Source organism: Anticarsia gemmatalis, chromosome 1 (assembly GCF_050436995.1).
Source record: "Anticarsia gemmatalis isolate Benzon Research Colony breed Stoneville strain chromosome 1, ilAntGemm2 primary, whole genome shotgun sequence".
In the NCBI taxonomy this organism is placed as follows: Eukaryota; Metazoa; Arthropoda; class Insecta; order Lepidoptera; family Erebidae; genus Anticarsia; species Anticarsia gemmatalis.
In genome coordinates, this window is record NC_134745.1 from 7,094,353 (window position 1) to 7,382,710 (window position 288,358).

The 288,358-nt window shown below is 35.8% G+C and overlaps 13 protein-coding genes across 29 annotated transcripts; 8 read left to right on the plus strand and 5 right to left on the minus strand.

Annotated features, from left to right (window-relative positions):
* Positions 1-18,525: 18,525 nt before the first annotated feature.
* On the plus strand, positions 18,526-21,250 carry LOC142973611 (uncharacterized). Its single transcript, XM_076115484.1, has 4 exons — positions 18,526-19,364; positions 19,702-19,756; positions 20,148-20,565; positions 21,103-21,250. Coding segments are annotated over exons 1-4 (558 nt in total). The 5' UTR covers positions 18,526-19,362; the 3' UTR covers positions 21,186-21,250.
* A 3,031-nt stretch (positions 21,251-24,281) lies between these two features.
* On the plus strand, positions 24,282-25,923 carry LOC142973615 (uncharacterized). The gene is made up of 3 exons (XM_076115498.1): positions 24,282-24,635; positions 24,918-25,019; positions 25,711-25,923. The coding sequence occupies exons 1-3, from the start codon at positions 24,456-24,458 to the stop codon at positions 25,852-25,854; spliced, it is 426 nt and encodes a 141-aa protein (XP_075971613.1). The 5' UTR covers positions 24,282-24,455; the 3' UTR covers positions 25,855-25,923.
* Positions 25,924-26,351: 428 nt separating this feature from the next.
* LOC142973509 (uncharacterized) lies at positions 26,352-27,697 on the plus strand. Its single transcript, XM_076115333.1, has 3 exons — positions 26,352-26,848; positions 27,049-27,150; positions 27,544-27,697. Exons 1-3 carry the CDS (start codon positions 26,663-26,665, stop codon positions 27,688-27,690), a joined length of 435 nt encoding a protein of 144 aa, XP_075971448.1. The 5' UTR covers positions 26,352-26,662; the 3' UTR covers positions 27,691-27,697.
* A 5,006-nt stretch (positions 27,698-32,703) lies between these two features.
* Positions 32,704-38,700, minus strand: LOC142973575 (uncharacterized). Its single transcript, XM_076115462.1, has 8 exons — positions 38,449-38,700; positions 37,085-37,304; positions 36,813-36,974; positions 36,648-36,720; positions 36,018-36,179; positions 35,834-35,925; positions 35,592-35,752; positions 32,704-33,621 (listed from the first exon to the last, which is right to left on the minus strand). The coding sequence occupies exons 1-7, from the start codon at positions 38,475-38,477 to the stop codon at positions 35,609-35,611; spliced, it is 882 nt and encodes a 293-aa protein (XP_075971577.1). The 5' UTR covers positions 38,478-38,700; the 3' UTR covers positions 32,704-33,621; positions 35,592-35,608.
* A 7,091-nt stretch (positions 38,701-45,791) lies between these two features.
* Positions 45,792-86,416, plus strand: LOC142973622 (myosin-IIIb-like). Of its 4 annotated transcripts, none has more exons than XR_012959518.1 (22): positions 45,792-46,004; positions 66,616-66,803; positions 67,662-67,817; positions 67,898-68,179; positions 68,298-68,600; positions 68,949-69,230; positions 69,623-69,811; positions 70,598-70,800; positions 71,484-71,664; positions 72,482-72,632; positions 75,453-75,660; positions 76,206-76,501; positions 76,822-77,111; positions 77,455-77,729; positions 78,002-78,167; positions 79,044-79,257; positions 80,143-80,280; positions 80,711-80,862; positions 82,116-82,291; positions 82,773-82,859; positions 83,155-83,495; positions 84,478-84,618. XR_012959518.1 is itself a non-coding variant. In XM_076115511.1 (22 exons), exons 2-22 carry the CDS (start codon positions 66,639-66,641, stop codon positions 84,830-84,832), a joined length of 4,446 nt encoding a protein of 1,481 aa, XP_075971626.1. In that variant the 5' UTR covers positions 45,792-46,004; positions 66,616-66,638; the 3' UTR covers positions 84,833-86,416. The 4 variants fall into 4 exon arrangements, 3 of the variants coding, with proteins under 3 accessions (XP_075971626.1, XP_075971637.1, XP_075971646.1); XM_076115511.1 differs by having other exon boundaries at positions 83,155-83,331; positions 84,478-86,416; XM_076115522.1 differs by having other exon boundaries at positions 69,632-69,811; positions 83,155-83,331; positions 84,478-86,416.
* A 1,551-nt stretch (positions 86,417-87,967) lies between these two features.
* alpha-Catr (alpha-catenin related) lies at positions 87,968-160,451 on the plus strand. 7 transcript variants are annotated; one of them, XM_076115604.1, is made up of 15 exons: positions 87,968-88,207; positions 92,593-92,773; positions 142,782-142,924; positions 143,499-143,708; positions 146,964-147,101; positions 151,236-151,265; positions 152,122-152,379; positions 152,449-152,632; positions 152,765-152,847; positions 152,921-153,199; positions 153,272-153,441; positions 153,540-153,693; positions 153,774-153,980; positions 154,507-154,566; positions 155,695-160,451. In XM_076115604.1, the coding sequence occupies exons 1-15, from the start codon at positions 88,121-88,123 to the stop codon at positions 155,833-155,835; spliced, it is 2,325 nt and encodes a 774-aa protein (XP_075971719.1). In that variant the 5' UTR covers positions 87,968-88,120; the 3' UTR covers positions 155,836-160,451. The 7 variants fall into 7 exon arrangements, with proteins under 7 accessions (XP_075971719.1, XP_075971709.1, XP_075971691.1 ...); XM_076115594.1 differs by lacking the exons at positions 87,968-88,207; positions 154,507-154,566 and adding exons at positions 88,261-88,944; positions 154,947-155,046 and having other exon boundaries at positions 155,695-155,830; XM_076115551.1 differs by lacking the exon at positions 87,968-88,207 and adding an exon at positions 88,263-88,944.
* A 350-nt stretch (positions 160,452-160,801) lies between these two features.
* pnut (septin 7-like protein pnut) lies at positions 160,802-189,636 on the minus strand. 5 transcript variants are annotated; one of them, XM_076115648.1, is made up of 12 exons: positions 189,470-189,636; positions 169,585-169,908; positions 168,811-168,970; positions 168,421-168,631; positions 167,605-167,860; positions 167,243-167,438; positions 166,723-166,891; positions 165,608-165,649; positions 164,680-164,758; positions 163,945-164,165; positions 163,565-163,605; positions 160,802-162,375 (listed from the first exon to the last, which is right to left on the minus strand). In XM_076115648.1, the coding sequence occupies exons 1-12, from the start codon at positions 189,557-189,559 to the stop codon at positions 162,335-162,337; spliced, it is 1,830 nt and encodes a 609-aa protein (XP_075971763.1). In that variant the 5' UTR covers positions 189,560-189,636; the 3' UTR covers positions 160,802-162,334. The 5 variants fall into 5 exon arrangements, with proteins under 5 accessions (XP_075971763.1, XP_075971730.1, XP_075971756.1 ...); XM_076115615.1 differs by lacking the exon at positions 189,470-189,636 and adding an exon at positions 183,830-184,446; XM_076115641.1 differs by lacking the exon at positions 189,470-189,636 and adding an exon at positions 180,857-181,409.
* Positions 189,637-196,044: 6,408 nt separating this feature from the next.
* Positions 196,045-198,082, plus strand: LOC142973632 (regulator of microtubule dynamics protein 1-like). The gene is made up of 4 exons (XM_076115599.1): positions 196,045-196,303; positions 196,395-196,583; positions 196,723-196,977; positions 197,145-198,082. The coding sequence occupies exons 1-4, from the start codon at positions 196,094-196,096 to the stop codon at positions 197,499-197,501; spliced, it is 1,011 nt and encodes a 336-aa protein (XP_075971714.1). The 5' UTR covers positions 196,045-196,093; the 3' UTR covers positions 197,502-198,082.
* A 2,171-nt stretch (positions 198,083-200,253) lies between these two features.
* Positions 200,254-204,624, plus strand: LOC142973696 (uncharacterized). Its single transcript, XM_076115658.1, has 4 exons — positions 200,254-200,550; positions 200,824-201,220; positions 203,748-204,224; positions 204,331-204,624. Exons 1-4 carry the CDS (start codon positions 200,441-200,443, stop codon positions 204,553-204,555), a joined length of 1,209 nt encoding a protein of 402 aa, XP_075971773.1. The 5' UTR covers positions 200,254-200,440; the 3' UTR covers positions 204,556-204,624.
* Positions 204,625-205,275: 651 nt separating this feature from the next.
* scramb1 (phospholipid scramblase 1) lies at positions 205,276-213,718 on the minus strand. Of its 4 annotated transcripts, XM_076115695.1 has the most exons (7): positions 213,560-213,718; positions 212,906-213,275; positions 210,793-211,058; positions 210,311-210,535; positions 209,588-209,749; positions 208,711-208,795; positions 205,276-207,677 (listed from the first exon to the last, which is right to left on the minus strand). In XM_076115695.1, exons 2-6 carry the CDS (start codon positions 213,267-213,269, stop codon positions 208,736-208,738), a joined length of 1,077 nt encoding a protein of 358 aa, XP_075971810.1. In that variant the 5' UTR covers positions 213,270-213,275; positions 213,560-213,718; the 3' UTR covers positions 205,276-207,677; positions 208,711-208,735. The 4 variants fall into 4 exon arrangements, with proteins under 4 accessions (XP_075971810.1, XP_075971783.1, XP_075971793.1 ...); XM_076115668.1 differs by lacking the exon at positions 208,711-208,795; XM_076115678.1 differs by lacking the exons at positions 208,711-208,795; positions 213,560-213,718 and adding an exon at positions 213,390-213,526.
* Positions 213,719-214,571: 853 nt separating this feature from the next.
* Rap2l (Ras-associated protein 2-like) lies at positions 214,572-216,166 on the plus strand. The gene has a single exon (XM_076115708.1). It carries the CDS (start codon positions 214,900-214,902, stop codon positions 215,443-215,445), a length of 546 nt encoding a protein of 181 aa, XP_075971823.1. The 5' UTR covers positions 214,572-214,899; the 3' UTR covers positions 215,446-216,166.
* Positions 216,167-268,625: 52,459 nt separating this feature from the next.
* LOC142979636 (uncharacterized) lies at positions 268,626-275,488 on the minus strand. The gene is made up of 10 exons (XM_076124729.1): positions 275,262-275,488; positions 275,099-275,181; positions 274,870-275,025; positions 273,662-273,850; positions 273,132-273,353; positions 271,755-271,893; positions 271,634-271,683; positions 271,078-271,242; positions 270,449-270,640; positions 268,626-269,480 (listed from the first exon to the last, which is right to left on the minus strand). The coding sequence occupies exons 1-10, from the start codon at positions 275,332-275,334 to the stop codon at positions 269,244-269,246; spliced, it is 1,506 nt and encodes a 501-aa protein (XP_075980844.1). The 5' UTR covers positions 275,335-275,488; the 3' UTR covers positions 268,626-269,243.
* A 995-nt stretch (positions 275,489-276,483) lies between these two features.
* On the minus strand, positions 276,484-279,847 carry LOC142973733 (GILT-like protein 2). Its single transcript, XM_076115721.1, has 5 exons — positions 279,705-279,847; positions 279,330-279,409; positions 278,412-278,579; positions 277,179-277,367; positions 276,484-276,729 (listed from the first exon to the last, which is right to left on the minus strand). The coding sequence occupies exons 1-5, from the start codon at positions 279,775-279,777 to the stop codon at positions 276,511-276,513; spliced, it is 729 nt and encodes a 242-aa protein (XP_075971836.1). The 5' UTR covers positions 279,778-279,847; the 3' UTR covers positions 276,484-276,510.
* Between the last annotated feature and the right edge of the window lie 8,511 nt (positions 279,848-288,358).

Sequence of the window (288,358 nt, forward strand, 5' to 3'; positions counted from 1 at the left end):
TGATATATTTCAATTACAATCAACATAATTATAACTAAGCAATACCATTATAAACTAAGAATACGCCTAATTAAATTTTAATAGCAATAGTATAGAATGTCTTTTGCAATGTACCTCGGACCATAATTATTATAGAATATAAATTTAATATTTATTGTATTTCAACTAGTATCAGTACAACCTATACTCTCTGTAATACTAATATCCTCATGATAATAGTAACGCATCTTAATTATATGTATATTGCCTGTTTTTGAATAACTTAGTGCGGTTATTATTTGTTAAAATTTTGTGGGTAGTTATATAAAAATATGAAATCAGTTTGTGAAAGACCACAATTAAGAGTTGCAAAAAAATATTTCCGTTATTGGCAGTGTTTCGGTTATGGCTCAAGTTATTTTTGATTTTACGATCACTCAAAAAGGAAAAGAGACTTTGATTTATGCAAATTATCGGTATAATAAACACCAAAGTAATAAAAATGGAAGTACAAAGTGGCGGTGTATCAACAGAAAGGAATGTAGTGCTTCAGTGACGATTGATAAAACGAGGAAATATGTTCTTAGAGAATCACAACATACGTGTCATCATGGTAACACATATTATGAATATAAACATAAATTTATTACAAGATTAAAGACAGCGGTTTGTGAAAACTTTGGGCCAATCCAGCAAATATATGAAAACGAAATGAAAAAACTGTATGACAGTAATTGTCATGGCATACCTTCATTCAGATCGTTAAAAGATACATTGTATAGGACTCGGAAAGATTTTCTAAAGACGAATACTTTAATGACTAATCATCTACGTACCGTGAAGATACCAGAAGGCTTGGGCAAAAATTTTCTTCTTTGTGAAGACGGAGATGACGAAAAAATTATTGTGTTTGCGACTAAATTGTGTAAAAAATTAGTAAAAACAGCAGGTTCTTACTATGCAGATGGTACTTTTAAAATTACCCCACGCCCATTCTATCAAGTATATGTATTACACTATGATATGGATTCCACAAAAAAGACGACGAACATGATTCCCGTTATTTACGCCTTATTACCAAACAAAACTCAGGCTACGTATGAACGTCTATTTCATATAATTAAAGAAAAATTAAACGTACAAATTAGTTTTTTTTAAATGTGACTATGAAATAGCAGTAATGAATGCCGTACTAAAAGTATATCCAAATGTAACAGTTAGTGGTTGTTATCGGCACTATAATGCCGCCATATGCCGCCATTTGGAAACAATCGAAAAAAAATAATTTGACCATATCACCACAAGGTAGGACGATGACAAGAATGTGCGCTATTATACCTTTGGTGCCAGCTAATCAGATACCAGATGCTTGGCGTCTTATACTCGATAAAGCACCAAATACACTGGAATCTCAACGATTCCTCGAATATTATCAAAGGCAATGGTACCCAAAAATATCACCAAGTATTTTAAGCTGTACTGGTCAAAGGCACCGAACCACTAATGCCGTCGAAGGCTGGCATCATCGGATGAATGTTCGAATACCAAAAAAACCGAACCTTTATTTGTTTGTGCACAAATTAAAAAAAGAAGCTATACATGTGGACAGAAAAATTAAAAATATATTATTTGTACATGAAAAAAAAGACGGCAAAAAGATATACTGTTTGATAAACAATATAATAAGTATCTAAAGAAATTGCAGCGAAATTCTATTACTTTGCATAACTTTATGAAAAAAATTATATTCTTACAATTGCAAAAGTAATTATATATATATATGACAAAAATTATTACTTACCTACCTTATTACACTTAAATCTTATTCATATCGCTTAGTTATAATTATGTTGATTGTAATTGAAATATATCATAAATGTTGATTAGTATGATTTATACGTGTTGATTATTTACACTATTATTATAGGCATATATCAAAATAATTGTTTTTTAATTGTTTTCCACCAGCCACCATACATGGGACAATTTGCGAATGGGACATTTTGAGAATGGGACATTATGCGAATGGGACGTTTTGCGAATAGGACGTTATGCAAATGGGACGTTCTGCGAATGGGACATTCTGCGAATGGGACGTTTTTTTATGTCCGTAAGGATTGAGGAGCCACATCAGATTTTTAAAATCTGATTTTACCATTATTTAGCAGCAAGGAAGCTGATTTTGCAGCACGAATTCTAGATTTAGCAGCAAGATATATAACTAGATATATTAATGCAAAAGTGGCTCCTCAATCTAAACGTTTAAATTGAGGAGCCACCTATAACTCGGTAAATAATAGATGAATATTTTTGAAAATTTTGTATCATTTAGCAGCAATTTTGCATATTACCGTCTACAAATTTCGCTTCTGTGGCGCTAAAATGTAAGAAAATACAATACTTTTAGTATGGCTCCTCTATCTAAATTTAACAGGTGAATTTCTACTGGATATGAGCGATCAATTATTATATTCGACATAATGATCATTTAGTAGGTGTTGTGTTTGTTTTTGCAGTATAGCAATAAAATAGTAAAACAGAGTAAATTTTGTAGATGAACGCATTTCCTTTGGCTCCTCAATCCTGACGTTCTAATTATATATGTTTGACTGTACCCACCTGAGATGACAACGGAATCTAAAGCCAGAGATACTAGCATTTAGCAGAAATGTCTGCTAATTATATCTGCACAGTTCAGCAATGTATTTAATTTAGATTCTGAAAAAACAATACTTAACTATTTTCTTGTAAATTCAGCGTGTAGGGTGACCACAGTTTGAGGGTATCTACAAATTATTATTTCTCTTACCAACCGACAATAATATTTATTTAACAAAGTGTTCATTAGCAGTGAAGTATTCTCGTTTGTATATTCACGTAGAAAATAAATACTTAACTTGGATTTCCTATAAATATAAAGTTAATCATCACGTTTGTGTCATCATAGTTGTATTGTGGGGATATTAATATATTATGTGCAATATTGTGCAGTGATTGATAATTTAAGTGCAGTACGATATCCTGTTTTCATATGAACTGAATGGTTGTGAAAAGTTCCGAGTAAGAGAAATACCAGAATTTATAATGTTTTCGCAAAAATCATATAAATTAATAGGTGCTGTAGAATTTATTCCACCAATTATCGAAACTGGCACAGGCCACTATAAATGTCACTATCTTACACCGAAAGATGAGATATTCTGTTACGATGATTACGATTCTAAAATTCGTATAAGCACTGATCAACCAATATTCATTCATTCTATAACTTATAGCCACATTGATTGCTAAATAATTAAATCGTAGGTACAATAGATATAACCAGTTATGAAAATATAAATTTAACAAATTACTTATCTTGGTTTCATTTACGAGTATATGGTCACCCTACACGCTGAATTTACAAGAAAATAGTTAAGTATTGTTTTTTCAGAATCTAAATTAAATACATTGCTGAACTGTGCAGATATAATTAGCAGACATTTCTGCTAAATGCTAGTATCTCTGGCTTTAGATTCCGTTGTCATCTCAGGTGGGTACAGTCAAACATATATAATTAGAACGTCAGGATTGAGGAGCCAAAGAAAATGCGTTCATCTACAAAATTTACTCTGTTTTACTATTTTATTGCTATACTGCAAAAACAAACACAACACCTACTAAATGATCATTATGTCGAATATAATAATTGATCGCTCATTTCCAGTAGAAATTCACCTGTTAAATTTAGATAGAGGAGCCATACTAAAAGTATTGTATTTTCTTACATTTTAGCGCCACAGAAGCGAAATTTGTAGACGGTAATATGCAAAATTGCTGCTAAATGATACAAAATTTTCAAAAATATTCATCTATTACTTACCGAGTCATAGGTGGCTCCTCAATTTAAACGTTTAGATTGAGGAGCCACTTTTGCATTAATATATCTAGTTATATATCTTGCTGCTAAATCTAGAATTCGTGCTGCAAAATCAGCTTCCTTGCTGCTAAATAATGGTAAAATCAGATTTTACAAATCTGATGTGGCTCCTCAATCCTTACGGACATGTTTTTTTTCCGTGGGACATTTTGCGAATGGGACGTTATGCGACTAAACCTATCTCACGAATAGGCCCAAAAACGACTGCAAGTCATTTTGCGAATAAGTCCTTTATCTACTAAACCGTGTGCAGTGTCGCCTCCAGCACTGCTGCATGAGGTGGGAGGAGGGTGGGCATGTGTGCAGTGTCGCGCCTCCAGCACTGCTGCATGAGGAGGGAGGAGGGTGGGCATGTGTGCAGTGTCGCGCCTCCAGCACTGCTGCATGAGGAGGGAGGAGGGTGGGCATGTGTGACGTGTCGCGCCTCCAGCACTGCTGCATGAGGAGGGAGGAGGGTGGGCATGTGTGCAGTGTCGCGCCTCCAGCACTGCTGCATGAGGTGGGAGGAGGGTGGGCATGTGTGCAGTGTCGCGCCTCCAGCACTGCTGCATGAGGTGGGAGGAGGGTGGGCATGTGTGCAGTGTCGCGCCTCCAGCACTGCTGCATGAGGAGGGAGGAGGGTGGGCATGTGTGCAGTGTCGCCTCCAGCACTGCTGCATGAGGAGGGAGGAGGGTGGGCATGTGTGCAGTGTCGCCTCCAGCACTGCTGCATGAGGAGGGAGGAGGGTGGGCATGTGTGCAGTGTCGCGCCTCCAGCACTGCTGCATGAGGAGGGAGGAGGGTGGGCATGTGTGACGTGTCGCCTCCAGCACTGCTGCATGAGGAGGGAGGAGGGTGGGCCGTTGAGGCTCAGAATGTCAACTTCCTAAAATGTCCCCTGGTACCAAAATGTCAACTTCCCATAATGTCCCTTTCCCAAAATGTCCATTTCCCAAAATGTCCCTTTCCCAAAATGTCCATTTCCCAAAATGTCCCTTTCCCAAAATGTCCATTTCCCAAAATGTCCCTTTCCCAAAATGCCGCTTTCCCAAAATGTCCCCCATTCTTAGAATTAAGCGTTACAACCCAACTAAAAAATAAAATACAAATAATCGTCCTCACGTGAAGATGGCAGTACGGAAAAAATTATAATTTTTGCCAGCAATATCGCTAAAAAAGTAATGAGAACGCCAGGTTCATACTATGCCGATGGGACGTTTAAATCAGCTCCAAAACCTTTTTATCAAATGTTTGTGTTGCACATGGATTTAGCATCGGATGAAAATACTACAAAGTACCGGTTATATACGCCCTCTTACCAAACAAATCGGAACAAACATATATGCGCTTATTTAGTCTCATAAAAGAGAATTTAAAGATCCAAATTAAAACTTTTAAATCGGATTATGAAATTGCCATCATGAACGCAGATTCGGCGGTTTTTCCGCAGGCTAGAGTGACTGGTTGTTACCATCACTTCAATGCAGCGATTTGGAAATATTCAAAAAAAACAAAATTGAATAAATCAAGAGCTGGTCGTAACGTGACTAGAATGAGTGCCATTCTTCCTTTGGTGCCGGCAAATCATATACCAGGCGCATGGAATTATATTTTGGAAACAGCGCCAAATACATCAGAGATGAGGCTTTTTCGCAGTTATTTCGAGTCTACCTGGTATCCCAAAAAATCACCGTTAATATTAAGCTGCGCTGGCCAACGCCATAGAACCACCAATGCTCTAGAAGGATGGCACCGACGTGTAAATAGCCTTATACCAAAGAATCCAAATTTGTATTATTTTTTAAATAAGATAAAAAAAGAAAGCAAATACTGGGATGGCCGTATACAGGATTCACTATTTAAGCAGACCAACCGCAGAAGAAGGCTCAGAGATATTGAGTTCGATAGAAAATATGCAAGATATTTAAAACAATTACAAGGAAATCATCTCACAATTGAACAATTTTTAAAGAAATTGATATTTTTGAGACTTACTTTATTTAATTGAATTTATTTCTAAATTTGATAATAATTTAGTGTGCGTTCGCGCAGCGGAATGTTGTTGAATTTAAAGATATTAATTATGCAGATATTTAGTGTATGACGTCGTATAATTGTGTATGGTAAAAAAAAAATTGTGTACGCAGCCATTGTGGAGAAATTCACCAAAAACTGATTCCGCTGGGCGAACGTTGTCCTGGCGGAACTTATTTTAATCCATAGACTTTAGAAGAAAAGAGGTGTGTCCAAAAATTAGTGTGTATTTGTGTGTAATTGTGTATGTATGAATAAAATGAGTGCATGCATAAACTTCGGAGAAATTCAAGTTTCCGCTACGCGAACGTTTGGCCATTAGCTAGTTTTCATATAAAGCGCTTACATAGAGAGCTGTAGATTTTTACATACGTTGTTTTGAATTTGTTTATATTTGTTTAAAAAACAGATTTAGAAAAAATCGTAGGGCTTAAAAGATAAAAATATAAACGTAAAATACACTTAATAGGTCTTAGTTCTTAAAGTATGCACTTTGGGGTCTAGATTTTCACGTTTATACAAACCTTGTAAGTATCTGAAACATGTTGCCAAGTATCAATGATGTTCCGTTAGTAATTAAAGAGTTAAAGGACAATTTTACCATGAATAGATCACTGTTTACAAAACAGTCAAATATCACGACGTTCTAAAGGAATTGCATGGTAAAATGTATGCCAAAAATTAGTTTATTCATTCAACTATTCACATGCAAAATTTCATGTCATTAAATTTAGTAATTAAAGAAATCAATTAAAATACTGACGAAGCATCGAAAACCTACATAACCCGACCAAGTTCGGATAGCTACAAAAAAGCGGCCCAGCCATATATCTAAGAGACGTTCTTAACCTTCCAATATAGTATTTACTAATATGGTACAGTTCCGTACACAAGCGTTAGGAAAAAATAAAACAATTGCATTTCTTGAATTAAAAATATTTTTTTAATAATAACCCAACTATCTACGATAAAAACAAATCTTCAATTAACAAGTACTTTTCTATTTAAATATCCGTGTACAAAATTTTTTTTTATTAAGTATATTACATATTTTTGCCCTCTCTTTTCTTCAAGGATGGAAGTACCGTTTCAAGCGGGAAGCCGCGCGCGTCCTGTTCGACTAGCAGTTTGTGGAATATTCCACAGACGTTAAATTACGTGCGTTCACAAGAATATAATTAAATCAAAATATTAACTTTTAAAAAATGTGAATACCTATCGGAACTCCGGAATTATTACGGAGCTGAAAAATCAGAACAATTGAACAACAATTTGGTGTACAAAAATAAATGACCTTTAAATTATATCGAAACAACAATTGTGTTATCACCTATACCAATTCAATACCGGTATTATACGGTAAATTTTGGGATGTTACCTAAATATATTGCATGGACGCTTTTTTGTAGCTATCCGAACTTGGTCGGGTTATGTAGGTTTTCGATGCTTCGTCAGTATTTTAATTGATTTCTTTAATTACTAAATTTAATGACATGAAATTTTGCATGTGAATAGTTGAATGAATAAACTAATTTTTGGCATACATTTTACCATGCAATTCCTTTAGAACGTCGTGATATTTGACTGTTTTGTAAACAGTGATCTATTCATGGTAAAATTGTCCTTTAACTCTTTAATTACTAACGGAACATCATTGATACTTGGCAACATGTTTCAGATACTTACAAGGTTTGTATAAACGTGAAAATCTAGACCCCAAAGTGCATACTTTAAGAACTAAGACCTATTAAGTGTATTTTACGTTTATATTTTTATCTTTTAAGCCCTACGATTTTTTCTAAATCTGTTTTTTAAACAAATATAAACAAATTCAAAACAACGTATGTAAAAATCTACAGCTCTCTATGTAAGCGCTTTATATGAAAACTAGCTAATGGCCAAACGTTCGCGTAGCGGAAACTTGAATTTCTCCGAAGTTTATGCATGCACTCATTTTATTCATACATACACAATTACACACAAATACACACTAATTTTTGGACACACCTCTTTTCTTCTAAAGTCTATGGATTAAAATAAGTTCCGCCAGGACCCTCCGGTTCATAAGAACGTAATCTCAAAATAACCTGTTGCCATTAAGTACAATTTTCAAAATCACCTTTTCCCATAATACCTGAAATTCGGAATGCCTTATTCATCACAATGACTGATTTGCAAAATGTATTATAAATTAGTACTGTTGTGTTCAAAGTACTTATACCTCTCTATAACTCATTTAGTAGGAAAACCACGGAATAAAGTGCCTCGGATTAGAACCTCTTGTATTAATACTTGTACATACCGGCCACTTGATGTGTTTAATAAAAAGATAAAATTATATATAGAAGATAAAGATTGTGATTGACACTGTCATACTGATTTTCAACCTTCCTAATTATTGTATTTTGCTGATCTATTTTGTTCGTTTTGAGTGCTATCTCATGTTGAAATGGATAGGGAGACAAAAAGCGACTTGGTATTTATTACTAACCAAAAAGGACATCCTGCCCTATTGTATAATGGGCACAAATATAATTTCGGGAATAAGAACAAGAAAGGTAGTTCTATGTGGCGGTGCGCGAATCGCCCTAGTTGCAATGCGTCCCTTACATTAAATAAAGAAAAGGACACAGTTTTAAGGAATCCCACAAACCATGTCTGCAGATCGCACCAAGACCAAAATTTGCGCGATTTATTTTTAGATAAATGTAAAACAGACGTATGCAAAACTATGTCACCAGTAAAAAAGATTTTCGAGAAAAATTTGCTTAACTTTACAACTGCGAATGATGAAGATTTCGTTTTGTTTTCTTTTGAAGAAAAAAAGAATAGTTTATACAGAACCCGACAAAAATATCTGCAACAAACTAAGACAGAGTTTTCCTATTTGAAAGATGTCAAGATTCCTAAATTACTCACCGAAAATTTCCTATGTGTGGAAGATGGTGAAGGAGATAAAATATTAATATTTTCAAGTCGGTGTTTACAGAAACATAAAAACATTTTCGTAGGGAAACAGGTTTTTGGAGATGGAACGTTCAAAAAAACGCCTAAGCCCTTTTACCAAATTTTTACCCTGCATATTGATATTGGTTCTGGTAACAAAAGTAACAATATCGTCCCAGTAATTTTTGCTTTATTACCTAATAAAAGAGAAAATACGTATATAAGACTATTTACCCTCTTACGTGACAAAATGGATATTACAATAGAAAAATACAAATGCGACTACGAGCTCGCCCAAATAAACGCGTTAAAAGAGGTTTTTCCAAATTGTAATAGATCCGGCTGTTACTACCACTACAACCGTGCAGTATGGAGAAAAGCTAACAGCTTACGAGCTTGTGTGACTAGAGATGGCTGTGATATTGTAAAATTATGTGCTACTCTTCCTCTATTACCACAGGACAAAATTGAACCTTGTTTTGAGTCCATAGTAAGTATAGCTCCAGAATCAGAAGAAATGAAAAAGTTTATAAGTTACATGAGAAAACAATGGTTGGTATTGAACGGTGCAAAGTTAAGTTGTGCAAACGATAGACATCGTAGTAACAATGGAATAGAAGGTTGGCACAGGCGATTAAATATACGGATGCCACACAAACCAACATTAATAAGATTTGTGTACAAATTAAAAAAAGAATTAGCCTATCAAGACACGCGCATATACAATTCATTATTCAGTGCAGCAGGAAGGAGAAGATGCGAAATATTGTTTGATACTCAGTAGATACTCTAAGCAAATGAACCTACTCAATGAGGGTACGATTACACCCATGGAGTTTTTAAAAAGTCTTATTATTATTAGAAAACGATTGCGTTAGTTGGAATTTTTTGAAGTAAGAAGTATATTAATTTCCGTTTATTGTGATAATTTTTTAGTTGGTTCCAAGTTATGTTGTTTTATCGTCATTCATTTGTTTTGCCAACGTCTATTGTCATAAACCATATTTAAAAATAAATATGTACCTATTCATGATAAGATTCTTTTTTTGCATGACCCTTGTGTACGTAATTGTACTCTAGCCGCCATTTTTACTTTCAGTCATTGTGATGAATAAGGCATTCCGAATTTCAGGTATTATGGGAAAAGGTGATTTTGAAAATAGTACTTAATGGCAACAGGTTATTTTGAGATTACGTTCTTATGAACCGGACCGCGCCAGGACAACGTTCGCCCAGCGGAATCAGTTTTTGGTGAATTTCTCCACAATGGCTGCGTACACAATTTTTTTTTTACCATACACAATTATACGGTTTAGTCGCATAACGTCCCATTCGCAAAATGTCCCACGGAAAAAAAACGTCCCATTCGCAGAATGTCCCATTCGCAGAACGTCCCATTTGCATAACGTCCTATTCGCAAAACGTCCCATTCGCATAATGTCCCATTCTCAAAATGTCCTATTCGCAAATTGTCCCATGTATGGTGGCTGGTGGAAAACAATTAAAAAACAATTATTTTGATATATACCTTTATTAATATTTTATTATTCTCAACGATTCCTCGAATATTATCAAAGGCAATGGTACCCAAAAATATCACCAAGTATTTTAAGCTGTACTGGTCAAAGGCACCGAACCACTAATGCCGTCGAAGGCTGGCATCATCGGATGAATGTTCGAATACCAAAAAAACCGAACCTTTATTTGTTTGTGCACAAATTAAAAAAAGAAGCTATACATGTGGACAGAAAAATTAAAAATATATTATTTGTACATGAAAAAAAAAGACGGCAAAAAGATATACTGTTTGATAAACAATATAATAAGTATCTAAAGAAATTGCAGCGAAATTCTATTACTTTGCATAACTTTATGAAAAAAAATATATTCTTACAATTGCAAAAGTAATTATATATATATGACAAAAATTATTACTTACCTACCTTATTACACTTAAATCTTATTCATATCGCTTAGTTATAATTATGTTGATTGTAATTGAAATATATCATAAATGTTGATTAGTATGATTTATACGTGTTGATTATTTACACTATTATTATAGGCATATATCAAAATAATTGTTTTTTAATTGTTTTCCACCAGCCACCATACATGGGACAATTTGCGAATGGGACATTTTGAGAATGGGACATTATGCGAATGGGACGTTTTGCGAATAGGACGTTATGCAAATGGGACGTTCTGCGAATGGGACATTCTGCGAATGGGACGTTTTTTTCCCTTCATAGCAAAATGTACAACAAGCAAAATGAGCACGGCACTTAAAATGTACAAATCGCATAATGTGCAAATAGCAAAAAGAGCAAATCGCATAATGTACAATACGCATAATGTGCAATACTTAAAATGAACACTATACGCAAAACGAGCAAAAAGCAAAATGTACATAGTCGCCTTCGTTCACACTAACCACTTACTGCCGTTTCTTAGTTTGGGGTTTTTTGGATTCATATAGCATTGTAATAAAACAACTTCACATTCAATATAAGTTTATTTATATATTAATAAAGGGAACTTAATGAGGCGTGGTATGTAATCCTTGAATCATCACCAAATAACAAAGCAATGAGGACTTGCGCAACAACAAATTCTGTTGAAATTATATTTAAACTTAAAAGAAAACAAACTAAAATGCAAGTCTTGTATATATCATCTGTAGAAGAAATTGTTTAACGGAAATACTTTTAATATGCAAACTGTTTAGTATTTTATTATACTTTTTATCAAAGACGATGTCTGCTTTTCTCCTATTTTTCATTGCCGGCTCAAATATGCTTTTTTTAATTTTATTATCACTGAACATAGCTTCTTTTTTAATTTATAAATGAAAAACATAAAACTTATCCTTTTCGGAATTTTGGCATTTAAAACGCCTGTGCCAACCTTCAACAGGATTAGTTGTTGGTTGGCACAGCTTAGAATCTTTGGGTTAAACTTGGGATACCACGTCCGTTCGAAGTAGAGTCTAAAGGCTCTCATTGTGTTGGTATTTGGCGATGATTCAAGGATTTCATACCACGCCTCAGGATCGCAATCATATTTGCCGGCATTAATGGTAAAATTGAGGACTTGCGCACCACCATCCTTTCCTCTTTGGTCAAATTCGCCTTTAGCTTTTTTGCTTTCTTGTGTATAGCATTATAATGATGGTAACAACCAGAAAGATTACTGTCCGGAAATACTGTTTGGAAGGCATTGATTTGATATGTATATATATAGAACAAACCCCGCTGATTTTAGGATACTAACGATCAAAGAAAAAAAACTCCACGAGTCGGTCTTGTAAACACGCCCTAACAGTATTATGTACATTTTGCTTTTTGCTCGTTTTTCGTATAGTGTTCATTTTAAGTATTGCTCATTATGCGTATTGTACATTATGCGATTTGCTCTTTTTGCTATTTGCACATTATGCGATTTGTACATTTTAAGTGCCGTGCTCATTTTGCTTGTTGTACATTTTGCTATGAAGGGGTTTTTTTTCCGTGGGACATTTTGCGAATGGGACGTTATGCGACTAAACCAATTATACGACGTCATACACTAAATATCTGCATAATTAATATCTTTAAATTCAACAACATTCCGCTGCGCGAACGCACACAATAATTTAACGCTTAATTGTGTCAGTCTGTATCTGACTATTGAAATCCTATTGAATTACTGTGTACTTGAACGTTTTAGTTCTAATTAAAGTTATGTTTTAGTTATTTTTTTATAATTATGTTGATAATATATAACTATATTTCATTTTGAATTCCTTTTCTAATAAATAATTGACGAAAGAGTTGATACCACAAATATTTAAAATTAAAAATTTGATTATTATATTGTTTTTTATTTTTTAGTTGGGTTGTAACGCTTAAGGCTGCGTTTCCACCAGAGATGTGCGATGGAAATGTGTCGTGCGAGGATGTCTAGCTGTGCTGTGAAAATGTGTGGGTGTTTCCACCAAAGCTGTGCGATGAAAATGTGTCTACGAGGATGTGTAGCGGAGCTGTGAAAATGCGCATTATGTGTGGTGCGAGGATGCGTTGCGATTGTTAAATATAAAAGTATCTTCTTTTTCCAATTATCCATATCTATTTTACGCACTTCTACTTCCAACAAACTCCGTCTGTGGACTGGCTGGTACAGTATGCGCAAACCTCGCAACACATCCTTCTCAACACATCCCTCGCACACATCCCTCGTACACATCCCTCGCACACATTCCTCGCTTGTTTTGTATGCGCAAAAATCTAGCTCCGCTGAGCCGTTTCCACCAGAGCTGTGCTGACCGAGGCGAGGTAAATGAAGCGATTCTATTGGTTCTTTACAAACACATCCCTCGCTACGCATCCTCGCACATCTCTGGTGGAAACGCAGCCTAATTCTAAGAATGGGGGACATTTTGGGAAAGCGGCATTTTGGGAAAGGGACATTTTGGGAAATGGACATTTTGGGGGTTTAGTAGATAAAGGACTTATTCGCAAAACGCCTTACCCCTAAAAAGAGGACCTAATCGTCCAATGGCTTATTCTTATAAAGGCTAATTCGCAAAATGACCTATTCTTAAAAAGACCTATTCGCAAAATGGCTTATTCTTATAAAGACTAATTCGCAAAATGACCTATTCTTAAAAAGACCTATTCGCGAAATGACCTCTTTTTACCAGTTGCCTATTTTTATTTTTTTTTAATTATGTTATTCTTAAAATAACTTCTTCTTTCTTGTTATTATTGTGATTTTATTTAATTATTGTTAAAATAGAGGAAAAGCAGTAGGTTTTTGATTATCATTCATATTTTGATATTTTTGACCTTTTTAATAAATAATAAATATGATTATGTATTCCATTTCTTTAAATATTTACTCTTTATACATACTTAGACTATGGATTATGCCTACATCCTGAAATTATGTTTAATGTTCGGGAATAGGGAATTTTACGAATAGGGTATTTCACGAATAGGGTATTTCACGAATAGGATATTTCACGAATAGGGTATTTTACGAATAGAGTATTTTACGAACATGGTATTTCACGAAAAGGGTGTTTTACGAATAGGGTATCTCACGAATAGGCACAAAAACGACTGCAAGTCATTTTGCGAACGTTGAGGCTCAGAATGTCAACTTCCTAAAATGTCCCCTGGTACCAAAATGTCAACTTCCCATAATGTCCCTTTCCCAAAATGTCCATTTCCCAAAATGTCCCTTTCCCAAAATGTCCATTTCCCAAAATGTCCCTTTCCCAAAATGCCGCTTTCCCAAAATGTCCCCCATTCTTAGAGTTAAGCGTTACAACCCAACTAAAAAATAAAAAGCAATATAATAATCAAATTTTTAATTTTAAATATTTGTGGTATCAACTCTTTCGTCAATTATTTATTAGAAAAGGAATTCGAAATGAAATATAGTTATATATTATCAACATAATTATAAAAAAATAACTAAAACATAACTTTAATTAGAACTAAAACGTTCAAGTACACAGTAATTCAATAGGATTTCAATAGTCAGATACAGACTGACACAATTAAGCGTTAAATTATTATCAAATTTAGAAATAAATTCAATTAAATAAAGTAAGTCTCAAAAATATCAATTTCTTTAAAAATTGTTCAATTGTGAGATGATTTCCTTGTAATTGTTTTAAATATCTTGCATATTTTCTATCGAACTCAATATCTCTGAGCCTTCTTCTGCGGTTGGTCTGCTTAAATAGTGAATCCTGTATACGGCCATCCCAGTATTTGCTTTCTTTTTTTATCTTATTTAAAAAATAATACAATTTGGATTCTTTGGTATAAGGCTATTTACACGTCGGTGCCATCCTTCTAGAGCATTGGTGGTTCTATGGCGTTGGCCAGCGCAGCTTAATATTAACGGTGATTTTTTGGGATACCAGGTAGACTCGAAATAACTGCGAAAAAGCCTCATCTCTGATGTATTTGGCGCTGTTTCCAAAATATAATTCCATGCGCCTGGTATATGATTTGCCGGCACCAAAGGAAGAATGGCACTCATTCTAGTCACGTTACGACCAGCTCTTGATTTATTCAATTTTGTTTTTTTTGAATATTTCCAAATCGCTGCATTGAAGTGATGGTAACAACCAGTCACTCTAGCCTGCGGAAAAACCGCCGAAACTGCGTTCATGATGGCAATTTCATAATCCGATTTAAAAGTTTTAATTTGGATCTGTAAATTCTCTTTTATGAGACTAAATAAGCGCATATATGTTTGTTCCGATTTGTTTGGTAAGAGGGCGTATATAACCGGTACTATGTTTGTAGTATTTTCATCCGATGCTAAATCCATGTGCAACACAAACATTTGATAAAAAGGTTTTGGAGCTGATTTAAACGTCCCATCGGCATAGTGTGAACCTGGCGTTCTCATTATTTTTTTAGCGATATTGCTGGCAAAAATTATAATTTTTTCCGTACTGCCATCTTCACATACTAAAAACTTTTTTGCTAAACTTTGTGGTATTTGAACTGTTTCAGTATTATTATGTACTAGCAAGTCTGTATTCAAATATTTTTTTCGCGCTCGGTAAAGAGAGCTTTTTAAGGAACGAAATGTTGGTATCAAGTCTCGATCATCACGATTTTCATTGCGTAGGTCTGCCAAAGTAGATTCGCAAATTTTTTGAATCGGCCCTAAATTATCACACACTTCCTTCTTCAACCTGATTTTTTCTTTTTTAATATTGATGGCAACAATATTATGTTCACAAGTATGCGTTGATTCTCTTAAAACAATTTTCCTGCTCTTATCCAATGTCAATGATGCATTACATGCGGTTCTATTAATACATCGCCATAACGTACTGTCTTTGTTAGTTTTGTTTTTGTTATACTGAAATCCCTTCCATATTAGTGTTTGATTTCCTTTTTGGTTACATATAAAGTCTAATTCCTCACTCATTTTCAAGTTATTAATAAAAACACGTCACAAACAACAAAATTAAACGTAAGTATACACAATACCAGTGAATAGAATAAAATGTCAATGAATAACATATTTTTTCAAAAGTACCCACTTTTGTGAGATAAATATTTTTCTTGATAGTTTCGTTTAGTTTATGCAACATGTTTCAAAGAAAATTATTTTTAGAGGCTTTATTTATTTAAATTTCTTTTAAACTTGATAATATAAAATTTAATTACATAATATGTCGGAGGAAATGGTCAAGAACGAATAGGTAATTATCTAGTTCAATCAATTTAGTTAAGTTAATGTCAATTAGTTCAATTAATTTCTGGACGAACAAGATCGTCTAAATATGACCAACATAATTCATTCTAATAGTTATGATGTTGGTAGTTACATTTCTTTACTTCCAATCACAAGTGAGGACGATTATTTGTATTTTATTTTTTAGTTGGGTTGTAACGCTTAATTCTAAGAATGGGGGACATTTTGGGAAAGCGGCATTTTGGGAAAGGGACATTTTGGGAAATGGACATTTTGGGAAAGGGACATTTTGGGAAATTGACATTTTGGGAAAGGGACATTATGGGAAGTTGACATTTTGGTACCAGGGGACATTTTAGGAAGTTGACATTCTGAGCCTCAACGTTTGCGAATAAGTCCTTTATCTACTAAACCATTTTGGGAAATGGACATTTTGGGAAAGGGACATTATGGGAAAGGGACATTATGGGAAGTTGACATTTTGGTACCAGGGGACATTTTAGGAAGTTGACATTCTGAGCCTCAACGGGGTGGGCATGTGTGCAGTGTCGCCTCCAGCACTGCTGCATGAGGTGGGAGGAGGGTGGGCATGTGTGACGTGTCGCCTCCAGCACTGCTGCATGAGGAGGGAGGAGGGTGAGCATGTGTGTATTGGCACTTAATCGTGTGGTGTAAAGACTCATGTTGGGTTTAATCAAACAACTTAGTACGCTTATTTCATAGAAGTATATTTCCACAAAACGGCACGGTATAGAAGACTACATCGTAAGCCAGGAGCGGTGCACACTTCGGCCGCGACGGCCACGGCGTCGTTGCCGAGGTGTACGCCCATCTGTTACACTAGCAAATCTTTGTGCAACATGTGTAGATAGTGATGCAGGGGCAGCAGGGTCCGCCGCAGCAGGGTCCGCAGCAAGGTCCGCAAGGTCCGCAACACCTGGAAAATCAATTCGTCATTAGATCGTTACGTAAATTTAAGTCTGCTGAAACGAAGGAAGTCCCAAAGTTGTCAACTTACATTTTGCTATAGTAGAGTACTAAGTAAAATCTAAAACGAGAAAATGGAATAAGCTATTTATAGTTTTTAAGTTTTGGAAGATATTTAGGTTTTTTTGTCTTTTTGAAGTTATGTATCTCACACAAGCGATTTGTATGTACTGACCTTCTGTTCTCACTTACTTCTACAGAACACCTCGTACAGCGTTTAAATGAAGAACATTTGAGAGCTTATTTTTTTATTTCACAGATTGTAATTGGCCAGCATTTTTCTTCTGCACGTGAGTGTGTTATGAAAAAAGTTTATAATAAAACGAGTATGTATGGTTGGTCATGGTAATTAATGTAGATTCTGTGAAATCTAGATAGTTGTTGGACAATGGACATATTTTACAATACAATTTAATATTTTGATAAATAGTATAGTTTGGTTACCCAATGAAATAGCAATAATTAAATACCATGAACTAAGCTAGATAAAGACTACTCAAGAAATCTAATAATATAGCAAAGAAGAAAAGCACATAAAAATGGAGCAAAATTGTCGTGATAACAGAAAAAGACCTTATAATGTAAGTGGACAACATGAAGATAACACAACTTGTTTCAACATCGACAAATTGCCTCCACCCACAGAAGATCTTAAACAATTGGATGCATTATTTCCATGCTGTAAAAGAAGACAAAAATTTACTCAAAATGTGGTGGAAGAAAATATTGAGAATCAGGAGAAAGTACCACCAAGGATTGTAATCGGTAGTAATTCTCTCACAACGCCTGATGTGAATATGAAAATATTATCTCAGTACCATGAAAAAAAGTGTTTGATGCATTTAACTGACCCGGGTGGTTTTAGAGATCCAACCACTAAAGCAAATATTGATAGTAACAATGTAAAACAGCCGGAAGAAATTACAGGAGGAAACTTAAAGACAGATTTTGGTACTCCATGTGATGAATAGAAAAAATATCTGGTATAGTAAACTAGACAACAGAATCGGAAGTTAAGATAAACCCAATACAGAAATGAAATAGAGCAAATTTTATTATAAAACCAATATTTTTTTACAAAATTAAATATTAATTCCTACATTCATCTCTTTTGATCTTGTCCTTATGAAAATAATGAGATTAATAAAAAAATACATACAAAATAATTAAGAAAGAGCGACTTTTTATTATACTCTACAATTAAAAGGCACTAGGCAGTTACTACACTCTAGGATTTGTTTGTAAACAAAATAAGTGATAAAATTCACCACTTCATCGGTAAGTAAGTACCTATTACTACCTATATCTGTTAGTTCCTACAGATTCAGTTTTAAAGACTATGGGGCTTAGCAGCAAGCATATCATAGCGGTTGCCCAGTTTCGAACTTTTACGCCGATTTGAGTGAACCCAGCTGTAATTCAAACTTAACATTAGACTAAATCCATTAGGCAACGACTCGATACCAACTAGAAATTCATTTAACATAAGCCATTTATTCAACATGTTGTGGACCAACTAGTACAAAATTATCAGTAATTTATTTTAGAAATTAAAAGTGATGAAAAACAGATAAAATTATTGTTGAAATTCTAAATTTTTGGTGGAGACTGGTAGATGGTAGATTTTCTACGAGTAAAATATATCTCATTGGTCCTAATAATCATGGGCAAGTGCAATAAAACCGGACGTGCATTGTGTGCCTCTAAAAGTCGCGAGTTGAGAGGTGGAGTCCTTTACACAGACTGCTTTTGCTTACGCCGGAATGGATTGCAGTACGACTGTCGCAGGACTGGTTGCCAGAATGATCCGAAATGCTCTATCTTGCCTGCACCTGTTTGTGAACCATCTAAAATAGCTGGCACCATGCATTGTGCTAATCCACATGCTGAGGCTTTATGCTCCATATACAAAATGCGACCCTGGTAGATAATTATGCACAATACCTATCGATTCTCTTGAACTGGATTATTAAAAAAGTTATAATGCTCACGAACTACCTGGCTGTTAACGATCCAAACGAAAATACTGGCAGAAGAAAATGGTTCGAAATCAGAATAAAAAAAATTGGAAACATGACAAAAGAAAACTTATTGACAGATTGGTCCTTTACACCGTCTAGTACAGATGTAATGTAATTTTTTGTAATAAAATTTTTGTAACTTTATAAAATTATTTCGGGTGTCTAAATTCTTAGTAAAATTTTCTATGTAAAAATAATAACAAAATAAATAAATACTGTAAAATATCAAAATCGCCCCTTCTCCATAACTTTAAGTACTACGAGGATCGTCTGTAATCTTTCAAAATGTAAGTACTGTTGTTAAGGAATGTAAGTATTAATAAGTAGGTAAATCGAGAGCAAAAGAAATGTTCCGCTACCGACAGCGGTAGCAGAACTTTTGAAAGTTCTATGACTAGAGCAAAACAGTTGGTACTGCGACACTGTTTTGCGGAATCAGTTTTGGTGTGAACAGAACCGCAAGCACCGCGGTTTTCTCTGCCGCAGACGCTAGGAAATTTATTTTTCACCATTATATCGTGTTCTCAACACAACAGGTCTATAAGCTTGGTATACAGTTATACACACCTTATCACGCAGAGTCCGCGTGATATAACTCAAAGTTTAACAAGATTTCTTGTTTAGGTGTTCGCCATGTGGACCTATGGTATGCTACAAATATGAAGACTGCGGTCCTCCGGTAAGTATTTCTTCAGGAGTAGAGTTATATTTAATATAGGATGAAGTCTAATCTAGCTGTCAATATTTAGCTGCAGTGCCTACCACGATCTGCGTTCAAGCGTAATGGACTGCAAGATTGCCAGTTCTTCCAGCAGGGCTCGATACGGTACCTGTGTCGAGCAGACGTTTGCTGTCCGAAGCCGTGCCCGCCGATCTGTCCGCCGTGCGTGCGACGACCGCCGCCTGGCAAGACCTACGTTACGCGCTTCAGCGACTTCGACCTAATTTCGCAGTGGTAGACCGCGTTGTCCTCTTCCATCTAGAATTTCGGGTAAATTAACATTCTATCACTCACGGCGGACAGAACAAGCTTGTAAGGACCAACATTCATTATAGCAATTGTTTCGCAGGCAGGGTCTAAGAAACCCGCGGAAGGAGCTAGAGCGGAAGAGGGTGGCGCAGAAAAAAAGAGCGAAAATGAAAATCAGTTAAAGCGTACCAAAAGTCGTGAGTTACGTGGTGGAATCATGTACTACAGTTGTCATTGTATCAAACGAAACGGGCTCCAACACGACTGTCGCCGCACTGGTTGCGGTGGTGAGCCTGCGTGTCTCGTCTTACCAGACCCGGTGTGTGCACCGAGTCAGCTGGCACGCGCTCGGGGCCTCGCCGACCCAGCCCCGTTCGCAGCGCACATGCGCGCTCAAGGAGGCGGCGGCTCAAGTGGAAATGCTGACTCAGGTTCCGGAGGTGGAAAGAGGTTCATTGTCTGTGAACTCAAGGGAATCGTTCCCGACTCATCTTCGAGTACTGGCGGTACTAAATGCTGTAAGTGTCCAGCTAAATCCGTAAATTCTAATTCAGCCTCCAATAGCGGTGGTGCCGGTCTTCAAGCTTGTATTTTCACTAGCAATGTGACAGCTCCTAAAAATAATACTACGGAGTCGTCTAAATGTCCGTGTACATGCGCGTCTAGTTTAGACAAAATGCAGGGATCAGTTTTCGCATTCGACGAGAAAATGTTGCAAGAAATAATGGAAAGGTTTGATAGTAAAGAGTTGGCTCCCAAGGTTGCTAGATCTGGACCCGGTGGTCGCGGAGGACAGAAACCTGTCACTAAGGAAGAGCCATGTACTAGACCAGGTTGCGTACATTGGCAGCCGCCACCGCCCTGCGTGTGGGATGCTCCTTGTAAAGCGGACTGTTTCGAAACACCGGCAGGTATTAAGCCGGGCCGCAACCCACTAACAGGCGGCGGCGGCGCTTTCATAAATTCGGGAGGAAACTCCGGTCGTAGCGGCCCAGCGCAAGGTCTGCAACAACCTCGCGAGAGAATGAAACTGTTGACACCTGACTGTTGTACAGGTTGTTCTGGTGGCGGTCAAGGAGCTGCAGCGAGCGGTGGCCCCGCAGCTGGCCTTCCCATGTTGGTGATGAAGCTTTGTTGAAGGCGTTTTGAACAATAGCGGTACTGATTTTCAGAAAGCTTAAGAAAAAGTGCAAATTAATAAAGGTTTATATTTAATTCATTGTTTAATTTAAGGTCAATTTGGGTAACTTTTAATCATTTGGGTAACATTGAACGTGGGAATTTGAACTAGTTTCGATTATTTTTTCATATGAAACCAACACAATTGATAAAGGTTTATTTTAGTTTTGCAAACTTTTATCAATTGTAATGTTACCCAAATGATTCAAAGTTACCCAGGTTGACTATATCACAAATGACATAACCGCCAACAATTTTGTCAGGCAACTGTAACCGCGCGGCTAGCCGCTCCCGCGGTTAACTGCTAGTGCCGTTTAGGAGCATAAAGTCAAAAGCGCGAAATGACAAATGATCGCAAATGGTCAAAAGCGCAGAATGTCAAAGGCGCAGAATGTCAAAGGCGCAGAATGTCAAAAGCGCAGAATGTCAAAAGCGCAGAATGTCAAAGGCGCAGAATGTCAAAAGCGTACATAGTCAAAAGCGCGTAATGTCAAAGGCGCACAATGTCAAAAATCATGGGGAGTCAGACTCGCGTTACTATGGGCCATGAAATAAAAACATATATTCAAATCAACAAAAAAATATTTATTTTTAATCTAAACGAAATATACACAAATTTTTATTATGCATTAGTGAGACAAACGAGATTAATATGTTATATATGAAAATAGTGGTTAATATAGGTAATTAACTACTTTCCCTTATTCAAAGATACCAAACTATAGGTATGTTTAAATAAATTATGTTAATTGTACTCGTAATTAATAATTGCTGACTTTTCCTCATTACTATCTCATCTTCAATATTTTCCTGGTATTTCATAATATTAGCATAATAAAATACATCGTTTTGATAGAATGGAACGTAATCTGTTATTTCATTATAAATTATACTATTAGAGGGTAGTTTCAAAAAAGTTTGTGACTTGTCAAATGAGACAAGTTTTTTGTTTAGGAGGTGTGTTGTATTACGTGAGAAAGTATAAAGATTACAGTTATATATTACAAATAATATATAGTGAATCGTTATTGTAAACTAGTATAAAACATTACTGCTACACATATATTCGCAGTTTGTGATGGATGATCAAGAATTTGAGATAGTTACAAATCAGAAGGGTAACTTGGCACTACTACGTGGTGGTTATAGGTATACGAAAAATGTAACGAACAAGAGTGGAACCATTTTATGGAGATGTGTGCGACGAAATGTATGTAATGCTTCAGTTACTACGGAAAATAACAGTAAAAAACTATTGAGAGAATCTATTCTTCATACATGTCAACCGGACCAATTAGATAATGAAGTGCTGAAACAGAAACAGATTTTAAAAAAAGCTGTATGTACAAATCTTGGACCTATTCAAAAAATTGTTGAAAATACAAATCATGATATAATGGAAAAGAGCGGTCAAGACCTTGGTATTACTTACAAATCTTTTAAAGATTCTTTGCGTCGTGCTCGCAAAAAGTATTTATGTACAGATACATTAAGTCACAAAAATCCAGAATCCATTACTATACCTGAAGCTTTAAGAAGTGAATTCTTGATACATCAGGACCACGAAATATTACTGTTTGCTACAGCTATATCAAAGAAAATTATGAAGAAACCTGGAAAATATTATGCAGATGGTACCTTCAAATGTACTCCGAAACCTTACTATCAACTGTTTACAATCCACTATGATATATATATGTTTTTATTTCATGGCCCATAAAGTAACGCGAGTCTGACTCCCCATGATTTTTGACATTGTGCGCCTTTGACATTACGCGCTTTTGACTATGTACGCTTTTGACATTCTGCGCCTTTGACATTCTGCGCTTTTGACATTCTGCGCTTTTGACATTCTGCGCCTTTGACATTCTGCGCCTTTGACATTCTGCGCTTTTGACCATTTGCGATCATTTGTCATTTCGCGCTTTTGACTTTATGCTCCTAAACGTGCTAGTGCGTAAGGGGGCTAAGGCCTATTAAACCTGAGTGATATTCGCTGTCGCTGTGGGTTGTACTTACCGCGCGGGCTTCGCTCAGGTATTTAAGGCTAAGTTCATACGATCGCGCGGAGCCGCGCGGAACTTTCGACCGAGCGGTACAAGATCGAAGTAAACAGCTACTAGTATCGTCTTACCGCGCGACACCGCGCGTAGCGCTTCGACCCGCGCGCTAGTTCTTGTACCGTGAGAAACGCACGGTTTCTCGGTTCTGTAACCGCGCGGTGATGACAATACAGCTGTTTACTCCGATCTTGTACCGCGCGGTCGAAAATTTCGAGCGGCTCCACGCGATCATTTGAACTTAGCCTGCTGTATTACATTTTGATTAGTGACAAGTGTGAGTGACTAAAGGCCGGTTTTATAATCTACTAGCTGACCCGCGCAACTTCGCTTGCGTCACATTAGAGAAAATGAATCAAAATTTTCCCCTTTTATAACATTTTTCATTGCTACTCTGCTCCTAATGGTCGTAGCGTGATGATATATAGCCTATTATAGCCTTCCTCGATAAATGGACTAAACTCACTACCGACCTCCTACAGAAAATAATGATAGCGAGATCAATACGATTTCAACAGATGTCATAAAAAGTAGATACTTTCCTAACGGCTCAAACAATTGTAATAATAATAAAATTCATGTATGTAATGCAGAAACAAGTAAATTTTCACTAATATTTAATTACTGCCAAATACATGAAAGAATACTATTAAACTCGTATAAAGATTAAAGGTACATAGTGTACATACGTGCTTATGGAGACTTTGTTTATGAAGATGTATCTGCTTTGCTAGATAACTAGACTAGAGAATTCTAACTTGATAACTCGCTGAAAACGTTTAGCAGTTACCATTGAAATTATATACCTACCTGGAAATGAGTCACAAATTCTTCATTTTTCTTCCACTACATGATTTAACTGAAATCAAGACAATCAACATAAGATAACATGCCTGTTTGGTGCTTGACATAGACAGAGAGAATTTGATATTGACACTGCTCATTCCTCTGCATTTTTCTATACTGTCGAACTGTCACTAACATTGTGTTAATTCTGCACTCTGCAGCATATGTCAAAACTTCCGTTCCATCCCAAACCACAAGCCAATAACAGCAAAATGTACAATAACAAATAAATTACCACAAAACCAATAATGGTCGTCAATAGAGAAGATTTTTAACCCAAACCAGATAAATCAGTACAAGCACCTACACAAAATCTTATAGCAATGGCGGAGATCGCAAAATTGATCCGTTTAGCAAAGATTCACAGTTCACCGGTAAACTATAAAAGTATACAGAATTGTAACCCGTTTCGTTATTATTCAGAATGTGGAGACGGGGGTGACGACACTGGCCACTTTTTACCGACAAAAGATGATAACCCAAATGCTCCAACTATGTACGACGTAAGTATTGACCACCACCAAAACACCACAGATCTTATTAAGAAGAGCACTTAATCTTCATACATATATCCATCAGACTGGTTTGAACTGAAGGTGTACGCAGAGTGTGTAAAACGCACCCACTTTTCACTATTAAAAATGTTAGACTCATGTGATAGAAGACGAGCCTATCGTTTTACACCGGGCACGCCACTGTACTCCGGGATGCTATTGAGAATATTCAAAGGTACTTAATATGTTGTTGTAAAGTTACTTAATCTGAAGTGTTTGTATTGTTTTCAGGTAAGAAAGTTTGGCCATCAATTACCGTCTGATAGTATAACTCCATATTTTGAAGCATTGCCCGAGATCCCTACCGGTGTGTTCAGATGTACGGAGGGTGAGGTAAAGATCATCATTGTCAATTATTTTTCTACAAGACACTGGACGAAGGAAGATTCTGTCTGAACAAAGGCATCTTTGGCCTTCGTTCGTCTGAACGAGGGCCGAGTGGCAAGGCTTCCTGTATATGGTGTTATCCCTACTTATTGTATTTTTCTAAAGAACTGTAGTAAGAATGTATATTTATCAAGTGTAGTAGAAAATTACATGGTGCCGTAGATTGTTTCAGAAAAAAAATTGCCGCGTTTCTAAAAGAAAATTATAATATATTTTGTTGTTCATAATGGCAACTATAGTTAAATAATTGTTAATTAAAGTCACACATCAATTCACGCATAGCATATTATTACCGGGCTATAAAGTGCCACGCAGTAAATAACTCTTTCCTACACAAGTAATTATTTAAGATTTATTTTAAACTAGCTCGTCCCCGAGATTTCCTTTTTTTGCATGGCTCATGTTATGTTATTGACAAAACTAAGGGATAAAGTTATTATTTCCATATGTTATTTTGAAAAAGGCGTGTTTTTAATGCATGGGTATGTATGTAGATATGTGTTATTCTGGTACAAGCTACAACATTACGAAGGTTCATCAAAATCCTTTTAGTATTTTTGGCGTGATTGAATTACAACATTCGTACAAAATGTCGCATTTATTATATTTTGTAGATTTGTGTACTTTTTGCTTTCAGATGCTTGGTTGTGGTGCTGGAAAATGTGCTTACTACCAGAATCCGGAGTATTTCTCTTACCATCACATGAGCTTCTTCGACTTTCACCTACACTTAAGAAAACACCGGCTACCCTGCGCCAAGACAGGTCGAAAACCACCTTAAATAACAATAACTTCTGAAGCGCCTGCACACATTGCCACATTATTTTTACCAATGTTGTAAAACTGATAAACAAAGCAAAATGTGAATAAAGCAACTTTTGAAACTATTGAGTTTTCACTTCGTTACATGTATTACATATTCTATTAAGGCAACTATCGGCACATTTTAATAAAATAAAATCATTATTATAGAAATTACATACACAGAAGGTTGGTAGTAGGTAATACCTCATAGTTTACATATATTTTGCATTAAAATATTTACACAATCTATCATTCTTAGGAATGTGTTGTACACTGTGTACCTTATTTATAAATTTCAACCAACACACGAATTATGTTAGCGTATCTTATCTTTTAGTCGGAGTATCAATTAATTAAAATATTATATTAAATTCTATATAACATACTTCTAATAGAGAATAATGATATTGGCACTGCACAGTTTATGAGATTGTTTTTGTATGAATAATAAGACTGTCACTAATAATGTCAGCTTCTGACAGCGTTATGTTTGCTAAATAACTTCCGACTCTTCCAAAATAACGTTGTGTCGTGCGGAGATCTTTTTTAAGATGGTTGCTTAGCAGTCGAAGATTCCATGTATTTTATAGTTTAATACATATTAATGTGTTATTGGTAGACTAGGTGTCATGTCAGGATCTACAAAAAGTAATAACCACCAATAACACAATGTACAAGGACAAACAAAAAGCAAAAATGATAATCAATAGAAAAGATTTTTAACAAAAATCAAGCTAAATCAGCAGGTGTTTGTATAAATACTTGCAAATATGATTTAGAATAAAATGGCTGCGACGGCAAAATTGATGCGCTTAGCAAAGGTTTTGAACGGTTCATGGACATATTTTAAAAGTATGCAGAGTTGGAACCCATTACGTTCTTATTCGGAGTCAAAAGGTGGTAAGGAGGGCGACAAACCGCCTGCTTTACCGCCGAAGGATGAGAACCCAAATGCTCCAACTATGTATGACGTAAGTAAGAATATTTTTCTAATGAAAGTCTTATTAAATACAGGACCATAATTATGTTCCTTAAGAAACTATTTTGTGTACAATAAAGTAATTAAAGTCTTTCGTTGATATTATTCAGTACAATTCCATAATTATGTTTCTTAAAAAAGTATTTTGTATATAATAAAGTTATTTACAAGACACTTTTTTTTCGTTTTCAGGTGAGGAAGTATAGCCATCAATTGCCGTCTAACTGTGTTTGTCCGTTTTTTGAAGTCTTATATCACATTCCTACCGGTATATTCAGATGTACGGTGGGCGAGGTAAGATATGCTATTGTTAAGTTCTATATTTCTAAGATACAGTAATACCATACTTCAGTATTATATGCGATTAACCCCCGATTTCTGAGGTACATTTACCGGTAGTTTATCCATTCAATTTATGTTTAAATTCATACAAAAAAACGCTATTCAATAGATAAACTACCACTAAATGTACCTAAGAAACCGGAGGTAGGTGGTGTAAATTTGAAGTAAACGAGCTCTACACCCGTACAGTCAGTTTCTTTAAGTTCGATTTGCAAGCATTTAAGTACATTTACATGCTCCTTCATAAACGTGCTTAAAAGGTTCTAGTATTTTGGTAATTGAGACATCGTGGCTATGTAGATATATGAAAAGTGGTCAAAATGTAATTATTTTTCTATTTTCAAGATGCTTGGTTCTTGTTGTGCCGCAAAATGTGGTTACTACCAAAATCCCGAGTATTTCTCCTACCATCATATGAGCTTCTTCGACCTCCACCTATACTTGAGGCCATACAGGCAACCATCCGCTAAGTCAGGACGGAAACCACCTTAATGAAGATCTCCATATTTTTGTTGTAAAAGTGAAAAACATAGTAAAATGTGAATAAAATAATTTGCTATTGTCTTACCTGATTGTTTGTTATTTCGTCCATGAAGCGTTTTCTCTAAGACTTCACAAGCTCGGAATCAAAGTCTACATACATAGATACAAACATAATATCGCCTCTTTTAGGGTTAGGGTTTAGGGGTAGGCAGAGACCATGGGACGCCACTTGGTACGACCCTTACAAACTTCCCTTGCCTCATTCACGTCCATACATCTTATCATACAACACCACCGGTTACGAGTACTACGCACCTAACCTATTTTCAAGATATCGTCGATGTGATCTAATAAAAAGAGCAAAAAAAAAGTTGTCATCATCACCATCACTATCATTACTAGTAAATAAGACTACATTAGTACATTCTTAAACTTAACGAATAAATAAAATTGTAAAAGTTAACCCGGTAAAAGTAAGCCGGGGCGGACCGCTAGTGTTTTTGTAATCAATAATTAACAAGCAATAGGAACCTTGCTACAGTTGCTACAAATTACATGGATCGTTTTCTTTGACAAGTAGGCAACTGTAAACTAATGATTTCGAAGAATTAGTTTGAGCACGAAATCAATTAATTTACCAAGTGATTTATTGGCTCAACTCACGGTAGAGGTTGACAAACTGGGCAATTGGATATAAAAACTAAGGAACTGGGTGCAGTATAAGAAGCCGTGAGTGACGCGGTGGTCGATACATGCCATATTGTATTAGCTCCCGAGTTGGTAGGAAGTTTTCCAACGCATTTCCACGAAGATCACGTCTTATCCCTAGAGGCCTATTGATACTATATTATGATGATGGTGTCTATTTTTTGGCGTTTGCCAGTTTCAGCAGAATAAGTGCAGTTTTAGCAGTTTGTTATGAGTAAGTCAGCTATCCTATATTCTAGATGAAGTGACAGCAAAAGTTAAAATTCCATCTGATAAATTAACAGCTTTCAATAGCCCGATTCTTTAGTACTATCGAGTATAGACAACCGGCTAGCTATCGAGAAATTTTGTATGAAAATCTGTAGCTCGATTCTCTACTACTATCGACTACCGACAATCGAACTGTCATCGGGAAATTTTGTATGGAAACCTGATCAGCGTCGATGCGTTGCTGATTCAGCGTTGATGGTTCCAATTGTAGTGAATCGCGATACAAGTAAGTGATTTTACATAAATAAAAGTGGTAAAGTCGGGTTTTTTTTACAAGGAAACGTGGTAGATACTGCCTATTTAATTTAAATTAGTATCACAAGTTACGTAGTCGGTTCCATATAACTACGTTCAAGATAATGTTCATATCTGAGTGCAGTAAATTGACTTTTAATTTGGACCGTTATCATGAACACATCAATCAAAAACTGATCGTTTAATATTCCCGTATATTACCTATATTGTAATAGAATCAGGCTTTCTGAGTGTACAGTTCTTCAAGACCCTTGCATAAAGATTATTTTAAGTAAAGTTTGTACGTAACAGAGAGGGAGTAAACAAGACACAAAAATGACTTAAATAAATTCGAGTCGGTAGTATTTGGTCTTAATAAAATGCAGACGTGATTTCGGAATTTATTTATTAAACATTTTAACCTAAGAGTTTACATTATATCGCTTACATGCTAAGCAACTGATACTAGGTATAAATATATGTAAAACAAAGCTTTAAGCGAATGATAAACATAATTTAATAGCCTACAGGATAACCGTAAACATAATAAAACAACTAATGGAAAACAATACTAGTCATAAATATAAAGAATTAAAAGCACAGTTTTTAACTAATGTTATACAAAAATTTAATGATCTTGTCATGTTTACTATAAACATATTAGAACATCCAATGAAAAACACCAAATAATAAATTTATATGCTATCATTACTACGAGATACAAATATTTGAGATCCTTATATTACTACCTATCTATCAAAAAACAGTCCGCATTATTTATTAATTTGACGGAAAATTTTGTCTACAACTCACGTATATTCAAGTAAATTCGAAAGACTTTACTAGTATGCTAACTGTAAAACTAGCAATGACACTTTAAAATTATAGGACAAAAAGTGTCTTTGCAAATGAGACATCAAGATACACAACATCAATCTTATTTTCCATATTATTATCTAAATTAGATTTAATTTTATCATTATTGGGCGGTAATTTGTCGACTAATATACTTCACGAGTAATGTTAGGGATGATTTATGCGTTGTTTAATAACCATATACTAGTGCAAATTGGTCCGCGTTCCGGCCCGGTACTTATGCAGTCGTCCAGTTCACGGGCCGAGGTTGATCAATGAAATTATAACGAAATACGTCTCATGCGTCATTGACCTTAGTGACTAGATTTTAAAAGCTATGTTTCAGTAAAATTTCTCAAATCTATTTTGTACGTAAATTGACATTCTTAAATAGAACATTACTAAAGGAACATAGATTTGTAGATTAAAATAAAGACATATTTATATTTATTTCATTCTAAAAACTGTGATATGGTTTAATTTGTTTGTGGATGTTGAAATTTTGGAGGGATACTTTCTTACATCTAATTCGTAATAATATGATTATTTTACTTATGTGACCTAAAACTACTTGTTATTATAATTATATTATGTATTAAGATTTAATTTTGTAGAAGAATCATTCATATGTAAATGAATTTTGAGAACACGTTATTTTGTCCAATCACATGTTACAAACAATTATGTTTCTATGACAAAAAATTCACACTACCCTGAACTGAAAGTGATTGCTGCATATTCTATGTGTATAGTGTGTTTAGAACACAACAATGCGTATTTGCATAGAAGTTGCACTTATTGTTCCATACTGACAGCGAAACCTGTAATGTATGAGTGTTTTGTACGTTACTTAATCATTTCACTAAAACATCGTATTAAATTTTGTTCTTGTAGCCGTAAGGAAACATAAGCCAACTCTATGTAATTTAAAGCAAAATATATTCTAAACGGTTTATTCCTAGTGGAAACCGCTTAGTTATCCCATTTAATAAAACGTTCTTAGAAAGCAATCGTTTATTTAACTACATGTCATTGCTTTGTTATAAGAAAATGTATTGAACTCTGTGAATACGGTCCAAGTGTACCTAGTATATTTTAATACCTATAAATTATACTTAAACTAACAGTTTGTGTGAAAAGGAAACTGTATAGAGAAATTGGAAGTGCGTTAGCGAAATGGGTAACATAATTCAATATTGAATTGCTTTAAACACATGTAAATTACGTACAATATGCGCAAACATATCTTACTGTATAATCGCGTCTTCTCGACATGAATATGGAAAAATTTTGCACTCGGTCGCTAATTATATGGGAAATAATACAGGGAAAGTTACACATTGCGTCTCTGGCAATGAAAATTAGTTATTGTCATGTAGTATCAGACAAATCAAAATGCAAAGGAAATTACGAGATAAAAATGTAATTGCCGCCAACAATAGTCAGTTGTCAGACAAGAACATGTTCACAGTCGGCGAGTAAAAACATTAAATCATCGTTTACACCAGTTTTTGAGTCACTCTCATTACTTGTCAGGTCGAATCTGTCACTTTGTAATTAAACCAGTACACACTTTACACCTCATAAGGCACTCAAAGTTTGTAACATGCCCATAATTTATAGTCATAGCTTCCCGGATTTCAAGTATTGCGAGATTGCTAACTAGGCATTCTGATTACCATCACCGCTGTTCTAATTTGCAAAGGTATTTGGATGTGACGCAAGATATTAAATTACTAGATGATTACGGAAAAATTGGTAGTTTGAATAATTACGATTACTTATTAAGTACTTTAAAACAGTTTTTTTACTTAAGTATAACAAATTGCTGTTACAACATCCTTATAAGTTCGAGATCTATAGATAGACGTAAGTGCATTTATCTTTCGATGTCCAAATAAAATATGACGTCATAAATACAAAGATTGGAGCGTTGTTATCATGTGCACGTACATAGGTAAATTATGTAAAGTAAATTTGGCTGCTTGTTTGATATGATGATAAACATTTTGAGTATTTATCAATTATATCTTTGTATTAAAACTGTTAACGACATAATAATGCCATCAAAAACATTCTGTAAAAACCTCAAGTCTCGCCGTAAAAAGTTGTGAGATCTATATAATACCAAGTCGATTAATCTATTTATTAGTCTCTACTTAAAGGACCTTTTGTCTTAAGTTATTACGTATGTTATTATCATGCCAATTTAAAAAAAATACCTCTAAAACAAATAGACCGACCTGGCCATCGCATGATTTGATTGTTAGTATGTATCACACTACACAGCACGACGAGAAGTTAATGCTCCTGAAATGTTAATGGCGAATTTGTGTTTTCTTGCGATGACCAAGTCGATCTATTTGTTTTAAAGGTATTTTTTTTTAAATTGGCATGATAATAACATACGTAATAACTTAAGACAGAAGGTCCTTTAAGTAGAGACTAATAAATAGATTAATCGACTTGGTATTATATAGATCTCACAACTTTTTACGGCGAGACTTGAGGTTTTTACAGAATGTTTTTGATGGCATCTCACTTCTTTTTGTAGAGCGAACATAAGTCCAATTTGTATGGAAAGACGTTTTTTTTTTCATAATTCAACATATTTTCCTATGGGAATGTTATTCAGTTTCATGGGCTAAACACCCTTACCCACCCTATACCCCCTCCTGTTATGCCTCATGTAGTAGGTACCTATTTACACCTATTTATTTTATTTTCTACAGTAATAATAATTCATTAACTGCAAATATAACCTTGTAATCTTATACATTTGTATAGGATTACAAAGTTATTGTTGCAGTTGGTGTATTTAGAAAACTGGACCGAAATTAGAAAATATTAAATTTTTCCCATGATTAAGACACTAAACCCTATTTGTATTCTAAATTTTAAGCTTCTAAGTCTGCTAGAAGTACCTTAGACTTTTGATGATCGGTGAGTCAGTGAGTCAGTGAGTCAGTGAATCAGTGAATCAGTGAGTGACAAAATTCAAAATTTTAACAAGTTGTCATTCTTAAACTACTGGTTCAAATTGACTGAAATTTTAAATATACCGTGTTTATACAATGACTGATTAGTTGCTGAAAATCCAGGCTTCTTGTTTTATCCACAACGAGATTATAGGGGTGTCAAAAATAGCCCGAATTGCTTCGAGAAAAGGATGTTACGGCCGTGCCGCTTTTTTTTTGCTCGACTTGCGGGGGCACTTCCGTGCCCCCAGATGTACGTAACATAATCTACATAATCAGTGATTTCCCGATTACTTTGATAAGTGGACTTAATTGGTATGAAGCGCCATGCAAATAAGATAATTTCAACACTTTCTGGAATAATACTGCGGCGGATTTCGAACCTTTTGTGGTTTTATATTATTACTTAGATCCCGGGATGAATAAATGCTAATACCGAAAAAACTTTTCTACCAATGATCTGACGGATGACTGCAAAACCTTTGTCAACAATTGCACCAAATATTCATAAGTATATACAAATAAGTACACCAAAAGGTCACCTGTCTAACCTGTTTAAAGTAACTAGGACCACATACTTTGTATATAGACTTCCGCAAGTAATTAATATCATTATTGCTATCCGATTCGTTTACAAAGTATATTTTCCTTTGGGTTAAAGAACAAGCGGTGTAACAAATCAATTTGTACGTACTTATTGAAAGATGAAGAACCTCTGTCGGGTCGAGGTGCTGAGTTAAAACAATAGTTGACTGAGTCACGCATCTCACTGACGTTTCCAATTTCCCACAGCCTCGATACACCGGTACGTAGAGAGCTTATCTTGTAATAATATTGAATATCCAGTTTTTCTAGTATAGCACTTCATCGCGTTTGTTCGTTAGGCATTGGTGACCTGAAGATAATTGCAGTACATACATCAAACACGCTAGCATCTAATCGCAAGCTCTTATATTATTATATTTACCAAGATGGAGTCACACGGATATTTATGTATTTAAATATGTGTAGCACTGTGCAGACTGTAGTCTCTAATTTATCGCTGTGCAGTGTGTTTTGTCAGGTCTTTAAACTGTATTACATACAACGTGTCCCAAAACTCAACGTCAAAACGAAAACCTGAGCAAGGCCGAGTTGTGTTGGCTCTCAAAAAGTAAATAAAAAAAATCTATCTCGTGTAGTTTAAAAATGACAACCATTTTTGTAAAATTGCCACCCTCTGATGAGTTTAGTCTACTGTGGCAACAAATGACCTCTTTTCTAGTTCTTTTTTTATGTGGAGTATTCTTAAGTAACGCTCCTACAAAATTCAATTCATTATTTGCACACAACTTCATTGGAATATCAGAAAATATCCCTTTTATGGCGAATTATGCCGTGAAAATAATTTCATCACTCAACTTTGACAGTCTGTCCTGAAAAATAATTGTACTACGCTTTTTCGGCATGTACCTTCAAAAGTTGGCGCATTTAATGAGCTTTCGAAAATGGTATAACACTTACTAAATTATTTCATAGACAATGAGAAAATAAAAAAAATCTTAAGATAGTCGATATTTAACGTATTATTAGTTCGTCATAAAACTTTCTCAAAATTATTCTAATGTCATCTAGGCGTTCTGTGAGGTGTAATTAGAGAGAAGTAATGTTTAATTATTGACGATTAAGAAAAGGTTCATTTAAATAATCATTAGATTTTTAATCATTGATCTTTATTTAAACAATCCCAAAAACAATAAATGTCACTAACACCATGGATGTAGCGTCACTATCCGTCCCACTCTTAAATATCTTCGTCGCTTTATGCGACTGCCGCCCAAAAGGTCTCGGGTTCGAATCCTGGGTCGAGCCAAAAAGTAATTTTAGAGATTTTCTGTTAAAAAAATTCTCAGAGATTGCCCGCAGGTAAGAAGTTGAGGTAATGGACCTCCGTGCCTCGGAGAGCACGTAAAGCCGTCGGTCCAGCGCCTGACCTCTCTCTGGTCGTGACGGTTTAGCCGTCCCACCAGACTATGAGAGTGTACCTATGTATTGTGCACACACTTGGTCACTATAAACAAAAACCTGCACTGTTGGCTGGTTTCAATTAAACTGGCCGCCGTATCCGAAATCTACCAGGACAACATCATCACAGAACGTTTAGATGACATTAGAATAATTTTGAGAAAGTTTTATGACGAACTAATAATTCGTTAAATATCGACTATCTTAAGATTTTTTTTAATTTTCTCATCGCCTATGAAATAATTTAGTAAGTGTTATACCATTTTCGAAAGCTCATTAAATGCGCCAACTTTTGAAGGTACATGCCGAAAAAGCGTAGTACAATTATTTTTCAGGACAGACTGTCAAAGTTGAGTGATGAAATTATTTTCACGGCATAATTCGCCATAAAAGGGATATTTTCTGATATTCCAATGAAGTTGTGTGCAAATAATGAATTGAATTTTGTAGGAGCGTTACTTAAGAATACTCCACATAAAAAAAGAACTAGAAAAGAAGTCATTTGTTGCCACAGTAGACTAAACTCATCAGAGGGTGGCAATTTTACAAAAATGGTTGTCATTTTTAAACTACACGAGATAGATTTTTTTTAATTACTTTTTGAGAGCCAACACAACTCGGCCTAGCTCAGGTTTTCGTTTTGACGTTGAGTTTTGGGACACGTTGTATATTATAATTAGCGACATATTGGTAATTTTTGGTTACAAATGACAACCTTACCTTTTCAATTCACACAAATAGTTTTATAACTTCATTACTTATGTCGTTAAGTATCCGTAGTTATTAAGTATTTGGTTAACTTATTCAAGAAAAATAATATTTTATTTAAATAAGACTTATATAGTAATATAAAATACTAACCAGTACATCAAATATAATTATTTAGCACTGATTGATACATTTTTATCCGCAAATAAAAGTAGCGCATCTCCGAGTTTATTAGCAGCTTGAGCAAATAGAAAGGAAGCTTCAGCTTGCATTTTAGCTGCTTCTGATTGCTGTCGAGCTGCGGTAGCCAGCATCTGTTTTAACAAATTAATTATAAATATTTTTATTTTGTTACAATATTTGCGTTATCCATAAAATAATCTAAAAAAACATACCTTCATGGATTCAGTTCTGGACTTAGTTATTTTCAAATATATATTCTGCGCCAAAAGAGATTTCAAAGCAACCTTTCGGCGAGGATTATTATCTGCGTACAAATACATAGGTAAGTATATTAACCAAATTAAGTTTTATTCTGGAGCTTATATGGGTTTTTTATTGGTAATTAAGGTTACATACTTTTAGTTTTTCTCCTCTCTGGCTGTGGTGGTCTGGTTTCGCTGGAAGAACCCAGGCTCTCATTAATTTGTGGTTCTGGACACAACATTTCTTGGTCTTCCGCCTGTTCTTCGTACGTGTCGTAACACGAAGCAACCACGCTTGTTGTGGGGCTAACTGCAACTAAAACAATGATAGCCATGATGTGTAAATAGTAAAATAAAAACACAGGAAATATGTGAACATTAATATTACTAATATAACAAAGTACCCTTGCCGTCTATGTCTGTCTGTTCGCGAAATGTTCGCAACTGATTTTCTTGGGGTTTTTGTACAGTTGGTTAAGATTTGTGTATATTATTTATAGATTCTGGAAAATATTGTCAAACGGCCAGGCTTCGGAAGCAGAACAATGACTGCTGAAACAACTGCTGGAACAATGAAGCTGGGCTTGCTAGTAACGTGGTAAATGTAGTTAAGTTGGTGATCATTTTTCTTATTGAATCATGTCAAAGGTACTGAACAGATATTGATCAACTTTATAACACAGCTAATTATATGACCTGAATGAACACAAGACTTTTTACCCTTTTTACCTTGGTTTTTCACGCGTAAGGTTAGCGGGCAGAAGCTAGTAAGATATAAACTTACTTGAGTTCTGAGGTTCAGCTTCGCTCATGACTTCTTCGATATTTTGTGCATTTCTTGCCTCCTTCGATTTGGCCTGTAAATAATAGTTATTAGTTCTGGTTTTGTCAACCAGACCGACAGAAAGAAATATATCAGACTATTGCTAACATTATAATCATAAATAACCTTTTTTGCTGGCTGGTTCATAGTAGATTTTAAGCCAACAAGAGCTTCAATTCGTTTATCTAGTTTTGTTAAAGGAGCAGCGGAGCTATTGCCGTTTCGAAGCCCGGATTTTCTATAATTTGCTGCTTTAATGCAGGCTTGGCTTTTGTAACCTCTCCACATCTGGAAGTAGAATATTTATTTCAAATAATTGATTGTTATACCTACATAGCCTATTGAATTTATAAATGAATCAACAATTTTTAGATAATGAATGAGACGTATAAAATCACCGTGATCCATTGTTCCGGGGTTTTAACAGCCCCTCGTGGCATCTGGTTGAGCTCCTCGGTGATCTCCTTCCAGCCTTGCTGATAATTGTCCCGGCCCCGGATCTCAACATAATTCCTTGTTACAAGGTGTGGGCGCTTCTCTAATATCGATAGTAATGTTTCCAACTGGGCCCTTGTTACGCCTATTGATCGAGTACGTGTGAAGAGATTATTTCGATGTCTGTGAAAAGAAAAATCGATTGTTTGGAATTTCCTTCATGTATTGATGTGAATAAGGAAAAGAAGTTTGGAAGGATCGAACTAAGGAGCGTTCTTTGTCCTCTTATCACTTCTATAGGAAAAAGGCGTGATTTTATGTATGTATCACTTTTATTTATCTTTGTTGTAGGTGAATCTTTGCCTGTTCAAAGATTCACCTACAACAAAGATGTTGTTTTGATGGGTTTAGTTGAGTCCTCTGGCAGTTTTAAAATCAGTTTTGAAATTATTATAAAATCGCTTTAGCCAGTGTCCTTCCGGAGATGTATCCGGATATGTATGTAACAGACATTTTTAGTGCCAGTGGTTGATAAAGGTCAGGTAAGAAATAAGGCTATTTTCCCATGAATTCTATGCTCTATTTACTTATAGAAAAACTAATCAAATATCATGTGAGTTGCTATTTCTAAAGTCTCTCGTCGTTCATGCTTGTAAACATTTTTAATCTGTCACAATTCACACTACAACTCACTGCCTCTGTGGCGCAGTGGTAAGTCGCCACGCTGCGCCGCTACCATTACGTCGGGAGGTCGTGGGTTCGATCCCCACACGAAACAATTATTTTTGCGATCTAAGTCCTCGCGACACAAGAGCAATTCTTAGTGCGGCAGTTGTCTTAAAAAAATACTGAGCATTACCCGCAAAGAATAAATTTAGCCTTAGCAAGTATTTCGCATTGCAGGAAAATGTCGGTGGAACTATAATACAAGAGTATACCTACTTATCCGATACTGCCTACTCTGAGTCAAAATAGAATAGGAAAATGTCATAAACGAAGCAATATTTGACGAAATTTCATTTTCACGAACGAACGAGAATTGGGAAGAATTTAATTCACTCTATCAAAATACCGAGAAACAAAGACCGCCACGCCCTCTTGTATCAGTGTCTATTTTTAATTATTTTTTTATGTTACGTTTTTATAAGTAATTGTCTATATAACATATAATTAATAAAATTCCGGCCGCATTAAAAAGACAGAAAAGAAATTGAGATAGTAAAGTTGATCGGATTATACCTAAGACACAAAAATATGATATAGAAGGGATGTTTATCTACAGTGAATTGAATAAAAGGATGTTCTATATGTTATAAAATGGACTTACGTGCCGTTGTCCGATGACGTAGTAGCCATGGTCAATTAGATGTAAATTTCAGGCCTATAAATCCCTTTTACGAGACCGCGTGACCGCGTAACACTCGAATATTACACAGTGTCCAGCGAGTCCAAAACTTCTTTGTTTAACACTTAAATAAAATCTGAAAACTTAAATTAAAAAACGTCACTTTTCCAACTACTTCTAAAAGTCCTTGAAGACTTTCTCACTTTTCCTCGCGTTTGAGGTCGCTACGTGAACCAATTCATTAATATATTCGATCATTAAAATGCAATGGCGTCATAGGGATGCAACTGCTCGATAATGCATATGTGTAAGTTAGGTAGACCCCTGCCGGAAGTAGGATGTACTTTAAGCAAAGGGCGTGTTTGAAATAGGGCGTGGTTGGGAAGAATGTTTCAAGCGCTACCAACTGCGGGTGACTTTCCAGAGATGTCACTAAACACATTTTATTTGGCAACGTACAAAAATAAAGTAATATTAACCTATTAAAATTGCTGGTTATTGCTTTAATATCATAACTACATAGAATTACTGAAGATGGGTCTTTGTTAGTGCCAAGAAGTCACCATGTCATAAATTTCCCCTCCACTCTCTCAATATGAGGCTGCCTTTCACAATGAGATTCCTATGGAGGTTGGCAGAGACCTAAGAACCCCTTTAAAATGCTACGTTTTAAAGAATAGTGTCCAGAGTAAAATACAATGTCTTTATAACTTAAAATCTTGGTGACAACAGATGATAATCATAACAGCATAATATCACTTATTAAACGTCTCTATTCACAAATAGAGATCACTGTTCATGGCCACTTGAACAATGATATAATCGTAGAGAAATTCGTTCATCGCCGTGTATGACAAATGAGGGTGATTTGTTGTGTGGTCGCAAATAGCTGTTTATATGACACGTGAGGTTTACGGGCCGTAATAGCATAGCATATTACGAGGTAATAGTTTTCAGAAAGTTCGTAGGATGTTTCCTTTTAACGTTGAAAGTTAACGATATTGTTCTATTTAACACGACAGTTACGGATAATATAATGATTTACTTAATAATGGTATTTCTGCGTTGTTATTTCTAGGTGTAATAGTAAAATGAGCTCAAAATTACTATAAATTATACGTGCTTGTATTTTCTGCTTGTAGAGTTAATAGGCTAGTTTACCTTTCATATGATTTCTAATGCAATTGTCTGGTTTCTGTTTTGATCGTAGGGGTCAATTTTCTTATCGAAGATTGACTCCATTTCAACTTCAGTTAAACCTGGGCTTGATTAATAAATAGTCCAACTTAAGTCTTCTAAATCAGTTTTAAAATATCTTTAAAAAAACACATACTATATATCTTTGTTATCTATACTAATATAATAAAGCTGAAGAGATTGTTTGTTTGTTTGTTTGTTTGAACGCGCTAATCTCAGGAACTACTGGTCCGATTTGAAAAATTCTTTCGGTGTTAGATAGTCCGTTTATCGAGGAAGGCTATAGGCTATATATCATCACGCTATGTCCAAAAGGAGCATAGTAGCAATAAAAAATGTTACAAAAACGGGGAAAATTTTGACCCATTCTCTCTTATGTGACGCAAGCGAAGTTGCGCGGGTCAGCTAGTCTACTATAAGTGCAATGCACATTCTTCATATTCAAATAAGCTAAGTACATAAGTTTATAAACTTAGTAACTTTAAGTTGATTTAACGTTCACTTGCATGTATAAACTCATAGCGAAAATATTTGGCCTTTACTAGTGAACGTCTCAGGCACTTCAAGTGGCTTGCTTCATTGATTTCGACAGCAAATATTTCTATCAGCCGATATTGTTCAACTTATTAAAAGTGCAATTGATATATTCAATGCTGTTTCGTAGATATAATATAACTCAATCTCAAACTTAATCGTTAATAGAACATAATATAATACATACATAATATCACGCTCGTCACAGCCGAAGTTGTAGGCAGAGGTGTATGAAATACATCCGGGTTACGCCATTAACTATGTTAGTCTTATGTAGTACAGGGCTCATCGCCAGGGCACGTTACAAAGTCCGACCTACTATTGAGAATAATCTAAAATAAATTACAGATAGACCAATAGCACTTTGTCTGACCTGGGAGTCGAATCTGGGATCTAGCAGTCGGGTACACAACCGACCGCGCCGTAAAGATCAATAAAGTCAATAATATAATATTTACAGAATAATACCTAAAATACAATAAATCTCGAAACTGTGTAAATCTACGTGCGTCCTAATTTGGGGTAATGACGTCAATACACGATTAGAAGTACAATTCTATTGGATTATTTTAATATTATTATTGCCTTAAGATTAAGTCACGCCATTAGTTTTAGTGTAGCAACTTAAACAATATTATTATAATATACGAAATCCAATAATATAAATCGGACAAATAATACAATAGTGTTGTAACTCAAAATACATCAAACTTGATTGGCACTATTTATTAGTAACAAGATAATTTGTTGACATTAATTTTTAAAACACATAGAGCATTTTTTTTATCACTACATAGTATAAAGCAATGTCGCTTCCCGCGTCTGTTCCTATGTCCGTATGTATGAATACTTAGATCTTTAAAAGGAGGCAACGGATATCGATGCAGTTATTTTTTAATAGAAAGGGTGATTCAAGAGGAAGGAAATAAGAGGAAGTGATAAACAATTATTTAGACCATTCTGAAAAAAAATAATAATTTGTGGTACATCACTATTGTATTAGTACGATTCGAAATCCAATAATATAAATATTTTCTTCATATTACTTGCGAAGCCAGAGATAACATATAAATGCGGTTTTAATTCTACTTTTGTAACCTTGGCTAGTGTCAAACCAATAATGAATGTTTACTCGTATTAGCAAGGGTGACGTATTAATTAGGACCTGTTATTTTTATTATCAATGGAAGGTTAAAAATAATTTAAAGGACACTACAGGTTTTATTTGCATGATTCATAATAATCCAAACCTTTTAAAGAATAATATTTTTGTAAATCAGTTCTACTGCTTGAGATATAAATGTAATTAATGACTCATTTACCAATTAGGTAAAGTCACCTAAAACATTAAGTGAGTCATGTAGAGTCACTTGATATTTTGTTTTACTCTCGAGGAAATCGTTATATTTAAGAAAAAGTTGTAACTACTCAATCTAATAGTATTTGAAGTTCAATGTTAGCTAATTAGTAACTGATAACTAAGTAACAAAAACTACTGTTACATATCTACACCTTCACAAATTGCATACACATACTCCTAAGATTTTCTAGTATCAATCTGCGAAAGAAAGTCTTTGTTAATAATAGAATTCAAGAAAGGCTCTCAAAATTTAAATTCGCGACATAAAATGCTTATGAGAGATGCATATCAATGCGAACATATGTCTTTACTGGATGCACCGAGTTGACATTTGTCTCTACCATATTGTTTTCTCCAACAGACTAAAAGACGTGGTCAAAATTATATGCCACTAACAAATATCCTTTTACTTTTCGATTATATAGTATTTTATTATAAATTTCGCTAGCGTTTATTTTTTCTATTTGAGCATTATGCTAGTATACTTCAATATCCTGCATTCTTTATACGATGACTAGATTAAACTTTGGTTTTTCCAGTAGACAAAACCAGTTTTAGAACGATTGAAGAAGTTATTTTCTAATTCGATCAGGAACTGTATCAGGTTGTTTATGGAACTATTATCTTGAGACAAAGTAAAGCAGATCAATAGTCCCTAACAGCCTATAGGGTATCTTTAACCTATCGTGCTGTTAAAATAAGTTGTTTACGGTGAAAATTGAACACTGCTTTTATCGTCCCGTCAAGTTTCTAGTCTAGAACAATTTCTATAAAATTGTTACCTACGGCTCCATTTTCTTACGGATAGAGCTATATTCTGCCCTAGAAATGTCATTGCAAAATGTATACTACGAGATTGATATTTCGATTCGATTTCTAATTGTTCAAATCGTATCTAACGCATTCATTGTACGTGCATGTGCATGTTGGTTTTCACAATAATTGTAGTTCTAGCTTTGTGTTGACTATTGTGTTATAATGCAGCATAAAGGAATTACGATAAGTAGAGAGATTTTTCGAGTTTCAGTCGGATTTCTTTTAATAGATCGTTCCGTAAGGTCTCTTTAAGAGACCCAAGATCAACAGTGCAGTTGATTCATTATTAAAAAATGTATTGCCCTCGTAATATTTGTTCGGGACCGTGACTCTGTTCATACAATTCAAGGTGGTGTCAAAAATAATCAATAGTAGTTTGTATCTACGAGAACTATTGTACGCATATGAAAGGGGACGGCGGCGCGGCGGAGGTCAAGCGGTGACTCTGTGCAGTTTCGTGTAAAGATCAAGGTGAGCGCTCTGATAACATCTCAGCCGCGGGCGACGCAACAAAACCTTTGTACGACTCTTTGTGCCGCGGTTACTTACATTTAACTACAGTTTACTAAAAAACTTGATAGTTTTGGTTAAACTTCAGCAGACCATATTTATGAATTATGAGTAATACTCTACATATTTGATTATAGCTTGATTTTACGGTTTACTGATGTGTTGTAAAGCAATCATTGATCATCCGAGAGATAAAAAGTAAAATACATAGTAATGAAAACTATCGCTTTAATATTTTCTTATCTTATCAATAGGTTGTGAACTCGTCTGCCAATTATTGTTTCATTCTGCTGCCTTGTACGTATATTCTTTTAATGAGAAATCGAGAATTATTAAGTCCTAAGCTTGTGATTCACACATCGCTCAAAATACCTAAATGATGACACCATCAATGATGTCAATTCCTTGTTTTGCAACATTATGTAGGTTTATAACTATAAGTGAATAGAAATAATATCAGGTTCATTCATTGCGAATATAAAACAGTATACTATAAGTTGTAGAACAATACGAATTATTGTTGTTTTAGTTTGCTTACGGAAATTTTAAGAGGAAATTGTGTTACTATTGATAACAGAGTCAGGGTTCAGCATTTTTTCGAAATTGTGTGTAGAATCTAGAATGTCTTATAAATATTTACTGTATTTCTATTAAAATTAACTATTTAGACTTTTAGATAGACTAGACAGAGATCTTCACATAAACTAGTTATGTCTTTATTGTTGCTTAATGCTGAATTGCCGATTGATCGTGCCTTTGCTTAGTTTAAGCCATTCTACCATTATACCATGATACCGTTCTGGTATAAGAATAATAATATACCCATTTGAAATTTTATTTGTGGCGTATTCAAGCAATTTTTATGTGATAAATTACGTATCTTAGTTCTAATAAATGTTATATGTAAGCTTTATATACAAAGTAAAGCTAAACTATTATCCGCAGTTGATATAACACAAGTTATTCATAATAGTTAAATGTTATGGCTAGAGCTTCAACTGTCCAAACATATTGTACAGTCCTCTGCATTTCATCACGCATCATGTTTACATCAACTATGCCGTCTACCGTACTTACAGCAGCAATCAACAACGTTGCGCAACTTACCTATGTAAATAACCAATATCTCGGAAAAGTAAATTGCATTTTAAAAGGTGTTGAGTTCTCTGCGTGAGCAATATCTCACAAAATGATATATTCACGAAGCATACAAGGCATTCAAAGTGCCGTAACAAAACAATAGCAAATGCAGTTTCGTAACAAAACATTTCAACATTAATTTGATCGTAAACCTGAATCGCATAGTATTCAGACAATTCGTCTAACCCTGACGTTAACAATTGAGGATTATTTAATCAAACGTTGAATCGATTTGTAACAACTAATTGGAAACGAAGACTAGTTATTCTTGACAATAGGTCGGGGAGCGGCTCTCCAACACCTTTATTTAGAAATGTTCGGAATTAGTTTCACGTAGACCTAGTTTCTAAACAATGTCTGCTTCGTATATCTTCACACGTTCCCATATCTGTATTTAATATTTAAACTGTACTTATAATTAGCATACGCGTGCTTTATGCAGATTGCTTTCATGCTTTCGTTACTTAAGCGAGACTCGCATCTCTTTCCCCAAAACATACAATATTTAAATAATTACCCAGTATGCATCGAGAAGTCAAAAAGATTTTTCGGTCATTTAAATAAGTTATGTGTCAATATACGATACATAAATTTAAACAAATAAAGACTGCATTTATTTGAATATTTTAATAAGTTTTCTCAAAAGTCTGTAGATAGCGGATTTGTTTCCGTTTGTGCATGCATTTTAATCCTTATAGCCTTTCTAGTGAAAGTAAGACATGAAGTGAATAATATAGTTTTATTTCTGACTATTCAAATAAACTCGAGAACTTATCACGCGTTTCTTTCAATAGTTTTCAATTGTTTCCACAAAATAGTCGAATCGAATTGTATGAAAATTTAATTTGCAAAACTCGTATAAAAAGATCCGAGTGGTATTTCAACTTATATAAGTATTATATTATTTTATCTGTGTCTTAACGACATTAATTAAACAGTTTGATGTGATACAACTCTCAAATCTAGGTCCCAGACGAGCTTGTAATGTTTGGTTATGGAAAACGAGTCTGTAGACATAATGACTGTTACGTTATACAACTTCACTGTGTAATTTTATTCATAAAATTGCTTTGATTGTATTAAAGTCGATTGTAAGATGAACTAATATAATTATAATGAGCAACGTTGAAACATTGTAACAAATTGAAGGCAGTAGGAACAATAAATCAAATATTAATTATACTTGAAACAATAACCTTCTCCTATACTTAATGCAGGGAAAGTCCGTGACAATAAGAATTAAGACAGACTATAATTTTCTTTATGATGATATAGGTAGATACTCGTACTACCAATACAGTTATTAATTTCCATCCATAATTGTTACGGAAATCTCTAACTGGCGCATTAACGTACAACTATACAAAGTAATAACATTTGAAAGGCAGTTTATAATTAATAGTTAACAACAGAAAGAAGTCATAAATTACATATACATTCGTATGACGTGCGTGTTGTTGCGTGGTTTCTATAAAATGACACTCCTATCTTTTTGTATGAATCTTAACTAAAATCTAAGCAAAAGTTTTTTTATCAAGCACTTGACACGTTTTGTATCTTGTTGTGTTGTTTTCTATCAATTAAGTACGATAAAGTATTTATTGATGTCCGAAATCCGTGACGCGTCACCATTTCCCACGCGTGCAATTTGGTACAGTACAGTAAGTTAATCCGTAAATAAACACAATTATCTTATCTGAGGCTTATCTGGCGAAGGAGGCGGGCGTGGTGAGGAGGGGGAACGTTCCGTTACCCGCGAGACCCGCGACACAGCCACAGCTGATTTCACATGTGTCTAACCGCGGTGCTGCGCGCTCGCTGTGCGTTCCATTCGCGCCTTCGCGTGAAAATGCCGGCAACTTAACCCGACAATAAAGTTATAAATAATTTTGAAAGTGCATGTGTTATTGAAATCTTGTATGGACCAATATTAACATAAAGGATATAAACAACGCTTGGCTTGCGGTTTTGTTTTAAGCGGGTAAGTTTAGATTATTGTTGGGATATCGGATGCCAATATCATTTGTTTGCAGTGAATAACTTTATTCATGAAGTGTTTAGAAAGAATACTATGTCTGCCTTAGAGTTACTGCTTTATTTTTGTTACTGTTTCTTTTTATAGAAAACATTTCTTTATCTAAAAACCAATTAATAAAAGTATGTACGATAACATAAAAAATGGCTAGCTGCATTATCACGCCATAATATTTTTATAACACACGTCAATGCAATTGATTTTCACTTTTGTGAAACTGTGCTAAATATAAGTCATTAATAAATATATTATTGAATTACCTTTCACTACAATTGTAAGATATTTTTAATTCGTAAACTGGCGAATTTTGTTATTATTGGACACTGTAATAAATATAATTACCAAAAAAAATCTTGCAAAAGTCGTTGTTTTCGACATTATTATAAAAATATTACACTAATGAACATTTTAAGATAATATTTTTTGGAATGCATTTTTGCTGTTATAGTTTTATCACACCTTTACTTGTCATGTAAACGACAGTAAACATTTTGGTAAACTGATGCAGACCTTAATTGTCTTGCGTGGGTTTATGACCTAACCCTAACGTAGAGAAAAACCTACGCTTGGTAGAAGGATAACTGAGTTTCCTTAGCTGTTACAAACAGTATTCCTATAAGGGATAATCGGCATAATTTGCAGTATACTAATAATTTGTGTTGAAAGTGGGTTCGTTAGTGCAATGAATAGACTTAGACACAGACAACCTTTAACCTGCAAGTTTCCTTACATTTAAACACGTGACCTTTCAGTCTCTTAACCATTGTATTATTAGATATCAGCGTAGTTTTATTTCAAGTTCGTTTCTTAATCTAGTCCAGCTGCGCGCTGCCGTCGGGTTAGATAGAATTAAGTAAATTCTATGCTCCAATACATTTTTCTGCTTGCAATCTTCATTCAAGGACTGATGACCACAGTAGTTTTTATAGGTATAATTGAAATTACTTTTTGCAGTAATGCAATTAAGATAGAAATGATTTACTTGCTATTTGAAAGATAAGAATTGGTTTTCTTGTAAAGTTAATCTTAATTGTAGGAAAATAGAATATTGTGCTAGCAGTTTTTCTCAATTTTATTATGTTAGTTTCTGGGGCGAACTCGTCGTGGTCTTGAGTCCATCACTTTGCATTCCTTTTAGAACTGCTTAAAGAATTATCAAGTATGCAATATGTCCTCACGATGTTTTCTAATTAGCACAATGAAAGTTTGACAGCCAAAGCTGCATTGCCTTAGATTTTACTCCACAATCACTTGACATAACTTATAGAATGTCTCAAGTTGTTGTATAAACAATATTTGTGTTTATAATTACGACATTTGCAAATGTAGAACATTATTTCCTATAGGTATATTTGCAAGTCACGATTTTGAGAGCAAACTGTTAATATTTCCTCATACTTATGTTTGTGTCAACTGTGTTTTCTTAAAAAATAATATAATAATATTCAAGGAAAAATAGCGATAATGCTTCTCCTTAAATTAACATATATTTTGCTTGGTTTTCCATTGAGGCGTAGATTATTATCAATTAATATGAATTTTAATTATGTTGTTTGGTCTGACTTAAATGTTACGCCTACCTCAATTAGAATATGTTATGAGATCCTTGAAGCGTGTTTTTGACAAGAAAAAAATGTTCTGTTAATGTACTGTAATGTTCTGGTAATGCTAACGAATCAAGATAGCTTGTAAGGCTCGTACCAAGTTGCGTTGTTGGTCTCTGCCAACCCATATAAAAGGAGAAAAGCGTGATTTTATGTATGTATGTTATGTTGCGATCGAAAATGTCTGCTCTTGGACAATCAATGCGGATATATTAATGATAAAATCGAATTAACTGACAAAAGTAATAGGTACTTACTTCTCTAATTGCAATTATCATTAGAATTCACTGTTGTTAAGAGTTAATTTAAAATTCCAAAGTAATGTTTATGTTTTGATGACACAAACATAAAATAAATTGAAGTTCTTTCAAAACAGAGTGCTGACAATAAAGCAGGTAATAAAATGGTACGTACAAAACTGTTACGTACAGTTACATTTATTGTCAATAAGAAGAAAATAGACATTCATTAGCGGTCGTAAAACGTTAATCAAGAATTGTTTCTATCAATCGTTATTGCAGGAAGTCGAGACGTGGGTATAGTTGGCAAGAACATTTGCTGAAAAAGAATTGACGCTGTTCAAAACAGTTTTGTATTATAGTGTAGAGAGTATTTTTCTGACTGTACTTTGTTAAGAATAAGTATCGGAAAAAAAGAAAAAAATCAAAATTAGTATTGAAGTATTTAACTTCTTTCAGCTTATTTTTATCGAACCTATCTTCATGTATACAGATAAAACGTGTTGCATTTTCAAGAAAAGTTGCTCAAATTAATGCCAGTATTTCGGCAAGCGTTGAGAACAATGATATTATTCAACACTGATGACCTTGACTGAGGTAATAATTGAGAGATAAGTATAATTCACGAGCTGTTGGTCTAACATGGCACGTACGTGTTGCGTAAACAAATAATTGCCGTTATAAGAACCGCATCCAAGTGTATCAACGCTCAGGGGTGCTGATCGACACATATTTAACTATTTACTTTATATTTAGTTTATTTTAATACAATTTTGCTTTAATATACTATGTTAAGTAAATGGCCTAATTCATGCAAACGCTTAAGATAATATTATTATATACTACGAATATTGGGCGCAGTTAACTTTTCAGTCATAATATTTTCTTTATTATGTATGCAAGAGTATAAGTCAATACGAGCAATACAAACTTATGTTAAATTAATAAAATAAGTTCGAAATTTTGGCCTCCGAAAGCCTACATTACGTCACATTATTAAGTTTTAAAATATACAATTGCATAAATCTGCGTTTCTGTGTTGCAATTCTTTATTACGCTCTATCTGGTCCAACGAATTCGCAAAACAGAAGTTGTCGGTTCAAATCCCATAAATTAACCATAACGTACGGCAAGAATTGTTAGTTAATCTTTACAAAAACTTGCATTTTATGTACTTTTGGTATTACTTACGCGGCAAGCAAAGTTTTTATTGCAAAAAATGTAGCAAACAATATCACAATGCAACCCTGACGTCCACTAGATGTTTCTCGTACATTGCGTTCAGATCACTAAACTCGAACAGGCCGATACAATTGAATGCTCATCCCACTTTTTACCATTATAGTGTGTGCGTTACCATACGTGGGAGTGTTTTGTATAATAAATCATTGTGCCGTTTTCGCATGATTTCATATAAAACAACCGACGCATTGTTCGATCAAGTGGTGCATTTGTGCCGGAAACGCAACGAGAGCATTTCATTTGTACAACTTTATTAAAGAATTGTTCCCAGCTTGAGCTAGTTAGTACACCGCTCACCTACTCCTATGCACTTACACTGATCACAAAAATAGAAATTCAACCGTGCAGTTGTTAAAAGAATGCGACATTTCTTTGATTGCACTTGAACACAAAGTAAAATGAAATAAACTTTCAAAGCAATTATTCTACAGTTATTTGCTGGAGAAAAGGCTTTTATTTAAACAAATTTTTTGTCAATTTGTTGAACAATCGCGACGGTGAGCATTAGTGCCGGCTCGTGGTTAAAACGCAGGTGAGATTCTTCCGGATCTAATTGTGAAATGGCGACATCGCTCGGCGGCCGGCGACTACGTGTTCGCACTCAATGGGGAATGTTTCAATTTGTTTCATATTTCACTCGGTATAAGCGAGTTATTAATTCGACTATTGGTCGCGGTCGGAAAGTGTGACGCCGTCGATACGTCACGGCGGTTGTCAATCAGATCGAACGCCAGGCGGAGTGATGCGCTTACAATTGCATGATATCGACCCGGTTCTCGACAGATTTCACTACGGCCCCAACAGATTAAAGCAACAGTTCAATTCGTTCAATGGCGAAACCCGTATTGCACGCGGCTCACTTTAGGCCTTTAGGTTACAATGTTTCCGTGACAGTAACGGATAAATTCTTACAATACTCACTACGACGTATTTTTCACGTCGTACATGAATACGCTTTTAAAGTTGTACTTTCACTTTGGTAGCGGAATGTTAACTAGTGTGGCTAATCAGTTTATACCCTGAACCCTTTACGCTTAAGAAGAAAAGTAACACGGCAGTAATAACAAAGAGCATACTTTAAAAACGTTAGTCTTTACTGTTATTGACAAACAATAGGCGTTGAGCTATTTTTCAACTTTATGGAATTATGCACGAAGACTTGATAACGGGGAAAATGTCCCGTAAAACTCTTCATATAAAATCAATGTTCACAAGAAACCGTTGAGCCAGCTGCTGCTCCAGTCACAAATTATAGTCACTAGCGTCATTGTCATCGAGACCACCTTGAATAGTATTCAAGCGAAACATTAGTTCCTAATCGACGTGGAATCACTACGCAGCAACTGAGACTTATAGTTTTACAAGAATGCAGGCCGCAGTAATGCTGTTTCATGAAACTAAATTATTAAAATTATACTTACGAATACTACTGCATTATCTCCATTTTATATAGTTTTTGATACTGCTCATAAACCATTGCCTATAATGAGCAATGGAGTAATGAGCTTATTTGTCGTATCAAAGAGCTGCACTAATAGATATTTCTTGATGGTGGTTTTTTATTTAGACTTTCCAACAGTAAAATTTGTGATTACTTCTCAGTAAAAGTACAGTAATAAGAAGCAAAACACCAATCTGTTACAGTCATAATGTACAGTGTGTAATGTGAACCAATTTTACACTTTACTGCTATTGTCATATCGTTGTACTCGGCGTTCAACAATGACTACTCTTTGGGGACTCGGCTCGTGTTTATGGCCTCATATTTCGACTGTTTCGCCATAAACAACATACGGGTACAAAATGGCAGAAAAATGCTTCGAACTGGACAATTATGTCTTAACAATTACAATGGGAATTAACAGCAATTTAAGGCCCATTGTCGGACAATTGAAATTGATTGTTGATGATTTACAAATGGCCTTAAATGGTTGTATATTGACCGCAGCATCACATTCGTCATGGTTTCTAATTTATGGAAATGACATATGCAGGGCTATTGTTAGCAGGTGTTTAGTGCGAATACTGGCTCGATATCATCTGTTGTTACACAACACGCTAATACAAGTTAAAATGGTTGTTAATTTTCGCGGAGGTAGGTGACATCAGCCTCCTATTTTGTTTGGAAACCTGTATTGACCTAGACCGCTATCAAAGTGAGTCACTTTTGGTGTTTTCGTTTTCGTCGACAACATGTTTACTTAAAAACACGTTCGCATACGTCATTGGCAATGATCTGTCTCACGTTGTAAACTGATTGATGGGTATCAGTTCTACATGCACTGCCTTCATTCCGAGTGCTCGGAGCGCGTGAAGCCGTACAGTATCTGTCGTAACAGGTTTACACAAAGAACATATTGCACAGATAGATTTAGCGCCATGTCTGTACATCTCTGTCGCCTATCCTATACGATATTCATCGACATTTCCCAGTTATGTAACTGTATATTGATATAAAAACTCTGACCGCGCAATTGAAATATCATTTTGATTACCTTTATGCCATTTCCATGTATGAGGTTTCCAGAGGTATTAAGTTCTAAATAACACATCTGCATATAATCACAACCGCACTATTAGCAACCAGAAGCAATCAAACAGCGGTTGCGTTATTAGTTAGATATTTATAAGGAAACGATTTACAATTTTCAAACATTTTCTATCGTAAATAATTTACTGTTAACAAGTTTTTTTTTAATTTCAGCCATCAATTCAAATACACCAACAATTTGTCTAAACAAATTTACATGATTTGCCAGTGATGTAACGAACTGCATTCTTACTGGTTATCTTCTACTCATCGTTATTTATTCATTTAAAAAATATACGCTTATTTCCTGGGTAAATAAATATAGGTATACAATTTGTCTCTCTGCTGTTATATACAGTCATAGATCTAATTTGTGGTGTATCTAAGGGTGTTAGTGGTTTAAGACCTTAAGTTTTACCTTAAGTTAAGTAGGTGAGAGTATGGCAAGCAGCGGCATCTCTTATTACCACTTTTCTGAGCGATAGACAAAGAGTCTGTAACAGTATCGAATTATTTTGATATTTTTTAATTCTTGCATACAATCTAAATATAACAGAACGCAAACTGAACAACTCCAATGGTTAACAATTATTTTTGCGTAGTGTCTAATCGACTGCTAATTGGTACAAACTCGTTAAATTCTCACTTATCTAGATTCGTAGCATATACGTTTACAAGTGTACGGTTGAGTGGTATACATGCACTGAATACTTTGGACACAGAACAATAACGAGACAACAATCGAGCGTTGGGAATTGTCATTGAGGCAAAGCGTGCGAGTACGAATCCGGCTAGCGGCCGGGGAGCGTTCATCATTGTCTAGCTTCAACTTAGAGTGAAGTAACGAATTGTTTGCCATCAACTATGCGCATACATTTACCACAAAATATATTTTACCCAAACTGTTCTCCCGTTTAACAAATTTTAATAACAGCGGGAATGTGACAGTGTCTCCGTTACTGCGTCATTTAGGTTGAATTTGTGAAATGGATTTCTGTGTTGTGGCCAATTTGACGTCGTGATTCAGCTGCCTGAAGCGAATTAATTGATGTGCGAATAAAAAGTGTTTTAGGTTATCTATAAACTAACTCTAAACATTTAAACAACCTTCCACTACTCTACGCTTGTCTGTTCTGAGGACCGTAATGTCCTTAAATTACGATTGTGCACATAAGTAGTGTTGCTTTCTTGGAAACAGATTTTAATTTGACTCTTTCTTTTTGATAGAAACGAGTGTTGAAACGTGTCAATCTTGTCTAATTGGTTACATAATTAAGTGATATTTTATTAATATGTTAATTAATCAACCAGCTATTAAGCGGTGCCAGTGATAGTGGTGAGAGCTCTAGATGGTTTGAGACAAATTATGAAAGAGAGATAAGACCCAACAACTACTCTTTATATTTGACTAACTGATATTAAAATTATCCTACACCTTCGTAAGATGTATCCGAGCCACTACATATCAAAATTACTTATAATATTACGTTGATGGTCTTGAATAATAACCTAAAGAAACAACAACAGGCGAGTCAATTAATTGTAAAAGAGTTATCGGTAAACTTAGTACCAGCATCATTTAAAATATTCTATGCACTTTTGAACTTTCCTTAAGAGTACTTATCAACTGCAGTTGGAGTTATCGGAAGGCTTCAATTAGCATCAATGCTCACCTTTGCTTCAACTTTGAAAATGTTTCTGAATACAAATGAGCCGTTACGAAATACGCATTAATTTGTTTACAAAAATATATTTACACAATTTAATTAGTTACGCAATATACGTTAAAACTGTAACATTTTGCAGACTATTTTATGTTTTAGAAAGTCTTGAGACAGACAGGTGCAGCTTTTTGAAAACGTCGCCAGCATTCAAATTTTTTATACTCAACCAAAACTTTATCTTATAATTACTGTCAACTTTTATGGAGGTTTATTGTTAGTAATAATAACAAAGCTGAGGTTAAAGTGCTGCGTTTAATCTTATCAAAACGGGTTGAAAAACTTTACATTTGAAAGCTTGTATTTTCATTAGTAGATCCAATTACATAAGACAATGTAGAAGACCGCTGTCGTTTTAAAAACACTGCTCTTGCAACTCTTTTTACAGACCGTCGAGATAGTTAATTACTTGTCTAGAGAATAGTTTTTTTAATTTTTTCTACCCAACGAACTGTGCCTCGATTCTCTACTACTATCGACTACCGACAACCGAACTGTCATCGAGAAATTTTGTATGAAAATCTGATCAGCGCCTCTGACGGGTGTCGTAGGAAACATTTTGGCAATACATTCTAAATGTCAAAATTCGATAGCTAGCCGGTTGTCGGTAGTCGATAGTGGTAGAGAATCGCGGCACTGCTCTAGAATCCTAAACTAGATTTACATACGTAGTTGGATAATACGAGATCGTCACGTTTCAGCACGATGAGTGTCAAGGACTGCTATAAAATTATTTTAAACACCATCAATGGTGTCACCCCCAATCTTTGTTTTTTTAATTCTTATATTGCTTTACGTCTTGAGTAGATTGCATACTATTTAATTACTCGTTTATGTCCAAAATGATTGCTAAATATATTAGAATTAGCGTCCGGTTGACATGAATCGCCATATTTGGAAATTATATTATAAGATAGATTGTATTTTAGATTGATTTCTGCACTTAAAGGTGGGATGTATTGATTGCATATGCTTCAGTGTTAAAATTATCAAACAATATTTGGTCTCTTATTCATGTAATTGACGCTAAGAGCTGTCTGTAGTGAGAACTGTTTTGTACCTTGTTATATGATTGGAGTCTTATTGTTATGTTTTTTTTATTTAATGATTAATGAGGCAGACCCGGATACCTGTTAGTAATCTTTACAGCGCATCCGTTCATTATAGTGCAATAGATCCAATCATTAAATATTTGCGAGCGCGCTGGGAAATGGCGTAACTCTCATAACAGGTTGCAAATGGATCTTAATGAGTTGAATTTTAGACGACCTATAGATACGTAATAAATGAGACTATTCAGACTTTAGACAGACTCATATCTAACTGATTAAGAACCATGATATGTACTTACGTAGGCGACGAATGAAAAGTTGATTGACGCCATCCAAACATTTTTTATTTAAATATTTAAACAAACCAGTTGAAATGCACATCCTAAAGAGAAAGACGCTCAACAACTCGTTTTTAATTTTCAAACCAGTCGGCGCGCTTGAGATTCTAATTAGCTACTTTAGTTTTGTATTATGCACAATATTGATATATAATTCGATTGCATGACTGAATTTCATTCGAACATTCTGGTTTCTATCTACTTAGAATATTAATACAAAACATTTTTTATTCATAATATACTAGCAATAAAGTTCGTGTCTGATTTAAGAAAGTAATCCATAAATAAAATTGCGGCATAGCTAATTTTCTACAAGGAAAAAAGTATTTACGAGCGTTTTAATTGTAGAAAAGTGCTGTCGCGATTACGCGACTATCGAATCGACAACCGGTACGCCATCGATAAATTTTGTATAAAAAAACTTCGCAGCCCCTCTAGCATATTCCGCAATAACTGTTACTAACGTAATTTGAAATAAATAATGCTTATTGATAGTTCAAAGATACTTGTACTAAAGGAAATTGTACTATATCTTTAGGCTATAAACACACTTGAATGAGTTAGCGTGACCTGAAGAATGTTGAAGGACAAGGCCGTGTCTATATCCAGCAGCTTATCCTTACTTCCGTGGATTATTGCCCACGCAGCACTCACGTGAATACAAGTCGGTGGAATTCACCCCTTAAGTGATAAGCTCCATGATACACGCATATATTGTTATGGTTTCCACGTGCTTCTCAAGGTAACCGTGAGGGATTAGCCTTGCTCCTGACATTGCGCATCGAGGTCGACACGTGAACTTCAGTACACTACCAACCGCCTAATTAGGAAACCTGTTCAATGCCGCCAAAAGAAATTTACGAATATTTCCAAACGAATGTGCGTCTGCCATCTTGTCTATTTTTACTCACTCATAAAATTGATAATTTTTTATTGTTGTCTGCTATAAGCACCAAGATATTTAAATGTTATAAAGTATCCAAGCTCTGAGCATTTCTATGAGGTACAAAAGCATTACGGTAAATACTTTACAGATTAAGAAGTGCTTAAAGAAATTACTATAATTTAAAGCCTAACTGTTAAGCGTTTAATGTTTGAGGTTGTCGACCAAAAGATTGCGAGATTTAGTCGCATCCTTTCATACCTAATTTCAAGCATATTTAACCCTGTACGAAATTCACATTTCTCTTCAAGCGGCAATATTTTACAGTCGTAGTCGTGAGTGCTCGTGACAGATGGTTACCGTTCGCTTGCACATTCTACCCAAAACCCTGCGATTAAAATGACATTAGGGTCAATAGCTATTTATTTCGAAAGCTTGTAACTTAGAAATCTATGACATTTGATCCCATCTTGAGTTATTGCTCAAAAAGAAATCATGTCAAATTAGATATGGTGCAAAGACACGAAGGGATTTGTCATTGAACTTTTAGCCATTGATATGTGATTGTGTAGCTTGTTGAAATAGTTGAATTCTTACAAATAGTTTCGGTTTACGTTTGGCAGTTGGCAAGATTTAGGTAATAACGAATTGAATGATTAGTTACACTAAACTATTCGTAATTACAGTTCAATTTTTAGGCTACGCTCCATTTGAGAGGCCTCTACCGATACTGTATAATTAAAGCGTAGAGGGCAAACGGAAGTGTGGCTCAGTGGCCCAGTATTGTCCTCGTAATGCTCTGTAAATGGTCAATCACACGCTTCACGTATTGAATGAATACGACATAGATAAGCGATTCAATACCTGCAACGATTAGCATGATCACTCTGCATGAGAATTTGTGCGCTGTGATTGTGATTTTCGTGTATTTAAACCACGTGATTTGTTTTATTGTGATTTAGCCACTAGCCAGTTTGTACGGTGTTGGCAAAAACAGGTTCGAACGAAAGCAAGGGTCCGTGTAAGATATCGTGATGACCTTGTCTCTGTTCAGGTAGCGTGCTGATAAACAACTGCAATGGATAATGGTCCATGTAACTCATAAATATGCGTAACGTTTCCTCATTTTTTCGGTACAAGATTGTGATTTAAATAGTCAACGAGTGCGTTGTAGTGATCTTTTGCAACTAAGAATAACACTAACAGAGCAGTCGTAAATATAACATAAACAAGTGTATTTCATACTATTTAATCGAACATTTCATTAAATGTGTTTAAATTCCGTGTCTTTATAGTATTACCAATCATCGTTATAGTCTAAAAAAGAGGAAGGAAGTAATTTTGAGTTAAAAGCGCTCGTATAATAAATTATATGGCTGTTAATAAAACATCGAATTCTATACACATAAGACTGTGTTTTATTACTTAAATAATTGTATTTACGATCGGATTTTACGAAATCTTATATGTTTAGCTTCGTGCATATTTAAAAGTTTATACAACTTGCACGTTTCACTAGTTTGAAGCAGTTCGGAGGTTAAGCTGTTACGTCGCTATGCTAAAATATTTTAAACATGTTTACTTTTACACATACAAATAATTGCAAAGTACATGTAAATTGAAGTAACGACTCTAATCTCTGATTTGATAGCTCATCAAGTAAGTATAAATAATTAAATCGTGACTTATGAATGATGATTCCCAATTTAAATTATAAAGAAAATATAACGCATAATGTTTGGTTGATTGATTATATTTTTGATTTGTAAAGCCCCTTTTGAAAAATAATAGGTGCTTTATATGTGCATAATTAGAAGTCATTACTTTTATTACACGCAGCTAAGATTTATGTTTTTATTATGTTTTTATTCGAAGGCAATATCTCACGTGAGGATTATGTAAATGCAAATAATATTCAAGATCATAGGATTCGTTATGTATAGGACTATAGAAAGTGGAGAGAATATAAGAGTTGAGTTATTTTAATATCTTTCTTTAGGTTGGGAACGGAAATAATATTATGACCAAAAGGTATTCGACTTTCGTAAAAATAAGTATATATGAGATCTGCAGTTAAATTTCTCTTGACACCGTTATTGGAATAAATGGACCTTATTTGTGAAGTCAATTGAAATGAGGTGATGTAGAAGTGTTTATAAAAAGTGCACTTTTGAATGTGAGTCGTACACTTTCTAATACTTGTAGGCAATGATGTCATAAAACCTTTTGTTGGTTTGTCCGAGGTGAATTGGAATCAAATTGAATTTACATGATTGTACCCACTTGCTTCTGTATCTCGATTTATCAATTACGGTTTTTTTGGTTCAGTTTCTGTTATTGGTCTCACTGTAGGGCATCGGTTAATGACACAATCAAGATATTGAGTGTAGGTGTTTACAAACACTCGATGTCGCCTACTTAATGCTTTTAAGTTTGAATAACAAAATTAAATTTATGTTTCTTGTGTAGTTGGCTAAACGTTTTACTAAACGCTTTTCAACAAAAATTATGTATAACAGAGTATTTTAAAAGTTCTGTAAAGTAATGTTGCTGGTCGCATAGTCAATAGTCTATTTTGACACTTAAAACTACCAAAAAATTTCTCAACAGAAAATTCATTCCAAAAAGTTAACATTTTGACAAGTTTTACGGAACCTGTAACTTATGGGTCAGCCGTCGGATTCTGGTTATCGACGCTTATATAACCAGAGAAAACCAAGCCCTCGGAGTGAGTGAACTTTGAGAATAAATTAAAACAAGTAGTTACATCGCATGTTAGAGGCAGAGTATCGGCCGGTCCGTGACACCTACCACCGTTACTGATGACTGATGATCGATGCACAACGCTACGGTTTAATATTAATAAAGCGTTACTACTCCATTCTATCCACGCGATAAGATAACATTAAATGAAAATATCATAGTCACTAAACCTAATGAAAAAGCACACGGTTGATTTAATCTTGAAGTCAATCAACAGATTCGTTAAGTTTCATCCCAAATTTCTAATATATTAGGCGGTTTCCAAAAATGTGTGTTAAAATTTGAAATGGTTAATAAACTATTTACCCAGGTAATATAGAATCGGGAACCTCACGATGAGCAATTAGCTACTAATGGATCAACGAGGCACTTAAAAGGAAATTAATATGTACTTATGGTATTTTTTGGTCTTAACAGAAACGCACCATTATCCACGCTTTTGCCTTTATTGCTCATCAAAAGCTAGTGAAGGGTCCATTTTAAACGGACTATTAGTTTCGGAGATAATCGTCGACATAAAAATGCTATTACGTCTTTATTCTTTTATTTGAGTGCACAGCAATTCATGAAACAACCTCATAATTTATGTTAACAACAAGTACTTAAAACCTCTTTTCATTCTGGCCTTAATTAAAAGAAAAAAATCGAATTGATTCTGCTTACAGTTTTTTCTTCTTTTAGGATTCTCATTTCAAAATTACAAAATATTTTAATGCGTTCGTTCTTCGCTTGTTTTCTATTGAAATTTTAATAAAAAATAATCAAATTAGCGGGAAATAGAATTCATCTTTACTTTAAATATAAATTATTACAAGAATAAGTTTATAATAATATGGTGACCGGATTTCTTGGTTATTTCATAAAAATAATGAAGATAAGATTTACGATTTACGAGATATACATGAAGGTAATTTATCCCAAATTTATTTTTCATAATGTACAATAACAAACAGAAAATTAATTAATTAAAGTATTCATAGTATTCCATAGTTATATTTCCCATAATAGCGAATAGCTCACAATTGTTATTAATCAGTCAAAAGCCATTATTTACTCTTTAGTACAACTAGAAAGCGTTGCTTTCTCGTCATGACAACAATAATTTACAATTTTAACTTCACGTTCGTATCGAAGTTTCGCTTTGTATTGATAGTCACGCCCTGAAAATGGGTTTTGCTATGAATTCCTACAAAATATAATGCTGCAGCAAAACTAGAATTTATTAACATTTTAACCTTTTTGTTTTATTCGCATACAACATTACAATACTTTATCTATTTCTGAGTATGGAAGTAAGCTTGTTCTTTTTTAAACCTTTTCCGTCCATTTGTATTATTATTCTGTCTCTATTTTTCTCGAACTAGTGACTACTGACTATGGATTAAACTTTGACCATGATATAATAATTAATTAATTTTATTATAATGATTATAATGGCGCTAATTTTATTTGTTGACCGTCAAGTTAAAACCACTGTTAACCCTAGTTAGTATGTTATGTCACGTTTCGGGAATGCAACGGATGAGTCAGCGTTGCAATAATGCCAGCTTATCTCAATAGCTTTTCCATGAATCTTTAGAGTATAAAATATTGTACATGTTAACCGATTGTTTGTCCGTTAAAGCGGTAATTACAGTTATTACAGTAATTATTATAACAGTTGCTGTGAATTGACATGACTAGGTATTTAACTAACGTTTCTCACTTGTAGTAATCGATGACAATTGAATGTTTCCCAATAACATTCACACGGACTTATTTCACATTTATAAATGTACAAGACAATTTTGACATCAATACATACCACGCATATTTTAAAGTACAAGTTCATATCTAGCGATCTTTCTAGTACCGTGACTATCATTAATGGCGTTAACATAATCTACAAACAATACTAAATCACCACCTTAAATGCTTCTGATAAGAAATATTTTTCACTTTTATTGTTTTCAATTCCATTAACAGTATTTGCGATCTACTTCAGTACTTATTGTTCAATGTATTGACTGCTTATTTATTGTTGTACATGTTGAGAGATCGGGTTACTTTTTGTGATCTATTGTAGTTAATCTTTCACGCGCAGCTAACTAGACAATGGACTGTTTAATTGTCAGTTTACTTCACCTCTGAGCGTGTTAAGTAGTGATCTAGATCTGAGTGCACAGACGCCTACATCTTGATCAATCTGTTCTCCTCTAGAAAATATACGTATAAAAATATAGTAGCTAGGTGACAAACGTTCATAATAACCTGCGTTAAAATAATTCGTTCTTGTCTTTAGCATTCTAGTTTTATTTCGTTATATTTGTAAAGTTATGTTTAAGGCTTGATTTCTATCGGTTTTTTTCTTTAAAAATGTTTTTGTACTTATTTTCGGCCGCCTTTTAATAAATTTGACTATTTGAATCCTCCTGTCGTACTAAGAAACAGATTGTTGGAATTATTTTATAGAGCACGTCGTTTGCCGTTGTAACTTTTTCTAAGCTACAATAAACTTCTAGATTAAATCTCTAAGGTTGTGGATTTCCTACTTGTGTAGTAACCGATATATTGCAGTGAATTGTAGGTTTTCTGATATATGATCTCCATGCATAGTATTACCGACACGATTGTCAAACAAGGAAGTTTGGTAACTCACTGTGTCTATATGCGAGTTACACAAGTATCAATGATCTCAATTTTGTAATTTTCACGTGTGAATTCTCGTTAACTTGTTATTTTGTACTTTGCAAAACTAGTAAACTTAACAATGTCATGTGTTACAGAATAAAGTTAATTGTTCATTTTAAAGTGTGTCGCTTAATATGTAAAGTTATGTATATGTTCGCAAGCTGTTTTAATAATTAACAGCAATTGCATTAAACTTTAGTGTTTACATAACTTGTAGAACTTATCGGATACAAAATTAACATGTTGGTGCTGTTCTATATGTTTTTAAATTATATCTGTTACGTAGTGTTGATTTTTGATTCTCATTTTACCCTAGACTCATCGTGTCACCTTATATTTTGCACGTGTCAGCACTTTGCAGGCTTGAATTGGTACGTGTGTGCGTAATATCATCCCTCAGACAGTCTGTCCCGTGGCCGTGGTCGGGTATTATGAGAGACGCTATAATGCCATGAAAGGATTGCATTATGCAGAGCTAAGGCTTCGTTGTACTACAATATTGAATCAACAAAGCTAAATCCATTGTCTTACATTTTGTAAGCATGTTCTAAAGGTCAGGGCACATAATAACGTTGTTAGATATAATAATACACTCTTTATTATTCTGAAAATTACTCCCAAAACTAGCAGAGCATCATTACGTAGTCGAGTTAAACTTTAGTTAGTAAACGTCGAATTTTCATCAAAAAGTATACGGTTGAGGCTAATTGTCCAATCAATATCTCCGGCACTCTTTACGTAAGAATCGTAGAAACTGTTTCTTTATATTCGCGATGCCACGAATCCACCATTAGACACAACACTACCTCTAACAAAATATTAACAAATTTTCTTTAACGCTTTCGCTACAATTACGAGTATAAAATTGATTACCCTACACTATAAAAGAAATGCCGGTTCACGGCAATGGACTTCACTATCTCGCTTATTGGAGGTAATATTTCAAATCGCCTATCGACTAACATCGGTCGTCGGATCAAACTTAATGCTCTTATTCCCCGCAATGGAATAGCGATCATTATTGGCTTGGCACGTCATTATTTTTAACATCTCTTTTTCGTGCTCGACCATGCTGAAATTATTTGCTTAATACCAAGCTTAGTTAATGATTTCAATACGTTTCTATTAAACCAAAACTTAACTGATTTGAGCTGGTCCTGCTACCTACTGATTTTATTGCCTAGTTTTGAAATAAAAACTGAATAAAATAAGAACACTGTAAAACTATACACCAGCATATGAGTGTGATTTAATTAAAAGCATTTGCTCAACTCAACAAATAGGCACAACAAAAGGATTGATATGCACTTCGTGCGTTTCCTGTTCAATAAAACTAACAATCGAACTATAAAATATCATCAATATTTACTGGTTTCCGTGTATGATTTCAGCTCGTTTTCCTGATTCTTGGACAGGTCAATAGAATTTATAATGAACTTTACAATTTTCTCACAGACGTAAAATAGCGATTTTACGATTGAGAAACTGAGTTATTAAAATAGAAAGTACTAAACCAGCAACAGGAAATTACAAATGCTATTATTAAAATACAATACCCGCTATTGAACCTGAGAACGGTGAGTCTAAAATAATCATGTGAAACACATTGCCCTCTCATGACTTGCATCGTTCGGCACACACTGGAATTCCTTCTTACTAATTAATGCTTGTATATAGTTGCAATTAAAAACGGACTAGATTTAGAAGAGATCTGTATTATAATGTTATTGTTCACATGCAGGAACGAAACCAAACAATGAGTTCAGGCACGCGGTCGCCCCTCCAATACACGTAATAAGAAACTCGGAAAGCACTGTCATGCAACTAATTTCCCATTTATTGAATCACATTACACATATGTAACTACTTGAATGTTACTTCGAATTGTGTGTACACGGAAATGTATGTCACAGAAGAAATAGCGACAAATGTTTTGTTTGATCGTGTCAACTTCGTTTGCAGATATCATTATTATTTTTACAACAGTTTGACAGTTCCTATTGCGTAATTCGTGAACTAATATTTCCTTATCTACGAATTAAAATCAATCAAAAGTCACATCAGTAAATAAGTACTCAACCTTAAGGTATTTTCCCAATTAATGATGAAGTTTAATACTAGAAAAACTCAACTATGTAATAACAATTAACAAAATGAGTTCGTCGGTTTAGCGTCGCAACACTGTCTTCGTGACAAAAACAATCAGTGAAAGTGTCTTCGGTCCCGCTTGTCAGTCGCACTGAATGAGACCTCTTTTTACATGAAAACATTGCAATGTCCATAATTATGATGAATTGACTAATTGCAGAGTTTATGACAAACGCAGTATGATAAAATCGAAGATCGTGCATCATTTCATTTTATTTCTATCATTTATCATTTTCTTATGCACCTATAATTGCCTCAAATATAAACGTTAATACTGTTTTAAAACATTTTTGGTGTTTAATCAACATTTTGCTTCTGATGTAAGATTTCAGGTACATCATTATAAGTCTAGCAATTTTATATCTAATTTGTAATCCAGGCATTACTCGTAGAATTACGCAATAATTTTGAATGTAGTACTCACTTGATTATAATCTCAATAGCATCCTAATGAACATCTTCAAATGATTTATATGACGTGATTACAATAATTTTGTGCAACAAATTATAAATAACCTTTTCATTTGACATGATGCTAGGTCAAAACTGTCTAAATTTAAATAGTCTTAAATTTTCTAAGGATATTTTGAGTCAGCCACATTTATTACACTAGGCAGTAATATTAAACAATGTAGTTTTATGAAATAACATGTATGTGATATCAATATACTCTTATATTCGGCTCTAGAATTGGGTTTAGTTTTTTATGTAATGAAAACAATCCTTTTTAATCATGCATGCAGGGGGAAAATATATTTGGCGAGTGTCCGTGATTCACCAGAAAAGTAGAGTCCCAATATCATTACTCAATGTAGACTTAGTAGGTAGGTAAAGATCTCGGGAATAACATGGCATAATAAGGTATTGGTATCATCTGTGTATACCAAACTTAGTATCGTAAAAAAAACTGTGATGTCGATCAACATCCGCTCCCCATAATAAAAAAAAATTGTGACTAATTTACTAGTTTCTACAAGGCATTGACAACATTGATATAACAAATCATTGCCGTAGAAGGACAACTCTACTATTTCGGAAATAATAATGATATCCGGTATACACAATACATATTTAGAGAACATTTTTATATATTTCCGCAAATCACCGACTATATTTGGTTAGGACCCTTCATCAAATATACATATGATATTTAACCACACCGGTATTACATATGCCTACAATAATAATAACATGCTCCGAGACCCGTTACGTCTGTTCGTTTGCTAACACAATGTTGAGAGATATTACGTATGATGTCACTCGTCTTACGAGGGCCTGCGAAGACAACTGATCATTAAGCTGATAGGTATGCTAACTACACTGCAACAGCCTGAAGCAATGTATTCAACAAATCAACAGTGTCTCGATTGTGTACGAACATTAAATTAAGTTTGTTGAACATACCGCTAAGTCAAGTCAGTACAAATTAGCTCTATAGTAAACATTAGTGTGGGCTTTGTACAAATATTGCCGAGTCATATCGCGTAATTGCGACACCCGCAATCCCACAAGGTTGACACCGATTCTACACCACACTTGTGTTAAAGAAGTCACTATAAGTAGGTACATCTTAGTTACACCATCGCGCTGTAACCAACGTTATGTGACAGTGTCTAATGATTACATTTAGTGCGCGTAATTATGGACGTATGTAGAGTTGAAAGTTTAAGATATAACGGCAATAAATCAGAATCACGAAATACGCATATTTCATCAGAATGTTACACTTTCTCAGCCTGTAATTTGATGAGCTAAAAATTTACGTAATAATTAATTGGATATGAATGTCGGAGTAGATTTCCTTTGTAATCATGTATCAACACTTGTTAATGCCGTGTTTTTGGGGACTCAATATTAATTTAATGTTCAATAAGTTTTACCAAGTATCATGATTATGAATTCAAACTCCAATACAACGTTATCGCCGTTATACTGCATAGAAATGTCATTACTGTGACCACATCGTTGGTGTCAGTTTATCGATAACTATACAGAGTGTACTCTATCCTCATTCAATCGATAAACACGCGATGGCACATGCAACGGCATATTAAATTCATTCCATTCTTTTCTCGGACACTCCATATTTAGATAGTGCACAGGTGGTATGACCTACGCCAGTGACAATATCTATTTCATGCTTTAAAGCGAACGGATTCAACATAGAGATAACACTATTCTTATAACCTGTTCATTGGTAACATCGTACGAATTACCATCAATTTGAATATATTATAATATTATATTACCTCAGTCTGCATCATCGCTATGGTAAATTGAGTGAATAATACACATTCCACTTTCTACACTTGTCTCGTTTTTGATTCAATCTAAAAATAAAAAGTATATAGAAAGTGGCTATATATAATTTACATATATTAAACAATTAAAAGAATCACGATGAAATTAGTTTTTATTAGAAATCAATAAACTTCCGCCGATATGTTCGCTTTAGCCGCGGTACAGTTATTTCTTGGCGGATGTTTCAAGTGTTTCACGTGCTAATTGCCGTACATTTTTTTATCACAATACGATGCATTTTGTGCTAACTATTATAACGACATTCAATGAATAAAGTGTCTGCTTTACAAATGACCACGAATATCTGAGCTACAAATAGGTCGCCCATAAAAACTTATTTTCAAGTGGCTCTTCATAATGAATCTCGTTTGTGCCACGATTAACAACACATCATACTTTTACGATTTATACTCAGTTCGCACGCTATGTGCCGACTGTCGGCTTGTAGGTATCTTAGGAATCTAACCTGGAGAATTGATAAGTGCTCTAGATGGTTGGATGGTGTGTTTGTGATTGTTCTTGCATTACTGCACCTCATATATCCACGCACTGTTCATGCATAACGCTAGCAGAATTACAATAACGTCGCTTTCAACACAAGGTATTGTTATCCATTAGATCTCTCACCTCGGGTGAAGAAACAGCGATATAGCGTGTAAATATGCAGTTAGATTTTCTCTAGCACAGGATATCGATAATTTCCCTTCTGTATTATCTATGATAAGAAATTACACATCTTTTTGGCATTTAAACTGCCGGTTTCATACTCTACAAAAAGATATAATTATTATACTTATTGTGCAAAATTTAGATTCGCCAAATTATACTAGGTACTGTGGTGAATTTGGTATCACTAGGTAGCAAAATCTTAACAAATGATTATAAAGTAAACCACTAGGATCAAACAGAAACACACAACCTGTTAATACGGTTTATTGGGACGGATGTCATTACTAGCTCTGACTTGCTACTACCTTGAAAGGCAAATCAAACATCCATATTTGCAGCGTTCGGTTATTCGTTACTTACATGGCATATCTTACAAGTGTTACGTGTTTGATTACAGACGCTGTTTCAATGAGTTGAGCCATGCGCAGTGACGTGGCATACCGCGGGCTGTCCCAGCACGTGGAGCTGGACCGCGCTGCCGACCCTCGGGATAGGTTCACTCTGCAGGAACTCATCGGCGAAGGCACCTATGGAGAGGTTTACTGTGCCAGAGATAAGAAGAGTGGCAGACGGGTTGCGGTCAAGGTAACTAACACAAAGTACAATACTCAACATTATCTAAACAAACATTAACGGACGATAATTATGTTGCTGTTTATTTTGCTTATTATTTGTGCACTTGAGTTCCAACAAAAAGGTTTTTGTTCTCCAAACTAAGAAGCTCGCATTACTCATAATAAAAGTTGTTTACCTTATCTTAGACCTTTACATGAGGCGACGTCATACAAAAGCTATCGTTTGCTCAAGAATATCGCGGTACTCGTAACTATTATTTCCACATGTTATTTTAGTACGAGCACGGCTAAGGTCAACAACATTAATAGGGCATGCACTCGTAAACTGCGGGTGAAATCCGAGAGAAACTCCGCGTCGCACTCGCACTAGCCCTACAAGTTTAGTTTATTAAGAATTCACCATAAATTTTAATGGCTTCTGTTAAGGCGTAGTTGTTAAACTTGAAAAGTTTTTGATTAACAATCTGTGAACAGTTTAACTTCTTTCATTGAGCAGACAATGGTTAGGTTAATTAAAAGTGTGAAGAACAAAAAACTTGCATAATTTAATAGGCATATTGTACTTATGTATGTAGGTATCTATTAACTACGTAATATATGACAATGTTGCGTAGTTAAAAATAAACCGATGAATTTTTATAGAGGTATTGTTAGCATACCGCATGCAATTGATTGTATAGATGTTATCTCAAATGTAGTGTATTCGTGTCAAGGTCGTCAAACAATACATGGTTGGGCCGCCTCTCGTTTTGTACAGCCTACTGTTGCTCGTACTAACTTAACCGAATTATTCAATTGACGTACTCATCAACGCCATGAATATTTATGAAATTCATACATAATAGTTGTATACTTCAATTTATTTCAGATCCTCGAAAATATCACAGAAAATATAGAAGAAATAGAAGAAGAATTCCTTGTATTTCGCGACTTATCTAGCCATCCAAACATTCCAGAATTTTTCGGTCTGTTCTTAAAACGAGGAGTTTGTCCAGACGACGACCAAATATGGTTCGTCATGGAGGTCGGTATTATTCACGTTATTTTTAGCGCACTGCGTTTAATGCGAAGAACATAAATCTAGCCGACCTTTAAATTTTGCAGCTCTGTACAGGCGGGTCGGTGACAGATTTATGCGCGGGAATGCGGGCTCGCGGTAGCAATCTCACCGAACCACAACTGGCTTATGTGTTGCGAGGAACTGTGCGGGCCTTGACACATCTACACGCGCACCGGTGCATGCATCGCGACGTTAAGGGACATAACATACTTCTTACCGAAGATGCCGAAGTTAAACTGGTCGATTTTGGAGTGTCCTCACACTTGGCCGCCACCGCAGCGAGGAGAAACACATCGGTCGGTACACCCTATTGGATGGCGCCTGAGGTAAGACCGTAAGACAATACTCGTGACCCCGAACATAATACGAGTGACGGTTTGAAAGTAGCTTAATGTTCTCGTTATCATTACGGTTTAAGGTCGGATTTGAATTGTTTTTTTGCAGGTCATAGCGTGTGAACAGCAACTCGACGAATCTTACGATTGTCGCTGTGATGTATGGTCTGTTGGCATAACAGCTATTGAATTAGCTGAAGGCGAGCCTCCTTTATCCGGATTACATCCGATGAGGGCACTTTTCCAAATTCCTCGCAACCCACCGCCATCTCTATCTCATCCGGAAGTGTTTTCGCCGCAACTTGTTGACTTTATCGCCGATTGTTTAGTGAAAGACATGAATCAGAGGCCATTTGCAAGGGAGTTACTGGAACATCCTCTACTACTCGCAGTCAGTAGCTTTGAGGACAAGGTACTTGTATAACAAAATAAATATTAACATGTAGTTAGATAAGTGTTTAACTCTTCCAAATCATGAAGTTTAAGAAGTATTATCTAATCTGCGCGTTCATAGTTTTATGATACTCAGAGAAAAGGTATTTATGATACTTAACGATTTACTGAGAGGCTATCATATAAGCAGCTTTAAGTGGTGAAACGCAAATTAAACAAAACTCTGAAGTTGTTTTCTTCAACGCCACAACCATCCGCAATTGAACCGAATTGTATAGCACTCTTTGTTTTGGGAACATTCATTATACCGCTAACAACGAAGCCTGTGCAAAAAACGTCACTAGAACCTTTTCAAATTAATTTGCAGATCCGTAAAGAGCTTCAAGCTGAAATAAAACGACAGAGAGCGGAAGGGCGAGGTTCGCGCGCGCCTGAAGCTACGACGAAGAGAGGAAAACTCAAATCGCATCGAAAAGCGCGACCAGAGAAAATGTACACCGATGACTTAGCGACACTAGAAGTACTAACAGAAGATGCCATCGTAGACCAACTACAGAAAAGATACACTCAAAATCAAATATACACCTACATTGGGGACATATTGGTCGCTGTCAATCCTTTTACGGATGTAGGAATCTATACCACCAAGGTAGTTATGAAAGCAAAAAAATTCAATGCATCGCACCGCATGCTTCCTTTTTGGTCGGCGATAATTTTAATTAATTTACATTCACACTTATGGAGTTGAATAATAAAGTTGTGTTGGGGTTTCTCCGGGATTTTTTCCGCATAGAATGCTTTAACTTAGCTAATGTTACAAAAGCATAATGTTGCTCATTTCACTTCTTGTCACTCAATTACCACGACAGAAGTGAATCCTTATATCAAATCGAATGATACATTTTATGAATAAAAGCGCTTTATCAAACTTCGTAGAAGCTTTCTGTAGAATGCAATTCGATACAGTATATTCTTTAGTTTATTATTCTGCTTAATTTGCTTATTCAGAGTAGCCTTCAAAGAATTAATCTTCACTTCTAGACTCAACAGATATACCAGGGTCGGTGTCGTTCGGACAACCCGCCTCATATCTACGCGGTGGCGGACGCGGCGCATCAAGCACTCATGCATCAGAAACAACATCAAGCTATCGTCATCTCTGGAGAGAGCGGCGCGGGGAAAACTGAATCCGCGAATTTGTTGTTGAAACAACTCGTTTTCCTTTCAAAGGTATAAACTTTATATATTTTTACTTTAGTCTTTCGCTTTGCATATTTATTGTAATAGAATACGTGATTAACGCCAACACTTGCCTTGGAATGCTTGACGTTTCGGCGCCGCCGCGCCGGTTACACTGACTGTAATCGCAGGTTGACTGTTAATAAATTCTTTACATATTATCTTTCGTTTTAAACTAACTTTGGTTCGTATTAATTAACTGGTATCAATTTAGAAACATGGCTTTAAGAACATATTTTTGAATTTTGGGTAAACAAGTTCTTTCAACGATACGTCCTGGCCTTAGAATCTTACTGTCAGGGCCAATAACACGTCTTCAGATGCGGAACGCCTCATCTATCTACAAATAACAGTTGATGTTGCCTAGTCACAAACAATCGTAGACCTATATCTATCTGCACCTACACATACCTTTATATTCGTATGTTATTGAAACCGGCTGTTAGAGTTCAGTCCCATACTTTTGCATGCTTTTGTTTTATAGTTATGTTCAGTTACTAGTTCAACGAACTGCAATTTGAATTCATATTATTATGTTGATAACCGACGCTCTTGGTGCTTATTGTCAATTTACCAGCGTGAATAATGTTTAGTTGACTTTTGAAAGAGGTTTACAATTTACATTTTGAACAATGTATGGACTTTATACACTTCACTTCTGAAAGAATTTCTGTATGACTAAACAATTAAGTTAACAATCGAAGCACATAAGAGTGTGTATGGGACCGTTCGAGAAGGAAGTGTATTAGTTTTAAGTGTTTATTTTTGTTATTCCAGACTCAAAATCGTAATTTAGAGGAGAAGATTCTTCAAGTGAATCCGATTATGGAAGCGTTCGGTAACGCCCGCACCGGGATCAACGCGAACAGTTCTCGTTTCGGCAAATATTTAGATTTGTCTATGATGAGAGTTGGAAGAATCTCAGGCGCTCGAATATCTGTGTATCTTCTTGAGCAGTCAAGAGTTGTTCATCAAGCTTTGTAAGTACCACTTTGTACACTATTTTTAATTCACAATGACTGGCACAAAACATTGACATAAGTATAACACTTTGTGATTCTTCTGCAATATTTTACTGAAGGAAATGAAAGGCAATGAGAGTGCTTATTGATGGTGAGTCGGCAACCCACTTTCTTGTTGCGATTTTTGAGTTCGCTGTGTCATACTTGACCGGTCATATATCGGCAGACGTTATTTGTGCATTATATGGATGATTGATTGAATGTGTGAAGTAAATAGAAAAAAATGTAGGTGAGTAGCTACTACTTACACGATCTTTAGTGTTAAGTTTTGATATTAGCACTAAATTGAATAACGAAGCTTTACACTGGAGCGGTAAAGTACAATTAAGTATGTTTTTCGATAATGTGATTTGAAAAGCACCTAAATTGGAAGTATTTATTAATATGTATAGCTCTGGTAAATATATGTTCGTTTGTGTCAAATGTTCTAGATGGGAATAAGGTCACTTTGTACCTTTGCACCTTTTAACATAAATCATAGTTTAAAACTGATCACAGTTTATCCTTTTCTTCATTCCGAGAGGACACCTTTACGTAGCATGGTTTTTAAGATGTCCCGTAGTTAAAAATGTTTCTCCAGCTAATCGAGGTTAAGCCGATGTAATATTTTAACAGTTGTTTAATCAGTTGTTTGTATACAGGGGTGAGAGTAATTTCCACGTATTCTACTACCTATACGACGGGCTGGAGAGCGAGGGTCGCTGGCGCAAGTTCTACCTGGACGAGCAGCTCAAGTCGCGCCACCGCTACTTGCAGCCGCTCTCCGTCGCGCACCGCGAACACAACGTGCATCGATGGAGACAACTCAATCAGGCCTTCAAGGTACTGTACACTAAATACCGTTTTCTGTCGACATTTTAGTACAGTCTTTAAAAGTTTTTGTTTCACTCGGTTTTTACTGAAGTTTATAGTCGCCGTGTGGTAAACCTAATGTTTAAGTTGAACGTACAACACGAATGCATTTAACGTCGCTTAACAATCTAAAACAGCTGACTTAAGCTTGAAGAGCTCATAAACTTAATGCGTCTATGTGGTCATCCATCGCTATAATGTCCTTACCAATCGTTGCTCGCGTCACTGACTGCTTCCATGAGCAAAAATACTGAGCATTTGTTATTGTGAAAATGTTATTAACTTTAGCTATCGATAATATTCAATGTCTTTGACCGACATTTACAAAACTAAAATGTTCTAAACGTTTTTGATGATGTCATTTGCATTTACTTTTAGTCAGCTTTTCTTATACGGGGTAACTAATTTGTTATCCTTAAAAAGTGTTCTGAAATGATGAATAACTTTTTAGAGACGTAACTATTGAACGAACTTGTCTTTATAAAGAAAACGTTTAAGTATTTGATGTTTTTTACAAACCTGACGGTAACATAACTGTAACTAAATACATTCAGTCTTTAAAAATATGGATTGTTCTTGATAAGTGATAGATAGACTCTATATTTCATTTAATAACCAAGTATTCCTAATGTAGCGAACGTAGCCTTTAAAGTAGTATTTAGCTTTTCAAGCGACTTAATAACTCCTTTATGCTCTGAATTTGTCACAAATGTAATAAATACACCCTCAATGAGTAATTTTTTTTTATTGCTTTGTTTATAACTGTACCGTGACGTCACATTTCCAGGTGGTCGGCTTCCAAGACGAAGAAGTTCTAATAATCTACAAGATGTTGGCCGCGATTCTTCACCTCGGTGACATCGAATTCGGCGAGACGGCTGGCGAAGATAACGCTGATAATAAAGCCACCATAATCGACACCGCGCCGCTGCACAGAGGTACACATACATACATACATACGTACCGTTAACATATAAACCTTTACTACTGTTAGCTTAAAACGAATATTAATCACATCATGACTTTTTTTACTTTTGATTTGTATTTTAATACCACGGCTGATTTAAACAAAGGTATAGTCAGAGAAGAATGAAAAAGTTACCTACTTTAATTTTACAACGTTTCAGTAAAATTAGGTCTGCTATAGGCAGTTGAAAATCGAAAAAGTAATTCATGATTTTATTACATATCATCATTATTTTTATATTATTAGAATTCCACGTAGAGTTATTGCTGTCAAAACATCAAAGCCATTGGAAGGCCTTACCTTGTAATTAATTTTTAATTCCTATTATAGCATTACGACAAATCAAAGAACGTACTTTGTACCTTACATCACGATAAAATTGCATTATAATCCTTTAGATATGGTACGTAACATACAACCTATCATCGTTTTGTTAGTTGATGTTCGTCTTTTACTGTTAACTGTACTGCCTAATGTTAAGTTAAATATAATGACTGGAATTACGAGAGACCACGTTAGAAGCAGTCATCGTTTAACTGATGGCCACGTTAAGATAGTGTGGGAGAATTTGTGCTATTCAATTCTTTGTTTTTACATTGTTGTCGGGACTATTAAAATTTAAATATTCAAATCAAAGACTTATTTTTACACACACGGATACATAGTTATTTTTAAGTGAGTTTTCACACATAATAACTATGCTTAAGATTCAGGTACACGAGAGTCTTTTTTAATATTTATTTATCTTCTATATTGTTTAAAGGCGTAATGTTAAACATATTTATACGGAATGTGGCATACACTATACATATAATGTAGATTATGATCTAAATTTAAACATCTATTTGGCCCAATTCTACGCACTGTTGAGAAAAGACCTCCCCCTCAGTACTTAAACATAGGATAGTTTTTAACCAGGGAAATACTTTTGACGCGGACGAAGTTGGGCAAAAGATTATATGTCTAGAGAATTTAGTAGTCCACCTATAGCTGTGATAAAACAATAACAACAAAAATCAGTAAGACAAGTTTAATTGTTATTAATAATCATGATCAAAATTATATTTCAATAAAGATGTTATCAAGTGTTAAGAAATTCACGCATTAGCGAATGAATCGATTACACACGGTAACGTTAATATGATTACAGTACCGTACGTGCTGATTTACACTCAAATGCACATGTTCCACTCACAGAGCACTCACAGTCCAAAATCAATGAAGTTGAAAGTCCACTCATTTGCCTATAGAACTTTATGAAATATAGCTGACCCGCGCAACTTCGCTTGCGTCACATAAGAGAGAATGGGTCAAAATTTTCCCCGTTTTTGTAACATTTTTCGTTACTACTCCGCTCCTAATGGTCGTAGCGTGATGATATATAGCCTATAGCCTTCCTCGATAAATGGACTATCTAACACTGAAAGAATTTTTCAAATCGGACCAGTAGTTCCTGAGATTAGCGCGTTCAAACAAACAAACAAACAAACAAACTCTTCAGCTATGTAATATTAAATAATAATATAGTATTAGTATTAGTATAGATATATTGTGGGCAACGTTACCAAACTTTACTTATCTTTGAATCATTAGTAGGTACAAAATACAATCATTCTTATTAGAGACTAGCTGACCCGTGCAACTTCGCTTGCGTCACGTAAGAGAGAATGGGAATTTTCCCCGTTTTTGTAACATTTTTCGTTACTACTCCGCTCCTAATGGTCGTAGCGTGATGATATATAGCCTATAGCCTTCCTCAATAAATGGGCTATCTAACAGTGAAAGAATTTTTCAAATCGGACCAGCAGTTCCTGAGATTAGCGCGTTCAAACAAACAAACTCTTCAGCTTTATAATATTAGTATAGATCTACAGATGTACATCTCAAAGTAATATTTTCTGCGTGTGGAAATCAAACTCACGCTACCTTATTGAATAGGAGTTGTGTTTTTCACATTAAGTTCAAGTTAATATAAACTGTTAATTGTAAAACAATAAAAAAAGTATTGAGGAGTATTACAGCGATCTCCAAATAATTAAGTTGTTATCATTTTCATCATAAGTTACTTCACATTTTCATATAATCCAGCTTTATACACAGTAAATGCGAGTTTCCTAAAACTGTGTATAAATATTGAATTTCATAAATATCAGTTGAGCACGAAACTGCAGGTTCGGCATAAAGTTGGGAATGTTGCCAATATACTAGAACAGATTGTAATAAAAAGGATTGTTAGTACAGTGGCACAGATGGCAGTTTTGGCGTGCGCACGAAACCTGTAGCGAAAGGTCATGGAAAGTAAGAGTTACTAACTTTATAGGAGAAACTGTATTTATAGTTTTGGGTGAATAAACGTGCGGTGTTTTGAATTGTAAAACTGGTTTGTTCGTCGCAATAAATTTAATTCGTTTGTGGCTCCGAGTTTGAACTGGTTTTGTGATCATATTAATACGTAATGTTATGCGTTTTATTACTTAAGTAGAGATAGCTCGTCATTAAGTTGATTTCGTAAAGATTATTAGATTACTTTTGTAATACATACAGATTAATAGCAATTTAGTCAAAGTTTATTTAAATATTAAGAGTCCTTTCACTTGGAACCAGAAACATTACAACCAAAAGAATTGTTACCTTAAAGGAAATAAATGAAATATTTCAGCATGCATAGCTGTTAGAGGAAAACAGTCGTGATGTTAAAAATTGCATTCACTAAACTAATGAGCGTCCTCAGAATTTATCAAACCTACTACAGTCTTATCATCATTATTAATTGTATTTTTCTCATTCCTAGCTTCATGCCTCCTCGGCGTAGAGACGGTAGACCTGCGGGAATGTCTTCTAAGCAGCAGTGTAGTTGCGCGCGGGGAGACTATCGCACGACACAGCTCTCCGACTGAAGCCGCTGTCGCGAGAGACGCTACAGCCAGAGGCTTGTACGCGAGAGCCTTCGACAGAATAGTGGAGAGGATCAATGCACTGCTGTGTCAGAATAGACCAGCGTAAGTATTACCTTTTAGATATGTTACTAACTACCAGTTTACCATTGTTATTACAAGATACCTACGAATGAAGCTAAATAATGTTTAAGTACAAGTAGCGATCTTAGAAAATGGCGTTCTTTAGACTCTGCCTACCCTCATAGGAATAAAAGTGTGAATGTATCGTAAGCAAGAATTATTAATTGGAAACTAAGAATGTCTTTAATTAAGCACTATAAATCGTGTTGTTCTTTATAATAATCTATCAAGGAAAATGTATTATCACGTCATCTTTAGTATCCCGGGACAGGATTGGGGTTAGGACCTGTTGCACAATAATTATGTGCTATGATCCGATCAGGTACGATACGACGCGACGTACAATTCATCCGATCAATGTAGGAAGAAGTTATATGTTGATATTTCTGAGTCTTTGACCGAATGTAGTCTCCAAACTGCACTTGGCCCGAATGTGATGAACTCGAGGCTTTGACCTCTCTCTAACTCCAAAAGATCCTTGGCAAGCAGAACGACAACAAACAATTTATTTTTCATTTCTCTTTCAGAAACGAGCAGCTGTCCATAGGAATACTAGACATCTTCGGGTTTGAAAACTTTGCGAGGAATTCATTCGAACAGCTTTGTATAAACATTGCCAATGAACAAATTCAATACTACTTCAACCAACACATTTTTACTTGGGAGCAACAAGAGTACATGGCTGAGGGAGTCCCTGTTGATCTCGTAGAGTTTTCTGATAATAGACCAGTACTGGACATGTTGTTGTCGAGGCCTATGGGAATGCTGGCGTTGTTGGATGAAGAGAGTCGGTTCCCAAGAGCCTCAGATAGAAGCTTAATTGGTAAGACTATGATTTTTGATTAGCTTCTGATATTAATTATACTGCTACCTATATGACTTACGTATAAAGATGATGTTAGTGATTAGCGATAGGCCATAAAATACGCTTATTGGAGAGTTCCACATATTGTTTGATGAACTGAGTAAAGCAGCCAGCAGCAATGCACTACTCAAAGTCCTTCCAAGCGTCGAACTTAGTGATGCCAATGGTTAAAATCTGTTCGAAAATTTCGGATATGTCCTCACAAAAAGCTTTTATTTACTCTATACAGACATGATAATAATTATCTGTTTTTAAAAACGATTTTTTTTGTCTTACAGAAAAGTTCCACAACAACCTAAAGAGCAAGTACTACGTGCGTCCTAAGTCCGACGCCATCTGCTTCGCCATCCATCACTTCGCTGGTCGCGTGGTCTACCAAGCCGATGGTTTCTTAGAGAAGAACCGTAACTTCCTGCCTCCAGAAGTAGTTCAGTTGATGAGACAGAGCCAATATGATATTATCAGGTTCTTGTTCCAATGTCCCATCACTAAGACTGGCAATTTGTATTCACCGCTGCAAGGAGATATGGATAGGAGTCTTGAGAGTCCTACTTCTAGTGATGTTCGGGTAAGAAAAAAGCCTATACTGATCTTATTTTATGAATGTCAATGTCCTTTGTGGTCAATTGCACTTGAAGTTCGTGGGTTTAATTCCCACCATAACAAAGTTTTGTGTGATACCGTTATGGCATTTTGTGTTTTCGAACATTTTTGCTACGGTACAACATTAATTAGTTTTTTGCTCAAAATATTAATAATTAAAAATATCTGTATAATACTGTACTTGGTTCTAAATAAATAGAGATTCACCTATGGCATAAATTTACAGGCCACTCTCAACACCGTACTGTTCAATGACCATAGGTCATTTAGGTCAAGAGAAAATGTGATAATGACATGTTACATTTCAGGAGCGCTTCAACAGCCGTGGTCTAGCGTCTCAGTCTCGAGCACAACAAACAGTATCAACATACTTCCGATACTCTTTGATGGAACTGCTACAAAAGATGGTCAGTGGGACTCCTCAGTTCGTGAGGTGCCTCAAGCCAAACGACTCACGTTCTCCGAAGCACTTCGATTCAGCTAAGATATTGAAACAACTCCGCTATACGGGAGTCTTGGAGACGATTAGGATAAGGCAAAATGGGTTCTCCCACCGATTGACGTTTGAAGAGTTTCTGAAAAGGTTTGTACCATTTATCACTTAAGCGAGATCATTTAAAGATTGTACTGTCGACTCATGAGCGTTTAAAAATTTTTAGGGGCTCTAATCAGTATTACATTCGCAATTTTTCGATAGCTTCTAAATTTATTGATTGCTCCTCTGCTACTGTTAGTGATTAAGATCTTAGTTGATCCAATGCTGTTTATTGATCACAAATAACGTGGTACCACACTATTTGCCTGTATGTTACTGCTACAACAGCAATTATTATTAACCATTTTGTTCCTTGTTAGGTACGGGTTCTTGGCTTTCGGCTACGATGAGGAAGTGAAGCCAAGCCGTGATACAAGCCGACTATTGTTACTAAGACTGAAGATGGACGGCTGGGCGCTCGGCAAGTCCAAAGTATTCCTCAAGTACTACCACGTGGAACTTCTCGCCAGGATTTATGAAGAACAGGTAAGATAACAGACCAAAATTAAAACTTCTTTCGTAGAACTCAAACTGCTTCTTACAAAAGCCAAAATTCAACTGAAATGACTGCTAGGAATATATTTATTCAGAGCCAGGTTCAATCTAGATAAAACAAAAAAGTTATTCAGATAAAAAGTTTCCGCTATAATCTTACGTAAATCATATTTTTCACAGTTCGGTAGACAAGGGTTCTCTTTATAATAAAAACGCTGTCTACTTTTCCAAATGAATTTCGGGGAGGTACTATACCTACCTACTTAATACAACCAAGTTGACGCCATTCTAGACACTGCAAATAGAGCTTACTAATTATACCCATGTAGGGTCTACGTATATGACCATATGTATGGTAGAGGTGTGTTCAATTGGCTTATCACTTGTGGCTGTTAGGGTAAGTGGTATCGGAAACAGTCAATTACGATGAGATCGATCACTCGCTGCGTCAGGAAGCGATAGCCGACACACACGACCGCCATTTGCATCAGATATCCTTTGTTGCAACTATATTGATAGTATCTGTGCCTACGATATTTTATTTTGCACAACATTTTATAATTGGGTTTCCAAACGACCGAATCACGTTTGGCTTAAATATGCGATCGTTGAATTGGTTGCTTGTTTTGTTTGCTATACACAGATAATTTTAAATTGGTTTTAAAACGACATTACACAGTTTTACTAGTCGTTTATTAATAGGGCAGCGTCAGGTAGAGTCTATATTTAAAAAGCTCTATTTGTCTTACAAACTTTATAAAAAAAACTGAATTAAACTTAGCATCTCTCACACACTAAAACGTACTACGTAAACTAACGTAGCTGCAAAAGATACTCTCCAAGGTTTACAATAAAATTTTCTTCCAGATAAGAAAAGTAGTGTTAGTGCAAGCATGTGTCCGCGGCTGGTTGGCTCGTCGCTTATTCGAGCGGCTGAAGATGCAGATGGCTATCTCCGTGCTGACGCTGCAGAAGCACGTGCGCGGGTGGCTCACGCGCAAGAGACTGCAGGAACGACAGAGACAACTCGCTCGAGAGTTCCAGATGGAGCAGGAGAGCCAGAGGAAACAACACAAGTCTGGTATGTTTCAAACATTTGTACTTTTAGACATAGAAGTGCACTTTATGTGATGACTTTTTAAAAGAAAACATAAGTCGTGAGTTTTTTGAGGAAAGCACACACAAGAACTACACCTTTGTTATTCAGTTTCTAGCGTCAGTTGAGATAAGTGAAACAGTGTTTTATATTCGTCAACTTTAGGTAGTTTTAAGTTGTTTTTTTCCGAGCCAACGTCATATTTTTTTAGCAACAATAAAACCGGATGGACAGATTTGTATTTTTTTTGTATTAAAAAAGAGGCTCTGTTTGTGTGTGTAAAATAACATTTGAGCGACAACCACAATAAGCTGTCAAAAATGTATCAATGCCGTATCTCAATAGACGCTTATTGTCGCAATAAATATTGGAGCTGTAGCAGTTCAACTAAATGGTTGGAAGTTCAACAGTCAATATTATTTATTATATCCTCTCGTAATTATCACATTTGGCAAGCGGATTGCGACCGCAAACCATTGCACACGAGTTAACTGCAGCTTAATCAATCGCTAATGACTAATATTGGCTATAATGATAATGTTAGACTACTGTACTAATAGTCGACACACTGAGAATATTGGCAATTTGCTGTCCAACTGAACATTAATTGTCAGGCTTTAATATCATGAATGTGATTTGGAATTTACCAAGTTCAACGAACGAGAATTGCACTAGTGCACGTTGGCATTGGTAACGATTGTTTATGCAACATGATAGCCCGTCTGGGTAAAAGTCACTTTTATTTTCTGTCCGAGAAATCTCAATTTAAACCAGACCAAGATTTAAAATGCACATCGCAAATATTGTTGAACTTTCCCTCAGCGACTCGTTCGTATGTCTTGTTAGCTAAAATATTCAATGTCGTCGTAGGTGCCCCAAACAAGAACAAAGCAATGATGAAAGCGAAGGTACTGAGGCGGATGACGTCACAGGACAGCGACACCAGCGAGCCGCTCTCCAACAAAGAGAACATCGACACTAACAAAGCCGCCGTCGTTATTCAGAGCCGTGAGTTTTTGCCTCTTCCACTCCACAATACGTGAAATTCGATATAAAAGAATGCTAAACAAAGAATTTTTATGCGAAGTTTCAATAAAAACGAATGACAGTCGACGAAGATAAAAATACGTCACAGTGTTGTCTGTACTCCCACATTTCTTACCAATTCGTGTATTTATCACGATCAGAGAAAATAATTCACTCATTCCATACTTTACTAAAGATTTAATTCTAAAAAATGGATCAAGACGTGTTTACTAAAACCTTACTTTATAGCCACATTTATATTCCATTCACATTTCGTTGAAAAAGTTATTTCAATAAAGTTTAAAGCTTTGACCTTTTGCTTAAAACTGTAGAGGTAGAAGTAAATCTTAATTAGTTTCCCTAACTATGAGTTCGCGCATCAACGGATTTGAACGTGATTTATTTTGGTTAGATTTCCGCGGGTACACAGCTCGTCGCGCGTGGGCCAAGGGTCGCGCGCCACCCCCTCCCTCACACCCCGCACCCGCGGCACCACAACAACTCCTCATGCAGCAGTACTCGCAGCAGGAGCGAGCACACCAACTACAAACATTCGCTGATCAGGTATGTACCTATTTATAACTTTTCAATTACTACTGATGGAGAACTAGTATCAAATATGTTTTACCCCCTTTTAAAACAATGAACTGTAAAAAAATCTACTACTGTTAGGTCCAAATACTAACGTAGATATTCAGCTAAAAATGTTCTCGAAATAGATCTGATACGGAGCATAACTCCGAGCCCGGAACGATTTTTTACTTTTATTATGCCACGTATAAAATAGACGTCCAATTTTCCATGTCCCGCACCGTATTCCCTGTAGGCCAATATTTCAACTGTAATCCTAGCGTAACGAGTCTGTAAGTCCGAAAGAGAAAAGAAACAAACCAGTTGCATTCCTTTGACGGCGCAGTCGGCTGGCGGGACATTCCATAAAATCGAACGTGACGGTGCATACCATTTCATCGAGTACCTGTAGTAAGGGTACGTCAAGTCGAACCGCACGTTCCATCAAATAGCAAAATCAGTTTTTCGAAGCGAACTTTTACATTTTCCACGTTACGTTAGCTTCGCTCGTCACCGTTGCAGAAAATTGTGATGAAACGAACCAAGCGATAGAATTGTGTCAACTATTTCGAGGACTGGTTCGATCAGATGGCACGTTAATATTAGATAACTTTATCGAAAATGGAAAAATTAACAAAACCGTTTCTTTTTTAGCCGCTTTTATAAAGGTTGATTTTGATCCCATAAAAACTGAACAAGTAGCTTAATACTCAATGTGAAAATGTTTTTAGATTTGGTGACATTTTGAAGGTCGCTTTAATTTGCGTGACGAAAGGTCAGGTAAAGATATTTGTGACATTGTTTACTGACCTTTTCGTCACGTCTCCGTATCGTGCGGAGGAAATGTCACAGATTGTTTGCTCACGACCTTCCCTTACTAGGTGTTTACTTATATCCAATTATTTCCTAATTGTCCGCTTCCTTGCGTCAACATCAATAGAGGAATTCTAGCAACAATATTTTCGTGCGAATTTCCCATGTAGTTTCTTGCACAGAATTTTACTAACTTTGCATTGATAATTCCCGTGGGGTTGTCACTGCACTACAAACATACCTACTAATTACTTACGGACACATAATATTATAGCATCATGTTCGGGTTAATCTCTAATGGATCACATCTCGCAATATTTTCTCTACTGGGAATTTTAGTGCATGTGGCCCGTTTTCATGTGATATGAATTCATAAAATAGTCATCTTATCAATTCATATTCCATGAAACCCTAAAAATGTTTGTTATGTATAGGTTCACGATAAGAATCAAGAAGTTCACAAGAATCTCCGTCGCAACAAGCCCGGGATCCGCCTGCAAGAGGTTCAACGTGCTGACGAGTACCGTCAGCCGCCCGGCTTCACCCTCGTACCCGCCATCGTGCGGGGACAACCCACGCAGCTTGAGAGAGACGCCAGCAGACTGTCTAGGTATTGTATTAAAACACAAACAGACACATGAATAAAGTATTCTTGAAATCATATTGCAACAACCATAGTAAAGATTCGACGTTTCAAATTTCGTCCCCAACGTTCTAAACCCGTTCAAAAATAGAGTATTTGTACACAATACACTCGAATTCGTCATCGTTTTCTTAAAAAGATTGTCCCACATTTGTATGACTAATATCCAGCGTGACTCAATGGCAATAAAAACTAAAAAAACTTTTGATTTAAAGAAATAAACGTTACAAAAAACGTATTTGATGGGTTAATAAAATTGACGGGCTCAGAATAATACCTACTTTTGCCGGTGATTAATTAAATAAACTATTGTTGGTCAGTTGGTAAATCTCTCGATTCCTCGAATCGGATTCGATAAACTAGAAACTAGGTCATAGCAAAGCTTTTCATCTGAGTGATTTTAACTTTGTGACTATTATTGATGCTTACTCTAATGGAAACGGGCCAGTCCGTCGCCCGAGTTCCTCGAGAGTCCCGCTAGGCCCTGGGACGAACCGTTGATATGTAAGAAAGATTTTGAGATCAAACCTTCAAGGTTAGTTACACAGTTCTATTGAATTACTTTCGAAGTATTTACCTAGTGCTGTAGTACTGCTAGAAATATTATTCTTGTACTTATAGATTTCTTAAACTCAGTTTTGTTTTACAGGACTCTTTTCACAGGAATTAATATACCTGAATATGTGTGTCAATTATTTTTTGGAGCAGATTCAGGGGCTTTTATCATGCAACAAAAAAATCGCGAACAATAGCAAAAACTATTCATCATCATCGCCAGATATTGCAGCTACATTTTTGGCAAACTTTCTAACAGAACTCTCTGTCTCTAGATACCAACCAAGCAACAACGGTCACGCCCACGACTACCGGGAGGACAGGCATTCTCAGTCAAACCATCACAACAACCACAGCAACCATAATAACCACAATAACCACAGTAGCCACCACAACGGTCACCACAATTGGCAGAACTCGCCCTGCAGCAGGCAGTGTGGTGGTCTCGTCAGGTACGATCGGTATAACCCCTACGACCCTTACCAGAGGGACTTCGACAACACTATGTTCTGGCCCTGAACCATAGATAACCCTCACTTACAAACCCAGTGCCTGAACACAACTAATGTACCCTTCTATCGCATGCACTACTTTTTGTGGAACGCAGGGACAATGGGTATGGATATTGATTATAGTAGAGTAAAAGCACTTTTACGAGTCCATATATTGTTGAAATGCAAAATCATGATTTTATTTTGCAAATTCTATTTGATTTAAATTGCCGGGTGGCAAAAAATAATAAAAAAGTGTTGCGGATCGCGTTTTAAATAGTTTTGCTTTTCGAATTCTCAAACGACTTTTTAACTTTTTCCATTACCAGTAACCTGAGTATAATCTAGAAAATTGAGAGCTAGCTTCGATTTTACACGGTTAAGGAAATAAAACATTAAAGCAATAAAAATAGATGAGACTACTCGTAAAAGTGTTTTTAATTTAATAAACTAGGTTCCCGTATTCGTTACCAAGTATTTTGTATTCACGTTGCACCACTAATACACTTTGTGCTAAACTCCAACATTTGCATGACGTTAAACCTAGAATAGATATTAGAATTAGCGTGACCAAACTATGCAGGCTACTATCTATGTAGGTATGCGATAAGCATCTTAAAATTGGTTCAAACAGCTAACTTTTTAAAACATATATAGCTTGGCCACGTTAAACACGACGCTTTATAATTAATAGACTGACCACTTAGAAGAAAACCTTAGATAGCATAGTTTATCGACAATATAACTGAGATTTTAATGCATGACCAGAATATAATCTAGCCTTAGCTAACAGGTCCAATGTTGGCGGCATAATTGTGGTTGAATGACATTCTAAATTCTTTACTTTGTATACGAATCCTCCATACGAGGATCTCTACTAAGTTGTCGGACTATATATAACCAAATTGCTTCATAAACAATTTTAAAACAATTTTAGTGCTTATCCCAGCATTTATCTTTTTAATATTATTTTCTATACCAACGCTATTAAAATCTTATCTATTTTCTCCATTAAACCTTCGCACGTATTTCATACTTAACTATTACGGTATCATGGATATAAATATGGGTCGAATATTCTACTAACCTGTTTTACTTTCCCAACAGCAATAAAATCAACGAGCTGGTGAGGAAATCTCAGAAGTCAGAACCTCCGCCAAGGCCTGCGTACACTCCTTCCCACGACCCAGAGTCAGACTTGAGGAAAATTCTTCGAAACTCGCCTGAAATCCTCGCTACACCTATGTTTAGTTCGGATGACGACTACACCGAAGGGCCATTCAGGTTCAAACAGTTACTCCGACCAACTCTTGGGCCTACGGAGAGTCTTCGTAAGAGGAAAGTGAGGAACTCTTCAGGACAAAGCCCTTGGATGTCGGACAGCTCTCAAGACAGCACCAGCTCTAAGCAAGCGTTGTGCAAGCGTCGTCCACAGATCAGTATGGGAGTATATTATAACTGATAGTTCCTCGTGTTCTAAAAGGGTGTAAAGATAATCTTCAAAGGAACCTCGGGTCTTGGATGTTGGGTGGAAAGTTGAACAAACAGTCTTATCTCTGTGCAAACGACATGCGTAGAATCAAGCGATCTGTTACGATTGATTCGTTACGATACTTTGAAACTTAGCGAAAGATAAATAAAGTTGTCAAAGTAGACAATTTCTAACTCTTTGTCTTTGCAAATAAATGGGGCTCTGAGGATAATGATTTCCTGAAACTTCACATCAGTTTTATGAACTGTTAAACACATACTTTTAGAGTAGTGTGAGTTGAATATAACGTCTATAGCTTCTTTAATAATTTATAAGCAGTTATTCTATTACTCTATTGTATTGTGTACCGTCAACTTTGAGCCGGAAGATTTGAAGCTTCCTGAGGGTTGAATCATAACATCAATGCAGAATGTGAATTGTTAATGTAACAGTTTTATTAGTGCCTTGTATTCCTTATATAATATTAAATTTAGTAGTGAAACATTGTTGCCTGTACTTCAAACAATGCTGATTGTGCTTGCTTCACAGCCATAATTTAGTTTAAGTTTAAAAGCACTTAAAACGTAGGCTATTAACGTGACCTAATTGTTTAATCTTCAGTTTATGTCGCCATTCACTAGAATAGGTAATGTTGATTACTTTACGCGTTTGTATAGAAATTTACTTCTTAAAATAAAAAGAGAATTAGCTCTCAGAGCAGTTAGCGATTTTTAGAAATAAAATTGATTGTCATAGTGCCTTTTAACATTATTATCTCGCAAAAACATCATACTATGTTAGTATAATCGAAACATCTTAGTACTCGAGTGCTTTATGACTTCTTTAAAAACATGAAGTTTTAATAATAATTGGATGATTAAATTGTACTTATCTATCGAACAAGTGTATCTTCTTTGTTGGTATTAATTTATGTCTTCAATCTGATTTACTATTAGGTATCGACCAGAATGAAATGTTCTATGTGACTAGTAAAGCTAACAAAAGCCCAATTTCTAGAATCAAATCCGCTATTAATCAATGTCAGTTCAAATTAATCAAATATCGTGGTCGTCTCTCTAATCAAGCGAGACTCGATTGCATTAAACTGTTGAAGCAGAATTAATCTGTTAGAAATTTGTTGTTACGAGTAACTTTGAATGCTTCTCATATAATCTGGTTTCGAGTGTTCTTCGTTATTTAAGCGATTACCAAAGTCTTATGTGTAAATGTTAGTTATAAGAACTTGTTATGACATCACTACTCTTATTTACTTAGTGCTAATGTATGAAATTATATAAACTATTTATCTTTTAATATTTATCAGTATTATTATATCATATTTACTCGTGTTTACATTATGTATATCGAAAGTAAGATCTCACCGGAGAAGTGATTTGATTAAATGACTCACTATTGCCATCACAGTTACAGAGAGTAAAACTAAAATGTAATCGTATGTTGATTATAATTATAAATCATTGACAACCTTTGTGATAATGTGCCAATGATTATTATTAAGTTAATTAGTCGTGTATATGGGTGGTCAAAGATACGAAATAAAGTTTGTGCATAATGTGCGAGTGTTTTCATTAATCCCCGATTAACTTCGACAGAATGATAAACATGAAAGTCTAGTGCTGGTGGACGTAGTCCTACGTTTGAAACACGTAAAAATAAATATAAAATGTAGGTGAAACATGAATTGCACGTGTACGTGTATAATGGAGAATGTTACTAGGTATGCCAAATCGCTTGAAATTTTAACACAGTATAGCCTGTGTGTATACATATAAACTAGTTTTTGTTTTAGTCAAAAATACCAAATAGTTTTGATTTTATAAGCATTCAAAGTTTCGAAAAATATCGAGTCCCGCTAACAGCCGCGTGAGCGGCTGTGACGTCATACTACTTTACCGCGCCGCGCGGGCCGCGTCCCGCTTAGTATTAAGTCGCCAATCGTTGTTGTAGGTGTAATAGTTTGCGTAGTATTTTGTTGTGTTTTCGTCCGCTTATGTATAAAATAACTTATAATAATAGTAAATACTATTCGATTAATAAAATGGATAAAGGATTTTAAAAAGGGCAATCGGATAATGTACCTAAAATAAATGGAATAATGGTTCCGAATTATTTGTGAAACAAATAGAGGTTTTGTTGCTTCCGAAATCCTACTTAATATTATAAATTTGAAAGTTTGTGAGAATGTATATATGTACATACATAAGTACATAAGTAATACATACAATGACATACATATGTCATTGTATGTATGTATGTACGTATGTATGTGTGTACGTACGTATGTTTGTATATGTATGTATGTATGTATGTATGTAAGTATGTAGGTATGTAGGTATGTAAGTATGTATGGATGTTTGTTACTCTTTCACGCAAATTTGACAGAACCGATTACGATGAAATTTGATATATACCTGAAGACCCAGAATAACACATAGACTACTTTTTATCCTCGAGTTCTCGAAGGATCGGGATTTACGCGGGAAGGGTTTCCATGCGGACGAAGTCGTGGGCGGCTTCTAGTATATTATACATAGGTATAATAAGTAATAATGTTAGATAAATATTTACGATCACTGCGTATTATAATGAAACAGTTTTTAACCGAAATAATCGTATACTTATCGATTTTACAGTTTTCCTGCCACAGTAAAATCAATAAACTGGCGATCAATCCGGTTAGAAATTGTTTCATTATAAGATGAAGTTATTTATTATTACTTATGTACTTACTTACATAATATTAAATTACATTTAGGCACAACATATGATTTCCTAGTATTTGAATTGAACATTTTTAAAAGTATTTAGGAATAATTTCAACGCACCGAGCGCGCGACCTCAAGCGGACTGTGTGAGCCAGACTGAGCAAGTGTAGAGTGACGTCACACCGTCACCGAGAGCTAGCGTCGTGCGGTTACAACTTGTTTTACTTATAAATCGAAAACTAATTGACGTATCGAAGTAATTCTTTCACCAGTATTTTTTATTTTTAAACGAGAATATGGAGTGCTAAAAATCAAAATTAGGTAACATTCTCCATTGGCGCTCGAAATCAAAACAAAGTAAAACACGTAAAGCTGTAGTTTTTAAAGCCCGCAAGAGTATGTGTTAAAACTAAACACGCAATCCAGTGTTTACGGTGCGCGGCAGGGCGGGCGGCGCGCGGGGCACGCGGGCGCCACGTGACGGAGCGCGCTCCGCCAATGGCGCGGCGCCTCGGCGTGCGCGCGCACCCGCGCAGTCGCGCCCGCGCCAGCCATGGCGGCCGCCGGCCGTGAGCACCTCGATCTGTCACAGATAAAAACGCGCTCCATCGAGAGAACTCTGCTCCCCCTCATCAAGCAGGTACGCCCGTGCATGCAGCTCGAGCCTGGCCGCCGGCCACCGGTCCTCGCCGGCCGACGAGCTCGTGACGTCCCGCGTCGACACGGCGCGATTGCGTCGACGGCGCCTCTCTGACGTCGGCGGCGACGACGACGGTTTCCACATTTACGTACGCGACTAAAACCGTACTTTTATTTTCGTAGTAGCTGTAATTTCGACCACGTCGCCGGTTCGACGCTCGCGATTAGAATTTCCCGCCCACGACAACAATCTGTTGCGCCTCGGCCCGCGCAGCCGCGCCGAGGCTCCGCGACCCGCGGTCGTTTTTGAATGAATACGTTTTGGAACCGAACCAAAAGTCTCCGCGCTTCGTCATCGTCGTCCTCGGACGATATCCTCCGTGTCTTCTTCGCTTGGAATAATCGCTTAACTATGAATCGTAAGACGGGGCAGGCTCGCGCGAAAAGTTGGGTGTCGCATAGTAAGCACGAGGGGCGGGCGGCCACGTGGATTCGTGACGGGCGGTGAGGCCTGGGGCGGGCGGGTAGGTGCGATCGATGCGCGCTGGGTCCGTCAGTGCCGCGGCGAACGCGGGCGGAGCGGCGCGGTGCCGCAGCAACACGCCAGCGCCACGGAGCACGTGCGCGCGCCCGCGGACAGCGCGCCGCCGAGCGCGCGCCCACCGCCCGCGCGCCGAGCGCACCTGCGACATGGACGCTCTCTCCGATGACGATGAGTACGCGCGCCGGGAGCCCCAGGTACGTTGGCGCCGAGCGCGCGGAACCCGCACCCTCGAGCAGCCCGGGATCTCGGTCGCGCGACCACCCCTGGTCGTGGCCGTTCAGATATGTAAAGCGCAACAAGTAGCCACGGGCTACAGGCGCGGGGTAGCGAAGAAGCTCGCGTGCAAGAACGACCTTGATCGGAGCTCGCGCCGCGCGGTCTCGCCCCGCGTCCCGGCCGACGACGTACAGAACGAATCCTAAAAGATGATTAATTGAATGTCTCGGATTGTTACGTAAATTATTACACAAAATTAATACGAGCCCACAGCGATTTTGTTTCAGGTGTTTCTGCTAACAACCAAAAACTCTAACATAAACTTTGTTTTGTTTTGTTCCGTTGTGGTTGTTTTTGTTGGTGTTTTCTTTAAATTGAACATACCTTTTTAGAAAATGATATTAGGTTTTAGTTAAAGTCAGTTTTTCAACTAAATACATATTGAATGAACTTAGTTAAGTGGAGATATTTGTTTTTCTGGACCACGTTATTTACTACGCGGACTATTTAATATCTTAATAAACATGATATTAGAACAAAAATTGCAGGTTATCGCACTCTCATAAATCCAAATCGTAAATTGAAATGCACAAATAAAAAATCCGTTTGGATCTGATCCGATTAACCTTGACGATTCTCATCCGCAGCACATTGATTTAAATTAAGTTTTCACCGTCGGCTTACGTAACGTACGAGTCAAGTTGACATTGTGCTTGTTTGACGTATATCTGCAACAATTCGTTGAGTGAAGTGTAGCGTCTCTAACACTTTACCTCCACGACTCTGCGTCACGTCACTACTACGTAACAGAAATCTTAGCGAACTTGATGTGAAACTTTATCGTTCTCTCTGTAATGAAAGTTGTTCAACAGTCATAAACAACGATGAAAATAGCTAGTTGAACACAAACATTTAAAATGAAATATTATAATCTGCGTATAATATTAAGCCCGCGTTGCTAACTCTCGGGACGCGCATCGACTTAATGCAAATTAGTTTACTAGACACGTACACGGTTTGCTCCTCTATATCGTTAAACTATAATAATCACGATTAGAGTTAAATAACTATGACAAATGTTTATAATATACTGTATTAAGCCAATGATAGATATTTTGTGTAATATGCTTCGATGTTTATTCATTTAAATAGCTGTATTAAAATTTTCTAACGAGTGTTTTTTTAAACATTTTTATTATACTTATTTTCTTAATGAAATAGATGCAGATTCGGTTATTTGTTGATGTAAATAAATATATTACAATGCTCCGTAATAAGAGAAGAAAACTTTAAAGCCTAAATACATGATTCAATCAATTAACGTTGTCAGTTGCACTAGTTGTAGCCCGCAAGTTTGCTTGGGCTTAAAGATTATAAATACACTAATAATATTATTTCTAAGCCAAGAACGTTAATAATTCTGTAATTCCTATATAACCGGAAACCCACAAAACAATTTGCTGATATTATTCCAATACAAAGGAAAACGTTATAATCATAATTCAATATTAGTTCTTTGACATCCATCAGCGTGCAAGGAACTTTGTGTCATTTAATTATTCATTCTAAATGCAACGTGCATTTCTTCACACAAATTACTACTCGTTTACTTATAAAATGGCAAACGTTTTATAGCTGCTATCAATTTGCTACTAACTGGACGGTACAAACTATTTCCCAGAAAAATAGTAGTAGAAAGTGAAAACCAGTTTTTGCGTTGTATTTATTTTATCGTAACGGTTCCCGGTATTTCCGATAGCTTTTACAGAATCCATGGTCGCAGGGTCATGAACATAAATATTGAAAATCGTTCGACGCGCTCGGAAAATTTCAAAAGAAAATAAACTGCAATGAAACTGAAATGACGCGGTATTTTAAACGAATGTTAACTTTAAGTACCGTAGCTTCAATCTAGTATTCTACGTCTTGGTGATATCAGTGTTTAGGGTGACTTTTTAATAATTCGGAGTTCCTAGAAATTGCTTCTTGTAGTTTTCAAAAAGGCAATATGATTACGTTAAGAGAGTACAAATAATTTTGTAAGTGCCCTATAAATACAAACATAACATTCTTCAAATATGCCTGAAAATTCCTAGACAAAACAATGACAAAACACTAACGTGATATTATACGAAATAGTCGCTGAATAGTCCCAAATTGCCAAAATCTTTGCACTAAAAGTGAACAATGTACATCCTGGACTATAAATTTTAATGTAGCGTAACAGTAGTATTTTACAAGTTCACAAAACAAATAAGTTCACATTGTTTGCAGATGTCCACAAGTTATGTTCGTGGTGAAATTGTTTGCTCTCTATTATATATTATATCGTACACGAGAGCTTTCCGACGCACTCGCTTTCTGGCGATGCGTGGAAAATCAAGAAGTTGTTGCGTACCTACTTACTTTTCCTTATTCAGTAATCGCAGCTGACATGTACAGTTTTCCCGTTATTGTACTCTGTTCTTTAATGCTTTTCTTTCTGTTATTATATTTACAATCGCAAAGCGAATTTTCTTATATTGAATTAAAAGTAAAAGTAATTAATACACGTCCAGAAAAACGAGAGTGGCGATAAGAACATCCAAAATTTTCCATCAATGCAACAGTTGTTCGTTTTAATTTTGAGAACGTTTATCAGCGTTTATTTCTTCTATCACTATTACAAGACATACTTATGTATATTTGGATGCACATCTCACAACCCACGTTTACATAAAACAGCCAAACTGTCTCCCTGGCTCTGAAGCTCAAGCGACACAGAATGTAGTTGTCTGAAAACTAAACGAAACGACATCTCAGATAATATATCAGCAGAAAATTTGTCGTGAAATGTTTTAGTTTCTTGAATTTTTGCTTCTCCACGGTTTCAGGCGAATTGCATAAAGTTTTACCCTCTTATTCACAAAAATATATGGAGTTATGAAAGGCTTATAAAGAGTTTTGTTTCTTTCACTCCTTAGCGAAATGAAAAAGGGAAAACATATTATAGTAGTTGTTTAACTAAAATAGGTTTATAGTGTGTTTATGAAAAACAGGGTTAAACTTTAAATATTTGATAAATCAATATATTTTAACAATATTACACTACATTTAATTTGCGATTTAGATCTGTAGAATCGGTCAATCATTCGTGTTAATTGCTTAATGTGATAAATCAGATAAGACATTGTGAGCATTGTAATGGTAATTGCGTGCAACGGATGTGCAGCCGGAGATAATTAGGCGATGAAGACATAGTTTACGATAGCGAAAATAATAACAAAGACTAAATACTTTTTTCCAAAAGCTAGTTCGCCCATTCTTTACCGAATATATCTTTTGATTTGATCAACGGGATCCAGTAACAAGAATCCATATACTTTTTTTTTTTTCTTTATTTGGACTTGGTTGTTTTAGGTTGCGGTGCCGATTTTTAAATATATTATTATAAATCTTCGTTATTTCCCTAAATACGGATACGTGAAATTGTCGGACGGTCACGGAAAACCTCTCTACCTGGTCAAAACGAATCTAAGACGGTATTAAATCTTAGAAAACCTTTATCCGCGGTCGAAAATAACTGAAAATGTTTTAGAATCTTAAATCTGTGTGACATTTTGTCTAATCCAAGGTATTTGGTACAGATTAGCTGTCTGGTGGCATCGCGCGGCGAAGCGGCGGCCGGCGGAGCGGCGGTGCAACGTGTTGGCGCCGCCGTGTGCTGCGCGGTGGAGCGCTTCGTCGCCGTCGGGGAGACCATCGCCGACGACAACCCCGACGTGCGCCACAGCATGGTGCTCGCCTGCAAGGAGGCGCGCGCTGCAGGTCAGTTCACTCATACACCAGACACGAAAAAGATGAAAAAAAAGTGACGTGGGGCAGTAGTAACAAATACGTTTCCAGACGTAGTCGTAGACTCATCTTTACCATACTTCGCGTTTGTGGGCTGATCTAGCCTCTTACTTCTCTTCGTTTCGGCTTGAATCTAAGCCTCTGTTAATACCTTACAAAAATCGTACGCTTTATGAAACTAATCGAACCCAAATTTTGCGTCTCCAAAAAGCCTCTACTTTTCCGAATCTATCTTTCATTAGTTTCAAATGTGCAAAACTACGTTGACCAGCAATAATAACAAGACTTTTACTAAATTAAATGTTTACAAACAGAAAATTATTGTTACTACTTACAAACTGTGTTGGTTGGTTGGACGTAACAATTGGCTCTCTGGGGCATTCATTTCATTAACTCTATATTTGTAGGAAACGAGGTAATATCAAATTTTAACTCTGTCTTCTACAGACGCAATATGGCGATGCTATTATTAAATTCAAATTAAATCGTTCTTTCATTTTATTAACTTTTGAAAGAGAGAACATAAATTTTCGTGAAAATTGAACGAGTTTGGGGATAGTTTGCGTTCGCCTGTGCCATTTCACCGAAATAGTTTCTTAGCTATTTAATTAAAGCTAAGTCCTTTAATAATGACGTCACCCTCGTGCGACAATAAACTTTAACTTAGGTATACACTTAAGTTGCTAATGTGTTTAAGCTAAGCAAACACCACAACTAAACTTGAGGCGTCAAATTACTTAACTCTGTATGTACGATCCACAATCCCTTGGACAAACTCAGACAAAATACACGGTGAAAATTTGTTATTGACATCCATCAAAGGTTCTAAATTAAGATTGAAGATTGTTATTTTCGCACAGCTCGAAAGCGCAGTACAAGAAAAAGATAGTTACTGTATATCAAAATAAGGCCATTCTTTATAAATATCAAAACATATCTCGTAAACACGTTATTGAAAAACATATAATGCAATGGCTCCCGTCAAGACCCGCCAGGCACCTGCCCGTAGGTTACTGAGAACGAATACACAATGACCTGAGTATAGGATATGATATTGTATTTAGAATGCTGTCGGGATCGAGATGCTGCTGCGCCATCTGGCTGAAGCGTAGTCGGAATGGCTGATGAGACTTACAAATGATATTCACCTGTAGTCTCATGTAATATCGAATAAAATCAAAACGTGAATTACTCACACAATCTTAGTGGCTGATTTATATCTTACTGCAATTTCGTTAAAGATACCTTCATCTAAATTGAATATAATTATGATAATTGCAACAGTAAAAGCCTCGGGGTATAGACATCTGCAGAAATTTACAAGTTCAGATATTAATTTAATAACGTAAAATGTACAAATGGAAAGCGGCGGGATTAAATTCACCCTCGCATATAACCATTCAGAGGGTTTTAATCAAGGCTTGCGTGACCTATAAATCTCTCCGATATCTCTATTGTGTATTTAAGGGGCTGCCGTATATATCCGACTGAATTGAAATGCGCGCAAGACGTTAAATGTTAAGAAATAGTTTCGTACACACAAGTTGGAAAGGCAAACTTTATCAAAAAGTGGATTTATGTCCGTCCGCGATTGGCTTCTCATTTAAACTTCGACTGCTACGTTTCTCTTGAAACTTGGCGATCTATTGTCACAACTGATGGATGAACTTCTTAATAGACCTGCTTTAACTTCGGAACGTTACGTAATAATATTAATTTGCAACTTGCGATCGAGTACAAATAAATTACCGTCCTAAGGTGTTGCAAAGTGTTTTATTAGTAAATATCGTTGATGGAGGTGAAGGTCACTTTCTCACGTGTTATGATATTATAAACTTATTTTCAGACTTCTATATTAAACATGTTACGTAAAATCAAGGCTACCCTTTTCTAATAGCCCTCATAAATTTGCCCTCAACAACCTGACCCGAATTTTAATGCTTCAACGTTATTACCGGATCCAGCATGGTAACAAACAAAAGATGCAAACAATGGCCACCCCCTGTCCCTGTGCCCTTCAGCCCACGGGAAAACCGATCAATTCTCTGACCTGTGAATTCAGAATAATTTGTGTTCTTTTTTTGTTCGTTAATTGTTTATAGCGCTTAAGCCTGAGCGTTGATTTTATATTTGATAAGGACTACAATAAAAACGGGTACCAAAATAACTGCTTATCGTTAAATCAAACTAGCTTATTCAGTCTTTGTGTGATTCTGAAAGCCTTATTTTGTAGTATCCAGAGTATGTAAGTAGTATGTGGCTGAATGACACGTATTGTCAATACTAAAGTGTATCAAAGCGCTCAGGTAGCCCAGCTTTAACTTGATAACGATCTATGTAACTTCGATATAAATCACATTTTTATTTTATTTCACTTTTTATGAGGGCACTTTTACGAGTTATAAATTATTTATGCGACACTAAAACCTCATTTTGTAAGTGTTTCGTAATGCCGTGTTTTGTTAAAATATCTCCAAACAATAAGTAGATTAAATAGTAATAACGGGCAAATAAAATAGTTTTATTTTTAAACCATAACGATTTTATATCAACCATAATAACCTATCGATTTATTAACGACTTATTGCTTGCTTGTCATATTACGTATACCATTATATACCTATATTAGGTCACTTGTGCAGCATTCTCAGCGGATAAACGAGTATTTTAAAAACCGCAATATTCGTTACTGAAACTACGCTATGTTTAATAACTGTTAAACACTTTAGGCTCGTAATAAACGACCTGACACCTCATTTGTTAAAATTATTCAGGCGGTTTTAAAGACGAGGGTACTAACCGCTAACCACATTACCTTCCTGTATTATTATAGGAACATCGACGAACAAAACACACATTTGTGCCGTATGAATAATGGCTCAGGGAATTCACATCAACGCCTCCAATATCCTAGTTAAACCCAAACCGTGGACATTGTTTTCAATTGAAATTGCTATCGCGAAAGTCATCAATCATGAGCCATTGTATTTCAATCTACCTTTATCATAGCAGCTGAATTCTTCAATAATTCGCTTTGGCACGCAGTTAATATCAGATCAACGTTCAAATTCATTTTATCTCACCAAATAAAAATCACGGGCACAAAGTCGCATTATTTTGTTTTGAGTACGGTATTTCCATGTCACGCGCCCTGTTTTCCCTCGACATGACGCAACGTGTGAACTGCGGTTAAATTAAATGTGAAAACATTTCCCTCTAGGGCCCTAAATTATTATCGTTCCAGGATTGACAGAATATTAGAACCCCTAAAGCGTTACAGACGAATGTGCTTGTAATTACTTACCATTAGGTGGGCTATCAAAATTCGTAATAGCTCTCCCTGACCATTTTCCACTAACCGAATTTTTTTTCGGTCATTGGTTTTACCGAGGGCAAGCGCAGTGGGTAAGCAGTAACGAGATTATCGAAGATCGAAACAAATCTAATAAATAACAGGTGTCGAGTATGACCTTCGTAGACCACTCCCATACTTACCAACTAATGGACAACACTCCTAATAGCGTTATTTCTTTTCCATTGTTTACCAAAATAGCTCATAACAATAAATTACTAGTATCTATCAACATAATTAAATTAGAAAGATTTTGTTGGCTACCAAGGGCACGGTTTATTAGTAGGTATATTTAGTTCAAATAATGTAAGGATCCGATAGGAGCGGTGTATATAACTAGTACTTACTAGTTATCCTGGATCTCCAAAACCAATTTTGGGGAAAATATTTTATGAGAGGTACGCACTAAAATAATATGGCACAAATTCTCATCCTCATAAGATATTAGTTAATATCGTCGTGGGCTTTAAGATAGTCCGGGTCTATTCGAATTTCGCCAAATTTGTCGTCGAGGGGTCGCAGCTGATCTGTAACTAAGGCTCTGCTTGAAAGGTGCGCTCCCCTTTCTCGTACCTCACCTTGTTTACGACTTGATAGAGATGGAAATCGTTTCGCTGTAAAGTGAAATTGAATTGTCAACGCAAATTGAACGTATACATACTAAACATATAAACCAACACTGCCTTGAAGGGCTTATTTAAAGATTTAATTAGTTTTCAGGATGATCCTATCTTTATTGTATTTTAAAGCAACCTATTTCTATGCAAGTAATTAAGGCAGTCTTGTACTTTGAGCAACTAATAAACTTTTCACGAAATTGCATTTTACATTCAGACCAACCACAATGAAATAAATCGAGACACTCGCACTGTAGCCACGAATAAAATGTTAACTAAATATTCTGAGCTTCGCACACGCTTGTGAAAACTCACGCTTAGATAAAAATAATCTCCAGCTGATATGACTATAAACGTTGAAGAAAGTACGTACATACTTAACTAGTATTAAAGTAAATATTTACGACGTGTCCCGGCCACGCCGTACGATGTTGGTTCACGAGATAGTTGGTATTAAACACCATTTCATCGCTTAAACACGCCGTTACCGCACTAAACGAATGGCGGCTAAGCGAGTATTTATTCCGTCCCCAACGGTGACTTATGATGGGACATTATTGCTGAGTATTCTTTTAGGGAACAATACGATAGGTAATGGTGACTATTCAACCCCCATACATCCAGGGAAATGGATAGAAGTAATTCTTTCAATTCATCGAATGATGTCTCGAGCCAACGAAAGGCGAAATGTTATTTCCTGATAGGGAGAACGATCCGGCCGTTATTTAAATGTCCACCGTCGCCGCGTCGGAAACAATAGCCACTAACGCTTCTGTGGAATGTCGTCATTATCACCGACCTTATCAAGGAAATTGGTAATAACAGTAAGATATTAATAATAAACAAATGGATGATTAAAATCTCTTTATTGGCTGTGCAACGCCCGAGAGAATTGGTTGCGGTCTCTTTGTTACCGAGCCAAAGAGCAAAGTAAAGTACAATTAGTGTAAAGGCGATAGAACTTTATAACAGTTTTAAGAAACAATGTTGTTTATTCTCGGAAGTTTAATATTTTGTCGCATTACATCCCACTTTCTAGATTAAAAACTATTTTTAAAGATAGAATGTTCGATGTTGGTTCATTATTGGATATTAAAATTGCTGTACCGTTGGGAATGTAATATTGTATCGTTCTAATTTTTTTCTAACACGAAGTTTTAGAATGAGAAATGGGCTATTAAGATAACACTCATTTTTTGTAAACGTGTATCCACCTATATTATATTAATAAAAAGGACGAATCCTATTTCTTTTTCAATTTATTCTTGAATATAAGAACAAATAAAAAATATAAATTCACGCGTAATGAATATGGAAAACTTACAATTAATTTCAATTAAAATGGTTTCTTTTTAATGTTCCACGTCCAGGAAAATTAAGATTATTACGTAAGTCTTTTCGTTTAATAAGGCTTATTTATGACAGTTATTTTTAGCCGTGCAAGCATTCTGTGTTATTTTTTGACTTCTATAGATGAGTAAGAATAAGTTAGGAACACGTAGGATGTCGTGGTGACAAACCGTTATTATTATACAAAGGTAGCTCGTATCGCTCGGCAGACATACGGCAAGCACTCGCGTAATCGAATGCAATATTCAATGTATATCGTCAGACACTGCGCACACGTAAATTCCGACAAAATACGGTTACCTTAGCAATTACAGAGGTACCACAGCTACTACCAACTTTTACTGTTAACCTAAACTAACACGCGACGCTCGTAAAATCATCCCGCTGAAAATTTCAGTTTTATCCCTTTATTCATTGCGGTTACTGATATCAAACATTAATGATGTCTTTAACTTTCTTATCACGTCAGGCTTTTTAGCGAAAGTGCTTTTAAACTTTGCCCTCTGCGTGTTTAAAGGCTTAGGTTTAAAAAAATATTTCTACAAATGATACCTACTTTATTATGTTTCTACTCGTAATGTTACATATAAAACTGTAGTTTCATAGATGAGGCATCATACCATACTTTCAACTATTGTTAAAGAAAACATTTCATTCAAGATTGTTCACATCAGCGGCAATCTTAAATTCAATACGCGATTTGCTCCACTCGAGTACAAATGGTACATACACATTTTACCCCGTAAGGGAAAAGCTCGAGCATCATACATACACACATTCATGCAACCTTTATACCTTTGCCCGTCAGGTAAAAGAAAACGAAATTTTCCTTTCATCTCGTTTGTGCGTTCGTATTTGATTATAATTTGAAATACCTTAATTGACGGTACCTCATCATTAGATTCGTTGGGCAGTCACTTGTGCTGTACAATCGAATCAATTATTAATAATTTCCATATTCCCTTTTCGATTTTCCTTTTTTTCTTTTTAAAAAGAAAATTTCAAGCCATTTTATACTTTTGCTTCTTTGTTCTCCATTTCTTACGACTTGATCTTGACAAAGTCATTCTTTTCCATTCGTTTTGATGTTACGAACTTGGATCAACAATATACATTGTTTCAAATAAAATCGAATTTGAATAAAAGGCACATACAAAAGGTGATTGCCATCACTGACAAACCGATGACGATTTTTACAATTATTCCAGTTAACCCGTCAACGCTGAGTATTCTTTTGTCAAGAGCCGGTGCATGAGAATAGGTCAACAGTTATGCAAACGAACGGTCGGCCGTACGTATTCAGACTGATGACTGTTCGATCGCTAGGCTTTGCAGTCACTCTTAGGTTATTGACGTTTCAATACATCAATAAACGTTCGCAACGTCAAACAGCATTTTAAAAAACAATACGTTGCTTTTGTACCAAATTCGTTGGCCTTTCGTTGTAGGCATAAAACTACTGTGCTGGAGTGAAGCGAACAAATATTCTACCAAAATCTACTCAAAAACTATACGAATCAACTTTGTTGCCCTAAAATGAATGTGTACTAAATGAAGACAATTGTACTACTTTATTGCACAGTCTTTTTCCTCAGTAGGCCATCTTGGCAAGTTTTCAGATTTCGTAAGTTAAATAGCTCGTAATATCAATACTTGCCAAGTTAATTACATCGCTTCATACGGAACTATTTGCTGGATAAATAATGTAGTACAACATTTATTATTATTATGTCACTGTATGAGCAGTTTACTGGACGTAGATCTTCTTCGTAGATCATTACAGTAAATGGTGTCATCATCTTAACAAACATTGCGATAATCAACTCTCATAGCTGTGGGAATGCAGCGTTCTTCCTTATTGATGGATTCTGGGGACATAAATATGTGGGAGTTTATGAAAGGATGTGTGACCAGTAGACAGATTGACTACTTTTCATCAGATCCAAGCGTTGTATTATAAGTCTAAAACAACACTTTGTAAAATACTATTAAAGGTGCCGATTAATATTTCTTTGTACAATGATTGATAACATTCTTCTGTCACCATCATAAGATCTAAAACAGTGTTGCAAGGTTGATCATTGGTTATCTCTGTACGCATTAGCAATAATTTGATGAGAAAGCTTAGCTATTATTATTTGTAATAGCTGAAAAGTCTGTAAAAACACAATAAACAGGGCTGACGATGACGACTTGTTATCGCAAACAATAATAGTAAAAAAACATTATCCTGAGAAATGTATGATGACATTATAAAATGTAGACTGCTACAAAGCTAGCCATGACGTTGCTTGACTTTATTTTACGTTGTAATATAATACAGCGTAGTAAAAACGAAACAAAGGGACGACAGGAGAGCCGACGGAATATTCAAAGCTTGTTCAAGTGAAAACTGCGAGATGACAGGTACGGGTGTATGAGTATCTGCCCTTGGAGGGAAACCAAGTGATTCGAACATTTAAAATATTGTTGTGGAATTTAGAATTTATTATAGTTTTAGACAATTTAAACTACAATAGCAAGATGTTTCAATAAAAATTCCAGATTATATCGGCCTTTGATTGAGTGATTTCGTGTCGACAGTAACTAGGGTAGAATTTAATCTCACCAGTCAGGTATTATACCTATGTACTTCTTCCCTTTACCTCGCTTCTTTGTCGACTTACTACTGTGTCGATGAAATAATTTCTCTCATAAAGTATGATGGAAAATGTTTACTGAAGGCAATCTATTTCTTTATAACTAGTCTTCAGTAGCCAAGATGAATAATGAACTAATGCGATCAAAGTCTCATCACTCTCACCCTTTTTACTTTATTATCGTTCACCACCAAGTTTAATGCTACGCAGCCAATTACCATATTAAACAAGCGTTCATTAATGTTATTAAAAAGTATTTTATATTCATCGGGTGCTAAAGGAAAAATATGAAGCTTGCAGAATGCAAGTGCATTTTACGTTAAAGTATTATTTGTAGAGGACTTTAGTGTACTTTTTCGAAGCATTGTCATAAATTGGTGGGCAAATTATCGTTAAAATTTTAATGAACTAATGATAAGTACCCAACGCCACCTTCATTCGCGCTCGGCCGGTTTCGCTTTATACCGGCTAAATAATTAATACGTTAAAAGACATTACCACCCTCACGACACTTTGCGGTATTCCAGAAATCATATTATGCCGTGGTTGTACCCTACAATTTACATTAAATTCTTGTAATCTAGCCATTTCGTGCTACCGACTCCAGAAATTGGACAAGATAAAACATTTTGTAGGCACCTCTAACTTTGTCGGTGTTCTCACAAGAGAGATAATAGTTGGCCACCTCCCTAATCTATGTTGACATTTAACTAACTAATGTCTTTCATCGCAAAGTTCAGAAGCGAAACCAAATATAATAGCCGATCTATACTACACGTAGGCGTACCCATATAAAATATTAAGTTGGTATGTCGTGTGATGTTTATGACGATTTACAGTACCAGAGAGGCTGTAACGATTAAGGTATATAAGTGTATAGTCCCAGATGAATCGTAAAAAGGAAGTTGTGAAAGCTTTATTGGATAACGGCCCTGCTTACAACACTTTTAACTTTGACCAGCTAACTTGTGAGAAAAGTTTTATATCGCGTTTAACATTTCTTTCCCGACCATTCTTGCTTAGAATTTATTTTTTTACCCGCGATTGACTCAACAGTCTGTGAGAATATTTCCATGTGACAGCATTTAACATTGTTCCACACGCTTCGTTAGGTTCCCAAGGCGTTTTCCTTATAAATTAAATATAAAACAAGGATCGGTTAAATTACTTTGTCTCAGACGAAAATGTATCTAGTAAATTGGCTTGCATTTAAATTTCCTCTTTAATTAATTTTGTTCTTCGAGTCGTAAACCATCAAAACAAAAATATGATTACCCTATAAAGTTTATAGGTACTGTTCTTATACTGCGACCCCAGTGCTCGTCTCGCTAAGTGTCAAGCGAGTCAGTGAACAAAAGTGTGACGGAGCCAACGACGCGTGACTCTGATAGAGACGCCTCTGAGCCATAACTTTCGCTCTTTGAAGCGCTCGAAACGATCCTAACGCAAAAATATAAAAGATACCGGTTAAAACTTGAAAAGATGACCGAGACATTGTTTTTGGCATATAAGGTTAAATGAACTTCTATTCGGCTGGAGTTCAAAGACCACGCGATGCCCTTTCGGCAAGAAAGACCTTCTTCGTGCAGATCCACTAAACGCGCACTCAAACATTTTAATAAAATTATAAAGGCCGCTAAAGGTTACCTTTGAATGTTACAATACCGATATACCCATTACATTTAAGTGAAAATATACCTTTGTTTATTCGTTCATACTTTGTATGTATTGTTTGTTTATGGAATCACTAATATTTATAAACTTATTTTATCACAATCTCAAAAATCTTTAAAAACACATATTCAGGAAACATATACTTTTTTGGAGCAATATTATAGATTCCACATTATACCATAATACGTTAAGATATAAACCTGTATATCAATTATAATTTAACATGTTTCATATTTGTCCTCTCCATTTAAAGATTAAATTTTATCGTATTTAAAGTAGATCGTGTAATATTTAATCAACAGTCAATGGCGCAGATGATATTAATAAATATGAACCGTTGCTTTATTGCGGCCGTTGCCAGTAAATGGGCTTTTATTTTATTAAAACATTTTCATCTGCAAGTTACCTTTAAAATAAATGAAACATAAGATTTAACATTAAATTAAATTAAAGCTAAGAGGCTAAAAGGTACAAGTACTGTCCTGTACTGTAGTCTGTATAAATTTTTAATAAAGCCACTTGAGAGAGGCGATTATTGGCATAAATGTGACATAAATGTGACGTCACGGAGTCGTCGAGAACTCAGACACGCATCAGCATAATACCGTGATAATGCGCCCCTTGAGTGCGGCCTAGATCCCGCACCCTGTGGATTATGGCCAGGGGCTCCACGCCCAAATAACATCTTTTATGCTCGCCTGCCTATCTTTTGTGAGAAATTGTAATTCTGCTGTATTTTATAAGTGCGAATATTCATAGAATAGCTGATAGTCATTGCTTTGTTGTGCTCCACATTGTTGGATTGTTGTGATTCGATTTTGACTTTTGTTACGAAGACAATACATAATCTTGTTTACTTGCTGATAAAACATCTTCATAAACTAACTACTATAACATGTGGTTCGCGTCTCGTATTACTAAAAAACTTTTATACAAAATAATATTTCCCCTAGCTAGCCATAAAGACTATAAATAAATCGTAGTTAAAGCTATTTCCACTAACAAGACAGCATGTAACGCATGATTATGAACAAATAAAACAATGAACAGTGGTTTTGTATATGAATGCAAACTGGTAGCAAATTAAATGGATAAAATAATTGCTCAACGAAAGAAAAGTTAATTAATGACCACGATTGAAAAGCAGCGTTTTTCGATGCGTGAAACAAAATGTAAAGAGTAATGCACAATTAATTAATCTACTGTTGATTAAAACTCGCGACTGTAAATAAAAGTATCGGTAAATTTAGCCCTGTCTGGTAGCCTTTTCCAAGTAATACCGATATCGGCTTCCCGTCTAAACTGGAGCGGTTGATGCAACTAGTTAAGACACCGGCACCGTAATATTGATCTAATATTAGCTTTTAGCCCGTCTGATACTTTAGCTTTTTAAATATAAAGCGAACTATACGTAGATTATTGTGTGCTGTATTAAAATTTTAGGCTTTAACACTTAATAAAGAATAGAAATTTAAAGTAGTTCCTGTGACATAATTTGCACCCGCGAGGTGTGTTTCTTAGTAAATTTTCCATTGTACTACAATAACAATATGCATGGCTTATTTACATAACGATCAAATAATTCATAACCAAATAAAGCGATGCGACGTTTCATCGAAATTCTGCAAAATTAAATTGTCACTTTTCCCGTAGCCTGTCAATTTCAGAGAGTTCTCCATTAAAATTTAATTCCAAGTTGTCACATTTATTTGTAAAGTACGTCTTTGTTCGTACTCATGTATTTGGGAACACCATTTACATTCATATTAATAGCATGTTCTTAAACACCGGAACTTTTATTTTTACGACTGTTCAAAACTTTTCGTGGTAAGTATTACTGAAAAAGTAGACAGCCATTTTCGTAAACGAAGTTTCGAATCCGACGCGGCGACGGTGGCGAAGAAGTTTACAAAATTGTATAAATATGGGGCACTAATGCTCATTCAACAATTTATGAACACATTTGGCTCTAGTTTGGATTGAATATCTCTTACTTGCGTTTCAATGCCAACTGTCGACCTTTGTGGAGCTGCCAACGACTTCCGGCTTGCTTTTTGACGGATACCCATTATACGTTACAAAGTTCGCCGATGGGCTAACTTCGCCATGAATTGCTATTATCGAGTTTACGTTACGAATAAAGGGCCGTTAAATTGTCGGCGGCACGCAATTCGATGTTTTGTCATTTTAAGCGAGTACTAAACACTTATCAAGGGAAAGACATTAATCTCTGTAATGTCCGCCGTTTCCCGAAGGCAGGTATCTATTAACGAGCTCGGCATTATATAGATTGAAGAATTCCTACTTTCGGAATAGACTGCCATTACAATAACGAATGAATTCTGTGATATCGCGATAACCTTGCTAATATTTTATGGTAAACAGTTCTTTGTAGTTGATGTTGTGCGTGAGCTCTTCCCAAAATACAGAGTGGTTAATGTACTGAGATATGAAAGGACGCCATTATCCTTTTTCTGAGAAATCTCTTGGTATTCTTGAACCTTACACTAGGAGCGCTTAAATTATTTTTCTAGTTAACAACCTGGTGGAATATCCTGATTAATCTCAAGATTTCAGACCCTTGGCACCTATAAGAGTAAATAAATATGTTATTATTCCCTAAAATAATAAAATTGTACTTCTAAACAAAATATTTTTTTATGCTCAAAACAAAACAAAATACCGCTAGTAAAACCTTATTAAGTTAAAACATCTCAATCCAATAGGTGTAATATCGATAAAAAGCGCATGTAATCAGGAACTCTACGTAGAGGCTCGCAGCGGCAAGCAAGCGTAGAGTGGGGCCACATACAGAGCCACTTAATTCAGGCGGGAAGGCTCTACGGCTCTACGAAAAATTGCCCCTGCCTCAGATAAACTCGTCTCTTCGGCCCGACGGTAATTTGTTTTGCATATCTATTTTTAGATAAAAAATCTTGATATAAGTAAGTACGCTTTAGCATAGCACTTGGAATACATTAACTTTTTTGGCTTAGAAGTTTTGCATAAAGCTTTATATTGCGTACATTTCATTTATTTCAGTGGAACACGAACTTTGTTAAAAATTTTGAATTAAAATTGTAATTTACAGCAAAGAAAAATTGAGGTTACATTTTTTTGGTTTTTTAAATTTATTTAGTTATTTGAACGAGGTAATTTGAGCACCAACTTAATTTTCTCCCGTCATTGTATCAAAAATGTATAAAGCTTGCACAAACTTTCAGAGCACGGCTACCTCATCACATTTTTGGAGGAAATATGTAAATTGTAATCTCACCTTTATTATAAAAGCCTTCTGACCGTGCCTCACGGACAGATAGAGAGATGAGTCCCTCATTTAAGTAACAAACTAGATTCACTGCGTAATAACCTTTTAAAAAAACAAGCATATTTTAAGCAATTCTCGAGAAAAGCACATTCACGCTGACGATGGTTTTATTATAGTTTAATCTCATTACGATGCACATGACTATTACATAAAGTGGTAATATTCTAAAGGTGACTCGACAAAGCTCCCTCGGCGATACTTCGCCATTTGCAATATTAGGGAAATAAGCAGTTTATCGGCCGAACGATCACACTGCTCGAATGTCATCGTGCCGACGTTATTACACCACATCTAAAATGCATATACCAGCCTTCTTGCCACAAACTATAATTTTAAATGGATATATTGCTAGATCTTTTACAGCAAAATTTTGTACCAACTGTAAAAGGAAACTGTTAATGTAAATGGACTATGAGTAATGGTATCTCCATTTAGAAGTGCCTTCTCAGTTTCATCAAATATATTTTTAAATTGTACTGCGAAAATATTTACGTATATTTTAAAAGTGTTTGAAGACATTATTTATTACGTACTATGAGAAATAGTTAATTAACTCTGCAGTGACGATAACTCATGTAAGTAACTCATCTTGCACAATTTGAATTAATTTCATTTGATTTAATCCATTGTGGATTAAAAAAAGAAAAATAATAATGGAAATTCTGGATTGTAACACGTGCAAGTACCTCGTGCAAGGCATGCAAGTATTCAGCATGTCCATAAATGCATGCCATTTAGTTGTGTATTGCGGTATACAGCATGCAATTATCTTGCATGCAAGCTGGTTGTAGAATTTAGTAGGTAGTAAGAACAGCTGCACAGTATTAAAAAAATATATAGTCCTCATATTCTGAATATAAGAATTTTCACAGCAGAAATATAAATATATATTTTAAGTAAAACGTGCGCGCCAGAGCTTGAATAAATCTTTAGTGGCTGCAAGTTACTTTGACAGCGAACGTGCACATCGTTTACTGCGATAGAGTTTGTGAAATCGGGAAAATCGGTGAATGGGAATTATTTTCTATAAATCATATTTTATATACATTGCGATTCACACTTAATAATTTAAGAAACTATACGTTTGGTTCGAACATTCCACTACATTAATATTGCAAAAAGTCGGTAAGGTTCCAGATACGTGACTGTCCCTGTCCTGGTTTAGGTACCTACTACCTACGTACAATCGTACATAATATTTTATTTATTACGTTCTGGAGGATATCATTCTTTGCCGCTCTCTATCCTTGTACAACGAATCCTAATAACCGTGACTTTTCTGTCGACCGAACTGACAAAGATGTGGCACCGTAGAGGCTTTACCTTGTTAGTATTCTTCATGTTTACTTCATCGTAAATATGTGCTCCGAACATTGACGTCAAGTTGACGTGACACCAGTACTGTGGTTAACATGATCGCAAAAAGTACGATTATTTTATTTGTTACATTTTAGTGGGAAAATACTCATAATTCAAGCCCACGTAGACACTTACAGGTATGACAAATTGCTTTCCGTGAATATCCAAATCCAAATGATCCAAAATTCTATCCGACAAATATGAAATATGAACGTAATAATAAAAGTTGAATGAAAAAACTCGTAAAAAGAAACAACAGTATGTGTATCACGGGATATTGCAAAAACCTAAACAGGCCCAACACATAAATCTTGACAGACAAGGCCGAGAATAGAAAATCCGGCATTCGCTTCAGTTCCGTGCTATATTAAAGTGCAGCTCCCGTTTCTGGGTCGCAGAGGGTTGAACGGGGCAGGAGCGACACGCACTCATTACGAAAATGTATCGTACATTTTTCTGCGAAACCATTATTTCAGCATAACTATGAAACATTGCTGTAGAACACAAATATATCATCGTCGCCTGTCCTGGCGCATGACGCATCTAAATAAAAGTAGCGAAACGTACTACGTACCTACTGTATATTCTCGGGAAATGTGAAAATGTCATATATAAAATAAAACAAACAGAGGCCACGAGCACACAAAGGCTCATACATTAGTAAAAACAATTCGATGAGAGCACGCGGTCGTGTGCGGAGGAGTATCAAAAGCAGGACGCAACAGGCCTAAGCCAGGGATTACCGCCCTCAGGGGCTTCACGCTGCAAATTGAATGAACGCAAACATTCTCTTCGTATAGATACTAAATACACAAAATAAATGCAATTACTTCAAGACGAAGTTGAAGGAAGCCGGTCGGTGCTGCGTAATTGTGTCGTATGTGTACTCACCACGATATCGCACTACTATTATTCTATGTTGCTGTTTTATTTCTTCAGTAACGCCTACGTAACGTAAATGCCGTGTCGGAGACACTATGCAGCCGCGTAACATGTGTGACACAATCCTGAAAAATAGGAGATGTGTATCGGAACCATAAACATTCAGAATGGACTACACAAACCATTAATTCTATCTAAGAGACATTTTATTATGAGTTCTTTTAAATGTAGTAGACAACTTTCACACTAAATGTTATATACGAACAACCGTTACCATTTGTAAAATCTAACGAATGAACGTACATAAATATAAACACGGATAAGCTCGGTAGTAAAGAAGTGTTATAAATATCAAAATAAATCCGTTGTGTAACATGTTTATAATCCGAATGTCGACTAGCTTTCACGCTTAAAAAATAGATGATACCTGTTTTATTGGCCGAATAAAAAGTGGCGTGTTGACATGTTTACAGTGTTCAGCCCACGGAAGTTTCCAAAACAAATAAGTTATTGCTATTACCGTCGTAAAAACGTTCAAACAAGTTCATAAAAACACATTCAGCTCATACACTTGGAGTACCGGCCAGTACAACTAAAGAAGAATAAATTGGACAGTATTTGAGAAACTTCAATGGGTTAATTAAATTGCGTAATCGGAAATAAACCGAGCCAAATCAAATAAATAGATGTCAAAAATACGACAAACGTACAAATAACAACGTAACAAAGATATACGACGTCTACGAGAAATAATAGTCTCGTATTAATCAATCTCATTGACTCAAAGTAAACACGTATTGTGATAAACCACCGCCGGCGTATCTGAGGCGGCATTGCGTAGTTGTAAGATATATTCATGGCGATCATTTATTCTTCACATATTGGGGTGATCGCGAAGGTCCCATTACGGCACACGTGAACGCTTCGTCATTTTCAGGAAATGTGGAGCCGGCCGCCGGAAATTCATCGGAGGCTCGCGCAATTGGGAGTGCCGTTTGAAAATTTCCCAGGAAACTAGCGCAAAATACCTAACCCGGCCAAATTGCCTTTTATTGAGTTAATTAAACAGTCGCTGGGCGCAATACAAACCCGAATTTAACTAAAACAGAACTACAATTAATTGGATGCAATATCCAAACGGCACATACAAACTAATTACATAAAACAATATGAGTTTTATCATTTTAAATTTGCTACCTAAAGTATTTACTACTGTACAGTAGTTATTTTGTAAATATTGAGGTGAAATATAAAACAGAGACATGGTTAACAATATTGTATCTTTAAACAGTAACTGAATATGTAATGATAATGCATGTACACCGAAAAAGAACAAAGAAGATTTTATATTTTTATTCACATGTAATTTTTTTCGATCCACGTTTTGTTTAAAAGGTATAAAAAATCTTTCATAAAAACTTATTTCGCTAACTCTCGAGTCCAATTTCCAATTTCTCAGAGTAATATTTTATAAATTACCTGATCGTTGCCTGTTGGACTGAAATATCCAAAAGTGTTCAGACATTTTCTTATTACAATGTAATTTATACGCTAAAAGCTAATGGATTGCAATGACAAATGGTTTGTTGATAACCACAAGGTTCAATTTTATGAGCATGATTTGTACGTAATAAAATGCACCGATTGTACAATGTAAATCGTACACAGACATGCGATTCACATAGCGCGGTCGTAGTCAATTAAACAGATACATCGGCAAATTGTTTACTCATTTAACTCGTTAGTGGAATGAAAGCTCGGCGATATCAAACAATTACATATACAATACATATCGTCAGTACATTCGACTACGTCAACAATACCCGCGATACTCATGGAAACGTAATTATTCTCTTTCTGTTCTACTGATTGGCCTGAACTTTTTCAGGTCAAATGACAATGAAAATAGTTTGTCGCGATAACCTACTTCCAGCAGCGTGACGTTTAAATTTAAATATTGAAGTTTGCGGAGACTTTCGCATAATATTCGAAGTTCCAACTACTGCGACGCACCAGTTTACAAGCCGATACCTTTGTTGTGACACTGTTCACATAATTAATCACCTATTCGTTTTAAAGAATATTTCTTCGTTGTAAAAATGATAGTTCGGTTCACAGTTTGTCACAGAACTTCCTCTAGACGCGCATTAATCTATGTCTACGATGACAAAAGCGAGCGGTCACAAAAGAATCACGATCCACTTTGTCCCCCTTACAAAATATTATGCGGTTTCCGTGACTTCACACCATAATGATGTTAGCCTAATTGTATGTCCCCAACACACACTATCGCTGTAGACGTATCAATTTCATAATATTGTAATGCAATATACATTTGAAGTTTAAATGTTGGTAATTTGCTTTTCGTAGAAATTATTTTTGAAATAGTAAATCCTTGGCAGCTACCGTATTCTTCAAAACTTTAAAATGTATTCTAACGGTAAGTAAGTATGTTTAACTTCAAGAGAAAATGATGACTAGCAGATTACATAAGAAAGTAGTTTTAAAAAGAAGAAAATCTAGAGCAAGCACATTTTAATTTAAAGTGCCTTGAAAGTGAACTGAAAGCTCCTAATGACCGGCGAGTGATATGTTGACGTAAGAGCTAAGTACCGAAGTAGTGTTTTCCCGTGTAACGTCGGTTTCAATTACATTAACTAGTTTGTTTAGAAACATTTACTTAGCACCAGCTTCAGCTCGCAGGAAGCCGATGTGGTTATCACTTAGCCAAAAAAACAATTTTTTCAAACGGCCTCTATTTAATTTACGTGGAGTCAAGTTGATATACATTTAACCAGAGAATATACATATGTACTTTCTATACACAAATAAAAGTTGCTTTTACACGTAAAATAAGACAATGCAAAAAATTCAAATCAAACATTTCGCGGGTTTAATTTTCCAGGTTCACCTAAGTATATCATTAAGAAAATACTTTTCACATTTATCACGTTATCGTTATCTAAGCTATGCCGAGAGTAGCGATGAACTTCAATTTACCAGCTCTATTAAATGGTATTCTTATTTTTTCATCAGTCACGATGATCTGAATTTTATTATAACTCGGTTACTAACGGTGAAATTAGAAAGATTTTGCCACAATTTTACGCTTACAACTTTGCATACTTAATATGCTCTTTCGTTTTAGCACCAAATTATATTATAAATTCAGGAATATGCGTCAGATTCAGGTGAACACGTGCTCCGAAATGTGTTCGACCTCCACACAAACGGGTGTAACGACGCTTTGATATTGCTATTCATATTGTACTTAACATATAAAACCTCAGTATAAAACGTGGCTTGTGCTATCAGTGCTATACTGAAATTAAATATAAAACCAACGTATGCTTGGTGTAAAATCCTACACTCATTTCTTTAAATTTATTGTGCAAAGACTTTTGTGAGTTGATCTCGATAGCTGTAGTATCTTTGCAGTATACTGTCTGGTAATTTCACTACGCACAAACTGTTTCGTCAAAAATCGTAGTACATAAAACTTATGAGTTTCGGATGTAAAAAAAGTTGGCAAAACTTCAGTGCGGACGTTGATTTGCAACAACATTGCAATTTGTTCGTCGGAAAACGTCAATAATTTCCCGAGAGGCGCCAAACCCGGCGGCGAGAACGACTCGATTTATTGCTTGGATTCTACTTCAATTACCTACTACTTTTGGTAGTTCTATAGTCCCTAAATATTTGATACTCCTACCCTTATAATATGTGTGTATATGCAAGAACGACACGTGTTCCTAAACGAGTACATTACATGACAAGCAACAGCACTCTTAAGCCTGCAATCTGCGTTCGTAATAGCACTGAATAACACTGAGAGAATTATTTAATGGCGTGTGTGTTCTTGGAATTGAATTGAACAACAGCTTAGATGTATACGAGTAAACAACTCATAACATTAATAATACATGAAATTTATAGCAAAATGTATATTATCCGAATAATAATTGTAAACTTTATGAACCTTAAGAGCTCGTATGAAACCACAAGATGAATATATTGATGTTTACTAAATAGTATGAGTTAATAGTGCAAATTAATTCTCGCCGCCTTGTATCGACATCTGACTACTTGTGATTAATTACTAATCGCGCAGGGCGACGTCTACCGACCATACTGTCATAACATTAGCAAAATTGTTTAAAAAATGTGAAACTTCTCTCTCGCTATTTAGTATTGATCACACAGTAGACAGCACTAAACGAAATTTAATTGTGTTTTGATTATTTTGTAACTTCGGTACCCTAAGAAATAAAAAATATAGGTACTCTGATATTTTCACTACCCAAGTAGAACCATTAAAATGTTCAAACATTACCAAAAATAAATTGAAAGCGACTTTTATGTGTCCTTAGGCGACTGTGAAAGCAGAGAATAAAAGGCTACGATTTACATTTATTTACGAAAAGTCTTGAAGATTAAAGTGGGTACTATCTTACTGTTCTCTGAATGGTATTTGGGACGCGAACAAGAACTTGCCGATAAGAGACATTAAACAACACTGTACTCAGCGAAGCAAGCTTTGGATGGAAGAAAAACACATTTACGTGTCCGAATACATTAAGTAAGCAGCCACAAGTCAATGCGCTGTGTTAAAGCTATATTTAACTACATAATAAGTTAATGGTCACGACACGATTTTAGTTCGCGACAGAAACAAAAGAATTTTTAAGCGAAGCCACCACACCCAAATGGCTAGGAAAGTTTAACTGGATAAGTTTCGCTTACATTACTCCCGAGGCAGGAGCGTCTCCAGCCGTTGTTTATATTTATAGTACTTTCTCTAACTTGGGAATATGCAAGCAATGTTTTCCGTAGTCAATTCCGAACTGTCAAGGGCAATGCCGTGGGTAATTGACGACGTATCGGTGTGTCCCCAGCGTTTCTTATTGAATGGACAAGTTTGTTATATCGAGTGTGGAACAATCCACGCTACAACTAATACCGCACTGGGGGCCTTTGCGGCTAGCAAAGTTTTCTCGTTCTATTTTCGTGGATTCGTTACGTCCGTGATTGCAATCATTCTTTCGGCTTTTATTCGCAGAGCGTCTATGGTCTATGGTTCGTAATAGCTAAAACTCAATAAAAGAAGGAAATATTTTTTCTGCACGCATTTACTAAGATAAGGCTCTACAAATTCTATTTTTGTAGGCGATTGATTTTTATTTGCACTGAAAACATTGTTTACTCAGCGTATTCTCATAAGATTCGTGCTGTAATTTAAAATATGAACACTCGTTGTTATATATTTAAAAGTATAAGGTTTCCAACTTGTTAAACAATAAGGTAGTAGACAATACTACTGCAGGTTTTCACACAATAGGTCCTGGCTTCCTGCACCACTAGGTGTGCTTGTACACATGATACACGTAGGTAATCCCTATTTGCGGAGCTTAAACCGATAGCGAGAGGGCAAACGAATAGTCGAGTGAGTTAGCCGCACTCCGCAGTGTAGCGATGACCTAAAGATACCGATGTTTTCATTACAAGCCGGCCTTTTCGGGGCTTACTTCTATACGGTTTTAGCTACAGATTACGTATCGCGATTTTCAAACAATAGCTTTACACGAGAATGTATATTCTTATCTATACTTAATATTATAAAGCTGAAGAGTTTGTTTGTTTGTTTGTATGAACGCGCTAATCTCGGGAACTACAGGTCCGATTTGAAAAATTCTTCCAGTGTTAGATAGCCCATTTATCGAGAAAGGCTATAGGCTATATATCATCACGCTACGACCAATAGGGGCAGAGTACCAGTGAAAAATGTTACAAAAACGGGGAAAATTATGATTCTCTTATGTGACGCAAGCGAAGTTGCGCGGGTCAGCTAGTCAAATATAACAAGTGCTATTATTATAATGTAATTTAGTTAAGAGTCGTTTACAACTGAAAAATCTTTGCATTTGTGTTTAAACATTTATGAAAGAAAACTTCTGAAAGTTAAATGTGCTTATAATTCAGTGGCTAGTCTGAAAATACTTCCTCCATTTTTATTTTATGTTCCACTACATTTTCCAGGACATAATGTTTTCATTTTACAATGACACAGACTCTTATTAAAGAACATAATGCTATAACAAGTAGAATAAGAAAATACGATGAAAAGCTAAACTAATGTTTTATTAGTTCCACTAGCTTCACAGTGTTTTAGTTCACAAAGAAGGAACATTGACGCCTCGCCGAGCGGTCTAACAAACTACATTTGTTTTTATGTTGTCTCTTACAATTCACTAGCTCAAGTTCTACGCATCAGTTCTTAAACGACCTCTCGGACTTTCGGCACCATTTGTTATATGAAGATGTGACAGTGAGTCGGGTTATGACTAGAGAGGGTCCTTCGTTATTGTATAACTCTCTTTACACATCACTACTTCATATTTTTGTCCAGTTAGTGCCTATTTTCCTTTCTGTAATAACATTTTTATAATTACACTCTTGTTAATACGGACAAAATAGGGTAGACGTGTTCAATTTTTGCTCTAACCCGCTTGAGGCAACCATTAGAAACGAACAACAACTTGTAAATACAATACAAAAAGCTTACAGAAAGTACGAAAATAATGCTGTACTATTTGAGAAACAGCAAAAAGGCTTTGTGTCTGTGTTTACGGACTTCCCATACGCAAGGTGGACACATGCATAATAAAAGAGATGACGGAAGGATGTGGGCCGAGGGTGGCCGCAACCCGTCACCACAGCGCCCTGTAATAATGCTTAAACTGTAAAACCGGCTACAAATCACAACCACACTCGTACTTATCCGTTCAGCGTTGTGGTCAGCGGAATTCAACGTCAAAGAATATTCCCATAAGCGCTCTTGCTTCTCGTTAGTATGTTTTAGTTCCGTGGCAGAACGTTCAATAAAAGCGTTATTATCTTTTTCGATTTCAGTTGTAAGTTGAATTCTTTTCAAAGATAATGTAACTCAAGGCTTAGTTACATCCTTTGTTTTGAAGACAAAAGTGGTTCAAAAACGGATTATAAGCTTTTACCTCTACTACATTACTGGGCAGAGGTAAACCCTCTACGTTGTAAAATGTACCTAACACTATCCGCCTCTGGGCGCTGATTACCGCTCCTAAGCCCTAACGATGTAATCCTCGAAATAAAGACCAATTTTACTTAGCAAACTTCATATATAAGTTGTAATATCTCGGTAAATCGTACACTGAAATTATTAAAGATCATCTTTAACCTTCGTAGGTAAAATCCGTCCTAAATGTAAAGGATTATATAAATGTTAAATAACCTTTTGACTTTCGACCGCTTTAATACTTATAAGATTAATTTTCCAAGTTCGGTATTAAATATGTAACATAGATAGGTGTGCCTTCACATGAATATCAAGGAAAGCGACGGTAGAGCACGAATAAAATAGGAAAAGGAAGAGCACATTTTGTATCTCCTGATTCAAAATGTAGGTAAGATGTAGTCGCCAGGTGGTCCCATTTTTACGAGACGTTCCGTATTTCAGCCGTTTTATAGATAAAACGCAGCTCTATCTTCAGTGTAAAGAGTTTTAGAAATAACTCACACGAAGTTTGGAAATAGACGTGCATTATTTTGAAATGGTTCAAGTAACAATGGCATTACGTTTGAAGATTCTAGTTCTGTGTTTCATATTGTATATGTTACTGTAAAAGCCCGGACTGTGGTAAATCCTAAGATTTTCCGGTGAAACCTAAGATTTACCAACTCTCAATGGTAAAAGTCCGAACAATCCTTTTATTTCGAACTTTTACCTCTATTCACTTGGTAAATCTTAGGATATACCTCAAGGGCAGGTAAATGTAGCTAATATATAATAATTTAATAGTTATAAAGAAGGAGTTTGGGCAAACCGACATGGGTAGGTTAGGTTAGAAGGCTGAGGTGGGAGCGAGCGAAGGGAAGCTCCCACCTCAGCCTTCGTGGTTATTTTTTTTTAAACCACCCAGAAGGAGGAGCCCCGCGAAGCGGGGCTCCGGCGACATCTTCAAACTCTCATTATAACTATGTTACGGCATATATTTATATCCCTAGCAATAGAGTATCATTATATTACGACTCAAACACATTATAATATGACTTTATCAACTTTTACCGTGTCATTATGTAAATCCTAAGATTTGCCAATTAAATGGTGGTAAAAGTTCGAAATAAAAGAACGTTCGGACTTTTACCATTGAGAGTTGGTAAATCTTAGGTTTTACCGGAAAATCTCAGGATTTACCACAGTTCGGGCTTTTACAGTAACATATATTTATTATACGGCAAGAATCTATGTGTGCTGGATTTTTTAAGTTCGTAATGAGAAAAGTAATTCAACAGTGCATGAGTGAAATCGTTTACGTTGTCAATTGTAGCCAGTTATATTTTTAAGTTTGTAAATCTTAGTAACAATGTAGTATAAATCATGCTAGAAAGACGCTCAGCGATGTCCACATGGCGTTAAGAAACCAGTTACTTGCAAACATTACATAATGAAATGTAGAATCAATTCAAGAAACGCCTTTGAGGTGCTCTTATAAAACCTGACGTATCTTTTCACACTCCGATGTCTTAATATGTCACACAAAGTCTCCACATGATGAGTTGTTGGCTAGTTGCCGCGACAACACGGCGCGAGGCGGCGGCGAACTCACAAGCACAGCCTTAGAAAACAACTAAGACTAGCTTTTATTCATCGTGAATACGTTCGTTTCAAATACATTCACATAACAGGGTAGTAAAACCTGTTTACTTGTTGTCTCCTACGAAACTATTCGACCGTATCACGGAAAGTGTTTCATAACAAATTGTGTAAAGTTTCCTCGTTTTCGGTTGTTTGTATCACTTCATATTTATGGGGAATCTTCACCGCAAATTTTATCTATCTATCTTAGACGTTCCTATATTAATGAATGAAAACCAGGATATACGAAAATTGGGATTAAAGCAATCCCATAAGATATCGAACAAATTTTCCGTTAAATATATATATATATGTATATGGTTCTCGTGTTTTTTAGTAGACAGTTGCAGTAGACAAAACTAAAAGCGAAGTATTATTCCTTATAATGACAAAACGTCATTCCTAAGAAACTAATAATTCACGTACATAACATATTTATAACGTGGTCCCTTACGTAATATGCGCCCATATGTGGATATTTCTTCTAATACGATATCAACAAGCGACCACGGTTAGAGCAATCTTTACTGCTGCGTAAGGAAAATTTACGAGCGATACATGCCCAGAATGTCCTTACGGGGAAACTTTAACCGCATCCGGAATCGGCACGTTTTTAATATTTAACCACCTTACAAAATAAGTTTTCCGTCTACAACATTGAGTTTCATTTAATTTGATTAAAACTTGGAAAATAGAATTCCCAAACTGGTCTAATTTGTACTTTGTATTTTAAAAGAAAGGGATTAGGGTGAAATTTAAAAGAAAAGGAAGGAACTCATTTCGGCTCTACAACAGAACTCTTGGGTTTTATTACTTCGTACACTCGTAGACAATTCCGGTCCGCCTCCTTAGAATAAGGTAATCAAAAAGAGCGCACTAATTGAAAATAAAACACAGCATTTTTATATTTATTTCAAACCTTTACTAATGCTACGTACACCTTATATTATATCTACATTACAGCTAAAGTAAGAAGACGTCAAAATGTCTTATAAAAATACACAATGGCTTGCAAAAGTACCAAAGTTATGTAGTTCTATTAATGCGTTCCATGTCCTGTTTATCTAATTGTGCGGTTTATGTTTATTTATAAGTAAGTAGGCATTTAAAAATCATATAAACTTAAGGTCTGCTTATATTTTAGTCCATTGTCTTTATTTTTCAAATAAATTATGGAAGTAATTTAAAGTCGCGAAGATCTGAACACAAAAGAAAACAAGTTAAAATTTTCGCCTAATATTATTTAAATAAATCCGCTGTTTCGGAGTTTCGAGAAGGGACGAGGATGTTGAAATAGCATCTTTTTTGTCTGCTAGCACTTTTCTTTTAATATCTTTTCCGTTAAATTCTTTTGAAGTATTTTTTCATCGATTTAAAAGTGGATGAACAAGTCGAGATACGATTGTTAAGGTCTGTTCAATATCCATAATGACGTCAAGTATTCCCGACGGTATTCCATATAAAAAATAGATCCTTGAAGTTAAATTGTAGATTATATAGCGTCATTTCGTTTTTATAGTCACATCTCATACGCGTTGCGCGAGATAACGCGGCAGGAAAATAGACGGTATAGACACATTTGAATATCAAATGGTAACTGTTTGGAGAAACCTATGGTATGTTAACCCGCTTTCCAAATGATCCCCAGCCAGGATGTGCTGAATTTATTCCAGTCAAATTGAAAGTTATGTAAATTAGGAACTACTATTGAGTCACGCGTGTCATATATACTCGTACATACATACATTACATACATATGTATAGTTTACTTAAACAATATTAGTACTAAGCATTCTAAGCACTGTAGTTTATGACCAAGAAAAATTGCTAAGATGAAATATGTTGCAAAAGGTTTGTCGGATTGTACATAATCTAGAGTTAATTAACCAACTATTCAATAGCGTTTAAACTTATATAAGAAACGCTATTGAATAGATAAACTACCGCTAAATGTATCTCAGAAACCGGGGGTAAGAAGTTGTAAATGCCGTCAATAGCAGTGCAAAGTGCAATGCTCTAAATTAAATGTTCGGTTTTGAGTATACTAATACGCATCTAAAACACTCATAATAAAATAAATTTATTTCACTTTTTAAAGACCTTAATCAAGATTTAACCCGTACTCCAAACTAGTCATAAATCAGAATCAGAACATCTGTTAGAACAGAACAATACAATCAGCAATCGCAAATCAGTAAACCGGCGCGTCAGTTCGGTCACAACATGACTAACAAAACTGTTCATGTTGCACGAAATGAACTCACTATTTTGTCTCTGAGCCTGACAGTCGTTTTTCAAAAGGTTTTACGAGTTTTGACTGCGCATATGTAGCAATTAGCGCGGTTACTTCACTACTACTGCAGCAAGTGATGTGGTTTTGATATCCACATGCATGGAATAAATTTGTGAACCCTGGTCTAGCGGTTTTTAATTCGGACGTCAGTATATTTCTGTGCTACTAGATTGCACCTGCGTTGCAGTTTTTGTTGATAAGGGATCTTTTCCCGGGATATGAACTTCAGTCTGCTTAAATTATACAATTCTATCAACAGGTTTGACGTTAACGATTTCTAATATATGTATTATGTATTGTGTTGGTAAATAAATGGGCGCAACTATACTAACTATAAATTCCAGACTATCCTCACTAGTTCGGAAGTGATAAGACTTTCTATTTATAGGCCAGACTGTGCGGCAAAATGGCTACAACGTACAATACTGAGAACCTGTCTCGCGGAAATCGCATGAACATACGATTTCCGGAAGAACGGTCGATTCCGTTACTGATATTGATAAACCTTGCAGTAGATAATAGTGCCATACCTTTTCTAAGAACGTTTTACGTCGTCGTTAAATATAAATCTCAATTTGAATATTTGAAACGATTCAATAATTGTAAAACCTGCAATGCACAATACATACACAGTCAATACATATTTAGGCGTGGATATTAAAGAGATGACATATCAAACTACTCCATTATTTAAAACCTGGCAATCAAAATACGGAAACTTAATTTTTTGCCTAAGTAAATAATCAGTTTCAAATAAACAAGCGTCTATTTTCAGTGAGAGCAAGGAAAAGAGTCGTTGTCAGTGTTAAAATCTCCTCATCAAATAATCAAATAAACTCAAACTCTCTTTTTAAAAAGAAAAATAATCAAAAGCTGTATTACGAAAAGAGAAACACAAGTTAAACAACTGATGATAATTTGTAAATACTCGCATGAAACATGCTACAAAAATCTTATTTCTGTTTAAACTAAAACGTAGCTTATAAATGTAAAGAGCATAGTTTTGCATAGGGGTTTGCAGGACAGTGCCCGCGGCCACGGGGTCTCATTACCGCCCGCGCCGCGCCGCGCCGCTGCATGCATGTACCTCATTAGCATAAGGCATATTGCCCTACGCTAACGAGAATCCACGTTTAGCAACAACCCAGATGCTCTTTCGCACCAAAACTTACCGGATAATTACTGCAAGCCGTACTTATCTATTGTTAACTCGCCCGCTATTTGCGACCTCGAACATCAACTTCGGGGAGTTGTTTGTCAATACAGGAAATATATTCTTTAGATACAGACTTTTATGTGTAAATTTTCCTCGTTGTTTACGTATTCCACTGACACACAACAAACAAACGATCGTAATAAAAGAAAAAAAGCGCCACACGTATAATTTGTAAGCATTTGCAGTAACGGATATTCGTGAAACTTTTTGCGGAGATAATAAATAATACGAGTGTAAAGTTCTCCTGGGTCCTGAGAGGTATTTATTACTCGTCGTAAAACATCCCAAGTTGTTCAAACTTGGAAAGAGAAAAGAGAATGTATCGTTTTAAAAAGTGGATATAAAGTATCAACTCAAGGGCTCGTAGCTGTGAAACATAGAAATATAAAAGATTTTGAAACAAAACACGTAGTCGCGAGCACATTATCATCCTCTTAAGAGTCTCGCACTCGTACAGTACGGAGCACAGTTCACATAAAACCTTGTACACCTAAGCTAAATGCCTCTTCCGACCCCCGTTTTTCTTTTGAATAACGCCGACGTGTTCATTGAGCCTCTTGCAAAACGTGTCACAAGTAGTTCTACATAAGAACACGAGAACCTTCTTGAACACTAAGTGCACATTGAAGCACAAGAAACTCTAATCCCACAGTTCGCTATCGTCGAAGTGTATCTCATTACTTGCATAGTTGGCTCGCGCATAATGCAGTAGATACGTACCTTCGCAAAGTTACCGCAATTTAGTAGTCCCAGTAACCGCTATTGTCCCCAAGATAAGCGCAATCCCCGAATTCCCAACTTAGCTTGTTTCCGAATTTCCGGGAAACTTTCAATCCTTTGACATGCTCTAACGAACAAGTCCACTTATTGACTTTAATCTTAACCTAAGGATTAACGTGGTTTCGCAACTTCGACGTATGACGTATGAATAATAAATGCGTGATCCCGACATGGCCATCGCCTTGAACTATATACCACGTATCTGCACTAGATATGTATGTAGCAAGCATTATGTTTATCATACGAATAATTTATTTTGTATAATGGATATCTCTTGCGAATAATTCAATCAATTACAAATAACGTGCTTCAATATACAATATTTACATAAATGTTTTCATAATATTACTTATTTGTTTTCGTATCATGTTTGTTTCCTTTCGTATAAAATGTTTATACATTATCTTGTCGACTGCCGATAACGATATTTTGTTCATTCGCAAATAAGAGGACGCTGTTACATTATTCAGGTATTTATAATAGGTATTGTATAGATAGGATACTTTCTATATCCTAAAATTGGTGGCGTGGAGCGTACGAGCGAGCTCGTCGCGTGCTCTCGACCGCCCTCCACTGAACAAAAGAATGAATACATACACAGGTGCTAGCAAAGCGCTTTTTTTCCTTTTCATACCTCCGTCGAAAATGGCATTCACCGCCTCTCAGGCACATCTAGTGGATGAATGCAGCTCTCTTAAAAGCCCCAAGGTATACATCTCGAACTTGATCATCAGTCGACGTTCTCTCAAACTTTCAACGAAACATACCCTCGCTTTTTTTAATAGTAAATGAAATGTTCACATTAATGCCTCACTACAAACTTCCACACCGCTGAAAGTTTGCAGGAAAGTTCGCAATTATCTGTTAATATATCATCGCTAGCGCCCAGTAATGACTGTTTTACACGAAAGCAAAGTTAAAACTAAATAAAATAAATTCCATGTCTGCCCTAACATTTTTAATAGAACACGCGACTGCTCGTCGTGGACTGTGAGCTACTGTGATATATAATTACAATCATCTACATTTTAATACGCAGCCAGCAGCACTCTGTAATTTATTATAAGCAGAGTCCCTAAGTTAATCTCGCCTTTGTTTCTAATTTGTAACAAGTTTCACGTTCCTAACCAAGACTCGTTGGAGACAAATTAAAAAACTCAACCACTTTTAGCACAAAAGCTGCATAATTTAAAAAAAAGGTTGAGCGTCGTTAATCTTGAAGCAGTGAGAACAAAATGCGAGCGTCATTAGTGCCGGCTTTCAGCCGCTCATTCACGCCATCCATCAATATCTATAATCACTCTGTCACAACATTAATGTGCTAAGCTTTGATTAACATCAACATTGTAAAAACGAATTTCTCTAAAATTAAGCCGTCCGTCCTCCCAATTACATCTAAATTACGAAGTTAGGGGTGCGTAACTTTTCCCGGTTTTATAAAATAGCTAATGCAACGCCTGCTACATTAATCCGACTTTATAACAACCTCAATGAAGAAATTTGCGACGTGATACCTTACAGGTTTTTTAACCTTCAGGTTTTTCAAATCTGTATGTTTGCTCAATACATATTCAACCGCGAAACAGGAATCGTCAAGTGACGCTCGAGATTTTCTTTAAGTGCGTCTAATCCAACACTCGAGTGGAGTCGCAAATACGCCAAGATTAATCACAAGGATGTTCGTAAGCCGTACCTGTGGGCCGGGTTAAGGCGCCCCGAGAGCATGGCCTTGTCCCACTATGGCGGTCGTCTATTTTTAGCTCGGCACACCCCGCGCCGCGTGCCGTCCCGCCGACAACACCCGTCAATGGTGCTATTTAGAGCGAAAGTGCCACTTCACGTGGGATAGAAAAAATAATAGTTACTTAAAAGATGCCGGAAGTCATATAACCCACCCTTTGTACACAGAAACATAAAAATTACAGCAATTTATTACAAGGCAATTAGAAAGAGAACTGCACACGATTTAGCCATTCATCATTTATGTATTTATAATCTCCGTAATGGTTTAACGAGGGATTATTGAGACTAAGATAAGCTTCAGAAAGACGTGGATATTGGAATGAATAAATAAACAGGTCCAGTTCAATTTAGGTTTTAATTAAAAGGTAAAAGGGCACAGAGTTAAATTAAAGGAAGTGCTCATTCTTTAGAGGTCGTTACGAGGCCGACCGAGCTGCCAGTTTTGAAGAATCAATCATAGCGCATTAGCGCCGTAATCACAAAGGAAACGTCGACAACTCCCAATACCTCCGGATTTTTTTGCGTTTACGTAATGTTTGCGTTTTTCCTGCTGTGAGATGAGTTATTATGTTACGTAGACGGTTTTTTCTTTAGCTTCAATATTTGGGTCTAGTTTTTTGTGGAATGACCAGAAACGCAGTGTTGTGGATATACATCATTTAATGTATTTAATAATTATGTAAATGTGTTTTTTTTCAGTGCATTTACCTAGTTCATAAAGTATATAAAAAAAATCTTGTTAATTATCTTTATGAAGATTAACGTTAAGGTATGTTTTAATAGCACAAATCCTTATTGTACCTCGATTGGTGTGTCACCCACCGTTTACATAAATCTCTATTGAACGTGATCTAAAGGCAGGGCGGTAAAATATAGGCTTAATCTCCACTGATTGCACTTAAATACTTCTTGTTGTTTCGGAATGACGAGGGACCGAGAAGTTTTAGATTAAGCAAACATCAAAATCCTTCCATAATCGACTTAAGTAAAGAATGTTGTCTAACAAAAAGTTTCAAATGAATAACCATTAGCTAAATGAGTTCTTAATAGATTCTTATAGGCCGTAGTATTTAAATATTAACAAATGATTTCTTAGTGCGGGGGTTGTCTTTTTAAAATAAAATAATGATTAGCTAAGCTTTACTGGTCGTGACATAAGTATGGATGGGTGAGATTTATCGTAGAATGTAGGTATATCCAAGCAACGAGAAAGTGCTTACGTTGTATTTTTTACCAACAGTGTTGTAGCAATGTATAATGCCAAGGCAGGGTTTTCAAAGTTGTAAAAGAAACTTTGACACGTGGTTGACCACTTACTAAAGAAGGAAAAAGAAAAGGCTCTAAGTGCAAACTCGTGTCATATTGTAAATTGAATAACACACCACAAACAAGTTGTACGATGATGTTTAATGTTTTTAAAATGGTGTATTTTAGGTTCAGAGCTCTTCGCAGATACCTTACGCCTATATGTGTACATTAAAATCAATTTATAAAGCTTAAAAATTGTAATTGAGTAAGAAAAATCGTTCAATTTTTGTATCTCAATGCGAAAAGTATGAAATAACAAGATAAGTATCAGAATGTGATGCACGATTGAACGTTCGACCGGACACGGGTCTCGGCAGATTTTATACCTAGTTGGATCGACCCGAATACAAATAATATATGTGCCCCGAATCTTCACAAACTTTCTATTGTATTAGACGCCACTTACGAGAGTAATTTCTTTGACAGCTTCCTCATACAGTTGGGTAATAAGAGGCTGTATTTTTATATCATTATTGTTCATCAAATGTTAATAAAACATAGATTTTATTTAACATTTGTTACAGAGAATATTATTGCATGTATCTAAGAAATTACAGAATAATTAGGAAGCAATTTTGAGACAAAACTATAGTCGTATGAAATTCAATCAGTTATGTAAGTAATCAACTTACTTTATAGTTTGTACGTACATGAAGACTTCGTTCGGAACTCATAAACTACATGTTTCAGTTGATAAAGAGACGTTCAATCATACGGCGACAGCTGATCGGATATTAATGAAATTTTGTTGGATAACTTAGCAGTTTTCATGATGGAACATAATCTAAAGGCAAAATAATTCACTGATGATATTAAAATACTCTATTTTTTACAAAATTCAAAGGAAATTAAACAACTGCCTATTCGCCCGCGAGTTTGTCCACATAAAAATATTTCCAGCAGTAAAAAGTATCCTATGTGTCAAAGCCAAACAATCAGCGTTACATTTATCGACATCTGTTTTGTATATTTTAATGCATTGTAACAAGCATCCATCAATAGAAACTTAATAATATTAGTATAGTATAGATTTCTCAGCTCTCCAACATCTAAGACAACTAAGCCAACCTCGCCGCAAATCTAAACATTTGCAGATTCAATGTCGTTAAACCAAACCGAATAACAGGTGTACCAATACCATTATGCTATTCTCTACTCGACTGAACGCCGCTTTTGTGTTTGAATTAATTCGATGCATTTCCAATATAGACAAATTGAGCCTTCCGACTGACGCAAACCGATTATGTGGAACTATTTCAATTTACGCTTTAAACGGTATTAGACAGGAAAGACGGAGAGGAAAATAACAGAGCCAACATAATATGATATGCAGTTTATCTTATTTGATGTCGGCTGTCACCGTCACGTAAAAGCTGAAGTGAATTCTTAAGAGTCGTCACCGGCAGAGTTCCCCGTGCCTCCCGTCACCCGCCTTCTGGCTCCGACTGTCAGTCTCCGCGCCGACATCGCCGAGCCGAAGACTTTCCGTTTCCCTCTCCGTACACGTTTAACCATGTAACGGATGTTGTACTTTACCTGTCTTCCCCACAACGCTCCGACCTATCTTCATAAAGTATTCTCGAGGCTTTTACACCCACCCTCGTCTAGCCGCAACTCCTTAATAATTGACGATCTTGTAAAACCCAATAGGATCTTCACCTTCCTAAAAAACCTACGTAGATCATGTTCACAGTTGCGGAAAGAAAAATTGTCGCTTTTGCGAAAGCAAATCTCATTTACACGATATTATACTCACAATTACTACTTATTTGGCGACGCGAATACTCGAAGGCGTCGTTAGCAAATAAATAACGCGATCTTACGTAATAACCAGCTTATACCTCCCATAATAGGCGTTTTATTTAGCTTTCTGCCCATTTTCAGTCGGTAAACGCGAATCTAAAGGACTATGCAAAAAATCGTCCCATATCATCAACAGATGCCAAACATATCTCATTAAATACATCTCGACATTATGATTATTTTTTACTATGGCGACATCACTGTAGGATATGGGGTTATCGTGCAATAAATAAAAAATGTTATTCTTATACAGTTTTATTAAGTATTAAGAACTGAATTAAAAATGTACTATTTAACTAAAAAAAACTCGAGAGAGAACAGCCGTAAGACGTACTTTACCATCCTACTGTGCGGAACATATTCGGAATGGAATTTATTATATTGAATTATTTCGAGAAAACCAGCTAACTGATTTGCCAAGGTATAATATTCGAGAAGATAATGTCTGGTTAATTAGAGGACGAATACAATCTCGACACGTTAGATCGCGCGTTTATTATTGTTACATATTAATAAACCGAAGTGAAACTGGCAGACGTGCTATTGAACAGTGGTATTGCACATGCCTAACAGGGGCGCGTACGGTTGGAAGTTGTGCCCATATAATATCAATTATATGGTATATGGGCAAAGGTCGACATATCGACTTTAATCTACCAGTGGCAATGTTATCGACTATTATAATAGATGAATAATATAACGTTATTTTTGTCTGGATAATAGTTCTGTTGTTATTAAGTATCTACTTGCACAATTGTTTTTGTGTTATTAATACTAAAATTATCTAGTTGAACAATTGCTTTTTGTAATTATCGTCTAAAATGTATTTTTTTATTTTAAAATAAAAATACTTTATTTTTGTCAAAAGTCTCTTTAAAAAAAAAACCCCGTCGAATTCCGAACTAAAAATTGGTACTGACTTTTAATGGGACGCAATAATGATATTGAAACTTGTCCCATGTCTGTTGATGGGATGGGACACTGCCCATACATTTTTTTGCATGGTCCTTTGTTTTACAAATTCATATTTGCTTCATTTAAAAATTATGTTCAAAAGAAAACGTAAACACGTTTAGCGTCTTTGGATTGCACAAATTAACGTTAACGTTACTTCCATTTGGTCTCGGAATTCTCTTTATCGTTTGAAAATTTGATCTAAAAATGCTGATATGAAACAGAATAATACATTTCTCATTCTTAAAATTGAATCCTCTTAACCAAATTGATATGATAATAAAAGCTCGCAGTCCATTACTGAGTGTCGCTGAGGTAATTCGCTGTAACTCACCTTCCACAATGTCTTCCCTGAGAGCTAGCTATTCATAATTAAATTAAGTCTTGCTCTTTTCTTGACATTCTGCTCATTCCGACTCTAATTTGTTCTTTTACTTAATAAACTTTATCTAAACCATTGTTAAGGAACGCAGTTAATTGGAAGGAAGTAATTACCAATTCAAAGAGAGACTTTATAAAGTTCGTTAAAGAGATGGATTCATGTATTATCTCCAGTGTATTCAAATCACATATTATGAGTTCTATATTTGTACAAAAACTTGTCACATCTTCAAATAGCTTGTTAAATTTGGTCTGTTAGTGGGAAGCTCTACATAAATAACAGATGTCCCACTTTCCTCTACCGAATACAAATGAAATAAATCCGGAGAATTGCTCGGCTCAACCGGCTTAACAGTGATGGATATTCAATGTATACACATAGTCGGACTCCCTAACATCTTACAAGAAAAACATACATTGATATGTTAAGATGATATGTATGACGATTTCTTCTTTAATAACTTTTTCACACGAGTAGATTTGACTTCTCATACGTGTGCATGTAACGAGTCGTGTGCTATCGTTCTTGAATCGACTTGACTTGTTTCATTTTCATTAAACATCACGTTCCGTGCCCGCCACGAGTGATGGAAGCCTGAAACACGCTGTACATTTATGATACGTACACTAGTCGAGCTAGCTTCATGATTTTGCTATTCCTGTCTCGTAAATTTGTCACCAGCAACTGAGTGGCTTGTGTATGCATGCCTGAACACGGAGTAATGCGACACAATCACTTAATGTACTACTCTACTAGTGCGCGATGACGCCGTATTTGCATTTCAGATTAAGATACATATGCTAATATCAACCCTATTTATTACGAAGCCCTATTACTATAATGAAATGGTAATTATTGTTTCCATTGCTTGTTAGTCCATGTAAATTATGCTTTGTGTTTGTTATGTGTAATGCTTATGAAATTAACCTAATATATTTTAGTGAAGAACTGCTGAAATACCACATATTTGATATTTCTTAAACGGCTTTGTGTTCTGTATGATATTAAATAAAAATAGCGTTAGCTCGTTCGCCATTTGGAATAACTTAGCGTTATCCAAAATAGCACAGCGACTCTGTTTGGTTAAAATGTTTTGCGGTAAGATAACAATATTGTTTTTATAATGTAATTGTTGTTGAACACGGCATATGGAATACTCTAATATATTATATTTATTAAATAAATCCTTGGGAATTATCATGATACATTTGCCGAATTACGTATATATAGCTACTGAAATTGTGTTTCATCATACTTATTTTTCAATTACGTTGTATTTTCCATATACATATTCAAATGACAAAACAAAACTCGTATGATTGTATGCATACAAATATGAGCAAAATTGCTTTTTAATAACAAATGTTGTCACGCATAGTGACTTAGCCAAAACACAATTTCGTCGTGTATTACATAGTTTATAGTATAATAGGTCTCCGAGCGGGGTTAGATTATCCGCAAAAGTTCTTTCATACTCTTTTTTATTCTCTAGTGGATTTAATCACGTGTCACGCATGAAAATGCATTAATATTTTTAACTTTTTACACACGCTTTGCCTTACATCTTAGGAATAATCAAAGCTAATTTGTTTATTTGATACTTATATGAAAAACTTATCAGAAAATTGTTTTCCACAAGCTTTCTTTATGCCAAAATAAATATTTTACGAATAAAAAACGTAGTTATCTCACAAACAAATTAAACTTAACGAACAATAAACTTCATCAGTCTACGTCCTTATGCAGTAATTAATTTAAACAGAATAGTTGAATGCTAAATGTTGGTTTAAACAGCGGAGACGCATAGCTCAATTTCCATTCAAACCGCTCGTAAAGCATTGTATACATAATGTACGTATGTACGTCAACAGTTCGAATATTTAGGAGGTGGTACTTGACAGAATTGATTTATGTTTCGCAGGCATGATTTGCATGTGTTACCGTGTTACCGTACATTCGAAGTGAGGTCAGGAAATTGAAAGCTATAATGTAAACCACATAAACCGAATGAAAACGTTTATTCGGTGAAATGATATTGTACCTGTGTGTAAAATTGATCAGAGACTATACCAGGATTTGAAGTTGTAGTTAAGAATTTGAATGAAATAAATATCTAATAGTTACACGTTACATCAAACATCATATTTTTAGTAACAGCGTAAAATGAAAAATGTCCTTTTCAGCACTGCATTTTAGCATAAAAGTAGTTATAACTTTAATTAAACTAGAAAGTTGGAAACTTTACCTTATTTATTAATAAGCACAAAGCAATGAATGTCACAAACAATAAAGGTACATTTAATTAAATAAAAAGACTGGAAAATCTGCTTACGTTATACGCGCGTCACACGAATCTGGGGGCACGGAAGTGCCCCCGCAAGTCGAGCAAAAAAAAGCGGCACGGCCGTACCATCCTTTTCTCGAAGCAATTCGGGCTATTTTCGACCCCCCTATAATGTCGTTGTGGATGAAACAAGAAGCCTGAATTTTCAGCAACTAATTTTTCATTGTATAAACACGGTATATTTCAAATTTCAGTAAATTTGAACCAGTAGTTTAAAAATGACAACTTGTTAAAATTTTGAATTTTGTCACTCACTGATTCACTGACTCACTGACTCACCGATCATCAAAAGTCTAAGGTACTTCTAGCAGACTTAGAAGCTTAAAATTTAGAATACGAATAGGGTTTAGTGTCTTAATCATGGGAAAAATTCAATATTTTCTAATTTCGGTCCAGTTTTCTAAATATACTAACTGCAACATTAACTTTGTAATCCCATATAAATGTATAAGATTACAAGATTACATTTGCAGTTAAGAATCATTATTACTGTAGAAAATAATAAATAATAGGTGTAGATAGGTACATACTATATGAGGCATAACGGGAGGGGATATAAGGTGGGTAAGAGTGTTTAGCCCATGAAACTGAAAAACATTCCCATGGGAAAATATGTTGAATTATAAGAAAAAACGTCTTTCCATACAAATTGGACTTATGTTCGTTCTACAAAAAGAAGTGAGATGCCACCAAAAACATTCTGTAAAAACCTCAAGTCTCGCAGCTCAGTCTTTCTGGCGTAAAAAGGGGTGAGATCTATATAATACCAAGTCGATTAATCTATTCCGTCTCTACTTAAAGGACCTTCTGTCTTAAGTTATTGCATAAGTTATTATCATGCCAATATTAAAAATATTTTACGTTTAAAACAAATAGATCGACTTGGTCATCGCATGAAAACACAAATTCGCCATTAAAATTTCAGGAGCATTAACTTCTCGTCGTGCTGTGCGATGGCCAGGTCGGTCTATTTGTTTTAAACGTAAAATATTTTTAATATTGGCATGATAATAACTTATGCAATAACTTAAGACAGAAGGTCCTTTAAGTAGAGACGGAATAGATTAATCGACTTGGTATTATATAGATCTCACCCCTTTTTACGCCAGAAAGACTGAGCTGCGAGACTTGAGGTTTTTACAGAATGTTTTTGGTGGCATATGATGTACTCACATTATGATGAATCTAACGACACCTGATACGATAAAATCACCATCAAATCGTTTAGGCAACGTGCCAAAGTATATATCATACTCACTTACACTGAAAACATTATCCGCTTTATGTAACAGTCGGATAAAACTATTCCAAATATAATTCACTAGCTGACCCGCGCAACTTCGCTTGCGTCACATAAGAGAGAATGGGTCAAAATTTTCCCCGTTTTTGTAACATTTTTCACTGGTACTCTGCTCCTTTTGGTCGTAGCGTGATGATATATAGCCTATAACCTTCCTCGATAAATTTTTCAAATCGGACCAGTAGTTCCTGAGATTAGCGCGTTCAAACAAACAAACAAACAAACAAACACACAAACAAACAAACTCTTCAGCTTTATAATATTAGTATAGATTTTGAACGCAAGTCGGTCACTTTTCTGAGAACATTGAAATGTTATAAATTATATTTATATTTCCTTCTCAACGTTTAAGTTTCCTTTCTTTATTAAACTCCGCAGCAAATTAACACAAGATTTATGAGCAGTACCTGCTAGTTTATGTAAAAGTTGCGATTACTTTAAACACAAGCCATTTATAAACCTAATGAATCATTGTTATTCAAACCGATGCTAATGCAATAATACGTTCAACTTTTATGTAAAAAAACTTCTCTTTAGGACATGTATAATAAGACGCTCACGTATTGTATTCCGTGAGGAGAGATATTATCTTCCTCTTCATAATTTTACCAGACATTATTTTTCTCTGAGATACCTATCTAATTCTTATATATTTAGTGGGTACCTATTTCACAATTTCATTTTCAAGATAGCACTGTGACTTACATAATTGCAGTCGTGAAACATAGTAATATAGACCCCCTTCGCAAATGATATTGAAATTCCTTGACGTCGTCATGAAATGTATACTTCACGTGAACAATATTTTACTTTTTATTAGGACCGTATGAAAATTTCAGTAGTCCTATAAAATTTTAATGCAATAAACAAAGCCATATTTTAGAATTTTTCTGTCTGTTTTGAATTCCGCAATTCAACGGAGGTCATAAACAATTTTGCGCGGTTTATATCCTTACAGAGCAGGCCGCACCGTCATAAATTCAGCCTTTACTTGCCGACACCCACAGCTATAAAATATTCAATTTATTGACAAAGCCGCCAGTAACAAACCTATACCCTCTTAGGCTTTCGTGCTTCCTATCCCTTAAATCCTACGATGATGAGTACTACAAATCGATCAGATAATACGAATTCGTCATGTGACGTCTGCTCTAACTGACAGTCAATTGAATATTCATGCATTTTAAATGTATTCATGCTGTAAGTTCCTTATTCCATAAACATCTCGAAGCTCTCAAGAATCTCTAGAGAGATGCGGGGAATGCATAAATACTCGCTGAAATTGACTGGTGAAGGTGTACCGCGGGATTGTATAGCGAGCTTACGTGCTCACTGTCGAGTAACTTGTTAAGGATATCGATGTATTATCGGAAAGAGTAGTAAAACCCTACTCTGACGACGAGAAATATCGTGTTGTGACAGGAAATAAATCTTCTATGACATTGGTTGTTCGTAGACCGTGTACGAGGGCAGGCAAGTGATGGTCGTAGCTCTCGTAGCTCGTAACTTGTGATGTGCTACGAACGCAGCTGACACCTTTGATACAGACCAACTATTCGTCTATGTGACCGCAATGTGGCCACACTGCATTGTCTGTATAACAGTCATATTAATTGGTCGTATGTATATCATGTCGTCAGTACAGTATACAGGCGTTAATCTTGTACTATCGATAGCGTGGTAGCAAGTTTAGGACGCAAATTGTTCACATTAACTCCAAACTATGCACTCTTGAACTCCTTCCATGAACGATGATGGCATGTAATATTCCTACTTTATATTTATAAGCTCTCACTGGTAATGTTGTGTCGTTATTGGGTAGATAAAGCGAAAATAATGTTCTGTGCGTGCGTCAACGATACATAGAAAATTTTATCCAAGAGCGTAAAGTGTTACCTGGGCACGTGTGAATAACGCGAAACTTTGAGATTCTAATAAAGATCACGTTTCTTCGCCAACTTCTTTCAACATTGCGCCATTGAAGCTCATGTCATCTACTCCTGCTTCACAACGACGAGTAAATCGATACTACGTAATACGTTTTAGGCATGTATGCTTCTATAATGAGGGTCCCGGCTTAACTTTTAACTCGATATAACTAGATCCGCGGTGACAGTTTCAAAGTGCCCCTAATACCTACGTGACGGGTATCGAGTTACGAAGAGCGCATTAGCAGTCCAAACGTTCAGCCGACTCACTCGACGTTCTTATACTTATATCGTACAACGTGTGTAAGTGTGTATAGCAGGCACGAGCGAGCCTCGTCACATGTTACGAGTCGAAGTGGGAATGCGAATGACGCGAATAAACGTTAATCATTGTATAACTTCCGTTTCAACGTGAAGGAAAAGGCCGAATCATGTAGTTAATTATGTCGTTGTGTCACAGACTTGTTATGTCTGTTATTGTTCTGAAAACCTGCACTATACACATATAACAGTGTACAAATGTGTTGTCATGTCCCTGAGCAGCACACATTAGCACCTAACTGCCATTAAACAAAGGAACATTTGCGCAACACACTCACCGTACCTACATAGAGTTAATCTACGTATTTACTACCAAACACAATGGACGTTATATGATAACACGCGTGAAAATAAAGCAAGGGGATGTGTTAAATATTTTTCCGCAGGAAATTTATGACGACAGCGCTATGTCATTACTTTCGGTCCACACGCGTGGCCGCAATTCCGCATCGGTCCGCAAATGCGGATTTGTCCATTCGGTGCTACGGTATGTTGCCGCAGGTGCGACAAAGCTGTGGCCTCCACCGCTGTGCCACTATGTTACGCTACGCATGTAAACTTTGTCTAATAGAAAATACCTACTCATGCGGAAAAATCGATACGCATTACCATAAGAGGATCGTTCGTCTTACGCCTAATGATTTTGAGAACAAAGGTATACCCACATATAATTTGTTAGCGCATTACGAGACTGAAGTAGGACGCGTCGGTAATCACGTTATTTCAAGTTATTTAATGTTGTGATTTTGATCTAATGAAATATTATTCATTTCTGTCTTATACAAAATACGCACGAAAATTGTACAAAATATCATTTCTTTGCTTTCACACAATATTAAGTAGGTACAGCTTAGTGAATCTTGTAATATGCAATTACCTGCTTCACTATTATAAAGTTTGAGCCACCTTCTCTCGGTATTCAATAATAGTGATTTCATTATTCAGTTAGTAATTAGACATTAATAGGTTGTTCCGTTTACTCAAGTTTGCTGGCAATAGTTGGATAATTTGATAATCCGCCATATTAGATCATATTCAATTATAAATAATCTCGACAAATGGCAAACACTGCTGAATACTTCGTATTTGGTTTGACCTTTGTTCTTCAATACACTTCAACACGCAGGTTTAAATACTGTGTTAAATTTCCTTATAATAGAGGAACTACAGGGAACTACTATTATCATACTTTTCTCCAACCAACACTCTGTGCATTTCGTTTTTCATTGTTGTCCACACTGCAGCCAAATCTATCGTAACGAATTATTATGTCGATATTTCATAAATGTCACACGTATTATCTCATGAGTTATTTGAGTGTTCATAACAATGGCATTATTAAGTACCGTGATGATAAGGCATAAGCCTCACAGCGTATTAACGTCAATAAAACTTCAAAACTATCTGGTATTAAACAGCAGAGCTAAATCGCTCTAGGACCGCAATATTACAGAAAATGTGTGCCTTAAAGGGATAATTTTATAGATATAAACAAAGAAATGAAATCCCGTTAACTTTCTTAAGCAAACAAACTAACAGCTAAGTGGCTATCCTAACAAAATAATACCACTATATAACGTGTAAAGTGTACAAAATAACAGTAATTTTACTGCATAATGTTAGCTCCTAAGTCCAGTGGCGAGGCAGGCATATAACTGTGTATTAAGTCTGAAGAGATTAACGGTTTACGAGCAAATTTATGTTTATGGCTTCTTCGGCTCCGTTTTATAAACACGAGACTACTGAAACTGACTCAAACCACTGAAACTAAATAACAGTTGAATGTATGTAAGTGGCGGCATAAAACTAACTACTAAATACGTTTGTGCAACTATGTTGAGTAAATGTTTTCACGAAAAACACTTAACCGTAGTGGGTTATTTAAACAGGAAGTGTTAAAGTATATTGCATTTCATTGCGCGGTTTCCACCTATTTCTTCGTCGGTTTTTCTAAGAGAGCATTGTTCAATCTTTTATTTTGTAATGTAGACAATGCTAGATTTGTTTTTCTGTGGAACATTCCGATTTACTGATGATAAAGGCCACATATCAAGATATCGCTACCAAAAATGTTTTTTTAGCTGCGATTAAGACGTGTGACATTTCGTTCCTAATTACCCCTCTATTTATTTATTCAAGAAATTCTGCTTTAACTTTATTATCCAATAGCTCCGAGCGGTCGCCACTTCGTTCATCCCGAATGACATTTGAATAAAACTTTGCACTTTACTACACAAAACTTACAAATGGCGAAGGAATTTACAAATGGCAAATGCAAAGTTTAAAAACAGTCGTTTTATATTCCCGCCGGCGTCGCAGTCAGCTAACTTTGCTTCTCCAACTAGTTAACCTCCTTGCTACACATACACATTACACACCTGTAGTATAAGCCTCCTTACAATCTTAACTCTAATTGGTACGTTCCCGTGCTCCCAGCTTCAGGTTTCAAAGCATGTCCGGAATACCAATCTGAACCACTGTTTAATCCACGTCTACCTTTGAGCAGGGAGGAAACTTTACACACACGAGCGTACGTGCACCGGCTTCCACATAACCGCGATTGCTACATGATACTGGCGACACAATTTTCTTGATAGCTTCCTGTCCCAAGCATTTGGGTTTTTCATAAGTGCTATGAAGATTTAACGACCTGTCTCCGTTTTCCTTAAGCCGGCTGGGCACCATGTCACACGATCATAAAGACATAATGTTCAGAAGATAGCCCTTATAGCTCGAAGATAACCATTAAATCTGATTACATTTCTTTATTCGGCAGACGGTGAACGTAATATATCTTGTGTTGTATTATTCGGCGTCCCTTTCACGCGGACAAGACAGCTCTGTGTTTATGTTATCATTTCCCTCGCTATCGTGGGAACCGTCTGATCCAAAATTTATTCAACACTGTAATAATGCTAGATTCTCTGCGTAAAAGCCAATGTTCTCAGAATAACTATACAATAATCGACTTAAAAATATCGCTATATTATAATTTATGGTGGTGTAAATTTTCTCACCTGCTTTTATCAAAAATGAGTAAATAATAAATCATATAAAGGTTAGTTCTCAAGTAGAATATTAAACAAACGTACGGCAATTGATAACCTAATTATATTTCGAGTCACGATCTCATAATACGTTAAGAGGATAAACTAAGGGCAACGATCGTGCATCCTAATAGGGACTTCTCTAATTCAACTAAAAGCCGCAATTACGAGCATTAATTTTGATTTGACATTTATAATAATAGTATTGTAAAGGCTTGTTATACAGAAAATGAATCGAATATTAACTAATAGCATTTTTGTAACCAACGTTTAATTATGTGTCGGTATTGAAGGGGCTCAAACTTTACGGGGTTATTTTTTTTTATCTCGTTAGCTAGTTGAATATAGTCGATAGTGATAGAGAATTGTGCTTATGTGTATGATATGGTTAATTTAACTTGGCACTGCAAACAACTAAGTAAAAGTCACTCAATCATAGAGGTAAACATTAACACACCCACTGCTTCAAAGAAATAAAAGCAGAAATATAAAACCCAAACAATTTTCCATAATAATATGTAAGTAACCGGCCTATCGATTAATTGAATCCATTTGCATCGGCAACCGCTACTAATAAATAGATGAAGGCAATGCCGTTACACTGCAACTTAATTAAGGCTATTGACTTGAAGTATGGCCACGATCTATTCTTTTTACTGCACCATTTTGAATTTAACATTCATTGAAACTGGATAATTTATTGGCGGCCGCAACGTGGGTTTATTTTAACTGTAAATGTTGTTTTATCTGATTCAATTTAAACGAGATACCACTACACGTTTTGTAACAAATTCTCCCTCCCTGTCCGTATGTTTGTTCGTGTTGAACTCGGAAATGTTAGCGTTTTTTACCGATACACAGAATAATTTATAAAGTATTTTTAAGCATTCGTTTTCATTAAAGTTTTGTGTAAATTATGACGACGACTATTAAAGATTTCGAAAAAAAGGAATGTCTAACGGATCCTCTAGTAATGAAATAAACACAACCACATTAAAATTGAACATACTATTGTACTAATTACCTTAATTAGGTCCTCGTAAATGAAAGAATACATAAATTTCCCTTGTGTTTTCTTGTAATTACCGCCCATACAATCACAGCAAAAACACTAATTATAACGAACATATTACATTCCCATAATAACTATCGCTAACAACTATCGATATTTCCCTAATGCGATACAAATATTAGTAGCTCTTCTCTACATTTCTATTGAATAACGAGACTTTGTCATCTTAAACGTACTGCAAAAATAGTTCCTACGACGACGATAGTCGATAGTGGTAGGGAACCGTCCATTTCTAAAGAGATTTTTTTACGAAAATCTTAAAAGCGCCTCTAGCGGATGCCTTAAGAACTATTTTTACAATACATTTCAAATGTCATACTCTTGATACTCAATAGTACAGACTGTACCATACGTATACAATATTTCTAAGCAAAGGAAAATGTTGAAAAGGATCCCGAATAATAAGTTCTAAAACGTATGTTGCTTCGTCCGCGGTATAAGTAGCTCCGGCAAGGTGTGTAAAGGGGTATGAATATAGGAAGCGTTGATATTACCGGTAGCGACGGCTGTATAGTACGAGGGTTATTTACGAGCTCCTGCACCCTTTTTATATGTTGATACACCTAAAATTTGTTGTAAAAGGATGTGCACCATTATGAAAGGGAACCAAATTTGGTCGTGTGTTAGATAATGGCTGTATAATGTTTCGATTAGATATATATACGCTGTTGCTTTTCTCACCCTGATTATAGTGAGATAATATCAAGATAATAATGATGCTAAATACATAATTTCACGCCTGCTATGCCCGAAGGTGTAGGCAGTGTGGTATGAAATACAATAATACACCCACGTTTCGCCATTAACAAAGTAAGTCCCATTTAAGAGCGGGCGAGCCTATAGCTATATTACGAAACTCCGAGCAAATACTGAGAAATATTCTAAATCTAATATATATAAAAAAGATTAATAGTACTCTGCCCAACCCGGGAATCGAGCCCAAGACTTCATGAACGGCAATCGGTTACAGTACCGACCGCACCAGAGAGGCAGACCTTCAGTGATGCTTTGTTGACAATATATTATTATGTACATTGTGTTTAATGTCTATGTTTAGTTTCCTGTCAGTCAGTGGGCATTCAAATATTCTCCCGTAAAATATCAGCATTAAGTCATGTTTGAATATTTTGAAGTACTCGTAAATTCGTCTATGCGTTACGAGATACTAGGATACGTGCCAAGAAGGTACAACGAAGAACAAGGTATTAACCTGCCAAATAACTGTCCAATTAATAATAAATAACGATGTTATAACCAGAACTAATAATACGGAATATATTCAAAACACTCGAATTTACTAGAATCGTAACCAACTGTACCGTATCTCTATAGTACAGCAACTTAGTAGAAAACCTTGTACGCAAGATTCACGATTATCGGAGTTATACAAAATTGCAGAAATTAGGACATAAGCAACCCACAGGCTAATGCAGCTGACGGTAGTCTGTTTGTTACTGGTTGTTAGTGTATCTATATAAATATGCATTAAGAAGTATATAAGTGTGTTTATTATTTATTTGATTACCATAGTACAAGCTCTGCTTAATTTAGAATGAAATGAGTGTGTGAGTTGTACAATAGATAGTGTATTTATTACTTTATTTTGGAAATACATAGAATTATCAATTTAAAACTAGATAAATCATGCATGCCAAGCCTCTCTACTAAGTTGTCGGTCTCTAAGCACACATTAAACTAGAAACATGCCAGGTCAAAACAATTCGCAACATGGCAAGTTATCGTGTTAATAGTTATATGCCCGAGAGAGTTATCAGTTCAGCCACTCGGCCAGGTAGCGGTCAATTGAACAATAAGCGCTATGTTGACACGCAATTAACTCTACCTCGGCTTCACAAACCTTGCGTGCGAGCTCTACACGCTAAAAATCACCGCCAACATTTTACTTTTTACTGCCAAATACGAATAATAAAAATGTTTAGTGCGAAAATTCAGGACTTTTGGTCCTATAGAAATTTGGACTATAGAAATGTAACACATACAAAAAGAATGTTTCGTGTTATTCAAATATAAACTGCCGATTCAAAATAAAACGTTTCGCTTTAAATGGACGAAATATAGTAGTTTTCTATTCTACTTTTTATCTGTATAAAATACTTCCAATAGGTAACAGTAAAAGTTCATTGAAAGTATCGGGTAATAGCATCGAGGTGCGGTTTCTGAGGTCAGGAGTTAATAGTCCATTATTACCCGTGCACCGCGTTATTTCACACAAATTACCAATAACTTATTGTTGAACGTTACCCGAGCACGTTGCGTGAACATGCCCTCACTTTATAAAGCAGAAAAAATAATAAAAAGCCGCCGATGAACTACGTAAAGCTTTTCATAAAATGCACCGAAAAATAGGAGCGTATTTTTTGTGCACTTTTTTACTAACACGTTACGTGAACCTCGTGGGGGATATGTGTTTTAAAAGTTTCCTCTTACATTCTTTATTACGGGTCAAACTTTCAAAGTCACGTGAAACTAGTTGTAAAAAATGGTCGATACTTTGTGCTACGAAAGTATTTTAGTCTTTGAATTCTGTGTCCCTCATAGTGTCGCACTACCTTTGCTTGTTAGCGTGCCTATCTTTTTGTTTTATGTTAGCTTAAATGAACTGGATATTCTTTAGTACCTATACCTAAACAAGTTTTATCAAGTGTTTACTGCTAACCAGCATGGAAAATGGCCACATATCTACAGTAATTACTTGCAGAATCGGTTGAGCCGTAATGTAAAAATCCCCTTCTTCCAAGAATGATAAATTAACAATTTACTCACTTTGGATCCTTTCTACATTACCAACGAAAACACGTCAAAAATATGTAAGTACTCAACGTTCAACAATAGTCTAATTTGAATCCGGGCAAAATAATTACCCGCGTTTCGGGTTTAGCACTCGTAGTAATTGTTTACAGCTAAATAAAATTAAACAACCCTTGTGAGAGTTCCTCGAAATCATACACGTAACAATGTTTAGAGTTTCGAACATTTACAGGTATTTAACAAACGTGCCTTTTACAGCTTATAACCGCATTATAGTGGCTAATTGACAATGTACTGACACTCGGATTAATCTTTCAACGTGATTTCATAAACACGATAATACCTACTCAGAATTTCATTATGAAATGTTCATGTCGAGCTACCAATTGAAAATGTACTTTAAGTAATAATACACGTAGCATTAGAGTAACTAATTCTGGTCGTTGTATTACTTATACTGGTGAAATTCATTTTACAAGGTCTGGAAATATGAAAGAAGTTGCCGAATAAATATAAACATGAAGTAATTTTAATACATCAGGAGAACGAAATAAACCTTTATTAAATTTGGAATTCGTGCTATTCTGATACGTGTAATAAAATACAAGTCTAATTTGCTACCAAAACAAAAGTATACAAAAATAAAATACTTAAAAGCAAAAAATAACCATTAATACGATATTTTTAGAGGCTATATTTTAGGGTAGAACGTTTAACAGCGGAGCTGAAATAGAATCGGCACGGGCGGGACTTATGCGGGAAGGTGTCACCGATATAATAAATTAGGACATAGGTGCGCAATTCTCCCGAAGCCACATTCTGAGCTCCTTTATTAATCTCATTTAGGCACGATTGGCGCTCCAATCGGCCGTGAGCGATATTCGCCGGATTTCTGAATTTCGAACGAGATTTGTTCTCTAACCAGTTTTTTCTGCAAATGTTAATGTCTTCATTTAGATATGGATATCGTTTTCCAATATCGACGGACTAACCGACCGGTCATTGCGTCACCACCATTGGAAACACATTCAGTTCATACATACAGTTCCATTTAAAAATGGTTTGTTAATCGACTGAACCTTTGATTCGCTTTTATCGGAAAATGTTCCATAAAGAAAGTGCAGACAATGCGGCTGCAAGATAAAGGTCATTTCAAATAACTTTATGTTCACAATTTTACTTTTACTTTTCTTCTCTTGATGCGCTGTTTTATCTCACAAAGCTGTATATGTATGTGTATAATTTTGTTTTATCCAACTACTCTTTCGTTATCAAACCAATTTTTTAGTAAGTCAGTTTGTTTGGTTACAGAGAGGATTGTAATAATATTGTTAAGTTATTTTCCACGGAGGGTGTAAAGTTTTCGAGTAATCCAGATCAGGGAGGCAACCCTCATTAAGCGTTAGTCGCCGGTGGGGTCGGGCCGCGCGGCCGGCACCTCACGGCTGGCCGGGTGGCTCGACCACACCAATAATACGCGCGCTACACGCCCGTTCAACCAAAACACGTACACGTTTGATTGCACTTTACCTCGCCAGACCCGTCCCGTATTCCATTCCTCTCACTGATTTATGTGAAGATTTCAATCTAGATACATTTCACCTCTGAAATGAATTTTGTTAACCTTTACGCTCCAACTTTTTATTACCTCTCGCTCTCATAAAATAAGAATATCATTATTTTCATCCAAGTCCCTGGTCCGGTGTACGTTAACATTTTAATCTCGAAACAAAACAGTAAATTAAGCCACCGCTGTAACAGCAGGAGCTAAATTGCTACACTGAAAGCACTAAATACCAATATATTAAACAAATTGCTCATTTTATACAACAGTGGAGCACCTGCGTTTTGTGACTGCGCAAATACGACGGGCAGACTGCTTACTAATTAGTGAACCACTGCATCGTAAACTTTGCATCTCTAAGTTAAGGCCGGAGTCATAAATCTCTACATTTTCTTTGGTATCTGAGCAGCTGGAAAATAGAAAGAGAAAAGGAATTAACAAAGCAACTATCAAAACTTATTGAAGCTGCTAAACATTTTTGTCATAATTTTGTTTTTACTATGATATTTGCAATACGTGGTTAATTCAACCAGTATCCGTTTAATTTAAAGCAAACAGTTTTCAGAAGCGATACCAATTAACTTTTACTTCGAAACTGTGAAAAAACACACACGCAACGCTTTGTTTGTGGTGCCTTACTTACTGTTATCGATGGAATGATTACAATCACACGCAATATGTTATGCCTGACTGACGGACTAGTACTACACGTATTGGAAGTCATTACCATTAATGAATACTACACGAACCTATAGATTTCTACATTCTTCTCTATGTGACTAAACGTCAGTGCCAATAATTTAACACATAATAAGCCAGAGTCGGAATTTAATATCTTGAAGTGAATGCCGCCTGCCGTCTTTGTTGCCAAGACGTTAGCGTTGCTATAAATTACACAAATTTAATAAATTGATAACGTAAACTTATATAAGCTTTGCAATAAATGCGTTTGAATAAGTTTAATTACTTTAAATAACTACATGCAAGCGTATAGACTCCATTACCTCATTTATTTTAATGCAGCCAAAATTTAAAATATCTTTATTTAGATTCCAACTTGAATCAAGCATATGCGATTATTTAAAAACACATGAATTTTCATGATTAAACTTAATTTAATATTTTTTACAACGAATCATACCAATATACATATAAAGTGACTGTATCCTAAAAGCTCTGTACAATTGAAGCTTGACACCCTGAAATATAAGATAAATCATAATATTCAAGACATTACTCGAATGATATGAATTTTTGCTGATAATTAATTGTTGTATTTGCGCAGGTCGTGCGATCGAGCGCGTGTGCGCAGGTGCGGACGGCGCCGGCATGGTGTCGGCGGCGCGAGCGCTGCTCGCCGCCGTCACCAGAGTGTTGCTGCTGGCTGACATGGTCGTAGTGCGACAGCTCCTCCTTGCCAAGGATAAGGTACACACACGTTTTAACTATACATGCAAATCAATACATCAATAAATCAATACAGGCTTTATGAAACAGTTTTTATTCAAATCTCTGATTATATTTCCGAGAAAATATTCATTGTTACAATAGGACCTTTTATGTAATGAAAATTGTACTATCTGTTAATCCAAGGATGGACGATTAATGGTGAAAGTTATATGGAAATGCCATCTAACCCGACTTAGATGAGCGTTTTACCTCTGTCCCGAAACAAGGACATGACCCATTTATTGTATAAAGGAGAACGGCAATTTCAAGGAATACAATTATGTGGTATTCCACCGCCCCAATTGTCGTAATGCACGACCGTTTAGCCGAGTTAACGATGACTGAATTGTTTGGAATGGGCGCAAATTCCTCGTTATACGTATCCGTGTTGCAGAAAAATTGTGAGGCCATCGATTTTTTGCTTTCGCCGGGTGTGGTCTGAATGGTAAACAACCCGAACGACACATGGTGTCCTATATCGTGATCATGACCGTAAATATTTGTAGTAGTCGGTGGACTGTGGACAATGTTATTGCGTTTACATTTGTTGCAGGTAGCACGGTCGCTAGATCGTCTAGAATCAGTGTCGAACTTCGCGGAGTTTGTCCGCGCATTCACGGAGTTCGGCGGAGGCATGGTGGAGCTGGCGCGGCTGACGGCCGAGCGGCGTGCCGACCTGCGCGACGAGCGGCGACGGGCGCAGGTCGCAGCCGCCAGAAACGTTCTCGAACGTTCCACTCTCATGCTCCTAACCTCCTCTAAGGTTACTGCAGTTTTTATTCATTTTCTTTTTAATGGTCAGCATTCCAATTAAATTGCTCATTAGCAAACTCATTAGCAACTCCCGGTCAAGAATATTTTATTCGTGCAGTATTTCTACGAAAACTCAATTTGACATTTTTATTTCACACTGTTACATTCTCAGTCCTTTTCAAACATCAATTTAAAGAACAATAGGCGCTGAAACAAAAGCAATCGTCGATATAAGACTTTTTTTTGCGACCATAACTCTTCTGGAACAGTGGCACAGAAGCACTTAATTGCGAAATCTTATTATGGTCGTGTTTTGTGACATTGAATTGAAAAAAAAGCCTTAATAAAACACCCTGATGTACAGTAGGGATGTTATTAACACCAATGGACGGTAATAAATTTTCAATCCGAGTGTCCGGTGAGTCCCGTGGCTCGCGTAAATTAGCCCTGTCGCTTGGCCGCCGTTCCTCCTATCAATTATGTAGGTTTCCAACACAATTCGGGTCCACGATGCTTTGTTTGTGACATCGAGGTTTATGGATGCTCATTTCTCATACAATTTTATAATCAAAGCTTTTCATTAACTTTCAACAAATTAGAATGCTTTGAATCACTGAAATTTTCGCTGACTGTCCGCACCTATACTTACCTTCTTAATCATAAGTTCTTAATTTTTATCACCGCTCCGAATTTATCTAGATCTATCCCATTTATAATTCGTCGAAGATATTGTGCATCGACTATTTATAAACAGATGCAATTTTAGAACCATCATCATTAAAAATACCGTGTCTTTTAAAGTGGACATAATAGAATTTTTAGTTCAGAAGAATCATTTTCAAGATTCTTGATGACGGAGAATTGAAGGATTTTTGTAGAAAGCGTCAACCTTAGCTAGGTGGGTCGTTGCCAAACTGAACAAAAAGTAAACGCGTCCGCCATAATCCAGTTAATGGTCTCATTTATTGTACTTGGGTTCATCCTCGAGATCTCTGTCATGTTAACAGTTTTTGCAACTGCAGCACTTGTACAACTAAGTGCACTAAACTGCTAACAACAGAAATATTCCTAACTTAATTGGTGAAACTATTCAAGTGAATATATTGTCTGGTTCAGTAGAGATTAAACAAAAGGTACGATTTAAATAGATGTGCGGTCGTCGAGTCTGTCATGAGAGGGGTGAGTGAACAATCGCAGTGAGCTGTGTGATGGCAAAGCTAGCAATTTGTCAGCGCTTCCGGGCGAGCGTGCCGCAACCGCCGCCGATGCCCACCTCAACCATTCATATGACATATTTTACAAGACTTTTCATTTTTCCACCGTCCTGCATTAGATTTCCGACATTGATAAAATTCCCTTTTGAAGTTTGGACCACTTTGTACATTGTGTACCTTTCGTGTGGCGACAATATTTATAGTCGTTTAACTTCGAAGCACGTACCAGCATTTCATTCTAATAATTAGAAAATAATATAATAGTTCTCAACTAACAAGTTTGCAGTTCCCCCGGCGGAGTTTCTGACACGTTCTAAGACAGATAGTTCGAGCAAGGTAGAATAAAGTTTATGACACAGAATGACCGTGTTAATAGGAAAATTGTTGTTTCATTAAATCCTAATTTATCAGGTTGGGGATTATCGTCAATCGGGAGGAAAGCCTAGAGGGGGCCGCTTTGCGAGGCTCTTTATTTTCCGTAATCATATCAACTCAGCGATATGATTATAGGCAGACTTTAGAGAATTTTATGATAACTTGTCACACTTTTAAAATTTTACGATGAGTTTAAACATTTTTAACGTTCTTTTTAGTATGTGGTGGTCTGGTTTCAGCACTTACAACTACTTGCTACAAAATTACTTCAATAAGAACTTCTTGCAGAAACGCTTAACATTCAAATTGCTTTAAGTTAAACAATTAAGGTGCAAGTACATTTACATAACAAACTTTAATTAAAGTTACATAGCTACATTTAACCCTCGTACGTAATGAAAGATGATGAGTGGCCATTGTTTATAGGACACCTCATAATAACTAAGTATATAAGTGACCGCTATTAACGCGCCTACGACTCGACCCTCACTTGATACCACTCTAATTTTCGACTAATGTTACGAGTTTTGATGGTATCTACTTATTTATGTTTAATATGATAGTTACAGGGTTTTTATTTACAAAGGCATATCCTTAAATAATAATAAACACTTTTTTTTACTTAACCTAAATCGAATCCTTTTATGTCTTTTAAAAAATATTTATGAAGTGAATGAGTATTTACATTTAAAAATGTATTTACTTAACATACATTTTAGAAATAAATCATTTATAATGGCATTTCAAAACAAAATTCCGATACAACTTTGCAAATAGAGAACAGTTTAAGTCGGTTAGTAGAAAATGCTAGCATGATAGATCAATACTAAACTAAATAATAGAACTTGCAGCTTGATGTCAACCGCATAGATATAGGCCACCACAATTGCGGCTGACAACACGCCATGTGCATTAAATAACTGTGCGAACATTCCGTTCTGAAAGCGATTCACCTCAAAAACTACGATAATCTCATACATCATGCGATTTCACAAAATGTATTCCAGGCATTTACCGAAGCTTATTTGAATAGTTCGAAATACGACTAAATTTGGCATAAACAGTTCCATCAAAAAGAAGTGGCTATCTATCTTACTTTTGAAGACAGCAATAAATTGTTTATTATATTGTATTATAAGTAGGTGAAATAAACCCGCGGTTCCGGACCAAGAATAGCACTACCCTTTCACTTTCCAAGGGTATTTAGAGGGTTGGTCGTGGGCCCCGGGGAATGGACAGTATTGAGTAATGTTCATCTAACTTTGGCAATTTACTTTGACATCCCACAAGCGTGGGAATTCTACCATTTCCTTTCTTTGATGACGCCCGTTAACACCAGCGGTGGCGGGCTGCAATAACTAAATGAAACTTTGAATATTTCTTTAAATTATCCCAGTCCCTTTATTGCTTTGGTAGATTTTATTCTGCTTTGCTGAACTTTCTAAACTAAAAAGGTTTGAATAAAAATATGGATTTGATCTAAAAAGTCACATTGTAGACTTTTCAAAAATACGTTGTGTTGGAAACAAACATAATTATTTTCACACTTAAATTCCATGTTTGACCATGATATAAAAGACCTACGAAATAACACAAAGACAAACATAATTTAAACATGAACTAGCCCTTTTGTAAAACACGATAATATTTTTAACTAATGTATTATTCTGTACCAGACGTGTCTAAGGCATCCGGGCAGCGCATCGGCGAGAGAGAACCGCGACACGGTGTTCTGTCAGATGCGGCGCGCCATGGACCTCATCCACTACGTCGTGAGGGACGGGCTGCCTGGACACGAGGAGCACTCCCATGAGGTTTGGACACGTTTCTTTATAACAAAAACTATAATAATATATAACCAAGTACAGAGTTTATGTGAAGGTGAAATCACCTGTAGCGCAATCACGAACGATAATTTCAAAGTTTCGAGCCTGTCTCGTCCAAGCGTCAAATTTTAGAAGCAATACTTTACTTGATTTTGAAATTACATTTGGCATTTGTTTTACGATTATGTACATTTCCTAGTGATTCGTAATCGCCCAAATTCCTCCTTATGAAAAGGAAAGGAGAATAACCTGAATGTGCATGTAACACCTATAACTACAATAAGAAAGGTTTTAATAACCTTAGCGTCTTAACTCTTGATCAAACTCTAATATAACATGCAATTTAAAAACCACCTAAGAAACTCAATATTTCTTCTTTATAATAACTATAAAGTCTTCGGCAAAATTTTGTCTGACTTATCTAAAATAATCTAAACAAACCTAGGTTACATAAACAAGCCAACACTATTGAACTGAACAATAGATGCAGTTAATAACGTTCACAATACGTGCTTCAGAGCAGCATATTGATGACGTCACTTGAGCTGTATTGCTCAGCACACGATCCAGATTCACTATTGTACGCTAAGTTCGGAGTAATTATCGCGACGTATGAATTGATCGAGTTTGTTTTGAAATTAGTATAAACTGGAACAAACTAAGGCATAACTTACAAGCCCATACCTATATATACTCGCAGATAAAACATAATTTATCTAAAAGCTCAAATCCTCTTCGTAAATAATATATCTAGTACCAATCTTAAATAAAATCTCGAGCTAGTTTCTTCTTTCAATTCCACCGATATGAACCTGCCGCTTTACAATATACACGGATCAATTCCGACGTGATCGACGCAAAAGGAAATAATATTCCCGATCCATATCCCAGAGGAAGTCCCTTTCCAGTCGGGACAAGCATCCTCTTCCGAGATACAAGCCGCTATTATAGAAAGTTTCAGCGTAAAACGTTGCCGTTAAGAACAATACACGAAGTTTTCCCAAGAAATACTGTCGATATTATTTCTTTTTTGTTCAAACAATTATTATAAATTTTAAATACTTATGAAAGATTTTAATTACGGTCAAACTACGCTCTTCACGAAGCTAGTCTCGATGTAAAAATAGAAGTAATTTTCTGAATAAATTAACAAAGGCTTACCGACCGGCTTCAAATGAGGTTTTCTTCATTTAGAAACTTTGTCTCTGATAAAGCTCTAGTCCACAGAGCTATAAAACTTCCGCTTTAACCGGTAGCGAGTGTAATAAAACGACCGTCTGTAAACGGTGTTAGAAGACAGTGAAGTAATAAATGATTTTTGTGAAGGTTAGATGGACAGATATACCCCAGAAAAACCTAATCTACTGTAAGAATTGTATGCTTTACATTTCAATGGCAACGTTTCTCTTAGATACGTTTGTAAAAATAAAGATTTACTACTTTTAAGTTATCGGCTTTTAAATACGAATTTTCGTCGTTTCATTGTAAAAAGATTAACCACGTAAAATGGTAGTTTGTATATCCTTTTTTTATCTGTAATATCGTGAATAAAACGCAAGCTAAGAAACCATTAGGCAAGTGAGGTTGTAGCGCAAACATTTACCAACGAGACAGTACATGTCATCGACTAAACAAGTTTAGCGGAGAGACGCCGCCACTAAGCACGTTCTAGAGTGTAGACACACATTACAGAACCGTTGTTACTTTGCGAACATTATACGTCTTTACACTTACACTTGAGATTAATATCAAACTAAGATAAAGGCATCAGATAGAGAAATCCGCTTGTATTTAATGTTGTGTCTATCCGGCGGTGTTTAGTTGTGAGGACGCTCAGGGAATGGAACAACTTTACCGTACTATCCAATGGTACCAAAAATAAGCCCAGTAAAATTAACTCTAGCAATCGTTTCTGTTGAAAAACATATGAACTATCGTTTTCAAACGGTATTTAGTTGTGAGGGAATTGAACATCTTTACCGTACTATCAATGGTACCAAAATTAAGCCCAGTAAAGTTAACTGTAGCAATCGTTTCTTTTAAAATTCACATGAACTATTTTTTTGAAATCTTTAAGTGCAGACTGTCGCAAATAATTTGCCACAGTTTTTATTTTCCAATCCATTTCACTTTGGCTTAATATCGACATCCTAGAACGGATTTTCTCACCTCGCAATATTCAGCCAACACTTCTTTGGGTCGTTTCCAAGATCTTGTTTTAGTAAATCTAAAACTTAAAATTCAAATAACCGGCCTACAATATGCACACTGCCATTCGAATTCGAAGGAATGTGATTTAATTCAGTGTAGTCTTGGAAAAGAGTGTATCTCATACACCTTTGCCTGTACCATCAGTTATAGCAGGCGAGATATTATGTATGTATGCCTGTATATATGAGAGTTATGGTCACAATCTGAGTAATATTTGTGCGATCCACAAATGATTGTTTCGGGTCTGGTTGTACTTTGTGTCCGTTGTTTGTATGTTTGTAAAAGTCCCCGCGATACAAGAGCAATTCTTAGTGCGGGAGTTGTAAAAAAAAAATAATAGCAAAGAAAAGTAAGAATTTCACAATCTTCTATTTACATGTAATTACAAAAAACTTAGGACTTTAGTTTGTCGTAACACTAAGGTGTGTTTAATAATAGTAGCTGAGAGTATATAATATATGTAGTGTGAAGCCGTGACACAAGTACAACATACTTATACGAGTTATATTACATGAGACACTAGGCAGGCTTCCGCGACTCGCGACACCGACCGGAAGAACAGATATGTACTGTTACGGTGAAGGTGCATGCAAACTTTACCTCTGATATATCACGGTTTGTATCATACAACATATTCGTATACATTTATATTAAAGTAGATAGTTCGCGTGTTAAAAAAGTAATTCTTTATTTTTACGGTTCATTATTTGTTAAATCAAACACATAAAAATGGATCCGGAGAGTAATTTTAATAGGTTCTTAACTCTATAAAGATCCTTAAGTTCGAAAATCGTATTTTCAGTGAACTATTCTAAAAATAGTTACACGATTTAATCTCCATCTGTGATTGTGTTGATTCCAAAGTTTAAGGTGCTTGCGTCATTCGAAACTTAGATAGTCTGTTTCGATACAAAGGTTTCCAAACATACTTGTTAGAATTCCAGGGAGAAAGTTTTCACATCAATGTTACATTATGCGCTGTTTTCGTTGAACTCTATTGTAAGTGCCCCATAAAACTTGTTTGTACAAACAAACATCTGAAACTATATTTTTATGTCGCGCAGTCGCCACTTTCGGCTCGTAAAAAGAATTAACTAATTTATCTTGATAGACAAGCATCTGATTTTATAATTAAACATACTATGTTATCGCATAAATGTGAATTCAAACTTATGTACAACAAAACACATGTTATCCTTTTAAAAATACATTTGAAATTGGTATGCTGTAGGTAGATATCTAATCAATATCTCTCACACTACTTTATTATCGTTTTATTTAATGTTATGGCAAAATTGTTGTCGTACCAACGGAATAGAAAAGTAATTTAAAAATGATAATATCGATGGAATATCGTGCAGGCTACGGCTGCATCTAGCGATAGGGATCGACACGCTATCGCGATGGGCAGTCTTGACTCGTCTCCGCACACTATATATCTAGCTTAGCTGTAACGAGTTCAACGATATTGATACATTTACCCTAGAATATGTGACAGCCTCTATACACTTCAACAGGTATTACATTTGAGCAAATGAAGCTGTTCTTACGTCAATTTCTATTTCACCGTATTTGTCTAGTTACTTCACTTTATGATTAGGTTGTATCTACTCTTTTAACTTTGAATCTCACTCAGTAAAGTGACTTCTTCAATACAAAACTACCCCAACAAACGCATCCTGAAAAGGCTGTTCACACAACTGTATTTTCAGGATGCGTTAAATTCATTGCGAACTCGCTCTCTCCTAGGTAGGTAAGTATTTGTACTGGAATGATATTTTTAGAGATTTTATATAAAGAATGCCCACTATCTCTCTCGCTGAGCAATTCTTGATCTCCAAGTTTCTTTATGTTTTTTTTTTCAACTCGAATTCTTGAAGCATAAACACTATTTTATTTCTTTTCTTGTAGATGAAACCTTTCTCGGATAGTCATGAGCAGGTATTAATTATTATCGCAGGTAGACGAGTGCATTATTTGTATGTAAGAAATTATTGTAAATAACTCGCACTAGAATCTTCTCCTTGTATGCTTTATTTCAATATAATGTTTTGTGAACAACGTACATTTTAGTCTGCCACTTGCTTCCTCATAATTCTTATTAATATTTATTATTGTGATCCTAGTCTTAATGTCAGGGTATCAACTGTGTTTTTACTATTTTTTGATATTTGAGGTTTTATTTTTCCAAGGCATTACTAATGAAATAGCACCTTCGTGGATTTCTCCTACTTTCTACACTTCAGGACTCGAATATGCACGAAATCATTTCAGGAATCCCCGATCTTGAGGAAGCATCAATTTTATATTACGGTTACGTAAACAGCACCCATTTGATATTAAGTAGTCATAGTTTTAAACATTATAAATATTAAGATTTATTTTTTAACTCATCACAAAATTATGCTAAGAACCACGCTCATAGCAGCTTAGGATCAATGGCCTGGCTATGCTTCACGCTACGTTATTAATGTTATAGGTACGTATATAAAATTTCTGCGTTTAGGTAGACTTGTTTAACAGCTCGAATCTGGTGAGTAAATATGTCTAAGTAAAGCCTGCCATAAAAATGTTTTGAATAGTACCTAATTTAGATCTCAAATCTAGTAAAATGCTTTTAGTAAAAGTAGTTTTGTTGATTACTTTCTAAATATTTTCCACCTTTCGTGTGTTCTTACTCCTTACAAAAATGCTATTTTTTTTCTACACTAGGTACCTGTCTTAGTTTCACGTGTACGCAGGTAGGACTGAAACCAAAATTCATATATTATGATAATTACTTTAGTGTTACATATAGGCAGCGCAATGGGAAGCTGGAACGGCGCTCGGCGCGCTCCGTGGTTTGACGGGACAGGTGCGCACGGCGAGGGCACGGGGCGGCGCGGACGCAGCGCGGCGTCGAGCCCTCGCTGGCACGCTTCGAGCTCTCGTCGAACGCACTCACGACTTTACCGACTCCGCCTATACCTCGCACGAACATAGGCAACGGATACTCGCACTCGCCGAAAGGATAGCTTATGAATTAGAAAGATTAGTCGCCGTCGCCGTGTCACTGGTAAGAAATTACCTCTCTTCGTGTTTATCAATCTATCTGTGAGCATTTTGGCAAGTTTCAATATTTTAGGAGGAGCAAGGTGCTAGTGGTAGTGCAACGGCATTAGAAAGTGCGTGTACCGGCGCGACGAGTGCGGCATCAGAGCTAGAGAGAGCCCTGGTGGCGGCGGCGCGCGACCAGGCGAGAGACCTAGCTCCGCTCGCCGACGAGGCGAAGCGACTCGCCTCCGACCTCGCATATATAGGTAAACAATGTTCGTGTCCTCTTTTTTATCCCTACTAACAATATAATCCTTGATCTGCTTGAAACTCTATGTAGAGTGCTCGATCTCTATGTAGTAGAAGCAGACCTGTGCTTTATGTTATGGAGTATATTTGACTTGCAGCTAGTTCCTGTGGTGAGAGAGAATCAGAGAGACTGCACAATATAGCCAGCCGGCTCCATGAACAATTAGATCACATTATAGAGGTAAGTGAAGGAATAATCTCAGGTTTAATTGGTAGAACGGGTACAGGTACTTACTTTTGTTTAAAATCTACAGGTTTGCAAATTACTCAGACATATAGCGATGTCCGAAACTCTGCAAGTAAGCGCAAAGTTTGCAGAAATAAACCTTAGGATATACGGTCCGCAAGTGGTGACGGCGGCGAGAACGTTGGCGGCGCATCCTGGCAGTGCGGCGGCGCGAGAGAACCTTGATGTGTTTGTAGACATGTGGGCGTGGCTTCTCGCCGACGCCGCCAGGCTCGCCAGAGAACTGCTCGACCTCACAGACGACAGACCCGACAAGCAGCAATACAGTAGTTTACCGAGGCCCGGAGTAAGTGATTCTACTACGTTGCATATTCATTTTATAAGTTTTCTGACTGCATTCATAATAATATTTTTATAGAAACATGGCACGACAAGCAAACCTCTTAAAGCAGTGAGACTGGATTCCGACGAACAAGCGAAGATCGCGAAATCTGGACTCGAAATGAAAATGATGTCCTCCGAAATGGACGCCGAGACTGAAAAATGGCAGGGAGCAGCTGCCGACGAAAACAACGATATTGTGAAGAGGTAAGTTCATCACAAATATTACATTAATAATAATAAAGGTTTGTTTATCATAAATAAACGTCTGACATCGTATTCCTTTGTTTGTTTGCAATTTTCAGGGCAAAAAATATGTCTTCCATGGCCTTCGCTATGTACCAATTCACAAAAGGTGAGGGCCGGCTAAACACTACTCAAGACCTCTTCACACAAGCTGAATATTTTGCTGAAGAAGCCAATAGACTGTATAAAATTGTTCGACAATTTTCTTATCAGGTAAACCCACCCCTGTATAATTTTATGTTTACTAAATTCGTGAATATGTCTTATCATCTGACAATATTATATGTTTGCAGGTACCCGCGGGAGCGACAAAGAAGGAACTTCTAGAACACTTAGATAAGGTACCGACGTACGTGCAACAACTACAGTTCACAGTCAAGGAGCCCACGGTTGGGCGTGCAGCCACCTTCAGCAAAGTAGACAACGTCATACAAGAGACCAAACATCTCATGAACGTTATTAGTAAGGTCGTCACAACATGTTTCGACTGCGCCAACAAGGTGACCACTCATTCCATCATGTTATTTCTCTATATGATTATATTTTTCAATTTCCTTTTCGAGCAACACTTCGCACTTTGTGACAGTTTAGTAATTTTTTTAGGAAATATAAAGATTTTAGTGCATTGGAACGTAAATGTTCCTTAGGTACCTTTGCCGTGGGAGGCCCGTGTGGGAGTGGTTAAAAGGCACCAGAGTGTTGCACCTGTTAAGTACTTTAAAGATTCTATTTCATTCGTGATTGTTAGCGTTTCGGGAAAACGGTGAAGCAGTGTGATTACAAAACACGAGATTTATTCTTGATTATAATTTAAAAGATACCCACGTAGGTACATCTTGCCACTAACAAACTAATAATAAATATCAAGAATAAATCTTATTAGTAATTAGATATAGTTTTATAGGTACATATAGACATAGAACAGTTAAATAAGAAGACTCCCACGTTTTTTTACTGTTTGTGGTATTTATTTATTTTTATATGTTTTTTCCTTCTTCCACGCGCCGGGTGGTTCGGTCAATGCAGGGTCTTATACCGCTGGACAAAGCGATAAACAAATCCTCAGCGAATACAAGGGACGACTCGGTCTGTCTCTTCTTGCACCCTCATATATATGTCATCTCCATATTCACAGTATCTATATGTGTACCTCTGTGTATGTAGTTTATCTGAGCATGTTCAGTATAATCATGCCCATGCCAAAATATAAACGAATATTACCGACACTCATAAATATTTATGCTAATAACTCTATCTCGATATTACCCGAATATGTTATTGGCTAAACCCTGCGCTAAATTCTGGCTACAGACATACACTCACAAGTATTTTATGTTATAAACGTTAATGCGTATATATTTATTGTACTTACATCCTTGACCTTGGTTTATTACATTTGGCTCCCGCTTTTCTCGTTTCATTTACATTTTGGTTTAACAGTTATTTTATTACTTTTATATTTTCAGTATTCCCTATGTATGCCTGAGAGAGTTCCTATGCATTGGAAGCCAAATTTACAAAAAGCATCCACGTATAAGAGTGAAAATAGTGTACTGAATGGTTGAAGTAGGTATTTATGTGGATTCAGAATTGTGGTTTTTCTCTAACATCAGTTTGTATCCAATGCAATTTACTAACAAACTGACCGATTACTAATTTTATATAATTATCGTGGATTTAGTGTAGCATTGTTTGGTGTAACCCATAGCTATGTTAATGTTGTTGGTGTGATGTTGCAATGATAAATTATACTTAGATTAGAATCTGTGTGGTATTTAACTATTCATTTTAAAGTTTATAAACTTGATATAAACTTTAAGTGAGGTTGTTTTTTCTCTTTGAGTAAGTTTTGCTACAGTTTATGTAACAATTTCAGTCAGTGAAACCAAAGAACCGTCATGTGTCAACTGTATTAATAATATTGTTTAACAATCTTAACTCACAATACCCAATGTTATATCGCGAGCATGGTGTTCCTTGTCGTTTTAAGAACTATGTATTATAGACATGCGTGGAGTTGAAATTTAACCACAAAACCATTATTTATATACTTCCGTTGGACAAACAAATTCAAGGTTAACTGAAAATAAAGCCAGTAGACTCCGAGCCAAGACAAAGGGAACTTTTTTGCAAGAAAATTTCCTTTTTCTTGACTCTGCACTTCACCCAAGCACCTATTTTTTTTTGTACTAACTCGTATAATGTGTGATACAGTACAACCTGGACTTCACGGGTCTGAGTGCGGGAGGTGCTGGCGCAGGCGGCGGTCGAGGGACTTCGAGGGACGAGGAGTCGGGAGCCGGCGGAGGAGTCGACGCAAAGCCGGGGGGGAGTAGCTCCGACACGGCCATGTGACAGTACGGCATGGGCCGGCGCGGCAAGGGCGACGCGCGCCGGACCAGGGTCAGCTTCCTCTTGTTTTAAAGACAAACGTCTTGAAACAACTCGTCGCCTGAAGCCGGAAGAACTGACACTGAGCTGAGTCGCACATAAAGCTGGACACAAATGCCCCTCAATATTATTGAATGGATTGATGACACCTAAGTAATCAGGTAGATATTTCAGAAGACTAAGTAATATCTTTTTTTTTGTTGAATACTTATTCACATAATTTTATTGGATTTGAAGACGAAGGATACCGGATGTTTTAACAAAATAGGAACAATGGATGAGGTAAGACGAGGCGTATAAACACAACGAACGGCATTTTGTACAGCTTTATGTGTTTCCAGTTTGGTGTCGGTACTGGGGATCACACGCAATAGTGTCTACTGTGAACAAGATGCCTAAACGAACACTTGCAGATGTTAGTGCGTGTGATACTCGAAATCCGGCAACCCGTGCTGACAAAATGATTATAACTTGCATGAACATTGCAGTTATTGAATCTTTTGCAGCATTTTAAGTAGTATTAAGATGGACAGTACGATATACAAAGTAAGTTTCTGCAGAGCACTTGCGACACACAAAGCGTCTTCTCAACTCAACTCTCTTAGTGTTTTTACTCTTAATGCTAGATCGCAAGCGTGCGGACGCTACGCCTTTGGCTGTGGATCTAAGTAAACTTAAAGTAATAATTATTATGTAATGTACTCATTTGTTACTATTACCTGCGCCTTCAATGTTAACACCACGGTATTTAACATACTTTTCTCGAACTAGTCATTTTTGTGCTAAACTTATTAATAGAGTAGTAAAGGCGTTTATGCAGACACTTGTTCAGTCATGTAACGAATAATGCCTCGAATAGAACAATTTGTGATCAATAATTAAGAAAAGAGTGAAATCGTACAATAAATATAATACTTGTTACACTTTCATAATGTTACACATTGTTACAATTAATACGTAAACAACACAGAGAAGCCTATTTTTTTTAAGTTTCCCTTCTTAAGCCTGTTACAATAAGTACTTCAAACCCTATGAACTATCTGTTATATAACTACTTAACTGTCCTTTACTATTGTTTACACCTAAGCTGCCTACTTCTCTCTGCACACTTCTGCACTCTCCGTGGTCCTGTTGCACTTTGTTTTGCGTTTTGCACGTTTGCTTCCTCACTTTCATTTGGCATCGATGGCGACCCTTTATGTTCAATACATGGCTATTTATACCACATTATACTTCAAACGACACAGTGTTAATCTTGCATTCGATGTTATCGCATTATTAGTCGTTTCTCTTTCAACGAGTTCGTGTACATACATACATATACATTAGAATACGGTCATGTTGACATTTATCTACGCAAGCTGCGCGTGCGGCGAGTATACTCGTACATTGCATGATTGTGAAACGGAACAAATAGATGTGTGTTGCATGTGTGTAACGTGATTCAAGTAATGGATGTCGTACGTCATCTTTCCGACGGGAGGATGTTTAATGTTAAGATGAGGGAAATTGACTCTGGTGGTCGCTCCTGCGACTCCCGGTCGCCCAACGCGCGGTGTTATATAGACCAAGCAGAGGCATCGCCGCCGCCGGCGCGGCGTAGAATGCAGGCGCTCGTCCCGACTCATGCATGCTGCAACTTGACTGCTGACTTGACTGCTGGTTGTGTGTAGCGTTTCGCCCGGCATGTCGCTACAGCGCTGATCAACTTCACCTTATCGTGTTACAGCAATAATGAACATATCAAAGTTTGTAGGTGTTAGTAACAACTGCCTGCAGGCGAACGACGAAGTCGTTATTTAGTGTTTAAGAGCTTTATAATTAACAAAGTAATCAGCGTGCCTCGCTCCACGGTCGGTCGAATTATGTAGCATATTCTGATTCAGACAAGAATAATGAAAGGAAGGTCCACATGCACCGGTGGGTTGACTAACTACACGTTCTCGCTGAAAAAGTAACGTCGTTCGTTGTATAGGAACGGACATAATGTACACGTCTGGCACCTGTGGACTGTGTGGTAAGATTGTATACAATATTTAAGCTGCACCTGTGCACCAGCTGGTCGGCAAGGCCCTCGGTCACCTAACCAAAATAGACACAGTATTACGTAAGTACTTGGTAAGGCACCGAGCACAGCGTATTTGATGTCTCACTATAAGCCAGTAGTGTATCGCTTCGCCACCGCTACGACAGTGTCACTGTGTAATGTATCGCCGACCAACAACGGCGCCTGTGTTCTGTGCTCGTGCTACACTAACTCCGGTCTATATAACACTTCGCTTGTTTCATTCATACTTTTAGCATTTACTCTTCTACTTACTACGTGAACGATGTTGGCTTTTGAACTCTAGTTATAACGAAATTGTTATTTAATACATTACTGACTACTTTAACTAATCTTTAACCTTGTTTATTGCCTTCTTAGTTACTTTAGTATTGTATTAATCTAGATTACTAATAATTATGTCTAAGTCAGTTTCAATTGTAATACGAAATGATTAGATTAGTTACCACAATATTATGACTAATGTAAAGAGCTTGATAAAGCTTTATAATGAAGAGTTGTGAATCGAACTTGTGGCCACGTAACGTTAGATCAAAGATTAGCGTAAATTGCTTTGACTGTTAATAACAATTAAGTTTATTAAGGTTTTTCACTAATTTTAGTGGAGTGACATGTTAATCGATTCATGGGCTACACCGAAGCATTACTTTCATAATATACAAATAAGAAAATCTCGGTTGCAAATGCCCTAACCTTGGCGATTAGGGTATTAAAATTATAATAAAAGCTAATGTGAAATCAATGCTACTTGCATCAGCACATAAAAAATAATTTGTATATTTATTAATGAATTGTGCCAAAACAATTCTTGTTAAATCGTTATTTGGGATACATTAGCTGATGATAGACAGACTAATTTGTATAAAGAGAGTAGAGCCCATCGGAATAGGTTGTCATCGTGAACGCGTTAGCATGTGATGTGAAACGAGCCCCTCTGTACAATGAGCAGATTGAACAGATTGAACAGTCAGTGCTTACATCAAAGGTCATTTCATGGTATAAGGATAACGAATACATGGTATAATTTATGAATCACTTAGGATCATCGGAGTACATACGTATATTGTAGGTCGTGAATACAATAGCTGTGCCATTGTGCCTCCTCGCGTAGTGTATGAGTCTATAGCGTACCTACTGATAGCAAAGCGTTAGCTAGCAAATTCCACGCGATATGTTTAATTTATTCAATAATTGTGAAGTACACAATAATTTACTTCCATCGCATTAACGATATCATAATTGATCGGTTAGTGTATAAGTAGTGTTTAGCGATACAGTGATTTGTGATATTACAAGATACTTATCGAGATTTAGTACAACGTCCTTTAATTTCAACGTTTTTATAGTAATTAACTTTAGAATGACACGAAAGAACACCAAAATAGTTACCACTAATACTAAAATATATGTACGTATAGTTAAGATATAATATAGACAAGGTATATAGTTCGAAAATTCGACCGAGGGAAACGTAGAACGCGATTCTTCTAATTTTAATTAGATATAGTAGGTTACATCAGCTGAACATATTTTATAGAAACGCCTAAAATTTATAAATATGCGAATCATCATAAACGGAATATTCGCTTCGGAGCGTATTAGATATTTAACAAATTTAAAGTGAACCAATGGCCTGTAAGCGATACATGAGCTACCTCGATCGGTGAACATTCTATTAGGCGCTACCTACGATCTGATTCGGTAAGGCAACCCCGGGGCACGAGTGTGACCGTCTCGCTCGGCTCAGAGTATCGGCCAGATCGGAACATATTGTATGTAACGGCTTTAAGTCAAGAGAACCATTTAGTATAGGAAACTTGTTAAGATACTTCTTTGCACTTCAATATCGGTACTTCTTAAAAAGGCTCTAAATTTTTCAAATTATTGACCTAATAAAAAGTGAGCTTCCAATAGTAATCGCATGTAGAAGATTTCTTAATATCACGCGTAATTTGTCTAAGAATACAAAAAAATAACAATAAATATAACAGAGTTTATTGACACGTTGCTAGTGAAGATACAAACAAAAGAGGTGCAAAGTACCTAATTAAAATATCTACATAATTATATTTTCTATTATTCTCTTACATGTAATGTATAAATTGATTGTAACCCTGAAGGAGTAAAACCCCGATAAATGAATAGGTAATGTAAATAAATTAATTTTGATAGAATTTAATTCAGTGAAGATGTATAAGTTAAAAGTCACGTATCGTCGAATATTTTAAATCAATTGAATGTTACTTTATGTGTATAAAGATTGTATTGTCGATAAACTGTTGTGATTGTTATAATATATTTGAAGTTGCATTTTCATTATTATAAGTAGAAGTATATTTTCCATAGTGCTGCCAAAGATATTTAATAATATATCTAGATGTAGTAATGTTGTTTACATAACAGAATATTTTGAGGTTGTTCGTGAATTTATGGATTGTATTTTGATGTGGTCGACGAATGTAATAACACTGTGTACGTGATCTATTACATCACCAAATAAAAGGAATTCATACAAGGAATATGTGAGTTTTATTACTACTACTACTTAATCCCCATCCACACACTGCTAACCCGTGATAGTTAATAGACTAGCCTATACCTACAAATTTACTGAACCTTGGTAAAATGTGATCAAAATAACTTAAACTTGAGGTGTACAGAGAGCGATTTCCTACCCATATAGAGCTAACTGTCGAGTAGGCAGCTAGTAAGAGACAGGCAATAATGATCAGCGCCCATAACGTATTTTGAAAGAACTTTTTTCGCAAATACTTTAAATATGTAATGTTCAAAACGTAAGTAATGCAATGGCATCGAGGGTAGAAAATCGCGCTACTGGTTGAAAGTCAAAATGAAACCATGAAGTCCTATATATTACGTATTTATTTATATTTTATTCAAAGGTACAATATATTACATCGTCCGAACTTCCTTCCTCTCCCAACACATCACAAGTCCATCGTAATGACTAAGCAAATGATCTGTATGGTAAAGTGGGCCGAGACCCTACACAAAATACAAAATTAAGCATAATCTTAACACCTAAAGTACTAAATTTAACTCGGAAGTCAATACTGTAGTGGAGGAAATAATATAAATTTAATTAAACATGGCAGGCTGATTAAATAAGATTATGCATGTCTCATAAATTACTTGCCATTTAGTAACATTACCTGACAATATATATTTTGCTCATACGATCGTAATGACTAAACGAAATATTTACATAACCTAATGTAAGTTCGATAAGCGATATATTGTTGAATATAAGTCTTACGAAGATATTAAAACAACAGTAACTTTATAGCGTGTAATAGAAGTTGATCAAATAATTATATGCATGTACGACAACATAATGATATAGAATTTGAATATAATACTAGACTGCTCCGTGCTTTCGTCGCTCCGTCAATATCAATGTTGGTGAGAGATCCTTACAACATTCCCTTATACGTTAGGTATTATAAAGAAACGCTAACAACTAGCTAGAGCTAGATTCTATTTCACAACTGAACTATGAGCATATTTTAATATCACTAAGCACAATATAACTTTGTATAGTCATAACAAACGCCGTGCGAATCAAACCTCCGACAGGTATACGAATGCTCGAATGCACCGATTAAGCCGAAATCGTATTACATTTTGTAATGATATACAAGTAAAAAATATTTCTTATCTAATTCACTTTAAAATTTAGAATGGTGTATTACCTAATGCGATCTTTCGAATAGCTACAGTACTCTCTCTCTACTTATAAATATAACAGAAAAAATAAAAGCGGTAAACATGTATCTCAAACATTATCTTGTAAGTTTATTATGCTATATTTATCAGTAAAGACTTTAGTGCCTATGTTTTATATCTCCCAGATTTTGAGCTGAATCTATCACGTTCCTGCATTAGTTGTCTATCTAGTGTTCGTCAACATATTATAATTACATAAATACAATGAATCGTTAGACTTTCGTCTTCAATTTAAAGCATACCATTATTATAAGCTATTTGGCATCTTTATGGACGTAAATGTCTAGTCATAAGCTGTAATATTGTTTGTGCTTTACCCGCTGCTGACAGCAAAAACTGTTTTGAAGATATCAAATAATAAATAATCATATAAAATATGTTTTACAAAATGCTTTGGAAACACAAGAAGTATAAAATTAGGCCTCACTTATTATAATAAATGCTCTGTCATGGAAAATATCTTATAAATAAAATACATACAAAAGTAATCTCATAAAATGTCGTGATAAATTTAGTATCAAGTTCCTCGACGCGTGTCAGTTACAATGTTATACGTTCTGTAGTCTTCATTACTCGTTGTTTCATTATGCTACGTTCATACAACTATAGTTACTAATTAGTAAGTGCGCCGTGTGTGGACTATGGTCCTTATTATATTACTATTCCAGTTGCAACACTCTTAAAAGACCAATCTGGAAATGACGTAAAAAATCTCAATATGTGACGTAAAATTACAAGGTTTATAGTAAAGTACAATATTTTTGGCATACATCAAACAATTTTACGTGAATCTGCTACGTCCAGCGACATACATCCTTTTACTTATTTTATCTATTTATGGAATGATTTTATCAAACTACTATAGTTAAAACTGTTTTACGATATTTTTTATATATCCATGTGAAAGTTCATGTAAACAAAATGACGCGATGCCGTACGCAAACATAGTAATTTTCTACAAAGTCATGAGCACAGAGGAGCGTCATTTTAGATCAAACGAACTATACACGTAAAAGGGGCTATGTACTGTCCATATCAGAGATGCTAATAAAACTTTCACCAAAAGAGTGATTTAGTTACAGAGAAAATTCAGTATACAAAAAGTATAAGTATGAAGTACAGTAATTAGTGAAACAACCACTTAACGTGAACACACATTGCTGGACAGAAGACAAAAAGCAATTTCCACTTGACGAATACTAATGTGTGCGACAGTACTGGTATCCATCACAACACCGAAAATGGCACTATATAACCCAGAGTTAGGTTGACAAATAAAAACTTAAGAATTCTCGCTAGCCATAAGTCATTGCCAGTTACAATTAAAACATACATTATGCACATAAACCATGTTTCTCAATCAATTTAGATCACGATATGTACAGTCCCAATAAACTAATCGCTTGTCAATGCTAGTAATCCATAGAATTTAAGTATCTATTTTACAAGGTGAGTAAAGTTAAAATACGTAATGTATTATGTTCGAAAAGTCACAATAACATAAACTAAGTAATTTCACCGAGTATATTGTGTTATCAAATAGGTGATCCGCAGTGATCTTGCGATCGAAATCTCATACACATGCACTAAAAATCATCGATCGAAAGCTAAAAGATAATTCGGTACTGGCGAATTTAATCGCCTTGTATTTTTTAATATTTCGAAAATTTTAAAGTTTTAAACGCGATAGGAGGAATGAACCGTATTATTTTGTACTCGGGTCTACTTTCTGTCGATGTCAAAATTTTGTTGACAATTGACCGATCGACAGACTACCGACCATCGATCGATGATGTCGGCGGCGCGCTGCGGCGAGGTTAGTCACGTGTGAGTAACGGTGGGTGCGAGGCCGACGAGACCGTTGCTGAGATTAGAACAAACCTTTCTTTTTCTTGTCCTTCTTATCCTTGCCATCGACAGTCCTGCAACGAAATGATAAATATTTTAAGAAAAGAAAGTTTAAATTACTTCAAGAAGTCAGTGCACGATATCACTCGGTCGATGAACTCATTTTACAATGTAGGTATGGAGACCATAAAGATAATTATGAAATCAACAAATTAATCTCAAGGGAAATAAGAAAAACCCAGGATTTCCGTCTTCGCACATCGAAGCTACTAATTGTGATCTCAAAACTAGCGACTCAGTCGAGGACCTAGATGCAGCCAACAACTACAGCTACTAGAGCGTCAGTTCGCCCAACAGCTTTCGGCTCGATCGCGACTACTGTAAAATACTCGTAGGTAATATGCGGTACTGACTCCTTGGAGTTGGCCTCGAGCGAGCGGCGGCGCAGGTCGTCGAGCGACAGGCCGGTGTCGCGCTCCCAGGCGGCGCGCTCGGCGGCCAGCGCGCGCGCGCGCTCGTCCAGCTCGCGCGCCTGCGCCTCCAGCGCGCGCCGCGTGGCCTCGTGGCGCCGCGCCAGCTCCGCCTCCGACTCCTTCAGCTTGGCGCGCTTCTCGCGCACCTTCATCTCGAACACCTGTGAGCACAGATCGTGTTTACTTCTCTCGTCTCGATTATGTCGGGGGGATTTAGTCGTATCCTGACGATATCGAAAGGCCGATATGTGAAACGACTGTGAAGCGTGCTAACTAATATCAAGACGTAGCACCATAACGGCGCTGGGTGCCGCACATCCATCTCTGAGAGCCCTTGCTAACACGACTCGAAAGAGTCGCAAAAGTGAGATAAAAACCTGCCTCAACCTTTTTTTTTTTTTCAATTTAGCCTGCATCGGTATCTCGATGCCAGGCAAAGGTCACTCCCGCAGACTGCCAATGCATTTTTTTTAATCACGATCTCTAATACACACAAGCTCAGATACGTGTCTAAATGAGAGTGCGATGCGGGCGTCTTTATTTCCTTTTAAAAGCGGGGATGCCTCTATGTTGACGTGCTTAGTTTATAAGCTAAAAGAGAGACTAAAGCCTAAAGTGTTAGTAATGGTATCTAAAGTTAACAAAGTAAAAATGTTTTGTAAAAATCCTTCTTACCTGCTCCATCTCACTTTCCATCTTTTTCATTTTAAGATCGTGTTCTCGCTTTTCTTCCTCCATTTGTGCCAAAGGATTCCTGAGAACAAACATTCAAAGTTAACCCTGTATTCGACTTTCCAACATGATAAGAAATAAAACCTTAGGGTAATTTAAAATATAGAAAATACCACAAAAATCATGCAAAAACGGGCCAATAAGAAAATGAGGCCATTAATATGCTATAATTATTTTGAGATTTTTTTATAGGATTTGCACCATGTTTTTAACAAATAAGTACGACTAGTCGAAATAGGACAAAGCGTATTGTGAAATGTGGAACACAGTTGACAAGTCACGTTTATAAACGGCGGCCAATTTGCCTCCTACAATTTGTCAATTGGTTTTAGTTAACGAGAGCAATTTCTTTGTTTCTAGCACCAGGATAAGAGTAATTTTCATGCTACACGATAATAAATAGCAAGCATCCAGTAATACGTACATACAATTACATATACAAAGAATTTTCTTAAATCAGTAGATATTAAGCTAACAAAGAAAAATATAACATGCATCTTACCAAAGCCAAAGAAAATACTTAATTCTACACATTTATTTGCTATATGTATGCTGAAAGCTTAAACTTCATCTAACAAAACATATACCTACCAATATTCTACAACTATGAAACATCAATCTATGAAAACTCGTAACTTAAACTCGATTTAAAAAAAACTTGACTAGATTTTAAAGTTTTAGCTTGCAGTCTCTGATGAAACAGAAGTTCAGTGTTTCTATAATCCAATGTTTGTGTATCCAATAAGTTTGTGAAATTTCGCAATTGGTATATAAAAACTGAATGTAGAAGTATAGTCATCGGGCCACAACATTTAACACCGTGCTATGTGTACAAGCTGTTATGTAAATACGTCGACGCGACGGGACTTACCAGACGGTCATGAAACTGTTCATCAATCCTTGCGGGCACAAACTGAACACCAACACAACCAGGGTTAACACACGTGGCTGTGCTCGCGCAAACACTCCACACAGTGGCATACATAACGCACATGATACATTATACGTGACACGTCACAGACACAAGCGAAATCAAATATCAATCATTACAAACAATGACCTGTTTTATACGAAGAATTCAGTAACTAAGTATGTTAACAGGTGTGACAAAAACACTTTCTTTTTTGTGCAACATTATGTTAATAAACGTTCATTACACGGTTGTGTATGTCCGTACTTATTACATACACTTATTATTACTGAGAAATCAGTGTGCGCTCGAGTGTAACACACGCAAATTAGTTGCAGTCACAATTTCGACGACACATTGATAATAATGAGGAATAAATTGTTATTAATGCCACTGTGTAAGCGCATGAACTGCAAGTTATTATGATTTATGATATTTGTCATGGATATTTTAAAAATATCAGCTATCGGTTTCAGTATAAACTATATAATTTTTAAAACAATCCATGATGAGATAGTATAATGATAGACATTAACAATTAGTATTTCATTTCTGCATGCCCAAGCACAGAACGTCCAGTACAATATTAATGCAGAGCTATTTAATAAAAATTATCTAAAGTATTAAAAATAAAATAAAAAATCTGTAGCACACAACTGCGACAGTATCAATAGAGAAGAATTAATGTTAAAGGTGACCAGACATGCAGCAATGAATAGACAAATAAATTGTTTGATAACGTGAATCATGAGGAATCAATTGTTAATTAAAAAATAAGTTTCATTATTAAATCCAAGATAAGTCTGGTCACCTTAAATGCGGTGACAGCAGTAACAAAATAAATGTTGAGAATATCTTTATAATAATATATACGTATATTTGAGCAACCCTGTCTACTTAGGTTGTTAGATCTAACATGCCTGTTTCAAATATTTATCAAAAGATCTACTGAGACCAGAAACAGGTAAGACATTGTTTGGAGAAATTATTGTTAGTATTTGTTGATGAATTGATGAAAAACACATGATGAATGAGGAGCGTAAAGTGGTGATATGAAAAGGTACATTTAGTCTTACTTATTGGAGTTGATTCTGTGTGGTTTCCCGTCGTGCGAGAGGCCGGCGAGTTTGCGGCAGCGGTAGTTCTCATAGTGCACGGAGCTCGTCACATCCTTCAGGTCTTGAAGGTGCGTCCGAATCACCATGTTGCGAAGTGCCAAGAAATCGCAATGCTCCAAGTTTTCCACTGGAATTCGTGATAAACAAAACGTTAGCTTAAAATACAAACAATGGTGCGCGCTCACGCCTAATAATACGCTCGCTCGAGACGAGTAAACGAGCGACGCGACGACATTCCTCGTAATAGGGGGAAATTGGTTAATAATAACATCTGCTACGATTCGTCGTCTAAGTTTACAAATATAGCGAATAGTTTATGAAACCGTGGATCGATAATCCGCAGGCGCGTGGCACCAATATTAACCGTCAATATAGGATTTCCACCGCTGACTGTTCTGGCGTCAGTTTATAATTTCGGGACGTTTAAGTAAAAAAAAAAGTGTGATTTCAGACTAGTGAGTAGGTGTGGCGGCGATACCTTCGGCGATGCCCCAGGGGTACTTGCGGCCGCGCACGCGCCGGCCCTCGGCCTCGATGACGGTGTTGGCGCCCACGACTGCGAACGGCACGCGCGTGCGCAGCGCCCGCGCCGCGTCCGCGCTGTCGCCCTCCTCGCCCGTGCTCTCCGGGAAGTCGTAGATCTTGATCTTGTGTTGACTTATTTCTTTCATTATCTGAAACGTTCCGACATACTTGGTAAATTATAGCTACCACAAAAAAATTGCAACCTTATTTGAGTTATTCGAAAATCTGAATATTTAACAATAGTTAGGTACGATTTTATCAAGTGTGTCAAGTCATTTGTTTGTCGGTATCGTTCTGATTCATACTACTGCCTACCTGTTCTTTGAAATCCTTGCACTCCTCGGGCGTCATGGTATCGGCCTTGGCGATGACGGGTATAATATTGACTTTGTCTCCGAGCCGCTGCATGAACTCGACGTCGAGCGGCTTGAGCCCGTGGCCGCTGGGCGCGATGAAGTACAGGCAGCAGTGCACGCGCGTGTCCGGGGGCGCCGCCTTGCGTGTCACCCGCGACTCCGCGTTCAGGAACTCTTCGTATTTCGACTCAACGAAATCTATGATGGGTTGCCAACTATAATGTAAAAGAATTATCGGTTCAGTAAAAGTATCGCGTCCCAGGAATGTGATTTGAAAGGCGATGAATAATGAACTGTTATTATACCACCCATCATTCAAACCGACAGCCGATGTAAACAATCTTTGGTATCGGTTTAAAATTGTTGCACGAAGAAATTCTTTAATGTGCACTTGAACATAATGTTTGTTAGATACAAAACAAGAAAACAAATGGTAACATTGGTAAAATAAACATCCGGCCAACAGAAAGGTTTACATTTTTTTTCTTTCATTTCAAATTGATGTATGAAAGATATAACAATGCTATGTAAATACTAATCATGAGAAAGGTATTATGGGAACTACAATATAAAAACACGAGTCTCGAGACAACGTGAAACAATCTGAAACTTGTATAACTTAAAGCTTACTGTTAGGAAAAATCTTTAGACTTGAACCATACTAATCGCAACGCATTGCATAAGAGACGGGATTTAAAAGTACATAAGCAAAGTGTACCGCTTCATTTCAGCCGATACCAATACATAAGTTAAATAATCAAGTTTGGTCACGTACCAGTTGCTGTTATCGACAGCATCGCCGAACCCAGGTGTGTCCACGATCGTTAGCGTGAGGTTGACGCCATTTTCTTTTAGGAGTACGACACTGGTCTCCACTCCGACAGTCTTCTTAACTCGTAGCGACGGACCGGGGTGTTTGTCCTTGTCATACACCTCCGTCAGGAAGAGAGAATTTATTAACGTTGACTTGCCCAAACCTGACTCACCTACAAACAAACAAGTTACTAATTAAATCATCATATTTCTTAGAAGAATCCATTTTAATACTAATCTCCTGTCGGTAGTGTTCACATCCTAATTAATAAACATTAAGGTCACCAACTAGGCTATCTTAGTCCAAATGCATTAAAATAACATTAGCAGAATATTTTCGCGATGACCTTACCCACAACCATTAGAGTGAATTCGAATCCTTTTTTCACGGCCTTCCTGTACACTTGGTTTGGTAGATTTGCAAATCCAACATATCCATCTAATTCTTTGGTTTTTGGCTTTTCTAATTTAGGTAGTTCCGGTTTTGGGGCAACTGGTGGGTGATCTGGTTTCTGGAAATTTAAATAAAAAAACGCATTTTAACATACATATTAGTAACATCAATTAAAGAGGATGTATTTTATAACTATAATAACTTAACTTTTGAACTGCATTGTTTAAAAACGGTCGAATGAATACAAACAGTGTTATTGTTCAGAGTACTCGCATATAATGAACACTGTTATGAGATAATGATCGTAGACATCGCGGTGATTGTGTGCACCTTATAAAATAATTAGCGTGGCGAAATAGAACATGATCAACACAATATCGTGAGGAAGTCTATAAAATAAATTAAAATGGCTTCTCATAAATCACTTTTTTATAATTAATCTCACGCCGCAACACGCGGTAACAGTATATTCTACAATTTCATACAATCACACGCCAAATGGATTTGGTAAATATATAAAGCGAAGAAATAAACTTCACGCGTTCTCGATTAGCTTGGCCAAATATTTAAAAGACTTTCCTTTTTTTATATTTTGTGATATAATAAAAACCTATGTTCTAATTGAATTCTAAAGTAAGCAATTTTTTAAACAAATATAAAAAAGATAGTTTGATACGATGCGCGATGCACAAAAAAGGCTTTTTAATCAAGCATCTCTGTGATAGATCTCACCTTGATGATGTTTTCTGTACTCCGCAGCGGAGGTGGTGCATTGGGAGGCGCTGAGGTCGGTACGGGAGGCACCGGTGTCGGTGGAGGTGCGACGCTGGGAGGCTTGGTCGTGTCGACAGACACGCTGTTGCTGAGCTTGGCAGTACCGTTAGACTCATGGTGGTTGTTCTCGAGCTGGTCGGGCAGGGTCGTCGCACGCTTGGCGAGCGCGTCCTTGAGCGAGGAGGGCGGCGCGGGCGGCGCTGCTATAGGCGGCCCCGTAGCGCTCACGCCGCCGCCACTGACCGAATCAGATTTGAAGAACAATTCGCGTTTACTTTGTAACTGGAAAAAGAAAAAAGAACTTATTAAATACCGTCCTGGTATCAACACATCATTTTACAAAATTTGCTTGTAATCTCGTCTAAGAAGCTCAGATTGTAACGGAGTCTGCCTAATAAGAGTTGACCTAATATTGTCAGTAAAGATACCAGTATCCAACTGCAATCATAAAATATGCAAGGTTCATTTTAGCAGTATTTTAAAGTTAACTATACAACCTCAGTAACATAAACATGTTGTAAAATACATCTATGTGACTAAGGAGACGAGACACCCGCTGCGGAAAGACATAAATTTGCCGTCAAGTAATGAAGAGAGTTATATGTATGGCGACATCCTACACTATACGTACATTGTACAGCAAAATACATAGCAATATATAAGACCACGAGTCGGTCCAGCCGGCTCCGCGAACAGTGCGAGCGGCAGATGACTCACCGATCCCAAGGTGACGCTGCTGGACATAAAATAAAGCCATAATGCGTAATTATTGAACAATGATACGCCAACGCAAACTAGACTAGGTAGTTACTACAAAAACTAGAGACAGATTGGTGAAAATGTCAAAGACCTGACTGGAATAGCAAAATATTTTTATCAGTAGAATGAACAGCAACAAGTGAATTTCACTATAATATGAACCACATGCAAGCACGCATCGTTGCGTTGATCGAGTAAACATACATGTACCCATAACTAGTAATTATGTAGGTGCGAAGAACGAAAGCGGTGACTCATACAGGGTATGGGACTGAGAAACTCAGCTGGGAAGTGAGTAATATATTATTTGTACCCGTCATCCCCTACGTCAAAGTCGGAGGAAACTAAACAAATAAATGTGGAACGTCATAAACAACAATGAGTATAGAAATAAATATTTGTAAAATATGCACCATGTACATACTCTAACATATCATTTAGGTCATAAAGACATCTGATGTAAAACCCAATACCAACAGACACGATACTTAACGCTTAAGAACAAATACGCATGATAAGATACGGGTACAAGTGCATAATTCTGCCATAAAGTACTGTCTACTAGAGTTGCCACGAATAGTGAATTGGCCGAATACCGAATACCGAATATTCGGCAATGCGGTCGGCCGAAGCGCCGAATATTAGGCCGACGAATATTCGGCACGAAATTCATGCTTGACGGAGGCGCGTTAGCTAGATTAAGACAAGTCGCAACCTGCTTTCCTCGTTGCGTAGGCGCGGCAAGCGACGAGGGGTGGAGCGGGGTGCAAATAAACACAACACATCGTAGGGAAGTATTGTTTCAATTGCGAGTAAATCACGTCACGGAACGCTTTGTCAGTGTAAAAATAATACATAAAATAAAACTTAATTACTATTTTGCTAAGAGGCTAGCTTGCTAGGAGCTAAGAAGGCCGACCCATACAAGTGGTGGTTCGCAAACGAAAAACAATACCCAAACCTTTCGAAATTTGCTAAAGTGTATCTTTCTTCTCCTGGAAGTAGCGTGTATAGTGAAAGGTTATTTTCTGAGGCTGGTATCATTTACGATGAAAAGCGTAATCGTTTTCTACCAAGAAATGCTGAAAAGCTTGTTTTTATTCATCATAACTCACCATTGGTTAATTTTAATTACTAAAGTGTTGTAATTTTGGAAATAAATACATAATTTTGAGTAATATGCTTGTCTTTTTTACATGGTTTGGTATTCGGTATTCGGCCGAATAGTACCTATTATTCGGCCGAATACCGAATAGCAAAAAAAGTGGCCGAATAGGCCGAATAACGAATAGTTACCGAATATTCGTGACATCTCTACTGTCTACTATAAATATTATACCCGCATGCATATTTAGGCGTATGCAAAACAAGTAAGAAAGTGGATATGCAAACTCGTATGCAGTTTTGCGAAGTGCGACGACCGTAATGCGTCTGTGACGGTTGATTCTAATAATATCTGCAACCGATGTTCCAGCCCACCGAGTCACAACTATCCGGTAACCCTTAAATGCGATATATTGTAAAATAGTTCATTTAATTAATTTACTACAATAAAACAATGTGCGATTGGGTTCTGCTAAATATGAAACATTAACGTGATTCAGAAGTATTGACGAATATTGAGAACCATATTCTTTGGAACAGCGATCCAGATTGGAGAATACGCAGATGAATCAGTCTCTGTGAGGTGGCAGTTACATTCACTGAGTAGCTGCAACATTGAGACGCGGCGCATCACGCATTGAACACATTTCACCATTTCACATGACAACACACGATAACAATAAGGTCATTTAATAACAACCCATTGATTACACTTGGAACTATACTGTGATTATTTAGCTAAGGTATATGATGACAGAACAGCGATGGCCCACTGCGAGTAGTGCTATTGCTACGGTACCATCATCCGGCGAATGTTTACCCGAGCACGGACACAGTACTGCACGTAAAGTAAATAATCAAACTCAACATCGAAAAGGAATTTGTTTGTTTGTAGAGCAAGCACGTATAAACAACCAATATTCAACGTTGGGTTCAAGAATTACTCAATCGTCAAATCGATTCAGTCGGCGAAAGCAGCTTGACGTGTTTGCTGTTACAATTACGCAAATATTTGTACTTACATCTTCACTAACAACCCTTGTCTTTTTGCGTTTTTTAAAACTTAATGTTTTCTTAAAATTATTGAACATATCCATATCGAAATGTCACTATAACAAGTACCAATGATTATGAATACGGTAGCGTTTCTTATCGTTATCAAACATCAGCACTTCGGTTACTATTAAAAAACAGAAACTACACAGTTTACAATTAAAATGATATTTTCCTATACTTCACAAACAGGAATATATGAGATCATTTACACAGGAAATAGGAGAATAAGCCAGTACAGACTTCACGGTACGCGTTAACACAACTGAGTAAAATTTAATACTTATTTATTGTTTGCACGACGTAGTCACGTTGACACACTGTAGCCGAACACAGCGCTGACTAACTACAGATTAGGCGCTCGGTAAACTGAACTGGCTAGGTATGCGTAATTACCTTGCTATTATCATATTGCACGGGGACTATTGGCGAAAAACACTACCAATCTTTAAAAAAACATAGATATGCAAATCGAGTTCAGTAAATTTTGATTGCGTAGATATGTACATGTGTGTACATTACTATAATATGTGCGTTAAGAATATTTTTTTAAGTGAAATCATGTAACATCATGTAAAATGTATTTAATTGTAACATTAATATAAAGTGCCCTACCCATTTGTGTGAATGACACCATCAGAATTAGTAGGTAGAGACAGTCATTACACGAATGATTGGATAGCGACAATACTGTATTATTCTCTGTCCGAAGCCTGGCGACAATACCCTAAACATAAAATATAGTTTGACACAAAAGTTTCACCCATTAGTTTTGTTATCATTTTAGTGAATGTCTAATATATTTATTTTTTTATTTATGTCTAATGTATAGATTACGTTTTGATCAAATAACACGCTAAGTTTTGAAATGTAAAGTCGCAGAGCTGACACTAAATAATCACAGTCAGGTCGATATTGTAGAGCTTAACAGATTTACTGGAATAATTTCGAATAATTCTTAACTTTGTTTTGCAGCGATATAAAATCTGTTAACATCGCTCGGAGAGTGCAATAACACTAATAAACAGAGATACGGGAACTTAGAATCGCCCACAGAATAACAAGCAGTTCCAGCTGGCAGCTGTGTAACTCGCTAACGTCGAGGTTCGTCCTCACTACTCGGTCAATAAAAAAAAATGTCGCTCTCAGACACTCGCTGTATAATTGCAATACTTTGCCTGCGGCGCCAGCCTGCGAAGGCATGACTCGGTCGCCGTCGAGAAATCGCAATGACTCTTCCTGGCTCTATAGTGTGACTCATTACTTCGTGGTATGTATTTACACCATCTCTAGATAATAGACAGACATACAAACGTACTGCTTTCCGGTATTCTGAATTTGTAATGAGTAACAGGGGCGGGTTTTTAATAACGCTCCTACTATTCGTTGCTGACTTCAGTTCCAGTGCTACAAGCAGTTCTCACTTTTTATCAACACTGACAGTAAATAAAGTAATTCCACACAAAATATGGAAACGTGACGTAAGTCATGCTTTATAAATAGTCTAGCTCTAGATAAACAGTGATGATACTCTATAAAAAAAACCTTTTGTGGTGGAATTAATAGTATTAAGCACGTATCTCAACTGGAATTCTAAGTACGAGTATACTAGTTGTAGTTTTAAATAACAACTTCGCTTAGGTTCATTTGAATAGATACGTCTTGCGATAAATATGTGCAGTACATTTGTGCTACGTAATCTAATAATAAGTATGTTTTAAAATGCTTTACGTTAACATCACATAATATGAGGCAATATGAGTTTGTTAAATGAACTGGAAAGTGTAATAAAACTATTAATTTTATTGATTGTCGGTATTGTATGTGTTACACCGATCTCCATTCAGCCCAGTAATGAGTTTATTAACATGAAATAACAGTGTCGCAACTTCTTCAATGAAGCGTAACGAGAAAAAAAACACTCAAATTACAATATGGTGTCAGTGCAGTTTTGATATTCGTTCGAACCTCCTTAATTAGAGTGGAAACATGATACATACCGAAACAAGAACAATAAAGAAATGTGTATGAGCGTGTTGTTGGCAACTGAGTGATGGAAAGACTACTTTCGTTCAAAATTAACTAATTGCTGCACCTTTTACTCGCAACAGTTGTAACGGTATCGCACAAATATAACGAACGACTATCAATGTGTAATATTGAGTATATTGACTCTTGTTGTTTGAGGTAAATAATATTTTTGTATCGTCAATGAATACAAGTAGAGAACATTGTCTTTCGCATGTAGCGTACGTAGACTTTTCAATCATTAGGTACCGTTACGGCACGTTATTAATTTTATTTTTAAAATTGATTAATTGGCTCTAGATATTGTGCAGTGAAAAATATAAAAAATAAGTCTATCTATCACGTTTTGCAGTAACCAATAACTAATACAGCAGACGTATTTACGCATACCTAGAGAAAGATTCGTTTTCTTTATGACGTGAAGGCTTCAGACATTATTATGGGCTACAACAGTGAATAAAAAAATACGAAGGGAAAAGTAGCTTTACAGGATTGCTCGTGGCATCATGAATAAGTTATAGTAAAGATATAGATGAATATAGATGAGTGTTTAAAAACTGACCAGAAATTTAAGCAAATACACTGAAACTATAACTATATCGCTGTTAATAATGTGATTATGTAAAATACCTGTGTTAAACTACCTAGGTGTTTCTCAACAGCCTATAGAGTACATCGTTAATGTCTGTATGTAACGGTAATGAGAACATGCGAGAGGCGTGACAAATTCTATGTATCTCATCTATTCTTAACACATTTAACAGTTTACTGTACAGTCAACTTGGGTAACTTTAAACGTGGAAATTTGAACTAGTTTCGATTATTTTTTCATATGAAACCAACACAATTGATAAAAGTTTGCAAAACCAAAATGAATCCTTATCAACTGTGTTGGTTTCATATGAAAAAATTATATCGAAACTAGTTCATATTCCCACGTTCAATGTTACCCAAATGATTCAAAGTTACCCAAGTTGACTGTAGCTTACGTGTTACTGTGATTTAAAATATTAAATGTAGTTCAGTGTAAACACGTAATCAGCTTTTACCCGTTTAATCGAGCTATACATAAACTGTGACATCCTGTAAAACCGTAACCTTGATCGCTGTTCCAACATTTATCGAGTATATTATAATAACACGGTAATCAATATAATAAAACAATACGAGGGAATAAACCCAGGTATATAAAATGACGTGTTTAAATTTTGTCCTGTTATAGCGTATTGACATACAGAGCACATACTTACAATTAAATTAATTAACGCAGTTGGAATAAATACGATATTTATACATTAACGCGGAAATGAAACGATTGCTGTTACATACATAGAATAGGAAATAAGTAAAGATTTGCATGTTCTAGGTAATCTAGGTGTCATTATCATACATTGGCATACATTGGTCTATCAGTCTGAAAACAAAATTTGAAGTACGTAGCTACTAAGAACATATTCATTCGTATAGTTGGGGTTTCTTATTCCCGTTTGGACTAAAGTTTCATGGAATTAAATAAAAGACTCAGTGTTATTTTAGGCATTATGACGATATAACCATTTTAGTTGTTTTACTAAATTGCAATTGGCCTGTGCAAGAAAAATACGGGATTTGAGTCTTGGGTATAGGCAATTCAGTCGACACAAGGCCAAACCCGTCCCTCATTCGGTACCCTTGCCCTCCAGTGGTACAGAGATGAGTAAAAAATCGGTTACTATAATGTAAGTCTTGTAAGTATCAACCAGGTACCCCCTTGTACGTACAGGTGCATCGATTTCACTACGTACCCAAAGCTGCCAATTTGGGTCGGCAGTTCATTCAGCCTTGATGCACGTACTTTCTCTGCACCATACCCACCATACGTCAAGTATAAACCATTTTGTTGAAAAATTTAATCTGTTTTATCGCTACGTATTACTTCCTTATAATATCAGAACTTCAATACAATATTGGAGTAAAGACAAGTTTTCCAAGCTGTTAGCACTAAATAGATTGGTTCAAGGTTTTTTATTAAAAAATGACATGATCTGAACGAGTAAACAGCAACTTAGTATAAGACTTACGATTAAAGTGAAATTAGATAATGATGGCCTATGGAATATGCATGTATTAAGTAAACCGGAGTGTAATCAAGCTGTTCCTAACATTACGATGAATATTAACTGTAAATGCTTCGTTTTTTAATTACATCATTGCAAAATTTCCTTTACGAAGAATTTTTGCCAAAGTTTGGAATCCATATAAACGATGGATCAAAGCACGAGCATACTTCAGTTTTTATAAATATTCTTTTTGTTTGCATTATGGTAAATAAGTGCGAGGTCATCAACCGTACTCTCGAACTAAATCAATTCAATTGCCAAGTAACACCATGTGAATAGCAAATAAGCACACTTACGTGAATTCGTTTCGCAATAAAACAAATGGTTGTAGACCTATGCTCATAGAAATTACGATTTTATTAATCTCCTGATGTAGATACTTCACAAGTGGGTGGAAGATCCTCGAGCGTAGGCAAACCGGAGTGAACACAAGCGAGCTCATTGAGACGAGGCGTACGAGATGCGCATTACAAACTATACATATCTGAAAACTCTATAATCGTTTACCAAAAGATTATATTTAATTGAAGTTAATTTCAACCAACCCATGAGGTAATTTAATCATTTATTAATTAGGAATCTGTCCAAAAATAACTCATGAAACACGGTAAATATTAATCAAATTAAGTTGGTATAGGCTAATTAAGTTTAATGTTAGAAAACGCTTTAGAAATTTTGTAAATTATCCCACTGAATGAAGCAAGGAAAAAAGATAAAAGTTGATAAAAACTATGAGAACTAGCTCCGTAAGTAGGTTTGTGGATAAGAAAGACATACATCGTTACTGTCGTTACACTCGACGAAGCAAAATTACAATAGTAAGTAATTGTGTGTTTTCTACTACACCCAATCATATAGAAATTTTGATTATCTTCTATTTGCTGAAGAAAACAGTAATTTTGAACGGTGTTGTTAGAAAAACGTTATAATATTAATGATTATTGTATGTACTATATATGTTTCGTATTTAACGTGCATGACCAAACGATATATTTTCATATTCGAAACTAAATCGATGTTTGAGCGATTTGTTATTCCCAACTTAGACTTTTTCTGGAACGAAGCAGAATGCATTCTTAGTTGCTAGTTACTGAATTATTCATGCGATGTGAAGACAAGCCCGACAAGTATCTCTTGATATAATACTTGTACATACTAAACTATACGTTTTATAACAGAGCTTAAGGCTTTTTATGTCACTACCTACGGCTACCGGAAATATTAAGGTAATTTACTGATTTATAGCAAATAGGTGGTGTCAATTTTCTATCGACAATAATGCGACGACTATATCATCTATCAATAAAATCAAATTAGAGTCCAATGACTCAATACAATATGGTACTCCTTGTCTGAGGATATCCTTTAGTTATCGTGGCTAACGTATGCATGATGGCTTACTACGTCATATCCGTCTTATCGACAATGCTGTGACCCGATTAGATGTACAATCTATCAAGTGCTAGCGTCGAAAGCGGGACAAAAATTAGTTATTGAAGAAAAAATTGAAGAATAATAATCAAAATCATTAAGAAGATAAATAATTCTTTGTAATTTGCATGAGTATAATCAATTAAGAATAAAACTACCAACAAGAGATCAAATAATTTCTAACTAAACTCCATTTAATTGTACAAATATGTTTAAGCTACAAACACAGGCTGTTTAAACAATGCAGCAAGCAAGCGTAGCGCTCTGTACCCAATCACGTCTCGACTCTTTGATATTCTAGAACGGTGTATATTCTTGGAAACTAAAATGTGTTTTATTTTGATCAATGGTATTCCGATACATCAACATCCAACAACTATAAATTAGGTTTAGACCTAGATTTTTTTTACATTTGAGATTCTCTAAAAAGTATTTTTATTTTTTATATTAAATCATTCCGTTCTTTTATTTCTGCTTGTAATGCAATTACTATAATAACGATATGTACTGCTGGTCCATCCATATTTATAATTGTAATGTAACAAAAAACTCTAGAACATAATGTACAGTGGAAGTAAACAAAAAATTTAGCCAGTTTTTGTTATTTGGCATCGAGGTGAACAATCAACGTGTTTTGATCTCATTACATTGTGGACACTGGCCATGAATATCTTAATTGAGGTTAAATTAATTGTCACTTGAATTAACACCGCGAACTTGCGTATGCATAAATTAAGTGTTACAAGCTATTACCCTATATAAACCCTAAAGGGCTTTATACATTAATAAAGCAATTAATCACAGCGACATAGAAGTCCCTTACTGAATTGACTTAATTATGATTTACATGTCAAATTATCTAAATTCTTACTTTCTTTTTTTTGTCATTAACATTAATTTCCTCTACATTACGTGACGTAGATCGATGGCAGAGACTAAAACATGACTTTGATTAAACTCTACAATAAAATAAACATTCTAATTTGTTAAGAATAAAGACATCAGCTACCAAATAAAGTAAAAATAACGAGATGACTAGCAACAGATGCTAGAAATGGAAACATTAGTGACAAAAGTTGCAGCAGACAAGTCGATGCACGGGATATTTTCGTGCTAAGCTATTTAAAATGTTCACGACTATATAAAAGTTTTAGTTGAATTACTTCGTCCTCAAAATAACTTTAGATAACTGGGAGTAATTTACTCCCATTTTATATAGTTAGCAAATTGTTTTGCAGTTTCACATTGCTGTATAGAATAGTTGCAAATATTAAGAAGAATAGTATTATTTTATTCTCCCTCTTTTTTGTGTCATTGAACGTAACAGTTTTTAATAAGTGATAATAAACTCATTGATGTTTGAAACATAAATAAGCTAGGTACATTGTTGTATGTTTCAACATCTACATTTTTGTCGGTAGTAGAATCGCCATTAGGATGTAGGATATTACCCATACAGGGCATTGTACGATTGTAATTACTAGTACACATAAACTACATATCGACCGGTGATTTTTTACAGACATGGTGCAATTTGTTGGTGCGGTTGATTGAGTATCGACTTCGCCAACTTTAACGCTAGAAACCGATTTGTTTTTGCTCTAAATACTTCGACGTTTGTCATGATTTATTAATACAGTGTCGTAACAGTAATTACATTTGCATAGTTGCATTATTATGATTCCTATAATGATGCCATATTGTATCTTTTAACCCTAGAGTTACTGCAGTATTGCAGTGTGATATCTTTCACACGATTATAGATAAGTACTATACTTCAATAAATTATTTACTTATTTATAAACACCATAATAAAATGACTATGCCATAAACTAGTTAGTTATTGAGGTCAATCCATAAGCTCAATGAAAAAAAACTCAGCTTTTGAATGCTACATTATTTTCTCAGGCATTAAATCTAGAAGATTCATAATGAAGGAGCTGTAACATATTGTTATACAGTTTTCTCTGTCTCTTGGCAGACAATAGAGGTAATATCATATTGTACGCACAAAGCAAATAGTTTACACAAAGGCTACGTTGGGGCCAATCGTTCTATTTTGAAATGTTGAACCCTCAAATATAGATTATGCAAAACGGCCGAACTCAGCTCTTAGCTGCAATGAAATATTCATGCTGGAGCACGTAGAACTCTTAAATAAAACACTATTAGCTCCCTAGCGCCAGATAGCCTTAAATAACCATGTAGCATATTGCTCATATTCTGCTCTGTCATAAGGTATCTTAAGCCAACAATCTCGAGCAAACGAGGGGCATTGAATCTTCTATTCATATAAATGACATTATGTATCGATTACTCGATACGATAGGGCACACAACTAAGACGCCGTGTGCGATTGTGACTTATTATGCTAGACAGAGTCATCGACCCGGCACCGACGAGGATTAGGAAATGGTTACTTGGCTCTGTTCTGCATGAAGAAACGGGAAGTTGATCTAATACGTTTCGTCAAGCGCATATATGTAGGTACTTTGTACAAATATTTCCATTGGACATAACAGTAAAATGCAACAAACATTTGTCCTTAAGGTTCAATTAAGTGACACTCTTATCAACAGCCGTTTATTTATATAGACGACGGACCAACAATGTCTTAATTGATGGCGACCAGTATGTAAGTACACCAGTGATAGCGCGAACTCAAACAGACTGGCTTCTGTGTAGAATAAAGCTATATTATAGCGCCTTTAGTTGAAAATATGATTCTGTAATACGATGTTGTAAATTATAATCACCTCTGCTTTCCTCCGCAACGATAAGTTCCTCCAGATATCGCGGGGACTCGTCCATCCCACTTTAGTTTTATCAGTGCCACTGTCGCCTACGCTGCTAGAACATCTTGTTAATTTAGTCTGGTGCCCGTTGCCGTTAGCTAACGCACGATTTGCCATTTTGTAATCATCCAAGAAAGTATCGGTCGGCGGTTGAGAATTCATAGAAAAAACACAAACGATGCTCGACTGTCGTAACGTTCACTTTTTCGATTCTCACTAACAAAAAACACTTGCTGAGTACCTCAAATGAATTAATTATTTAAAACTTCAAGCTCACAATTCACAAAGATAACGTTTTGTACCTGGTTCATGTCCTTATACTTGTGTTTACTTGCACTGATATCGATTATACACCATTGTCTCACTGTTGCTATACAAATACACGAACTTTACAGAGTCAGTGAATGCGTAGAAGATAAATAAATGAATTACAATTAAATTTTAGCCGTTTAGCCGTTGTTTCCGTAGGATTTAAACACAAATAAACTGTTGTAATATGAAGCACCGTTCACGACTGTGTCAGTTTGAGGTTAAGTTACAAGCGATACCGGCTGCCGGTTGGCTCGGCACACCAGCGCACGGTTTTAGGGCGCAAACACACGGGGTGATATCTATTACCATAAAAAAAACATTATCGGTAGCTACTTTTTAATTATCTAATCGAACTTGACAAAATGCAAACAGCTTAGCACGTGAAGTATTCAAATCTATATTCTTTGGATTCAGATAATACATATCTGAATTTAATATTGAGTCACATTCGTTTTAGTACAATGGCAGAATCTGTTTTTCTTATCTCATCATATTTTGATTTAGTGTTATAATATGTGACTATAGCCACCTGCATGCCTTCTTAAAAACAGACTTTTGGTATCCTCCACCGTGAAAAATGGCAACGGTAATTTGTTAGAAATAAATTGTACAATCGAGATAGGTAGATATTATAATAACTTCGATTAGATAAGGTTTTTAAAGACACGAAACACAATCACTGGAACAGTGGAAACAAGCATCAAAACCAAAATAATAAAACACCACGTGTGTAAAGGCTTCTTTAAACTCAGGTACCGCTGAGTTAATTATGACTATATCTATATAGACGCAAAAGGATCCAGCCCGTCACACTTATGCCCACCAGACACACAAAAGCAAGGACCAATCGTTTCAAAGAGGGCAAAATAAACAACCGATAAAAGGCAAAATGAATCTTAATACGATTGTATCAAAGTTGAAAACATATAGTAGCTTAGTGGTGGTTAGTTTTTTGTGCTCGGGTCGTGTAACAACGCAAGAGGAGAACGTGCCCCAACCGCTTTTGCCGGTTCGTGAAAAACTTCAGACCAAATTCGTTTAGTGAAACAATGTCGTATTGTATTGATAAAATCTAGAATTGAATCATTTTATTTAGACTTTACCAAAAATAGAACAATGAAGTAAAAGTGACAGAATTTATTTGTGGATGCTTCGCCCCGGCCCCGATAAGGTCTTACTGATAATATTTCCTAGAAATTGGACTCCAGTAAACAAAGCGTTGATAAAGAAACCTTTACAAATACGATTATGAATGATTCCCTTATGGACGAATAGTTGAATGAACTATAAAATATCGAAGTTTTATTTCAAGTTACAATAACTTTGGCGTGAACAAACATTCAAAGAAAAACCATAACTGGAGAATAAATCACGAATAAGATTAAAATAAATTATTGCCCGCCAAGAAACGTTCGAACGTTTAATGTTCCAAGAAGTGTCAGGTCAGGGTGCGACCGTGAAACAGTTAATGTCTGTTTAGTGAATTCGACACATGCGAGCAGAATGTCCGCCACTGCACGAAGTTATTTTTAACCCTGTAGACACGGGGTCAATCACCCGCACACCCCTCCCGCACACCGAACCAGTCCTATCACATGAGGAACTGCGTGGGAATATGGTGGGTTGTACCATGTCCTTACCCCAAGAAAGAACATAAAACGGCAAAAACAGATGGAGTATAAGGATACTCGCCACGACTACCGTTCTTAGAAGATGATTCACGATTCCTTTGAAAGAATTCCATAACAGCATGCCTATCTAAAAACTATAATTTTTTATTTTGCGGCGATAGCTTTTATGGTAGTATAAAATAAAATATTGACATTCATAATAGTTCAGGTTGTTTGATATCGATTTCTATAATACAATAATATGATTAGGCTTATTGATCCTACTCACGTTAGACTAAAATGTCTCTGAATGTGTAACAATCAATAGCGTCTAAAATTTAAGTTATCATAGCGACATTTAATCTAGGTCCTTTAGTTTTGTGAACACCTGTTACTTCACCCGATTTTAACTACATGTCTGAGTCATACGTAACAGTCAACGATTGTGTGTTGGTTAAGTTTCTTTACACTATTGAATAACAAAGAAAAATATTGAGTCGTCTAATACGAGTAAATATAGTCTTAAGTATTGCTCGATCATGATAAAACAGTACAAATAAGACTGTTAAAAATGACCATAGATAACGACACAACCGACCTGTTAACTCTCCAACGAAGTTGATACTGGACTGTTTTATGTAATACAACACCTGACACGGTTAGGTACCTATGTGGTTATGGTATCGATGTACTTCAATGTAAACAAACTAGATCCAAGCTTACTGCACATTATAAACTTACATCATCCTGCAATGATTTTAATATTATTAAGACTTGACAACAAGATTGTTTGTTATGTAAAACCGCGTACATAGTCTATGAAAGTGAGTTAAGGAAAATTATTAAGTGTCGAAATTACAGTTAGAATCATACACGAAACAACATTAAAACACTTCGTACAAGAGGGTTGAACGCACTAAAATAACGATATGTACATCCCTTTTTCGGGGTGCGTTAACTACGATTAGGGGAGCCGTCGAGGGTGCACGTGAAGAACGGCAAGGGGACTCACCGTTGCCGTATCGGTGAGGGTGACGGTCGCAGAGGTGGGTCCGCCATTGGACGGAGCGATAAAGGTCGATCCGCTGGACACCTGATTATTTGCATTTTGTTCTATGATACGCTGACGCAACGCCAGCCTCTCCAGGCTGGCTAGACGATGTGATCCACCGGTTCCTTCTCTGTCGCGGTCCCTAAGACCTGTTGTACTGCCGGCGCTGAATGAGCCACTATATTTAGGCAATGTCGGCGGTGGCACTGGCCTGGCTGCACCGCTGCGGCCCAGCAGTGAGCCACTCGACGTGTACGCATAGCTGCTAGGAGTTCCAAGTGTAGCAGTACGCGGCGCAGCACCGATACCATTTAGGGCACCATTTGTCCCATTGACGGCGCCACCATTCACCGTCGTCGTACTGCCGTTCATCTCCAGGTGTTTTTCGACATACGAATATAACAAAATCACACACTGAGTCACTGAGCGCGTACTACGCTACGATCGCGAATTAGTGCGGCGATGTTAGGTGCGTTCAAGCCGGGTGCCCGACAGAGGCGGTTTGACAGCTCGAACAGTGCAGACGAGGCGCGCGGGCGGGCACGGCGCCCCGCACTCGACGCCTTCGTCGTCGCGGCTTGCCGGCGCTGCCGACCCCACTAGTTCTCTGGATTATTGCCACACGACCGTCCGACCAGAGGGTTGAAAATGCATTGTTGCACGCTCTTTGTCAAGGTCAACGCATATACGGCATACATATACTTAGAATTTAGATATCTTATGTTTTAAATTTAGTTTATGCAGTTCTAACCAGATTTTAATGAGATTTTCTTCACCCTGACTCCATTTTAAAATACCCGTAAGCTAATGTTATGGTATTTTTTTATTAATAACGCAATATAATTTCAGTATGCTAAATACTAGATTATTCATAAACAAAGTCGAGTAGCAAATAAGAATTTCAGAAGCCTAAATATATATAAAACCAAACAATCTCTACGTTACAGACCCCAGACTGACTACATAGCATAGACATACAGTCATAAAATAAAACTGAAAAGAAATAAAAATAAGTACTTTCTCTTCGTACTGAACAAGAGCCAAATGTCACTTTCATCGAGAATGTAGCAAAAACTTTAAAGTATCAGATGGCTATCTTCTCGTTAACATAATTTAGGGCAAATCGTACCCAGCTACGAGAGAGGAAGTGACGATGTCTAGTTCATCGGCCTGAATTCAAGAAGCATTGAGGCGACTACTAGCGGAAGTACGTTTAAGGTACAAAGAATGATTGTGTTTATAGGTAAGTACCCTCATACATATTCGTGCGGCATGGTCAGCTGTCTACACAGAAATTACGAGGCAGAGAAATATTATCGTGCTTAATCACAGACTTTCCAGACAACTTTAATTTGCGGTTACTACATATAAAGTATGTCAGTTTTTTCGGATGTTGAAGTGGATAAAGTAATCAACAATTTTATGTCGAGCATGGAGCACGTGTTAGTCGCATGTGGCAGTCAGGTCCAGGCATCGACCGCCGCACCGCGCAAGCGCGTCGCACCCCCATCCTTCTCTGCTTGCACAACCCCTCGCTGCATGCTACCTACTGTTGCACGTAAGATCCATGGATGACAATGATACCATAGCACTAATTATGATATTTACTATGCATAAAGACAATGCAAAATTCTTTTAACAAAACCTTATTTTAAAATCTTAATAAGTTGATGTTTATTCAAAATTTCACCAGAAAGGATGTTTTTCTTACTTGAGCTGAAAAGCAGCGTAATTTTCAGGCAGGACTCGCATCGAATTGATGTGATAAACAAATAAGCGCCATCTAACGGATGTAACTGTCGTGCTCAACGAATGCATTAATGTAGGCGCTGTTGGAGGCCGAGGAAATGTAAACACATGCACGTGGTGTGTAGTAACTGGTTAATCACCAGGTGGCGTTGATTCAAATTGTATATCTGTACATTCGCAAAGAACAATAGAATGGAGAAATGTAGCCATGGATACGAGTTTAAAACGACGTCTTTAAAAGGCGCCACTTATGTTATTCAATTCCACGTACGTGGCATAAAATACCGCTACCGCTTTGGACCCGAATATGAAATATTCTCTACAAATAAGGCAATCACAGTAAAAGAGAGCCGATCGAACTCGCAAAGAAATTGTTACATTGTTAATTGTATACAGCATTGTGTAAATGGTGACGGCGTTGATCTATAGAAACTGTATACATTACATAGCTATCAGAAAATGAGAGTATGAGAGCGCAGTTTCAGCGAGCAACAAACAGCGGCCGTTTCTCAATGAGAAACGGGTGTGTGTAAGGAAAGTGTGTTGAACCGTAAACACGTTGAAAGATATTATAAAGATGGTTCTATACGCTCCTAGTAAACTGAAATAAACGTAAACACAACACGAGTACGACGTAACACAGAAATGAGCGTTTAATTTGCTCGAAAGACCAATAAACTTCTTCAACAGCTCAAAATATTCCTCTGCATTTCATATTCGCTGAAGTGTCTACAAGTACGCAGTGTTGTTCAAATGTGCACATAATAATATAATATGCGATACAGTCTGAATTGATACCGTCTTGTTTAGTAACGAACCAACAGTTAAATCAAAACATATGACGATGAACTCGGCGTGCCGTTGCCACTATTCATTAATTTATGTTACACACATATACACAAAGTACCATACTTGTAGCAAATATGTGACATACTTTAGAATGAGATGCATGAACATTTCTATCTCGTTTTAATGTTTGCAAATTCACCAAGGTACAGAAAAGCAACGGGGATCCATTTTTTTTACCTTTAAACTCGTGACAATATTAAAGCAGCGCACTGAAAGTTGGGTATTGGTATTACAACACCAGTATTTCTCTTAGTAGTTGTAGATGTATCTAGGCAGATTTTGATACCATTTTCGGACCTTAATCTGGGCCTGGAACCTGGTGTTGACTTAGATCCAGGTTGATTGATAAAACATGGTATTTTTTTGGTACGTATGAACTCAAGAGGCTTATGGGGAGCTAGGGCCTTAGCTCAAATGAACGCATTCCTTTGTCGTCTATTGTGGCCCCTCTGGGAAATAACTAGCCGGTAATTCGTAACTGTGTTTTTCTGCATTGCGAATCTATTTTTTTTTTCTAAATGCGTAATAGATGCCATAAAGTATATTTTATTTGATTTTATGTGTGTTACATATTACAACAGGTCTGAACGTTTTCAACAGGTCAAACGAGTACAATGTACCACAGACACATAAGGACGGGTAATGTTAATTAACCTTTGTTGTGCAATGTACTTACCTCGTCAGATAAGAAGTCCGTCAAGTCAATAATACACATGGACATTAGGCGAGATAAAACTATGTATTTAGGTTGGTAATCACTGAACGAGTGCGCTATGCCATAATTAGTAATCAGTTTGCTGTGTACTTACATCACCATACAAGGGAAATTTTATGGACAAATTAAGCCTCTAGTCTACCTACTCTCGATTCAAATAAGGGAAATTGATAGCCGCTATAATATACTAAATACTTACGCAGTTTTGCTTACAATGCTGCATTGATAATGTGAATAGTATGATTAATCACTAATCACATTATCGAGTCAACCACACAATAGATACTGCTTAGTATTCATAACAATAGTCAAGCCTGCTAATATTTACCTACAAATTAATCTCGTACATCAATTGCAGGGAAATACGATGAAGCTACAATGGCATCATTAAATCTCAATAATAGCTATGTTTACCAAGGATACAAGTACTACATAATTTATCAACAATTACATATAAGGAACGAACGTGCCACTAAGCTAAACAGGCACGTGCGATCGCACTAACAGCCAATGTTTCTAAAACAAACCCCAATACACAAAGCACGATTACAACTCAAACAATTCGGCGAACTCATACTGAATCAGAAATAGAACGGACCATACTAATGTGGACGTAGCTCTATTAAAACATGGTCACTTCTAAAGAACTCCTATAACTCCTAAAAGAAAACGGAGAGCGAACCCATAATGGATAACAATATTGTAACAGGCACATCCCAGGTAATAAATATTGAACACACAAATGATATATTATTACCTCTCACTAAGTCCCACGCCGAAGGCGTTTACTAATATTTGAAGAAACTCTACCCACGATTTTAAACGGGGGAACAATACACGGCCTTCTACTCAAAGAGTCATTAAGTTTTGATTGTCCCTGACGCAGACAAAACAGTATCTTCGTAATGGACACTAGGCACGTTCTGTCGTACTGTGTTGATTCTTAATGAGAGAAAAGCTACAGATCCCCTTTTAAACGAATTTATAAGTGGTATAGTATAGTCACTCTATGAATTTCGTTACGAATTGAAATAGCTTTACCTAAAGCTATTAACCTATCACCGAAGAATCCAAAAATGCTACCTACAAAAACTAGAAACGTGATATTGAAATGGAAAATGTCAATCTCAATAATAACAGAAACTTACTGAACAAGACAGACCAAAAAATATCTTCTTACAGCACATTGAGGTCACAAACATTGAAGATGTACATAAAACGGAGATAAGGCGCATCTGGCAAGGTTGACAAGTGGATTTAGCAGTATAGGAAAATATCAATAGCTTGTCCCATGTATGTCGTAAAAGTCAGCTGTAGAAAAGGGGTACTGTTCTACACATCAGACAACGGTAGAATGTAGAGCAGCTTTATCATAAGAATAACTCGAGTATACCATACTTTTTATCCTATATTGGTTTTTTATCAAGGGCAATACATCAACAATTGTCAGATTTATTCTAATGTAATTTTCATACAGGCAACTCGTATTAGTAATGAAATTACCTATATTACATACGTACACATTATCACGCCTTTTTCCTATAATAGGGGTAGATTAGGCTAGGTTAAAGACCAAAGAACTCCACTTACGATCCTTAAAGACTTCCTGTATTCTCAATTATTATTTTGCAACCTTACAGAAGTCAAAGAACTAAATTTAAAACTAAATATTTCGCATTATGTAAAAAATGTTTGTACGAGTGTTCAAGCGCACCTTATCAAACCTCAAGTGACGCATACTTAGCCATAACATTATCAGTCGCATTTATTAGTATTGATTAATTTACTGTTTAAAGTATAATACGACTGAACCAAAGATATCAAGACTGAACTCAAATGAGACGTGGACACAATATAGACGTTTATTAACATTATAAATGCATATCGAACACTTGAACGCTGATATGAGAAAGTAAAATATGTACCTACATTCCTTCGTAGAGGACAAGGATCACATATTTTAAAGCACAAATATCAGTGGTGACCTCTTTTCTCTATATGAAGATATTTATGTTGTACTCCCTGATAACAGTCATTTATAAATTACTGTAGGTTTATAACAAGAATATTATAGCAACATACCTACTGCATGTAAAAGCATTTTTAAATGGAAAATAATAGTTTAAACTTAATGTGCACTTTAAATTTATACTGCATTAAACCGAGTTGTACAATAAGGACAAAGCACCCATGAATGTTAGAATTTACGCATTTAAAGCAATATTCGCTGTACGCTATACAGGAAACTTATGTTTGTTAGGTTTTCCTTGCGCTAATAATATTCTTACCTGATCTGTAGATTCTCCACAGGGCTTATAACGAGCCAAAACTGGTCTATTCCTTGTTCTATTCAGCGGGGAATCCGACACAGAAGTCATCGTTAATCACAAAATTCTATTAACACTTGCACAAACTTTAAATAAAATTACTTTAAAGGAATAGATATACATCCATATGCCATTCAAGAGGAAAACATACTGTTATAATTACAGCAAATAATGTTCCACTACTCAGTAACAAACGCGATACCACATTTTTTCGTCGACAAATCACATCCGGAGAAGAGTTGAGTGGAGCCCGAGTGGGTGATTCAACCGATTACGACAGGCGCTCCGCCTAGACCAACCACTGATAAAACTTAATTGCTGCTTTACAAACAACACACACCCCAAATGACTCACAAAATACCGGAGAATGTAAATAAAAATGCGAAAACCCTGCTAATTTTAGACACATATACAGTAAGAACTTAACCAATGTACACTACTTTGCGTGTTACCATTTATCGCCCCGCAAACAAAAATAGTCACTTCGGTTCTTCGGAATGGTAAGTATGCAAATCCAACGTTTCTTGAAGAATGCGTAAGTACAACAATTTGAGACGTTTACAAACGTTAATTAAAGTGAACCGTTTCACTTCTACTGAAACGTTACGATAAGTGTATTAAATTATCGGGAGCATTATTAGTATAAAATAACAATGCAACGACCGCCCGACGATTACAAATTTGCTAACTGAAACAATAAAACAATCTGCGTGTCGTGGATAGCGAACGGGTTCGTCACGACAATCGGTACTGATGTGTAAGTATGGGCCAAGCGGTCCGATGACGATCACCATAGGGACTTCGGTATCGGTGTCATGGTGCTTGCTGCACCGACTGACGACGCCTGAGGGCCGAATAGCGGTCGCGAATTCCTACTCGTAATTCAAATGACGCACGCATAGCATACGTGCCCAGCGGACAAACGGTCCTGGCGACCTAATAATTCCAACTCGATATCACTTCATTGCAAACGATATCAAAGTATAAATAAATAAATTGATTTTAATATAACGACACCACTCAATGAACTAAATGTATAGAAGAAAGTATTATAGAAGTACTCACCGCTGGTTTTGCCAATTGTAGATTAGACAGCACATGAAACAAACAAGAAATATTTTAATTATCAATAAAATTGACTGAAATCACATTTTAAATATTTTTTTACTATTGCAGGACCTGTAATTTTTCTACTGTAACAAATTAAATTTCCAGTCACTTGTTACATACCTAAGCAAGGTAGACAACATGTACCTACGTCTTCAAGACTTTCTGTACTCATGTAATCAACATCCATCAACGACTTTAAAGGTCACTAGTATTTTATAAAAAATATATTTTAATAATAAAATAACATATTTTTTACGTAAAACGCAAGTGTGTCCGGCAATGCGAGACATACTACTTACTCTGTATAATAATTGTACGCTCAATGAATCACTAGAGCTAGCATTGATTGTTTTTTAAACCCAATTGTTTTCACGTCGACATTGAAGAGCATATCAAACAAATGACGCGACCTAATAAATATTAGAATCAATAACAATTGAATTTTTTCTCCACTTTCATCTAGCATTGTCGCATAAATATTCGTTATTCACCACACGCGAGTTTTATAAAGTACCAAGTGTTTTTTTAATAAGCAGATGAAATACGTACGTATATTCTTAACCAACAATATATAAATAATACATATTTTACAAATCTTGACGTCTTATGATTATTCCCAAAATAAAATCAGATGGTTTTTTACGCTTTGCTCTTAATTTAAATACAAATTTAATAAGAAAATATTCCGTTTATATGAATACCCTAATTAATTTACGGCTTATCATATAATCAACATTTTAAGACCAAAATGTAACATTAAAATACTACTATTTTATACGGAGATGTTACTGCTAATAAACAGACAAATAAAATAAATCTATCTTACGCGAAATATACGAAGTCTCCATGGCTTCCATGGTAGTATTCCTTTTTGTAGGTTTTTAACGTCGATTACTTCAAAAATAAACACATATCACTGGTCCTCCTCCTGACAAAACTTGCATCCCAATATAAACAAAAGTGTCACTACACTTTTGGGCGCTTATGAGGAACGAACTGTCTATCGACCCGATTACTAACAAATATTGACACGGTGACAAAGTTTAGTGTTAGCGCAGTTCAAGAAAATCCGACGGAGACGTGACTAGATGTTTACTTGCAGGAGATAAGTCAGCGTGTTGCGACGGTGTCGTAAAGCCGGAGCGGTGTGCGCGCACGTCTGCGGGGACTGAGCAAGCTGACGCGATACTGTACAGCGCCTGCAATTGCTTTAAAAGCTATTTCAATACATGCAGGGAATTTGCAAGTCGGCGGATTCCGAATACCGCGCTGGGATGATCACCATGGAAAGGCGCATGCCCCTTAAGGTCAATTATTGCTTCTAAATTTATCTTTGATGTGCTTTTACTGACAGTATTTATGGCTTAACATGACGGAGTTATAGTTCAAACAATAACTATAGACTCTTCAGAGTTGATAGTGTTGGATGCTTTTCGAAACAGCTGTTATTGGCATAAAACTAGTTACGCAGACTAGAAGATATAGTATTTTATTGTAACTACGTTCGCAATTTATCGCAAGGTAATAAAACGAAGGTCGTTTCCATTTATGATGACGACTCATTACAGTTAAATAACGAATGGGGGCTTTGATCTGCTTCAACCTGCGTAAAGCAAATATTTGTCATTTTAACATTAACACCTGCTGGCTGCAGACAATCACAAATTAAGTCTGTAAGTAATTGCTAAATATCGCATTAACCATATGTCACGTCACGATTTATTTGGTCCGAAAGTGTTCGAAAAGGTCACCTATGAAAAAAACAGGCCTAGTTGTTTTACCCGCGTAACTCTTGCGTAAGTAGGTCAATTTACCTCCACAATTACCGCTCAGCTGCAAGCCCCACAGGTCAAAGGAAGCTAGGGTAACTGAATGGCTACACAAAAGAGACCAGCAGCTCGCTCTACACCAGAGAACGTAACAAATAGGTGTTAATGAGAATCTTATATTTTCATACAGATTTTACAGTAGCTGAACACAGATGCCGAAGATTTACCATTCTACGAAATGACATAAGCACTTTCTACATAATTGAATTATAAGATTCATTGACAAATTACATGAAAATACAGCGACAGCATCCTGATTGCGGTCAGGGCCATATTTTCATGATTAAGATGCCGAAAAATGGTTGGTTCACGGTTTTGCCGACAACACCTCGGACAGGAGAAAAGGTGTGGATTACAGCGACGGTGCGACATAGTGGTCAGTTTCCGCGTGAGGGCGCACATCCCGCGATGAGGTCACACGCTTCGTGAGCACGGCACAATACATCTAATAAGAATTTACACTACACGGTCAAGCACATGGGCCGCATAAATAACGTCGCACAACGTATTCGTTTACACCATGGAAACATGTGTGCGTGTCTTACGTAAGTTATGCTTTTAAATTTCCTTACTTTTACAAGGATTTGTATACATTTGATTTGATTGATAATAATGACTGAGAAGTATTAATACTATACCGGATTTTAATACCACTAGAATTTGAAAACCTGTTTGTCAGTTGAATATGCAAATATAAATAAATATATTTTGATTCAAACATATTAATGAATAAGGTGAGAAACATAACAATAAGTTAATATGTATATTCTCACTCAATGGCTTATGTGAAAATATGTAATTCTATATGCACATTTTGTTAATATGGTAAACATAATAAGTACATCTGGTATTAGAGGTGCCTTGTTTACTTCAATAAAGCATAGCTTTAAAATGGAGTCTGCTACTGACTAATTTCTTGCCAGCCAATTATGGAATGATACTGATTAGCTATGTTACCAATTCAGATAGGCTCCTGCAGGAAGGCCTCAGAATAAGTGATATTATCTACTGTCACAGACAGGATTTGGGGGTTTAAAACAATTGATGCTTGTCATCAAATCAATGCATGGGATAAACACAAAGGCTATGTTATGTTTTTTCCGTAGATATGGTATGTTACATTTATTTTTCTCTTTTTTTCATGAACTTTGATCGCCTTCAGTTAAGAAATTAGTGTTCTTTTTTAAGATTTTGCTGTACATCATTTAAGAATAAATTTGATTAAAAAAAAACACAAAGGGTATTCCTGAGCCTAAAGCTCCCACAAGAAAAAACATATTTTGTATGGGAATGTATATGAAATTGAAAAGTTAATGACATCTAGAAACCGGCCATGAATTAAGCTGAACAAGTGCAATCTGTGCAAAATGAGTTCCAAGGTAAATAAAATCTTTTATGTTTTGTTATTTTGTAATACTTATGAGCTTATCTCCCAGTCAGTAGTGGGTGTGCATCAATGGTGCTAAATTATCTTCCTACACTTTCAATATCTATACCAGAAGCAATTTATCATTACATACACATAGCAAATCTTTAAAGTGATTGTAAATATTTTTACCAATGTACCAAGTGATTAATACAGCTCTAAAATTTTTAAATGAAGTCAAAGTTATAGAATGTTTCTGGCTAATTATATAAATGTTTTTATTTACTTTTAGTGATATGATTTTCAATATGATTAATGCTTATGAAAACATAATTTAGAATGTAATCAATATGCCACAACATAGGCATACATTTTTTGATGTGAAAGTTGGCCTCTAAATACATTAAATAATAGGGAAATTTAATTTTACCTACTATTAATATTGGATAATATTAATCAATTGGCTTTCCTTGACAATGTTTTCATGCTATGGAATAATATCATAATATTATAATGTTAATATTACTGTGAAAACATTTAACTAAAATACTTTGTACAATTCATACTAACATTAAAAATGTTAGTGTGACGCTCATCACTCGGTCACCAAATTCTGTCCAAATCAGTAACATCAGTTGATAAACGACAATATAATATGAATAATTGTGGTACCTACTGTTAATAATAAAATTATAATTGAATACTACATTACCTACATAAGGACTTCAGAATATCAGTATGTTGAACTAAACTACTTTATGATGTCAAATAAAAATCCAAAAATAAAATGAGACTATTTTAATATTTGTTTCTACATATTATTATAAGTATATACTTTGCCACTAATCATTCTTTTAATGTTTAATGAAACAAACCCAAATCACTTAATTTTTATTAACCAAACTGGGTGCCTACCTTAATCAGATTTAATAGATTTCCTTAATCCCTTTGACCTAATTTATTGCAGTCAGCCTTTGAAACAGGTAGATTTTTACTAGGTATGAAAATTTACACAATGTTTGTAGTTAAACATAATGCAGATATGTATGTATTATATTGTATTTGTATGTGTAACACTGAAATAATTCTTATTTGTGACAGATTTATTACTTCTAAATCAATACCTCATTTCATGATTTATTCACTAGCTATTATAAATGCTGTTTACAAAGTACAGAGCCTCATTTATAACGACGACTATTGTGTCTTTAGAACGGTAAATATTTTATGGTGAGTAACAATAAGCACGTCTCAAAGGAGCCTATGGGATTCGAGTTGGATGAACGACATTTATAACATCCATTAAGTCATACTTTTAACAAAAAATGGCACATTTTTTTATTTATCGACTAACATTCAAAATGATACTGCAACAAGACCGTTTGAAACATAAAATTAAATGAAATTGGCGCGAAGTATACGTAATATTGTATGAACAAAGAGCTAGCTACATAAATATTCTTATCTTCGCTTTACCTGATCTCTGCATAATGATAATGCTTTTGAACCAATATTCAAACTAAAAACATTTCTTGATTCACCAATTCAACACACTCTCTCTTCCACGAACTGTCAACAGTCTCACCCGCCCATGGACCGCGTAGAAATTGATTTTTGGAATTGTTGCCCATAGCAAAATACTTTACGCAATGTCAAATCAAGTAATATTAAAATCATTGTATTTTACGTATCCTAATATTTATCCAGAATTTGCTATGTTTTTCGCTTGATCTGGAAGGTATACTTAATATTCAGAGTTTTTAAAGCTAACCGACTTCTTTATATTAGGACTTCACAGTTATCACAATGCTTATGGTTTTCATGTGATGGTTCGACACGGGTCAACATATTGTTCTGAAAAATTATCACGGTACTGGCTAGGTTTCCTTCTTTGTAAACTGGCGAATACCTCTAATACGATCATGAATGTTATGAGCAAAAGGGATAAATAAGTTAATTGACTACGAACTGGTAAAGGACGATGTACAGTGTACACGCAACATGGAAAAAATACTGTTGGAGTTCATGTCCTTCTTTTATTTTTCGATTTGCTTCATGTACCTAAGTACTTTCGTAATTAGTTCCCGGTAGGTCAATGGACAAGAGTACAAGACATCGAGGCTAAGGAGACTTGACCGACATAGGCAACACAGTAAACCATAAATAAAAATCAATACCGAAAATAATAAAACAAACACAGACAATTTGACAGACCTAGACGTCAAGATTTGTCAATTGTATTGTCATTGTCAATAATATTTTCATGCGGTTTGTTTGTTGATGTTTTATGAAAAGTATAATTCCAATAATAATACTGATTGTGATAAAAGTATAAAATACTGCTCAAAGGAAAATAATATAATATTAATTGTAATCATGAGTTTAACGACTTTTTTCAAGATAAATCCAGTAACTTATAAGTTCGTACAGTTAATTTTTAACTATAACAAAGTTATTGCTAAGAATAATACGAAAAGAATATCATCACAAGTAAGTCCAATGGAATTTAGTAAATTAAGCCAGTTCTCTTCAAGCTTGAAGATTAAGGTAAAGAAATAAGTAAAACTTTATTTGTTTCTAGTTCAAAACAGTTAGAAGTAATGTGTTTGTGTTATCTACTGCCCTGGCGTTTTTATGGCCCGTGAAGAAAAGTAAAGAAGTACCGGAGAAGATAGCAACGAGGAGTCCGATATCTGTCCTGAATACAGCTGACAATTTATTTGAAAATGGACATTATGAACAATGTTACGCATTGCTCAAAGGATATGAGGTAATTGAAGAGATGCTAAAGACATAAGTAAAAAAAAGAGAAAATACCTACTATAAAATTTGTTAAAAATCATTTTAATATTTGAATAATTTAAATTTAAGTATTTGACTTAATATATCACTACATTTGAATTCTTTAGGATGAACCAGATGTGGAAATTCAATGGCGAATATCTCGAGTATTGTACAACATGTCTAAAGAACTGAAGTATGATACAAAATACAAGCAAGAACTTTTGGTACAGGCATATCAAGTTATATCAAAACAGCTGGAGAGTCATGACAATCATTATGCTGTACATAAATGGTATGCATTGCTGCTTGATGCAAAAAGTTCTTTGGAAGGAATTAAAGAGAGGATAAAGCAACTGGAGACCGTAAAGAAACATATGGATGTAAGTTTGTACAAAATAATTATATAAAGTATCAGTTTATTGAAATAATTTTATCATGACTACTTGGTTCACTTTCTGCTCTATATTTGTAATCTGTTATAACTAAAAAATTATAAAGGGCTGATAAAGGGCCTGATTCCAACCTTAATTTTAATTTCTTTTTCCAGCTGGCAGTTACTCTCAATCCAAGTGATGCAACAATATTGTATATGCTGGGAGAATGGTGCTTTCAAATCACAGAGATGCCATGGCATCAGAGAAAAATTGCTGAAGTATTATTTGCAACACCTCCACATTCCACTTACGAAGATGCCCTTGAATATTTCTTAAGAGCAGAAACAGCTCAGCCTAGATTCTATGGACTAAATTTACTTAGAATTGGTATGTGTTACTATCGATTAAAAAAAGAAGATCAAGCAAAATATTATTTAAAGTTGGCTGCTAGCTATCCAGCGAAATCAAATGATGATCACAGAGCAAATACTGAGGCTGCAGACTTTCTGAAAAAAATGAAATGTCACTAATTATATTTTTTTTATATGAAATGTACAAGTCTAAAAAAGACTACTCCAATGAAAAATATATCGCACCCCCGGTGCAACACTGTCACTTTTGTAAAAAAAAAAAACAATCTAGAGATATCTTATAAAGTCATTTTTGTGTGAGGTTTCAAAGTTTTAAATGCTTCTCCTGAAAAACTAATTTTTTGCATAAGTGACAGTATTGCACCGGGAATACGATATATGAGTGGTTTTAAAGGTATTTATGGCAATGTAAGTTACTAATATTGTCATTTTACAGGGTTAGTGGGTGATTTTGGTCAGTATGTTTTTTATTCGTAAAAACATCTGAATTTGTATTTTTTTTATTAAAATTGCTAGTTTTATATAAACTTTAAAATATAGTTACATTTTCTGTTTGTGTCCTAGGAGAGAACACAACAATGTATTATTTTATGTGCTTTGTAAGCTCAAATTAGATAATATAATACTATATTTCTATGATAAATCTATTTTCGTTAACATTTTATAAAGCTTATTTAAATAGGTATGTCTTCCATAACAAACAAAATGTATTTAATAAAGAGGACTGATATTATTATTAACTATTTGTTGTCTTTTTTTATTCTATCCTGCTGGTCGGCCTAGTGAACTCAACGTTAAACGGGTCTGTAAATAATATGCCGACACTGAAGTACTGCACATAAGCGACCAATCGTATAAGTGTTTGTCCAACTTTCCGTGTAATAGAGATGGTTGGAGTGTATTGGGATGTTAAGTGTAGTTTTGGATGTTATAGGCACACGATGCGTCAATGGAGAATGTTACTAGGTATGCCAAATCGCTTTAAATTTTGACACAGTATAGCCTGTGTGTAAACATATAAACTAGTTTTTGTTTCAGTCAAAAATACCGAAAAGTTTTGATTTTATAAGCATTCAAAGTTTCGAAAAATATCGAGTCCCGCTAACGGCCGCGTGAGTGGTTGTGACGTCATACTACACTTGCGCCGCGCGGGCCGCGTCCCGCTTAGTATTAAGTTGCCAGCCGTTGTTGTTGGTGTAATAACTTGCGCAGTATTTTGTTGTGTTTGCGTCCGCTTATTACATTTTTAGTGTAGTAATAGTAAACATTATTCAATTAATAAAGTGGATGAAGGATTTGAAAAAGGGCAATCGGATAATCTACCTAAAATAGATAAAAATAATGGTTGCGCATTATTTATCAACAAATAGAGATTTTGTTGCGTCCGAAATCCTTTTTATTATTATTAATGCGAAAGTTTGTGAGAATGTATGCATGTATGTATGTACTATTTATTTATTTGTACTATTTACTCAGTACGTTTGGCGCAGTGGTTTAAGCGGTCACCTCGCCGCAATAACCGTAGCGCCGCGTGTGGAGGTTTTGAATCCCATCCGGGACAAATCTTTGTGTGATAAGCACGAGTATCTGTTCCGGTTGTCAATTTATCTATATATTGAGAAGTATATGAGTATGTTTATCAGTTATTTGGTTACCATTGTACAAGCTCTGCTTAGTTTGGAATCAAATGACTGTGTGTGAGTTGTCCAGCAATATTTAATATTTAATTCAATATTTAATGTATGTATATATATATATGTACGTATGTATGGATGTTTGTTACTCTTTCACGCAAATGCGACTGAACCGATTACGATGATATTTGGTATATAGGTAGCTGAAGGCCCAAAATAACACATAGGCTACTTTTTATCCCAGAGTTCCTGAGGGATCGGGATTTATACGGGAAGGGTTTCCATGGAAACGAAGTCGCGGGCGGCCTCTAGTATATTATTATACTTAATTACTATTTGCAATATCTATACTAGAATATTAGAAAGCTGAAGAGTTTGTTTGTTTGAACGTGCTAATCTCAGGAACTATTGGTCCAATTAAAAAAAACTTTCACTGTTAGATAGTCCATTTATCGAGGAAGGCTATAGGCTATATATCATTACGCTACAACCAATAGGAGCAGAGTACCAATAAAAAATGTTCCAAAAACGGGGAAAATTTTGACCCATTCTCTCTTATGTGACGCAAGCGAAGTTGCGCGAGTCAGCTAAGTTAGATATTCACGATCACGCATATTATAAAAAAACAATTTTTAATCGAAATAATCGCGTACTTATTGATTTTACATTTTCCCTGCCACTGTAAAATCAATAAATTCGCGATCAATTCGGTTAGAAATTGTTTCATTATAAGATAAAGTTAATTATTATTGCTTATATACTTACCTACATAAAATTTAATTACATTTAGGCACATCATATGATTTCCTAGTATTTGAATTGAACATTTTTAAAAGTATTTAGGTATAATTTCAACGCACCGAGCGCGCGACCGCAAGCGGACTGTGTGAGCCAGACTGAGCGTAGTGTAGAGTGACGTCACACCGGCCCGAGAGCAAGCGTCGTGCGGTTACAACTTGTTTTGCTTATAAATCGGAAACTAATTGAGATATCGAAGTAATTCTTTCACTAGTATTTTTTATTTTTAACAAAGAATAAGGAGTGCTTAAAATCTAAATTTGTTAACATTCTCCATTAGACACAGATTGTAAGGTATCTATTGATTTGCGGGAAATTGGTTTCATTTATTGTGAGTAATAAACAATGAACTAGCAAGAAATAAACAATCACTATGTATGTCATTTCCTCGAGTACATTCGTGCGAATCTACAATTATTATAGTTTCAAATGGTTTAAAAACTTCCAGCTAGTTATGTTGCCAAATGGCAACATTACTAACAGCTGTCAGTCATTATCGAGCATTGCGATTGCGATTAGACACTGACAATTGACACATAACAACGAACGTTTGAATTGAAAGTTCACAGAAATCCGTTAGAACAGAATAAATAGAAAGTTACTAAGTTTTATAGTCTATTTTAGTGCTATTTGTTTTGATTGAACGATAGTCCGATAAAAAGGGAAATGTCTTTTGATATAACAGAGAGTTCAATAAGCGATGACGAAATATTCTTTGGGAAGTTAACCCTCAAGGAAGTAAAAAAGCGCATATTTTGGGATAATCAACAGAAACCGTAAGTTTGTGTACATCTGTTCTTGCGTAAATGTTATTAGCACCAACAACAACTGTTCAAATCAACTGCCAAATTTTACGCTTTTATTGTAGTGTAATGGTTAACACTGCTTATAATTAACATTTATCTTAAATAAGTTAGTTAATCATGGTCCAACGCCTATGGATTGAATGTATTAATAATATTATATGTGTTGTCTTGTTAATGATTGTCTTTTTTTAATAGTAACTATTACTGAATCCATAACTTATTATGTTAATTTTCATTCTGCAGATATGCTGTGAGTGCTGTAAACAGTCCTAGACAGTATGGTGATCGTAATGAAAGCCTAAGAATTTTGCAAACTCACTCTGAACCTAATCTACTGCCTGGCAAAGGGAATGAAGATTCACCTGATACAATTATTTCAGGCTGGGATATGAGGGAAGATGATAGTTTTATAAAGTTGGAAAGTATGGTGGAGAAATTATGTGTGTCACCTACACCAACAAATAACAAAAAGACTGAGGAATTAAATAATACTTTAGAGGTTATTGAATATATTCTTAATAATCCACCAAACAATGAAAACAAACCAGAAACTCCTAAGAATATTCAAGATGATGTTAAACCTGTACTTAAGACTGAAAATGAGGTATTAAGTGAAATCTGCTTGAAGAAGCTGCAGAAAATATCCCAGGGGCCGAAACAGGTCAGTAAAGTCAGTAAAAGTCAGTATTTTTGGACCTGGTCAGTAAAAGTCAGTATTTTCGAAAATCGGTCAGTATTGTCAGTATTTTTCCAAATTCAATATATTTTTTTGGTTTTCCTCTGCTGTTGGCCAATCTTACATTCTCGATTTGTCCTGTGATGATATCTGAGGGCTGCTTTGGATACTCTGTGTATGTGGATGATCTACTACGTACACATATATTGAAGCATCACATGACCTCAAAAAATAGCATCTAAACTTGTCACGAAAATTAAGGGATATAAAAAAAAAAACAAATTTTTGGGTGATTTTCAACAAGCTGTAACTCAGAGGAAAATGGTCGTACAGAAAAAATAAAAAACAAATATTGTAGCTCCAAGTGTCTAGTTTTTAGATATGACAATGAAAAATTTTTGTCATGGCCAGGTCTGGAGAAATCCTACGAAAACTACCGAAAAAAAAAATTCCAAATTTTTTACCGCCTAAAAATAGGTCCACGGGCTTCAAAAAAATGTTTTTGATTCTTTCGTTCAAAAGTTCTTTTAGAAAATTTAATTCTCTTTAATTTGCCGTATTCAAAAAGCCTGTACGACGGTTTGCCGCGGAGTTATCGTCAATCAAAGCAAAAAAGTTATTTTTGACTTTGATATTCAATAACTCCGGAAATAATGATCGTACAGGAAATCAAAGGAGGGTTTTGAAAACTGCACAATATTCTCTATAAGAAAATGTAAACATGGTTAAGAAAAAATAAATTTTGAAATGAAAACTCGGACTGAAAAAAAGACAAAAATTCGCAAAATTAAGGATATTTGGATAACTTGGTATAACTTTGGATAAAATGGATGAACGAAGGATATCGTCAGTAATTTTTCAACGTCAAAGTGTCCCCTAAAATTCCTCAAAAATTCAAAGCGCCGCGATTTTTTTTTCGTTGTGCCCCGAAGCTTCAAATTCTTTGTTTTTGCTAAAATCAATTTTGCAATTTAGTGATTTTTATTCATTTTTTTAATAAATTTTTCTTTTTTCTCTCTAAAATCTTTATTTTTTCGATTAAAAAGCAAATCGCGTGCCTATGCTCACTCCACGACATCGTCGAGCCCGATTGGCTTATGCGCATGACCACATCACGATTGGGGTCGTAGACAGTGGACCAGTGTCTTATGGCAGCGATAGACGATCTCTCGTTTTGCGATTTGCTTTTTTATCCAAATATCCTTAATTTTGCGAAATTTTGTCTTTTTTTCAGTCCGAGTTTTCAATTAAAAAAAATTTTTTTTTCTTAAAGATGTTTACATTTTCTTATAGAGAATATTGTGCAGTTTTCAAAACCCTCCTTTGATTTCCTGTACGATCATTATTTCCGGAGTTATTGAGTTTGCTTTGATTGACGATAACTCCGCGGCAAATCGTCGGACAGGCTTTTTGAATACGGCAAATTAAAGAGGATTAAAATTTCTAAAAGAACTTTTGAACGAAAGAATCAAAAAATATTTTTTTAAGCCCGTGGACCATTTTTTGGACGGGAAAAAATTTTGAAAAAAATTTTTCGGTAGTTTTCGTAGTATTTCTCCAGACCTGGCCATGACAAAAAATTTTCATCGTCATATCTAAAAACAAGACACTTGGAGCTACAATTATTTTTTTTATTTTTTCTGTACGACCATTTTCCTCGGAGTTACAGCTTGTTGAAAATCACCCAAAAATGTTGATTTTTTTTATATCCCTTAATTTTTGTGACTAGTGTATTGGAAATCAATATTTTTGGAGTGAAAGCTTGTTTAGCGGCGTTGCGCACGTTTTTGGAATGGGTTAAAACTTCTCAACTCGTAAAAAATTCTTAAGACCTCATCGAAAATTCGTTAGACCTGATCGAAAATTCGTTAGACCTGATTGAAAATTCGTTAGACCTGATTGAAAATTCGTTAGACCTGATTGAAAATTCGTTAGACCTGATCGAAAATTCGTTAGACTTGATTGAAAATTCGTTAGACCTGATTGAAAATTCGTTAGACCTGATTGAAAATTCGTTAGACCTGATTGAAAATTCGTTAGACCTGATTGAAAATTCGTTAGACCTGATCGAAAATTCGTTAGACCTGATTGAAAATTCGTTAGACCTGATTGAAAATTCGTTAGACCTGATTGAAAATTCGTTAGACCTGATCGAAAATTCGTAAGACCTGATCGAATATTCGTAAGACGGGAAGTTTTTTAGAGTTTTTGGTGTTTATTGGAGTTTAATGGAGTTTATTAGAATTTTTGGAGTTTATTGGCGTTTTTAGGGTTTATTTGTGTTTTTTGGAGTCTATTGAACATTAAGACAATAAAAAGGCGGTGCTGGTTGTCTATGGGGATGGTGGAGGCCAATAACTGAAAATAAGCTTTATATTTCACACCATTCACCCAAAAAAAGGTTTGGAAATGGTCAGTATTTGGTCAGTATTTTTGAATTTTTGGTCAGTAAAATCAGTACTTTTGATCATGGAACTTGTTTCGGCCCCTGATATCCCCACAGAAATGTTCAAAGTTGGGTAAAGTTGATGCAATGGACTCTCCAGAACCACCTCAAAACACTCCTGTCAAATCTGCAAAGAAATTTGTTAAGGATGCTGAGTTTAAAACACCAGTAGATTCAAAGAAATATATTAGGGATGCTGAGTTCAAGACACCAGTAGATTCAAAGCCCAAGCCCATATTTAAAACTCCTGCTCAACCACTCTCACTGAAGAAACCTTCCGCAACATCATTGAAGAAAACTCCAAGTAAATCAAATGCATATCAACATATCAGCAGTCCTGTGGCTTCTTATATAAAAAACTGCCCAATAGTACCACTTGTAAAAGATGTTCATCCTAAGAAACCTTTGCCTGGGCCATCATCTATTCCTAAATTGAAAAGCTCTGTACCAATCAAATCAAGTAACAAGGAAAATGTTAATTTACCATCAGTAGCATACAAGAGTGCTAAAAAAACAAAACTTGTAAGTATCTGACTATAGTCCATACTTTGATACTTCATATTCTTAAGTTGATAATTATTTGTGTGATCAATAAGTATCCTTTTTAATTCTTCTTTGTAATTTACAGATTGATCTTCCTGATGAACAAAAATTACCACAAAGTCAGTGGGCAAAGAAAATAATGACATCTTTACCAAAACCAATGGTTATCAAACACAATCACAGAGAGCTGAATTTTGCCAAAAGAAAACTCCTTCCACAATGTGAAGATAGCTTTGCTAACCTCTCATATCACCAAGCAGAAGTTTCTGTTTGTACACAAAAATCTGCTTTCAAAACACCTACTAACTGAAGAAATTTAATGTAATAAACTTCCATTTGTATTAATTTAATTTAATCATGAATAAAATGGTGATGAGTATTGAAAATGTTTGTTTTCAATCTATCTGGCAGAAAATAATGATATGACAAGCATAAAATGTTAATTCAATTAAGTTAAATTCATAACATAAGCCTTGGCTGTGTTCGCATGGTTTCTTTGGATGTGGAGAGCAAATTTAATCATGTATCAACAAATGGGTTGTTTGTTTCAAATTAACGCCAAGGCTGAACTTTCCTAGGTCTTGCATGGATAAAACACTAACCCTCTTATTCATAAACACTCTATAAACCTACTTTAGTTAAAAAACTACTAAAATATGTTTTCTCTTTTTCATTTCGCTAAGGAGTGAAAGAAAAACACTTAATAAGCCTTTCATAACTTCATATATTTTTATGAATAAAAGGGTTAGGTTTTATTTATCTGGCAACGACTACACGCTAAATTGTAACAAATTAACAACAACCATATAGATTATGAATTATCTTCAGACACTTTTTCTAACACAAAATACAGCATCAAAATTACCCCTTTAGAAGCTCACAGTGTCACAGACAGAAAGACACAGTCAGTCAACAGTTAACTCATAATTACATATCACCTCTCTTTTTGCTTCTGGGGCTCAAAGCAACCAGTAATTAAACAAAATAGGCAACCAGCCAATATAATGAATATGTAAATGATACACTAATATTTATAGTTTTATAACATTTATTCAATAAACAGTAGGTAACACGAAATGTTTTTATAGAAAAGTACACAATTATAAAAGTGAAGTCACGTCATCTTGTCAATACTATGATAACTAAGATCTTATTATGCTTTCACTCAACGTTTTAATTGAATTTCGTAATATTATACACAGCACGAGAGTAAAACAATATATATTATAATTATCTGAAGTAGGCTCATAAGTATAAAGGCGACCCAAAATCATTTTTCAGTTTGTGCTATCGAACAAGTATTTGGTGCGCTTTTAGTCATTATAAGTAAATTACATATTAATAAACCTACTACATATAAACGTTGTATAATACTAAGAATATAAGAAACATTATAACAGGCACATTTCTAAAAGACCATACAATTTGTCAAATAAGTCCACTTTCATATTTTGGCTTATACCTCATTCCTTAAAATACATTACAAGATTCTTCAAGCGTATTAGCAATCTACGAGACCAACTTTCCTACAAATATCCTTAAAATCAAACAACACAATTATTAATACCCAGTATGACAGTGTTTAATTTTCTAATAGATAATATCATAAAATACATTTTTGGCTCCTTTATGGCTAGCTAGGCCATTAGCAATAGGCGAAAGGTTAGGCAAACTTACTAAATAAAAAAAAATGGACGCATTTTAATTCTACACCACTTGCATATACTGGGTAATCGCTCATGTCTTCGTTAGTACTGGTATAAATTCAGACAAAATCCCTGCCTCTTTTCTTAAGATATACAAGCCTACAGAAGTATTGTCAAATGAGGATCAAATTATAAAAGTTCACAGCTTTGGACATTTTTCGAAATTTTGAAGCTCGAAAGTATTAGTAGAATTTAATACATAGCAGTAACTACAAATTACATTATTGTGTAACAACTTCATTATTAAGTTCATAAAACAGCATAGGAAATGAGAAAGACAGACAAAGGCGTAGGAACAGATTTTCTTCAAAGCCGCGAACTTTTAAATTCGTCCTATTTATTTAGCACCTGTTATAAAAAGCAATATATATCATGTAGGTTACACGTTTTACGTTACTTTCTTATTCTATGTAAAATGAACAGCCATCAACATTAGCATTATGAATATACATTTCCATCGATAGAAATATCCAAAGCCATGTCAGTAGCACTGTCTATTCGTGAAATAGACTGTTGCCCTGTTTGCCTCACCAAAATAACATTAAATGCATTCAAGTAAAAGCAAACGACTTACAGCAAATGGACGTGGATTTTTTCTGAAATGAGATAAGGTTACGATGGGTAAATTAAGGACTACACTCTCGCAAGTGGAGATCAATGTTTAGACTAACGAATTGTACAAGTGTGTGCGAACATTTTCCATCCAGTCAGTAATTTACCCAACACTACCCTGCTTTTTATGCACGTAAGATTGTCACAAAATGCAAAAAGACTAGATTAAAGGGAGTTGTTACAATCACTTCAGCAAGTTGTTATTTAATATCACAACAGACGAAAAGGTAATAAACATGATGCTTACCATATCACTTGTACTTATTATAGGATTGCAATTATGGATCTTACAACAAAGCAGGTGTTACATATACTACATTTCATTCGGATTAAAATATATTATATGTAGTTTACAATTCAAATGCACATTAACTTCTTGAGCTTATATTAAGTTTATATTATTATTACATGTACTGCCATAATAGGATGTATGTATGTCTAATATTCATTAAGTTTTGCATTACAGACTATAATATCATATTGTAACAAAACAAGAAATACTTTATTCAATCATAATGAATGTCAGATAAATAAAAAATCTGCTCTATATACCACAAAAAGAATAACATTTCAAAAATATAATTTCAATCATTTGTAAAAATAAGTAAATATAGTTTTTAACTTACAGTACTAATAAGTGTGTTATACGTATAAAAAAAACACTTAAATCAAATCACAAACTGCACCCATCCCGTTCCTTCTTAAATATCAAAACCTAGTGATTCGCCGATATCTTTTGCGATATCACGCATGACTAACAGATCTTACGTTCCAATACTATCATCATAATATGTAAGTTGCCGTCAAATAAACATGTCCAGCATGTACATATATATTATATCTATCAAACTATTCATAAGAATCAAGCCAAATCATTCATTAGTAATATAAAAATAGTGAGGTTAGACATTAATCAATCTATAAAAGTAATATAAGAATAAAAATAGCTTATTAGTTAATATAAGAACATAATCAAAAATAGTGATAAAAATTCTCGAAAACCACACTGGAAACCCAAGATTGTCTTCAATTATAAACTGGAACAAGCTTTTTATAAAGAGAGTGTTACACGATTGTTAGATCTACGACGACCCGTTTCGTAGAACATGAAATCCTGGAATTAAAAAAAAATACATTATTTAGACTGAGATATTGAAATAAGTACTTGCGACAAAGCGTGCTGTTAGCTCGAGTGTTATTTAGTATGTAAGTACTATAATTTCATAAAATACAGTGATAGGTGTTGTCTATTCTGTTTGCTTGATTCAATTTTTTTTAACTATAATGGTGACAGTTTCGTTTTAGTCTCATCTAAAATACCAATACCAGCACTAACGGCATATATCTAGGAGCATTAATGGCGTCTGTAGTATGGTGATTTGAAGAACTTCAGCTGTGTGCTGATTTTGGCGGCATTAAAGCACTGATGTAAGCCGAAAATAAAGTGCGCTAATACTGCCCTCTGTGAGGCTCTGAATTTCATATTGCTTGATAGTAATTGTCTTTTATATTTGGTAATACATACATCAACATACATAATTTGTGGTTGAAGATCTTATTTGGTGCAAGGGTGGCATTTTTATCCAACTTTACATGTCACTATGCCTACATTTCAGGGTCTATCGTATCGCTATCAGGTAGTATTGTAAGTGTTGACCATACTACAGTTAGTTCCCCGTGCAAGTATTTAAAAGGTTTGTGCACCCAAAACACCGTGATGACTTTGACAGACATAAATCATGGTATATAAGTAGTAGTAAAAAATATGACTTAACTAGAAGTTGATTAACATTTCTCGACCCAATCACGACTAGATACTACAATGTTATTTATTAGTTAGACACACACTCCCATTCTGTTAGGTATATTAAAAGTAATAAAAACAAAGCCTAAATTTTATTAGTATCTAGAATACAGCAGATAGATTATTTTATTTATAGCTCCTTATCATTCGACGATGCGTATGTCACACAAACGAACAAGGCATGCGATGTTCGTATTACTTAAGAAGACGTCTTTAGTAAACTTGTGCTAATAATTAAGCATTAAAACGAAAATTGTGGTTAGGGTTTAAAAAAGAAGGCAAAAGAAAAAAACAGGCATACAATTTCACAAACCAAACTATACGCGCAAGTTTGTCTTATTACCTTAGACAAATTGCTCTGTTCATATTTAAAGCATGCCGGGACGGTCAGATTCATTATTTCCTGACTTTTCGAAGAACATGAAATCCTGGAATTACATTATTGAAAATAATAAGGGGTAAATTACAGTATCGGATAAATAAAATGTAAGTAGCTCTAAGACAGCAACATGCATTTTCAGATAAGATACGGGACTTATTTTTATCGATTATATATAATCAGATATTTTTTTACAACCTATAGAAAGAAGAGATCATGAATTTGTAGACCTGAAAATCCTATACAATGATATGACGATAGTATTTAAGTAGATTCCAATTTCCACAAATCTAATATCACAACAAGATAATATACTATTGGTTACTGTACGCGTACATCATTGGCATTGACGATCGTAATAAAATGAAGATATCCGCGACCTCTCTACTAGGTATCAAATATCTGCACTAGACCTTAAACTTACAAGACGTCTTATTACAATCTGAAATGATAACGCATGTCGTGACCTACATGTTCGTAAATGCCCACTATGTCTCAAAGTAAGTGAGACTTAGAGATACAAGGAAACAAAAATTTCCACTACATTTAATAAAACAAAGGAATTCCGATTAAACTATTAGTTACCTACTAATACGTTGTCGTTAATTCCTAGTAATGTTGAACATTACTATTGTTTAGCTTTATCAGTCAATAAGTAATAATTTATTTGCGTAATATGATCGACACTAACAAACATTGGGACCATTATTATTAAAGAGTATTTCAATAGTTTATTATATTTTATCTCTTTGATTTTATCCATGAAAATAAAAGTCGAATTAAGAGCTCTTTCTTTGAAGTCGGTTAAGTAAGTTCTAGTGAATAAATAAAGAATACTTACAATTAAAAAGCAGGCTCCGAGCAGCACGGCCTTAATTTTCACATCCAGATCCATTGGGAAGGAAATGCCGAAATAATCAGAATCTGTGAATGCCTCTCGAGCCAGACCAGACCACTGCTTTGTTATTTTACCAACTTTATTCTCACCATCTGCACTGTATACCTGAAATCATATAAAACAACATTTCAAAAAACATGCTATGAGTAAGTACTAGTGCACTTAGAAATAGTTGCTTCACAGTTTGTTACGATTATTTTGAAGATTCAGCCTTTATCAAGTCAGACACATTGATATATTTCCACAATCTATCAAGTGTGGATACCTAATCTTAGTGCAGTTTTATCTGACAAAAATATATATTTTTTGCTACAGAAATTATTACTTCTATAATAATATATAAAATAATTGTTACACATGATGACATTCTCTTTTTTATCATAATCTGTGCTTATTCTACTACTATCATAAATTTGAATATTATTAAAGTTTGAATATTTGTTGTTCAATCACGCCAAAACTACGAAACGTATTTTTTAAGCTGGAATTTTATCTATGCCCACGTAATTGCGGGTAGTTGCTAGTGCTGTTAATATGTAGGTACTAAACTTCTAAAGCCGAAAGTCATATATGTAAACAAATTTAAAAACTGTATCAATTAAACAATGACTACATATCTTGCCCTTAGCCAGATATTTAGCAAAGAAAACTAAACAACAAACTTACATGAAATTCAACTTCACCGCAAATAGAGAAAGTGCAAACAGGCCCTTTGATTCGGAGAACAACATCTCCAACTGCATTCTTGATTACGAAGCAGGGCTTGCAGATCGACCATGTCTGTTCAATGGAGCCAATCACTGTGCCTGGTGGTGAGGTCACCTCCATACTTTGCAGCCAGCATGGACAGCAGCATGACTCACATGCCAACGGACGATTTAGATGAATCACCTGTAAATTATATATTTTTTTTACATGTTAAAAGGCAAAAAGTAAAGTGTCATATTTGCCACAACAACCATGGATATTCATAAGTACAGAACCATGAAAAATAGTGCCGGTAATTAAGGCAATTAGTTCCCGCATTGTTCCTTTTGCATAGTTATAAACCGTTATTACATCACTGTCTTTAAATAGGTGTTTTGTACAATTAGGATGTCAACATTTTTAATTATAGTGGGCGAATAGAAGAGATAACTGAATATTACCTCATTGTTGAAATTATCCATTATTTTCATGTCGAATGGACGCATTGGACCGCAGCAGTTTCGAGTGCAGCAATCATTGTCTTCAATTGCATAGTACACTTTTTGTCCAATATTATTTTTAATAGTGTACTTGTTGTTTGTCTCAAATCCCACAAATGCTTCCAACAGCTCAACTTTCTGATGGACGAGTAGTTGATCAATCATAGAAAGGTATTCCAAGCCTGGCGGACAATTGCTGAGCCCTTGCGGAATAGTCATCCACCCACCTGAAACAAATTAGTTAAATATAATGAGGTGTCATAATTATTGCAGAAAAACAAAGGCAGTTTATTTTTTCTTTGTATTAATAAGTACTTACACAACATTTAGAAATTATGTAAAAAACCACGATACAAAAGTTATGATATATTAAATAATAATATATACAGGACACAAAATTATAGATAAATATTATTAAAATACACATCAATTAGTAGACACCCTCCACCAAACTTCGATCTGTACATAAATTCAACCTTTTTTCTTCATCTGATAGGAATTTTTCATAGCCATTTTTGCGAGACTTGAAAATACGTCTACATATTTTATTGAAACTTCTTTGGACACTTGACACACTCAATGTTTCAAAGTAAACACGTTTGTCTTTAATATCAGAGATGGTAGAACGCTTTTTATTAATGTAACATTTGAACTTTAACCACTGCTTATTCTGCTTGTGTCTATCTGATGTATCAGTAAACAATTCGAAATTACATTTGGATTCTTTGAACATAATGAAATAAGTTAAATAAAATAAAAAAAATTACTCTCTTAGCAGAATGTCACTGAGCACAATGCAATCATAACATGATATCAATAGTCTCGAAGCTAGGGCATTACATACAAACAGTAAACACCCTTATCTAAGTAGATGTCAACAACTTCAATGTTTAATGAACAAATAAGACAAAGACCAAATACTTCAAGTAGAACTGTTGCATTATCTTGGTAAAGTCACATACATAAGCATAAAATTACACTCAGTCTTACTAATTGTTTTGAATGGAAAGATCATAAAATATTATTTAAGTTTCTTTAGAAGATCTAAGATGTGTGTGTGAGTGTGAATAAATATTTTGCTAATGACAGTACTTTGTTAATCTCCTGTATTAGTTAGTAAATACTTTATTTAACTTCTTTCCTTACTGTTATCATAAAATTATGTAATTTTATCTCATTCAACCAGATATTTGAGTATAATATTACTACTCAATTACTTAAAATAAAAGAAGATAATTATAGTTAATGTCACAGTGTAAACTCTAAAATAATTAAAAAATCTATACTAATATTATAAAGCTGAAGAGTTTGTTTGATTGTTTGTTTGTTTGAACGCGCTAATCTCAGGAACTACTGGTCTGATTTGAAAAATTCTTTCAGTGTTAGATAGTCCATTTATCGAGGAAGGTTATAGGCTATATATCATCACGCTATTACCAATAGGAGCAGAGTACGGGTGAAAAATGTTACAAAAACGGGGACAATTTTGACCCATTCTCTCTTATGTGACGCAAGCGAAGTTGCCCGGGTCAGCTATTAATTATATTATTTGAGTGTTAAAATTATGTATAAAATTGTTGATTGAAAGGCTATGCAAAATATTTCATTATGAAATTAACTATTTTTTATTTCTTGAAAGCCATAGAAACTCCATCACACTGCCAATGTTACATGTTGAATCTTTTTTTTTATGTTTATGTAACAGGCCAAGGCTGAATTTTAAAACTGAAGAGAAGATTAGAAAAAAAAAATAGAGTTTACACTGTTTTACATGTTTATGAGAGCATTGAGTACTTTTAATTTTTTAAAATAAAACATTTGAACAACAACAAAATATGTATTGCCAATGCTACTTACACAATAGGGTCATTATTCTGTGAAATTAAAATTTTCTGCAATAAGAAATTTGTCAACATTTAAACTCTGTGCCACAAAGAAAAAATACTACCCCACATTTAAGTGGAATAGAAAATGATGAGTTCTTTTATTATGATTTTTTTGATTATCTTAAAATAATTAAGCTATGTTCCCATGAGTGATTCCTACAATACCTACATCATTTAGGAAAACATACCTGGAGGAACTTGAGGACCAGGCTGCTGTACCACTGGTCCATAGCCTGGCTGAGGATATCCTGGTTGGGGTGGTCCATAGCCTTGTTGCGGTTGAGGATATCCTGGTTGAGGATGAGGATATCCAGGTTGGAAGCCAGGCTGGAACCCAGGCTGAAAACCTGGCTGGAATCCAGGTTGGAAACCGGGTTGTAATCCTGGTAGCGGCTGAGCCCCCGGCGGCAGCGGAGGTCCCGAAGGTGGTGGACCGGGATATCCGCCTTGTGGGTTCAATGGGAAGCTTTCAGATTTGTTATGATCAGGAGTCGGCGAATACCCCCGACTTTGAGGAAAATTCGGAGAGTATGGAGTTTGTTTGTGCGACATTATAATCTGTAAAAAAAATTAAACAAGGATCATTAGGTCAAGTTATTTATGCACCAATGATAATTAATACAAAAAATTCAAAGTTACTATAATTAATGGACTAGGACTAGAGGACCACACCTACGTAAAAATTCTGACTGAATCCAAACCAATAATGAATACAATGATCAATTCTATTATAAGCACTAAGTACTGAAAATAGTAGCCAATCGGATCGGCAAATCTAAAAACACGGTTTCATAGAACAGAAAAGCCGGGAAAATAAAGGTGAATTAACTACGTAAACTTACAGAACAGAATTATAGTAACAAACACTTTAAATGCTCAAATTAGCGGTAGATCCTTCACAGGGTATTTAATTTTATACTTTTTGATCTACAAAAACATATTTTTTCTTACAATGTTCTAAATTTTTTATTTATTGTCCATCATAGACAACTACATTTATTTTCATAGTTTTCCTCCACCCATCGTAATATTTGGGTACTAGGTTTTCTATCTCATTTGAGCATTTAAGTTAGTATAAACAAATTATTGCTTAAATTATAATAAATGTTCATACAAGTTATTATTTACTTTTATATAGTTGATTACACATAATAATTATTTTTACTTTTTAAATAAATTAGGATAATTGACTGTTTCTAAACGAAATCAGTGTTGACAACTTTTAATGAAATGTTTCCGGCAAAAAGTTGCCAGAGTATAAAAAATTACAAAATGTAGTAGTTTTTTTAAGTCCGGTTCTCTTATGAGACAAAAACAACATGTAGGTAACAGTTAAGGCACTATTGAATTTAAATTAATTGTAACCTTAAACTTAGTAGTGAAATACATTGAAAATAATTTAAGCAGTATTCCAGGCATCATTTTGTGAGGACCTTGTACTCAATAAGAATATTTATTAAAACGAATTACAACAATAATATTTTCTGAAGTATGTTTCAATTTGCTATGGCTACGTAGCAAACTAAATAAAAAGTACCTAAGTAGTAAGTTTGGATGACGGAAAAGTCCAGATGACTGAGAGATTCCCAATCAGGTCGCTATTAGAACAGGTGTAACTACACCAAAGCACTAACTATCTGTACCGACAACATAGATATACGTCTAGTAAATTGTTATTATTTTTGTAGATTTAAGTTTCCCTAAACTACATATTTTATTGAAAAAGTGATAGATTTACCTAAAAAAGTCGGTACGTTCGTTTCAATATATAAAAAACAGCTTATTGTTACTTTAGTAGAAATTAAGTAATAAACATGGTAACACTGGCATCCGTTTAGTATTTTCCATTCACCAATCAAACCATTGCAATAAGGTGCATTGACCAACCTGCTGCCGCTGCTGAATCTAGCCAGCAGGGAACAAGTCAGTTGGTAGATGTTTGCTTCCGCGTTTGTATCTTTGAAGTAACTACCATCGCGATGCAGTCGAAGTTGTTTTGCCACTCATCCAACTAAAATGGCGTCGCTGTTTATCAATTAGTTTGCTTTATGTGTACATTACTCAGTGATCGTTTCCGAGTGAGTCATAAACCAACATAGCAATGACATTTTTATAGCACATAGTGAGAATACGTTTCTAAAACGTTGTGTAGACTGGCAAGTGTGATTTGAGGAACACAATAATGCGCGAATTCAAAGTGGTTGTGTTGGGCTCGGGTGGGGTCGGAAAGAGTGCTTTGACTGTGCAGTTCGTGTCAGGATGTTTCATGGAGAAATATGACCCCACAATAGAAGATTTCTATAGGAAAGAAATAGAAGTGGACAATTCACCATGTGTTTTAGAAATATTGGATACCGCCGGCACGGAACAATTCGCTTCAATGCGAGACCTGTACATAAAAAATGGTCAGGGATTCGTTGTAGTGTATTCATTAACGAATCACCAAACGTTTCAAGACATCAAGCCAATGAAGGAATTGATAACACGCGTGAAGGGGTCAGAACGCGTCCCTATCCTGTTGGTAGGCAACAAGGCTGACCTGGAGCACCAGCGTGAAGTGTCTCATACGGAGGGCTCGGCGCTCGCGCAGATGTGGGGCTGCCCCTTCGTGGAGGCCTCCGCCAAAAGCCGTACCAACGTCAACGAGATGTTCGCCGAAATCGTGCGTGAAATGAACGTTAGCCCCGAAAAGGAAAAGAAAACTTATTGTTGTTGTACAGTGCTTTAATATTTAGAGTGTAATGTGGCATTTATTTCTCGTAAGACTGCAAAGGCGAGGCGGGAGTGTGCCTGCCTCAGCTCGACGGCCGGTCGTCTCCAGTGGGGAGGCCGGCGAGGGCGCGCCGGCCCCGGCCGCTGGACCTCCGGCGGTCGCGACGCGCGTCATATCACATTGTTAATATCGTTGATACATACCATTGTCCAATCAAGGTGCTTTACTTATATTTTCATACTTTATTACTGGTAGATACTCCCGCAGTAATGGTTATAATGTGAACAAATATCCTTATCGGAGCATAAATAGCTACTCAATTGCAGATTAAAACAAGCTTCATTTTGTTCATCATAATATTTAGACACTGGAAACAGCTGAGTCTAAAACAGAAACATGTATTTGTAAAGTAATGTTAGTCAACTTTGTATATAATTTCTTGAGATTAATGATGTTGAAGGGCAAGGACAATTTAGAAAATTATAAAGCCATCCAATATGCAATAAACTAATGATTGTGTAGAGTGGTGTGCGATGATGATGAGTAAGAACTTACACCTAAGTGATGTCGCAGATTATATTTTATTGTGTAAATTATGTTTATATGAAAAATCAGTAATCAAGGAAAAGCAGTATGTTTTGTCAGTTGCGTGATTGTGTTTTAAAGTCTACCAGGATTTGTGATAATACATATAACAAAATACCTATAATAAAAGTTTTAAGTGGGAGATTGAAAAGTGAAGTTTTATTCATCAGTCAATAAGGTAACCGATACAATTCAATATTTCATTATACCGAGTAATGAGTTCATGTACAATAACATGTTAATAATAAATTATGGTGCAAGATTCACTGTTGTGTAGTTTGAGGAAAACTTTAACCATTATATTGTCAAGTACTAAAGTTATCATCAAAGTTACTGGGTAAATAGTTTTGTGTTTATAACAGTGAAGCTTGTTTCAGACCTGCTAGTTAAAGCTAACAGGCCAGTAGAGCATTGGCAGGTACAATAATTTCGACTATGAATGCACTGTTTTTCTTTTTTTATTTTTTTTTATTATACATAGTATATTCCAGGGGCCGAAACAGGTCAGTAAAGTCAGTAAAAGTCAGTATTTTTGGACCTGGTCAGTAAAAGTCAGTATTTTAGAAAATCGGTCAGTATAGTCAGTATTTTTCCAAACTCAACGAATTTTTTTTGGCTTTCCTTTGCTGTTGGCCAATCTTACATTCTCTATTTGCCCAGTAATGATATCAGAGGGCTGCTTTGAATGCTCGATATTATGTGGATGATCTACGTAATATATATGTTACTGTAAAAGCCCGAAATGTGGTAAATCCTAAGATTTTCCGGTAAAACCTAAGATTTACCAACTCTCAACGGTAAAAGTCCGAACAAGCCGGAGTTTAAAAACTATATTACGGTATATAAAAAACTCCGTCATAACTATGTTACGGTATATCAAGAAGGAGTTTTAGGCAAACCGACATGGGTAGGTTAGGTTAGAAGTTCGTGGTTATTTTTTTTAAACCACCCAGTATGAGGAGCCCCGCGAATAGAAGCGGGGCTCCGGCGACATCTCGACATCATCAAGTGAATATAGGTAAAAGTTCGAAATAAAATAATTGTTCGGACTTTTACCATTGAGAGTTGGTAAATCTTAGGTTTTACCGGAAAATCTTAGGATTTACCACAGTTCGGGCTTTTACAGTAACATATACATGTATTGAAGCATCACATGACTTCAATAGAATAGCAAATTAAAATTTTCATTTTTTTTTTTAATCAATATTTTTGAAGTGAAAATTCTTTAGCGCCGTTGCGCACTTTTTTGTAATTAATTTTTAAAAACTTTTAAATTCGCGTCACGAGACGTGACCTCATCGCAAATTGGTAAGACCTGATTGAAAATTCGTAAGACCTGATCGAAAATTCGTAAGACCTGATCGAAAATTCGTAAGACCTGATCGAAAATTCGTAAGACCTGATCGAAAATTCGTAAGACCTGATCGAAAATTCGTAAGACCTGATCGAAAATTCGTAAGACCTGATCGAAAATTCGTAAGACCCTATTGAAAATTCGTAGGACTGATTGAAAATTCGTAAGACCTGATTGAAAATTCGTAAGACCTGATCGAAAATTCGTAAGACCTGATCGAAAATTCGTAAGACCTGATCGAAAATTCGTAAGACCTGATCGAAAATTCGTAAGACCCTATTGAAAATTCGTAGGACTGATTGAAAATTCGTAAGACCTGATTGAAAATTCTTAAGACCTGATTGAAAACTTTACAAACAATAGAAAAAGCCTTTTAACACAATAAAAAGGCGGTGCTGGTTGACTATGGGGATGATGAAGACCAATAACCGAAAATAAGCTTTTTAACCGACATCAAAAAAGGATTTTGACTTTTCAATTCGACTGTATTTTTTTTTATTTCACTCCGTTCACTCGAAAAACGGTTTAGAAATGGTCTGTATTTGGTCAGTATTTTTTAATTTTTGGTCAGTTAAATCAGTATTTTCGACCTCGGAACTTGTTTTGGCCCCTGATATTCACTCACCATTCATGTAATTGCTTTTCTACAACAATCGTAATTCTAGAAGTTCTTGCTTTAACTGTTAAGAAATATGTTTTTCTCCAGTTGATTCAAACATTTTACTTTGTTATTATCTAAAATGAATTTTTACAAGGTCACATCTTTTAAAGAAATTTGAAATAAGTAGTTTATTCAGTTCATTTATTGGTAATTAATTGTTTCAAGCATACCTAGTGGGCACTCAACTGTGCAGATCATATCATCCACAGCATGGATTGAATTGCATGATGTGCAACTGGTATGACATTGCTGCTGATTGCTGACAATGATACAGATGCATTTAATACACCTAGTTTCTAGACTATGTGTATATCACTGTATTTTTATCTCTTTGTGATCTCTGAATCTGTTTGTGAGAAACTGATTAACTAACAAACAGAATATATTAATGCCATTTTCGCTTATAAGCAGAGTGATTCATGAGCAAGATTTAATATTTGTTAGAGTTTTGTTCAAATTTGCGTAAATATTAATGGGATGTCGAAAAAATACTCTTATTTTACGGGTACGAGTTTTAGCAGAACAATGTCTGCATGATGCTATTTCTAGCATTCACTAAATGTCTATAATAGTCGTAAATTGTGTTAATTTATGTCAATGCAACTTTCAATCCAACAACCATGTATTTTATATTGGAAATGCAGTAGGTCGATGATCTTTTAGAGCTAATGTGGGCTGCAGTAAAGAAAACAGTGATTGCATTCATTAGTTGGAATATTGGTGCGGTTAAACACGATGACTCCTTGTGGCAATCGCCAAGTGGCACGGGTAAACGACTGGAGCGCGTGCTGTTAAACGGTAACCAGCTGTTGGACCGTGACGTACGCTGTGCGCAACCATCCTCGTTTCTGCAATACTCATCGACTTTGTTATTGCCATAATACTGTTACGCATAATTTACTTTTAATCTTCTCCTTGGCTAGTCAATTTCAACATTCATCAAAAGTTTTTTAAAGTCGTTATTGACCATCATTACAAATAATTATGTTTTGAGATACATGATCAGTATTCTCGTATTCTATCAGATTGACGTGTTTATTTGCTTTGCGGAACTAAATACCTAGAAAAAGTTAGTCATCAAGCGAGAAACTAGGTGTTTCATGAGTAAATTCCATTAGTGTATGGTCACATTTCGTCACGATTTCACAAAATACATACGAATGTACCTAACATAACCACAAAATTGAAAACTAAGTTCTTGTATTAATACGATTTGGTAATTTCTGTGACAATACAAACTGCACGGTCCGCTGCGTGACCTCTACTGTATAAAAGTAGGTCCTACGTAACAGACAATCTCTGTAACGTTATTTTGGCCAGAAAAATAAGGTTCCTAAACTAATTTACAAACTTTATTAGAGGCAACTGGGCAAGGGATTAAGTGAAGACAAAAAAGTGTTTAACAACAAACCTAAGCTGAATTGCGTCACTGATATTCGGTAGTGAACTAATTCGTCAGTGCAGACCGTCACTATTTGCGGCTTAAACTGGCACGTTATCGAGTTTAAGGCCATGCTTCGATTGCTTTAGTCTTTTCGTGCGCTACTACTGCTTAGGTGCCGTTACTGGCCCAGATAGGAGCTAATTCGCCCGGACGTTGACGGGAGGGTGTTGTAATATCATGTTTACTTCCTCGTCTATCGATTAGTTACAAACCGCTATATGCATCTCGATTGGCGAAATTTAATCACCATTATGACACGAAATTCAACAACTATTAAAATTTTTACCTAATAATATTTATGAATAACATGGATTTTGACTGTTACAGCTTCAAAAGCTACTCATATCGTTATTTGTTTAGTAAATTATTGAAAAACAATAACCGGAAAATGTAAAATGTATTTCCCTAATGGTTTGTCTACAGATGTATAATTGAATACCTAGTTATTAACTTTCCTTAATTGTTGTTAACCCAGGATTAAAATGGAACTATGACCATTATTTTTATGACTAACATTATTGTGATCGTTGGCTCGGCTAGTGTTTGGTGTTTGTTATGCATTAGAGATATCCGAGTAAGGTATATGGGAGATAACAAGGTTGTCACGTTGTGGATCTGTGGATACAGTTGATCGTCACATGAGTACGTGACGCAAGTAATTGATGCTCCGAGAAAATACGTAGATGCCGTTGACTCTATCTTTTATTACCGTTTAACGACTCAGCGCCCGTGTCTAAGAGAGCTTTAAAGGGTTTAATGAAACTAATATAGCTTAAAGACCAGCATTGTTGAAAGAAATCACCGTAAATCGACATTTACGTTTCATATTTAGTATGAAACAACCTTTGAATTTAAGTAGATTTTAAATTAACTTTTACAAAATAACGTAACTTTGCGAATAATTGCTAATAGTCTTGTTATTGTAACAAACAAATCGATTCAGTTTTCCCTTCCCGTAGCTCCGTCCATTATTCAATAATTATTTTACAATATGCAGAACAACTTGTTTACTTGTTATTTATCATCGTTATTAACCAGAACTATGGCACGTAATTAGTAAGTTTAAACGTGCATTGCATTTAATTGTATTTCAAATCAGTGTCAGGCAAAAATGGTACTACTAAAACTATAAAATAATCTAGTGGTTATCAATTCAAAGGGTTATGAGTTTGCGAATGTAGCGATAGATACAATTCTGTTTAATATTTGGTAAGTTTGCCAGACGAGTAACAGCTAGGGACGCGGCTCCGCTATTGATTACATTACACAAAGGGAAATACATGCAGTTTCCCCTCGTCTAGTTTTCATGCCTACGCCTGTTTTTATTTACTATCTAACTACATAATGGTATTCTCTAAAGAGTTATGTTGTTGTTTCCCTTAATAGTCAGTAGTTCGATGATAAAACAGTACGTATACTGGTCTGTTTTTAGAATAGGATCCATAAAAGCCTTACATTCTGAGAAAAAAATCAATGGATGTTTTGGTCGTCGTCACCAAACCTTTGAAAAGGAATTGTCAAGAGGGCAGGCTCTAATATGCATAATAATATAGTGCACTTGAGCCCGCAACTTGTTTATTCATTCAGATGTAATCAAGTCACATTGTGCCTTCACATTCGTATGCTGTTAACAGCAGTATGTAGTCAGTCCTGCTTTGGACCGTATAATAATAAACAAAAAGTTACAATATTCCTCTTCTTTCACTTTAAAAAAATATTTCCAGTTTCCATATGACCCAAGAAGAGACTGCTATCATAGTAGCTTATTTTCTTACGATACTTGAAAACCTTGTATGTTTAGTACCCTTTTCAAGTTATTACATGGCACGTTTTAAGTAATGATTAACCATAAATAACCATAACCATTATAATTAAAGCGTTTTTTTATATGAGTTTAAACGCTATTGAATAGATAAACTACCCCTAAATGTACATCAGAAACCGGGGGTAAGTCATTAAAACATTTTTTTTTCAACTGATTCACGAAAGATTAAATGCAATTTCAAAGGATTATAGTTTGTTTTAATGTTGGAAATGATTTCGATGAGCATGCAAGGTTAGCTTGGAATAGATGCGTCTCGGCGAGAGTCTCCCGCGCACCTCGCACGCTGGTGCTGCGTGTGGGGCGGCTATAAATACTTTATAACATACGCTACGTCCGTTCAATAAAAATTATATTGTAACATTGAGTAATGTAATTCAAGTGGTGCAAAAATACCACGAGTGCGTACGTTCCAATACAAAACCAAAACTCTCGAAATCTCTATTGCAATGCTTGAATATTATTAGCAGTTGTACAGTACGCAGTTTCGAATAATGTAACTGGCGTTTACTCAAAGCGTACACAGTACACACATATGCACATACAAACGAGCGACAGAATAGCTCTGCGCTCTCCTTAGTTCTCATGGCATAATACGTTCTCATGGAAACAAATAATGCGGGTACAGTGGTGTTATTAAATTGAATGCTTTTAATTTGACAATAATGAGTACTTTTATGCTATAAATTGAATTGATATAAAGACTGCCTTCCGGGTATGTCTGGGATAACGGCAGATAGCTTTTTCGAAAAAAGCAAGGATATTGCGTATAGGTAAGTTTTCTTCGAAATTACGTGAAACTATTCGACAACGGCGGATTCTTCCAGGTGCAGAAATTGCGCAACATGCGTAGGCAGGAACTGCCTTGAGTCAGCTCCTAACATGGTTTGACTTATGTTATCATGCAAGCTCTCTAGACTCAACGGCGCAAGTTGCGTCACTGGCAAACCTATTCGTGACCCGTTCAATGCATGACGACAAGTCATCACACTACGTATCTATTGTGACTATTGATATCAAGCTACGACAGGGTTTTCCTTTGTTTCACAGATAATAGGATATTATTTTTCGTATCAATAGATATTTCACCTGGATATCTGCATCCAAATCTGCATACAGCAGTACCATACCTACTTTTCAGCTGATCGCTTTTAGGGCGCTTATTTTTAGTAACCACAGAATTTGATAGAGGATTTGAAATTCCCTTTCAAATTGATTTAAGTGTTACAAACCGAAAACTATGTATTTGTTCAACAATGGATTATAATCAACATTCGAAGACGATAACCGCATTTCTATTACAAGTAATTCGGTGTATAACTGTAATTTTAATAAATTTGTAGTCAATACCAAGTAGTAGGTAGACAGATTGCCTATTATTTACTTATGTTTGCCATCGATTACGCTTCAATGACCATGTAGTCCTTGGTTAGTTGTGCAAGCGCACCTTGACAAGCATTTCTTGCACCCAACATGGCGCTCACGTTCAATAGACATGCCTTACCACTGCCATAATCTGTTTAAAACGATGACATGTACTTCTCATTATGGCACGACTCCGCCGCCTACATTTATACTCTTTGATGAAATTCGTGTTCGATTTTATCTGGTGGCTTACGATACCAATCATTTCTGATATATTATTTTATCAAGTTATTTAAATTGAAATTAATATTTGTCACCGTAGGTACTACTGTACATTGTACAATCATAGATTATTAAAATATATATGACATACGCTACAATCTATCTCATAGTATACCAGAAAATGTCTTATTCCAAAATCGGCGTTCCTGAATTTGACGTTGCTTGTATACCCATTTAACGTGGTATTGTGTACGTATTTGACCACGTTGTCGTAGCTTTTAACAGAATTGTATTTTATGCTTCAGTCACTAAGACGTGGTTTAGAGTAAAGTTGTTTATTTGTTAGCTGGTGGGATGAGCAACACGTGCTCAGCTTCCGAGTCACCGTCTCAATAACAAAGTGAGAGACGTCCATTGTTTGGTCTCCTTTTCGGTCCAAAATGTAACCACGTGTTGAACAGGTTTTAATATCCCCTACACAACATCCGTCTAACCATTGCATCCTTTGGCCCATGTGTAACGTAATCTCTTTTAAAATTACACCGTCGGTATCATAATGGCTTCTTAGTAAAACTTAATGAGTGGCTTGTTATCTGCAACAGTCTCGTGAGTTCGTTAAGTCCTGTTAAGTATTCTAATAGCGATCTCAGCTCCTTAAGCAGCTTTTAGTCGAGGAATTAAGAACAGCTTTTTTAATATGAAACGTATAAGTAAAGAAGCAAATCCACATGTGTTTTTTAAATTATTTGTTACAAGTGCATGTTTTATTCAAGTACTAACTTATGTGCGCGGCTTCTCCCGCGACAAAAGGTATGTCAATGTTAGCGATTTTAAGTGTTTTCAAGTGATATAAACTGTCACTCTGTATAATTTTGTCAAAATAGACTCAGCCGTTAATACCGTATAGAAGGTCAAACAAACACTTTTACATATTTAAGCTTATTAATAAGTATGGAGCTCTACAATGACATACGCTAAACTTTAATATTTTACTATTGCCCAGTTTCTGTATTAGAAAAGAATTTCTTCTTTGCAATTAATATTCTACATATTAATTGCTAATTGTGCACGTACATTAAGTTAATTTCCTATTATGTGATGTGATGTGAGCAATGCAAATGCTCATTAAGTTAGTTATGTAACACTCTTGGTACAGTACTGAACGATAAATCATAAACTATGCACACGAAAAATATCTGTGCTAAATAGCATTGGAGTTAATATTATGATTATTTTGTAATCACTAAATAAACCTACGGAACTTATCTGTAACTTTATGTGACTAATTAAGACTACCTATAGTCCCACAACTTAGTAGAGAGTTTTGACATACGTAAAAGTAATAACCAGATTATTTTTAAAATATCAGCTGTGTATCTTCAAAATTAATACCGCTCACCGTTATCTGCACAAATCTGAGGGCCTCTGTTGCTCTAAATTCTGGATTTTGTAAACATGTTTCAGCCGCGAACTTTACCCATAAGACTCTACCTGTTACCTGTTCTAAGTGATCTAACAAAATATAGTGCTATGAAATAGATAGTTTACCTACAGATAAGGTATACCTACTTAGGTACGTATTACCTTAATTGTAATGTGCGGGTGCTATTTAGTACCTAGACTGTCTCATGAAACAGTACGGGCGTTGATTGTTTAAAAACATAGTGGTTATGGCTCGGTCAATGGCCGAAATGCGATTACATAGCAGGTGGGCTGTATAATAGTTATAGAATGTTAGGTAAATTCGTATTTAGTTGCTAAAGAAAAATAATAACTAGTCTGTCGATACTTGGTTGATAAAAAATAGCACGAGGAAAATGGTAAGTAGGTGTAGTGTTGTAAAAATGAGCGCTGAGCGTCGAGCGTTAAGCGCTGAGTCGACGCTTTTGAGCGTTTTAGACTTGAGCGTTAAACGCTTGAGCGCTTAAGGCTTGCGAGCGTTGAGAGTTTAGACTTTCAGGCTCGAGTTATGCGCTCAAGTGTTCAAGCGTTGTAATGTTTAAATTAATAATTCTATGAAGTCACAGTAATGTTATTCCTTTCATGGACTCGGTGTTGGATCACATGCAACATTTTCGAATTGTAAATAAATTAAACAAATCCGTAAATGATGTATAATTACGAAATTAAATTAATACTCTTCACTGATAAAAACGAATCTCACAGAAATAGCTACTTTAGATCCACGTTTTAATAATAATAATTTTATGAATAAAAGCAATGCGATACCATTAAGAAAATTAAAACAAATGTATCAAAATAAATATTGATAGATGAAGATAGGATAGAAAATCAAGAATCTGAAATTCAGACCAGAAATTAATTATTTTCTTCAATGTATAAACAACAATCCAACAACACAGATGTGTTGTTGTGGTGGAAAAATAAGCAATCTACATTGCTAAACTTAACTAACCTGGCATTCGAAATTTTATCTGTTCCAAGTACGAGTGTGCCAAGCGAAGTGGCATTTTCAAAAGCTGGCCTTATCATAACTAAAAGAAGGAACAGACTTAGTAACGAAAATATACGGACCAGTATGGGTCTTTCCTAATGGTATTTGTTTAAGTATTTTTCTATTATAATATAGAGAATATCACAAAAAATTATATTATTTCAATTATACTATTTTTCTTACATTTTACCTAGCTATGTAATCTAAGCGCGCGCTCAAACCCGAGCTATAACGCTCAAGCCACTGCTTGAGCGTCGAGCGCTTCAGTCGAGTCGCGACTTGAGCATTAGCAATCTGCTTAAGCGTCGACTCAAGCGTTTAAGCGCCGACTCGAGCTTTTTTACAACACTAAGTAGGTGTCAAACTATCCTTATTCAAGCCTAAAACGCCATTTCGCAACCTGAATTCCTGCTGATCTGACTGCAATTGATTCATCCGAGCACCTGCGATTATCTGGGGGCACGGAAGTGCCCCCGCAAGTCGAGCAAAAAAAAAGCGGCACGGCCGTAACATCCTTTTCTCGAAGCAATTCGGGCTATTTTTGACACCCCTATAATTTCGTTGTGGATAAAACAAGAAGCCTGGATTTTCAGCAACTAATTAGTCATTGTATAAACACGGTATATTTAAAATTTCAGTCAATTTAAACTAGTAGTTTAGGAATGACAACTTGTTAAAATTTTGAATTTTGTCACTCACTGATTCACTGACTCACTGACTCACCGATCATCAAAAGTCTAAGGTACTTCTAGCAGACTTAGAAGCTTAAAATTTTGAATACAAATAGGGTTTAGTGTCTTAATCATGGGAAAAATTTAATATTTCCTAATTTCGGTCCAGTTTTCTAAATACACTAACTGCAACAATAACTTTGTAATCCCATATAAATGGTTAAGATTACAAGGTTACATTTGCAGTTAATGAATTATTATTACAGTAGAAAATAAAATAAATAGGTGTAAATAGGTACCTACTATATGAGACATAACGGGGGAGGGGGTATAGGGTGGATAAGGGTGTTTAGCCCATGAAACTGAACAACATTCCCATAGGAAAATATGTGGAATTATGAAAAAAAAACGTCTTTCCATACAAATTGGACTTATGTTCGCTCTACAAAAAGAAGTGAGATGCCATCAAAAACATTCTGTAAAAACCTCAAGTCTCGCCATAAAAAGTTGTGAGATCGATATAATACCAAGTCGATTAATCTATTTAGTCTCTACTTAAAGGACCTTCTGTCTTAAGTTATTACGTATGTTATTATCATGCCAATTTAAAAAAAAATACCTTTAAAACAATTAGATCGACTTGGTCATCGCAAGAAAACACAAATTCGCCATTAACATTTCAGGAGCATTAACTTCTCGTCGTGCTGTGTAGTGTGATACATACTAATAATTAAATCATGCGATGGCCAGGTCGGTTTACTTGTTTTAAAGGTATTTTTTTTTAAATTGGCATGATAATAACATACGTAATAACTTAAGACAGAAGGTCCTTTAAGTAGAGACTAAATAGATTAATCGACTTGGTATTATATCGATCTCACAACTTTTTATGGCGAGACTTGAGGTTTTTACAGAATGTTTTTGATGGCATCAATTTGACTGCCAGTGTAAGTATGAATTTTATATAATTTCTCTGACTATGACTAAACTGTAAGACAAAAAAGAGCTACCGGTTTTAGTATTACCGAACTGATGACGTAAGTAATTCCAAAGGAAAAGTATTGTGGAGTGCGTTATCTATGACAAAAGTACTCATCAGAAGTGAAACCATGTCGAATTGAATATCACGAGCAAGCGTTTGCTACGTGTCTAGTTATTATAAGACTTCGCGTGCGTGAATTAGTGGCACTATTGTAACATGCAATGTCGACAAATAACTACCAAACAAGCTAAAGCACAGTGTTGTAAAAAAGTGAAACTGTGATTTATCTTTCTTCGAGTAAGAGTACACAATATGAACTCGTTCGTTACCTACTGTCTGGTGTCTCTCGGAAGTAACTACTGATCCTAATGTACTGAGGTCAGATAAATAGCCGCAGTTTATTTTACCCACTTCGGATTTTAGTTTACGCTTGTGATTTCGACAATTTCAGTTTCGAATTAGAATTTACAGCGGTGCTTGAAGGTTGTTCATTACGTTATAAACTTGCGTTTCAAGTAGGTGTATTGTACGGAATTCAATTTTGCAAGACCCCTACTTAGATTTTCATTTTAGTTTTTGCATTAGATATTAGTTTAATTAATAAATACCTTCAGTAGGTATGCCTAGTGGAAACAGGTAGTATATATTTTGACACATTCATCCCTGAGTAGGTCAAAATTTACCTTTGTTACACAGGACAATCTATTGTTCTTTCAATTCAATTGTGTTGAGTCATACGTTTTAACATTAGATAAGGCATCAAAACTGATTAGCATTTTATGTTTATTGGTTCATTGTAATACTTACATATTAAATAAAACCTAGTATGCATATTAGCTTGATCTCGCTTACGGTACCTTCTTACTTTTATGCGCAATACCAATTATGAAGAGAATTTGGCCAGTGTATTACTACTATGTTAAAAGAATTACGTTCTCAGAATTAATTATCTTTAGTTATACACAGAGGTTTCGGATAGGGACAGCTAATGTATGGAATTTTAATGATCCCTTAAGATTTCCTCTACATTAAAAGTTTAGCCTCATCGATATTCCGGAACGGTATTTTTTATAATAACCTTTCTGTTTTGTTTCTGAAGTAACGAAGGGAAGTTGCAGAAATTGCTGAGCTCATTCATAAAACATGTAAAGGGACGCACGTGGCTCAAGGGGTGAGGGTCGCATTGTCACACTTCCTTTACGCAGTTTCTTATTTTTCGACACAGTGAAATAACGATCCTATTACAATCTTCAGACTAAACCCGTTTATGGTTACGATCTCAATTACTTTTTCATCTAAGTGTAAGAAAAAATCAAAAGCTGTGCTTCCCCACGAGCAAGTTTCGGCATTTGGTCCTGTGCCAATTTCCTTGCGCAGACATATAAAGTTCAATGTCGGCTTGAATGTACCAAGAGAATCTTTTGTTATTCTACTATAAACACTGTAACACGTTCCTTATTGTGGGATTTTTAAGTTCTACGACTTATTTATATAGGTAGTATAATTTCGCAATATTGGAGCCCACGCTGCCGCGCTGGCTGACAGTGAGAGACCAATGTTTTCTAGTAAGTAGCTGTTGTAACAAAGGTCATTGGGAAGTGGGACAGCAGTTTTTGCTTCTCTTTATCTTCCGTCGAATCGAGCGAAAGGTATCATCACATCGTTGTGTTTCCCGGTGAAATCGTGTGTATTCTCACACGAGACTGGCAAAAAAATCGCTAGTGTAGCAGCTACAAGTCGTTAATTGTATTGAAATATGCGAAGCGCCTCTCACAACCGCCCGTCATAGTCGAGAATCGGGTGTGTTTATATGGTTGAGTCACGGTTACTGGCATGGCAAACCGCCAATGCTCCCGACACTAACACACATTACTGACGGAATATACTCGGCGATCAATGAAAATAATCGATGTTTAACTTTAAACTAGTGTAAACTAATGCCTGTCCTTAATTGTTTAATTATAGGTTTAGCTATCTTAACGTGAATCAGGCGGGAAGAATTAATTGAATAGGAATCCTCTATAATAACTTAGATAAGTGCCGATGTGTATAAACCGTACGTCTCTACTGCACGATGAACTTGTCTCATTAGAGCATGGAAAAGAACAATTACAGAAATAGTAATCATCATTCAATTTAAATCCTACAGATGCAGTTAGAATTAATTAGGCACTGGCTGCTGAATTGTCCTCAATGATAGCTCAATAGAAAGTGAACGTGGGAGCAAGTGAGCAACACTGGTCGCGCAGCGAGGGCGCACAATGCTGCTCCGCTGGTGCTTCGTGCGAGTGACGTCATCACCCTCGCCCCCCTCACTCCGCACCACTCCGCGCGGTCATCATACAGATTCTGGTGATATAACCTTCATTGATGATTGATGAATCACGCCGTCCAACTAGCCTATATCTATTAGATTACGGAAGAATTTGACACGAATACTTGCTTACATACGTTAATATTCTACAATTCGTTTTAAGCCTCACATCTGTCTTTTGTGACATGTTTATATTGAGCAACCGACGTAACTTTACCCCTTGAATCGTAGAAATACTTGGATCCTTTTGGAATGGCAGTGAAAACAAACTATTGTCAAACTTGACTGCTTGCAGCGGTGGATAACAACAATAATGGGTGTTTCTTGGTATGTGCGTACGAATAATATCGTTTATCACGAAGTTAGGATTGGGAAGGCAAAGAGTATTGAATAAGGTCGGGCATTATTTGTACGCGGAAGAAAAACAATTGGATCATAATCACAATTTGGTATTCATTATAAAGCACATGATAAATGATCATGACGCGCCAGACCAACTGAGATTCATATTGCTTGTAATGAGCCAAGCAATATGTGCTATCTAGTACGTATTATTATATCTCTATCCGTATTTGTGATAGATATCGTATATCATGCGAGTGTGAGAGCGCGAGAGGCATTTTTCCTTTCAATCCAAGATTAATATAGGAAAATCATAACTTAAACCGTACCCAATAAATGTCAGGATGCTGTCGTGATCCGTGTCACGATAAGAATTGATACCTCACCTCCCTAGTCCCTGCACAATCAATGCGAATCTTTGTACAAATTCCGTAGCTGCGAGATAAATATCGATCGGGAACTAGAAACACAATGTACCACATGACTGGTGGTTAAAAATAACCGTCATGGCATGAATTCTACATCTGCTATACTGCTATCTATTATGACGCAAACTCGATTCATTGATGAATAAATTTTAAGCTGAAATTTGTTACAAACAATTCTCAGTATGCTATGGACGCACAACCAAGTGTTCTCAATATCATTTGAACTGAATTTGAACTGTGAATTTTGCTAGGATGGTTATAATTGGTTACGCTACCTGCAGTATAACGTGAATGGTCAGTGGCTGCATACAAAGCCAGTGATTGGAAGGATAGAATCATTGAATAGAGTGGGTTTCAGGCCATTAACGACTGGGTTATCTAGTTTTATAATTGCTCCAATAATAGTAACTAAGTAAAAACCTTGAACACATAAAATGATGCCCTAGGACCATGTTGATAGCGTAAAGCTCTAAATGCTGTAATGAATGTTATTAGCAGTATGATGTTCAACGTACCTATTCATCAAATGTAATTTAAGTTAGTGACTGCACATTTTTACAGTTTATAACAAAAACATCAATTTGATTCAATGTCATGGTAAAAAACAGTAGTATGATGCAGGCTGTCAATCGGAAGGTAATGCAAAGTACCTACTTACTTCAGCTGCAACGATTTACGTAAGTAAAGGTCCGCTTATCACAACGACACCGACGCTGCGCAGACGTGACGCCGCGTAGAAAGCGATTTCAAGAACATTTACGCAATACTCGGACAAAATGCTTTGAGTAAAATTAATAAAATATTACAGAAATCCATTTTTACCAACATTACTTACTTGGTTAGCTGTTTTTATTTGCAATAATCACGTATTCCAATATTTTTTTACATTATTTTTAAATATGCTAGGCTGCAATATTACGTAGTGCATAAAACAATAGAGCATGAGAAATCGGTAATTGGTTTTCACCCAATTAACTGCGGCACTGAATGACCTTTCGTTTCAATATTTCAATCGTTGATTTCCAATTAATCGTACGAATAATTAAATGCCATCAAAAACATTCTGTAAAAACCTCAAGTCTCGCCGTAAAAAGTTGTGAGATCTATATAATACCAAGTCGATTAATCTATTTAGTCTCTACTTAAAGGACCTTCTGTCTTAAGTTATTACGTATGTTATTATCATGCCAATTAAAAAAAAATACCTTTAAAACAAATAGACCGACCTGGCCATCGCATGATTTAATTATTAGTATACTACACAGCACGACGAGAAGTTAATGCTCCTGAAATGTTAATAATGGCGAATTTGTGTTCTCTTGCGATGACCAAGTCGATCATTTGTTTTAAAGGTATTTTTTTTTAAATTGGCATGATAATAACATACGTAATAACTTAAGACAGAAGGTCCTTTAAGTAGAGACTAAATAGATTAATCGACTTGGTATTATATAGATCTCACAACTTTTTACGGCGAGACTTGAGGTTTTTACAGAATGTTTTTGATGGCATCTCACTTCTTTTTGTAGAGCGAACATAAGTCCAATTTGAATGGAAAGACGTTTTTTTCATAATTCAACATATTTTCCTATGGAAATGTTGTTCAGATTCATGGGTTAAACACCCTATACCCTCTCCCGTTATGCCTCATATAGTAGGTACCTATTTACACCTATTTATTTTATTTTCTACAGTAATAAAAATTCATTAACTGCAAATGTAACCTTGTAATCTTATACATTTATATGGGATTACAAAGTTATTGTTGCAGTTGATGTATTTAGAAAACTGGACCGAAATTAGAAAATATTACATTTTTCCCATGATTAAGACACTAAACCCTATTTGTATTCTAAATTTTAAGCTTCTAAGTCTGCTAGAAGTACCTTAGACTTTTGATGATCGGTGAGTCAGTGAGTCAGTGAGTCAGTGAATCAGTGAGTGACAAAATTCAAAATTTTAACAAGTTGTCATTCTTAAACTACTGGTTCAAATTGACTGAAATTTTGAATATATCGTGTTTATACAATGACTAATTAGTTGCTGAAAATCCAGGCTTCTTGTTTTATCCACAACGAAATTATAGGGGTGTCAAAAATAGCCCGAATTGCTTCGAGAAAAGGATGTTACGGCCGTGCCGCTTTTTTTTTGCTCGACTTGCGGGGGCACTTCCGTGCCCCCAGATACTTATCGACTGTTAATCTACGGGCTGGGTTCATACTGATAGTTAAATGAAGAGTTAACGCATACAAACTTAGTCGTAATCACAATAATAATATGTTACGTCAAAAACATTCAAGTGCAGCTGTGTAGATATTGTAGATAATATCTATTATTTCGTGATGTTAGGTTCGTTATCACTATGATTGTTTCCTTGATACAATCATCGATAGGAACTCTATGTTACTGCTACTAGATTGTATTTCAATAATGTGCCGAGTTTATAATAAAACAACAATAGTACAATTTTACCAAAGCATTGAACTCATTCCTAGAGATTATCTTAGAAAGTATGTGTGTTCATTAGACGAAGGGCAACATTTAAATGCTCTACTAGGCTCTAAGCACTAGATTTAATAAATTATTTGATGGCACAAACATGAAACTTCTTGGCTACCGTAACAATATTCTTTGATTGCATGTGAGTGAAAATCATTCCAATCGTATGCCTATTGTGTTACGCGTGTACCTACATATTCGATAACCAGTTGTAACTACGAACAATACACAAACGTAGATGTCGTCATCATAGAGCTATTACAAATATTTGTACACCTTTATTCTGGAGTTATTCACATGCAGATGTACAATCATCTGAATAGAGCGATCTTGTTAAGAGTTCGTATTACTACGTATACTCACGGTGGATTATAGCGAGTATACGAGTATTACCGAGTGTGGCACAGTGGCACCACGTCACAACATTTACGCATAACAAGATACGGCTCGGCTCATCGTCTGTATTCCGACTCTTAACACCGCTCCGTTTATCTCTACCAGCATAATTGTTAAGTGCGAGTGAGAGAACACTAATTCTTTACGTGATGAGGGCTATCGCACGTCTGGAATAGCAAACAATGAGATATTGCTTGGAACAGGCAGAAGTAGAATTAGCTATTTCGGTACATGTTTCCTATTTACCCTTTGATGTGCCTAATTGATGTCTATCACCCCTATTTCATTAAGTTCATCGCTAGTCGCTATTACAGATGGTTATCTGTCAGCCCCACGAGGCCGCGTCCATACATTATACGGGTTGGTGTCGTCGTATGGGTCGGGAGCGCGCGCGCATCTCTTGCTTGTATGCGTGACTCATTTTGCGCTGATTGGCTCATCCGGTTCTCTGTAGACATTTTAACTCTTTAACTAGACATGTGTTTTATTTTTTAACCCACCGTTGGGAGGTCGATGTGATAATTTGAAAAGTCATTTAATCCGTGACTCATCCAATATTGTCGAAGCAGTTGATGGTTTTGTGTGATTCAATATAGCTAAAATTAATTTTTTTGTGTGATTGATGTGAAATATTAGTTTTTGATTAACGCAGCAGATCTAAACAGTTTGAAGTCAAGGGCAGCACGAGTCTGTTGGGGCGTGCGCCGGCGCATCTCAAGTATCGGGCGAGGCGCGGCGTGCGGCGTGCTGCGGGCGAACTAACTGCTTCTCTTATTTATTTTTATGTTTTTTGTACTACACATCCCTGCTAAGTGCAAATGCAAATGGTTCTCATCTCGTTTACAAAGATGTTTTTATACACTTGACTGGCTATTTATTGAAGTACCATTATTGTGCTCTTCTGGGAAAAGTCGTAAATGTAGCGAGTATGACAACACACACAGATGTCGTAGTTACTTGCATCTAACTGTTTAATGAGTTAATAACTACGTTACAATACATTAAATCAATGTAGGGTATTGAATAATTTATAAAATCACCAGTGTTACTTTTGTGTTGGTTTTCACTGTAGTAATGACCTGTTTACCACATTATATTGTAATTTTTATAAAGATTATCATAAGTTCTCTGATAATTACAGTAATCAACTTAAATTATGCATACTTTTTAAGCACATTGCTGATAACGGGAATACATTAAAATGATATTAAAAAGAACGCTTTTTGGCTACAATCAAGTGTGCAATATGACATGCGTAATGATTAAAAAATAGTAATTTATTCAAATGACAAGGATATTTTTATGTTTTATTGCCAGCAGAATTTCATAGAACTGTTATCAGTGGATATGGAATTAGTGATTCACACCAGATCCAATAGGTATAAAGAAATCATTTGTACCTAAAGCCTGTATAAGCTGACTCTACATAGACTCAAGGTTACTAAAGTATTCGCGTTCATCCACAAAGTTGCAAATCCTCTAAACATTCACAAGTGGGTCAAATTAAGCATCGAGACTGTACGATGCATAAACTAAATAGAACTATTAAAATGTAGAGTCGCGTAATTCAGAGTGTGGAATATAGTTCAGGTAGCGCAGTCCAGATATTAATCAGAAAGTAATGCGCGTAGGCGGTGGATTTTCGCCGATCAGCCTACGTGTTTGGATCAGTAAGGTGAGTTGTTGACCTGTAGTTGCACCCTGCCGTCAAACCAGTTGGTCGGGAGGCGGGCGGCCGCGAGCCGCGGGGGAACTCTCCCCGCTCCCCCCTCCGGCACCGATCCACATCACAACAAAACAATAAACACGATAAACACTCACTTTACTTACTCGTTAAATACAAATCTGTTCTAGACTTGATGTAGGGACTTACACTCGTCTTTGTGTAGAGTATTGTCGAGTTCTCAGTCCTTCATGGATAACAATCGTTTCTACGAAAGCGATAGATGTCGTTTTCCACTGGACGTACCTAGACTGATAAAGAGATAATGGATCGCAATTCTGCGCAGTTGGGTTGCGAAATAATTAGTCCATGTTGATTCATGAATAACTAAATTGAAAGTACATAATCAAATGGCATAAAGATAAAATAAATGTAGGTAGATTACGTATTGAGGTAATTTATGTATTTTATCAACATATTATAATCTACAGTTAGTGAGTATGAAAACGATAAAGTGACTTTAAATTATAACTTTCTAGATTAAGATGGAGTTTGGTTTGTTTTACTGAAATCCTAAGTAAACAATGTGTTGTGTGGAAACAGGGCGCCCGTGTGTGTTCCGTATGTCATTTAGAGACTTCACTGGCTTTAACTGGAATGCTTTGAAATCCATTTATCCGTATTCTCTACTTGTTCCAACGTCATACATCACTTCGTCTATACGGAATTTCTTCTCCTTTTAAAGTTAAATTTCTACATAGCTATTTAATGTATAGGTGATTGTTACCGTCGGTGTTTACCAGAGACTGCTCAATGTGCTCAAATAAATGTTTAAATGTGCCCAAACCAGCACTAACCTTGTAATTCACTGTATACAACGACGAAGGGATACAGCCATGATGTTATTTAATATTGATAGAAATCCATTTAAGAAGCGGACAGATAAAGCGTTAACGGGTGATTATTTCTTATCAACGCAGGACATGCAGCCGAGTCGATAGTTAGTCAATTTCCTAGTCAACATTTCAATGTCCACAACTACCCCGATAACCACGATTGATGGAGCCGCCTCGTTACTGCTATTTATACTCGTTGTAACTGACATGTATGATTTTCTCATTTAATTAGAGATATTATCTGCGTGTTCCGTTAGTGTCGCGTAGGGTATCAGGGTAGGAGTCGTAGCAATTATCCTGTGGCGCGGACGCTTGCGCTGGCGCACGCAGCTACATGATGCACGACACGAATAATAAACCAAGCCACTTCCTGCCGAGCGATAAGTGCTTCGTACATACATCACATTACTACGCACACACACACTCCACTGTCATAGCTAATATACATATTATTATGGTAACGTAACTACATACATTAATAGTGACAAATACATAGTTACACTATGTGCATGTACGCTATATGTTCGTCGTTTGTATTCAATGCGTTATTGCTTTGTTCAATACATTTGAAGCATTCACATACACTTTAATAGATATAATTTCGTAGTAACATCATCCATATTACTAAAGTGAGTTGGTCTATAAAACATGAAAATCTAAAGGAATTGAATAAAAATCGTGCATATAACGATGTATTGTTTATTTCCTACATTTTTATGACTACTGACTCAACCTTCTGTACAGATTACTGACTTTGTTTAAGAAAAAGAATAATGCACTCAAATGATAGCTATTCTGTCATCATGAGCACTCGTTAAACATGTAAAACAGCTCTTATTTATTTTACTAAGTACCTATTTCACGGAAACCATAATGATTCATGTTTAACTGATAAAAAAAATGTGAATTGTAACAAAACAGTACAGATTTCAATACAATTTAAAATTCCATTGTTTGTGAATTATCAATTGGTAGCGCGTTTTGTACAGAAAACCCAAGCGTCAATTTCTATGTAGGACAAATGTATCAGGATTTTATGAGTCACTCACAATGGTTTGTGTTGATATTTTAATTTCATTTCGAGAGGCAACGTTCTGATATTGGCAATACGAAAGTGTGAGAGGAAACAGACAGATTAGATAACACTGACATGAGTCAGTTTAGTTAGAAGGCCTTGTTTGCATAGTATCTGCATATTTTTATACAAATGGCAGACGAATATTACAAGTTCCTTTTACGATTGATTTCGTTCTTTGATTTTCAAAACTCTCCTTATCTGCACTCTCATAAGTTAATGGGATTCTTGCAATTTGTAGATAGGGTTATTTGGCCGTTAAATAAAGTCCTCAAATAATACAATTATTTAAAATGTTTGTCGTCAACATTTGATGATTATATTGTTTAGTAAAGATAGATGTTTGTTTTCTAGTTCGTTATTTATGGATAACATGGAATAGGCTTTTAAGTTAGTGCTATGTGATAAGAATATTGGTAGAGTAGGGCTACTGATAGGTAACAATAAACTTTATAATCATCTAATTTTTGTATTGTGTTGTTATTTATTATATATTTACGGCTTTATTTCCTTGTACAGTTTTTGTTAGATCATTATGTATTTTACATTATTATGTACTATTGTAGAGTCGCCGATTATCTTGTTTGTATTTCATGAAGGACTTTGTAGATGTTTTTATTAGTGCAATAAATGCACTAATATAGCAATAGTAAAACGTTTTAAAACAAATTTTATTTAATGTTTTTAAAATACGTGGTATTTTTCCAGTCAATTAAAGCAAAGCTTCGGTAGCTAAAACAATATCTATCGATTGTTATTGTGGCTCTTAAATACTCAAGTTACACGTCCGGGTGATGATTAATTTTTATCTTTAGAAAGTGTAGTCGGTAACTGGTACTTTTGTTATTCATATTACGATAATATTGGTGACTGGTATTAAGTCTAATCACCCTGCCTTTACCTTGAAGACCAGCGTCTCCGACGTCATTAGCGTTGACTCATTGGCTGTCGTTTGTGCACTTCACTGAATAAATAAATGACATATTTCTCAGAAGGTTCACCAGGTATATGACGTAGGATTTTACTACCTATTTACAACTATTACAAATGTCATTGGAATAAAACTGTACCCTCTATTTGGTTTTCATTCATGTTGCGGTTTGGTGATCTTGTTTGTTCGTGTTATAGCATGACTTGGTTTTAATGTAAACATGCAGTCACAAGTTTCGCCGGAAATTTGTATTGAGTCGAAGATTTTTCATCGAAAACGTTAACATCCTGCGTCTTCTGTAGTGATTGAATCAAATTGCGTATTGATTTCATCGGTTTCAAGGTAAAATGCTAATAGTTTTCTGAATAAATTAAAACAGCATGACTAATAACGTTTGTTTTTGATCATCACTTTATGGTATTTGGGTGATATAATATACTTAAGCCTCCTTATTTATATTTATTTCCCTGTCAAGTAGTTCTTGTCATCATCAATGGCTATTGTTATTTCTGTATATATTAGCTCTTATTGTCTTATTAATTGGACTGTTCATAGGTAAGTATGATGTATCCACTGTCCCCATCTATATATGCTAGGTATATTGATACGCTTCATTTAGATATTACCTATGTAGCATCTAAACTTGGTAATATTTCTTTTGGTACTGATACCGATATGGTGCATAACATAATATATAGCTATATGTGCATTAAGTATCTGTCCACAGTTTTAAGATTATAAGCCAATTTTTTGAGAGCTCATGGGAAAAAAAAACAGTAGTCCGTTTCAGCAATACGTTTATGAAGATATAAAAATCTCTTTGGAAACTACTTGAAAATACGCAATGATAGATTATTGTAGAGCACATTACCTTAATGTTACTTATTACTACTACTACTAGACCTACTAGTATCGCTTGTGTTATAACCACGGCAGATTTTATCACGTCTTAATTGATGTGTTTCTAAATGTTTAGATTGCTTTACTTTTACTCTCCGGGGTCATAAATAGTATCACATAATATCAAATCTCGTTTTGTTTATTCATGTTGTCGTAACGATTATGTTGCACTAATGTTAATTTTATACATTTATAATGTTTCTATTTGTGAGATAATCATAGCCTAATAAGCTGTTTTGCAAAACTAAATTAATTGCACTTTTTAATTGCTCACGTTTTACGAAATTTCGTTCTCAGAGAGATTTAGATGAACACACCTATGATGTTTTTAGAGGAAAATTATAAATGAGTTGTGTAGTTCAATAACTGACAATAACTCTATTTCCTGAACCTTTTTTAGTACAAGTAAATAGTGGCAATCACAACACATATTCGATACATATTTTTATTTTTACTGCCAATATCTTATCAACGCTGATTACGTATCATCGCATCAGATTGTTGTGAACTCAGAATTTCTAGAACTTACGTACTTACGGGTAATGAGATAAAGATTTATTTTAGCTAAAGCGAATGCACGGCACGGCGAGCTAGCCAGTGAGTAATATGAATACTATTGTCGTCATGCTCGAGGTACGGGTCAAACGAAACTAACTGTAAAACCCAACAACTCCAAGTGTTCAACTGGTCGGGGTTATTATAGTGGGGAGTTTCGATTTCCGCTGCTGCGTTTATATGGAACCGGCTTTGGATATCGGCTACTAGAACGAAATTATAAAGTAGGGAGAACATTAATGTATCTGTTCTAGTAAACCTTAATCTATGGAGTAATTATCTAAGCTTTCTTACTTTGTCTTAAAAATAAATATCGCGTTAATGTCGTCGATTTGAACGTCGACTCTACCGAGTGAGACAGCGTAAATACTGTTTTTTTTTCTCAAAGTGCTTTTTAATGTTCGACCTAGCTTAGCATTGTGTTGAATGCTTATGTGTAATAAAACGTTATTAGACGGTTGTATCACCGTTAATTCAGCGTTAACAATAGTAGGTGCCGTGTAGTTGGCACGGGATCCCACGTCTCTACATCTGCTTCGTGTCCGGCCTCCCGCCAGCCGCCAGCCGCCAGCCCGCCTCTCCACATCCACGGACAGATGATACATGCATCTGTCACTAAATAGACCAACCATGTAATCATACATAATTTTAGTTCCGATGTGGTAATTTCTATCTCAGTATAAATAAAAAACAGGTTGTAATTACTACGTTGCCGCGACTAAGTAATGGCGCAAAACCAAAAGACGTGTTGGCTGTTTTTTAGCGGACCTGTAACTGTAACGATACAGAGACATCTTTGTAACGAAATGGAAGCATCTTATCCAGTTCAAGGTGAAACCAATGACAATGTACTTAAGTTGAAAACCAAGTTAACTGGAATTTTCCATTTGAAGACAATGACATGAAGTTTTGGTTGAATATTCATATGATTCGTGATATATGTTGGTATAGAAAGGTACAGCATCGCGGATTTGGTAATTGTACTATAGCTGCCATAACATAATAAGGGTATAAGTGTAAGAACAGGTTTGGGCACAGAGTGCTCGCGGCCGTAACGAGGACGCGATGACACATGTCTAACGGTAATTCGATTTTTACACGGGCTGAGCGCGTGCGCATGTGATATTTAAAAGGAAAACCATAAACAAATGCTGGAAATGATCTGTCGTTTGTGTACTATCGAACACGAGGAAGTTGTCAAGGGCGCATTGAACACAACATACTTCATGTTATCGGTAAAACGTGTCACACATCTGTGGAATTCATTCCTTGTTCCACTCAATTCGTGAAAAGGCGATAATTGACCTAAAAACAGTTAAAAACGTGACACATTCATTGACAAGTTTATGAATGAATTTGGAAATAAACAAGTGATTGCATATTCAAAACGTTGTGGCTACTGGCTACCTACAACGGGTATTCATTTTGGAACGATTATACAACGTTTTCAATACCAGTAACTTCGTGAGTTGTTATGCAAATTGACAACATATAAAAACAATGTTAACTTGATACTTTTGATATTAAAGCAAAGTAATGTTTACAGAAGGTGCGAGTGCTGTGCGCTCGGTGAGTCAGTGTGTTCTTGTGTTCTGCCTGTGACCTAGTATTTATGAGCACTTCTGCATGGTGTTTTAAGAATGATAAATGTGTAAATGATGGAGTGTATCGGTTAAGTGGAACGTGCCATACGAACAGGTCTCAGTGGCGTCTGGTGGCGACTGGTAATCTGTCATGTAACAGGCTCGTCGCGATGTGTTGCAAGCCGTATTGAGCTGTACAATAACATTATACATGCGCGACGCCGAGGGGCAGGGCTTTCAATTGATATATTTTCGAAACCGGTCTTCGTTTTCATAACATGCTCCGTAAGACTCGATCTCGAACCTCCTCTGTTAAGTAAGTTTAAATGAGCAAATCTCCTACAACCATTATCCAGTGTGTTAGTTAAAGCAGCCTGCGATGTAACACAATTGTACGCTCAGTACGTGACCTTAGTTACATGCACATGCACCGTCATTTTCCATATCTGCGTCGTAAAGGAATCATAAATAGATTTTTTACTGCGAGTCCCAGCAAGAGAATGCAATTCTATGTTCGTTTATTATTAAAATTTGGAGAACGTAAAATGTATGACCGGTAGATTTTATATATGCGATACCTAAATTAGAAAGTAGACAATGCTATAAGAACAATTTATGTGGGTAATCTCGAGATGGCAGGTTATTTAGTGTGCATGCGCAGTGCAAGTGCTCGGTGTCGAATGGCGCTGAGATAAGTATCATAAAAGGCGCATGAGTGGAGCGGGTGTCCCACTTCAGCGAATCGAAGGCCAGAAGTCAATTTGGGGCGAAGCTGGAGGCTGCGCGCTTCACTCCCCGGCCCGTAAATGTCACGCGGACTATCTCACACAATCACGTTACATAACGCACTTGCAGCAGTGAGGCAATCATCAACTGTGCTAACGGGTCGACAACTTTCTTCTACCGAAATTCTAATTAAATGACGGATACCACAGAACTTCAAGACTTCAGTTACGTAATTCTAATTTATTACAGATCAAATTCGTACTCGCACTGGTTCTTTATAGCGCCATCATCACAAGCCTAATGTAAATTGATTGACACGCTTTTTAAGCGGGTGTAGCTCGCGTGGCGGGTATTTTGGGCGTAATGGGCGCACTGACGTAAACCAATTCCGCGGACGTGGGAAGCACGCCGAAATCCTTGCGTTTGTTGCTGAATAGTTTCATGGTGCATTTACAAATTATTACACTATTAGTACGCAGTTTATGACAAGGATATATTTAGGAAATTTGGGAAAGCCTTGGAAAACTCAATAGAGGCGCTTAATGACCCAAGCGAGTTTTACAATAGAATAGGAATGTGTCAATTGCGAAATAAGTGATATAAAATCTCACGCTACATGATTTCATTCATTAAAGTCGCGATATTGTTTATTATCAACAAAGGTCGTCTGAACGAAAACAAAAAGAACGTAGAGAGTCATTGTATTTGAACAAAGCGTGTGAATTGTGAGTTGAAAGTGTGCGTCCGACACCAAGCTACATGGACTATTCCCAATTCTTTATTTTCGTTGAATGCGGTTAAACACTTACCTATTAACGTATAGATATTGTATGAGAAGTTTAGCGTGTTAATGTAGAGCTAGATACCCAGTGGAGTGCTCATGAGTGCTGTAACAAATGAGGTGCGGAGGCGTCTCGGCGTCGTCCGCCGCGTTCATTGTCTGCACAACCCGTCTTGTCCTCACTACAGCTACTAGTTACTATCTATATCGCAACGTCTCGACAGGTCCACTTGCTATCATTAATTACGAGTAAAAGTCTCGTGTCCTTCTCTTAAAGTAAGATCAACTTTTCTCTACTAATAATGCGTTGGTAAATACAAAATTGAATAGAAACTCATGATCAGTTTAGGAACAAAAGTTGTATAAAAGGAAGTAGATTATAAATCTAGATTATACGCTGAAAATAGTGGTAATCTCAATTGTAAGGGCAGCAAGTATTCAATGTGTCGTGGCGGTCGGCGGTCCGGCCACAGAACATTACCATAATCCAGCATTAGGGTCTGGAGTACCTCCGCAGTAAAGGGTTGCACGAATGGGATACGGTTCATTATGCAGCGTATTTCCTCTACGCCCGTAATGAGAGTTTATGAGAGTGAAAAAATACGGTATGCACGGCGCATACGAGTGGAACTGAAATATGTATACGTAAAAGTTTCATTATTACAGCGCTCTTGAAACATTTTCTAATTTACGACACGGGATATAAATTAGATGATACATCTACCATAGCGAAAGAATGAGCAAACTTTCAAGTACCTTCGAGCTAAATATAAAAGTAGGTTGATGTGTTTGTTTGCATAGACCATGAGGAGATATTTATTTTGATTCGGTAGCGGCCGCAGAGTTAGCGTTTTCACATCTGTTATAATGGTTTGATATAAATAATATTGTTACTCGACCCGCGTTATATTTCATATTCGATCAATTAATGTATTTTCGTAGTGCAGTGTATAGTTAGGGCGTGTTGCGGCGTCGGTTCACTTAGTAACAGTATTAATACTGTGTCATGTTGTTGTCAGTGTGCAGATGTTTGTACAAGACAACACAGCTGCGGTATTAGGTCATGTGAAAGTTCAAATGGGCTTGTTGGATGCCTAAATCGTGGCAGCGGGCTTGTGACGGACGCCGGCACGTCCCGAGGCACCCGAGCCCTGAACTGGAGTAGTGGGACGGATTAGGATAAACCGAGTCAATGGCCGGGTCACGTGGCTATTTGCGTTCTACTCCTTTCGCGCCGCCTCACCGCCCCTCGTCTTCCGTTCCCTTGTTTAAACTACCCGCAACCGACTAATTTTGGTCACTAATCTGTTGAACAATAAAGACGTTCAAAACACGCGCAAGGGTGAGGTTTATTTCCTTTTGCCCCCGCGTTTTACTGCGCTTTAAACAGGAAAAACACGTATCTGATTGTGGTTAGAAATAACATGTTCAGACCGTAATAACAGAAATCTAGAGTGGTTGAGCACTCAGCTATTGATGTTAAGATTATTAAGAGTAACTAAAAACATAAGAAAATACGTGATATAAAACTACTTCTCTAGAAATTTGGTAAGTGGAATAACCCTACTTACTCAACCATCTTAGGCACATGATCTCTATTTTTTATTTTTAATGCTCGACAATATTCATCTCCACGAAGATATTTATTAGTCGAGCGATAGAGTCGGAATTAGGCGATGTATAACAATGATTAATTAACTCATTTATGAAGCTGCGTCTATTACAGGGAGCGTCCGTATTCCTGCCATCGTCCAAACAAACAGTGACCGACTAAATATGCCTTTGCTATCATAAATGTTTGTGGGTGTATAATATCTGGTAATACTTGCTCCTAACTTAGACGTACCAAGAGAATAAAGTAAGAGTGAAGTATTTTCACACTTATTTCCCTGGTGACTTGGCAAAGCTGGAGTAGTTTGGTTTAGAGTTCGCCCTGAATAGATGTGATTTATTTCACTTTGAAGGTTTTATGTATAAACCTTCAGATGAAACTTGCGATTGATGTCATAAATATAGCTAAGCTGAGATAGATGTGCAATTATTCCACATGACTGAGCTATGAGATATAAACATACTTAATTGTCTTAGAATACTGGGTAGTGTCACTGTTTACATATCAGAAGAATTCCAAGCCATTAGCTGTAGTAACACGCTAGATAATAATTCAATAGATTTAACCAGAGGTTGAGTAAATATTATGAAAGGTTATCGTATAAAACATATTGCGCCTTAGTATTAGGTACTTATTGAAATGAACACGTATGAAAGTGTTATATGATTGTCTAAATAGTCCATTAGGACGCGAGCAGACACGAGGTCAATAACCTCAACAAACCGATATAGGATATCAGGTAATGCCATAAAATTGATAATAAGATTAGATATAGTTTTAAAGGGCATTAATAACGTTGTTTTTTTAGAACGACGTATTATTGTTATTTTTATTAAATTATCAAGAGGCGTTTTTAACAAGTAGTTACAATGTTAATTGCAAAATATCAGCAGGAAAATATAATTCCTCTATTGTAGTCAGTAAGTGGCTGCTAGTAAATTAGGTCAATGGTCAAATTATTAAGGAAAACCTCATTTTTATTCGTTTGATTTGTACACAATACCTAATTTATTCATATAATTTATACAAATTAATCTGCACATAAGCTATGGATATACTTAGGCGGGGATGTTTAAAAACAAAACACGGTGAACAAGTTCTCTGGAAGTCATGGCAAAAACCAAGTTTAAGCATGTAGAATAATGTAGATCCTATTTATATCAAGTCAGGAATAAAAACCCTATGAAGAAGCAAAGTATGGTATGGTTATCCTATGGTGTATCCATAGTTATATGTCTTCCATTATGTAGAGTAGAGTAAAATTTAATTGTTTACAAAAGCATCTCCCGGCGGTTGAACGATTGTTATAGCTAAAGGTGTACGTCGAGATAAGGAAGCTACCACTCAAAGTGACGGAGGTGACTAATAGGCTCATTTTGGTGTCTCCAAGGAAACTTTCACTACACAAGGTGTCGGCAGTATGTAATTATTAGACAAGTTTGTTGAGATCGCGGGAATTCGCCGACGAGAAACGTAATGACTTATTGTTTGAGCACAATCGACCTTATAATAAGAGGGAGGACGGGTCTCTCTTTATAGATCATTGGCTTTGTTTTATATGGTGATAAAACCGCCTCCGTGGCCGCGCAGTGTCCTGTGTTCGAGACGGTTTAGTGCTAGGAGCTGACACCCGACGCGGAATGTTGATAGACTAGTTGAAGACTAGAACAATGCTCAGTTGACTTCGTTGAATCGCTATTGCTTATACTTCAATATAAACGTTTGTGTTCCAGTGAAATTCCGATTGTCAGTGCAGTCTAGAGCCAAGAGAGTATCCGTAAATGTCGTCAGGTGTGGCCACCATTGTGAATACGATTGTTTTAAATCGATATCCACTTGGCAGCTTATAGTTTGTTGGTACACTTAGCTTATAGTTTTATAAACATGTGTTATTTAAAATTCCGTTCCAAACAGTAATTTGGCGCAACTTCGCAGATTTTAGGTACGAGTACATTTTCATGTTTCAAAACTAAAATTCTGTTAATGTAGCGAGTGAACAATGCTCGCCGTCCAAAACAATAAAGTGAACAAAGATCTGGTAACGAGCACATTTTCCAGAGCATTGTTAACAGACAGAATGTACAGATAGGCGTCAGTCAGTAAGTAAGTACGAGTACCCAGTACCCACCTACATTGTAAAGAGGATGTCCATATCAGTGCTCACCACATTCCGTACTAATTGTAATTATGTGATGATGTATAAATATCCACATTATCATTTCAAAACAGTCTCCGAGCGCATTTGTTTAAATAGCAATAATCGTTAATTAACAATGACATTACGTGGCTAACATAAATAAGGGTGTTTCAACAAGATTGCTTTGTTCGAAAGGATATGTCAGTAGGTGATTGTTTCTCAATTAGCATATTGCTTCATTGGTCGGTATAAAAATATGAATATTATTGTGCAGTTGAGCGCCGAATACTTTATATGGGTTTAAGCGGAGAGTGGGCGGCTGGCGGCCGTGAGCCGAGTGGCGCGATTAGCCGAGCGGCAGCGGCGCAGCCCGCCTCGCCCGACTCGTTGCGACACTATACGCACCTACCTGAATAATTACCTATTATAATATCCGTGTGATAGACACACCAACGTACTTGCTCGACCCTGCATGCGAGGGTGTCAAATACATGCTCCAACTGTTGATACGTACAGTGTACTTGAAAAGGTAGAGCTGTCAATCTCGATTCAAATTTTCTGAGACAAAAGACTATCTTGACATTTTATGTTAGTGCTACTACTAAGTCCAAGTCTAAGACCTGCCTTTTCGTTTAAAAATATTGCAAAAAGTACCAAGTTGATTATATTTTCAAGTTCACTGTTTTCACCCTCAAACTCTACTAAAGTCTACTATACAAGTATGCAATTGGAATGTGCCATGACTGACATAAGATAAAGTTGAAGGCGAAGTCGTGGGCAGATGCACGAGCACAAAGCCACCACAGTTGCAAATTAAGTCGTACACTAAATGAACCTTGTACGCATAACAGAATCTTAGATATGATTATGTATATCGGTAGCATTGTACCACATGTACATAGTATGGCGAATGACATGAAAACCTACTAAGGACCAATTACGAAGTTAGCGTTGGTTGCGCACTCGCGCACTCGTCTCGCGAGTGAGTGCGTGCACTCGTCGTCGCGTCGTCCCAGATTTGTGATAGGTCGGCGCGATCCCGACAGTTGCGTATTGTGCGACCCCCGGGGTGAACGATCTCCTGTGAGTCGTCGACACGGCCGCGATAATTACTGTCGCTCGTCGACCCGACTCCCGAGCTCGTCCCGTGCGCGTCCCGTGCGTGTCCCGTGAGCGGCGCGCCCTCCACACTGTCACCGGCTGCTACTGACGTTACCACTAAACACTTGCTATGCTATAGCTGCTAACGCCACAGCTAACTCTACTAATTGTAACACTTCTGTCTTATCACCTTGACCACGTTCTTTTCATTATCGCAGCTAATCGTATGAACTAGAAAACAATTACCATAGCGATTATTTGTGATGACCTGAAAATCTTAAGCAATATGATACACAGCATGATGTAATTTTTGAGTCAGAGGTTACTGTTATGTCAAAGACAATTCATGTGATGATAATACAAACGTTTGAAAGAGCATTTTTATTTACCTTTCAATGCTGTAGTTTTACGTTGTCATGTAAAAAACAAAGGCAATTTACGTATTTGGGATTTCTAAGAATCTTTGACTCTTTGGAGTCCCTCTAAGAAATATACCCAATACCCATGAATACATTTATTTAGTTTAGTCAGATAAGGGTGAATCAGTAGGTAGCACAGAAATAAAGAAAAAAGAAGTACATATGTTCGGGGACTTTTTCACAGTAAATAATCAACATTCTACGTATTATCCAATTTAAATACAATGTACGGTAAATTAATATGCAAACAGTTGATAATGAACATTTCGAGCGAATTAAATTGACTTAAATTACCGAATAATGCAACGTTTCAGTAATAAAACACAGGGCCGATTAACGTCAGGCCGTGAAAGTATTTTTGTTTCTAATGCAGATCGATAAACATCAGTGCCAATGTTCAAAGGTTAACGACGTATTAACTATTTAATATAACGTGACTCCAGTGACCGACCCTTCATTGTTTTCAAGGTGAAACGTTAAATATTAAGAGAATTGATCTTCGGTCATATGTTAGTAAAACAAATAGCTCTGGGACAGACATTATGTATGGTGATTTTATGAGGGTCTAAGTCCACTAGTGCCACCGAAACCGAATATACCTCGAATTACTTACGTTTACTGCGACCAATAAAACCATTACATATGTACGACGTTTCAAAATTGTCCTTAAGCCTTGAAGACGGTAAATAAGGAATATTATATACCTGCGATATTACTTCGTTACCGACTTATTTTTTTCTTGAATTGACAGAATGGAGCCTAAATTATGACATTGGGTATGATCAAAACGAAGCGGTTGTCGGTACGAATCATCATTGAAGGATGTTGCACATATTAGATATTATCTTACGTATGATTTATTACGCTTCATACACAACAGAAATAATGAAAATATAATGCACATAAATATAATCGTTCTAGTAATAAATAATATTCAAGTAAGTATTAAGTATTAGACAACACAGGCATTAGTTTCGTTCACGCTATGATAGAGGATACACGGTCTACCTAAAGGATATACGGTCCGCTGAGGATATACGCTATAAGGAAAGTCACAGGGCCACAGTTATTGAATTCATGTTAACTCCACGTTCACTGTATAATAAACAGATATATACAAACACGAATAATATAATAATAGCCTTTAAGAAACAATAATCGAGCGGTAGTCCAGTGACATCTATTATTATAATATTTCGATAAGTTTATTAATACATCAGTTTCTGCTGCTCATGGTATTCAGAATCATGTGTTATATAATGAAACATTAATCTATCGTCGATCCTATTTTACCTTTTTATGTTTACAGCCAATATTCTTCAAAGGAAGTTGAAAATAGAGGCGAGCCTCAATCTTCACCACGGTCGGCGAACTTTATTATGGTTCCATCGAAATCCCTTCGAAATAAAAAATCACGAGACGTTTTGTATAGTTCATTATATTCGTTCCCTTATTCAAGTTTATGTTAAACAATGCCCATGGAAATGCTGCACGTTTTGCATTTTTCCATTGAATCATGGAAGAGCCGTTTGCGGCGTAGTGGCTACAACGGAGCGGAAAAGGCTATTTTCTTTGTTCATCCACATCGTATTTGCCGGACCGTCATGTCCACTCACTCAAGGGCTAGTGCTGGCGCAGGGGGATAATGGAACTCACGTCCAGAGGGATTTAAATAATGGGCCGTGGGACCGGCCCGCCCCGTCATCCGTCTCCTCTGTTTACGCGTGTCAGTGCAAAACGACGTGAATCCACTCAACCACCTATACTCGTATAAGGATATCTAGATAAACTTGCCAATGTATTCACGCTAAAAATATCAATGTTAATTAAGATTATGGTGTCTGCCAAGAAAATTAATATGTCTTTGCGATTATAGTTTCATAAGATTATATTCGATTTCACAAGTATGTTTTCCTTGAATTGTAGAGCTGATTTCTCAGTATTTTACTTATCGATGAGTTTTGTTTTTTAAGAGGATAATATTTGCTTGAATTTTATGTATATAAGTATCAAAACTGTAGTGTATAACATACAACTTTCACTCGTGTCCGTCAAAATGGCGGGTGGAAAGTCATGAAATCGAATGAAACGTGCTCTATTATTTTGTAGTGTTTTGGTAGTATTTAGTAGCTAAGCAAAAATATTTAGTAGTATTACCAATACGATATGAAACGAAAAACAAAATCCGCCGCCAAGCTGATGTCTGGTTGGCGGGTGGTAATTGAACGGCGTGAAATGCTTTACATTTTTATATGTCAGATTTTAGTAGTCTATTGGTAGGTAAATAAAATAACATTAATCTTATCTACGTGCTAATAGTTTACAAATTAAAGGCATCACACACACTACATCGAGTACGCCTACGCATATTATCACAGCAATGTTACTTACGAGTGTCATTGTTATTAGTCTGGAGGAGTATTTTTTATAATTTATGTTACCGTTGTTTTACACTAATAAAAAACGAATATATTAAATTATATAATAATGTTAAATAAAAAAAATAGTACCTACATTGAATGAACGAGCTTTAAATTTGAAATCTCTTATAAACCTGTTAAGTAAACATTGCTGTGATAATATGCGTAGGCGTACTCGATGTAGTGTGTGTGATGCCTTTAATTTGTAAACTATTAGCACGTAGATAAGATTAATGTTATTTTATTTACCTACCAATAGACTACTAAAATCTGACATATAAAAATGTAAAGCATTTCACGCCGTTCAATTACCACCCGCCAACCAGACATCAGCTTGGCGGCGGATTTTGTTTTTCGTTTCATATCGTATTGGTAATACTACTAAATATTTTTGCTTAGCTACTAAATACTACCAAAACACTACAAAATAATAGAGCACGTTTCATTCGATTTCATAACTTTCCACCCGCCATTTTGACGGACACCTTTCACTCCCGTTTAAAAGTGAAGGAAATGGTTGTGAGGAAGTCTACAGGTTTAAAATAAGTTCCCAAGCCGTGAAAAGCAGAGAGAATCGGGAAAGGTAACACCAGCTGCCAACTATGGTATCAACTACCGGTGTAAGTTGTAACGTTTATAAAGTGAGCGCACTTTATACTGTAAAGCCAAACGTTCACCGCGTATGATATATTACTTTTATCTTCCAAGAAAATACTTTTATATTTTATGCCCCAGGCTTGGCATAACACAAAAATATTTTCAAAAATAGCACGATTCTTTATAAAAACATTGCACGGCAAGCTTGCAGCGCTATCCGTGTTTAATGGTAGTTTCGGGTTCAATTATTGGAAAATCCGTTAGTACACGGAACTGTTAGGCCTTGATCCATTTGCATTACGTCGTTCTGCGTTTCGTCAATTACCGGTTTAGTCTCTTTGATTTTGTCCCAAATGTACGTTTTTAACGAGATACGACGGTGCCGCGTTTTTAAACCGCGTTTTAAATGTATTCGGATTGTTATTAATAGGCATTTATTAACACAACGTGTACCAGCCATCGATAATACTCGTATAAATTAATATTGCCTTGAATTATTATGCACAACTACACCGCTACCGTCGATGGCGTACTAAAATTAATCCTGTTCGTCCATATTTGGCGTGTTTGCTTATGCGGTCCCTTAATTTATTCTTCTTATAAAGTTCCTTCGGCCCGGGAGTGTCCGCATAGAAAGTTTATCTTCGGTAAACATCTTTTATCGGTGATCGCGATACTTCCACGTAACTTCGGTGGCTTCGTGAGAAATATAGGGTTTCGTGTATTAAACTTTTAACATAAATCAAATCCAATAATATTATGTATCACAATTAAAAGAAGTTTAGTAAGAGTGATTTAACTAAAGTTACATGTGAGGGATAACTTGTGGCCTAAGATATCGCTGCAGAGTATGTAGAGTGCTATGAACTACTAGGAGATCGGATTCAATGTATCTCAATCAACCCTATATGATATCACGGGGTATCGATAGAGTTTTAGACAAATTTACGCCTGAAGGAACTTCACTAAACGTCCTCTTAACCTAGATTAGCAGTAGCCAGATGAGTGGTCAGCGGGGCCAACGGTTGAGGCGCGGTAAGGGCGCGCACACGGTGGCGCCGGCCGCGCACCCGCCGCCGCCGGCTCGCCGTGCCCGCCGTGGCCGCTGCCCGCATGTCTCCGTGACGCAAGCGCGCGTGACCATGACATCAGTTCTTCGGCGCCACCGCCGCGACACCTATGATGGATCGTCCGAGACGATTTCCATTTCAGTGCGACTACAAAGAAAACGGATATGCTGCAGATACGTCAGTAGTATGTAGAGTAGCCGCTAGTCCAGTAAGTGACGAATGAATCACTTGCCGCTTGATTCATATGTGACGATACCAAATGAACTGTCTGCATACTAATTTTTTAGAATGTTAGGATACGATTCACTCAGAATTGCAGTAGTTTCGACCAAAAAGAATTATTTAAATCTCGCATCGTCATAACGTTTAACACTGCAAGTCGTATCCTAATATCGCCAAAGTTATTTTATCAACTCTAAATCAAATCTAACCCGAAGCAATCAGTCGCGTTGTCGGATTTAAATTATATTCACAAGCTGAACTAATTCATAATTTAAATAGTGTTCCAAACTTTCAATCAAACTGTTCGGAACGTTTGGTGCAGAAAACCACAGCACGAATGAGTAATTTCGAAATCCAAGTGAATATTACAAACACTGTGTTCCAAAGGTTCCAGCAATATTTTTCGCTATAACTTCGTTGGCCAGTGTAATATGAGTCTGTGAAATTTGTGGAATCCAGTGCAATCGAAAATTGCGAACGGATGATTCAGGCTCGTAACATTTACGTTTAATAAAATATCTCTGTATTTCACAACAGTTGTCCGCTTTTTGGTTTGTTGAGGCTCGTTTTAACTATCTACTTAAAGTCTAGGTTTTGAATCCTGTCTTTCGTAGCAAGCAGACGTAATTTATTAACTGTCTCGTAACTATAATACTTAAGGTTACGTCAAGTTATATATTATGTTCATTAAAAAGCTAGTAGCGCCTGTAGTTAACACGTAAGTAGTTCTTATTGCAAGGTGAAGATTCTCATCGAAGCTCTACAAAGAGACAACTCGAGTATCAACACCCCCGTGTTTAATTTACTAGTTAGATGCAGGTAAGAACCAGTTTTTGTCCATATCTAATATCAATCAACTCATGAACGAAGCAGGAAGCTCCACACAGAGAGGAAAAAAAAAAGTACTTGTGGATGGTTCATGGTCTTACAGTGATTATAATAACATCGGCTCCGTAAGTTATTACAACCGAGATTGTACCTATTGATGAAAATAATAGTTTTTTTTCTTATTACCCATGTCGTTACATGCGATAATTTTCTCGTGGCATGAATAATATGAGGTACTTATTTGTTTTGCTTGATAACACTCGCTGTTACTGCTACATCATCAGTTTTTCTACAGCAGTACATTAAATGCTAATATATTTTTTGTGGATACATTTTTCCTTACAGTCGGTTTATATAGAGAATTGGTTTCTATTTTATCGCCGCCATGAATTTGACTATCATTTCGCTTATGAATTACTATATTAATGTTCAAACGGGGTCACCAGTGATAACTTATGTAACGATAAGTTCCATGTTTACAGACACCGTCGGTAGCTCCCAGTTTAAATAGTGTTATCAAAGACTAGCCCAACATATCGTGGAGGCAATTGACCCTAATATCCGATGACATCGCACTATCAACACTCCTACGTGGCCCATATGCTCACTAAATATTTCTAACTAGCTGACTCGCGCAACTCACACGTCACATATGAGAGAATGGGTCAAAATTTTCTCCGTTTTCGTATTTTTTTTGACTGGTACTCTGCTCCTTTTGGTCGCAGCGTGATGATATAGCCTATAGCCTTTTTCGATAAGTGGCCTATCTAACACTGAAAGAATTTTTCAAATCGGACCAGTAGTTCCTGAGATTATCGAGTTAACAAACAAACTCTTCAGCTTTATAATATTAGTATAGATGTTCTCTAATATGTTTGGTATGATGTGAACTACTCCTTATCTTGCTTAATGTTCATTGTCATCTCAAGTGTGATCAGTATTCAGTTATTTGTAAATAATCTGATTCAAATCCAATGGTATGATTTCATTTTATTCTAGTTTAATTTTGTTTATATTATCAGTTGTATGGTGTTGTATAATGTTCACTTCAATTAATCAAAATATGTGTGATTGTATTTGATTGTTTATTTTAATTAATACTTCACTAGTATAAGGAAAACCGAGAGAAACAAACAACTTAGGTACCGTCAGTTGTTTACAATCAACAAGTTTATACGAGGAATGGATTTTGAACCTAATTCAGCCTAACTAGGTACTCACTGTGGGTAATAATGAGTAATGACCACTTAATAGTAAGTACAATTTTAAACCGACTTCAGAAAAAGGAGGATGTTTTCAAATCGTCGGAATTCTTTTTTTCGTTGATCGTGTTCAATATTCAGCACATTAGTCTGAAAACAAAGGTAATTACTTATTTATATTATTTTATCCATTTAATCGCAGAAGTAGGAATAAGTAACATTAAATAGTGAAGGCTTTATTGTAAAGAAAATGTGATAGTTAATGTTTTAAATTCGTAACATTTTTAAAAACTTTTATACTTAAATAAGTTATTTTGTTATAGAACAAAACTCATTTCAATTCAATTTGTAAAATGACTAAGGAAGTAGTTGTTCCTATTTGTTTGTTTAGTGAAATACTTCGTATACCTGCAGAGCAATGTTTGTTTTTTCTTTTCTCTTCATTTTAAATCCTGTTATCTTCCGGGTAATAATTAGGCGGAGATGTAAAAAGCCCCTAAAGATAAGTGGGTGTAAACTGAATTAACTAACTTGTTACTTTGTTAGTGAGGTCTGAGAAAAAGTAACTTATTCTTACGGTACTTGATTCAGACATTTGGTTTTTAAAACGCGTCTCCAGATCTTTTACAGAAGGCTGAAAATAATAAGAGGAGATAACCTAAGTAAAGTTCTATGTGTTTTGTTGATAAAAGAAGTTGATAGAGGTTTCAAACCAACTTTGTAAGATACTGTAGTATTAGATTTAGCTTGAAATAATTAGTTTTTAAACTGTTATTTTATTCTGTGCATGTCTTTATGATTATTTTTAAACCCAGACACAAATGGAGAGGTGTCCGTTTGTGTTTACGACGATGCAAAACATAGCACTAGATATGACTATGAATTTCAATCTAACACTTCTATGCGATAAGCTAGGCGAATTTATATAAAAGGTATATTATATTGCGCTACCAAAATAAATTGAAACAGTTTGGTGTCTGGGTGAGATGTCGGGTCGGAGATGGGACATCACGGCAGACGGAAGCGGAGTGACGAACGTTTATCGACGCAGCAGGCGGGCTATCGCAGGAAGCGGTCGCAACTCCGCCTTTTACAACTCATTTTATAAACACAACACTTGCTCTATTCGACGTATTACTAATTTGTTCCATTTTGTTGCGGTTTTCATTACTCAAACATAACCTATATTACAAGTCTACAGTAATTACTGAGTATTGAACCTAAACACTCTTTGTTGTTTCTTTCCTCATGCACTCATTGTTTCCATTTTGACGAATATTTAAATGAAATAAAACTTTCTCTACATTCGAAACCTCAACGATCGGCAATGTTGTGCAGATGAACTCTATCTAACTTTTACAATTTAAGTAAACAAAGCGCTTCTAACCAAATCATTTCTGATCTTTTCGGTTTCGAAATTACATCACGTAATGTTTTAGTAGTTTTAAGATTGTAAATGCGAGTCGTTCGTTCTATTTGAATTCGCTTCGTCGAATAGTAGAGTAGAGCATCAAACACTAACGAGGGGTCAGAGGTTGGTGCCTTTACGTATATGATTTATAATGATCGTGGCGCGAGTAAACACGGCTGGCAGCTTATCGGGCGTCCCGCGCAGGTTCTTCACCCCTGCCGCCTGCTCCACGTCCATGGCATCGGCTGCACGCGTTGGCCGCCATGTCGCCCGCAACATTGCCTTAATGATCTTCCTCCAGTTATTACAACGGACCTAATGTAATTCGACCATAATTATCCTCATCTACAACAATGCACGCACGTGACCGTCTTGTTTTATGAATTTCGTATTGACCAGGTAAAAAGAAGGAATAACCGGTGCTGTGCCGGTATGAATAATTATGAACGGTATCACAAATGTGTATTGGAAATTCAACAAAAACTCTCGGAACCGGTGCCGTGTGATTCAGTGATTAAATTTACGTCCGTGTTACTGCACGCTTCAAAATAATTCGACGAACTCGTCAAAAAATAAGGAACTCTTAATATCCGAAACGAATCATAATTACGACGACACGTTTATAATTTACACGTTAAAGTGAACGATGATTGATATATGGTTGGCAATACAATAACAGCTAAACAGTGATTTACTGCAGTAATATTTGCACCACAGTGAACCTTTTATCATCAGTTTGATTAATGCTTCCATGGCATGTGCGACACTGATATTACTTGCACATTAATGAACAGGATGCGACGTCATTGTTTGATATGTGTATCGTTTCTATTCAAATTAAGGGCAACGAACTGTACAAGATTTTTAAAATCTCAAATATTTGTTGTGGCATGTTAAAATACAACGGTTCATCAATCAATAACAATATTGAGTTGTCACGAAGTTTTTAGAATATGCGCGCCGGATGGCCACAGCGCGCACCTCGCGGACGTGCGTCGCTTTGCAAATACGATCAGAATCATGGTTATCATTAGTAATGTCTGCTGGCCGACACCGACGCCGACGTTTGTCTTCAGCTATGCCAACCACAGCCGCTACATACTAAGATTTAACAGAAAAATACTTCTGAAACAAGCTCCTAGTTATAGAATCTAAGCTACGATAAATGCAAACGTAATACATACGCATACAACATAGTAAAGCCGTTTGATATTGATTTCATTTTCAATTTCATATTATGCACTATATTTTGGTGTGTTAAGAATATAATTCCAATTTAGTTTCCTTCGCCTTCACGGTTAAATTTTATTATCTTTATGTGGGCAGTTGGAATTGGTATGCATTATTCATTCTAGTGCGATCGTTATTGGTTGACTAGAGGTTATAGAGGATTTGTTTCGAATGCGTAAGCGCATCGATGGCCCGGCTGCGGTGCTCGGTCGAGTCGGTCGCCGGGCGGGGACGCGGATGAATGAATCAACCGGACCGTACCGTGACGTCACCGAGAAGGCGCGTCCTTCTCATCCTTTTATAATGTGCCACCACGTTGCCGACCATATTGTTAACAATCTAACTCTCTTTGTTATATTTGTGAAGGAACTCGATATAAGAACAATACGCATTCCCTTGTCGAGCGACAATGTTAATGAAATAGAAAGATCTATTGAATCGAGTACCGGTTCGGAAATGTTTGGAGGGAACCCAAAATGAAATCGGTTATTTTTTATAGAGAGCAAAAAATGACGCCTACTAACATTTTTGTAGAGTTTTGCATATTAGACGATGAATATGGCAGCAAAGCTTGAACAAAAATAGTGATATCGAAATACAAATAAGGTAATATGGCTCATTGAAACAGGGATCTGGGTGTTAATTTTTCCACGCGCCAATAAGTAGCAGGTTACGTTAGCATACCTGGTGTAATTATGATTAGATCCTCGACAGCAATCATAAAATTACGTAGTCCATGAGCATCAGTATTATGAATCATTTCATTTGTATCTACATTATGTTAGTATGTTGCACAAGTGATCTATCCGATGTTTAATTGTGCGATTTCCTAAAACCTTGAGCGTTAAATCATAGAGTGATAACATCGTTAATGAAAACTGACCTCTCTACGTCCGACCCACTTATTAATTACTCGCTACGAAACTGTTAAAAATAAAACCAATATTAAATCACTCATTTAACATATCACATCTTATAACTGCCATAGTTACAGTTAATGAATTTGCTTGCCAGTTCTAAAAATAGAGGTAATGAGAGGAGCTGAGAAAAACTCTAAAGGACCTCTCTTTTTATATCACCATCCAGGTTTGGTCAATTTTTATACAGGTTATACAAACCATTGATAGTGCAAGGAGCCGTACCCAATAACAGATGACGATAGAGCTGATTCAGGTTGCCTATTTTAATTCAACGAAAACGAGACTTCGCACAAATTTCGGTTGATTTTTACCATGATTTCATTTCCAAGCTTCGAATGAATGAAAATTGAGTCTTTTAAACCTACATTATTAACGAAAGTACGAAACCAAAAATCTATTCAGACAAGTGACACTTATGATCACCAAAATTGTTACAAAACATAGTAGACCTCATAGAATCAAATGTATCTTTCCGTATACCAGTTCTAGATAATAAAGTACAAAGTCATGAAACGCAGTGGATACTCGTGTCCCGTTTACAGTTGAACATAAACTCATCTATTTACGGTAAATCGAGTTAATTACCAACCTAGTCCGCAACAATGAGCATTAAATAACACTATATTATAGGTATAATTGTTTCGTCTATGTACACGAGTATATAAATACATATTGAAGATAATACTGATGAATACTTGTATTGTTTTCTTGTTATATTCATGGCAATGCCTTTGTCCTAATTGTGTGAAATGTGCATGAATAAGTGAGAACTAGTCACGGTTTAAACGTTTATTTGAATTGCGTTATTTATATGCATTTGCCGAAACTTTAAGGATATACATATAAGGATATACGCCTGTAATTATATTTAGAATTCGGGTTACACATATTATTTTATATTTTAGGTACCTACTTACATGAATTCTGTTTTATACGAAACGTTACGATTTCGTCTGTAATCACTTTAAACCAACTAGATACTTATAATGGATCCATCCAGGTTATAAAATATAATCATTCGAACCCGTTAAGTTGTATGATTTTGTAATAAATTAATAACTATGCCATCAAAAACATTCTGTAAAAACCTCAAGTCTCGCCGTAAAAAGTTGTGAGATCTATATAACACCAAGTCGATTAATCTATTTAGTCTCTACTTAAAGGACCTTCTGTCTTAAGTTATTATGTATGTTATTATCATGCCAATTTAAAAAAAAAATCCTTTAAAACAAATAGACCGACCTGGCCATCGCATGATTTGATTATTAGTATGTATCACACTACACAGCACGACGAGAAGTTAATGCTCCTGAAATGTTAATGGCGAATTTGTGTTTTCTTGCGATGACCAAGTCGATCTATTTGTTTTAAAGGTTTTTTTTTTAAATTGGCATGATAATAACATACATAATAACTTAAGACAGAAGGTCCTTTAAGTAGAGACTAAATAGATTAATCGACTTGGTGTTATATAGATCTCACAACTTTTTACGGCGAGACTTGAGGTTTTTACAGAATGTTTTTGATGGCATCTCATTTCTTTTTGTAGAGCGAACATAAGTCCAATTTGTATGGAAAGACGTTTTTTTTTTTCATAATTCAACATATTTTCCTATGGGAATGTTGTTCAGTTTCATGGGCTAAACACGCTTACCCACCCTATACCCCCTCCCGTTATGCCTCATATAGTAGGTACCTATTTACACCTATTTATTTTATTTTCTACAGTAATAATAATTCATTAACTGCAAATGTAACCTTGTAATCTTATACATTTATATGGGATTACAAAGTTATTGTTGCAGTTGGTGAATTTAGAAAACTGGACCGAAATTAGAAAATATTGAATTTTTCCCATGATTAAGACACTAAACCCTATTTGTATTTTAAATTTTAAGCTTCTAAGTCTGCTAGAAGTACCTTAGACTTTTGATGATCGGTGAGTCAGTGAGTCAGTGAATCAGTGAGTGACAAAATTCAAAATTTTAACAAGCTGGCATTCTTAAACTACTGGTTCAAATTGACTGAAATTTTAAATATACCGTGTTTATGCAATGACTGATTAGTTGCTGAAAATCCAGGCTTCTTGTTTTATCCACAACGAAATTATAGGGGTGTCAAAAATAGCCCGAATTGCTTCGAGAAAAGGATGTTACGGCCGTGCCGCTTTTTTTTTGCTCGACTTGCGGGGGCACTTCCGTGCCCCCAGATTAATTAAATGTGTTGCAATTGGAAAGAATTAAATGCGCTTTTTATAATTTGTATACAGGCAACCATATCCTATAAAAGAAGTGAACTGTATGCCAAACTGCAATAGGTACCTATTTAACCAATTATTCCTCAAATGCGCAAATACCACATGCTTCCTGAAAAAATATAGGTACCTACAATGTTACTGTTCATATGTAGGTATAATATTTTTAAACACACTAGTGTACGTCACTTTCAGTATTTCCCGATGTTATTTTGGACATAACAGGAAACTTAATCAGTTTTATCCCTGGGAACATACGTACATACATACACACATTTACACACTGTCATGATGTGGGGAAAAATCACGAACATATTGTTGCACTCGTTCAAAAACACATATCGAAATGTTGACATTGAATCAATAATCCATACAAACATATATGTACGAGTCCATCCATATTATCGAGAGAAAGAAAAATAAGAGGAATGAGTAGTGTAAGATATAATTATATTATAAGAGATTTGCTGCGCTCTTACAGGGTTCATGTTGACACTATTCATACTTATATACTTATCCACACTATACTATATACTATCCATATCCATACCAATGTTATAAATGCGAAAGTAACTCTGTCTGTCTGTTACTCAATCACGCCTAAACTACTGAACCAATTTGCATGAAATTTGGAATGGAGATATTTTGATACCTGAGAAAGGACATAGGCTACCTTTTACCCCGGGAAAATGAATGGGAAAATTCAGGTGGGGGGCGAAGTCGCGGGTAAAAGCTAGTAACCTATATGAAACACCTACATATGTAACACATGAGAGCAATAAAACTTGAATTTGAAGAACGCAATTTGGTTCAATCCTTACAAAACTTTCGTTATTCACATACATACATGTAAGTAGTTATATCAATAATTGTATAGAATTTTGTCAAATATGTTGGGCGCGGGATGAATTGCCAATAGTGTTAGTAAACTCATTATTGTTAGTTGCACGTGGCTCTGTGCACGTTATGGCACCCTGCCAGCTGCAGGCGAGGGACAATACTTTCGTGTTTGTTTTGTTTCCTCCGTAATATTTGTCATAAAAATGGAGATTTCAATGTAATCGTTCTTATTTGTGTTTTATTAATTAATTTACTTTTGCCCATGACTTTCGTGTGAAAAGATTTCCTGGGATAAAAAGTATCATATGCGTTAATCCAATATATAAGTTATCTATAACTGTACCATTTTTTAATAAAAGCCGTTCAGTAGTTTTTTCATGAAAGAGTAACAAACGTACATCTATTTATACATCTATCCATCTATACATACTTACAAACTTACGCATTTATAATATGAGTAGAATTAAGATGATTTTCTGAAACTCATAATAATTCTATAATAGAAGACTTCAGGAATATAAAACGTTGTTCAATTAAACAACGTCACCGTCCACAATCAATAAATCAATTAATCAATGCATCTAATTGATGAATTGATGGTTCCTGTCTGTTCAGATGACGGTGTCCAAGAAATTACTTAGATCGCATTATATCGTTCAGTGGGGTAAACAATAAAATCTGCATCAAACATGGTGCATGGTAACATAATATTAATATTGTTTGTTATTATATCCCAGTTGTACTCGTTACTAATGGTAGGTAATGATTAATAGCATGAGGTACAGTAAGGTGTCTGCGTTGATTTATTGTGGTTTCGCGTTGCTGGAAAGTCTGTACGCCTATACTTATTGGTAGAGGAAACAATAGTTATTTATTATTGTAATTAGCCTCTTTGTTAATAAGTGGAGTATTGCTACTGTAATTAATCGTTTTTTTATCAGTTTCCTCACAATTTTCCTGGTTTATAAATATTAATGTTCATGGAATAAATGCTGAAATCGCAACAGTCGACTGATATCGCGAACACTGCGCACATACTTGACTGTAACATACAGCTCATTCTTTACCATAAAATATAAGTTTTCTCATTCATTTTGTCGATATGGAATTGATACCTATCAATTTTTATGTTTCCGTGATGGAACGGAAAAAATCGAGCTTTATGGTTTCACCACATCCAGTTTTTTTTATGTTTACAAAATACGCATCGATATTTGATTTCAAAAAATTCCAACCGCGTATAAAATGTGAATGGAAAATCGCAGTGCACCCTGTCTGATGGGGTGTTCGTTTGCACTGGGTAATTGCTGAAATTGATATAGATGTCGACAGTGGTTTTTGGTAGCATTTCAATAGAATATACATTGCAAATGTCTGTTGGAAGGTAGGTATTATAACTATAAATCAATCACAGCTGAGATAAGGATGACTATACTGCGCAGTTGTTTCTATACGAAGCGCGTCATAGGTCATCTTAGAACATCACTATCGGTGAATACAGCGATCGTAATATGTATAAGTGCACAATGACTGAAAACATTAGTTCAATGTTTAGTTCATAATTTTATAGGTAACCTACGTATTGATTGCTTTAAACATTCAAAACTTCGTTAGACACCATGAGTGAGAGAAAGTGATTACAATAATTATTTACTATTCAGGAAAGAAAATTTTGTGAAAATTGCTAACGTTGTCTCTTTTAAAGTTAAACAACGTTAAAACAACATGACAAAGTATGGCTTGTATTATGTACTTATCAACGGCGTAAAATTTTTACTCTTCGTTTAATCAACTTGACACCAATTGGTATTTGTAAATCTAACGTCTTCTTCGTATCTGGGTTAGTTTTATCATACTATATATATATATTCGCTTAGCCTTTGTTCCAAACTGTGTTGGAGTCGGCTTCCAGTCTCACCGGATGCAGCTGAGTACCAGTGTTTTACATGGAGCGACTGCCTATCTGACCTCCACAACCCAGTTACTTAGGTATTAACACGATACCCTTCGGTAAGACTGGTTGTCAGACTTTCAAGCTTCTGACTACTGTTAACGACTGTCAAAGATCTTCGAAAATGACAGCCGGGACCCACAATTTAACGTGCCTTCCGAAACACGGAGAATCTCGATATGTTTAGGATGGTCACCCATCCACGGAACAACTTCGGCAAGCGTAGCTTAACCTCAGAGATCGATCCGTGCGGCTGTTGTAAACTAAGCCACGAGCTCCTCCAGGTTAGTTTTATCATACTGCTCTCATAAATTAAAAATATTGTTAGTCAACTCATCTGGTTTGTATAATAATCGTCCGACTTGATACGTTTTGTTAATTGTTGTGTGGGATGTTTGTGAAATAGGACGCGCAAAAAAGTCTTTTTGATCGACCGACCTGCATTTTATTTCCCACGACAAATTCTTTTTGTTTTTGTGACGATGTATTTTCGTGACAGTACCACGTTACACATAAAGCCACTGAGGCCTTTTCACTCTCGACAAACATTATTTTTGAACATCGGCATGTCGTCATCGTCAGCTTTGTTATCTGATAATCGGTGCGATTAACGTTACTGTCCGCGTGGTGTGTAAACACCATGATTTACATAACAAGCGCGGACCTTGGCCTTGCGTCAGCCTCGCCATGCGACACCGCGTCATCGCACCTGCCATCACTCAATGTCATCACAAATCGCACGCGAAATAGAGAAACTGTCTTTTTACTGGGAATCATACATATATGTATGTATTGGCACAAGTCAAACAACTCTCTCAATAATATCAACACGAAACATATTGAGACTCGTCTGCGTAAGACTATTACGTCTACGTCACTCTTTAAGAAAGTAGTTATGAATGTATTCTCCAAAGGACGCGAGCCAAAATGTATGAGTAATATGAATGCCAAGCACCACCAGTGATTTACATTCAGAGACAGTTTCTGTCTACCGCTCTTTATTAATGTTGCTGTATTTTTACAGCGGAAAGCCATTTGAATAGGAAATCTGCGAGAATGGGGCTCTTAAGAAAATCAATTGTTCTCTCTGCAACTGTGTAGTGATAAATTCTTATGAAAACGAAGTACCTATCTTGTGCATGTTTATTTGCGAGCTGATTAGTTGATTCGAGAAAATATCACGTTTCCACTGCTTGGGTTATATCTGTAGGCAAGTTTTTGCGGTGGCAGTGTCCAATTTCAATAGCGAAGTCAAGGTTTTTATTCTAATGAGGTATTATAGCGTACAAACCTTTGAATAGGGGACCTCCATTCAAACGAATAGGTCCGCAGTATGACGTCGGCAACCATTACGAATATACAATGTACAACAGCGCATTTTAATGAAAAACGAAGAGTAACTGAGCTATTAAAAATATTCTGAGTATAGGTAAGTATGTAACCTTTGAATGACCATTCAATTGGCTATAAAATGAAGGAAATTTCCTCATATGTCCAACTAACCCTGAGCCATTTCTACAGCAGTGTAATTAGTACAACGTTATTGAACAGTTCCGTAATTTCCACAGTCTCAATGGCAGTTTTCCCGTCGAGGTATAAAGTTTACCGCTCTAATTTGCGTATGAAGCTAAGCATATTTTCGAACAAAAAATAACTGAAATACATGGCAAACAGCTCCGTAATGCCGCGAGCGATGGGTTGCTAGATTTTTGTTTTGTATGCAAACTTTTTAATTAACATGCAAGGTCTGTCAAAGCTCATAATAATCGGGAATGTGCAGCTCGGCACGGAAGTGCGTTCGCTACGTCACCGAATCACTGCGTCGTGCACACGAGGACTTCAACAACTGCGCCTTTTTCAAAAGGTTTTTACATTTACGCGTTACGAGCGAGTACAATGCACCCGAACGAGACTGGTAATTATTTTTTTTTCTGTCATGGTAGTAATTTTTGATGGCATTGGGTTAAAAGGCCTCAAGTAATATCCTAGACTAAACAAATTTTCATTTAAACCAGTTTTTAATTGTTAAAAGAAAGGCAAATAATTCTTGCACTCGAGGTTGCCAATTACGCTTAATATTATTATCATAATTATGTGAACTCGAGGCGGCATTGTGTGTAAACTGCTATGTAACAATATTGATCTCTGATATTGCAGTAATCACGAATGCACGACGGGATTATACCACAAACGTGATTGCAGTAACAGTTAGTTAACAACTGAGGATGTCTATGGCTTGGAATGATCAATTATACATGTACGAGTCAACCGTATGTGTATTTTACTGTCCATTAGTCGTCCCACACATCCCTGATAGCATCTACAGGATTCGGGATGGCATTAGTTCCTATTCAGAACTTATATCACCATACAAGATGCGGCAAATACAAATGCCGTATTTAGTTGTACGTACGGTTTGGTTCCGAATTTGGTAAATATGGACAGTAACAGAGACCTTTCAATCATTTTTATGATATCCTGGATTATACCTCTATATATATTCATCTCTTTTTAATCGTTTTTTTAAGTAGCAAGAGTAATCAACCATTCGTATTACAATTGATGTTATATAAATGTTTGTTGTTATAAGCAAAAAGTTGTAAAGTTTTGATAGAAAATCGATCATCGGGAGCTGCTTAACGTTAAATTTGAGTTGGGACTAGTACAGAGAAGTTCATTGAAACTTCGATCGGTGCTAATCCGCTCGGATCGACCCCGACTTTGCCCGTCTCGGAGGAAAGTGGTACCGACGTGAAATTATTACATAAATTGAACGACTCCAACTTTCAACTTGTTCGGAAATCATTTAGACGATGATTGATTAACGAACGACTTTGTTCTACGATTTGTGAAGGTAACATTTCCATCAAATGTGCGCAGTATTGTACGTGACGATTGGTTTAAATCACAACCTTGTCGTGCCTCGTAAGACTTGGCATGTGATCCTTTATTCACTTGGCTCTTTGTTTTTCTCGTTATCATTCTTATTTACGTTCACATAATTCACTTTGTGCGTAACTGGATCATAATTTATTGCATGTCTTACGTAGACCCTGTTCCGATATTCACACTATTATATCGTAGATTGTTTTTGCTGATATATCAAAAAGAAAGTGTGTTAATATAACGTTGAAATTGTACAAAAATAATCACCTTGGATTCATGAAATTAAAATTTTATAGTTTCGACATTGGCTTTGTAGACTGTATGTATTAAGGATTTTTTGCGAATAATATGTTTTTGTTAACAAAGAACACAAAACCTTTTTCATTAACTGGCACTGTGTTTTTATTGTATTCGAACCAGTCAGCTGTTAGATCTCTAAAATATACAGACTCACGTAGTACTAAAGATGTAGAAATAGGTTTTTACACGAGTTTTTACAGTGTTGTCGATTTCATTTGCGGATTCCAGTCAATCAAAGTTATCGGTGTGATGTGGAGTCACGTACGGCGACGTCAGCGTAACAATGCCTGCACAATTGTGCCTAACGACACGGTAAACACGACAACTGTTGTTTTTTCTTTAAAATAAAAATATATTGTTCTATTTTATACTTAGGCGAGAGTTGTCAGAACAGAAACCTATTACTACAAATTATAATGTACATAATTCTATACATTTACTTACTATTGAACTGAATGTATTTCACTTAGTCAGGACATGTATGTATGTTCACCAGCCTCTTTCGCTATTTATCATTCTCAAGATATCTGAATCTATATTTCATTTATATTCCAAAAATAATAAAAAGTTCATGTAGTAAAATATTATGAGACATTAGAAAAGTACAACCGTGTAACATTATTTGTTATTGAAATCTCTACCAAGTAATTAAGTCAATTTGATTCATGCATACCGGCAGTAAATAGACAAAAGAATTTATGAAATCACCTAAAACGTGCTGTCATATTCGTCGTTGCAAATATTTAGGACTAGTTACGGATAGTTGGAGGCTGAAAAGTTCTCCAAACTTAGTTAGCTGGTGGCCACACTAATTGGGTTGCAGTGGTCGGCAGTCCACCCCACTGATAATTGGAAAACAGTATGAAGTTACCGGACATCTATTTCAAAATAACTTTGAGGAAGAATCATATCAATAATAAACCTAATAATGACGACATTTTTTTCTATATTACCTATAAAATAAATAAATAAGGTCTTTCACGTCTGTCTGTCTGTTCGCGTGAAAATATACTGAACGGAATTTCAAGCGGTTTCCATCAATAGATAGAGTGATTATCGAGAAAGGTTTTAGTTTATAATTTGAAGCTGAAGCGACTCGGTATAATAAAATCAAAATAATCTTTATATACGAAATAGAACGTTGATTTTCAGACTGTCTAATGTCTGCCCGATGATCGATGATAGGATTTACTAAAAAACCATTAAGGAAGAACTAAGAGCATCATCAAAGAGTGGAAGTGTTAATAGGAAATAATCTGCAACTCTCCAATCGAGTCGCGATCGATAAATTGCAAAGTGGAAAATAATTATTCTTCGCGTCTATCGGATGTCATAGCGAATTCTTATTTACTCAAGTTGTTCTTAATAACAACCACTACGTTTATCAAACTTTCTAGAACCCCAATTAATTTGTATCAGCTTCAATCTTTAACTCCCGGTTTCTGAGATATATTTAGCGGTAGTTTATCTATTCCAAAGCGTTAAAACTCATATACAAATAAACGCTATTGAATAAATAAACTACCGTTAAATGTACTCAGAAACCGGGGGTAGATGGATATTTATAAAACGACTAGCTGACCCGCGCAACTTCGCTTGCGTCACATAAGAGAGAATGGGTCAGAATTTTCCATGTTTTTGTAACACTTTTTACTGTTACTCTGCTCCTATTGGTCATAGCGTGATGATATAAAATATGCTTTTTTTTCACGAAAAATATTATCAAAATTATTTATATCTCAGTATAACGAAGTCGCGCTAAGGCATATCCGCCATTAAAACAGTTGCCATGACAACAGAATTTTGTTAATTCAATGTCAATATAATATTGATTTTTCGCGACTTCGTAGAATTTTTTTAATTATCCCGGGAAATGCGTCATTTTCCCGGGGTAAAAAGTAGCCTATGTCCTTTCTCGGGTATCAAAATATCTCCATACCAAATTTCATGCAAATTGGTTCTGTAGTTTAGACGTGATTGAGTAGCAGACAGACAGACAGACAGACAGACAGACAGACAGACAGACAGACAGACAGACAGACAGACAGAGTTACTTTCGCATTTATAATATTAGTATGGATATAAAAGGAGCTTCCAGGCCGTAGTAAAAGCCAGAGTAAACAAAATTGTCACCAACTTTGTCACGAGTATAAAAATTGCATCAGTGTTCATTCCCATCGTAGTGCCGACAAAACATTCACAATTATATTTCATTGCAGGAGTTTAAAGGCCTCTTGTAAAAAGCTGAGCGTTTAATTAAAGGCTTTTAACTGTAGCGAGTTTACAACGCTTTATTCGCTCCTAGATACTTTCATCTATTCATTTAACTCCTCACTAAATGTGCTTACAAATTCTTTCAATAAAACAATTGGACTTCACGTTCTAAAAATAGACGTCACCAAAGAAACAAACCCAGCTTGATGTAATATGAACTGTGTCTAATGTAATTGGACCTTAGGGTATACGCTACAGACCGAACACTTTGTTTGAACAATGTCCTGAGTATTAATTAGTTGAATCCCATTGGGAATCCAACTTCGGAATTCCGAAGTGAAAGTAAACAGCTCCTTTGATTAATACAATTTTCATATGGCGATGGAACTTGTGCCTTCTTAGGCACTCTCCAATTGAAAGATTTAAATATTAGACAATCAACTTACTCATTCATTTCATACAATGTTTCTCACAGTTTTATCGCATGTGGTTTTAAATATAACATTTATGGTCAATGGTCACAATGCTCTCTTAGTCATAACGAAACAAATTCAATAAATATTTGTTACATGATTCACCAATGCACGTCGCTGTGTCGGTGCATACCACACTTTCCGAATGGACCTCATTTAAGTTTATAATGATTACATGAAGATATTTTATGACTTAACAAAGAAAACAGTATAACACTATACGTGGTCTTAATATATCGGTCTCATTTGCATTATTAAGTTAAAGTAGAGCTGTAACATTATGTAATACCGTTGATATCAAATGCCTGGCGCCTTTCATACAGTAATAGCAAATCCATCTCAGAACGCTAACTTCTACATTAAGCGGAGGGTTAATTACTTGAATATTTTGGTTTTGTCAGGCTCTTATAAATCATCTTAGTTTGAATAGATTTAAACAGCCATCAGCGTTATAATAACAAAGCTTTAATAGATAGCATAATTATTTTAGTGCTGAGTTGGAGCGACGGCGACGTCGCGAGAGGTGAAACTGTTATCATTTGGTGCAAGTACGAGAACAATAAGTGTTGTAGTTGGCAAGAGTCCCGGCGCCGCGGCGGAGGCGTGTGGGAAAGTGTCCACATGCACCGAGAATTCCCCGGGAGCGTTCGGCAACCCGTCGAGTTTGTCGAGCTATACGACAGAACAATAGTTTCAACCATTTAGGATTTCGGCTACATTGCCTCGTACGCCGCGACACATACGAATGCCGCTATTTCGTGTCGCGAATCGATTCTCTTTTGTCTAAATGTTGGTTACACCGGATTGTTTTTGTCTTTAACAAGAAAGCTTTCTTGAGACTTTTGTACTCCAACAAAAAGATGCTCTTCGTTTAATTGGTATGCAGGTATGCTTTCAAATTTCCATTTTATAATGAACAATTAAATAAAATTATCTTGATTGTTTAAATATTTATCTTACTTATATTTACATTTACTGTACAAGGTTGCTTAACAGCTGTTTAAATGCATTAGTGTTCTTCTCCAGTCAATTTCTCCCATGTCTAAACATCTTCAGACAACCTTTATCTAGGCGTCTTAGTTGTTATTGAAGCAAACTGAAGGTTTTGGATTGAGAAGTTGGCAGACCGTGTCGACTAAATTTCCCGCAGCTCGGTCTTGATATTGCGAAGAGCCATCCAACACGATGTACGGAACATACGAGGGTTCAAGCTCATGCGTCTCGTCTCCATATTGCTTCAGCACAATAGCACCGCGCGGCGAATTAACGCACATCCCGATCTCGCTTATGTTCACGTTTTCTGTAAAGCTGCACTGCAAATGAAAAACACAAAAAGTCGTTTACGAAAATGTTAAAACATTCTATGCTATTGTATGCTATACATATAACAATTATTTGTGGATCGCACAAATAATAGCTCCGTGTGGACATCAAACCGACGACTTCCCGACGCAGTGGTATTGGTGAACCTAAACCACTGCGCCACGGAGGCAGTCAATCAAGTTAAAGAAGGAGTGTTTTCATAGTAAAAATAAGAATATTACTATGTACTTAAAAACGTAATTATATAAATTACTTCTTCGTAAAAAGTACCTATAATCTCAGTACATTTTAAATGGAAAATTAAATAGTTGTGTTGAAAAAAGAGCTCATTTGCTTTACTTGCCGTAATGGCTGGAGCAACTAAAAGTGTTGGTCATTATCTGATTTACCTGTTCTGTAACTATAATATTAAAGCAGGGAAAACCTGTATTCGCTTAAGTCTTTGTACTGTCAATTACATCCTGTTATTTCCATGGTAAAGTACTTTGTATTTACATGAAGTCGAATAGGTTAAGCCTCCACCATATTTAATCTTTGCTTACTGTGTATCTGCCAGCATGAGATATTTTTTGTTACATTTGGGCTAACGTATGCTAGAGTTAAAGTATGGTTCTAAGTTTAGAAGTTTAGTTACCATTAAATTGATCTAAATTATAAGCAATCACGGAGGTTTTCCTGTTTGGATCATATAGAAAACCTTGCGGCCTAGTACTAAGTTTCTAGCATTCATGTGTACACCAAGCTCTTTTGTAATTCTGGATGTATTTACTGTTTACAGATTTTAGGGGAGCACAAAAATCGTATAATGAGGTTTGACATTACAATGTGAGATAGACCCTTGTCAACCTATTATAGCGCCATCAGCAGCTGTTGTCAGCATCAAGCAACTAGAATCGCACCTTGACACATGACTAGCTTAAGAAAATTTGGGAGCAACAAAAGTTGTAAGTAAACATACCGTGGTAAGTACAGACACGAAGTAGTCATAGTTGCCATGATACGAGGTGTACTGCATGAGACAGCCGAGGAAGTTGATGGAGCGTGTGGTGTTCTGCAGCACGTCGATGGCGCACGCGTGCACTCTGTTCGCGTAGCACTCCTTAGGACCGTGCTGACACTCGAACGTGTAGTATCCTCGGGTATTGTGCGTCTGGAAATTAAAAACATTTTTTAAAGTATTTTTGGTTACTTATAAAACTGCGAAACTGCCTTGGGTATTTGAGGCTGCTTTGGGAGATTGAGCTATTAAATGAGGATTGCAGGATAACGAAAGTGGAGTATTTCGTCAGAGCATATTTATGTGCGGCAAGTTGCATGTAGGTAAATGTTCAACGAACTGCATACAAGAATGGTCAAAGGCTGAGTTCAGCTATGGTTGGCAGTAGTATTGATCCATTTCATTAACCATTAAATACTAAAATAGAAAATAATGTCCCTCAAATATTCTCTATACAAACTAAAGGGTATAGCGACTCTAATGTCAGAATTTCGTGTTCAGCAATACCTAGGCAAGAGCATAGCCGTAAAACGTGTCCGATATAAATTAAAAATATAACATTTAGGTGTAATGACAGAAATTTCACGTACAGTCGCGTGTCCATAGGGTATTAAATGAACGTCCAAATGTTCGCCGAGCCTTTTCACAGCGGGTTTCAACTGGGATACAAAGAAGTCTACACTCGCTGGACACAGAGTCTCGTAATACACTTTGAGTTGAACTTTATCCTTTAAAGCGCTGACATCTGGAGGCATCTGGAAAGTACAAATTGAATTTAGTCTGGAGAAATATGTTTTGTAATTTATCAGGCTTTTTGCATAGCATTGAGTAATGGACTATGAGAAATGAAGTCTATGTATAATTCGGTGCCAAAGATTGAGATATTGGCGCGTAAGTTATTGATGAATAATGTCAGCATTGTACTTTATAAAGCTCTAGAAAACCGGGAGCATTTTCATAAAACGATTATGTAGTTTTTTGTTTGTTAATCAATAGTAGATAGATTAATGAGGTAGATTACATATTAAATTGTATTTTGTGGTTAATTGTGTGTTAAAGAAAATCATGCAATAGTATTTTTTATCGTAAAGCGTAATCTGCGTATCGGTATGATATAATAACTTTTAATTTTTTTATAGTACTTACTTCTGTGGTTCTGTTCCAGTTCGTAATCTGATTCCAAAACGACGGCTGATCTAAAAGCAATTAACCAATTTTATAGTTTCAGAACTACAATTTGCACTTAATCTGCACTGACCACGCTTACCTTCATTTTGTGGATCCTGGCTACATTTAGCAAAAGTAATTAACAATTGCACCAGCAGTAGTTTGAAACACGTCATCGTACACTGCTGAATCACAACTAAACTTAAATTCCCAGGAAGGTATAAAGAAACGGCACAATGCTGTGGCCTATGACCAGTGATAATAGAATCGGGAACGATAACTATAACTTATCATATACTTACATACTTCGCTAGTTATCATTGTTGTAATTTAAAAGTCTTTGCCCTCATATAAAATGCTAAATTGCAGGCTATCGCCTTTTAGGTTTGACCTTTTAATTGCACGTGGTATCGGTCATTGAGTCTTCTTTTTTGAGATAAAACGTAATAGTTATTGTACATTTTACCTTGTATACTCTAGCTCAGAATATACGCTCAGCTCAGATACGATAAAGCGGTCAGTAATCTAAAAAATGTCCTCGCCAAAAGTGGCTTAACCCACTGATCTTTTACCGACAGGTCATTTACAAAACCAATGCACCCAAGTGTACTTGAAATCATCCTTAGCTAATTGCCTCCCCAAGTAGCAATGCTGTTAATTAAAATTGTTCGTATCGGCTGAAAATTGTCCTGCAAAGCAAGTTTCAATAGACACAGGCAGGTAGGTATAGAAAACAGTAAAGTTTTTAAAAAGTGTGCAGTTTTTCCACCAACGACACCTATTGTGGCATTTTTTTATGTATGCAAACAACTGATGATCGTAAGGTGATGTATCCTCGTCTCATTTCTTTGAGGATTCTTCTTGGCTAGGATCAGATTATCTCCTCAACAAAACCGATAAAAGTACATTTCAATTCTACTGATAATTTTATTATCTTAGCCTAAATGTTATTGAAATTAGTTCTAGCGTAATTGGCACACAACTAATTTGAAGTTAGCAATTTCATAGACTTTAACGATTAACTATCGTTTACTAATTAGTTCTGTAGTATTTAGTCCTTTAGAATGTTGGCGATAAGGATGACGATAAATTCTTGATACGGTTTTGTAAGTAAGTTTTTTTTTTCATATTTTATGTGAGAAACCAAATAATGTGTAAAAAGAAAGCAATGTATTTTTGCGTAGTTGATGTTATATTATTTTTCAGAATATTACTAGTAGACCCAATGTAAAATTAAGGTAAATTAAGCAAAAGAAATGTGTCGGGATCGCAGCAAGTCGCATTCTTTGGTTTGTGCCTGCTGCCATGGGGAAAAAAGCGAGATTTTAGAAGTATATGTACGTATATTTACAGTAAATAAGTCCTAATTTACTACGTATATAACAGGCGTTAAACGTCATAAGTCTGGAAAAAATGATGTGACTCGAAATGGAAGGGACAAGAAATGGTAATTTTTCAATATATTTATTAAAAATTACATAATTTCGTTACATTCCTGTGGCGGTTTCTTAAAGGCTGAGCAGACGTCTCGGAAGAAGTTATCCCCTTGGTTCGGAGCTCCATTGATAAGGATGTAAGGAACCCATTTGAAGCCAACCTTCTGACTCTCGTCACCGTAATATTTCAGAAGCGCTAAACCACGGGGGCCTCTAGCGCATGACTTGATTGATTCGGAATCTATATTCATTAGCCTTCCACACTGAAAATAAAAAACAAAACTATATATGTTTTTTAGGCACACTCGATCACTGTCAATGTTTTTGATACAATATTTAGAGAGTGGCTCGAGGCTATCATTTAATTGGTTTTTGAAAAATAGCTACTGCATACTTTATAAACGAACTCTTCAGGATTAAAGGCAATAGAGAACCCAGATTATCTTATTTTACCATAGTAAAAAATACCTTTGAATATAATTCGTATCTAGGCACTTAAAACTTACGAGTAAAATATAGGCGAATTTATAAGCAATTATATTTATTTTGAAAATAAATAATTGGTGAATACCTTGTCAGCAGCTTCGTCGTCAGATCCCCTATTGCTCTGTGCGAAGTCCATCATACAAGTGTTGTAGTCGATGGCCTTTCTGAGGTCCGCTAGTTGATCAATAGCGCACGCATGCAACATGTTGCCGTAACATTCTGCTGGGCCGTGCTGACAAATCACTTGAAATGTACCGTTGTCAAACTTTATGGTCTGGAAGTAAGAGTAAATGTACTGTCTCAATGCAGACAAATCTCCTTCTAGCAAAAAAAAAATAGAAGGTCTGTAATTAGTAACCGATCTTCAGCCCGCGACTACGTAAAAAGATTTCCCGTAAAACTAGTTAAAAGTATTCTATGTTTGAACCAAATTTGGTCATCATCCGTTCAGTAGTTTTGAGGATCAACATCATTAACATCAACACGGCATAAATCATCCATTCAAGCATCCTAACATCCAAACATCTTTCGCATTTTAAATATTAAGTAAGAATAGTAAGATTTGTCATTGTAATAGTTAACAATCAGAGTTACAAATCGAGATAATGAATGTGAATTGTTTTCTACACAATAGTTTTCAGCAATTTATCTTTTAATTTTCGAAGTTTTGTGTAATACAAATTCATTTTCATTTATTCAAACGACAAAGGAAAACATCGCGAGAATGCTCGTGTACTTAGAAGTTCTTTGAACAATTCTTGAAGAGGTGCCAACAAGTCTGCAATCCGCACTTGGCTAGCGCCTAGCGTGGCTTTGGGGTGGTCTATGTCTATATAATAAGACTTTTAATACTGATAGGTTTCGTGCAAATAACATTTCGTTTAGGAACTGTGGAAGCAGTGATAGCCGAGTGGTATAAGTGGACACCTTCTACGCAAGTGGTCGCAGGTTCGAACCCGAGGCAACACACCAATGACTTTTAGAAGTTATGTGTGTAGTAGAAAAAAAAAAAAATATATAATTATCACATGCTCCAACGGTGAAGGAAAACATCGTGAGGAAACCTTGCATGCCTAAAATTTGTTTATCACATTTATTGAGGGCATGCAAAGTCCCCAACCCGCACTTGGCCAGCGTGGTGGACTCAAGGCCTAACCCCCCCTCATTACGGGAGGAGACCCTTGCCCAGAAGTGGGACATTAATGGGTTAAATTTGTTTTGTTAGGAACTAGATAAAATTACAAAAGGTTTTAAAATATTTCTCGAAAATAAGTGTAAATAAATAAAACTTACTTTAGCGTTTCCATAAGGGTATAGGTGGACGTCTAGATAGTTTCCCAGCTTCCTCACAGTCGGTGCAAACTGTTCAGTATCAAAATGTCTGCAGTCCGGACACAAACATTCATAATACAAGTCTATTCGCACTTTTTCTTGCTGGAATTGCCGAAGCTAAAAGTAAGCCGTCATTAATTTTACACAAAGTAAAAAATATATGTTATAAGTTATTGAAAGACTTCTATACCCTTTCTTGTATTCCATATGGATTTCTGAAATTAGGCGCCAATGTCGGATTAGATTGAGACCTAAAATTATTCGAACGGTAATCTGTAAACAATGACAAACTTTTTAAATTTATTCTAATAAAAATAACAGTTGCAATTTAAAATTATGAATAACAAACATACCGTAATATTGCGCTGAAGTTATAATAAACGACAAATTAATAAAGAAAAATACGAAACTTTGGTACGGAGACATTATGATTTTGCTTCTAATACAGTTGTAATGTATTGTGGTCTCTTACGGAGCCCAGCCCGATGTGTACTAGCGATAAGACGACATCGACGCCTATTTATTATATCACGTTTCTTTACACTTTAATTGTTCTTGGACATTGTGCACATAGCAATGAGCGCGAGGATAACGATTGGTGATTGCTCAGATTCTATTCGGGCAGTGAATTTATACTAGGTACTATCAAATATAAATAATTCTGATTAATAACTACTAATACTAATAGATTACATAATATGCATGTGTAAGTTACAGTATATTCCGAGAGCTGGCTAGAGTCCATAGTTTTAAAAATTAAGGGAACAATTTAAATTCGCAAAATTTAAACCAGTGTTTCTTAATGGTTTCTAAGTTTTCGAGGTATAGTGATATGGTGATATAGTATTTATTTACATTAGTGATGATGTAGCTAATTTTGTAATTTTAATGGCAATTGTTAACTGGGCTGTAGCTATGTACCTTATCATTTAGAACAACTTTTACCAATTTTAAGATGCGTGAACTCACGTGCTCCGAATAGTGCATTATGCCAAAGCATGTATGAAAATACTTGTTCATTCAAATTTAAAGTTAAAAAGCTCTAGTTATTCATAATTTTAGTGGTGACCGGACTTGATGAAAGCTATCTTTAGACGTTGTGAAGATACGAGCTGAGAGCAGTGTTAAAGGTCGTTCATCCATATCCTGGAAGTGGAACATAAAAACAGAAGTAACTGTGTTTGTCCGTCGCCTTATACCTACGAATAAGTTGGTGAACTGATCTAGATGAATGCTAAACTGAAAAAGAAATTGTGATTTATAAAAGTAGAGTGTATTAAGGAGAATATCAGTTTAATTTTTTCCTTTTTTTAAACCCAATTACTGCCCCACTTCTGGGCAAGTGCGAGTTGGGACATTACATGTTTGCATGAAAGGCGTTAATCATATTTTTTTCTTCGCCGCTAGAGCAAATGATACATATTTCTAATACACAAATAACTTCAAAAAGTGATGGTGTTGCCCCTGGTTCGAATCGTTGACCACAAAAGTTGGGTTGTTTTTCTTTGTCTCGTTATTTATAAATTCCAAAAATAACACTTATTACTTTAAAGCAGTAAAAATAAAACAGTAGAATCAATTAATAATATTTATTTACGAAAATCATTCGGTACATTCCGGTGGGGTGTGTGCAAAGATTTCGCAGACGTCGTGAAAGAAGTCATCGCCCTCGTACTCCACTCCATTGACAACAACATGTGGTACACCGTGAAAATCGATCTTGTTGGTTTCATCACCGTAGTACTTCGCAAGTTCTAAACCCTTAGGACCTTTGGCACACGTTTTTATTGGCTCCGAATCTATGTTCATTTGAGTTCCGCACTGAAAATTAAATTCACATTTATTACTTAACTCTACAGTGTGTGGAATTGCCTTGATAAGTAGACATGCTTTGATAAGTATGCCAAAGATTTTAGGCTACTTTGGCTGTAGTCGTTAGCTAGCAGCTTTTAAGAAACGTTTAGCAGTTTTACCAGCTGCGGTGAAACTTCAAGTAGTCCAAGGCTCGCTTAGGAAATAACGTGCAACGCGAAAGTGTAAAAGTTATGATTTTCGAAGTTCTATTACTATCGAGGCTGTAAATGGAACGAATGTCGATACATCACAGGTACAACAGTAGTAACGACAGGACAAATTTTTATGCAATTCAGCTTTGAGGGATATTAGTTAGATATAATTGAAGAAGCTGGCCGAAGCGAGCATGACACTTTAGATTAGCTTAAAGTTGAGAAACATTTCTGCATTTGGCTGCTATTTAATCATAAAATTACCTTATCAGCAGCCTCATCGTTAGATCCTCCGTGACTTTGCGAAGTACCCATCAAACAGGAGATGTAGTAGATGGCCTTAGTGAGGGGTTTTAGCTGATCAATAGCGCACGCGTGCAACATGTTACCATAACATTCTGGTACTCCATGCTGACATTCGATCTCGATCGTACCATTGTCGTAGACTGTTGTCTGAAAAGTAGATAAATTGGTTATTATATTATACTTTTAAAAAAGCTGTATTGCTTTCTTTCTTTTTGATTTTTGTTTTTTCCTGCTTGCAACCTGGTGGTAAAGCTTTCAAGAACCAGAAATTATTTGAAGAATATCATCAGTCGTGTTATAACTATTTGTACTTGACTAATGTGTGGTATATAAGTCTAGTTATAGAATATATTATATAAATATGGGTAAGATTGAGTAATGGTTTGTCAAACAAATAGTTCAAACCGTGGAGTAACGTTAATTATAGCTTTTATTCCGGGAAATCATTCCACAGTGACGAAACTGCGGACTAAAGTAAGTAAATAATTAAAAAAAAAAAAAACTCGAGGACTCTCGAAATATTATTTAAAAAGTCCAAATGTTAAGCTCTACAATAGCGACACGACAGAATCGAAAGTTCGTGATCGCGTTACAGAACTTGTAAAGAATTCCCGGTAGCTGGCGGTTAGACTCTGCTAGTAAAAGGTTTTACTTTTGTTTGGGAACTTCCATTTAACTATTTCCTGTCATACCATTTCGCAGACAAAACTCAGGGTATGCAATTCAATAGGTTTTTCGAGGATTTCGGCCTCTGAGCTCCGAATTCTCAGTAGTTCGAAAGCAAGATGCAATATTTTTGGGATTTACAATTTGTATCTATTTAACTATCAGCTCCATTCTATTACTTTAACTAGCAGCCAAGCCCACCTTCGCTCAAATTAACCCGAATTATTATACTCTAAAACCTTTCTCGGGGATCACTCTATGTGAAAGAAACTGCAGGTCGAATTTTCATGAACACTGTCCAGTGTCCACTCATAGCTTATTACCTGGATTAGCACATACGATACTTTTACCCACGAAAATATTTTCAGGCAGGCGAAGTCGCGGGCAGAAGAAGCTTGTAAATAATAAGCACATAATCTACGTTTTTATTTAGCTTCTTATTGTAAGACGTATATACTAAAATACATCAACAATCACTATATAGAGTCAAAACAGGTTATCTAATTCTCGATAATCGCTACTTACTTCAGCATTGCCATATGGATACAAATGAATATCGAGATATTTTTCCCCGAGTTTCCTCACTGTTGGTGTTAAGTGATTTCTGTCGAAGGCCCTGCAGTATGGACATAAGCACTCGTAGTACAATTCTATTTTTACTTTTTCTTCAGCTGCTTGTTCTGTTGTGTTGTCCTGTAAAGGATAAAAGTCACGTATTTACGTGTTACCACAGTACAAGCTCTGCTTAGTTACCACACGTTACGTTACCACAGTACAAGCTCTGCTTAGTTTGGAATCAGATGACCGTGTGTGAGTTATATAATTAAATATAATTAAATATATCATTGTAACTCACACACGGTCATCTGATTCCAAACTAAGCAGAGCTTGTACTGTGGTAACCAGATAACCGATAAACATACTTATATACTTCTAAATACATACTCATATAGATACATTTACAACCAGGCTCAGAACAAAATATACTCGTCATATAAAAAATTGTCCCAGGTGGGATTCAAACCCGCCATACGCGACGCTTCGGTTATTGCGGCAAGGCGACTACGTTAACCACAGCGCCAAACGTGCAGTAAATGGTAAAGTTATTGTGATTACACCACATAACAAAATGGCCACGTTGCATAGGTTGCAGTTGAAATGGTGATGACTTTAATTGACACACCTTTTTTTTTGTGGACATATTATCACAATTATGATCATGCAATCTGAAATAGCAGCTTAAGTTTTAAAAATATTAGTTATTAATTTAACCAAGCCTAATCTAACATATTGGATATCAACTGGTTCACCATTTTTGTAACTGATACTAGTATTAACATTAAAATAAAGATTTTTAATTCACTTTACAAGTATATGTAATAATGTTCTGATATAATGTTGTAAATCTTCGGAATAAAGAAACTAATATAAATTTGGTCTTACCTTATTTTTGATCAGATCAGTGTCTTCGCTGTTAATAACTGATTTAATAGGTTCCCCGCCCACATGTTTCACTATTTTATCTGTAAATAGACCACACATTTTTATTTACGTTCAATAAATAAGTATTCAAATTCTTCCAATAATAAATCCAATAGTGGTTAACGTCGCCACACAATTATTTGTGCGATCTACAAATAGTTGTTTCGGGTGTGGTTGTACTGTGTCCGTTGTTTGTATGTTTGTAAAAGTACCCGCGACACAAGAGCAATTTTTGCGAGAGTTGTCTTTTTAGCCGACTTCAAAAAAATGAGGAGGTTCTCAAATTGTCGCGATATTTCTTTTTTTAAAACCAAAAGCAAAGAGCAAATTACGTACCAATACATAAGCCGCTAGCTGACAAAATTGTTAAACTAATTACGTAAAATATTAAACACCGATACGCGAACATTATTGGTTTTGAATCACGACTCGTATGCGCTAACAAAATATTATAATGATCCCTCACTTGCGGTCCTATGTATACTAGCGATAAAACGAAACATACAGCTATTTATAATAACATGTTTCTTTAAATTTTAATTATTGTTGTCGATAATAAATAATATTATGTGTAACAGGCTGACCTGCGTGGCTTCGCTCGTGTGCAATTTTCACCCTGTATTTCACGTTATTAGGTCTCAATTTTGGAAATAAAGTCTTTATTGGATCGAAGGTCTTCAACTATCTTGTCTTATCTTATCTTAACCAACAAAAATTTAGATTGAGAGGACTAAGTCAGTTTTACAAAATACGGTTCAGCGGGTTAGCCTTGCAGCCTAACAGACAAATAAATTTCGTATTTATGATATTAGTATGCATATTAACGGCAGTGATAGCCGAGTTCGAGGGTTGCGTGTTCAAATTCGTGGACTTTTCAAAAACATGTTTTTAGCCAGTCACTGAATCACACAATATATTTTTGTAAAAACAAAAACATGGTAGAACACCAGTGAGACGATTTCCTAGAAATAATGACCACCGGTTTTGAATGAAAAACTGATCAACGCATAGTGCGTGCGTAATATCGACAGAATATGAATTTAGAAACTACTTCTTTTTAGGGTTCCCTACCCAAAGGATAAAAACGGAATCCTATCACTAATCCTCCGCTATCTATCCGTCCGTCACCAGGCTATATATCATAAACTGTAATAGCTAAGAAGCTGAAATTTTCACAAATTATGTATTTCCGTTGGCGCTATAATAACAAACGACATAACGACAAAATTATTTTTTTGTTACGGAACCCTTTGTGCGCAAGTCCAACTCGCACTTGACCGGTTTTATTTTAAAGTCAGTTGAAAATCCCTCAGTTGCTTAGGTCAATCTAATGTTTAGATAAACGTTAGAGAGATGTTCAGTGACCTATAAAACACTGGCAGGTTAACGGGATAGGGTTGTATGGTGTGTAACTATAAGTCATTTCGAGACACTGAACACGTCGCCCTATATCATAATAGGCAGGTATTGTGTTGATTTGTGAATAAATCACGTTCATATAACGCATTGTTTAGGATTAAATGACATTTCACGCTTAAAATACGACTATAAAACTGTTTGTTAAATGTTGTGAGTTCCCGATTTCATAACTTCTGAATAAGTATTGGTTAGCTTATTAAGTCCTTATTTGACAGATTTTATCATACATTTCCTGTCATTTTATTTCTCAATACACGATGTGATACTTATCGACAATTAATGCCCTTAATTTAGCAAAGAGCTGCAGAAGTAAAAAATTTCAAGGATTCAAGTTTCAGGGTTTCAAGCCACTCAACACTTAAGGAACTTCTGAGTTCAGGTTCTTCAAGAAAACTCCAGTAATTGAAATCAAAACACCATAATAATAAAAGCCGTCAATAGCATGAATCATGAAGATATCCTAAACTACGCGTATTTTCAAACTTCACCTACTTAGTTCAATATTTGAGCGCTACATGAAGCAGACATGTCCTGAAAATTCTCAAAAACGTCCTTATTCCGCTAGTTGTCCACGAGAACACTTCTGAGGTTCGTTAACATGCAGCAGTCGGAATGTAAAACGCGTCCTATTTCACTCATCATTACGGAAAGACACGTACGGTTTTTTGGAAATAGGCTACACTTTAGCATGTTATAGACATCCCTGTATATAACAGTATGGCAAATCTCTACCATTTTTGACGACAACCGGCTAGCTATCGAGATATTTGTATGAAAATCTGATCAGTGCATCTAGCGGGTGTTGTAGGAACTATTATTGTAGTACATTTTAAAATATGTTAAGCTCTCGATACTCGATAGTGCCTACCGACTATACGGAATAAGTATGAGAGCGTTTCAACCGTCACATTTTTTTTAAGTTATACTTAAATATCGTGCTGTGACTGTTACTTTCACGACTGTTGTAGTGATAGATATAACTTTGCGCATAACCTAAAATTAAGTGTAATTTGAGTGCATGTGTCCATGCTGTGAATCCCCACATTATAGTGGAGTTTCATAAGAGCATTCTTAGTTATTCTCCCCCACTTCGCTTGTCGCTTTATTAACCGGGTATTGTATCATAATATTTTGCATCAATACAACTGGTACCTACGAGTAAAGATGTCAATAAATAATGTAAACAATTAGTAATATTATTGACGACTCGATTCTTGGTTAGCGAGAAATAGTGAAAAAATATGATATTTTTGCCATATTTCTTGCTAATCTGTACCTTCTAAGACAAATCAATTATTGTGGTCGTCGTAAGAAAAAACCTTAATTGGGAATTCGAGCTCGCAAAGGAATTTGGTAAACTAAGTCATGCCCACGAATTATCCCATGGAAATAAATTGTTTTACGAATTTTAGTTATATTACGATAGGTACTACATATAAACTAGTTAAGGTAAAACTATTAATAGTGTAGGTATAAGGTATTTATAAAACAATGTTCAATTACTTGTTACACTAAAATAATAACTTTACTGGCAGTTATTATCATATTATAAATAGGGAAAACCAAATAAATCCAGTGTTTGTAGTTAGTTAGTCACCCATATCTATATTATATAATAAGTGAAGGAGTTCAATTTTATGCGATAACAAGTAATAACGATAACATTTATGCTTATAATTATGCATATTTTCTTTCTATCTGGGTTTCGTAAAACGTGAGTGGTATACCAGGGTATACCACTCACGTTTTACGAAACCCATAATAATAAATTATTTTTTTAGGTATTTTACCATAATAATCAGATATATTTGTAATATATATTTGTATATTTGTAAACAATTAGTTGTGTTATGACGGCTTATACCTAAGACAATATTTTTGCACTATTTCACAGCAGTTGGTGTTTATTTACAACAATTCTCAGTAGATAATTACTGAGAACGGTTGTAAATAAACACATTTTAACGATATTTCCTTGAAAAGTACTACCCTAGTACTAACAGATGAATCACGGATGTTTTGTATTGTTGAACGCAATCAGAATCTTGCATCTTGAATCATAAATAGATAATAGTCGTTGGTTGGTTCTACAGAAAATGTTTCAGAAAAATCAATTAGAATTCTGTAAAAGCCTTAACGAAGGTTTAATGGAAATAAAAAGAGTGTAAGCGAAAGAATTAAATTTTCACGTAGTTATCAGACTAGCAGGGGGCATAAGGGGGCATGAGGGGGCACTGTTGCAATTAACCGTATGTTTGCAGTGCGGGTCAGCCGGCAACTGGTCTCGCATTTTATTTGATGAACGGACGATGCCATCCGCTTTTCGTTTGCACAACAGCCAAATTTCATCTCGCTGTCCAACGCAGACATTTCATCCAGTTTCCCAACAGAACACCTGACGTTGATGGAAAATTTGCAAAAAATATTTTTTTTTTAAATGTTGCTCATGTTGCCGCGCGGTATAGTGTGTAGCTGAAGTAATTGATTCGCGTATTGCATGTGGCCCGCGGAACTGTACCAACATTTTAGGAAATTGCTTCTTTGTTTACATGCGATTTTGTTGTTTAATTATATTATATAAATATATAGAAAGTTAAACTAGCTTTATCAAAACTTACACGTTATGAAAAGAAATTAGGGAGAGAGAGATTACAATAAACAAATAAAGCAACATTTTCAAGCAGAATGCCGTAATAATTCATGAATTTGCAACGTTCCAAATTCACGTAGCTGAAAACAAAAAGGAAGACATCGTGTCTAGTCTAGCTAAATATGAACGTATAAGGAGTTTTGTCCTCATATGAACGTCTGAAGGGCAGACGGGAGGCGGCGGAGAGGCGAGTGGTGCACAGAGCACACTGCAGGCTGCAGCCGCGCCACAATGGCATCGCGGCTAACTGTCGGCTCTTTGTTACCCTTACCTCACCTCCCATATTACTTTTGGCTTCGTATTATAGAGAAAATTGAATTGTAACATAGTTTTATGAACAGGCGAACCGTCTGAGCTTGTGAAGTTCTAAATTACAAGATTTAAACTCATTCGGTTACAGCGGTTTCTTGTAAAAGTTTGTCGACACGTGTTCCGTACTGTAATGTGTTTACGGTTATTGCAGACTGTAACTTTGTACAGACTTTTTACCATCTTTGTTCATAAGTTTCTTATACAACAAATAAGGGATCTAAAAAGGTTTGTTATTAAAAAGTTGCAAGCTGTGTAATAGTTTATTGCAATCTCTACCAGAAATTCATACAGTTACGAATATCATTAACAAATCCTGACTTTTAAAGTGACAATATAAGTCTGATTTTAACTATCCGAGAGGCAACTTTATAAGATCAAATAATCCTAAGCAGTCTGACGCGGCACTTAACGTTTTTTCATCGGGGGAGCAATAGTTGTTTCGAAGAAAGTTCTTTCCCGACGCGTCTCCGCTTCGCCAGGCGCTTCCTATTCGCCTCTAATGAGATTTCTCTTCAGAGCCGCTGATTACCAGGCTAATTACACCATTTAACATCTCACTGCATATAAATGCAGGCGAAGAATATAATTGAACGTTCCTGTTAGTTCAACCGATTGGATATAAATAGAAAACGGTAAATAAAGCTAACGAATGCAGCTGTATTAAAATAGATTTAGGAGTGGTATGAATTCTATTTAATAACTTGTTTTCCTGTATTGCAATCCATATTTGCATTAAAACTTTACATACACTTTTAAAATAGAATATATCACCGGCTCTATAAAAAGGCCTTTCTTTAAATCTGGCTCAGCTTTTCATTAGTGTAATATTTCGCTTCTGAGTCTGTATTTTCTGTTATAGTGGTAAGACTCCGCTGCGTTTATCAGAATGTTAACGTGCTCTTTGAGATACGAAGGGGCGTCAATATGCAAACAAAGGTCCCTCATCTAAGGCTTCACCGCAACACCGATGTTTGATCGCGTTCATCGATCGGACATTTTGCCACAAACCTTGCTTAATTTAGTTCAAGTTTGACGTATTTTTTTCTTATTAATTTACTTATTTGGAATCCAGAAACTAACCCCTAAGTTGCTTGCAAAACTTTAGATCAATTCTTATAATAATTTCTACCACAAATCAAAGTTTTTGAATCGTATATTTTACTTAGGAACTCGGAGGGTTTCAGCAAGCCGGTAGCTCTCAAGATGGCAGTGGCGATTCAACAAGTTCAACTTAATAAAAACTCAGTCTGGTCTCAAATCCCTCGTCTATCGAAAGCTTTCTCTAGCTACCTCGGGTTAAAATTCTAGAGATTTAAGCTGAAATATGAAATGCTATTCGTGTTAAAAATGTGCAAACATTAACGCTTTTATGTTATGAGAGTTCTTGTTTCTTTTAAAAAAGATTTAAAGATTTCTGCATTAAGATGAAAAGGAAAAAGGGAGCATTGATAATATATAGTGAAAAGCTCGTCAGGCAGGTGGTCGGCGGCGCGCTCGCTGCCGTTTATTTATCTGCACTGAAAAGAAAAATTGAAGTGAATGTTGTTGCGCTGAAGCTCGACTGTAACACTTCAATACGTACAGATATATTTTTAGGGAGGAAATGTTGTCGTTTTTCTACAGAACCTAACATGTTGAAGCGCCAACGGGGTTCTGGAAATCGATTTAAAAGCTTACGGACGAACAGTTGAGAACGCACAAAATTATGAGTGAAGTAGAAATAGCCCGGAAGTGCAACGAACCACAGGCATGGTATTCTAAAAGAAAAAGAACAAAGTGGACAACTTTTGCTCTTATTCACTGCATCAAAGCAGAACGTTTTCTTGTTTTTCTCAAAATTCCGTGAATGCCACATTAGGTACTTACTGAATCATAAACGAATTATCGTGCTTTGTTTTCTGAAAGTGTGTTTGAATAGCCCGAATAAACTGTAAGGTAATAACTAGTTACAACGAAGATAAGAAAAAGACAATACTCATCAATAAATTACACTATCCACTGCTTCACTGGTAAAAACAATGCGTATCATTGTTTTTACCAGTGAAGCAGTGGATAGTGCAAGAAAATAAGTTAAACTACAAATAAAGTTACATTAAGACAACACTGTACTAGAGCTGGCGCAATCAAACATCAACAAATCATTCGTACAGCAACAATATTAGGAACTTAGTGAGTAATCATAACGCAGTATGTTTTAATGCTTCAGGCGAGTTGAGCAGGTGATGGTTCTCACGCTATCCTGACATTAATGTCTCGTTGGGAGGGTTTCCCTATCCACGTTAAATATTAATATGGATCGGGCCGGCTACCTTCGAGTTATTGACGCAGGTACCTACACAATGTATGCCTGTGCTGTATTTTTGCTTCGCTGTTGCCACGTAGCAGCGTAGAGACGTATTTCGCACGATACTCTTTGAATATGCAAGCGAATGCCGACTCCGGCTACCTATAAATCTTCTTGGAAGATATAAGTTTAAATTTTTCCAGTAATTTGTTCAAATATTATTTTTGCAAACCTTTCACTGTTTAATTGTTTTCTGTAGAATTAATACATACTATCATCTCTCATATTCTCTTATACTTTTCATTTACATAACATTACTTCGAACAAACCAAATCGAATTTATAGACTAGACTTGTAGAAAGAGTAAAAAAGATTTATGTTTTATTGTTACTGCAGTGCTTCACAAATATATACAAGTTTGGTAAGCATATATGTTATTTCCTTAAGGACCATTTCAGGGAGGCTATTGAGCCGACTGCTGAAGCAGTGATTATGGCAATTTTCCCCCATAACCCTTCCATTAACGATTCATGAGGAATTTGTTTTAATTCAACCCTTTAAATATTCACTTCTAAACATAGAAACCCCAATTGTTTAGAAATTAATTTATTATAACGGCCTGAATTTTAATGTTCTCAAATAAAAAAACCAACGACTTTTTGGAGACATGAAAGTCAGGCATTTTGGGATGACCGTTGTGTATTTACCCTGTGATACAAGGAGAAGCCAATTTTAAAAAATATCAACAAATTACATAACACAGGTCTCTTCCGTGTAACCATGTTTTTTAAACACTGGAATAAAATGAAGTGAGAATCCTCGCTCAACTTAAATTTGTAATCGCTAAGAAAACTCCATTCAACAGCTTTTCGCATACTGAACGTAACCATGCATAATACAACACTGTAAAGTATTTTAAATGCCAAGATATTTTTGTGCTACAAAATGGAATCCACGCACATTATTATCGCGACGAAGCGTTATTACGACCAAGAAAGCGTTTATTGTGGGCTTCAAATATTCATAAAAGATATTATAGGTACCAGTTGTTACTGAAAGAATATAAGTACCTACCCATAATACAAACAGGCGAAAACGGGCATGGGAACCATGGAATGGAATGGTTCAATCGTCGCGACGATGTTATCAATTTTACGCCGTGTTTCTGGAATTGCAATGCTATCAAAGGGAATTCCGTTTCCTCAATTGCGAAAGATTCCGAGGCTTGTCATTTGTTGCTTTTAAAGTTCCCAAGTCTAACGAGGAGCCCTCGTAAAATAATTCCCTCTCTACGCTTACAATCTTTAACAATAAAATGAAATCATGTTTGTTATCTTCCCGTCGCATCTTTAACATATTTAATAAGATTTTAAAGAATAAAGCAAAAGTACGGTAGACGTAGGTAGAAGTTTCTACTAGAGATAGATTAATTAAACAGATTTTTGAATAGCTAATAGTTTTCCGGTAAAATAAAATCTGCTAACATAGTTTTCGCTCGGCCCCGTTTCATTCCATTCTCTCCGGGATATCTGAGTCAGGGCAAACAGCGCGCTCTCCGGGGCCTTTGTTTCCAACCGTTACTATCGGACTTCATTTATGACCCTTATCTCTTGCACACAGGAATACCTAGCTCTACACACAATCTTTTTATTTCTCCATCCACATTGTGAGGCGAGCTTCATTTTATTTAAACCACCACTATATGGCTCTCTGAATCTATTTGATAGGGACGCTGCACTTACGCATTCATTGATTCTGTTATTGAAAAGATTTGTTGCTTATTTAACAAATTAGATTCATGTTCACCCTTGGTCGGCGATAGTATACATAATTGGAACCGAGAACTGCAATTAAAATGTTTCTGCTATTCAATCTTCACTCCATAATTAAAATAAACATTGCAAAAGCAGGGAATCAGCAAATCAAAACAAATAAGCCAGTAATAAACGAGATCAAGTAAATATAAAATGCGCTTCTGCCAACCTCTCAACTAATGAGATTTATTTTCAATTAGACTGGGGCGAGGGCCGATCGCAGCCGCCTCTAATGACATGATTTACATCCAGTCTTATTTACGCTCACTGTGCACCCGGATAACCGACGGAAACTCAAATTCTCCCTGATGAATAGAGACCTTCATTACACTCAGGTGTTCCACGATACATTTCAATTTAAGACTGACTTAAAACACGACTTATCATTTAACGAAATAACGAAAATGAAACAATTCTTTGAGGTAAATAGTTGGTACCCGTATTACTTTATTCGAAATTACTTTGCGCGCGTAAACTGTATTATGCGAATGCCGATCACGTATGAGGAGAA

Excerpts from the sequence above, each read along its gene's own strand:
- LOC142973632 (XM_076115599.1), top strand. The coding sequence starts at position 196,094 with ATGTTTTATGAAAAGTATAATTCCAATAATAATACTGATTGTGATAAA. Across the intron at positions 196,584-196,722 it reads CATTGCTCAAAGGATATGAG|GATGAACCAGATGTGGAAAT; the intron begins GTAATTGAAGAG and ends TGAATTCTTTAG. Across the intron at positions 196,978-197,144 it reads CCGTAAAGAAACATATGGAT|CTGGCAGTTACTCTCAATCC; the intron begins GTAAGTTTGTAC and ends TTCTTTTTCCAG.
- LOC142979636 (XM_076124729.1), bottom strand. The coding sequence starts at position 275,334 with ATGTCTCCGTACCAAAGTTTCGTATTTTTCTTTATTAATTTGTCGTTT. Across the intron at positions 273,354-273,661 it reads ACGACGAAGCTGCTGACAAG|TGTGGAAGGCTAATGAATAT; the intron begins GTATTCACCAAT and ends TTTTATTTTCAG. Across the intron at positions 271,894-273,131 it reads AGGAATGTAACGAAATTATG|CATTGTGCCGTTTCTTTATA; the intron begins TAATTTTTAATA and ends CATAGGCCACAG.
- LOC142973575 (XM_076115462.1), bottom strand. The coding sequence starts at position 38,477 with ATGGCTACTACGTCATCGGACAACGGCAC. Across the intron at positions 36,975-37,084 it reads CCCCGGAACAATGGATCACG|ATGTGGAGAGGTTACAAAAG; the intron begins GTGATTTTATAC and ends TTCTACTTCCAG. Across the intron at positions 36,721-36,812 it reads TGAACCAGCCAGCAAAAAAG|GCCAAATCGAAGGAGGCAAG; the intron begins GTTATTTATGAT and ends TATTATTTACAG.
- Rap2l (XM_076115708.1), top strand. The coding sequence starts at position 214,900 with ATGCGCGAATTCAAAGTGGTTGTGTTGGGCTCGGGTGGGGTCGGAAAG.
- pnut (XM_076115615.1), bottom strand. The coding sequence starts at position 184,240 with ATGAACGGCAGTACGACGACGGTGAATGGTGGCGCCGTCAATGGGACA. Across the intron at positions 168,632-168,810 it reads ATTCACTCTAATGGTTGTGG|GTGAGTCAGGTTTGGGCAAG; the intron begins GTAAGGTCATCG and ends GTTTGTTTGTAG. Across the intron at positions 163,606-163,944 it reads CTCGAGGCCAACTCCAAGGA|GACTGTCGATGGCAAGGATA; the intron begins GTCAGTACCGCA and ends ATTTCGTTGCAG.
- LOC142973611 (XM_076115484.1), top strand. Across the intron at positions 19,757-20,147 it reads ATGAAGACTGCGGTCCTCCG|GCAGGGTCTAAGAAACCCGC; the intron begins GTAAGTATTTCT and ends ATTGTTTCGCAG. Across the intron at positions 20,566-21,102 it reads TACTGGCGGTACTAAATGCT|GTTGTTCTGGTGGCGGTCAA; the intron begins GTAAGTGTCCAG and ends ACTGTTGTACAG.
- LOC142973733 (XM_076115721.1), bottom strand. The coding sequence starts at position 279,777 with ATGTTCGCGTATCGGTGTTTAATATTTTACGTAATTAGTTTAACAATT. Across the intron at positions 277,368-278,411 it reads ATCCATATGGCAATGCTGAA|ACAACAGTCTACGACAATGG; the intron begins GTAAGTAGCGAT and ends TCTACTTTTCAG. Across the intron at positions 276,730-277,178 it reads ACGATGAGGCTGCTGATAAG|TGCGGAACTCAAATGAACAT; the intron begins GTAATTTTATGA and ends TTTAATTTTCAG.
- LOC142973622 (XM_076115511.1), top strand. The coding sequence starts at position 66,639 with ATGCGCAGTGACGTGGCATACCGCGGGCTGTCCCAGCACGTGGAGCTG. Across the intron at positions 75,661-76,205 it reads CTGTGTCAGAATAGACCAGC|AAACGAGCAGCTGTCCATAG; the intron begins GTAAGTATTACC and ends TTTCTCTTTCAG. Across the intron at positions 76,502-76,821 it reads CTCAGATAGAAGCTTAATTG|AAAAGTTCCACAACAACCTA; the intron begins GTAAGACTATGA and ends TTTGTCTTACAG.
- LOC142973696 (XM_076115658.1), top strand. The coding sequence starts at position 200,441 with ATGTCTTTTGATATAACAGAGAGTTCAATAAGCGATGACGAAATATTC. Across the intron at positions 200,551-200,823 it reads TGGGATAATCAACAGAAACC|ATATGCTGTGAGTGCTGTAA; the intron begins GTAAGTTTGTGT and ends TTCATTCTGCAG. Across the intron at positions 201,221-203,747 it reads GCTTGAAGAAGCTGCAGAAA|ATATCCCCACAGAAATGTTC; the intron begins ATATCCCAGGGG and ends TTTCGGCCCCTG.
- alpha-Catr (XM_076115551.1), top strand. The coding sequence starts at position 88,744 with ATGCGCGCTGGGTCCGTCAGTGCCGCGGCGAACGCGGGCGGAGCGGCG. Across the intron at positions 88,945-92,592 it reads ACGCGCGCCGGGAGCCCCAG|ATTAGCTGTCTGGTGGCATC; the intron begins GTACGTTGGCGC and ends TATTTGGTACAG. Across the intron at positions 147,102-151,235 it reads ACGAGGAGCACTCCCATGAG|ATGAAACCTTTCTCGGATAG; the intron begins GTTTGGACACGT and ends CTTTTCTTGTAG.
- LOC142973509 (XM_076115333.1), top strand. The coding sequence starts at position 26,663 with ATGGCTGCGACGGCAAAATTGATGCGCTTAGCAAAGGTTTTGAACGGT. Across the intron at positions 26,849-27,048 it reads ATGCTCCAACTATGTATGAC|GTGAGGAAGTATAGCCATCA; the intron begins GTAAGTAAGAAT and ends TTTCGTTTTCAG. Across the intron at positions 27,151-27,543 it reads TCAGATGTACGGTGGGCGAG|ATGCTTGGTTCTTGTTGTGC; the intron begins GTAAGATATGCT and ends TCTATTTTCAAG.
- scramb1 (XM_076115668.1), bottom strand. The coding sequence starts at position 213,269 with ATGTCGCACAAACAAACTCCATACTCTCCGAATTTTCCTCAAAGTCGG. Across the intron at positions 211,059-212,905 it reads TGGTCCTCAAGTTCCTCCAG|GTGGGTGGATGACTATTCCG; the intron begins GTATGTTTTCCT and ends AATTTGTTTCAG. Across the intron at positions 209,750-210,310 it reads GCGGTGAAGTTGAATTTCAT|GTATACAGTGCAGATGGTGA; the intron begins GTAAGTTTGTTG and ends ATATGATTTCAG.
- LOC142973615 (XM_076115498.1), top strand. The coding sequence starts at position 24,456 with ATGGCGGAGATCGCAAAATTGATCCGTTTAGCAAAGATTCACAGTTCA. Across the intron at positions 24,636-24,917 it reads ATGCTCCAACTATGTACGAC|GTAAGAAAGTTTGGCCATCA; the intron begins GTAAGTATTGAC and ends TATTGTTTTCAG. Across the intron at positions 25,020-25,710 it reads TCAGATGTACGGAGGGTGAG|ATGCTTGGTTGTGGTGCTGG; the intron begins GTAAAGATCATC and ends TTTTGCTTTCAG.